General features: G+C 42.5%; 3 protein-coding genes across 25 annotated transcripts; 2 read left to right on the forward strand and 1 right to left on the reverse strand.

The window, feature by feature from the left end:
- The first annotated feature begins 1,058 nt into the window (after positions 1-1,058).
- TRAF3 (TNF receptor associated factor 3) lies at positions 1,059-72,362 on the forward strand. 11 transcript variants are annotated; one of them, XM_069858845.1, is made up of 14 exons: positions 3,011-3,285; positions 18,608-18,750; positions 19,083-19,207; positions 26,146-26,285; positions 39,619-39,875; positions 43,762-43,813; positions 46,091-46,195; positions 47,076-47,243; positions 51,233-51,313; positions 53,976-54,050; positions 55,834-55,926; positions 60,391-60,531; positions 65,752-65,926; positions 66,733-72,362. In XM_069858845.1, exons 5-14 carry the CDS (start codon positions 39,634-39,636, stop codon positions 67,302-67,304), a joined length of 1,704 nt encoding a protein of 567 aa, XP_069714946.1. In that variant the 5' UTR covers positions 3,011-3,285; positions 18,608-18,750; positions 19,083-19,207; positions 26,146-26,285; positions 39,619-39,633; the 3' UTR covers positions 67,305-72,362. The 11 variants fall into 11 exon arrangements, with proteins under 11 accessions (XP_069714950.1, XP_069714951.1, XP_069714946.1 ...); XM_069858844.1 differs by lacking the exon at positions 19,083-19,207; XM_069858846.1 differs by lacking the exons at positions 3,011-3,285; positions 18,608-18,750; positions 19,083-19,207 and adding an exon at positions 24,769-25,331.
- A 9,036-nt stretch (positions 72,363-81,398) lies between these two features.
- Positions 81,399-103,840, forward strand: AMN (amnion associated transmembrane protein). 2 transcript variants are annotated; one of them, XM_069858856.1, is made up of 12 exons: positions 81,399-81,663; positions 84,525-84,643; positions 84,754-84,798; positions 93,462-93,549; positions 95,058-95,293; positions 96,831-96,968; positions 97,058-97,166; positions 98,203-98,285; positions 99,253-99,439; positions 100,440-100,614; positions 103,264-103,378; positions 103,645-103,840. In XM_069858856.1, the coding sequence occupies exons 1-12, from the start codon at positions 81,621-81,623 to the stop codon at positions 103,753-103,755; spliced, it is 1,449 nt and encodes a 482-aa protein (XP_069714957.1). In that variant the 5' UTR covers positions 81,399-81,620; the 3' UTR covers positions 103,756-103,840. The 2 variants fall into 2 exon arrangements, with proteins under 2 accessions (XP_069714957.1, XP_069714958.1); XM_069858857.1 differs by having other exon boundaries at positions 81,401-81,663; positions 103,276-103,378; positions 103,645-103,838.
- A 6,117-nt stretch (positions 103,841-109,957) lies between these two features.
- On the reverse strand, positions 109,958-214,047 carry CDC42BPB (CDC42 binding protein kinase beta). Of its 12 annotated transcripts, XM_069858900.1 has the most exons (39): positions 213,626-214,045; positions 182,283-182,374; positions 170,542-170,625; positions 167,088-167,183; positions 157,634-157,782; positions 153,878-153,971; positions 152,368-152,568; positions 150,433-150,681; positions 149,380-149,459; positions 148,181-148,347; positions 147,962-148,081; positions 145,492-145,625; positions 143,345-143,587; positions 139,600-139,710; positions 138,896-139,140; positions 138,614-138,719; positions 137,902-138,026; positions 136,995-137,100; positions 135,168-135,316; positions 134,487-134,581; positions 134,319-134,398; positions 132,873-132,923; positions 131,699-131,788; positions 131,183-131,272; positions 130,710-130,815; positions 128,845-128,981; positions 128,118-128,257; positions 126,511-126,592; positions 123,058-123,274; positions 122,602-122,664; positions 118,621-119,217; positions 115,840-115,937; positions 115,644-115,728; positions 115,376-115,496; positions 115,167-115,284; positions 114,209-114,247; positions 113,966-114,077; positions 113,802-113,872; positions 109,958-111,717 (listed from the first exon to the last, which is right to left on the reverse strand). In XM_069858900.1, the coding sequence occupies exons 1-39, from the start codon at positions 213,801-213,803 to the stop codon at positions 111,586-111,588; spliced, it is 5,253 nt and encodes a 1,750-aa protein (XP_069715001.1). In that variant the 5' UTR covers positions 213,804-214,045; the 3' UTR covers positions 109,958-111,585. The 12 variants fall into 12 exon arrangements, 11 of the variants coding, with proteins under 11 accessions (XP_069715001.1, XP_069715002.1, XP_069714992.1 ...); XM_069858901.1 differs by lacking the exon at positions 132,873-132,923; XM_069858891.1 differs by lacking the exon at positions 114,209-114,247 and having other exon boundaries at positions 115,376-115,493.
- Between the last annotated feature and the right edge of the window lie 51,735 nt (positions 214,048-265,782).

Raw genomic sequence — 265,782 nt, forward strand, 5'->3', positions numbered from 1 at the left:
GCGAGAATTAATTGATAAGTTTTGCTGCAGCCGGCTCGTATCTTTAATTATCTCGTCATATAAATCTGTCTGGTAAGAGGTAGCTGTTTTAGGCTAAGAGATAGCCTGTCTTAGGGCTGTGAGAATGTATCAATGAGCTGGGGTTGTTTAGCCTGGAGGAGGCTGAGGGGAGACCTCATTGCTCTCTACAACTACCTGAAGGGAGGTTGTAGAGAGGAGGGTGCTGGCCTCTTCTCCCAAGTGACAGGGGACAGGACAAGAGGGAATGGCCTCAAGCTCCACCAGGGGAGGTTCAGGCTGGACATCAGGAAAAAATTCTTCACAGAAAGGGTCATTGGGCATTGGAACAGGCTGCCCAGGGAGGTGGTTGAGTCACCTTCCCTTGAGAAGTTTAAAGGATGGGTAGATGAGGTGCTGAGGGGCATGGTTTAGTGTTTGATAGGAATGGTTGGAGTCGATGATCCGGTGGGTCTCTTCCAACCTGGTGATTCTATGATTCTACGATTAGTTGCCTTGTAAGATGCAGCTGTTGGAGGAGATAATCTGAAGGGAGTCTCCGGACACGGTTGGATAATCGAAAAAGAATAAAAAAAGAGCGTTCTCTGAAGATTTATATGGTTCTTTGTCTAAAACTAGTCTATGCCCCCACTGCTTTTGCGAGATGCGGCGCCTTTTGCAGACGGGCATCCGATTCAGCGCCGAATGGCAGGATAAAACCATTGCTGCCTTCGCCTCGAGGGCTTTACCCCTCTCCCTCTCCCCTCGGTTTGCGGGTTCCCCTCCCGCCCCCTCCCGCAGCGCGGCGCGCCGGCCCCGCTCTCCGGCCATGGGTTGGGGGGGGGGGGGCGGCTCCAGGTGCCGGTCTCCGCCTGCGCGCGCGCCCGCCCCGCCCCTCGGCGCGTGTGCGGGGCGGGGCCCGGGGCGCGCAGCGGGCTTCGCCGGGGATTTCCAGGCTGAGCGGGCGGGAGAGGAAGTGCGGGGCGGGCTGTGGGGAGGGGGGAGGGGGCCGGCGCGCGGGCCGGCGAAGGGACTTTCCGCCGGGCTGGCGACGCGCCTCCGCCGCCCCGCGCGCTCCCAGGTAGGGCGGCAGCGCCCGGGCTCCGCGGGTGCCCCCCGCGCCCACGGGGCGCTCTCCCCTCCTTCCACCCCGTCCCCCATCGCTTTTTTTCCACCCCCTCCGCGCTGCGGGGTCTGTGTGTGTTCGCCGGGGCTTTGAACGTGCTCTCTCTGCGCTCGCTCCTCTCCCTTTCTCCCCTCTCCATCCCGCTCTCCGTGTGTGTATATGTGTTCTCCAGGGCTTGGAACGCGCCCCCTCTCTTACTCCTCTCCCCCTTCCTTTCTCCTCCCCTGCTCCCCGCTCTGTGTGTATATTTATATATGTAAGTGTCTTGCAGGGCTTTGAACGCCCCCCCCCCCCTTTGCACTTACCCCTCTCCCCCCTTGCTTTCTCCTCCCCTCCACCCCGCTCTGTGTGTGTATATATATGTATGTATATGTATTCCAGTGCCTTGAATGCGCCCCCTTTGCACTTGCCTCTCTCCTCCTTCGCTTTCTCCCCTCTCCATCCCGCTCTGCATGTATGTGTGTTTATGGTTGGACTCGATGATCCTGTGGGTCCTTTCCAACCTAATGATTCTATGATTTTATGTGTGTGTGTGTGTCCTCCAGGGCTTTGAACGCGCCTCCCGTCTGCACTTACCCCTCTCCCCCCCTTGCTTTCTCCTCCCCTCCACCCCGCTCTGTGTGTGTATATATGTATATGTTTGTGTGTATATATTTATATATATGTATGTATGTGTCTTCCAGTGCTTTGAACGCGCTCCCTTTGCATTTACCCCTCTCCCCCCTCTCAATCCCGCTCTGTGTGTATGTGTGTTCTGGTTGGACTCGATGATCCAGTGGGTCCTTTCCAACCTAGTGATTCTATGATTCTATGTGTGTGTATGTATGTGTGTGTGTCCTCCAGGGCTTTGAATGCACCCCGTCTGCACTTATCCCTCTCTCCCCCCTTGCTTTCTCCCCCCCCCTCCACCCGTCTCTGTTTGTGTATATATATATGTACGTGTCTTCCAGTGCTTTGAACGCCCCCCCTTGCTTTCTCTCCATCCTGCTTTCCAACCTAGTGATTCTATGATTCTATGTGTGTGTATGTGTATATGTGTACCCTCCAGTGCTTTGTGCTTGTCCCTCTCCCCCTTCTCTTTCTACCCCTCTCTGTGTGTGTATATATATATGTGTTCTCTGTGTGTGTGTGTGTCCTCCGGGGCTTTGAACGCGCCCCCATTGTGCTTGCCCCTCTCCTTCCTCTCCCTCTACCCCTCTCTGTGTGTATATATGTGTGTGGATGTGTGTCCTTCGGGGCTCTGAACGTGCCCCCTTTGCACCTGCCCCTCTCGCTTTCTCCCCTCTCCGCCCGGCTCTGTACGTGCGTGTGACTCTGTGTCTGTCTGTCTGAGTGTGTGTGTGTCCTCCAGGGCTCTGCAGGTGCTCCCTTCTCACTTATTGTCCCCCCTCTCCTCTTCTGCCCCCCGGGTGCGTGTGTATGAGAGTGTGTGTGTGTCCTCCAAGGCTTTGCAGGCGCCCCCCCCGCACTTACCCCTCTTCCCTCTCGCTTTCTCCCCCCTCGCCCCGCTCTGTGTGTCTGTGCATGTCTGTGTGCGTCCTCCGGGGCTTTGCAGGTGCCCCCTTTTTTCACTTACTTCTGCCTCCCCTCTCGCTTTCTCCTCCCTCCGCCCCGCGCTGCCTGCGCGCCTATGTGCCCCGGGGCCGGGGCCGTGCGGCGGCGCCGGCGGCGTTGGCCGCTGTGGTTCGAATGCGGAGGGCTCCGCTCAGCCCCGGCTCCCTCCGTGTGCAGCGCTGGGGGCGGGCTCACCGCCTCGGCAGCGGCCGCCCCGCCGAGCCCCCCGCGCTCCGCCCCGCGCTGCGGCGGCTCCGCTCCGGCCCGGGCGATGGGGGCTCGGGGCCATCCTCCTCCTCCTCCTCCTTCTTCTCCTCCTCCTCCGTGTGGAAAGACTTCTGTCTTTCCTTACAAAGTCTCCCTGCCCGCCGCAGCCCCCTCGCTGTGAGGGCTGGTGGAGAGGAGGAGGAAGGTGGTTTTTTGTTTTCACGCCATTCATTTTCGGCGCCGGTTTGGCAGCGCCGCGTTTTAACGTGTCGAATTAAATGCCGTGTTGTAGGTTAGAGAAAACATCGAGCGTATAAAAGTTCATACTGAGTCATTCCTCTGCAGATGAACCTATGACTGACTCATAATCTGAGAACTGCAGTGGCTTGTAAAATAGGAAGGTAAGGCATTTACGTCTTGATTTATTTGTGTCTTTGAGTGTCTTAAGATCAGAATTACCTGCAGGAAAACAAGAGAAACGGTGTCAATGCCAGGAGGCATAATCTCCTCTTCTGCCAATCTGAGCCTGTGAGACGTGCGCACATCTCTCTGTGGGTCTTTGCTGTGTGTTAGGACGTTTTTCATCTGTTTCTGTAGTAGTAAAATGTGGGATGTTCCAATGATGCAATGTGAAATTTGCAGTCTCCTTGGGTCAGTGACTTCTTTAGCTTGTCGAGATCTTAACAAACCTTATATATTGTAATTTGTGCAGGTTTTTTCTGTTTCTTCAGTGGCACTGTGTGTTTTTCCTTGCAGGTTTGTCCCGTAGAATGCACGTAGCATTATTGTGCACTGATCTGAACTTGTGTTCATAGATCCAAAAGGAGTTTGGTGTATGACGTGAGGGTGTACGGGTGGTATTTAGTTTAGACAAACTAAATCATATAATATGAAATAGTAAAAATCAGTGTTTAAAGTAGCTGCTGACTTGCATAGAAGCTTGGATTTAAATGCTACACTGACTGTTAGAATCATAGAATCACCAGGTTGGAAAAGACCCATCAGATCAACTAGAGAGGGATCATAGCGTATACCGTACGTTGTCCTTTAAAATGAGCCCTTTGGCTAAAAGTGTTTATAAATGGCAGTCTGTACACACAGTGTATGGATTAACTTAGATTTAAATGTTTATCATAGATTTAAATGTTATTTATGTTATTAACATAGGTTTAAATGTTGTTATTCTGATTAGGGAGAGGGCTTTTGTTTTAAAGCAAGAAATACTTGAGCATTTGGACTAAATCGGAGTTTTTTTATGGCTGAACTGGGAAACCCCTTGTTGTAAAGCTTGATAACGGAAACATTGATGTATCATGAGCTTGGGCACTGCAAGCAGGCGGCACTATGAAGTTATAAAAGTTGCTTTGTTCCAATGTGAAAATGGTAGGTGTTTTACTGAAACATGACTTGGTGTGAAGCTTCCAATAGTAGCTGGACCTAGAGTATAGAACAGTAAACTGCATTCAGTAGCAAAGCAGCAAATCAGCTTTAATCAAAAGAGGGTGCTAAATGACTCAGTCTTTAAGCTTCCTGAAGTCCTTCTACAATAAAGTTTGATGATACCAAATTTGAGAAGCCATTCTTGTATGGATTCAGACAATTTGATCATCATGTAAGCATATTTGGTGTTGGTGTCTTGGAAAACTGTGTAAGGTGGCAGTAGTTAGCATCAGTGACAAAAAATTCTATATCAAGTCTTACCAGACTATGCTAACACAGTTTGTCTTCTAAGTGGTTTTGAGATCTTATTGTGTTTTAGATCTTTATGTTTTTCTTGTCTGTAGTGAAAAGTTTAAGTAGGAGAAGAGGAATGTGTTTTCGGTAGTGAAGTACAGCTGTTCTGTTAGTAGATATGGCAATGCTGAAAATACGAACAGTCAGAAATCTTAATTTTTAACTTTTGTTGTTAAACCCCTGGAACATGGATACATTGATAAGCAGATGATCTTGTTCTGCAGTTTAAAAATAGGAATGACTTAAATCTACTTCTGTATCCTAAACTGGCTTTGTATGAGTAAGAAGAACACATTTCGATCGCTGATATCCTAGATGATGCAATAACTGGATTTTATTACTTTTTTATTATAATAGCATTTCTGAATTGAAGGTGCAGAGTCTTAAGATGTCTGAAGACTGCTCATTACACATTGGTTTCAGATGTCTGTGCTCTTGTGCACAGTTCCTTTAAAGGATTGCCAGGGTGCTTTTTTTCTTTTTTTTCTTTTTTTAAATGCCTGTGGGTGGATACTTTCTGAATATGATGCTTGTATTTGAAATCTCCTGGCATTTTTGGTGTATGCCTTGGGAACACCAGAAGTAGTGGAGAAAGTGAAATAGGAGTTTGCAAGATGTGCCATGGGGAAAAGAAGCCAAGGGTGGAGGGAGAGTTATATGTTTTTATGAAACAGAATAAAGGTGCGATTGTAGTACAACATTGTGTGGTCACGCTAGGTTGTATCTTGTACTTTTTAACCTGTAGTGATGAAGGGATGACATAGAAACTAGATCAGTGAAGGTCTGGCAAAGAGAATATAACTGGTTTCTCAGCACTGGCTGCTGGAAGCCCATACCCTCATAAATGAATAGTTCAAATTCAGTGTATATTTGTTCAGATAAATCACAAACACTTCATTTTTTTCTGTGCCTTTTTTTTTTTTTTAAGGTAGGAAGAGAAAGGACTAGAAGGTTGGGAGGAAAGAAGATACAATGAGAGATCGTTCATTAGGTGTTTGCAGAGTAGGAAGAGGGGCTTTCTTCTTTAATGGAGGAGAAAAAGAAATAAAAAAAAAGCCTCTAGGAAATCAGTATATAGTAGAAAGGTCTTGGAAGTTAGGGAGAAATAAATCACAATATTATTTGGTATTGGGAATTTTTATATGTGTATATATATTTATGTAGGTCTTCAGGGTGATTTTGTTTTCTTGCTGGAGATCATTTCTACTGTAACATCCACAGAAAAATTTATTGTTGCCACTCTGCCTTCAGTTGCAACTGGCTGTTGGCTTTGTAACTAGGTTAGCAAGGCAAGTGTCTCTAAAATTATATACAACAACTGTAGGTCACTAATCCTCTCCGCCCCTCAAAAAATTTTAAGCCTTTGATTTTCATGCTGCTGTTCTTCCCTGCTGCTTTACTCCGCATGTGCAAAGTGTGATGATTTTTGTAGAATTCCAAGTTCTGCACTTCACTTCCCATGCTGCCCTTGACTAGATGAAGTCTCAATTAGTTCATGGATGCAGAAGTTCAGTATTGTGTAATGACTTCCATCTCTGGCTCCCTCCTTGTTTCATGGTTCCAGTATTTTATGTAGTATCATAAAATGATCATTTATGAAATAGATTTTTCTGATGTATGGAGGAAACATTCTGTAGATCACTTACAATGATAAAATTGCTAGTAATTCTGCAGTATAGTTTAAATGATCTGACGTATATATATCCTTTCACATGCGGTAATCATACCAAATGTGTCAGTCAAAACCATTAGTGAAAGAAGTCGTGAAACTTCTATTTTACATCTTTAATGATGACTGTATGGAAGTTCATAATTAGAAAAAATGAACATTTGCAGTAGTACTAAATATTTGTCTGACTTTGTGTTTTCTGCATTAATATGAAAAGCATCTTTTTTGTGAATAAGATATACCCACTCAAGGCAGGCTTCAAATGCCACGAGTCTTTACAGCTGTGTTAGGCATCTAGCAAAAAGAATGATTTTGATTCGGTCTGTCTTGAAAAGCATGTTGCAGGTGCTGTTGTAAGGTAAGAAGTGCCTCCCTGGCTGTCACTTCGTTCTCACAAGCTTTGCCATCTATCAAGGAAGAGAAGGTGGTCCATATAATATAGCAGTGTAAAATTTAGGAGACCTGGAGGCTGGAGGGCTTTTTTTTTTTCCTGTAGATGTTTGTACTGTAAGTCTTTCAGTTGGGGCCAAACCCTCAAGCGGGTTGATGTTGCAGTACTTGGTGATGTGACCTCATGCTCAAGTCCCAAGGGCAGAAGGGGGATTCCAATCCAAGTTTCCTACTTCCCTGGGGAGTATTCTCATCATCAAGCCACAGGCCAGTTAAGAGTAGTGTCACTTCCTCCTCTTGAAACTCCTCTGCTATGCCAGGAATAATCAAAACTCAGTGTGCCTGAGAAACAGGGCAAGAGGAAGCATGATGTCTCAGTCAAGTGGTTAGGACAATTACCAGGTTGAGGAAAGGCATAGTCTGCTGATGCTTCTTCTGCTGTTATTTTGTTAATGGTGTTCTGGTGCATTTGAACTTGGTGTTGAGATGCTTGCTGAGGTGGCCAGCCTTGTTAAGACAGACATTTCCTTAAGCATAGCAAATGGAAAGAAAGAGTACTGATACTTGGGTGCCACTTGGGTTGGGTGGTAGATGACAGGGAATTCTAAGAATGACTTTGATGCAGTTAGTGCCTTATGTGTGTCTGGCTTCTAGCTCCATGTACAACCCATTTTCTTGGACCAGAATAAAATGGGAATGCCGCTACTTTCCTTCAGTCCGAGGACATAAAAATGATGAGGTGCTGAGACACAGTAGGGCAGTGCAAGCATCATCTGTTGATAGATGAAAGGAATCGCGAGTGCTGTGTCGAGGCATCCTGTTCTGTCTGCTCTGCAGCGCGGTACCATTCTGCGCTGTCATCACTGGGGCACAGGAAACACTATTTGCTTCACGCTCCTCCATTGTTGTATGCAGCAAACATGCAGCGCTACGTGAAGCTGAGTGTACATGACAGAATTTGTCAATGGTAGCTGTTCAGATGCTTGTACTTGTTCCCAACTTCCTGCTTTGGGTGTTCTAGAAGAGTAACTTTTTTTTTTCTTCCTTATTCTATGGAGCCAGCTTACACAATAAATATGCCTAAAATAACTTTCTAACAGCAAAGCCCAGCTTATAAACCAGATTTTGGCAATGTGAATGGGTTTCATTTTGTAAGCTTATATTTGAGAGAGGAAGATAATGAGAACAATTATTAGAGGTTTTTGTAATGGAGATCTTGTGTACTGTACCGGTTTGACTAAGACCTCGTCTTTCCACAGACAGGTACCTCCTGAGAGCAGATTTCCTTGAGTATTGTGGCTTCTAACTTAACTACTGGCAGATATTAAGTCATGATTTTTGCAAGGAAAGCATAACCTTATGATTTTCATTCAACGTGTTCTTGTTTTAATCTCCTTTAAACTACCCCAAGTGACTTTGTTTTATGCTCTTCAGCTACTAATGCAATGCCCTTGTCCATGCAGTGCCTCTCTTCCATTCTTGTTTGGCCAAACAGTATAAATGTTCTTCTGGCTCCTCTGAGTCTTAGAAGGGACTTATTTTTGAACTACTTGCAATTTTATTCTTGTGACTTGCAACTTGCATCTCTTGTAATTTTAGTGTTGTTAGAGGATGACTTTTATTCCAAGGTATTTTCATCCTTGCACTTCAGCAAAGTGCATTTTCCCCTTTACTTCCATTTACATCACTTTTCTCTTGAAATATTTGTTTCCAGGCTTGTACTTATTTTTATGCTTCTGGCTAATAATTTATATCTGTAGATCCACTTTTCTTTGACCTCTCTGTAGCTACCTGCTTTTTTGATTCCCACCCCACATTCCACTCCAGGTGAATTAACAGATTCTTCTCTTCTAGGTCACTAAAGATGGACTACAATGTACCTTGCTATTCTCTGAAGTACGGGTCTTTAAATCTGCACTTGCACTCTCATTCCATCCTTTTCACTGTCGTCTTTTCTATTCAGCACAACATTTTGAGAGAAGACCATTGTGCTTTTGCCTGGGAATGTTTTTATTGTTATGACTGTTGTGGTTCAGCCTTATTAGGGTACCAATTTGACATTCAACGTGTGCCAAAGATAAAGTGCTTGTGGTTGTAAAACGACAAATTCTCAAAATGCCACCATTTGGCTGAAAGTTTGAGTAGAAGGAAGTTGGATACCTAAATAAATGAAGGCTACTGAATTGCTAATGCACATCTCTCGCAGTTTTGGAACTCTTTGATGCAGTAGTGTTTTCATTGCCTTCTAAAACTCAGCATTTGAGGGAGGAAAAAAGAAAGTATTTGAGCTGACTTCATTTGAAGTTAATAATACGTAGTATCACTTAAGAGTATTTCCTCTGTCTGTCTTCCATCAGGTGTTGAATCATGTTTCTATCTACAGAACCTGAGCGTGCTATATTTCACATTAGTGAATATGTCTCACTACTTGCCCGTGGTGTTAATATCTAATGGAGATGCCAATGGATCCTATGTTGTAGTTCAGCTAGTAGATATTGCTGTTGTGTTGCTCATACTGCTTGGCAGGGGTTTTTGTGTGTGTTATAGCAAGATACTTTGACACTTCTTTGGAGCAGGTGGAGAAGAATGCTCTTGGCAATCTCTAGGAAGATAAAACAAGTTTATTGTTTTTTCTGTGTTGTGTTTCATCGGCTATTTTTCGATACCTGGGGCCATAAACTTCCTTTATTTCTCTTTCCTTATTACAAATTCCTGAAAACTTCACTTTCATTTTGAAGAGGATTACTTAGACATGCAACTTTCAGTATTTTGGCAAGTAAGATTTTGAGGGAGTTTTGGGGGATTTACTCTGTTGGTTGTTTGTGGGTTTTTGCTTCTTTTTTGTTTCCTTTGTGGTTTTTTGGTTTTGTATTTTTTTTTCTTTTAGGAGAGCCTTAGGACAAGCAAATAAGTATCCACCCACTGCATTCTGTATGTTTGCTGTGGAGATTTTCTCAAAATAAATGAGGAAGAAGCTTGGAATTGTCTTGTTTGTGTAAATAAAGCTTTTTTTATATATGTATATAGCCAAAGTATGGTGCTGTAATTCTGCAGAATTATTTACTGAGACTCTTGGTGGTTTTTTTTGTTCTTAAATATGAACACTCGGTGTATTAATTGGCTGTTCTGAGATGAGATAAGGTGGACAGACTTTGAAAGTACTTTGAGCTATGCATAAAAAGGCTGTTATTCCAGTACAACAGTGTCCATATGCCGAGCTAATTGGAGAAGTTCAAAGTAGTTGAACCCTTACTTGCAATATTATGATTTATCTAGAGAACAAGGAGGACAAAATGCAGTGAGGAAAAAAATACTACTACTTATAGATCCATTTAATACATAAGTTCTGTCCTGTTTGTTTACATAAGAAAATGTTAATGAGATAAGTAGTGGAAATTGCCAACAGTCATCATGCCGCATGCTTTATTGATGCTTAACAACAATTTGCTGCCCATCTCTGACAGTATGTTTTGTAACAGAAGTGCAACCTGAAGATGTCTTTCAATGTTTAACTTCATCTTAAGCAGGTGTAGGTAGTGACTTCTGTTGCTATGGTAAAGGTCCAGATTTGTCTGTATTCTGTGACTTTAGAGGTACTGACATCTCTTTTGCTTTCAAATGGCAAGTTTAAACATGCTTAAAGTAGCTGTGTTTTTTAAGCTGGCATTGCTGCTTCACAGTTACTGTTTTGTTTTTTTTTTTTCTAAAAAGGTGTTCATAACTAAAATCTTGTATCTTGGTTAAACTAACGGGCAGTGGTACTTAACGAACTTAAGTGTGAATGTAGTTTCTGTGGGGATTGTTGTCCATGGAAAAATGATTTGGCTTCTCTTGTAGCTAGTCAGCTTTTATAGAGTATTGAATAGGCCGTGTGTTAAAGTATCAGTTGTTAACACCTCCAAAATTAAGTGTTTGTCATGTTAAAGAAGGGGAAAAATTAGTGAGCTCTCCATTAGATGGTGCTGCTGGGACTGAAATGTTTATATACCTAATGAAAGCAGGCTTTTGCCTAGAACTGTTTTCATGGGTGCGTATATTTTTTTTAAGAGGACTTATCTTTATTAAAATACTTTCTGAAGGCAGGGATACTTGCTAAGTTGATTTTTTTTTTCCAGTTTGAAATGAATAGATAAGACACTAAAAAGAAAGGCTGTCTCCATGGGAAGTAGGTATGTAAGACATAAATCACATGCTTTTTGCATGAGTGGTCTAGATTTTAGCAGCTGTCTCTGTTGTAGCTCTCATCTTTTTAAGTGTTGACTGTGTTACATTCATGCCCTGCTATCATGTAGACAGGGATGCTGCAGTATTACAGAAATTCAGTGTCAAGAAATATTTGACTTAAAAATCCAGGAATTAATTAGATTACAGCAATAACACCCTCACAAATCTGTTGGAGTTCCTGTCCTTGTTAAGCTTTGTCCACTAGTATTTGTTTTCAGTAAGCAGTGTTTTAACTTAAACACATAATCGTAGTATTCCTTTGTCTGAGCTGTGACTTACTAGGGGTTTTAGAAAAAACTTAGGGGTTCAAAGATAGTGCCTACACATAGAAATACTGAGTACCATCTTAAATCCTGTAGGTGATCCTAGATGGTCTGAAGTTGATGGTCTGAAAGTGCAATATTCCATATGGTCAAACTCTTATCTGCCAGTCCTGCACACACGTCTTGGATATTTTAGCGCATCTAAAATTGTACCCCCATGACTGGACAACTGATTCGCTCTGCAGTAGTTGAAGTTGAGATACATTTGGCAATGCACATTTTTTATTTAAAATATATCTGTTAAATACTTCTTGCTGTTAGAACTCCTTCAAAGAGAGCAAGATGAGGTTGTTGGCATCTCTGAATTCTCCCACACCACAGGGCTGTAAGTAGGAAAAAAACCCACTCAGTTTTAGAAATATCATTGGTCAAGAGTGATGGAAGTTGGTCAGGTCAGGTTCATGAAGCCACAACCCTCATTGTTTATTTATTTATAAAAACCCTCAAAGTGTTTTTAGAGTGTTTTAAAGAATCAAGGTAATTGTGACCAGCTAGGAAAAAAGTTTAATAGCATTAAATCACAGAATCATTAAGGTTGGAAAAGACCTCCAAGATCATCCAGTCCAACTGTTAGCCCACACCACTGTGCCTATAAAACCATGACCCAAAGAGCCACTTCTGCATGTTTTTTGAACACCTCCAGGGATGGTGACTCCGCCACTTTGCTGGGCAGCCTGTTGCAATGCTTCACCCCTCTTCCAGTAAAGAAATTTTTCCTGATACCCAGTCTAAACTTCCCCTGAAGCAACCGGAGACCATTTCCTCTCATCCTACTTATCCATTGTTACCTGGGAGAAGAGACCAACACCCATCTTTCTACAACTTCCTTTCAGGTTATTGTAAAGACCAATAAGGTCTCTGCTCAATCTCGTCTTCTCCAGACTGAATAACTCCAGTTCCCTCAGCTGCTCCTCTTACGACTTGTGCTCCAGACCCTTCACAGGCTTTGTTGCCCTTCTCTGGAGACTCTCCAGCACCTCAGTGTCTTTTGTGTGAGGGGCCCAAAACTGAACATAGCGAGGTGTGTTCTCACCAGCAGTGAGTAGAGGGGCAGAATCACTTCCCTACTCCTGCTGGCCACACTGTTTCTTATGCAGGCCAGAATGCTGTTGGACCTCTTGGCTAGCTGGGCACACTGCTGGCTCATGTTCAGCTAGCACCAAGTCCTTTTCTTTTGGGCAGCTTTCCAGCTGTTTGTCCCCAAGCCTGTAGTGTTGCATGGGACTTGGCCTCATTGAACCCCATACAGCTGGCCTTGGACCATCAATCCAGCTTGTCCAGATCCTTCTGCAGAGCTTTCCTTGCCTCAAGCAGGTCACTTCTGCCCAGTTTGATGTCATCTGCAAACTCACCGAGGGAGCACTCAATCCCCTCATCCAGATCATTGATAAAGATATTGAACAAGACTGGCTCCAAAACTAAGCCCTGGGGAGCGCCAGTTGTGACTGACTGCTGACTGAATTTAACTCCATTCACCACAACTCCCTGGGCTTGGCCATCCAGCCAGTTTTTTAACCAGCAAAAGAGTATGCCTGTTAAGTCATGAGCTGCCAGCTTCTCTGAGAGGATGCTGTGTGAAACAGTGTGAAACAGTGTCAAAGGCTTTACTGAAGTCTAGGTAGACACATCCACAGCCTTTTGCTTTTCCACTAGACAGATCACCTGGTCATAGAAGAGGATCGGGTTCTTCAAGCTGGACTTGTCTTTCATAGAATCATAGAATAACCAGGTTGGAAGAGACCCACCGGATCATCGAGTCCAACCATTCCTATCAAACACTAAACCATGCCCCTCAGCACCTCATGAACCTGTGCTGGGTCGATCTGGTCCCCTAGTTGTCCTAAATAACACCGAGCAAGAGATTTAAGAGACAAAAATCTTTCTTAAGAGGAACAGAGATACTTTATTTTTTTTTTTCCTTTTGAAGAAGTAGCTTAGCAAAAATCCACTTCTTGGGGTTAGAAATTCTAATTCATTTCAGATCCAGCAGCAGGAGCCCTGGCTTGACAGACTTGGCCTGAGGTTAACGACTGTTAGTGTTGTGCAGCAGCCCCTGGGCTTTACATGTAATTTGCTGTTTTAAAAAAAAAAAGCAGTTGAGAAGTTTGCAAAAATCTTTGATGACTTTCTAACCTTGGCCAGGGTTAAAATGTGTGATTGCCAGGTTGTTAGTTTCCCAAAATCTAGCAAGTTGAAGCACTAGACAGAGGGATGGTTCTCTGTTGTTGCAATAATCCCTTTTTGAATAAGCAGGAAATATTATCAGTTATTTCATAGAATCATAGAATAACCAGGTTGGAAGAGACCCACCGGATCATCGAGTCCAACCATTTGATAATGAAGAAACGGACAAGCTGTTGTGTGAGAGAACTTGGCCATTATTATTAGCAAACTGATAAAATTCTAACCTAGATCTTGCTAATAATAATCCTTAAAGGGGCAATTAAAAAAATAGGGGTCATGATCTCATTCAGACCTATGACTGCACATTAGATACAAGCTTGCTGTTTCTCAGTTGTGTGATTGGCTTGCTGAGTGATGCTAACCCAAAGTAGGAATGAATCCAGCAGAAAGGAAGTTGTGCTTGGTCACCTTGAATAGAAGTTCTTCATTCTAACGTTGCCATGGGATAGACAGAAGTGTGGTAGTATTCTCTGCTCTTGCTAGATATTTAAATGTTAGTGAAACCTACTTTGATTTTCAGCTGGTTAGGAGTCTGCCAGTGTGTTTGCAGGCTGAGACTTGGCAATTAACAGAACTTGTCATTCTCTTTTGCTGTGCTTGGATTCCAGGTTGAGGAACAGCTATTGTTCCTACAGCCAAAATGGCATCAACAGCGTATCCTACCAGAATGTTGATCAGAGAGGACATCAGGGAAGAAGTTAGTGTATTGTCGTGAATTAAAGATACATATGTTTAGGTGAAGAAGGTAATGAGGGGCAGTTTAAGAAGTAATATGAGCAGTATTGTGATATACCCACCAAAAATGGGTGGGATGATGAAACTAATTTATCTTTTTAAAAAAATACTAAATGAACAAATGGTCAAACGTGAAATTTGGTATAAATGAAGGATTTTACTTGCACAGTTACCTTTTGAGCAAAGTGCTTGTGACATGCACTCCTATGCAAGAATGTTGTGGCATGGGAAAGGTCTTGATAACAAATACGGATGCTTGCCTTGATTTAGTGTCGACCAAGAGAGGAAGGAGCTGTTTAAAAAGATGGAAGGAGTAGGCAGTTTGTGAAAGATTAACTTGAACTGATAAAATTCAGTATTTCTAGGAGGTGAAGGAAGAAGAACAGGAAAATAAAGAACAGCAAAGTAATGACAGCAACAAGAATTGAGAAAATTGGTAGGTAAGACACAGCAGGAAGCATGTTAAGAGTCTAGGAGGAATTCAGTGAAGTTATCTTCTTTTTTGGGATTATGAGAGAGTGAATTTTTTTTTGCTTTCTTTTGTGTTGGCATATCGCGTTGGACTACTTTGGCTAAATCAGTATATTGCTAATGATCTGAAGTTTTAGAAGAAATTGTATGAATTTAGGTGACTGTGTTAAAGATGAGTAAGAAATAATGGCACAAGTGTGTAGGGAGAAGATTAGAGTGTTTGAGCCATCAGACTAACAAGGGAGATAAAAGGATAACGAGAAAATGTTCTTCATATGGTCTTGAGCATTAGGAGGATATTGTTCCAGTAGACAGTATGAAGGGAAAAGTGACAAAAGTTGATGCGAGAGAGATGAAGTAATTAATTCTTCTTCCTTCTATACTGTTTAGAAGAATAAACTGATATAATGCATAACCCAATTAGCCATTAACTTTTTCACATCTGTTTTGAGGCAGTTGATTGAGGTTAAATGCAATTCAAAAGGTCTTTTGTATTTGATCTTGTGATTTGTTTTTTGTGATACGATATGAAACTGGGTAATGAAATTTATTTTCCAGAAAAAGTAGAATAAATGTTTTGCTTAAAAACATCTGCACGATAACAATGATGGCAAGAATTATTAGAAATTTCTCCATAGTATTTTATCACAATGATGCAAGTACCTGTCATCATCTTGGATAATACTGCCTAGGCATCTGTTATGGCTCCTGAGATCATTGGAATTTTCCAGCAGTGACTCTAGTAGAGAGCAAATTTAGTGTATTTGCAAGTGGATATCAAACTGGGAGTCCCTGTAAGTATTCTGGAGAACAGAACTCCAGTTCAGAATGAGCAGGACTTAATGAACTCAGTGACACTGAGTATCTTGCTGCTCTTAAGTTTTCATATGGTGTACATTTTTCTTGCAGTCAAGGATGCAGGTTTAGTTACTCTTGTTCTCCTGATTTCAGGTACTAATTCCAGTTAAAGACCTCATTGAGCTTCGAAGTACTTGGCCTACAGCCTCCTATATTACCATAAAAGAAATGCCTGAATCTGATGTTAAGACTGAATGCAATGTGTCAGTCTTGGTGCTGTTACGATGTTACCAACACTGAATTGAGATTTTGTATTTTTCCTATTCTTGGAGTAGACCCAGAGCTGCAGCTTGCTGGGACTCATTTTGTGCCTTGGGTTGTGTTTAAACCACCAGTGAACACAAGTTTTATGTTGTATGAAGTTGCGAAGCACACTGTAAATACCAATAACTATATTGGTTTAAAACAATGGAAACTGAACTCTTCTGTATTAATTTACAGCCATCATATGCTGGCTTCTTTATTCTTGCAGTGAGTGTCCAGGTGTGTAGAGTGGTTTCATTGGAAGCTGTAAGGTAACAGCATCTCAGAAGTCACTTGTATACAGACATTAAAGATTATCTTAAAAACATTTCTATTTACAGGAAAATGAGTAGAGACCAGACGAACAAAGAGACAACAGCAATTTAAGGAGGGTATCATAGGGGCCTAAGGAGCTCTAACAGGGTATAAGGCCACATAGATATGCGTATTATTAAAATGCTCTTGTTTCTGTATTGCTTATTGTATGCAGTGCTTGGCAATAGGCTCTGATGCTGTACTGGGGTATTTCCCTGAAACACATGGAGATAACATTGTTAGACATGAACAACTGAAACCTCCACAGCATTATATTCCTATCTGAATTGGTGGAATTGTTTTAGTGGTGTGACCTCAGCTTACGACAGTAGCTTCAAGGGTACTGATCTCTGTGGGGCCCATCTTGCAAAATAACAGATGAAGCTTGCTCCAGTGCATTTCCAGGTTTCTAACACTCTAGGAAGAGCTGTGCTTGCTCTTGTGATTTGATGAGCAGCAATTGCCTTAGGTGGAAGACCTAAGGCAGACCACAAAACTTATATTGTTCTGGCTGTGGTTTTTTCATAAGGCATACAAGGAGTGCAGCCTACCAGTCTATGGATGGCAAGGACTGGTATTTAGTATGTGGATAAAGATGATGAAGTCCATGTAAGTACAGCACCATCAAGACTGAAAAGAAAAGCATAGTTGCAGGTGAGAAGTGCTTAGTTATCCTGGGGAATTTAAAAAGATGGTGGACGCCTTAGCGTCGTCAGGGTGCTTCCCAGAGATTGCTTTGGGCATTAAAACACAGACGTGTTTCTTTTGCTGTATCACTGGTCTTGTCCTGTATGCTCCACGGGTAGGATTCAGGCTTCAAATCAATGAGGACATCCCCAGATAACAGAAAGAAACCTGCTTTTTGTTTTCTCTGTTTGTTTTTTTATCTTTCTCCATAATTACAGGTTGATTCTGTTTTGCAGTGGAGACAGCCTCCTTAGCTAGGTTTCAGTGTAAAAGGTAGCATTTAGCTATTGGAGTCAGGAGGTCTTTTTCATTCATCTTTCTGTCATCATCAACTAAGATAAAACTCACATAATCACAAATGTGGATTTTATGTGGCAAATAGGTATGATGAGAATAAAAATGGGATGTATTGTCCTAATGTACTGTGGGGTGGAAAGAATGTTTCGGTAGGACAGAACACTTTATAAAAGATTTGCATCACCAGAAGTAAAATAAAAAATAAGGACCACACAAGCAGTTGTTCGTATAGTGCATTTTGGAGCCCTAACATTAGGGGGTAGCAAAAGATCATGGATTTAACTCTTTGAATTTGGGCTAATAAACTTCTTCCCTCCAAGCCCCGTCCTGAATGCTTTGTGTCCTCTTAGGGAAGTTGTATTACACTCGCATGGTAACAGATATGTACTTCTTCAGTACCAAAACAAATGTGGTCTTTACGCTTCTGATGCCTTACACAGCAGGTTTTAGTTTATGATCAGTTTTGTAGTTTAAAGTCTGTTTTAGAACTTGAGTACTTTTCACAACAGTAATTCAAAAAATGTATTCAATCCCCAACTTCCAAAAAGTTGTGTAATTAAAACAATAAACTTACTATGAAGTATCATTAGAAATATTTTAAAAGTAGCAACTAAGATCTAATCTGAATAGTCTGTATTTGTAAGTGGATAATTTTAGCAGAATTAGGGGGATATTTCAGCGGTGAAATATTTTGAATTTACTCTTTGATTTTAAATACAATCCTTAAGCTGTTATTAGCCCTCCAAAAACTGAGGAAGGATTCCTTCATTTGAACTACTGTACTTTGTGTGAGTGAACTGGATTTTATAGTGTAATTGTGTTGCAGCATGTTTTCATTGCTAAAAGAAGGATAGAGCACCTTTCATTTTGTTCTTGACTGGAGGGATACTTGGCTCTCTTGTTAGCTTTTATTTCACAGTAAAGTGAAAACGGAAGAAAAGATATATTGTGCTTCCTTGTAAATCCATTCTGACTGTTTCCCTAATACTAATTTTCTACAAGAATAAAACTAGGATCTTAAACTACTTCAGTTCTCAGTATCACAGTTCAGAAATGGTGACAATGTCCTAGCCAATATGTTTTAATACCATTTAGGGGTAGTATTAAAACGGCCTGTGTTTTCATTGTTCATGTTTCCTTCCTTTTACATCAGAGCGTAAATCTTTCCTATGCTGAATAGGTTAAAATACAGAGGCTAGTAAAATGAGACCTGTGTTGTGAAATGGAGTGTGCATCTCTGGTAGTTTCTTTTCTTGGTTTTGATTTGGGTTAGCAGAAGTATCTTTACATCTGCAGTTTCTGGAAATTTAAGAACACTGTGAACCTATGGCCAGCAAAAAATTTCCCGTTATGTAAAACATTCTTGCGGATTAGCTTGACTCACAAAGTGGTGGCATGAAGTAACTAGACTTTTGCAGTGAATTTTCTAGTGAACTAATAAATCTCAGCGCAGCTTTTTGATTTGTTATAGTTTGTTATGGTTTCGTGCAGGCTTAACCTACTGTTTCTCTTTTCTGCCTTCAGGCTTGTGAGAATTTATTCTGTATATTAATAGGAGACGCTTGAAACCGACTTTACTTGTTTGTTTCCCAGCAGGAAAACCTGAGTACTTAGGCTTTAACTGAATCAAGACCAGCTCTGAGCAGTGGGAGACAATATATTAATCCATTGGAAGCACAGACTGCAGTCTTGTGTGTCACTGTGGTTTGTGTTGTGAATTTTTTTCATGTAAACAGGTAGGTAGCAATAATTTTTCTGCTGTATATATTTTTTGTGGTGTATACATTTAGAAACCTCGTGACAGTTGTGTGAATTGGGTTTTTTTCCTTGATTTTCTTTCTTTGGTAGAAGTAGTATTTGTATCATTGCATGAAAGTACCTTGTTTTCCTTTATGTTTTCAGATCTCTGGGTTGATGGTGTTCATTTTACAAATCATGTTCAGTGCCTGGACTTGCTTTAGTTATGAATGAGGGTGATAGCTCAAAGTCAAACAAATTTCATTCTTATATCTGTAAGTAAACTCTTTTACAGCATTGCTCCTTCTTGTTCTGTCTTCCACACAACCAGAATGGGCTGTTTAATAAGTTATTCTGCACTCTTTGCCTGATGGAATTAAGTTGCCTATCAGTATATGGAGGCTTCTTTATTTACAAGTTTTCTATTCGTTTTATCAATCCTGTTGTGTTTACAAGGTAAGCAAATTATTATCTCCATTTCATTAGACAACTGAGGGAAAGATTTTTAATTTTTTTTTTATTTCATATATCTTAAAAATATGATTAGAACTCATAGGCATTAGCCACCTTCCTCAATCATCCACAGCCTACTTTGGCTTTTTTATAACTTAGTTACAAGAAAAGAAAATATTCTAAGTCTTCTGGAACAGTACGCTGAATGTGTTTGAGAATATACTTTGCTTCCTTGATCCACTCTTTCTGGATTTTGAAAAGAAATGATGCTTCTACAAGAAATGTAATAGACCTGTTTGCCTTCAATTTAAGCTGTAAATGAGGAATTGATAAGAAAAGTGAAATGTGCTTCTTTCAGCTTTTTGACATGAACGTAGGAAACTCCTCTGTCCTCCAGGTGAGCGACAAGGTTTGTGTCTTCAGAGAGCAGCAGTAGGTGATGCTCTGAGAATACTGTGGCCAGTTTCTCAGGGCAGGTGCAGATTTATAAAGCTGGAAGGTAGAGAGGCTCCTTCAAAATTTTGTGTGGAAAAAGGGTAAAAATAAGCTTTTTTTGCTACAGTAACACTAGGCAATAAGTTAAGCACTGTAACCAAGGATTTCTTGTAAGTAATAAATTATGCAAATTAATGATGCTATTGGCACACAGAAATTCATGTTCTTGTCAGAAAAAGTTCTTTTTGTAGGTTCGTGTGACAGTGTAACAAGTCGTTTCCAGGTAGTGATCTAGGTGTAGTAGCTGAAGTGTGCAGAAGAAGGGGATGGTCTGCTGGAATGACTGGGTACTATCTTGGCCTTTTGTCTTTCTCTCTTACCCTCCCAACAAGAATACAAGGGACCTTGAACAATTTCTGAAGCAGAATTGCTTCATAAAGAAGCATCCTTCCGTAAGATTTTCTTCCTTAGCCCCATCTTCTAATTTAGTCCTAGGTTTATTTTTTCTGAAGAAGTGCTGTCTGCATCCTTGACAGTGTGTGAATCTCAGCCAGAAAGCAGCTAGGCTGCATGTAGCTGTCTTCAAGTCACTCTGTGTCATGAAGCAAAGAAACAGGTTAAGAAGTGTCATTGAGGTGCTAGTTTTAGACTAACTGCAGAAATGGGAAAATATTTGAAGATCTTATTTTACCATTTATGTTCTGGTTTTAGGGGAATGGGATATTTTTGGTCCTCCTTCTTCACAACTTCACCAAGATATAATTATATGTTCTTGTGTTCCTTATTTCTAGTTATTTTTTCACTTTTGGCAGTTCACAGCTTAAGACTGAAGTCCTATTACACAAGGGAATAATGCATGCAAGTATGTGAAGAGATGGGAACTTGGTAGGTGTCAGGTAAGATCAGAGAAAGAAGGCATTATATGTGTTCCTCAAGGAAGGAGAATAGAAATGTATAGAAGGGCACAAAGTCATGCAGAAAGTCTCTGATAGCTCTTCTGATTGTTTTCTGTTCAAAGTCAATGGGTCTTTCCACTTTTCAAATCCATTATCATGTTTTTTAAATGTGGTCTGTGATATTCAGTCTATAAATCAGGGAAGAGATTTGAAACTGAAGATAATCTTTAGTATTAAGTAAAATATTTCTAGTAGAGACAAGCTTAAAATAAGGCTTGGGGAGCCTAATCTGAGTATATGTTGCCCATGACAGGAATCTGAATATTAAATAAGCCATGTTAGAAAAGAAAAAAAAAAATTGCAATACTGCTGACTTAATGCATGGAAACTCAGGAGTCCCTGTGAAGAGTAAGCACAGGACTTCTTTTTAAATTGGAGAGATATGGATTTGATGGGTGGACGGTTCTGTGGATAAGAAACTGTTTGGGTGGTGGTATTCAGAGAGTAGTGGTCAATGGCTCAAAGTCCAGATGGAGATCCGTGACAAGTGGTGTCCCTCAGGTGTCCATACTGGGACCAGTGCTGTTAAATAATGATAATAATAATAGTAGTCAATGATATAGATAGTGAGATTGAGGGCATCCTCAGCAAGTTTGCAGATGACACCAAGCTGAGTGGTGCAGTTGCCACACCGGGAGGACGGGATGTCATCCAGAAGGACCTGGAGAAGCTGGAAACGTGGGCCTATGTGAATCTCGTGAGGTTCAACGAGGCCAAGTGCAAGGTCCTATACCTGAGTTGGGGTGATCCCCGCTTTCAATACAGGATGGGGGATGATGTGATTAAGAGCTGCCCTGCAGAGAAGGACTTGGGATGCTGATTGACGAGAAGCTTAACATGAGCTGGCAATGTGCGCTCGTAGCCCAGAAGGCCAACTGTGTCCTGGGCTGCACCAAAAGCAATGTGGCCAGCAGTTTGAGGGAGGTCATTCTGCCCCTCTGTTCCTCTCTTGTGAGACCTCATTGTGAGTATTGTGTCCAGTTCCGGAATCCTCAACATAAGAAGGAGATGGAGCTGTTGGAACGGGTCCAGAGGAGGGACACAAAAATGACCAGACGGCTGGAGCACCTCCCATACAAGGACAGGCTGAGAGAGTTGGGGTTCTTCAGCCTGGAGAAGAGAAGGCTCTGAGGAGATCTTGTAGTGACCTTCCAGTACTGAGAGGGGCAGCAGGAAAGCTGGGGAGGGACTGTTTACAAAGGCTTGTAGTGGTTGGACTAAGGGCAATGTATATAAACTGGAGAGGGGCAGATTTAGACTAGACATAAGGAGGAATTTCTTCGCTATGGGAGTTTGCACTGGAACAGGTTGCCAAGGGAAGTTGTGACTGCCCCATTCCTGGAGGTGTTCAAGGCCAGGTTGGATGGGGCCTTGGGCAGCCTGATCTGGTGGGAGGCGTCCCTGCGCATGACAGGGGGTTTGGAACTAGATGATCTTTAAGGTCCTTTCCAACCCAACCCATTCTATGCTTATTTGACTTGTGCAGAGCTGTGAGAAATTAATCTTTGTCCCATCAGTGCCTGGTGGAGTGGGTAGTAGAGGTGTTCGTTCTGTCTGTGAGTCTGTACCTGTTACCCATTACGCTTTACAAGAAAAGGCTATATAAACCTTGTTGAAATACACCATTAAAACCAATCTTTCCATTGCTGTGGAAAAACTCAAAAGAATGCATCCACCTCCAGACTCTCACATTTCCTTTCTGCTTATCCCCATGTAACGTGCTTTGAATGCTGGCTGCTGCCCTTTCTCCCGAGGGACTGTTGCAGAAGGTAGGGAGGTGCTGAAGGGTTCTGAGCATTCTGTGTCGTTGTCAGAATACGTTCAGCCCTGCCTTCCACTGAGACCCAACCGCAGAAGTCTGGGCAGGATGCTCCCTGAAGGAGGACATGGATCTCAAGGAATAATAGGTTGCTGATGGTGTGCAGCTGGGCTGGTATGGCCTAAAAAATCTGGCCCTGAGCCTTGCTCTGGAGGATGCAGAGGAAAGGGGGAATGGAAAGCAGTGATGAGTCTATTGTTGCAAATGAGGCAACAACTGCCTGATTGACACTGAGGGCTCCTTGTTGCTTCTTCTGCTCTTAAATGCATCTGTGGAGAATGGAGGAGGGGAGGGAAAAACAAACCAGCTGAACCAAGCATAAATTACATTTTTAGTGTCCAAAGAGGTAATGGGCATAGGTTAAAAAACAGTAAAATTCCATCTGAACACAAGGAAATTTTTGTCCTGTAAGGGTGCTCAAACACTAGCAGGTTGCCCAGAGTGGTTGTAGAGGTGGTCTCTGTGGAGCTATTCCAGATGCAATGGGACACGGTTCTGGGAAGCCAGCTGTAGCTGGCCCTGCTTGAGCATGGGAGGGTGGGCTAGGTGATCTCCAGGGTTCCCTTCCAACCTTACTTGTGCTGTGACAGCTTCTTTAATATTCAGATCTTTTCTTTAGCTGCTGATGTGGAACACTTGGGAAGTAATTACAAATGCCCCTGCTGGGGCAAATGCTGCTGCTGGGTAATCACAACAGTTTTAATTGTATAGGGAACGCATCCAAGTGTTAAAATAGTTAATTGACTAAACTCCCAGATTTAAGCAGCAAAAGCAAAAAAAAAACCCACCAGTGCTCCCAAACCTTAAGAGATTTTTGCTTTAGGTTTTTAACTCCTTAAAATATTAGCAGTTATGAGAATGAAAGGTAGCTTTAATGTAACTTATAAACAATGAAGTCATTAAAAAGAAACAACTTAAAAAAAAAAAAAATTATCTTTTTCCCCCAGTTCCTTCTAGTTTTATGACAAGGTAAAATCCAAAAATTATCTTATGAAAAATGAAGGTAAAGATATGCAGGGACGTGAAAGGAGGAACAGCAGAGAGACTCCTAAGACATCCCCACCAGACTCTGCCGTTTATTACTTTTAGCCCGCAACTAATAAGACACGAGATAATTTAAACGAACTTTTCCGTAACTGTTTCTTTCATAGGCTCTTTCAGTCTTCCCCTGTCTGCATTTTGTATAGCTCTCAGAAAGACTGCACTGCAGTAATTGGCAAGGAGGGAATTACTAGGAGGGAAAATCAAGCTATGATGGCTCCTCTTGCAGTGTTCTGTTGCTGAGATCTGCATTTGGAACAGGAGATAATGAACGTCTGCCTTCAGGCTCCCGGTTTGGAGATCTGACTCCTTGGAAAAAAAAAAAAGGATGTGGATAAGTTTTTATTAAGTGTCCGTAGTGTGTGCATGGCATGCTGTACAGCCATTAAAGTTACGGATGCAGTGGTTTGGTTTTTTCCTTGATATGAAACACTTGCAGTTTCTGCCTAATACTTTTGTTTTTAATCCTCTGTGCTCAGACAGTGGAGAGTAAGGTAAGGTACTTTTTGTTGCCTAACATGTAAAGGGTATTAGAAGTAATTTCTGCATGTTGTAGCATGCGATTATAACTGCATTCTGTTGGAAAGTAAAAGTTCTGATTACCTTTTCTATTGCTTGTAACTCATTGAAATTCATTGTAGTAAATGCCCTGAATTATCTGGTATATTAAAGTTGACAAGCAGTTATTTGTACTTCATATGTTTTAAAATATTTTTGGAGACAGTTTTAACTTTGATTATCCAATCTAATAATGGATTGTTTTCAAGAACAGTGTTCTGGGAATTTTCTTTTTATGTTAATCTTAAGAGCTAAATCCCCTGATCCTTTCTATATTTTATCCAACTCTGGATATTTTTTTGATACCAAAATTTTAAGGGTATAGTGCTGTCATAATGTTGCTGTTTAGCTGTGGAGTGCACTTGTTCAGTTAGAATGAAACATTGGAGGTGCCCAGATTCTCTTTGAATCTAAAGATTGGTGTGTTGGGAGAGGAAGGAGAGGCTGGAAGCACAAAACTCTCTGTACTAAATTCAGCTGTGTAGCTAAGAATATGAATAGACAGTAACCAAGTCAATCATAATTGATATTTAAACTCAGGGTGGGAGCTTGAAAGGGCTTTAGAACTTAAATTCCTTGCAGTTACTATGTAAATGTTTAGTACAGAAGTTCCTAAAGTAATTCTTCCAGGTATCAGAAATGACGGGCTGATTTGCAATTTATATACCATTTTGGTGGGGAAACTGGTACAGTTGCAGATCTCCTTTTTATATGAGTAAGAAATTTTCTTTAGTTTTCTGTGAATCTCAGTGCTGGGCTGTTTTTCGAATGACCTAGACTGGGCTTTCCTTGGGCAGTGTGTTTCTTGTAAGGACTTCTTAGCCTGTTACTGAATACCGTTCTGGTCCAAAGTAGCATGGCTGTTACTTTGTTAGCAGCAGTAGCCTTTCCTTTCCACCTCCTGAGGAGCAAAGGTGAATTGTAGCATGTGACAAAGATAAAAAAACCCTGAGAAATCCCCACAAAAGCCTCATTTGTAGCTCTGGAAGTTGTGGCATTTCTCCTGACTAGATAAATGTTATCTTGATCTCACGCTCAAGTCACTTATTTTAGACATGATAATAAGAATGAGAGCCCAGCACATTTAGTGACAGGTATCAAATCCAATGACTGTCTGCGCTTCCGTAACCAGCTCTGTGTAACTGTTGAGGCTGATCCGTCTTTGCAGCGTTCTGTACAGGATGACAGCTGGGAACATGCTGCCGAGGTGGGCCCTTGGTGCTGGCCTGCTTAGTGTCGTCTGGGAACGTCGCTGCTCTGGCACTATGGAATAGCTGCTCAGATTTGTCAGAGTTCACTGACACTGTTGGACTCTGTGGTAGGTGGATGCAGACTTCATTGACAAGATTTGAGAAGCTAAAGTTCTTGCAAAGATGTGGTTTGATGGTGTATACTTTAACAGCTAGGTGAGGTTTAGTGCAACGTGAGCACAAAATATTGTCCTTGAAATATAAATATGAAAGAAACTGTGTGTACAGGTGGCCCAGGCACTGTTGTAGTATTTCTTGCGTCTCAACTTTGCTATCAACATTAAGGAATGCATATAGATAGGGATTGATGGAGATTTGTATTAATTATGCCTTCAGACTGTTTTCCTCTGTGCCTGTAAAAATTCCCGGATCAAAGAGGCTTCCCCAAACCAGATTGGTTTCTTCTCATGTTCTGTTTGAATATTGTCATAGAATGGGCTTTTTTAAAGAAACATTCTGCAGAACAATTAGTTACTTTTCCAGAATTGGGCTGATGTTTCCAAATGGAATTTAACAGGCTGTTACCAAGAAAAGGGTGCTGCTCTGAAGAATTTGTGCAGTCTTTAATGACATAGAATGTGTCTTTGTGGAGAAGTTTGTATGTGTGTGAAGGAAGGAAAAATTAATTGTGGTTTTTACTTTGTGCATGTCCTTCTGTAATGCTGTTTTGTTGAGAGTCCTTTGTGTAGAGTAGTGGAGGAAACAACAGTGGTTTGAAAAGCATATGTTACCTATAATGTTCTTTATGTTCTTTTTTAAAATTTATCGTTAAAATTAGTTTGATACTTCCTCAGTTTCATTAGACTAACTTTGCAGATGCTGAGAAACCTGTTATAGTTTTTTTGAATATGGGTAACATGACTTAAACTTCTCTTTCTTCAGGGCAAAGAAACCGAGCAGACTATAGCAAAGCTCCCCTTGTTGTCAAGAGTAAAGAGAACGCTAACAGAGCATTGAGAAAGCCTGTTCTCCTTTCTCCTCAAGCTGCTGATCAAATGAGATTCAAATAAAACGAAGGAAATGTAAGCAATAAGAGAGTCTGCCAAATCTGGGGGAAGGGAGGGCTGTTAGTGTGGGGAGTGAAAACAATATACAAATTTAATCAAGAAACTATTACACAAACTTCTGAAATCAAAAGGTTTTTTAAGCTAACCAGTCCCCTTTTAATATTGTAATGTCTTCAGCTGTTTTTCAAGGATAATTATGTGAGAAGTAGTATATTATTTCCAGACTGATTCAGAGTTTACCTGGTAGGATATAGCTAATGGAGAGGTTAAGAGTCAGTGAGTAAGAATAAAGGGTGGGCTGGGAGGAGGATAGGAACTATCAAGGATTTCAACCTTTAAGTTATTCTGTTAATTGAGATAGTGATGAGGTATTTAAATGGAAAAGGGTCATGTAACCTGTTCTTAAGTGGATTCTAAGAAAAATACATATACTTTATGGGATTGTATTACTGCTCATTCAGAGACTTTCCTTTAATCTTCTAATGCCTGTAACTTCACTTGTGGGTTGCTTGAAACTGTGTTCATGTCTGTGTCAAATTCTGTAGCGGCACTGCCATAGCTTTGTATGAAAATTCTGGTAACGTGTGAACTTTGAAGGAGAAATACTTACTTGAAATTGTAAGTTGGTCTCCTTTCTCTCATGAAGTGGGAGTTTTTGCCTTTTTTTGAGTGCGTGGCTGAACTGAACTTTACTGAACCCAAACATCGTGATCTGCTAGTTAATGGTTTGGAGAAAAATTGCTACTACGTTTACTTAGGAGTTTGTGAATTTTATTTATTTTTTTTCTCCTGAAGCATGAGTGTTTGGAGAAAGAACACTTTACTACATTGAAGTAGATAGTTAGGATTCATGTGAGGTATTTTTCCACTTGCCGGCCATCTCAGGCTTTGCTGAAAATCTCCTTTTTGCCTTGGCTTTTAATTCAGCATCTAGTCATGCCACAATGCTTTCCCTTTGCGTCAAAAATTGAATGCAATTTTTTGTGAGGATGAGCATTTATTTTGATGACTTTGGTCTGAATTTTCATGTACAACGCTTGGTTTCCATTGCACTCCTGCTACGATGAAAGATAGATGCCAGGAGAATATATTGCAAAAATCTATGCTGGTGAATTGTGTGTTGTGCTTCAATGTAAAAATTGAGTGTGGTAGTGGAGGGCTTGATTGAAACTGCCCCTCTAAGCCCTGTAGATGAGAGAACAGAGGGCTGTATAAAGGGATAGTATAGGTGTACAAAAAGGCTGTATTACTAGAGATGAGCTCTTACTTTCATGTTGTATTCAACTTAGGCTACTTTTAAAAAAAAATATATATCTGGAGATGGTAAAAAATTGGGTGATGACATATCATTAAATATTTAAAACTTTCTTTTGTGAAGAGAGAGAAAATTGGGGTTGTCCTCATTTAGCTGAACTTAGATACGGAGGATTTGCCTTAATTACAGCTGTTGTTGGCCCTCTGTAAGCGCACTAATGAAATCCCTTACTTAGTGGGACACAGAAGCTGTTTGGAGTGATAACAAAATGTATCCTTGTTCCAAAATAGGATAACCTTCACTTATACTTCTTTGCCAACAGCTATGCTGGAGATAGCAATGATTAGTAAAATTCTGGTGTAGTCAATACCCAGGAGAATAAATTATTAAAACAATATAAGAACAAAATACAGTATGAGTTTGCGTATGGCTCGTTTCATAATTCTTTTTTTTTTCCTCCCTGAATAACTGTCTTGAAAAGTGGAAGATAAAAAAACCACCAAACCAAAACCTGCCCCAAATCAAAAAACACGGGAAAACATGTTTTTGATGCTGTATAATTAACCTACATAACACTAGGAATTCTCTGCTCTTGGCCTCAAAATAATTGGTTCTAGGGTTAGAGAGGTATCAAGGAAACAGGAGTCATGCTGAACAGATACTCTGGAGCTGCCTTTTTAGTAGCTTTCTCTTTTTTTATTTTTTTTTTTCCTCCAGCTGTTGAATGTTGCTAGAAAAGTTTCAGCTCTGTCTACTGAAAACAAATACTGCTGTTCCCTAGGCTTGAATGAAATTGTGACAGGATGTCAGCCTGTGCTGTAGGCTATGAGCTTGTCAACTAGTGTGTTGTAGGGAACCATGGGAACTGAATTGTTCCTGGCTTTATGGATGTATAGTGGCATTTTTGATGTATTTGGGGACTTCATACTATATTGTAGGAAGTACGTTTATATGTGTTTTTAATTGGGTTCAATTTGACGCTTTCTTGAAGTCCTCTCGAGGCAGCAATAAAAGGAGCTTCCAAAACAATGTGAAACCATTAGAAGAAAGTGTTCTTCGCAGAAGGCTTTGTGATGGTATTGTGGTGGTTCTGCTTATAGACACCTCTCTAGCTGGTCGTCTATAATAACGTACCTGGTGTTTTCAAATCCTGAAATTTTGTATGGATCATAAACTATTGTGCTGCAGTTTTTAATTGGAAAGTATTACTGGGGGATGGAAGAGCTTATTTTTTTTGAAGCTAAGAAGGGCAGGCAGCTGGTTTCTTATACAGACTTCTAGGAGGATTTAGAGTGGAGACAAATCTCACTAGAAGAGTCGTCTAAAAATAATACTTCCTACTGATGTAGAGCCCTTCATGCCAGGGATGCTATAAAGGTAAGTAATATTGTGCTTATTCTACAGCTTGGGGGAAACAAAGTGGTAAAATCCTAAAATCATGTAGCTGTTCAGTAGAACTGGTGGAAAAAAATGTTTCAAACCACTGCTGTAATATTGGAAGCTTTGTTGCCTAATTCCAAGTTATTTGCCAAAAGCAGGGAATCAGCACTATCTGTCTTCTGAAAAGTCTTTAGCAGTGCAACATCATTTAAATTCTAATCTTAGGACTTAAGCCCCTTGCTCTAGTAGTGAGTGTCCTCTGCATACTTTTAAATCTGGCATTTGCTCGAGCTGGAAGTTTCTCTTTGCATTCTGCATAGCTAGGCTATGCCTATGTGGATCTTTTTAATGCAAGCAGATAGTCTTTATCAGCATAAATTCTCCAAGGAATCTCTGAGTCTTCTCATCTAATTTCTAGTGCAACGTGTGGAAGCTTTCAGGTTTGAATTCTGAAAAATAAAAATGTGTGTTGGAATGCTGGTGAGGGGTTGAGATCTGTGCCTGAATGACTGTCTTTGAGGCAATTTAATGTTAAATAAAATATTCTGATGATGTTATTTACTGTTGTTAGTTTCTAGGAATTTGATTAGTTTTTAGGGCAGTATGAAAAAGTAATTATTTCTTACCTGTGTTTATAGTATAGCAGTGGTCAACTGGATGAAGTGGAAGAGCAGAAAAAGGTTTATGTTGGTGAGTTAGTTTTGGTAGAACACAGGATGGGTAAATTCTTTGAGCTTTAGATGCAGGCTTAGAAAACTTACTTTGGCTAGAGTGGAAAGAATTTCTTGTGGAAGTGAGGTATGGTGATCTCTGTTTTCAGGGATAGCCGCAAATCAAGTTCCACAGTACCTGATTTCATCATTGAATTAAAGTGCAGCGCCATACTTAAAGTTGCATTCTATTTCATTTACCAGCTTCCTCTATACTCTGTGGTGTTCAGAATTTCCTGGGAGGATTATTTTGTTAAGCATCAGCTGCATCTTAAAATTTAATTACCTTCTCAAGAATAAAAAAAAAAAAAAATTATTAGCTTTCCTATAATTATTTATAATAAGCCTCTTGAAGGCCTTTGAGATTTTTTTTGTTTCCTGGTCTCTGACACCTTTGCCTTCAGATGCTTTCTTCTAATAATCGCAAAAGATAAGGTAAAGAACTTGAAGACAGGCAGTGCTTCTGCTTGGATTTCAAGGCTGGATTTGTTAAGAGTCAGCACAGATGGACTGCTAGAAACTGGCAACGCGGGAACTATTCGTCATGCACTTGCCAGTCATCAGAGTAGATAGATTGTGATTTGAAGGATCTGTTGCTTTTCTGCTAGACTTCTGAAATTTCATTAGGTTTGAAGCTGAGGAAGTCTTTGATTAACTGAGTGGAAAAGAATAGCATCCATTGATAAGCCTTGGTTTAAAAATAGTAAAAAGGCAACTAACAATAATTTTAAAAGGCAGTAAGGTTTTTTGATTCCTTCTTGATGATTTCAGAGATGAGGACTTCAGTGTTTTAAGTTGATATCTGAAACAACTTGCTTTTAAATTATAAATCATGCAGCAGATTTTTCTTGAAGACACTCCTTGTGAGAAAACAGGGACCTTTTTTAGGTCACCAGGGGATGGGACATCTTTTTCTAGAAATATATGCTTTGGGCAAAATTATTTGGACATGCCTTTTGTCTTAATCCTTGTTAGGATTTGTCATGGGTAGTTCAAATTTAGATAATAGCAGGCATAAGTGGGAAACATAGTAAACAATTTCTCTTTTGCGTGTATGTGGTTGGATGTCGCTACTTGTAAAATGAGAAGTGGAGGAAATCTGGACTGATGGAAGTAACTTTCCATAAAAGCAGAGTATCCAGAATGCAAATATAAACTGGTTTTGCATGTTCTGTCTTCAAATCAAATGGATGTTTTTCTTCTGTGGTAAATTAGAACTCTTCCTTTGTAACCAGAGCCACAAGTTTTAAAAAAAAACCAAACCACTGTGTTGATCTACTTCCCCCACATGGGACTGGCATATGTATCTCAGTCATTGACTTTCCCTGAACAGCAGAGGAAGGGATTAAAGTACACTTTGTCCTATGATCATCTGATTGTCTTTTGATCTTTCCTGTTCTTTAAATACTTTTACTAAAAACGTCATGTATAGAAAAATGCAACCCAAATGGTGGTTGATTTCATTGATAAAGTGCAATAACTTTGTGTATTTTCTCTTCTCTCCTGCACCCGTAGACAAGAAACCAAACTGGCATTCAAAATGCAGAAGTATACAGGGCAAGCTTGGACAGCGTGTCTTTATTTGTTGTCTTGTGACCCAGGCTTTCAAAGCTAAAGAGGTCTTTTGATTTTTAAAAGAGGATTTTGATTTCTTGCACTTCAAATGACTTCATACTGTGTTTTGGGAGCCTACTGAGATTACAAAGTAGTTATTGAGAGCTGTAGATAGCAAGTGTAAGTCAATACATGAAGACTTTGTTTTTACTACTGCCTCAGGCCATTAAAGCCATTTTGCCAGCCCATATGTCATGATTCTAAGGAATGCTGTTAACTTGCAGAGTAGTAATAGTCGTACATAGCGTCATGTAAAAATGAGCCTTCCTAAATTTCTCTGAATTACTTTCATTTTGTCTTTTTTTCTTTAATAGTTAAAATTGAATCTCTTCTAACTTTTTTTTTCTCATCACTGCAGTGTATGTTAGACTGAAAATTAATTGTATTCAACGCATTATTCAGTAGTGTCAGTCTCTGGGCCCTTAGAGAATCCAAACATTATTATTTATAAATATTCCCATCCTTATCTCTTAATACTGATGTAATTGCTTTGTACATCTATCCAATGCTTTCTTTTCTGTTTAGAATCCAGAAATCTGTACACGCAGGAGTGTGTATGTATTTGAGCTGTTTCCATGAAAGTATAGTCTAGCAGGATTGCTAAATTGATTTCCCTCTGCTGGAATGCTGGTTTGTTTAATACTGCAAGACACTTCATGTGAATGTGTAGACTCACCGTTAAAAGAAATGGAGACAAGGAAGTGATAGAAAGTTAAAAGAACAAAGCAATGTAAAACTTAACCTTACTATTAATTTTCTGCAATTCAGTCACTATGCAAACTAGAACGTGGGAAAGATGCAATGTTTGACATTCCAGTGATATGCATTCTTTTGCAAGAATACCAAGATACCAATTTTGGTTATACTTCTGATTGTCTAGTTCAGCTAGGAAAGGAAGGATAAGCCCATACCATCAGAGATAGAAATAGTTTTGCTCTTTGTTCAGTGATTTTTACAGAATACAGAGGTTGTGATGTCTGGTTTAGTTTGAGAGCAAAGTAGGTCATGTATCAGAACAGGGATTTTCTACATAAAAATGTCACACCATAATTGCTATAATAACTCCTCAAGGAGGGGCGTTGAGCACTGGAACAGGTTCCTTGGAGAGGTTGTGGTACCTTCACAGGTGGCGAAGAAGGCCAATGACATCTTGGCTTGTATCAGACACGGCGTGACCAGCAGGTCCAGGGAGGTTATTCTCCCTCTGTACTCGGCACTGGTGAGACCGCTCCTCGAATCCTGTGTTCAGTTCTGGGCCCCTCACCACAAGAAGGATGTTGAGGCTCTGGAGCGAGTCCAGAGAAGAGCAACAAAGCTGGTGAAGGGGCTGGAGAACAGGCCTTATGAGGAACAGCTGAGAGAGCTGGGGTTGTTTAGCCTGGAGAAGAGGAGGCTGAGGGGAGACCTCATTGCTCTCTACAACTACCTGAAAGGAGGTTGTGGAGAGGAGGGAGCAGGACGAGAGGAAATGGCCTCAAGCTCTGCCAGGGGAGGTTTAGGCTGGACAGTAGGAAAAGATTTTTCACAGAAAGGGTCATTGGGCACTGGAACCGGCTACCCAAGGAGGTGGTTGGTTCACCTTCCCTGGAGGTGTTTAAGGCACGGGTGGATGAGGTGCTAAGGGGCGTGGTTTAGTATTTGATAGGAATGGTCGGACTCGATGATCCAGTGGGTCTCTTCCAACCTGGTTATTGAATGATTCACCCTTGGAGTTTTTGCAAACCCAGCCTTGGACAAAGTGATCTAACTTAGAAATTGACTTAATTTTGAAGGCTGGGCTAAGTAACTTCCAGAGGTGTCTTCCAACCTCAGTGTCTGTGTGATACCGCACTAATAAGTGACTGTGAAGAACTTGCAAATGGCAGAAGCTTGTTGTGTGGAGAATACTCGGCGTCTTGTGTGTGTTTTCAAATACTTCTGTCCTGCTTGTCTATCCAAGTAGTGATTTTTCCTGATCTTCATCTGTTCTATTATGTGTATGATCCCAAGGTCATCTTCACGGTTCATTTCCATTAGTTTATGCAAGGAAGATGGGTGCTTATGGAAGCATAGGGCAAAATTTGCAGTAGTTAAAATACATGATTTATTTTAACACAAGGAAAAATAAATTTTAAATACTAATGCTGCTTTTATATTTGCATAGGAATTAGACTTAGTATTTGAATGTTTTGCATAAAAGAAGATACTGAGTGCTCTCATGTTTTTGACTGTGTGCAGTTATATCTAGCACTGGTGACCAGCAGCCTTTCCCCATCCTTCCCTGCCCCCATCAGAATTTCTGCTGATCCTATATATGCTGTATGGAGGCAGCAGGCAGTGCTTCAAACATGACAAGTGTATGGAGGAAAAAAAATACATCAGTAGATGCCCTGTACAAACTAGAAGAGGGAAAGCGCCAAGACCTCTGACCTTGCACAAGTTAAAATTGATGGGTGATCTTCTGCTTTCAAACCTGCTGCCCCAGTGCTGCTTCGGTCATTGCCTAGGTATTTTGGGGGAGTATTTGCATTTTATTTATCTCTTGTTCTTTGCTGCCCCTGTCCAGACTCAGTGGTGGGGCTTTTACCAGAACACCAGGCTGAGGGGTGGCTAGATGCTGTGAGAAAGGGCCTCTGCATCAAGGCATCCTCAGCCTAAAGAGCCCTAGAGTCAAGATTCCATGACAATCTCCCTGCTTCGCTTTAATTTGTTTTGACATGTGTGCACTAAGTAAACGGATAATATGTTGTCAGTAATGTACTGCTTTCAGTTTTCATTATTGTTTTAACCGGTTGTCAAGGCATGGCAGTATATGTTGCATAGTACAATCACACTAAGAAGCAGAAGCAGAACCAAGCCAGAAGACTTATCTAGGAGATGGTGAAAGAAAGACATACATTCTTTTCAGTAAGTATGTGCTAGGAATTTATTAGAAGCTATAAAATCCTGAAATATAAGACAAAGGAAAAGTTCAGATTGTTTTAATAATTTAATTTTAAGATAAAGATTTCTGTGTGATAACTTGAAGCAATAATTCTTGATGATAGGAGGCACATGGGCTAGGAAGACTGAAGATCTGGAAATATCACTCCAGGTATCTAATTATTTGGCTCTCTGAGGGTATCCTGTAAGGTACAGAAGAAAATTCTGTGAAGAGTGAAACTGATGAAGTCTTAATTTCCTAATAATCTGTGTTCTACATCCTTTTTTTTACTTCCCCTCCTCAAAAACAACAAAAAAAATAATTAAAATACCTCCAGTCCACCCTCTGCCTTTATGATACTGGAAGTGACTAAGACTATGAAGTTTGTCTGGGCAAGGGGGAGCAGGTAGTCTTGGCTGATTTGGATGTATTTCTGTACTGACTGGCCAACTGATAGACCGTGCAGAGCTGGCGATGACTGAAGTTGCACTTCTATAGCCTCTTGCTCACTAGGACAGTACCTCAAGTTTCTCTTTCTGTTCCCCACATAGCTTCACACTTCCATGAAGCCTGTCTGTCCAGTTGGTTCCCAAGTGTTTTTGAGAGGCTAGGAGGAGAGACAGGACAATTACAAGCCCTATCTCATTAAAAGCTGATCTAAAAATCATACCCCACGGTACAGAAAAATGACCTAGTTAGCATGAAGTACTGAAGTTTGTGTGATTTTACACTTTTTAGACAAGAAAATTGAATTATCACATTGGTCACTTCTGCTGTGATACTTAGCTCTCTGTCCAACCTCCGGTTTCTTTTTCGGAGCTTAATTTAGATATTGTGCTTGCAGTGCTGTTGTCTTTGAGTAACCTCAGTTCTCAGTACAAATTGTAATTTGTACTAAAAGCTTTTCTGTCTTAACTAATAACCAAATTAGATTGTGTCTTCTGTTATCCTTTTCTTCTATAGTGTAACAAAAACATTTATTTGAAATAACTTCTTGACTGTTTTTTGCATTTTAAAACTTCGTCAGAGGTTTATATGCTTTGTATTGTCAATATATTGAACTGTATTCATGCAGAGCTTGCTAGGTGCCAAATCCTGTTGTGCCCTTTGCAATCAGATTTTTGGGAGTGTTTTAGATTACACAAGAGTTAATTTTTTTTTCTCTGGGTTTTTTTAGATTCAGATTTATTTTGAATTTTTAGAGAACTTTTGTTGTATTTTTGTGTTACATATTGGTTTTATTCCTGAAGAGCAAGTAAAAAATACATGTGGTATAATACAGAACACTAATGCAGATTTCTAGGATGTTTGCCCTTTCTACGGTAAGAACAGCATAGTTGCTTAAACAAGGAAAGAGCAAAATGTGGTTTTTTTGGGAACTCCCATGCTTTCTAATTCTTGGAACATCTTTGTCGGTTAATCTACTTTTGGTTCCAGTTTCTAACTCTCTGTACTAATGTTAGTATGAGTTAAGTAACAATTACTTGTTCTAACCTTATTTACATTATATACAGCCTGAAATATTAACTGAGGTCCAGCCTCAGGTACTTGAGTATTACACAAGAGTAGTGACAAAAATGGAACTCAATGAAACAAGACAGACTCGAGCAAGCAGTGTTGCCCATCTGATGACCAGAACAGTCTCTGGTTCGGTTACTCTGCAGAAGTATGAATATCAGCATATGCTGGCTGCAGGAGACGTGGCTGAAAGAATGGTTGACAGTGAACAGAACTGACCTTGGTTACTGTGCCTGTCTTTGTTCTTATCCATGCTAGCAGGTGATTGTCCAAGATTTAACTGTTAAGAGGTCTAAAAGTCATAATCTTCATATTGTGATTTTTTTTTACAGGGAAAGAGAACTGGAACTTAAGAACTGGCTAGTGGTAAATTAGGGGTTAAGATTTAGCTTACTGAACAAAAAACAGTGTCTTGTGCCTTGATGGCAGCTTGCTATACCATCAGGAATTAGAGGCCCCCATCAGAAATGGCCTATCGTGAATGTTCTAGCCAGATTCCTCTCCCTTCTTTCTCACAATGTGTCATCTTCACTGCTGTAAGTGCATAGTATCTTACTGAGGTGTGACTTCAAATTGCTTCTTGTTGGCAGTTTGAAACATGATTATGGTGGTATGATCTGAGTCCTGCTGTTAAAGGTTCCTGAAAAGGAAAAGAAGACATTGCAGATGATGCTCTGTAGTGGTATGTAAACTAAAATGCTCTTTGCAAAAGAGTGGCAGCTGAAACATTTATGTTTTCTGGACTTGCATTCACCACTGATCCCTTATACAGGTGTAAAAGTGTGTAACTCCTATGCATGAGGGATTAGCTCTGTGCATACAGTACTTAGATTTCTGTGGACAGTTTGATAGACACCACATCTCCCCACCCTACTGATAAATGGAATTATTCCTTAAAAGAGGTTTTGGTGTTCTTTTAAGCTCAGTGCTCTGTTGTATCTTATTGTAGTACATAATGAATGGCTTGCTGGTTTTGCTGCATAAGAAAAATTCTCTCTTCAGAATATTGTGGAAGAGAATTCCTCACTAAATGGACTAATCTGATGCTGTTCTTGTTTAGCTTTTTTGATCTGACATAATTCTTCATAAAACAGAAATATAAAAACTGAGGTACGCAAATCTAACAGTTAGGCATATTGCATAGTACGTTTTACTTATCAGTGTGCTTTCTGGTTGTTTGCTGTGACAAGATATCCAATCAATCAGTTTGAGAAGTGGAGTCCTGTGGAGCCCCATGAAACTTATTTTGGAGTGAAGTCTCTTGCCAGCTGACAGTTCAGCCCCTGAGCAGTTTTGTATCTCTGTGAAACTCTCACCTGCTGCTCATTTGGCGTTTGGTACTCTTTCTCTGTTAAGTGTTCAATATTCTCCTTCTCACCCCTGCTTGCCTCCTTATGACTAATTATTTGTTTTCTGTGATGAAATCATGTTATTGGAGGTCTTCATATCTTTAATAAACTTTAGCCTCTTTTTGTTTGGAAGAAGCTTATGGGGAAAATGGGTGTTTGGTAGTTGTGTTGTATGACTTTAAGACCAGGAACTTTGTGCTCTCTTGACTTGCCAATTCTGCTGTCAGCGTCTCTTGTAGTGCCTCTCTTTTCTGAATTCTTTTGTGGGTCAGAATCTGGCCATGCCTTGTTTTATTCTGGAGTTTTAAGGAAAGTCACACTCCCTGTGTTGTTGTTCAAGAGTTGATGGGATGGCAGGGGTCTTGAATATGAGAAAAAAAAAAATGCAGTTGCAGAGGGAAAAGAAAATCTATCTACAAATTATAACTCGGAGAACTGAAAACCTTTACAGATTTCTGAACTGTAAGTGCTAAATGAAGCTTTTCCAACTTCTGTGCATAAGAAGCAGATCCATAGATAGCTAAATCTCACCAGTCCAGTTGCTTATGGAATTACACCTTTTTCCCTATCTGACTAATCTCTTTTTCTTTTACAATCACAAAAAAGTTCCAAGTCCAAAGTTCATGACTGGATTCCTCTCTGTCCAGTTGCAGATGTTTGGCAGTGGCAGTCATGTCTTAGGCTATCTCTAAAGCAAAACTACTTTTGTCATTTGCTTTCTTTTCTTGCCTATGGCACTTCTCTTAACTTCCTTGTCTCTCAGACCCTTGTTCTCAGCATCACATCTCATTTCTTGTGTGCTGGTTGCAACCCCTTGAATTGCCTTTTCAGTGTCATCATTATATATTTTTTTTGCTTGCTGTTGAAGCTCTAGTAGAGGCTTTGCTTACCTCCCTGGTCTGAAATAATCGTAATTTCCTCATTGAGAAAAAGCTACTGCTCAGCACTGGGGAGTGTGTGTGTTTTGTTTTGGGTTTTTGTTTGTTTGGGTTTTTTTGATTTTATTTTTTTTTTCCCCCCAGATATTGTTCTGCCAGAGTATTAGACTGCAGTCTTTGAAGAGTAGACAAGGAACAGGCAGGCATTAATTCAAATTATGGTCCAGAATTTGTATTTTCTTTTCAGTTACTGTAGAAACTTTTGTTGGGGGAGGTGGAGTTGGGAGAGGTTTTGAGTAAGACCCAATCATTGGATCTGCATGCTGAGTTATGAGGATGGTTTTCTTGGGCTCTGTCTGTTTGAAGATACAGAGAAGCTTATCCCTGGGGAAAGGGGTCAATGAAGCATGGATTTCTCATTGAGCACCTCTATCCTTGCTCAGCTGATATTGGTAAAGACAATGAGTTGCAAAGATTTTGTCTTTTGTTTCTACAAATAAGAGTTGGCATCAGAAATGAAAGAAATTTCCTTGTCTGCTTAGTCTCCACGGAGAATTCTATACCAAAAACACAGAGGCAGAAATGATCTACAAGAAAATATGTTGAATACAACATATTGTTTTGGGCTTAGTGGGAGAAGATAGATAACAAAAAAGTGTGTACTAAAAGGCTTGTGTATTTGGGTTGTGAGGCATTTGACACCCTTTGTGATACTGATGGACATACTCTTGTAACTGGGAAATGAACTCGGCCTCACTTATTCATTTTGCTTCTTAAAGCTGAATTACAGCTGTAGTGGTTGAGGCAACTGCAGAGCAGCGGAATAGATTTATATTTCAAGTTAACATGGAGGGAGATTTGAAATATGTGTTTGTCTTGTAAATAACCAGGCATGTCTCTTACATAAATAGATGTGCTTTCTCCTTCATGTGCTGAGTTTGACTGCTTACACTTGTTTGACTAAAAGATAAACAAGGAAATTTTTGAAAACGGGTTTTAAAATTTAACCTGGAGTATTCTTCCTCTGTTGCTCTGCTAGTGCTTTGCATGCTGACCTAGAAGAATTGCAGTCCAAGATAATAGGTACTGTAATTCAATCTTCAGCTGCATTTATTATTTTCTCAGCTGCCTGTCAGTTGTGCTTAGTCTTGGTGAATTAATCAGATAAAAACCTGTTGTTCTGTTATAAAATAGACATAAAGCAGCATGTAGACTTGGCTACTGCATGGGATTGACAGCAGAAGCTGGTAATGGAGCTGTGTAGATTCCAGGTACTTTGTGTAGGACACTGGTGGTTGTCTGCTTTGTACAGTGGCATCTGAGTAGTGTTACACGTGTGGTACTGCACCACCACGCTCCTCTCTGCTTCCTTCAATTGTATAACTTCAATATTAAGGGCATTTTTCAGAGTGGGAGAAAGATGAAGGAATACAAACTTCATTCATATTTGTTTCTAGAGTGACGCTTATGATTAACTAGAACTTTGCTTTCAGGAATAAGTTTTAATTCATGACCTTTTAGAGCCTTTGAAAAATGCAGAATATTGTACAGATTTGCTATGCTTAATGTTCTTAGGTGGTTATGTATGTATGTTCACATGATGTGTGGACATGTATTTGTTCTGTTCTTTACTTCACACTTTACTAAGTATTTATGTAGTGTCTCAGAGTGCTATATTTATTTTATTTGAATGGAAAAGGAGATCTTAATTTCTAAAAAGTTTTCTCATTTTTGCTTCACAGAAACAATCTTAGAGCATGGACACCAGTAAGAAGACAGAACCTCCTTTATCTGTAGAAATGGTACAGCAAAGGGCCAATCCTGATCACAGTGCTTCAGCATCAATTTATGTTCCAGAGCAAGGTGGCTACAAAGAGAAATTTGTAAATGCCGTGGAAGATAAGTATAAATGTGAAAAATGTCACCTCATCTTATGCAATCCTAAGCAGACTGAATGTGGACACAGATTCTGTGAGACCTGCATGAATGCCTTGCTAAGGTATGTTTTTTGTTGTAATAGAACCTACTGATACCTTTAAATTTTGTGAACTGCTGAAAGTAGTGTGGACCCTGTTGTAGTTTTAGGAATAAATTAAGCTAATGCCCTGACTTGAAGGAGCCTCCTGCTTGCTTGCTTGATGATTTGTTATCTGTATGCTGGTGCAGACATTTGTGTTCTCCTCTGAGTCACGATGAGACAACTGAGCTTCCCATGAATATTGTTTATACAGTTGTTGAAGTGTTTTAATTCCATGTTCCAAGCCACTTTCCATCATTTATTAGCAGTCCTGGCTAAGTGGAGAGCTCCCAGTTGACTGGAGATTGGCAAATGTGGCACCTGTCTACAAGAAGGGCTGGAAGGAGGATTCGGGGAACTACAAGCCTGACCTTGGTACCAGGGAAGGTTACAGTGCAGATCAAGTGCCATCAAGAGGCATGTGCAGGAGAACCAAAGGATCAGGCCCAGTCAGCATGGGCTTATGAAAAGCAGGTCCTATTTGACTAGCCTAAATCTCCTTCTTCTACAAGGTGACCTGCTTAGTTGATGAGGGAAAGCCTGTGATGTTGTCTACCTAGACTTTAGTAAAGCCTTTGACATGATTTCCTGCAGCATTCTTAGGAGAAACTGGGTGCTCATGACTTGAAAAGGAATACTGTTCACTGAGTAAAAATCTAGCTGGATGGCTGGGCCCAAATCGTTGTGGAGAATGGAATTAAATGCAATTGTTGACTGGTCATAAGTGGTGTTCCCCAGCGCTCAGTTGGGGCTGGTTCAGTTTAATATTTTGCTAATGACCTGGATTAGGGAATTGAGTGCTTGCTCAGTAAGTTATCAGATGACACCATGAATGCCAGTCTGCTTGAGGACAAGAAAGCTCTACAGAGAGACCTGGACAGGCTGGATTGATGGGTCAAGGCCAATTGTATGAGATTCAAAAAGACCAAGTGCCAGGTCTTACACTTGGGCTGCAACAACCCCATGCAGTGCTAAAGGCTTGGGGGAATAGTGGCTGGAAAGCTGCCTGGCAGTAAAGGACCTGGGGGTGGCTGGCTGGCAGATGGCTGAATACAAGCCAGCAGTGTGCCTAAGTAACTAAGGTGGCCTACAGCATCCTGGCTTGTATCAGAAATGGTGTGGCCAGCAGGAGTAAGGAAGTGATTGTCCCCATGTATTCGCTGCTGGTGAGGTTGCACCTCAAATACTGAGTTCAGTTTTGGTGTCCTGAGTACAAGAACAACATTGAGGTGCTGGAGGATGTCCAGAGAAGGGCAATGAAGCTGGTGTAGGGTCTGGAGCACAATTGTTACGAGGAGTGGCTGAGGGAACTGGGGATGTTTAGTCTGGAGGAGAGGAAGCTGAGGGGAGACCTTATTGCTCTCTACAACTATCTGAAAGGAGATTGTAGGGAGGTGGGTGTTGGTCTCTTCTCCCAAGCAGCAAGAGATGGGATGAGAGGAAATGATCTCAAATTGGGTCTTGTGAAGATTGGCTACTAGGAAAAATTACTTCCCTGAAAGGTTTGTAAGACATTGGAATGGGCTGCCCAGAGAAGTGGTTGGGTGACCATCCCTGGAAATATTTAAGATTTGTGTAGATGTGGTGCTTAGGGACATAGTTTAGTGGTGAACTTGGCAGTGTTAGGTTTATGGTTGGATCAATGATCTTAATGGTCTTTTCCAACCTGAATGATTCTGTCATTCTGTGAAATGTAACTGTTTGTGGAACCTACTTTCCCTCTTGCCCTGTCCTGGGGCTTTGTTTTTTGTGGATTCCAGTAGGGTGAGGAAGGCTGACTTCACTGTTACTGAGATATTTGGGCCAGAGTGCCAAGTGTGTTAGTGAATGTTGTAGGCATAAAATGAATGCTGAGACACGCAATCTCTCTCAGTCTAGGTAAGAGTGAAAGCGTGGTCATTCAAGGAGCTTTTAAGAAATATCCATGCACCAGTAGAAGTATCTCTCTTTGCTTCTCAACTTCGATGCCTTGCTACCGATTGTATTCAGCACTGAGATTTCAAAACTTGGTCTAGTGTTAGGAGACCATTCTGCAAGCTTTAGTTTCCTGGGGTAAATAAGTAGTCAGTATTTCCATTTATCCACTAATCCACTTCTGTAGGTGCTGCAGCATGTTAAATCAAAAAGAATGAAAGAACCTCAACTTTCTTTCAATACACATTTTCAGGTGAGGTGTAGTTTGTATTTAAGAAATGCAGTTTGGAAGACTTTTATGTGGTTAGTAATGATGGCTGAAGAAAAACTAACACCTGCCATGCTTGGTTGTGTGCAGATGGTCAGAGCAGATCCTTAACAATCTAAGTAGTAACGATTCTGGCATTGCTGGAATCTAGGTAATTTTCCTTCCCTGCTGTGCGACGTACACATGTTTTTATTACAGTGCAGCTAGAATATGTGTAATTTTACCTTCCTGACTGTCCAACCAGTCTGTTACTGAAAAGGATACGTGAGTAAGAACATCTGCCACAAGTCTCTGTCATTTGGCCTATTTCACTATATTTAAGTGCTTTATTCTGAGAAATAATATTGAGTTGTTTTTTTTTTTTTTGAGAAATAATAGATGTGCCATAAAACTGGAAGCAAAATAAGTTTGTTGTTTTCATTCAGTGTTGATATGCTGCTGCTCTGACACAGTGATTACATGTGAGCAGGTTCTATTCGAGGGTTGAGGACAAAGAATTGTGAGCTAGTATCAATAACACAGTAAAGATGTCTGCTTGGTATGCAGCAGTAGTTTAAAAGAGCAAGTGGGATGCTTGAGTAAATTCAGTAAAAGCATGACATTGTATTATACACTATAATGCCCTCAAGGAGGTTAGTTCTCCCTCTCCTTTTTTTTTTTTTTTTTTTTGTACTTAGAGAAATATTACAGCTGTTGAAGCTGCAAGGTAGTTAAGGTGCTCAGAAATACGATGAGACACAATGGTCAGTTCAAGGAGCCGAAGCCAGTGAGGTGATTTGAAATGACCGTACCATTTATATAAGATAACCAAACTTATTTGGCCCTTCACATTTGCGTTACTGCTAGCAGCCACAGCTTACGTGGCCTGTCAGTGAGTTGCTTTACGGAAGAATTTACCTAGCTTTTACCTCGTGCTTTGCATCCACAGATCTTGGTGCTTTACAAGGGAGATCAGTATGATTATCTCCACTTTACATGGGGAAAAGAGCTCAGTTGGAATTAAGGGATTTACACCATGACACCTAGCAAGTCAGAGACAGAAACAGCTGTAGGAACGCAGGTTTCCTACTTCACAGACTGCTCTGCTTTTCAACCTACATGTTGTCTAAGCGATCACAAGTTTGTTAATTCAATTACCAAAACAGGTACAGGGCAATAGTTCAGCTAAAGGAAGGAGCAAGGATCTGGAAGAGTTGCTAAAACTGGAACAGACTTGAAGCAGATGGGCATAAATACTTTTTTACCCTAAAAGTATGCATAATTGACTGTCAGAGAAAGCAAAGTTTAATTAGGTATTGTTTGAAAAAAAAAAAAAAAGACTAACTAATTGAAGAGATAATATTTTGCCTGTTTGCAAAGACTGAGAAGTGATGAATGTTGTGGATTGGGTACAGACTGTAAAATAGGGAGTGAAATTTATCACCTTGAAGAAAACCCCTGTGCAGCTGGCTGAAGGCATTGTGGCGGTCCTGTTTTCTTGGGAATGCCACATATTGTCCACTGAAAACTCGGTGTTCAAATTTTTTGAAATAGCATCGTGTTGTTTCATTGTAATGAACTGTATCCACTTCTGTTGATTCTAAAACATAGTGAATAATCATAACTAAGTGTCTCATAAATGGAAATGTTTGTACCACAAAAATTCAGATGAGTTAAAATAGTTTTTCTGTTTTCTTTTCTTTCCAGTTCTTCTAGTCCAAAATGTACAGCGTGTCAAGAAAGCATAGTAAAAGATAAGGTATTGTTAAAATTGATTCTTATTCAAGGGTATTGACTTGTGTGTTGTACGCAAGATGAGTATTTACCTTTGCGGTAATTATTTTATAAGCCTAATAAGCTACCTGAGGGAGATAGTTCTGTTATAATAACTAAAGCATGTATTTTATATAGGAAGACACTTAATTTTTACTGCGAACCACATGGTAGAAAACCAACACATTGACTTCATCCTTACTGGTCCAGCCAAATGTCACATTTTGTTTTCCTAGTTGGGAGTTATAGCGACACATTGCAGTTGTCCTCCCATCAGCTGGAAGGATGGTAAGAAATATTGCATCTCCTGTAGATGAAGAGATATGACAAATCTAGGTGAGCCTTATTCCTGTTTTGGCTCCAGACCACAGTATCTACTGTTCTACTGATCCATTTTTACAGTGTGGTGTTCTGTGAACCGCACTGGAAGCAGAACAAGGTGGAGTTACAATAACTGTCATAAAATCAGATTATTTTTATGCGGATAAGTTATTCTACTGATCCCTCTTCGCTATTTCTCACAGCAAAACTTTGTGTTGCCTTTGAAATGCTGGGGACATTGAAGGTAGAGAAAATTCTTTTGTAATTAGTGCGTGGTTTATACAGCTTTTAAATTAGATTTTTAAAAGTATTAAGTAAATTCTTTGTTAGTGATCTTTCCTACTTAAATGAGTACTTGTAATTGTAACCACTTTCAAGAAAAGGTCAGTGAGTACATTAATTTCTCCTTGTCTTAACTCAAAATAGTTCTCTGAACAGTGCTCAACGGAATTCAGTTTTGACATGGATGGGCTTTCCAGGAGCTCAGACCAATAATCAAAATGCCTACCTTATTTGTTGTATTAACTCTGACTTTCGAGCTCCCAGTATACATAAATACGTAATTTGTTATGAAACTTCAAATATCCCTTAAATAGGAGGAGGATGAGAAGGGCAGTGCATATTAAAAATGTGTTAGACTAACTGTGCAAGTCCAGGATTTTCATGAAACTGAAAACTTCTGTTTTCCCATAGTGAATGCCTATGTCTTGGAAAAATGGTTCAAAAATTGTCAACTTAACTTTAGTCAGCAAAACTGTACCTAGTAACCCTGTGAATTACTTTGGAAAAAGTACTGCAGTACTGGCAAATTGGTAATTCAAATGAGATTTGTTGATTCATTAAACTTCACGTGTGCATCTGAAAAGTAAACAGAAATTGGTGACCTGTGTCGGATGAGCTCAGATGAGAATGGTTGCAGAATTTTTCTTCACTGCTACTGGGGCTTGATTAATAGTCACTGTGGGCAGATCTGATCACAATTCTTTGTTGTTAAATGTTAGCACACACAGAACTGTTCTGTAATTACATTATCCCCGCAGCATACTCGGTGTTGCAGAACTCTGTCAGAGAAGTAGTCAGAGGTTGGGTTTGGTTTTTTGCCATTTCTTAACGGTCATGAAAGCAATTGCAAATTAATTGGAAGGTTTTATCCCTTCATTTTGGACTTCAGAATAATAGTAATGTTCTTCAGTCCTCATCCTCAGTTCCTGCCCTTAGCAGTGGGGCTTCTTGAGAGTGCAGTTATGTTGCCTCTTTATCTTTTATGGGATATCACCCATAAAAGGTGATAAATCCAAACCCTGAGCTCTCTATTTTTAACTTCTTGCAGTTCAATTATAGACAGAAAAGGCTGGAAAGGCTTATAAATGTTACAATTAAGATGTAAGTTAAAGCTTGCTTATCTGTGAAATAATAAACTTCCTCCAGTCTAAGACCTTAGAAAGTCTTTAATTATGTGTTACCACTGAAGTGCAAGTTGGTGTTCTGCCTAATCAGTGTAGTAATTGTGGGTCTGCCTTCCATGAAATCCTTCCTCTCTGTACCACTGTGCTTTAGCTCTTTTTTTGTTCTATGGTATTGTACCCAATACACCAGCTTCCCAAACATTGTAGAGTTCTAGCTTATGCGGCCTTATTAATGGCAAGCAAACAGCAAATAATTCAGTCCTTCGTTATACCTTTCCCTTTATTGTTTTTATAGTAAAAGTGAAACAGTAGTAGAGCATCTGTCCAAATATTCTCTTTCACTGGGCTCTTTCATAGTGAAGGAACCTGTGATGTGCACATTCAAGAAAAATTGAATGGTAGGATCTTTTCTGGCACATAAAGCTAGAGTTAAATGACACCACTATAGCCAAATTGCATGACTGCTACTTTATTTGCACTTGCATGTTCTTGAGTGGTTTTAGATTTCTAAAATGAAGCAATTTTTTATTTTTCAGGTATTTAAAGATAATTGTTGCAGAAGAGAACTACTTGCCCTTCAAATATACTGCAGAAATGAAAACAAGGGCTGTAAAGAGCAACTCTCTTTGGGTCAGTTGCTGGTAAGTAAGCTAACATAGTCATAAGCTTCCTTTTGAGTTAAAGAATGAGAAGTAGTCTTGCAAATTAAACCCCTACTCCATTTTTTGACTTGCTCACTCTAGTGGTTAATCTAATTTATAAATGTCAGAATACAGTTAGCTTTTTGATGAGCTATAAGGAGTTGTAGTAAAAACTCATGCGATTGTGTTACAGCTCAAAAATATAATTGCATGAAACAAATGAGAAGTGGAGGGAGAAAAAAATGGGGAAAATCTTAATGTGTATTTTACAAATGTGAGAAATTTTAATTTCTTTGTAGTTTGTTTTTATTTTTACTTACCAGTCTTAATCCTCTCATGTAAGTGGTGGTTCATGCGTGGAATTAAGGCTTTGGCTTCTTCAGACTTGTACAAAATAACTTGTAGCTTTGTTTCATGAAGGTATAGCACAGCAGTAATCCATTAATTTAACAGTTGGAAAGGATGTCTGTGCAGCAGTCTGCAGTGGGATGTGTAGGTACTTAAATTTGCTTTGAATGAGTAAGCTCAAGTACTTAACCATAGATTCTGCTTTATGTGGAATAACATACATTGAAAAAGAATGCTTACCTTTTCTTTAAATAGCCTGTGTGGAATTTTGGACTGTAGTAGAATGCTTTTAGTGTAAAAGTAGCTAGCATACATCTATAATACAGTGAAATCTGCTGTCTAGGTGAGTGGAGTATAAAGTCAAAAAACTGAATTCCTGAGTAGATTATCTGGTGTTTGTTCTTGCACAGTGTAGTGCACAAAATAACTTCAGAACCAAAGTAAGTGAAGTTATTCAGCGTGGGATGTCTCAAAGGGTAGAAGACATGTACAGACCTTAGCTGATTTGAACCTTTTTCTTTTATTTCTTCAGATGCACTTGAAAACTGATTGTCAGTTTGAAGAACTTCCGTGTCCTCATGCTGATTGCAAAGAAAAAATACTGAGAAAAGATTTGCCAGATCATGTAGAGAAGACCTGTAAATACCGGGAAACAACCTGTAAATACTGTAAAAGCCAAGTCCCGATGATTATGTTGCAGGTGCAGTATCTTCTTGTGTGTGTAAAACAAGATTCCCGACATTAATGCAAAGTAATAACTCTTCTTGTGCTTCTGTGTAGCTGCCCATAGAGCCTTGACTTCTCAGCCAGAATTAGTAAGTCAAAAAAGAAAATGGGCTGACTTTCAAAAGATTTTTTTTTTCTGCAAAACCACCAGCTACTGCACTGACTGGGAAACATTTTCTTTTTTTCTGATGTTCAGATACTGCATTTAAAAAAAAAAAATTAGACCCACTGCATAATATTGATACTAAAGTAATTTTTGTGATGCATTTTATTTTGCTCAGATTGATAAAATAAATGCAACTATTGTTGTAGCTATTGAATGCTGTGCAGGAAAAGCATGAGAATAGCGATTTGCTGGAGAAACAGCATCTTTCTGTATAATCCATCTTGGGTGCTGTGTGTTCTGTTATGAGAGGAAAGGAGGAAACAATGCAAAAACAAGTTGTGTCTTGGCATAACCAGCAACAGTACATGACAGGCCTAGGGAGAGTTACTGCTTTCTTGGCATATGAGTAGGTTGTCTGATAAGCAGCATGTTGAGTTAGAATAGAGGTTGAGACAGTCATCCTTACTTTACACATACAATTGTAACTTAGCTCCTTGCTTTATTTTGTGTTGAACTGTACTGTGCTGAACCTCTTTCCTTGTATTCTTAACATTTTTTTTAAAAAAGATCTGTTTACGTAGTTTGACAGTCTCAGATTTCACACCTTAGTATAGTAAGTGTGATGTGAGACTTCACCTGGCAAACAATAGACAAGATCGCAGTATGAAGTTGTGGATGATAAGAAGCATTCTTTGCTTTCAGGATACGCGGAAGCTGAGAAGTTTTAGTTGATCAGATTTTTGATTTGCAGTGAAACCTATTTTAGACATGTATGTTGGAAACAAGAATGGCGTATTACTTTGAACTACAGAAAAGTGTGTTTCTAAGTAAGGTAACTGTTCTCCAAAGTCTTAAGTGGTGGAATTCTGAGTTCATTAAGAGTTAATAGAATTGGCTTATCCAGAAAGCTAAAGAGGTTTGTTGAAATCTATTTTTATGTTGAGATGTAACTATTTATTGTAGTACCACTGTTCTCCTGCCCTTAAAAGTTCTGAACAAATAGCATTTGTAAATCAGAACATTTCCAAGGAGTATTACATGTTCTTGTGTTATCATTAACTGACTTGTTTCAGTTCATAGAAAAGGGACAATTTTGCTTCCATGCTGCTTTAAGAGTGCAGAAAGCTCCACAATTAGAAGATTAGGAATTGGCTGCTATTTTTTTTTTTGGTCTAGATTTTTAAAAGCTCTGTGATTATAGAAATGCAGATGGTTTTATTTGTTGTGGCCTGATAAAATGTTTCCTCATTGTACGTTGGTACGGGAATCGGAAGCTTAATGAGACTACCTTTGAATGAAAGGTTCCGTCTGACTTCTCATGTGAGTTCTATCCCCCAGAGCTTGAGTTCATCTCCAGCTTCTGTAGCCTAAAATTTTCTCTGATGTAATAATGACTGAAGCAAGCTTTAGTGACTTGAACTGAAAATGGAGATACAGGGAGCATACCAAGAAAAAAAATTATGCAAATGGAAACAGAAATAATTTTACCGGAGTACAAATGGTTCATATCTTCATAGAATCCCATGACCTGTCAGGTAGGAAATCCCCGTTGTTGGAGGCAGCCTATTTAGTTAACAGTCGTTAGTACAATTGTTTTAGATTGCATTTGTCTTGCCTGTGCTATCACTAGGTGAGTTAACTTTTAAAATTCTTTTATTTAAACCATCTAAGAAGTTGGGTTGGGTTTTTTTTGTTGTTCTGTTTTGGTTTTGTTGGGTGTTTTAGTTGTGTTTTTTTTTTTTTCTGTTACAAAGCTATGTTTTCCATCCTGTAACTCCTAGCAGATAAAGGTGGTGCATTGCTAAAACAGAAATGAGTAGCCTGATACGCTTCCGAATTATATTTTTCTGTGGATAATTGACAAAACTACTAGGAAGTGCTTCTCCTGTAATATTGATACTATGGCAGTAGTAATGTGATACAGATGTGGAAGGACAGCACTACTCGGTGCCTAGGCTCTTCACTACCACCCTGGCCACAAAAAGATGGTCCCACGCCCACACTACCTAAGGTGATCTGGACGCTGCTCAGTCAGCTGCAGGACCATTGAGCTGACTGGAACAGCCACTGGGGAAGGCGTGAGACGTTGCCAGCTTGCTGCCTTGTCACTGCTTTGGAACCAGACGTGTTCCCAGTGTGGCTCTGGCTTTTTTGGGGAGCCATAGGTGTCCTGTGTGGTGTGTTACACACGTCATTATGTGCTGCTTTTGTGTGCTCAGCTGTGTGATTTTTAGCTGGAGAGGGTTCTGCTATTGGGATGAGATTACTATGGTATATCCTGAAGTCATTGGAAAGTCTCTCCGTGGTTCCAGGGTGCTGGGATGCAGAGTGAGAAGAACTGGAGAGAAGGCTGAGAGGATGTTGCGTGTTGTCTTTTTGTCAAGAACAGAGTGGCAGAGTAATAGCCTTTGCCAGATAGTTTGGGGAGGTTAGAGAAGAGAGTGGGTTAAAATTAAGGAATGCATTTTAGAAGAGACTATTGTTTCTAGAAGTTTGTAGGGCAGTAGAATCTCAAAGCTGCATGACATGTGTGATGTCTCTCTTCAACATGATTACAGGTGTGTTCAGAATGAGGGGGGCCAGGCACAGTTCTTGAGTCTGAGCAGAAATGATCCTGTGGGCCATTGCTTGTCAGAAATATACCACAGTCACCCTGACTGAGCCTGATCAGGGGAGAGATGTTGTTAGTCTGTTAGCATTGCTCCTATTTGGTTATCCACGTCCTGCTGGGGAGGGAATGTAGCTAGCTCCTCACCTCTTCATTTTGGGAGGCTGTCCCAGCTCTCTGGGTAAGCAGCAACATGGGCTCCCTTGCTTTCTGCCACTGTTGACCGTCTACATGTGCTTCGCCAAGTGAGCTAGTGTGAGTAAGAAGGATGGCCGGACAGACTTGCTTTGGAAAGACATACCTGATTATCTCTTTTGAAAAGTGAGGAGGTCTAAGCACTTAGGTCTCTCTTACATCTTGCTTGTGTTTCAAAAAACAGGCATTATTACTAGGCAAAAAAGGCATGCTATTTGTCCTTCACTTTTGAACTAACTTACAAATCTAGGCGTTTGTTTCCTTCACTTTTCTTAAGTACCAGGAATGAAATGGCTTGTTTTGAGTTGAATGGGACATGTCACTTGACATGAAATGGATTTTTTTCCCACAAATTTTTCATTTTATTGAGAAAAAATGAGAAGAAATGTAAATTCAGTTAGCTTGGGGCTGATTTTCTTCTCTCCCTGTAGTGATGTGATTTGACAGGTATAATGGAATATCTGTCGTTGTCTAGGTTCAGGTCAAAATGCCTTCCCAGCATCATGATAAAATTTCAATGTCTCTTTGAACTTTGGTTGTATAACAGTGAGGCTTAGTATCAGAAGTTTGGGAATATGAATTAGAAGACAATTGAAAGGGCAGAGAAAGGGAAGAGAGGTTCTCTGGGAGTGGGCAATGTGCATTTCTGAAGAGCTTTTTCACGCGCTGTATGCCCTTACTAAAAATGGCATCTGCAATGGTTCTGCTTGCTTTTAAAGATGCCCATTTTAGCGAGTAATTCTTGGAGAGGAAAGCTTGACTTTTATTATTATTTCATTGGTCTAAGTAAAAACAATAAAATGAGAAGCAAATGGGTTTACTCTGTGCAGGAAAACACAAGAAAACCTTTATTTTTGCTTCAGAATATCACCACATCTATCAATAAAGTCATGTTTGAGTAACTGCAGTTCTATAACTGCATAATGGGGATAAATAAACATTGAAAAAAATTTTGTGTGCTCTTTTCATTATTGGGATGCTTTTCTTTGCAGATAGGTCCACTTTAAATTCAGAGTAAGAGTTGATTTGTGGTTTGTTTGCTTTTTCTCTGTAGAAACATGAAGATACAGACTGCCCCTGTGTCATGGTTTCATGTCCTCATAAATGTAGTGTTAAAACACTCATGAGGAGCGAGGTAAGAAGTCATGCCTGGTGTTGCGCGGAATTAAATAATTTTCTTTAGCAAGATCTCGCAAGAATTTTGCCAGAAGCCATTTCCTTATTAAAATGTGAGATCTAAAGAAAAGCTTTTTCTACCACGCAGTTAAGTGTGAAAACACTCAAATAGTTTAAATGATTTCATGATAAACTATTTAAAAATAAATAGTTTCTTTGTTTTATGTCGTTATTCCACTTGGCTTGTCCAAGATTAGCGCATGTCTTTCCTGCTTTGATTTTTACCTGCTCTCCCCCTGCCCTTTCCCCATTTTAAAGCATTGTTTGACCATAGTAGGGCAGCATCTTGGGGTAGTTGGCTTACATTAAAAAAAAAAAAAAATTATGTGCATTTGTGCACATTGATGAGAGTTAGTAAAGACTAGGAAAAAACCCCATGTAAATGTGTTAAGTCATTCCATGGAGAAACTTAAAGTATGATTAAATCTGTTAAATTTTGGAAAAAATAGTAACTGTCACTCAAAGAATTAGTGTAAGATACAGGATAATAGAAGTACTGCATTCCAACAGTCAGATGCAACAAGGCATGAAAATCTCTCTTAATGTATAGAACCGTGCACTAATATATAGACCAGATTAAAAAAAAAAAAAATTACAACCTGTCTTGTTTGACCAGATCCACGTTCTTATACATTAAAAGATCTAACTAGCGTCTGTCAAAGCTGATGTGCGTTACTTTTGCTTACCAAGGATGGGGAGGAGTTTATTTAAGCCTCCAGCACTCTGTAAGCCTCATATAAGGAAAGTTAAGTTTCTGGTCTGATAATAAGCTTTTCTCTTTTCACTGATCCTTATTTCCTGAGTTGGATTCACACTACTTTTCAGTTACACTTGTAAATTGGTAATCATGTCATAGTGTGCAAGCAACATGAGGTGCCTGCCAAACATGGGGTGGTCTTTTCTCCCAGCATAATGAAATATATGATAGATGCTGTGTCTATTAAGAGACATTGAGCTGCTAAGAAAAGAGAAAATATTTGTATGTGCAGAGCCAATTCTGTTAATGCTTACTTCTGAGTTTAGATCCTGGTTCTGGAGCACTTAGGCATATTCTTAAATCTTGACTTAAGCAGTTAATTTGAGAAGAGGTATATCTGAGTGCTAATGAGAACTGACCCATTAAGGCCTGGGTCGTTACACATGTAGTCAGTTTGATTCTGAAACTATTGGTAGGAGCAGAGCTTAAAACAGTCATTTAGCTCTGCATCATCTGTTGCTGTATCTTGCTTAATTTTTTTCTGATACTGTGAAAATGAATATATTACTGCATGGTTAGGGACAATGACTCTAATGCGGAAAATGGGAAAATGCCTGCCTAACAGTTTGAGAAAATAGTGTAGTTTACAACAAGAGAATGTCTTGTTGTAGAATAAAAGGGAATTTTTCATGTTTTAATCCATAACTCTTTGACAAGCTTCTAGTTTTCAGAAGTTGGAAAATGTGGCGTTCTCATAAAACCTGTTATACCACATGTCTCTTTCTTATTTGATCTTTTACAAACCACATATCTTTTGATACTGTACTGGGAACAGACAGGGTTTACAACAGTAGTAGGTACATCAGAGATGAGTGACCGCTTGCATCTCTGTCCTGCTCACTACAGAGTGACATGTTCAAAGCAGAATTGGTTCACCACTTTTTCCATGGAGGTGGATGAGCTGAGTCATGTGGGGTTTGTGGTGTGGGAATTTCAGATGAGATTTTGAAGCCCACAAGAGTGATGCCAGCTGAGGAGCTAGACTCTAGCTCCTCTCTGCTTTGTGTGAAATACAAACTGCAGATCCTGTTTTTGAAGAGAGACTGTTGCACTATGCTTTCAAAAAAATGGCTCTTTGCTCCAACTTTCATGCAGCTTGGATCCAGCTGCTGCCCTCTGTGCTGCAATGACTGCTGTCTGTATATGTGTATATGCTTCTGTGTACTGGTTTATTTTTGAATGAAAAGTGGTCTGTGCTCATCATAATAATCCAAGGTTTTGGAATAAATCTCAACCTGTGAAAAATGCAGGCATTTTACTAATCAGTTTTAATCCTGTGTACTGCGTTTTTTAAACTTACTTAACTGTACCTATTCTAAAACACTTCGTCTGTTTCATGCAGTACTTGTTTAGTCTTTCTTGTGTAATTTAACCATTACATTTAGGCACGGAGAATTGCATGTTATGTTCTGAAAAACTGGTTCCTTGTGAAATTAGGATTAGAAAAAATGTTCTTTACTACAGTGAAACTGATCTTAAGACTTGCCTAGAACACCAGTAAAAAATAACTTGTGAGAAGATTAGACATTCATTAATATCAAATGAGATAATATAAATAATTGTAGAGTGTGTTCTTTTCAGTTGCTTTTTTTTAATTGGGTTACCTATTGAAATAGTCTTTAGTAGAAGTTTCACTGTATTATTAAATGTATCACACTGTATACTGTATTGGCATGTGCGTGTGGTTTACATATGTGTATATATAGTATTTGCACTTTAGGTCAGATTGGAGAAAATATACACATGTGTATTGTATGTTCTGGAAATGGCACACAGTACAAACCTGATAACCTGTGCCCTTTATGTTTTGAGCATTACCATGCAAACGTATTTTGCCAAAACTCACATTTTTTTCCTATTGCAGTTGAATGCACATTTGTCAGAATGTATTAATGCCCCAAGTACCTGTAGTTTTAAGCGTTATGGCTGCACTTTTCAGGTCAGTATATAACAATTATACTTCCCAATTGATGAAAGTCTGCAAATAGAACCTAACTCTTTGGCATGAAAGTTCTGGACTTCTTTAGACTTGGTTAAGAAAAAGTCATCCAGTTGCACCAAGTGATTAGATTATGCAGCAGATGTTTGGTTTTGCGTTTTAAAAATAAGCAATATAAAAAGCCCACACATTCCTGTAGTGGTTTGAGAGTTCAGTTATTAGGTATATCTCATTGAAATGGGAAGACAATACTTGATACATTTGAAGAACTTGTAAACTTGGAATAAGAGGAAAGTAATTTTTATTCTTCAGAAAATAGACTAGTTGAGTTGTTTCTAATAAAGTATTTCTTTTCTCGAGCTAAGTATGTTTATATTTTCTCTCATTTGTGTGTCTTACTATTTTACTAAGGTTAAACATAGGTTAACTCACTTAAAACATCTATTTTTATGTGCATTCATATGTCTGCGTGCACATAGGTGTATAATCAAAGCATAGCATGAAATTTGTTTTTTAAAAAAAAGTTTTAGATTTTAACCCTGGCAATCCCTGCAATACTTTAAAACCTAAAAAGAAGCCAAATCTCAGAGTTTAGTTTCAGTAGTATTATTCTAGTCTCTTCTGACTTTCTGCTTCCCTTACTGTTTATCTTGGGGAATTTGTATGCTAATATAATGAAGAGGTTAGTCAGGAGATTTCAGAAACTGCTGACAGGAAAAAATGGAGTTTATCAGATACTGTAATTCATTTGTTAGCCCATGATAACTTAAAGAGACAAGAACTGTAAGCAGCGACACTTCTCAACAAACTACTTCCTGCAGGTATTTCCAGGCTCTTAAATAATGAGCATTCATCATTATAAGTGTTAACAGTGATGCTCTTAGTGGTAGAACTGATCAATGCTGTAACCCTGCCCACTGTTATGTCCTATGTATTGCCATTCATTTTATGTATGTATATGTGTGCATATATGTACATATATCCACATATATATTTTTAGTATTTTATATAGAGTACATACCTTGAGGATCATTGAAACCCTGTCAGTTGCTTTGCAGCCTACCTACCATCACAGCTAATACACTCTGCATTGCAAAACACTTGCTGAGGTAGGTGTAATGCAACACAATACAAGTAAAGAAAGTGACATGGTCTGCATCTTATGTACTCTGTATATGATCTATGTGTGTTCTGTAAACTTTTTATATAGTGGTTATTTGTAACAGCATTTACAGTTCGTGCAGAGGCAGCGTATCTGAACATCGTAGAGCAGTCATGGTAACACCTTAGTAGTTTACAAAGCGGGCAGTTTCCAGTGATGATAAATTTATCTTAAAATATTTGTCTTTAGTGCTCAACTGAGGGAAAACTTAGTGCTTATGAAGCCATTTATGAAATACAACAGAAGTTTAAAATTAACATTTGCAGAATTGGACATTTTAGGTTCTCTGTGACTCAAGAGTTTTATTGTGCTTTATTTAGTGTAAAGCTAGGCAGAAGACTCTAAAATACAATTAATTTTGTAGATCTTGTTCATCTTTATTGTCTCTGATGTATAAAGTACACTGGATGGAGGTACATGGCAGTTGTGTAAAACACTTGTTATATTAAATGTATTCCCGACTTGTAAATTCCCAAGTGGTTTTCCATTTCTCTACAGTTCTGCAACATGCATCCGTGAACCAAAATATGTAGTGTTGGTTCGATGTCTTGATATACTCTTTCTTTGTAGGTTTAAAAGAAGTGGAATTGGCTAAAATGTGTAAATTCTTTGTTGTCACAGGGAACAAACCAACAAATTAAAGCACATGAAGCCAGCTCAGCAGTGCAGCATGTTAACTTATTGAAAGAGTGGAGCAATGCTCTAGAAAATAAGGTATATCTTCTACTCACTTCTAATTTTCATTAATTTCTTTAAATCATACACAAGTACTGGAGGAAACATTTTTTTCTGTTTAACAGCTGGTCAGTAGTACAGCTAAAGCACTAAAGTAGGCTCCAAAAGCAGTCAAGTCACTTAGCGTAACTGGTACCTTTGCTATAATAAAATGCTGTGAGAAACTTGGCTTCGCAACTCCATATACAATTTTCCTCATTAGTAACTTAATTAAAACACTTTCTTCACATAGATAAATAGTCCAATATTAAATTTCCTCTCTAAGCTGCCTTCTTACACAAGGGAGGGTTCAGAGAGCTATGGCAGCGCTGTGAGCTTTATTTTTGCTACTTCCATATGCTTCCGGAGGGAATGTTACTAGAAATACCACGTAATAAACAGGTTCTTTTATTTATTTTTGTTCTTACTCTCTAAACCTAATGGCATGCAATGTTTAATTAAATATAAACATAACGTAACTCACAGACATGATGATTTCTGCTTTAGTGGTAGACCAGAACGAAATTCATGTTGCAGTCGTTCCTTGGAACTCCTGGTTTTGGAATGTTTGGATTTGAAAGGTGCTGCGAAACATCTCAGTATCAGCTACAATCCCGTGAATTGTTTGAACCATCTGTTCTCCAAATAAAATTTAAGGTTTTGATCTAAAAATGGAGAACTTCAGAGCCAATTGCTGGTTTTCTACATCTTTTGAAAAAAATTACTGTTTTACATAGGCACTAAAATAATGCTTCTGCTTTTTTAGGGGGGAGGAAGGTCATAGAATTACTAAACTATTCTACAGATACGGGCAGAGGATTCAGGATCCCCTTCAGATTTTTCTAGAATGAGTTAATTCAGAGCAACAATTCCAGTGTAAGTTCAGTGGCGGTTAAGGCACTTGTGAGTTGTGTCATCTCACAGCGCTCAGCTAGCTTGAGTTTAGCAAACTCTGTCTAGAAAGCGTATTCCCTTCTTGGCCTTCAGTGATCACTCATGTATGGGTTACCAGCAAGGTCCTGCAGCCACAGGAAGTCTAGTTTTAAAGCAGAAGTCAACAAGAACAAGCAAAGCATGATTTTCTCCCCAGTACATTTGTCCCTGGACAGCATGTTTTTGAACTTGAAGCCATGTAAGGAAACCATTGAAGCTGGGAGAGGTCCAGTGTAGTTTTTTTGAGATACATTTTTCACTACATGCATAAGTCTTAATTTGATGATCAATAACAATACTTATGTTTACTTTTGCCCTTGAATCTCTTTATTAATGTAGGAACTGTACATTGTTCCATTTTGACAGATACAAATTCATATCCTTAGTTCTTTTTTCATTAGTCTGATTAAATCTCTACAGTTTATTTTACATTATAGGAAAAAAACATGTTCCCTGTGACTTCCAGAATAGACCACGTTCTGCCTTTTGTCAGTGTCCTGAGAGGTGCTTTGCCATTTAAAAAATGCCCAACAGTTCTGTGTTTGTCTCCTATAGAGCTAAAAGAATATACACTTAACTACTCTCTTATGTTCAATTTTTGTTTTAAATCTCATTTAGTACATAACCGCTTATCATTGTTTGTCCATTTTTTTTCCTCTTCTTTTCACTTCCTGCTTTGTAGACTTCTTCCTATTCATAATAAAGAGTTGAATCACTGGAAATCCCAAGACCGTGCCAAGTTACCAGAATAGCTAACCGCATATCATATGTTAGTGACTTTATTCTAGAGAAGGGTAGCAGAATGATTTGTAGTATCATTGTCATTCTCAGAGAACAAAATAATTGATTCACTGAAGAACAACAGTGCAGAGTTAACTTAGCCGATGATTATCTTGGAAATCTTGGCCCTGCTGAAGTCCGTGGGATTCTTGTCATTGTTTCAGCAGGGCCAAGATTTTGTTAGGGGTGCTCATTGTGGCCCGTATGGGAAAGGAGAAGTTGCCTTCTCCCGGTCACCAGGTTCTCTAACAGTGCTTGTGGAGTATGCAAACTGAAACTCGTCAGAGCTGCAAAGCTTGTGCGAAGTTATGAGTTTGGTATTTGAATGTCGCTGTTGGCAAGGAGTAGTAAGAGAAGGTCAGATGTCATATCTTGAATCAAAACTTTGTGGGGTAAATTAAAATTCAGCATTTTATTCACTCTGTGATGGGACAGACTTGCAGGCTGAACTCCCACAGGTTTTGTGATGTTGGAAATGACGACTTCAACGTATTTTTGTGGCTTTGTCACATTCTGTAAGAAATCTGGTATAAATTTATTTTGCTTTTTTAATATGTGACCTAAATGTGGGACCTATCTGTTTTAATTCAGTTCTTTGTGGTGTAAGAGTGTTTCTTCCGTTCACTTTTAGTAAGCAATAGCTTCATTTGAAAAACTGCCGAAGAAGAGCATGCTTTATCCTGGCACTATTTCAAATATGGCAAGGAAGTAAAGGAAGCTGATTGATGCAATTCATAAATACACGCTGTGTTTCCTTTGCCTTGTTTTTTAACTTAAGTTCCAAAAAAATATGCCAAATGCAATTAGGAAACTATATTTAGTGTTAAAGATTTCTTATTCGCAAATTGCCACCAAACTACAGCTACTGACTTGGCAGTGGCAATTCTGTATGATTAAGGGCTGCAGGATAGAATTCTGTTTTTCTCGTGTTCTCTAGAACAGCGTGGAAAATGTCAGAACAAGACAGGCCCACATTTTGCACTTTGTCCAAAAATGGGAAATGTAATGCTGGTGGTACAGAGTGTAACTGCCTTATGATTGGGAGGCATGGAGAGGAAACAATGAGAAAACGGGAATGTAAAGATCACAATTAACCAAAGAACTCTGATTCATTAACGAAAAGGAGAATGCAAAAAGTTAAGTGGCTACCCAGCAGATGTGAAATATGTGTGAGGCAGGGGTACTAGTTTAAATTTAAACTTGTTCTTGAAAATTTTCTCTAGTACCAAGGCAAGGATTCCTTCAGCCTTGAGATTATTTCTCTCTCTGCACTGGCAAAATTAGATTTTTCTCATTTCTGTTGAGCCTCTTCTGCCAGTTTTTCATACATAAAATACAGAACTAATGTATGTGTGTATATGCACACTTGCTGTGCTATATTGAAAAGTAGATAAGGACATATGGCATCTCTATTTCTGGGGCCCTGTTCAGTGAGCATGCTGAATGGTTGTGGAGTTTAGCAGACCTTGATCTAGTTCAGGCTAGTATAGAGACTAACATTATTTACCTTTGTAAAGAGGCTATCTCCTTGAGCATAGAAATGGAGTGTCGTGTAAGTGATTTGACTATGTTTGATTAGAGGGCAGTCAAGGTGGTGGAATTCTACAGTAGTTCCCATATCAGAGGTCAAAATGGCCTGACCTCAGACCAGCATCTGTACTAGGGGGAGTGGTGTAGATTGTTTTTTGAACATGGATAATCAAAGTAATTCATCTGAATGTAGAATGTTTATTGAAAGATTTTTGTGGGTCAGCAATGGTGCTGCTTCTTATCCATATAAAGATCTATCCATGGAACTGGTCAAAAGACATTCTGTGCGAAGTGTTTGTTTGCTATGTTTTTTGCCATTGAATAATTTTGCCTGGGGAAGAATTAGATTTATTATAAAAAAAAAAAAAAGCCCACAGCCACCAAGCAACCCCTTTCCCCAAACCACACTAATGAACAGAGCACGAACTGGTATGATGGAGAATATTTACTGTATTAGTTTCATCACCCGAGGGTATGTAATACGATATTCTTCTAATAAGGCTCATGTTTTAAAATCAGAATGAGTCATTAGTGAATAAATGCATAAAATGTCAATACAGAGAGAGATTATAATCTGCAGCCTCGTACGTTTTAGTCTTTTCTACTAGTAGGCACCATTGGGTTTTCCTTCAGATGCATGGATCCCTTCTGTATTCACTCATTTCAGGAGTTTTCATCACCATTACATTCTGTGAAGCCCAGCCAGTCCCATGCAAGTGATGTTTTCCCTTAAATTTGCTATAGATTCGAATAGGTTGAAGTAAGTGGGAAAGATGAACAATTCGCTTTCCTGACTAGCTTCACTGCTGCCTGGCTCTTCTCTGGTATCCTTTCTGTGCAGGGCTTGAGTTCTTAACACTGATCTAGAGCTAAATAGGTTGTTCCTAACTCCAAGCAACCCCCAAGTTAGTTAGTGGAAACCAGGAAACAAACCCATTAAATAATAAACTGAATGAAGAAACAGTTTTGCTTAGACACAAGTTATTTAGCTGTTTGTATATCCCATCTGCACTTCCATTAGCCAAAGCTATACCAATACCATGCTCTGGAAGTGCAAAAGAAGCTATAAGAAGGTTGGGGTTTATTTATTTATTTGCGAGACATGGAGAGAGATTTCACTAGGATCTCATCCCTTTTGTGTGTGTAAGACAGTTTAAAACTAACGAAGTTATAGGTATTTTTAATAAACTTTGGCAGGAGTAATTGTAGAATTTTTTCCAGGTGGCCTTGCTCCAGAATGAAAGTTTGGAAAAGAACAAGAGTATTCAAACTTTACATAATCAGATTTGTAGCTTTGAAATAGAAATTGAAAGACAGAAGGAAATGCTGCGGAATAATGAATCTAAAATACTTCATTTACAGGTAAGAAATTTAGAATCTCCCCATTAAAGCAGAAATGGTAGTAGCTGCTGTTCTGTGCCTTTACACTTGTGAAGTGAGGTATTTTAATTAAAAAGGGGCAACAAAAATTTTCCATATTATGAAGCTATTCTGATATTCTTCCTCTGGTCAGTAGTTTGTTTGTTGTGTTTATTGGAGTCAGATACTTCGCTAAAACACTGTAGTTGCATAGCCTGTGTTCAGCTAAAACCCCCTGTTAAAAAGGAAAAGACTGAAAACAAAATTACAACTCGTATCTGAAGAATAATCATAACTGTTTTTTCTTCTTAGCAAAAAATAACTTCTTGAGGAGCTACACTCAAGCTGGGGGACAAGATTAGCACCTTAAAACTGTCATATGTATAATGCACATTTCTTTTCTGCTTGTTGGTATTTTAAGAAAAATTTAATCATGAAGTGAGATCAGTCTGGTGTGGAATTAATCCAAACGTGTTACAATGCATTTGAATACACTTTTTAAAATCGATGTTTCTGTTATCCTTCTAAGGAAAATGTATCTAATTATTCCTTTGCCAGTAGGTCTGAGTTTCTTATTCTGTGGTCTGAATCACAAACTAGAAATCCTCTGGATGTGCTAGCATGGTGTTTAGCCCAAGCTAAAACTCTTTGCTTTGATTCAGAGCTCACTTGGAATGTCAATACCGGGAATTTGTTTTAGCTTGTGTGATACTGACCATAGTTAGGGAAACCCCAGGAGGTATTCAGCAAGTTATTGTGGAGGTATGGTTTACACATTATGTTCATACATTTGATGCTAGAATATCAGATGCCTGCTTTAGCATCCAGCTTAAAGGAGTGTAAATAAATTAATCCTATTCACTTCACACATTAAACTGAAAATGTTGACACTCGAGAAAGATATAAATATCCAAACAAGAGTATGGATAAAATTCAGAGGAGGGAGCACGTTCAGCAGCTCTAAGCCTTGAAACCCTCAGTGGTGGTTTGGAAGGAAACTTTAAGTTCAGCAACAGCAACATTTCTCCTTATAGCACTTCTTTCTGTGTTCTGCCCACATAGTAACCAGTTTAATCTGCCTTAGTCATTGTTATTTGATCTGATGATAGTCTGGGATATGGAGGCATGCTTACAATATTGCATTCTGACTCTGGAAAGCTAATCCTTGTCTGTACTGATATTGCTGATAGTCTACCAGGAGGTAAGTTAATTTGTAAGCCTGGGGTTTTTGCTCGTGCTGGCTCAATAACCAGTCATGAGAGAGGAAATGGAAAAAATGTAGAGCAGAGTTTTTCATTATTGCCTTGATGACAGAGTGAAATATCTTTGATTTCCTCAAGCCGTAAGTGTTAGTAAAATCAATTTTCAAATGGTTTATGTTTAGAATAAAATACCCTCACAGAACAATATAGTTTGCAGATTCCAACAGGTGGCCTTTTGGTGGTAATAAGTCCTGGAGAGGACTTTCTCCCTCCTCCTCTCTTTACTTCTCCTCACCAGCTATTTTAGTTTAACTATTTTAAATCAAACTAGGGTTTACAGCTCTTTTAACCCGTTTCCTTCCACTTACTGGAACTTCCTGGTTCAGTCAGATTCTTATGGGCATCCTGGAAACACACCTCAATTTGTTTTTCCCTGAACAATATGATTGGCTTCCTTCTGTTGCCTAATAGGAGTTGAAGGAATTAGTTACTCGTTGTGAGTCATTCTTTTTCTGGGTTGTATTGAGCAGCAGTAGCTATACAAGACCCATGGATAGTTCCAGTGTAGAACTAGCCAGTTCACGTCTGAACAGGTGTTATTTGCTTAGTCTCCTGAGTCCTGTGCATGCTAGTAATTTCTAGTACAGTTTTAGTATTAGTAGTCACATAAAATTCTTTGGCTTGTGAACACCTATTTCACTGAGCACAGGTGGCATTATCTGCACTGCATGGCATTTAACACAGCTCATGTAAATGCATCAGAGGTGTCTGAGCATTGCCAGGAACCTTGAGATGTTTTGATTCAGATTAATTTTCTATGTACTGGTCTCTAGGGAAAGTGTCTCACCAAGGAAGCATGCAATACTTTTTTGACTGCTGTCTTGTGGAAAGGAACTTTCACATCCAATATCTGGTCTTTTTTATGAGTATACGGAAGCATATCATTAGAGCAAGTCTCATGCTGAATGTGGACATGAGGTACTTCAAGACAAAAGAAGCGATGACTTTATAAATATTAAATTATTTAATTAGTAGTACATTCCTTCAAAAGAGGAGGATGTATGATTAGTTTTCCAGTAGTACCTCTGGTTCCCTTTCTAGTGTGTTCTTTAGCTTGTCGGTTTTGCTCTGTCAGTTGTAATGGAAAGGTCCATTAGGAGCATCTAAAAGTGAGACAACTGTGAATATAACTCTTCAGTTCCTCATGACATTTTCTAAATTCCTTTAGTAGTAGGAGTGCTAAAATTCTGGGAATTGTGTGTTAATAATACCTAACAAAACCCAGATGAAAATCAGCATCAAGAAGAGCCCGCAGTGGTTTGCCAGGCATAAAACTCTGGAATAATGATCTGGAGAGGTCAGTTGCTGGAAAAAAAGTGCATGTAGAAGATTGATATCTACTTGAAAATTCATGAGTACAGTGTGAGACATCTGTGTGCTTTCTACTGGGATAAGTGGAGAGAGTGAAATTCTCCACTGCTGCATTGGATTCAGATTTTGAACATGAGTGTCTCCCAGCATGAGGGATGTTGACTCCTTGTTGGGTAAAAAGATAAAGAGATCCCACTGCTTTTTCAAAAACAGAATAGGAGTCTGTTTCTGATTATTCTGTATCTCTTGAATTCTCATGAAGAGGTGCAGGAGGCAAAATACTACTCATTTGTCAATGTGTAGTAGAAGCAGCTAAAAACCAGAATTGGTTGTGCATGTACAAAGGTAGAATGTTGCACACAGGTTGCTGGAGAGAAGTTGGTCTCTGTTAATAACTTCTAGTAAACTTCTCCCAAAAGAAGACCAATTTGCAATTCTTCTGCATCTTTACTACTTTTCCAATTAATTTTAAAAAAACATTTATTCATTTTGTTTGACACTGTTTGTGCCAAGGGGTCCCAATTGGAAATTAGAGTGCCTCTGTTGTGAGGCACTGTACAAACTCACGACTGTGGTGTTGTTCTTGCCTTGGAGAGTTCATGTTTTGTGTGACTAGAAGAGAAAGATCAGACTTGGGCACACCTTGAGTTTAATTTTGCATGTTAACTGTGAACTAATGGCTAGATCTTCTGGCTCTGCTTTCACCACATTAATTCAGGCCATTCCATTGTGTGTTTCCTTTTACATATATAGCTAACAGCCTTTCTCTCTCTTATTTTCTGATTACCATCAGTCCAAGTGAGAGGGCACGACTGTGTTGGTAGCTGATGATTAGTATGTCCAGGCAAGTTGCTTAATCTGTTTAATGGGACCATGCCCCCCCTCATTTATGACTCGGAACACATCTTTCCTTCACAAAGTTAGAATTTTGCAAGTGAGGTATCACAGAACAACCAGGTTGGAAGAGACCCACCGGATCATCGAGTCCAACCGTTCCCATCTGTGTATATAAGCTTGTTTTAAAATACCAGTATATAGATAAGTAGTTCATCTTGAAATGTGGTAGGTTACTGAGTGGCTTTGAGACACAACAAAGTAAAACACTTCTAGAACATGATTTTGCTAGCTGGCTTATCAAATTGACATCCTTCAATTAATTGTTACAGACTTTCAGTATAGCTGAAACCACATGATTAAAAGCAAATGCCTAAAAGGGGAAATGAGGGTTGTATGAGGCAGCAGAGTTTTCCCCAGCAGTGGGAGCACTGAATCCACATGGCTAATCAGAAGGCAAATGCAAAATAACTTTATTTGCTTGTTTTATATTCAACTGCTGCTTTTTTTTTTTTTTTAAGAAGTGAAAAATCTTATTTATACACATTGCCACTATATAATAATAAGCTATAAAGGTAGATTTGGAATTTAACTGTAGGTGGTAGCAAAAGTAGTTTCTTATCTTAAATTTGTGTTATCATTTGAACTTCATAACTGATGATGGGGTTCTGGCTAAAATTCCTGCTAGTCCACATTAGGTGTGATAATGTAAAGTGCTGTGTATTTCTTGCATCAGATTTGAGGTAGACTGAGAAATATGTTCTTCTTTATGTTTGTAATATACTGAGGTGTTGGGATGTCCCTCTTTTGGAGAATACCAGTCTTTCTGTGTAACTTTTTTTCTCTTGAGTATTATATTTCATGCCTTTCCAAAAATCAGATGGGTTTTTTTTTCTTTGTTTATTGAAAAGACTCAACCAGGGAGCACATTCAGGACGCATGGCTTATTCATTAGGAAGTAAGGGTGGGACCCTCTAGTGCTTAAGGGGTCAGAAGTAATAGTTTTGCTTTTCCTCTTGAGGGCTTCTGTTATGGTTATGGGCACATAGTTACTTAGGCTTTGATAACTGATTTATGTGAGCTCGGAGCTTGCTTATGCTGCTGTACCTTCATGTATATGCGCTCCTGCTCCGTATGTGCAACTGCCATGGGCAGGGACACCTCCCACCAGATCAGGCTGCCCATGGCCCATCCAACCTGTCCTTGAACACCTCCTAGGATGGGGCAGCCACAGCTTCCCTGGGCAACCTGTGCTAGTGCCTCACCACCCTCACGGTGAAGAAGTTGCTCCTTATGTCTAGTCTAAATTTGCCTCTCAAGTTTGTACCCATTGCCCCTAGTCCTGTCACTACAAGCCTTTGTCAGAAGTCCCTCTTCAGCTTTCATGTAGCCCCTTCAGATACTGGAAGGTCACTATAAGAACAACTCTGTCAGCTTGTCCTTGTATGGGAGGTGCTCCAGCCTGTAGTATCAATATAGAGGCATTCAGAGTATTGTTCTTGCATTGGAAGGTTATTTAAAGAAGGTTTAGTCAAGAGCGCACAAACAATTCCTTTCCTTTTTTTAAAAGTAATTATGTTGATAATTCTGATAGTGCTGTAATAGTAATAACTGTGCAGCACAGAAGAATTTTTGTATTTTATAAATACTTCTGCTGTTCCACTAAATTTTCAAGGTTTTATTATTGAAGTATTTGTCAAAAATAAAACTTGTCTGTATCAGAAATATGTCTTATGATTGATATGTATTCCTTATTTAATTTGCATAAATTAATGTCTTTTTGTTATTTTAACTCATAACTTACTGTTTTATAAAGCGAGTGATAGACAGTCAAGCAGAGAAACTGAAAGAACTGGACAAAGAAATCCGTCCCTTCCGCCAGAACTGGGAGGAAGCTGACAGCATGAAGAGCAGTGTAGAATCTCTCCAGAACAGAGTGACTGAGCTGGAAAGTGTTGATAAAACTGCAGGACAAGGAGCTCGAAATACAAGTAAGTGTAAGCACAATGGCCCGAAGTACTCAGCAGCACTGTTGAGAGTAAAATGATGTCCTTTGAGTGGCACTCCCATTGAGACTTTCACATAGAAACACAATAATGCTGATTCTTCTGATTTTTTAATTGGAAACGGTGTAATCCCTGATGATGTGGCATTGCTTCCATGCTGTTTCGCAGGCTTGATTTTTGTCTTTTGTTTTGTTTTGTTGACCCTCATCTTGATTACCATGTCAGTTCATTATAAATAGCTCTCAGCTGACCTTTGAACAGCCCTCCCTCCAAACTAAGTGGCCACATACTGCAAAGCTAAGCTTGAATTTTCTGTGCTTTTATGATGACCTTTAGACAAGGTAACAGCACTACGCTTCAGGGACAAGTGGTTTCTCAGAAGAATATTTTGAGTGATGAGCTTCTGAATTTCAGGGGGGATCATGTAGGATGTGTGACCCAAGGTCTTCGCTACTAACAGCAATCTGCAGTAGTGCCACCAAGTCTCCTCCCAAAAAATGGAAGCCTCTGTAGTTCTATTGCTTAGTTATCACACAAAATTTGTTAAAATATTTGAATATTTGATGACCTCTGCATGTGTGATTAACGTCAGTGTTTATAAAAATCCCAGTTAACCTAGATACTAGCTAGCAAGCTGTTGTTTGTGGAAGTGGCTTCAACGTTGGCTAAATGCACTTTGGCTCTTGGAGAGGAGAATGTTTTCATATGCAATAGCAGCATTGGCAATTGATTTTTACTGTCTTAAGAAAAAAATACTTTTCTCACACCTGTCCTTTCCATTTTTTTAACAGGCCTGCTAGAGACACAGCTGAGCAGACATGATCAGATGCTGAGTGTTCATGATATTCGGCTGGCTGACATGGACCTCCGATTCCAAGTTTTAGAAACTGCCAGTTACAATGGAGTATTAATTTGGAAAATTCGAGATTATAAACGTCGGAAGCAAGAGGCAGTCATGGGGAAGACTCTGTCCTTGTACAGCCAACCCTTTTATACTGGATACTTTGGCTACAAGATGTGTGCCAGAGTTTACCTTAATGGAGATGGCATGGGAAAGGGGACGCACTTGTCACTGTTTTTCGTCATAATGCGTGGAGAATACGATGCGTTGCTTCCTTGGCCATTTAAACAGAAGGTAACTCTCATGCTAATGGATCAGGGACCGTCTCGGCGCCACTTGGGAGATGCTTTCAAGCCAGATCCAAACAGCAGCAGTTTTAAGAAGCCAACTGGAGAAATGAACATTGCATCTGGCTGCCCAGTCTTTGTGGCTCAAACTGTTCTAGAGAATGGAACGTATATTAAAGATGATACTATTTTTATTAAAGTCATAGTGGATACATCGGATCTACCAGACCCCTGACATACAGTGGGGGAGGCAGATTAAACCGAAAACAACTCCGTTTGGGGGTTTTGTATCAGTTTGTCTTCAATCAGAGGTCCTAAAGCTCACAGAACCACCTTGTGGAACAGATGGAAGAGTTTGAAGGCATAACTGCATAGGGTCCAATTGCAAAAGTAGCAACACATTAAGAAATCATACCATGGTATATTTTTTAATAGAACTAGCAACCCTTAAGCTCTGAAGAATCACTTATCCCTCGTGAGGATAATGATTGTGGTCAGAGAGGATTTCTTTTTTAACTTATTAATGATCTAGTCAATTGGAGGTGAAAAGACAAACAGTATGCGCGGAATAAATTACTGACTCTTATTTCTTTAAGCTAGAATACAAAAACAAAAAAAAACTTAACACGTGAGCTAGCTGGAAATTGTTGGCATGTTAAAAGAAGAAATGATGAAGTAATGTTGCAAGTATGATATTATTTGAAAAACAGGTGCAATCTTGTCTGAAATATAGTATATTGTCTTTTTAAGGCCTCATCTGGTCTCTGTTTTAATAATTACTTTGTCAGAAGATCTTGGAAAAGTATCCATGTCTTCTCAAAAGTATCTGAATCAAAATCATATTTTTATTTAAAGTTCTATTGTTACAGAAAACATTTTATTTTAAAACTGTTGATAGACTCATATTTCTTGGAAGAAAAATAGAAGATATCAAACACTGGTTATCACTTGTGATAGGAAAAAAAACTATTCAATTCTGTTATTTCTCTTTAGAAATGTAAACCTACAATATATGTCGTAGTTAATGACACTATTTCAAAATTAAGGAAAAATCACTCATGGATGCTGTGCATCATTATCAGATTTATAATTGTTTTCACCCTAAAATAGGGCATTTGTTGAACTTTGGAGTTCTAAACGGAATCCTGTACATTTTTTAAAGTTCTGCCCCATGCTTTCCAATCAAGCTATATATGTTGCACATTATGCTGTCAGCAGTATATAGTATTTTCAGTATTGGGGAGGAGGATTAGTGCTGAAAAAAGCCTATATGTTTGTTCTGTACTAGCAGCCATTGCTTCTTCAGGACAAATCAGCAATGTCTTAACAGAGTGATGGTGGCTTGCATGCGTACATGTGCCTTAGATGTGCTGTGCTGCTTATAATCCATAGCTTTTTAATCAGATTAATTCTGATATCTGAAATGGTAGTTTAATTGGACTTCAGGCATAATGTTTAGCCTTGTCTTCACAGCCCTTAGGTACCTTGCCATGTGCAAAACAGAAGCCAAAGCCCATTTCTTTGGCTTCTGGAACTTCTATGACTTGGCCATGGTGGAGTCCATCTTATTCAGGTGCCAAAACGTTATGCTCAGTGCTCCTATGGAGCTTGGACTAGACAGTCTCCATGGCCACTGCGAAGGCAGGTGACATTTTTTTCTCTAATGCCTGTGGTTGTAAGGTGGCATCACTTGAAATGGACCCATCTGAGATCTCTGTGGGACTGTGAATGTATATGCTCATGACAGCTTTTCATAGCAGACAAGCATCCTAACAGGGAATGCACGGGCTTCTTTCTTTGTAGCGGCCTGAACTCTAGTAGAAAGCATTTGCTAGCCCTGAAACATGCTGATTGCAACCTGCTGTGTTCATCTGCTTCTGTTTAATAGCCTGTGACAAGCAATTCTAGAAACATAGCCTGACCGTGGTGCTTTTAAAAATCCAAGAACTGCTTAAGCAGAGCAGACTTGCACCACTGTGTTTTTAGCCTCTATGGGCTTGAAAGAAAACATTGCATCCCAGCCTTTAATGTCAGGCTCTATCAATTTTCTGCTTTTTGAGGCATAGTCACAATTTTTGTCTAAGGTGCAGTTGAATTCATGCCTTTGTATTTCAGCTTGTCTTTGCTGTTGTCTTTTTTGGCTGTGCCTTCACACACAGTGCCTGCAAGAATGAATATATTTATGAATATACAATGCATGCTAAGTGGTCTTCATGGGTTTTCCAGGCACCTGCTAAAATACTGCCTGCTGCTGACCGTCGCAACCGTCGGCAGCAACCTGTCTTCCTTTTCTTGCCTTCCATTGTCCAGGTACTGTACTCTGTCTATGGTACATTGCTGTCAACAGGTGCAAGCTCATATGTGGAGGCATGTGCTAGCATTTAATTTCTAGCACAGAAGGAGGACTTTCTGCACAAGAGATAAATATCTATAGATATACCCACATCTGTATCTCTAGATATACTTAAACGGCACTTGCAGTTTTATGCAGGCTGCATAAGCAAACCCATCACTTACGCTTTAGGGCGAAGGTTCGCTCAACTTGTGTCATTTTAATGATTGTGAATGTAGTCAGCTGAGCTTTTGTGTTTGTGCATCACAGAATTTTACTGAAAACAGGATTCCCAAGTGGAAATGTCCAAAGGACTCTCCTCCCATTGCTAATGCATGTCTTGTAAACTTAAACAAAACCATTTGGCCATCTCAAAACAGTTTATATCCTGTTTCAATCTGGGGCTCGGAGGAGATTGCTAGTATTAGCAGGGCCCAGCATATTCTGCAGATTTGTGACTACAGTTTCCAACTCCTGTGACAGAATTGTGCTTCTAAATCCAGGCTGTTTAAAAGAGGAGGAAAAAAAAAGTGTTTCCAGCCTTTGTCATTGAAAGAGGACTTTGAAACATGCGAAAAGTGTAAACTAATAGGGAAGTCTTCCTGAGTCTGCACACAGCCTAAACCAGTAGCTTTAAGAGATCTGCCTATCTCCTCTTAGTGGGATATTGACTCAGAAACTTCATAGAGAAGTTTAAATATGAACACTGCTAACTATATTAATGCCGATCACTGTAGCAGAAACATCAGTCACTGTTGTATTTCACAGATCTCTATGCTGCTTTCCACATCTCCCAAGTGCCAAAAGCACCAGCTGCCAGAATCTTCAGCTTCACTTGGGCAGCTTTTATAATGCAGTAATGTGCTACCGATATAAAAATATTTTTGCATATATATGCTTTTTATCACAGTTAATAAAATGAAGGCCTACTGCACTTATTTTTTAAAACTACATGAAGCTGCCAGAGAATTTCCAGTTTGCCAACCCTGCGTACTGTGAAATCCAGGATCTTGCTACGCAAATGTAGACACCGCCTGCTGTGGAATACCTGAAGCCTTGACTGTAACAACCCATTCTCCGCAGAACTCGCAGGCCATCTCTGCAGAGTTCTTACTGTGTACATAGAAATCGGTTTCCTCTGCTTTCCAGCAAGGAGTATGTAGCATTTTGTGAAAACAAGGCCACTGTATATTCTCTAAATTGAAAGGAAAAGATACCTGGTGCTTTACTCAACACTTCAAATTATTTGAACTTGGTCTCATCATTGAAATGCCCTTTATCCTTTTTTTTCCTATATGTCCCTGACCCAGATATCCAAAGTTTTCTAGGGACTGTGTTTAAAGTGGCTCATGGGGCAACAGTCTGTCCCCACGCATACTCTTGAATCCAGGCTAACTCCTGTGGTGTGCCATTATTGCAAGGGGGTCTCAGAATATTTACATTACTTTGAGCAGAGTTTTTTCAAAGGAACCTTTTTTCCCCTCTGCTTAGTAATTCTTGGCAGCACACAACTGAAGTCTCTTGCTGTAGTCTTTCTTAACAATGACGCTCCAAGTTATGTACAGGCCTCTTGTTTCCAGCTTTCTCTAGGGAGATTCCAGTGTGTGAGAGTCTGGATGTTGCCCCTTTTGTACACTCTTCAGCACAGGATAGGTGCATCTGCTATCTAGGAAGTCTTGAATTCTAAACGGGATGAAACTGTTTGGGTGTTTAAAGACCAGCCTGCAGTTATGATGCATGACCATGTCTGCATTACTTCTGTGATCTAATTAAAGGGGTCTTGTTTCAGTTACTGTCTACATGGTACACCTTCAACTGCTGACTTACAATATGCAATGTTGATTTCAGCCTTGTACTGTAAATGTTGTTCTTCACAAAGAGAATGTGCAATAGGACAAAGGAATGATGGGTGGCATAATTTTGATGGGAAGATAATTGTGGGTAACATGCTAGCTTTCTTAAAAACATGAAATGCAGTTTATTTCCTTTTCCCCGTGGGTTTTCCTGCTTGGAAAAGGAAAATTGAAGATATGCTGCCTGTTTCTGTGCCTGGTGGATTTCTCAAATGCAAAGGTAATAGAAATTTGTGTTAGTTGTAATTTAAGTGTTGAACCCATGAATGTTAGGTTGTGATTGTATTGCTCTTGGTTCTTGGCTTGCCAGGAGGCTTGTTGAGATGGAGCTTGAAAGCTACCACCTATTTGTATCTGTATTCCATCACGTGGAATAGGCATTTCACTAACAATGCAAGGTTTCTGTTGTTGTTTTGTTTCATTTTTAAAACACAGGTGCTGTTTGGTCCAAGAAGCGTGTAGGGAGTGACAAGAAAAGTTGCCTGCACCACAGAAGAGTGTGAAAAATATTGCAGTATTGATGCCTTGATATGATTTAACTATGCAAATATACAAATAGGTGAGGGGGGGAATTCTTGGGTTGCAGACCTAATCTCTTAGTTTTGCTCTGTAGATTACTTGTATTTGTGTAAGTACATACATATATACACCGACATGCATGCACATATATATGCAAAGTCTTTACATAGAAGTGATGAGATGGAACCCTTTCCTTCAAGTTATACTTGAACAATTGGTGCAAATATAACTTGCTGCTGCTAAGGGAGGATCTTGACTAAGGGCAAGCTTTGGATTCACATCTTCCAGGTTTGAAGACCTGTATATAAGCAAACAAACAGTTTGTTTAGTCTTTCTGAAGACCTTGGAATGTCATCTAGGACACATGTCCTTCCTCATGCTCCTCTAATTTGGAGATTCCTGTATTTTAAACATGTGTAGTGGTGAGTAACTTGTTAAATTGCAAATTCTTTCCTTTAATTTGAGAACAAAGGATAATAAAAAGCAACTGGACCTCTTCCTGGAATTCCTGTCCTATCCAGGCAATACCTCTATATTTTGGTTGACGTAGAAATTGTGACTACTGCAATAAAAATGATTGGTTTGGGAATTCAGTCTGTCTGAGAGTAATTCTTAGTGCTATGTACAGCACAGGAAGCGCTTTACACCTGCAAACATGTTCTTCTCAGAGCAAGTGCTATTTGTCTTTCTTTGAAAAAAAGCAAATCGAGGGTGAGATGTGAGGTGACTTGCCCAGAGTCACAAAAGTAATCTGGAGCCAGGACTGAATGAAAGGTTCCAGTTCCCTAGTGTTATCTTCAAATCACTAGGTTTTATTCCTTTAATACATTTGTCCCTTAAAGGAACTGAAAAACAAGTTGACATACCTTAATGACCCGCATCAGGACAGTAAGGGCTAGAATTAAAACATACAAGCTGTCATGATTTGGGGTTGTTCGTGTGTGGTAGCCCAGACGTTGCTCACTACTTGGTGCTATGCACGGCCTGTAGAGTGGAAGGCCAGCACAATGCGTCATTGTTAATAATAGCAGCAAGTGTGTGTCCTGCTCTGTTCAGAATCACCCAAAATTAGAAGTCTCATTTGATGCTCCTCTTGACTGAGGAGGGAGATGACCATTTTGAAGTCAAGTGGGTTCATCTTCGTTCTACCAGCCTGTTGTGTGGCTGACCATTTCTTGTGGGGCTTTCTCTCCTTTTCTTTACACCAAAATATGGAGGGCTTAATTGTTCTTTCCTTCCTCTTAATCCAGGCCTTTGCTGAGAAGCACTAGATAGGAAGATTGTGGAAAACTTTGAACTACTGTTTCAGGGACATCCTCTTAAGATTTAGAAGAGTAGAGATATACAACACATAAGGGATCTGACTATTCCTATTTCTCTTCTAATTTATGGTCAAGACTGCAGCTTCTGTCTTCCATTTCATGATCTTAGTGTAGATACTAGACTGTATTTGTTTAGTTTTTTCCCTCCAAGTTAGGATTAGTTCCTTAGGGTTTAAATAAATTCTGAATTTCACAGAGGAGCACCTGTACCAAAATCCTGGATCCAAACATCCCAGACTTGATGTGGAATTCAAATCTGGATCCCAACTCTGTGGCTTACTAACCTACCCCTTTAGGGAAGGGTTTGTTGTCTCTACGTGGTGTTTGTGTTTTTCGTCCTTTGGAACTAAGCTTTTAATTTGGTTGCCAGTTCTGCAAGGACTTTTTAACTTCTTGGCAATGCCGGTGTTCACACGCTCCATTGCTGGCAGTGTGATGCGTAGTGATAAATTTTGACTCTGTCTAAGGGTTACTGAGATAAACCAGCATTATCATTCGTAAAGGTCATTTTCTTGCATAGTGTTCTGAGCTATGGAAAGGACACATCTTCCAACTATGACCTGCATCACTGGCAGAGAGTTGTATAATCTGTACTTGTGGAATGGGAAGGTACAAGCTTCCATCGTTGCTGATGCATCATGTGATCCACCTATTTTGTTTTTCTTATAGCTGTTGTTTGGTTTATATATATTTTTTTCAGTTTTATAGATAAAGTAAAACAGGGAAGTTCAGGATTCTTTTTTTCTACAAGGTATAAAACTCCAATGATTTAGTGGTGAGTAGAGAGTTGGGAAAAAGACCCCATTAGGAGATGATGGGCTAAACATAGGTCCGTTTCTCTTAGACAAGTAGGATAACCTTTAAGACACATGGAACGACGTAAAAATCGGTAAAACTAAAGCTGACATTTATTTCCAAGAAATTCTGTAAGAAATATCTATGGAAAAGACATCAGTGATTGAGAATAATGTAAAAATTAATGTGTTTGAAACTTGTGTATCCATTTCTTTAATCTCATACTCCTCAGTGAACGGTACACTTGTGTTCAGTTTTATGATCAAAAACAAAGACCAAAGAAGGCCAACCTCATTTGATTGTGTATATTCTGCCTGTCTTAATTATCAGTAGCTGTAAGGATACAGTGCAAGTGATCTGGTAACCAGTGGTTCTCGTCCTTTTCTTTTAGGGGGAAAAACAACTTTAAAATGTATAATTTATTGCTCAGCAATAACCATGTTGTTAAAATAATAATAATAATAAAAATAACAAAAAGGAATTAGCAACATGTCTTAATTTCCCAATAGCATTATTATATGTTGTATTTCAGTTTATTGTATATTGTGTTTTTGTATTTATTTGTGTTTGGAGGTCTTGCTATGTCTTTTTGTGTTAAAATGCTAATAAACAAGGACAGTGTGTAAGAGTGTAGAATGCCAAACTCTGAAATGCTAAACTGTGTTATTAAAGGAAAAATAAATCTATGTAGGAAATCATATTTTTTAAAAAAAATTGGTGTGTTGAATTTGAATGACTGCTGTAGACTTGCAAATGGCCAAGATACATCCTTTCTCCTCTCTGAGCCCACTGTACGTTGGCTGTTCAGTGCTTTACATTTACACATCTGCTAGAAATTTATTGTGGCATTTTTCCCTTTGTCTTCACAGACAACTTGCTATAATTTCTATCAGAGCCCTATTTTCCATGTGATAACTCTACTAGAATAAACTAGGCAGTGGTGGTCTTCATAACGTCAATGTCAAAAGTCCTTGTGCAAATAGAGTAGAAATAATTGAAATGGCTTTTTGTGCATTTGGGTTATGCTGCTTTCCCAAAGAGGCTGGGAAAGGAGGGACAGTGTGGGGCTCAAATACCTGGAAATGTGGATTTATTTTTACTATTTTTTTCTTCAATGTCATTAGTGACTCTTCTCAACGTAGAAATGGGTTTCAAGTGTGTGTTTCCAATCACGGAACACAGTGCAGTCTGTTTTGAAATGAGTGGAGCAGTTATTTCCACTACACTTCAGATTCAGCTTTGTGATGAAGACTGATCCCCAGTAGTGGTGTATGAAGCTTGTCACGTCTACTGAGGACTATGCCGATCTGTCTGACCTTCCCTTTCTTCTCGCTTCCCACCTCTTTCTTACCGAAACTCCTATTTCTCCTTCTTCACATCCCTGCAGGGTTTTGCAATGTGGGAATGTTCTGCCTGTGCTTCGAGGCAAGACCACGGTGTTTGAGCAAAAGCCACCCCCATGCTGGTGGCCCCCAAACATGAACAGGACCTGGCCAGCTGGTACCAGCGTTTGCAGCAAGTAGTCTAGAAGCGCTGGGTGGCTGAGTCCATTTTCTTCATAAAATAGGGATGCCAGAGAAAAGGGAACTGCATAAAGATAGACAAGCTGAGAGGGAAGAGTTGTTAAGAAATGCTGTCCTTGCCTCGCACAGGATGTGCTGAGGTGGATGTTCCTTTCTGCCCCTGAGAGCAGTTGCTGGTAAGTGACTCTGGATGCTCCAGCATCCCCTGCCCTGCCCACCACACTTTCCACTCACACTCCCACGGCTGCGCTACAGAAAACTCTTCATGTCTCCTCGCTGTGGAGCATCAAAAGATGGTGAACTTGTCTTAAAGTAGTGGATTCCTTTCAAGTAGAGCCCTTGTAAGGAAGAGCAGTCTTTGCTAATGCCCAGAGCATTCCTCCTTACACTCCTGTGCCATTACAGTGCAGCAGGGTAGGTGGAAAGGAAACAAGTTGCTTTAAACATGAAAGAAAACGCCGATCTCTCTCCTCGTTTCTCTGATCCTCCTTCCCAGTAATGAATTTTAATTGTTTAAGGGATGGGTGGATGAGGTGCTGAGGGGCATTGTTTAGTGATTGATAGGAATGGTTGGACTCGATGATCCGGGGGGTCTTTTCCAACCTGGTGATTCTATGAAGTGATGCATGATGCTGTTCCTGGCAGAATGAGTCTTCGTAGAAATTTTCTTCTTCAGGACAGATCACTAGCAGGTTTGTAGCACGCTTTCTTCCAGTGGGGGTCACAGTAGCTTGGGTGATGGGATCAGGGTGCTGGCTCTAGGAGATCAGAGCAGCCAGGGAGTGTGGGGTGAGGAGCTCCTGCCTGCAGAGGGAGTTGTGCAGGTGCCTACTTTGCCCAAGCTTGGACCTGCTGCTGGGACCATCTCTTACAAGAATTGCTGGGGTGGGTTAAAGTTTTGGGAAGTTTTCCAGTGTTTCAAGCCTTGGGTTTGATTGCTGTCTGGTAAGGAAGTTTCGAAACCTCTTGACTTCTTGGTCCTGCAGATGGACCTACCTCCTGCTGTCTGGGATAGCTTGCTTTGATGTGATCAAAGCCTGGAAATTTTTGAGGAAGGGGGAAATACCCCATGGTCAAAAAGTATCACGAAAGAGGTGATTTTCCCCATCCCTCCCCAAAGCTGGTTTCGCATGAGTCAGTTGGGTGGTTCCTTCCTGCACGCTGGGGCTGAGCCCTGGAGGCTGTCACTGGCAAGTAATGCGTCTGGTTTTGTCCTTGTTGTTTAGCCAAAAGAGGTGATTATCCAAGTGTCTTCCCCTGCCCCCTCAGCAAGTGTGGCACCTGGGGAAGGGGAGCCCACCCAGCTCTGCTCTTTCAGGGTAACCCCTGGCAGTGGTGAATGTTATCATAGAATCGTAGAGTGGGTTGGGCTGGAAGGGACCTTAAAGATCATCCAGTTCCAACTCCCCTGCCATGGGCAGGGACACCACCCACTGGATCAGGTTGCTCAAAGCCTCATCCAACTTGGTCTTCAACATCTTCAGGGATGGGGCATCTACGGCTTCTTTGGGCAACCTGTTCAAATGCCTTAGCACCCTCACAGTAAAAAATGTCTTCCTACTATCTAATCTAAAGTTACCAGATTAGACCCCAATGCATGCTCTTGTGTGTCCCATAGGCTCCCAACAACAGGGAATGGCCTGAGCCAGGAGATGAATTCCCACTGGCTGGGCTGACAAACACAGAAGAGACCCTGGGGACTGACTTCCTCTCCATGGGCTACAAACTGGGTTAAGCAGTGTTAGGCCACAGCTCCTGGTACTCGTTGCAGCTGGTGGAAATGTGTGTTTTGACAGCATTGCTGTGCCCATCACAAACAGGGTTTGTTTGCAGACATCGCTATGGGTGCTCAGTGGCTGCTTTGTGCCAATGCAGAAGCTCCCACAGAGGAAATCATTTGGATAAGGCCTGGCTGGTAGAAATGCCAAATGTCTCGGTGGGGGTGTTGATTGACAGCGACTGAACATGAGCCAGCAGTGGCCCAGGTGGCCAAGAAGGCCAATGGCATCTTGGCTTGTATCAGAAACGGCGTGACCAGCAGGTCCAGGGAGGTTATTCTCCCTCTGTACTCGGCACTGGTGAGACCGCTCCTTGAATCCTGTGTTCAGTTCTGGGCCCCTCACCACAAGAAGGATGTTGAGGCTCTGGAGTGAGTCCAGAGAAGAGCAACGAAGCTGGTGAAGGGGCTGGAGAACAGGCCTTATGAGGAACGGCTGAGAGAGCTGGGGTTGTTTAGCCTGGAGAAGAGGAGGCTGAGGGGTGACCTCATTGCTCTCTACAACTACCCGAAGGGAGGTTGTAGAGAGGAGGGTGCTGGCCTCTTCTCCCAAGTGACAGGGGACAGGACAAGAGGGAATGGCCTCAAGCTCCACCAGGGGAGGTTTAGGCTGGACATTAGGAAAAAAATTTTCATGGAAAGGGTCATTGAGCACTGGAACAGGCTACCCAGGGAGGTGGTTGAGTCCACTTCCCTGGAGGTGTTTAAGGGGTGGGTGGATGAGGTGCTAAGGGACATGGTTTAGTGATTGATAGGAATGGTTGGACTCGATGATCCTGTGGGTCTTTTCCAACCTGGTGATTCTATGATGTACCCTGTGCTATCAGCCAGTGGGAATACAGACAAGGCATGAGCCTGTTCCCAGCCACTGCCCCTTCAGCAAGTGTCAAAGGGGAAGATAGTGGTGGCTGGTAAGTGCCACTCAGTCCTCTGAGAATAGCAAGAACCATTACCCAAGTGCAAGGGCCAAACGAAGGGGTCTGGTTAAAGTGTCCACATCAGTGGTTTCTCAGATCTCCACATTCAGATGCAGCTTCATAGCTGCTTCCTGCAGCACCCTCAGCAGGAAGCCCTTGTTCTGCTTCAGACCATGAGGTAAGAAGGAAGAAGGAAGTTGGACTGCAGCTTCCAGAAAGCTCTGAGATCAAATGTGATCCACTTTGATGACTTCTCCTGCCTCCCTGCTCCCAGGGCAAGGTGACTGTGTGGCTGCTGGGGTCCTTTAAGTGGCAGGTGAGTTCCTGTTGCTGAATCTGCACAGGATTTCAGGGAGGATTTAACTCCATGGGTTGACAGAATATTCAGCTTTAGATCCTGACCAGCCCTGCCATGGGGCTGTGCCTCTCTTAGCGTTGCATACAGCTCCTCTGCCACTGAGGATTGGTTGTGACAGTGCAGATTGTGCTGTTGCACCTGAGATGTCAGCATTTTCTTAAATAAAAGGAATTCCCACCAGGGATGTCGCTCTGCTCCCTCTGATCACTGCTTGGGGCTGCCTGCCTTGGGGTCAGCCGCGAGACATAACAGCAAGAACACTTGACAGGGCACATCTTCCCAGTTATTTAGGATTAGCTTAATGTCTGAACAGTAAGGAATGATCCACTGAGCCAAGGAGACTGGCAAATATCCTGTGCCTGGGTACAGCCTGGCCTGTCAGCACGCCCTGGGAGCAGCCTGCGCTCCTGCAGAGGGGTAGCTTCAGCACGTAGGTTGTTTGAAGCCAGTGGGTTTTACCATGCTTCTGCCTTCTCTCCTCTGTTTGAGGCCACGGGGCCCAACATGCTCGTCACAGAATAATTTTTCAATGTGCTTAATGGTTTTGTGGGGATGGTGCTATTGCTGCTTGGCTGTTTGTTGGGCTGCAGGGAGAACACGCGTGTTGGGAGCGGTTGCCCACTTTGGAGACTGGTGTTCACAGTTGCTACTTCATGCTCAACACTGGGCTCTCTTTCCAGCTGCCAAGTGTTGGGGCTGAGGACTTGCACTGGAGAAGTCCCCCATGTTGAAGGACACAACTATTTCAGTGATGAGGCAAGTTGTACAACTTGGAAATTCAGAGAGGTGCTGGATGTCCTTGGTGGGCTTTAGGAGAACTGTGCTGGCTGGCTGAGAGGAACAGCATTCCTGGATTTGATATCAGTTTATAACTCAATATTTGGAAGGTCAAGCATCTGCTGCGTACTTTTTCCCCCTCTTTTCAACAGCAACGTGCTTCCTCTCATCTTTGTTTCTCTCCCTGTAACCGCCTGACCCAAGTCTCACTCTCTCTGGGGCACAGCAGCATCTTGGGGTGGTAGCAGCCACAAAAACTGGGAGGGAGAGGAATGTGCTGTGGCCCCGGGGAGAGACCCGCAGCAAGGGCCAGGCTATTCTGTCCCCTCACTCCCAGCAGTGTCACTGTAGGGAGCAGCTCTCCCCAGCAGCACAGGTTTCTTTGGGACATCTGTAATTGCCCTGCCCTGTCCTACCCTAATGTGAGAGTGGTGGGAGCAGGGACTGTCCCTCTGCAAGCAGCCCCTTTGATCGACACAGGGCAGATTGAGTATCTTAGACTTCTGCCTGCTCCTCTGATAAATCCAGGCTCACTAAAAGTATCAGCTTCAGTGGGACCAGAGCTACTGAGCAGCTGAAATGAGCAGTGCCCAAAAGCAGCAGCTGCAGAATACAAAAGTAAAAATAAGGGTGTAGAGCATCCCTCTTAAACACTGGGTTTCAGGGGCCAGAGCATTGCCCTCTGCACAGGGTCCCACGAGCAGTTTCTCCCCTTCTGCCCACCTCAGCTGTGCTGCAGGAGGCTGAGGCTGCAGACAAGTGTGCACCCTACCCTCTGCACACTGCAGTTCTTTCTCAGAGCTGTTACTGCTGAGTATCCATGATTTATACTCCCCCCCGCAATTAAAATACAGTACATCTCACTGCAGCCATCATTCACCCTGAGAATCCCCTGGGAGAGATTTGTGAGTGGTAATGAGTGCAGGAGCCTTTCACCTCGAGGACATCTCTCAGCATCCAGCTCACTGCACAGAAAGCGCTGACTGCAGTTTGGCCGGTGCCCAGGCTGAGAGCTGCTGCTGCCCAGGAGCTGCTTCTCTCGCCAACTGGTGGGCCACGCCTGTGACACTGGAGGGGACAGAGCTCCACGCAGGAGCACCTCTATCTTCCTTGGCTGGGCACGATGCATCACTCAGGGCTGTGCTGGGGCATCCTGGGTATACGGTCCCTGCTGCTCTTCTCAGTCCTGCACTTGCAGCAGGGGTGGGAAACGGCACCAAGTGCATTAAAGTTTTGGGAGATAGTGAGACTAAGTTTCTGATGAGGGATGGGTGCTTCATCCCCACTTACCCCGCTGGGACTGCCAGGTTGGAAGCTGCAAAGCAGTGGGAGCAAAAAGCGTGGGATAGGGGTGCCTGTTCCCCTTCCTGCGCTCCCAAATCCTGACGGGTCAGAGCTGCTTGTGGTTTGTGACCTCCTCCACTACTAATGTCTTCTCCAAGCAGTTCTCCAGTCTCCTGCTGGGCTCCCGTAAACTCACACATCCACAAAGCCTCTGCCCTTGCCTTGCTTGTACCAGTATCAGGCGAAAGGTTCCTGCTGGATGGGTGCTGAGCTCCCCAGCTCTTCCCAGGGTATGGACCACTGCCAGCATCCCCACAATGTTCCCTTCCTAGGCTCTTGCTGCTCCACTGTCCTTTTCTGTTCCTAACACACCCTTGTGAAAACCTTGGCCCAGAACTTCACGCAGCTTGTTCCGTGCTGGGGCAGAGAACGGGGATGGTGGATTCCTTTCTCCTTCTCCTCGCTCTGCCCCCATGTGCACTGATGCCGCCACCAGCTGTCCCCTTTGGCCCCCGGCAGCCCCAACAAACGCAGCGTGGGGCTGAGCCGGCGCTGCCGGGGCGTGCGCCGGGTAATGAGCAAATCAGCTGGTGGCCAAAGTACAATTACAAGTTGTTGCTGGGAGCTGCTCTCTTCCAAGCGAGCTAATTGAAAATACATTGAGAACATTGTTAGTAATTACAAGGTAGCTGGCATTCTGCAGGGGAGAGTGTTGTGGGATACGCACACAGCGCATCCACGCTTTCCACCCTTTAGTGGGACCCAAGCGGGTGGAAGAGGTGTGGATGGCAAGGCCTGGTGAGCAGAGCTGTGGGGACCACCACTCGGACCTCCCCACCTCCTTCCCCAGTGGCTCTCCCAGGCTCCCCATCATGTCAAGGATGTGGGGAGCTCAGGAAAAGAGCTCAAAGCAAAGTAGCTTCTGGGACAGAGCAAGGCTCTGGTTTGTGCTGGGGGAAATCTGCCTCTGGTTCTGGTTTACTCCTTTCTCCCTACAGGCTCCTTGAGGCTGAGTTCATCACGTGCCCCCGGGGAAGGTCCAAGGTCCAGCTGGGCAGGAGCTGTGGAAGCGAGGACGGGAAGCCTGCTGCAAAATGAAGCGCCTGTTCTTCCTCCTCAGCGTCCTGCAGCTCCTTGGTGAGTACACCCACTATGGTGAACGGCTTGATGACTCCCCATTTCAGGTGTGCTTTTGCTGTTTCAGAGCAAGGCTGTCGTCTCTAATGCGTGTCTCTAAAGCAAATGGGAAAAGAGATTTCCATCTGGACAGAGAGAAGGCAGGGGAATGAGGCTGGGATTACTGTATCTTGCCTGCTGCACCTCCGCAGCTCGAGTTTTTCTGCTCTTATTTGAGGCCGGCAGCTCTGCACTGCAGGACATGCTCTCTGTTGAATATGTATGTCGCTTTGATGTTCAAGGACTGCGCTTCCCTGGAGACAAGGCTGATTAAATAGCATGCTGATAATTCCAGGGCTGTGCAGGGTACAGGAATGCATCAGCGTAGCTGTGTGGGGAAAAAAGCTTTGTAACAGGATATAAACCTCTGCTGCCCTGGAGCCCCTGGCTGGAGGAGATGCTGCTGATGCAGCCTGGTTGGCTCGCCGAGCCGCCTCTGCCATATGGGGTGCCATGAGCTCGCTAGATACAACACCTTGCAGCTCCAGGAATGTGAGGTGTATGTGCAATGGGGCCAGCTGAGCCTCTCTGCTGGACCTTTAACCTCTCTGTTCCCTGGGTTTCTGGGCTGGGAGGGATGCAAGTCAAATGCAGCAGGGACAGAACAATTTGCAATTATCGTCTGAGGGTGTTTTCCTTTCTTAAGCTCTTTTTAACTCCAAGCCAGCAAGATTTGTGTGACCACAACACTGCACGGAGCTGCTTGGGCCCTGTTCTTATAGCTGTTATAGTCTCTTTCGCTCTCAGTGGATTTTAAAGTGTGTAAGGAGCAGGGGGGTATTTGCTCTGCCCAAGGGCTCCTCCACAGCAGAAAGCAGTGGCCGCACCCCACTGCACCTCCTACCCAGCCTCCAGCCCCTGTTCCTACATTAGGACTTTCATTGTGGTTGAAAATACATTGTTTACTCTTCGCTCCGAGAGGCTGTATACAGCAAATTGTCTCAGCAAATAACCTGGAAGAGTCAGACAGCGCAAACTATGCTCTGAGGTAATCAGTGTGTGCTGGTAAAGCCTCTGCAGAGCCTGTTTAGTACAAGTGGCAACATCCCTCCCCATCGTAGGGACTAGCTGAGCCCAGGCTTTCTCCAGTGCCCTTCCCTCCATCACCTGGAGTCATTTGCAGGGAGGCTCTGCAAAGGAATCTGAACAGGCTGGACCGCTGGGCTGAGACCAATGGCATGAGGTTTAACAAGGCCAAGTGCCGGGTCCTGCACTTGGGGCACAACAACCCTGTGCAGTGCTACAGACTAGGAGAAGTCTGTCTAGAAAGCTGCCTGGAAGAGAGGGACCTGGGGGTGTTGGTTGACAGCGACTGAACATGAGCCTCGAATCCTGTGCTCAATTCTGGGCCCCTCACCACAAGAAGGATGTTGAGGCTCTGGAGCGAGTCCAGAGAAGAGCAATGAAGCTGGTGAAGGGGCTGGAGAAGAAGTCTTATGAGGAACGGCTGGGAGAGCTGGGGTTGTTTAGCCTGGAGAAGAGGAGGCTGAGGGGAGACCTCATTGCTCTCTACAACTACCTGAAAGGAGGTTGTAGAGAGGAGTGAGCTGGCCTCTTCTCCCAGGGGACAGGGCGAGAGGGAGTGGCCTCAAGCTCCACCAGGGGAGGTTCAGGCTGAACATTAGGAAAAAAATTTTCACAGAAAGGGTCATTGGGCACTGGCAGAGGCTGCCCAGGGAGGTGGTTGAGTCACCATCCCTGGAGGTGTTTAAAGGATGGGTGGATGAGGTTCTGAGGGGCATTGTTTAGTGATTCATAGGAATGATTGGACTTGATGATCCAGTGGGTCTTTTTCAACCTAGTGATTCTATGATTCAGACCCTTCTTCCTCCCGACAGTCTCTCCAGCACCCAAGACCCACTCTGCTGCCCATTCCCTTCCAGCACTGTCTAGGTATTTTGTAGCTTTGTGGGGTTTTCCCCTAAAGAAAATATGATCCATATTAACAGCAAAGGTTTTTAGTTTCTTTCTGAGGTTGTTTTGTTGTTTTGTTTGGTTGTTTTTTCTTTTGTGTCTTATAACTCGTTTGTCTGAAGCCGTTGAATTCAAGCTGGAGCTTCATCTTCACATCTTCATCTGAACACATATCTCCCAGCCGAGCCTGGGCAATGTCAGGCTGGGAGGCATATGCCTCCGTCACGCTCGTGCAAACGGAGTGAGTCAGAGTGAAAACTCACCTCTGCCACAGCCTGTCACGGACCAATGGTCTCATCCTTATGGGGACACGTGGGCAGAACTGCCACTATCCCAGCAAGTCCCATGGGGAAGACCTCTATTTCCCAACATGCTGGTGCCTCAGGCTGCAGGGTGCTGTTGAACCCTCCCTCTCCGGCTCCAAACATATGAAACCAGCCTGTATTTTGTACTACATGTCCCATAGCAAATACCCTTTACTGTCTCACCTTGTCCTTGTGGTCCTGCTGTCTCTGTGTGCCGTCTCTGTACCTGCTGGAAACACCAAGGGCAAGGAGTCTCTGTACATTTGATTAGTCTGAGTGGTAGCAAAACCCACTGCAATGAATGCTTAGGTGCCAGGTGTGTGTTATTCTTGCCATTTGCCTGCCAGCCTTTCCTGCCTTCTCTCTGCCTGCAAAGTGTTTGTCCCTTACTCCTCTTCCTACATAGCTGGGTAAAAACCCTCACTCGGCCAAATAAAAATCCCCTGTGCAGAGGAGGCCGTGACTGTTCAACTGGGAACACGCAAGGGCTGCTCTTGGGTGGAAAATCCCCAAATCTAGCCCCAAGAGGCCATAGTGCGTCCCAGAGAAGTCTCTCAGTGACTCTTGTGGACTGGGCTACACTGATTTCCCTGATCTTTCCAGCTGCTGCCAATGCCGTGTACAAGCAGTGGATCCCCAACACCAATTTTGAAACCGCATCCAACTGGGATGAAGGCAGAGTCCCCTGTGCCAGAGATGCAGTTCATTTTGAGAAGAACAAGGTATTGGACATTTTATTTTTATTTAATTTTTTGCAAAACACCACTGGGCGTTGGAAAAGCCCTTTTATCTGCTGGGGAAAAATGTGCTTTTATTTTTGTTTTTCTTGCAGATCATCTCAGTCTTTGTGAGGTCTCCCCATGCGCTGAAGGACATGGTAAGGGGGTGTGCGCTCGTGTCGGGGGGTGGGTGAGGTCAGGGCTGGTGCTGGGGTGCTGCCAGCTGGGTGGCAAGTCCCCCATCCCTTTGCTCCCAGGATGCCTTGTCTGGGGCAGAGAATGGGAGTTACAGCAGCCCAGGGCACTGTGGAGCCAAAAAGCATATTTTTGGGATTATGTTTTTTCTTTTTATCGGGGGATTCAGAGGAGAGCACCCCAAAACCCACTATCAGTTAGAAGGAATTAATTTTTCCTCCCCAAAGGAAGAATAAAACCCCTCCATGGGACTGAGAACCTTGGCAGTAGTTTGTTGAGGAGCACCAGCCCGCGGCATTGTTGACACAGAGCAGACGTCAGCCCTGGGCAGAGGCTAAGTGAAGCTGACATCAAAATATCCTGAAATGAAAACAAACCATTCTGGGAAATACCAAAATGTTGCTTGAGAAATTTCCTTTCAAGTGCCATTTGTTTTTATATTTTTCTGCAGCAATATCAGCCTGGCCATGGCAGGATAGGCACAACACCTTGCTGAAACACGGGTTGAGTAAGATAAGACTGGGAGAGGGCTTCACGTCAGAGGGATTTCTGAGCAACCTGGTTTCCCCTCAAAAGAGGAGTCTTTCTTGGAGCAAACTGACAGGCAGCCACGGAAGTGTGGGGTATTGATCCCCACTGTTTGGAGGGGTCAGGTCACCAGCAAGCCCCATCCCAGTGCCAGGGCAGCACAAACAGGGGGGGATCCCATTTACAAAAGCTCTTCCCCTGGACAGGATGAGCTTGTGGGCAAGTTTTCTCTCGTGATTTTAGGACAATTTTGCTTTTTTATTGGCCATTAAATCTGAACAAGCCCTTGAAATTTATGTGATGTAATTTGTTCAGGTTGTCTACACCACTAATAGTTTTGATGCTTTAATAATACCATGCGCCACATTTAATCCCTCTACAAATATTTGGAGGAGTTACTTTATTTATATGGCATTTTAAATATGAATTTGAGAAGGAAGGAATGTACTGGGGAAATACACACACATATAATGTAATAAACGATGTGGAATTTACCAAGAAGAAGGAAAGAGCAAAATATCACTCCAGTAGATTTTATTTTACTTACAGATGAATGTATAATATTTCTAAAGCACTTCCATCAGAGGCCTGCGAAGTGCATAATTGCAAAGCAGAGTTATTCATTATGGCATTAGCCTTTCACAACCAAGCTGAAAGAGCTGAGCAGAGAAGCCTGTTCCTCTCCAGACAAGAGTCTTGCCTCGCTGCTGCACTGAATTGCACAGCCTGTAAGCAACCGAGCTCTTCCCAGGCTGTAGCCTGAACTCGTGCTTTCCTTCTGAGCATCCCTGCCCCAACAATTCATGATCAGCTATCCCAGCAAGTTTCCTAGTGTAGTGCTTAATATTTCTTTTTAATTTTAGCTCAGCTGCCTCCCTCCTGTGAGCTGCTGTGCTCTGTTGTCACCAGGTGATAAGGGAACTGCCAAGATTAGGGATGAAAAAGGAATGAAACCCAGCACCTGAGCAGGTCTGCCACTTGTGGGGACGGTGTGAAATTTGGCAAGTGTGCGGTTAGGAAATGAATTGCTTGTGAGGTTTTTTTGCAGTGAGGCTGGGCCGCACCTGTTTGCCTGCCAGTCGCACCGCACCAGGGCATTAATCACTTAAATCACCAGGAATATATTAAGCTTTAGAGTTGCCATGGAAATGCTATACAGCCTTTGGCCATAAAAAGAGGAGAGTGTTGCTTGCTATAGTAGAGCAGGAAGAAATTCATGGCCAGGGAGGGGGCTGAGCTCTCATTGACTGCCGTGAGGAGGGTGCCTGCTGCAGCGGGTGCAGGCGGGATGCTCGGTGACAGTGCCCTGCGCATGGAGGGGCAGCATGACACCTACTGTCCTGCCTCCCCAGCTGAACAGAGAAAGACATGGGGTGCCGGTGGGTTCTCATGTGCCACCACAAGCCCTCCCCCTAGACATCTCTATTAGAGGAAACACTTCTGGATGCTGAGTCCTCCAGCTTCCCATCCGTCCCATGCAGGCACCAGCTGGGTGCCAGGAGCTCTTGGGAGGAGACTGGGGCAGCTGGAGTATGTTGAACCCACCTTCCCGCTTGGAAGAAACCCAGTTCTCACCCAGCTCAGGGATTGTTTGGTCTGAATTTTTGAGCGGGTCCCTGATTCAGCCAGACACTAAATCCAATCCAACTTAAGTCTAAGTGATTTTGAAGTACAAGCATTGTGATTAGGCTGGATTTTCTGTGGTATGTAGCTGCCTAAATATGCAGATCAATATTTAGTCAGCTTTCAGAGGTGCCTAAGGGTAAATCTGCAAAAACCATGGAGGTGCTTGTGTCAGTGGTGTGTGACATGGGTATTTCAGGTTAAGGCAGGCTTTGGCTCTACTTGTCTCTCCACTGTGGCACAAGGGTTCTTCTGATGGGTTTGGACCCTCTGGCTATGGCTTCCTTTCCAAAGGGAGACAGATCAGGGCACAGCTGTGGCTGTGATCCTGGCATTTGCCCCGGTAGCACCAGTCCTGGTGTGGTATGTGCCCGAGCCAGCCGACGCTGCAGCACGAGCCAGGGGTGGATGATGCCACTTGCTATTTTTGGAGCTGCAGGAGTCGGGTTTATTCACGTGGGCAACGCAGCCTCTCTCAACCCCCGTGGTGTGGGGTCAGGGCACTGACTAGGGTTGTTCAGCAGAACCGATGTCACCTTTCTAGCTCTGCCCATCACCGAGCCCTGCCAAGGTGGCTGCAGCTGCCTGCACCTTCTCCCTACCTGCCTGATGAGGGGCCACTAAGGCTGGGTAAGGGTCAGGAGCATGCGGGGCTTGGGGATCTAACCAGGGACGTCTTGCCCAGCCTTAAATTTAGCCGCCTAATTGAGAGAGCAGAATGTCCTCGGCTTTGCTGCAGGATGCTCCTGCTTGGTTCCTGGCAGAGATTGATCTCAAAATGCCAATTGCTCTCCAGGGGCGCTGGCTCTAATGAATTGCCACGGTTTGTGCTCGTCCCAGGCACTGGAGCTCCCTCTTCCCCACTTCCCAAACAGCAGGGCAACAAAATACCCAGAAGGGGAATTATTTTTGCTTCTCCTGAGATGAAGGTAAAAATTTCACAGGAGTGCATGTATGCGTGTGTGTGCCAGCACATAATTACAAGCCCAAATCCTGCAGGCTTTTCTCCAGCAGCATTCCTGCTGAAGGTTTGCCCTAGGAAAGGAGTGCAGTGAAACAGCCTTTTGCAGTTGCCTCCCTGAATTTATTTGCTCCTTGCAGGCTGTTTTCAACCAGGAGGAGTTATTAAAGCATGTGATGAGTGGAGCAGCTTGCCGGCATCCCGGGCACAAGCGGATACAGGGACAGGTCTGACTGGGTGGCCACTCAGTGCACTGGCTGCTGCTGGGGACGGCTCCCCTGCCCAAACCCGGAGCCGCTTTCCATCTCTCCCTGGTCTTGTCTGGTGAGGGAAGTTCAGGAAAATGAGCTGAACTAACCTGAAGTAGATTTCACAAATGGTGTTAAGCCTCTGTGTGCCTTCTGCATCCAGATCTCAAGTGTCTTTGGGGTGATTTACCCTAGTGCACTCCCCAAGGGTCTTCTGATGACCCCATCTTCCCCCAGTATACACAATTTCTGAACTGTTTTGATCTGCGTCTGGAGGTGTGTGTCAGGGTACTGCAGTCAAACTAATGGCCTTTTTTAGACCCATTGCTTTTTTTTTATCATCCAATGGTTTTTATCGGGGTCTGCATGATGTTTTGGGAATGTGCTGTGCTGGGCCACCCCCCTACCAGGGGACATGGTTGCAAGGCCAGCTCGGGCAGATGATGTGGGGAGCTCATGCCCTGAAACGCAACATGAAACGTGACAAGCAGGCGCAGCAGGGGAATCAGCTCCTGCATTAATGAGAGTGCTGCTGCACTGCTGCCAAAGGACCCTGCCTTGCAGGAGGGTGAGGCAGGGATGCGGCCAGGGGAGAGCTGCCAAACACCTCTTTAGCTTGCAGGGGATGATTCTGAAATTACGAAGTCTCGCTGGCACACTGCTCTGTTACCTGTGCCCCTGCCTTCTCCAGGGGGTGAAAGCAGAGGGGCGAGTTGTGGCTGGGAGCAGAGGAAGGCTGGCTAGTGAGCATCACTGCCTGCCACCAACTGGTCCCGTGGAGAGGAGCACCAGATTCTGTGCTGTGCTCTGCACTGCACCAGCCTGCCTGAGCATGGATTTCATAGGGATAAAACCTGCGTTTCTTGCCTGGTTTCCTAGGCGTGCTAAAGCCCCGCTCTTTATGGGGACGTGTGCCTGGGCAAGGAGTTAATGGGCAACAAGGTCCCAGTCCAGAAGCAGGTTGCCCTCCTCGGATCATCCAGAGGTGTCAGGGTGGCTGCAGGTCACCCTGCCTTGCTGGCCCCTTTGTTGGGGAATCTGGAATAGACTTCCTGGTAGCGGGAGCCACGCAAGAGCAGGTTGGATCTGTCAGTGGGCTGAGGTGCGTGATGGCATGTGTGGCTGGGGGAAGGGATGCTGGCCTGAGGATGCGGGTGAGTGAATGAACCCCCACTAACAAATCCAAGAGAGCCTTTGGGAGAACAAGCCCCTGGCTCCAGAGCTATCAAAGGGATTCACCTGTGGATGAATCTGCCCCGGTGCCTTTGGGGTCTTCAGCCAGCAGGTCCCACCGAATCACCTGCATGCCTGGCTGTCCTCAGAGCCCCAACCAGCATTGGGAAAACCCAATGGGCCCCCCCTAAAGGGGGCTGCCTGCCTGCCTGCTGCTGCCTGCGTGCTGTCACTAACCCAGCAAAACAGGGCTGGGACAGGTGGTAGAGAAATCTTTTTCCCTGAGCACCTGTGATGGTTTACAGCCCCCTGTGGTGAAGAGATAGTCCCTCCCATCCTACCCTCGTGATGTTTCTCAATGAGGTGACAGCAGTGAGAGCCCAGGAGCTGCTCCTGGGCTGAGTGCTGGGGGAGAGGATGCACCCAGGAGCCAAGTGCAGACCTGATGGCTACTGAGATGCTCCCCGGTGCACCCATGGGTACGACGCTGCAGAGCACAGCACGCCTGGGCTCTCTCGGCATTACATGGTGGGGATGATGGCACCATCTCACCCAAGCAAGGAATTCAAATGCACTGATGCCTTGAATTAAAACAAGGCTGGAAGAAGAGCTGTCTGCAATCATGAGCCTCACTCACCTGCATTCAAACAGAGGTGCCACATTTTTTCCTGCACTTATGATGGTGACATGCAAATCACACTGCTGTCAGTCATCTCAGCCTCGTGCTTATGAATCGAAGAGAGCCACGATGTGCTGGAAGCCGGTTCAAAGCCACCCACATCAAAAACCTCCTCTGAGGCCTTTGCTATTTTTCCTTTGGCATTTTGGAGGTTAGTTTCATTTTCACTAACAAACTGGGGCAGCGGGATTTCTTGTCAGTGGTGGAACACTGGGGTTGTGAATGTGGTGAGTGTGGGCTGAGAGCTGCATGGGGTCTTTCCTCTTTTTTTTGCTGACTTTGATGAGAAAAACGATGACTGTGTTTCGGTTGTCATTACACTTGATAATGATGACCAAGGAGATAAGTCATTTACCAGTATCAGGGATGAACAATGACTGATGGGACGCTAAGATAGCTGCATTAATGGCCCTGGAGTACAGGTTGGCAGGAGCAAGGGAAAGCGGAGGAAACTGCCAGCTTTTTGGCTCTAGTCCTTTGGTACGTGTCATTGCTCAGTTCAAAATGTACTTGGAAAGCAGCCCAGCCTATATGTAATCTCTATACTAAACTCCTAAGTGCAGAAAGCTGTTGCCCAACCAGAGTCTCTGTTTGTCCTCTGCAGTGATCTGAGATGCTGAGATGCTTAACTTATGTTAGGAAAAAAAAGGTGACTTATTTACAAATAATATTTATTTTTATATAATTTACTTATTTATATCACAGGATCACTAGGTTGGAAAAGACCCACTGGATCATCGAGTTTAACTATTCCTATCAACATAAATACCAAGGCAGACATGCTGCCCATGCACAACCAGCCCGCCCCAAGATGCGGGCCACTGGGAAGCGTTTCAGAAGTAGTTCTGTTGTCCAGTGGATCTCAGTTTCACAGAATCACCAGGTTGGAAAAGACCCACCAGATCATCGAGTCCAACCATTCCTATCAAACACTAAACCATGCCCCTCAGCACCTTGTCCACCCGTCCCTTGAACACCTCCAGGGAAGGTGACTCAACCACCACCCTGGGCAGCCTGTTCCAGTGCCCAATGACCCTTTCTGTGAAAATTTTTTTCCTGATGTTCAGCCTGAACCTCCCCTGGCGGAGCTTGAGGCTATTCCCTCTTGTCCTGTCCCCTGTCACCTGGGAGAAGAGGCCAGCTCCCTCCTCTCCACAACTTCCTTTTAGGTAGTTGTAGAGAGCAATAAATCCAGCCACAACATTCATGCACTCCATGGGAAAGGGAACGGAGGCCGGTCAGTCATGGCCTTGCTGGGTCACCCATCCCCATCACCAGCTGATGTCTGGTCTTCCTCCACCCAAAGCTCCCTGCAGCTCTGGGCTTGGGTTCCCACAGGTGACTGCTCTGAAGAGCTGGTACCCTGCATTGGTGGGACGATCAGCTGCATCCCATCTTGAGGAGCTCAGCTGGCCCTCAGCAGCCAGCTGGCCACCCTCCCTGCCCAGGCCTCTCCTGCAGAGCTGGCTGCAGGGTGGCCACCCACAAACTGGGCAAGATGAAGGGTGAGGGACTCCACCTGAGGTGGCCCAGTGAGTCTGGGACAATGATGTGACTGGCAGCACTGGCAATACCTGCCTTTGCTATTGGCAGGAATGCCCCGAAAAGTGTTGCACCATCCCTTCCTGTGTGGGCTCACAGGAAAATAATCCAGGGCGCTCGGAAGTGAAGCGCCTTTTGAAAGAAACTGGCAGCACAGACCTTGCCCAGATCAGGGCAGACCAAGTCACTAGACTTGGCTTTTGTATCTGCAGCTAAAGAGCATGTTGCCATTCTTATCCTGGCAGACCTTTCAGTGCTTCAGTATTGGAAAATGGACTTTTCTCGAGAGTAATAGAAATTCACAGAACATGATGGCGTGGTTTCCAGTTAGGCATGGAACATGCTGTGGTCTCAGGGAGCAGTGTCCATAGGCAAAGGCTTCTTCCTGGCCAGTGGTGAAACTCCATTCCCTTGGGACAGATGTTGCCCCGACACCAGCTATTCACCTCATCATCTCCTCCAGCTCAGCGTACGATATTTCTGCGTCTGAAGTGGGTGATGCACAGGAGCACGGCAGGGCCCAGCTTCATTGCAGCTGCCCTCTGCTCTCTACCCTCGCTTGTCACGGTTCCTAAACCAAGAAGGGGACCTGGGCTATGGCCTTCAAAGCACCACACCACAAAGGCATTGAAGTTCTAAACAGCTGCCTAGGTGTGAGGAACTGTTTGCCATGTCCATCCCTCCCCACAGAGGAGGGATGGTGTGTGGAACAAAGCATCCTCAGGCAAGACTGCCCCAAGGATGGGGAGCTATCACAGCCACCCACAGCAGTCGTTCCTAAGTCTTGCTTTTTCTAAACCACATGCATACTTAAAGACCAATTAAGTAGATGAAACCTTAAAATCCCATCTAACGTGCTTCTGCTTGAGCACAAGACCCGGTGCATTGGCACATCATAGTCCTGGAGGGCTTCCAGCTGCTGTCTGGGGACTGGTGCTAAAACCCTGTATAGATTGAGTTAGAGGAGAATGGAGCCTTGAACATCGCTCACACCTTGACATGTGAAAATACTGGAAGTCCTACTTTCTCTATGGCAATTTCTAAACGGAATATAAGACAGGCAGGACTGAATAATGCATGTGCTGTGAATGAGTTGCCTGTCTCAGTTGTTTGCCAAGGCCTGTCCTGGAGTCGGCAGTGCTGGCTGGTGACAGCCACAGCTCCTTGCTGAAAGGGCCCCCGTGGTAGAGCTGTGCTGGTTAAGATTTGTCCTCATGCCCTGGAACAGCGGCCTGATGAGGCTGAAGCTACCCAAGTGTGGTGACCCTGATTACCTACTGGTTGACGTCCTATCCAAAAAGAAGAGAGTCTAGCAATGGCAAGGTGTGCCAGATGCCACTTGAATGCTCTCCTTAATGTGCACTGAGCACAAATTGACTAGCTGATGCCACACCAAGGACTTCTTGGGTCCCTGAGCTATTTCTTATGGGGCAAGCACGGCTCACAGAGGTGGGAACCCATTAAACAAGGGGACCTCTGGACACTTGTAGAGTAAGATTGTCTTTTTCATGGCGTAACAGTGTGTAAAGCCATTCCTGAGCTGCTGGGACTGTGTGTGTGAGAGAAGGAAGGAGCTGCCAGAAGGGCCCATCCTGCTTGTTCCTTGTTCTTGCTTCACTGAATGCTTCATGCTTTTCTGTGTCAATGGAAGATAATGTTAAACTGTCCCCATTGCAGCATCCCCATCTGTAAAAATGGGAGCTGATACTTTCCAATTAATGTGGAGCCCAGTAAGGGTAACTCCTGATGACTGTAAAGTGCCTCGGAGACAGCAACTGTAATAAGCAGCCTAATAATTAGCAGTTACTTGATTACAAGCCTGGGTGGCTGGCAGTGGGACCTCACAGTAATATTTTGAATCTCTTTGTCTAGTACTTGCCCCTGAATGGAGAACTTGTGCTGGCATCTGGTGCAGGATTCGCAGCTTTTGATGGCAGCTGGGATCCAGGCTGTGACTCAGGTAATTTGTGCTCAAACCAGTCACCCCATTAGCCCCTGATTAATCATGCAAATTCAGCTCAACCGCTTCTACAAAGGTCTTTGCTGTCCCACCTCAGAGCAAACTGAATCACTCCTCTTTTAATACCTACCTTTTCTTTGATGGCCTCCCCCACATCAGATCTTACTTTCCTGCTACATCACCTGTCTTCTAAAAAAGTAATTATAGCAAGGAAGCCTTTGATGTTGTGGCAGAATGGCAAATATTGTTTGTATTTTACCCGGCCTATTAAGCATGTAGCCACATCAAAGCCCTCATTTTCTTTGCCATAGTATTTCTAAAGAAAACTGGTTGGGAATTACGCACCGGTGAGCTAAACCACAGCCATTGCAGCGAGCTGGCCTTTGGCTCAATGCACACAGGCATGTGGTTGTGAGCGCTTCCTTCCCTCCCCTCTTAGCCTTCCATCCAAGTTTGCTGTGACTGAGACAGATCGTGCCTGTTACTAGTCTGAAAGCTGTTTGCTAGGCAGATGTATTTGGGGTATTTAAGAGCTACCTAATGCTTTCACCAACAAGTAACTTTTTTAGGTTGGCCATGGGAAAGGAAGAGTCCAAGCAATGTGCCTGTGCCTGTGCTCTGACTGGCAAATAAAGACAGGAAAAAGCCCAAACGGGTCTGCCCAGAGGAGGGACTGCAGCATCAGGCTGTCTGGAGCCACTCCAAAATCCTTTATCCCTATAATTTTTAGTGCTTCGGGGCTGTTTGTCTCCCATCAGGGAAGCTCTGGCAGCTGCCTCTGCCTTACACTGGGCTTTTCCTTTTGACCGTGTGCTGCTCCCCTGAAATTAGCAGGGGCAGCTTTCACAAATGGGTTTTATAAAGCATTATTTTAAAATCAATGCAAATAATTCAGTCAATAAATGCCTGTGTGACAGCTGAATCGGTAAAGGTTCAGCTGTTGGGGAAGGGCGAGAAGGAAGCAGAGCACTGTGTGATGATACTAATTGTGACCAGAGGGGAAAGGGTTAACGGTTAAATAATTAATTGTTAAATGATGTGCTGGTTTTTTAGGGTTACCCATGGCAGGGAACGGGGCTAGTCATGTTTCTGCAGGCTTGCCAGACTGCTAGAAAACCTGGACGTGAATTATCACACCCATTTTCTCCTGCTGTAGGTGTTACTCGGTCTTTGGGCTCTGTGGCTGTTTTCTTCCCTAACCGTAAGGGTGAGCTTTGAAGAAATGGGGGAAAAATGTCCTGTGGGATCTGTGGTTAGAGGTCAACAGCTAGAAGAGAAGTCTGGGCTGAGTTGCTGAGACCCCAGCCCTGAGCACTGGAAAATTTTGCTGAGCCTCCAGGGGGTGCCTGCAGCAGCCACCCAGGAGGAAGGTGCTGTAGCTGGCCCTTCACTCGCTGCCCATGGGTTGAGCTCCTCCACTTCGGGTCAAGTGGTGCCTGGTTTTACCAGGCTCTGAGGCTGTGGATTTGGGTCTAGGTTGCTCTTGACCTTTCCTGTTGCTTTGGCAGGTGTGATAGTGAGGTTCGCCGACGCTGAGCACCATGCGTGGTTTGACCCCACGCTCTGGCAGTCTGTGTCCCCTGGTGGGGAGCTCGAGCCAACCGGGCGCATCTTTTCCGTGGATGAGGAACGTGTCCCGTGCCACTACGACGATGTTATCTTTCAGCCTGAAACCTCCTTCCGGGTAAACGTCGACTCATCACAGCAAGTGATTCATCTCCGCAGCATCTCTCTCATGGGCCAGGTAATGTGGGTATGATGAGGAACCGGCTCGCCATCTCCTTGCTGTGGCCTTAAAGTAGGTGAGGAGGGGAAGGACCAACTGGGGTTGGAGGAGTGGTGCTGCTGGAGGAGATGGGGCAGTCTCAGTGTTGCATCTTCATGGGCTGCTGCTGCTGCTGGTCTCGACAATTTTTTTCCTCTACTGGTTTGTTATCACCTCCCTCCCTGCAGTGTGGAAGCACAGGCTGTCTCACTATTCATATTAAAGTAAAAAAAAAAAAAAAAAAAAGGCCAGTGTGCTTGGCTCATACCTCTGGCAAATGGCATCTTTTCCAACACGCAGAGGCTGCCCCCTTTCCAGGCACGTGTCCACAACCAAACTGCCCAGGGACGCTCTGGGGACACCTCCCTCCTGCTCCTGACCTTAGCATGGCCTGTGGCCCTGTGATCATCTCCCAGCTTTGCTTTAGGACTGTGTTTTAATTGATTGGAGGGATAATTCTAGAGATGCTGGCAGCCTTCTGTGCTTCACCCTAGAAATAAGGTACACGATGAGCCCCGTCCCTTGCTGATCGGAGGAGTGAAAGATCGCAGGTGCTGTAGCAGTAAACACTCCTTCCAGGAGCGGGAGAATCCGTGTCAGCAGCCATTTCACAAGTTAGTTATTATTTCTGCTGCTGGATCACCTGGGATCTGCCGTTTTGGGGCCAGTCATTAGGTAATCGGTTTTTGAATAATAACCTCAGTTGTTGTCCAGGCAAATGTAGGCAAATCTGGACAAGGTAGGACCCCAGTGGAGCTCAGCTGGGGCACACTTAGCCCTGGAGACACAGAGGTGGGATCACCCTCAGTGCTCAGAGTGATGCTGGTACCATTAATGCCCAGGGACCACCCCATGCCACATCATCCCCAGCAAATCCACCTTCCCCAGGATGGCAGCTGGCCATGCCCCAGGGTAGGGGCGGCTGCTGAGTGATGACATGGAAGGAGAAGATGCTTTTTATTTCTGTGATTATAGTGAATTTCATAAAACCTGACCTTATAAGCTACTTTGACCCTTTTTAGCTAGCCCACTCCTTTCTCTGTGTGGGGTACGTTCATCCTGGGGCCTGAGAGATCTTCCTACTGTGCCAAGGCATGGAGAAGGCTCCTATGGAAGACAGTGGGTGAGGGACTTAGCAGCTTGGTAGGACAAGGCTGGTCAGTCCAGCTCAGCCTTCCGTAATGCCGAGCCCACTGAAATGCTTCCCAGACTGAAGGAAAACACCTCAGATCCAGCTCCTTCCTCTCATACTTAAAAGCTGATGAATTTAATTCTCTGTTCCAGTTGAAAGAGAGAGAACAGGAAGGAAAAAAAAGGCCAGCCATTGCATGTTTTCCTTGTGGTCCTTTTCTAAAATTTAAATCTGAAGGGATTTTTCTGTTGGCCCCATGGAAAAGCACCACCTGCGGCCATCAGACATGGCACCGGGCGTTCTGGCAGCACAGCCAGGTGCCTAGGGACAGAACTGGGGCCTGGCTAGGGATACTGATCAGCTTTCCTGCTCTTCCCCATTCAGGAGCTCAGCAGCCCTGAGGCCTGGGCTGAGTACCTGCGCGGCTCCTCGGCCCCGCTGCAGTTTCATGGCAATGGCTCTATCCAGTTGACGGGCACTGGCTGTCCTGATAAGTCCGGCTGTGTCTGCGGGAACACCCTGGTGAGTCCTCCTGTTGTGATTTAGGGGGGTGCATTGCAATTTGTGGGGCAAGGGAGGCGAGGGACTGACACTGCCCAGCTCTCCTTTAGGATGGCGACCGCATCTGTGCAGCCCTGCTTGGGGGGTCAGGGAGACAGTGCCCAGTGCAGCCCTGCCAGAGCCCTTTGAAGCCCCACGGCCACTGCTGCGGGATCTGTGGTGAGTGGGAGCACGGCCTTATTCCTCCTCACCGCTACACTAGCTGCCCCTGGCTCCTCAGGGGAAATCTAGGTGTCGGGGATGCTGCTGGTCTGGGTGCTCGTGGGCTGAAGTTCTGCTCCAGGAGGGCCCCCATCCACAGGTACCATCCATATCCCGCACACAACCCTCCCACGGCATGTTTCTGAAGCATCAATCCGGTTTTTGGGAGCCTGTTCTGAGTTGCAGCCCTTTGTCCCTGCCTCTGGTTTATCCTATCAGGATGTCACAGCTCGTCAAGCTAATAGGGCTCTGTTGAGTTTATGCAGTGGAAAATGCTCAGAGGAAATGCACCTTTCTCACTGTAATGTCAGCTTTCCAAGAGCAGATTTGTTTAATTTCATTTAAAATAAAAACATGCAGATTGACAGCATTCCCTCTGCAATGGGCACTTCTCCATTAATCTACCTGGAAGGTCGTTAAAGGGGATTCTTCATGCATAATTGTACCTAGGTAATAAATATGTCATATCAAATTCATTAACACTGCACCATATGTTTCTGCAATGTGGTCCTTAAAGCCTTTAGGATAATTTAATATTTCAACAAATACTTACTCGCATTTTTCCCCAGAAAAATACTTGTCCCAATAAATGCAGTACAGGGAGTGCAGATGTCCCTTTTTCTCCACCTTCCCTCCAAAGCCAGGGTAGTGTTGATGAATTGTAGTCTTGCAGCCTCACATCCCAGCCGCAAGCAAAGCTTCCCAGGGGGTTAATGCAGGAGAAAGAATTCCAGAGGAAGCCTTTTTCTGGAATATGGTGGAAATGAAAAGCCTTTCACCAAACCCAGGTGAGAAAAGGACTAGCAAGGAAGCGATAGGTTTCTTAGGGCAGCGTTGCATGGGCATGGCTGTGGTGGTGCCTCTCCAGAGCCCTGTTGCAGGGAGACACCAGAGGGTCCCCAGTGCCATTTGTGGCAGCTGGAGCTGTGCTGCTGTGGCAGCTCTCTGCCCAGGGTGAGTGACAATGTCGTGTCTGTCTGGTTTTGGACTGCAGGAGTCACTATTAGCCTGGATTTCACTCCTGATTTTGACCTGCAGAAGTATCGGGACAGACTGGTCCAAGCTTTCCTGAGCCAGGTATGTCAGCCCACTGGATCAGTAGGGTCTAACAAAACTTCAAGCCACTGGCCGTGCCTGCTGGTGACTGGGTGCTGGTGGGGTTCTCTTGGGGAGCATGTCATTCTAGGGGTGCAGGGGGTTCCGTCTTGCTCCCTGACACCCTGCAGAGCTCACCTCCCTCTTGGATGCACCAGCTTGCCTTGCCAGGGGGACTGGTTCCCCATGACAGCCACACAGCCCCTCTCAGTGTGGGGCAGGAACAGCTGCCAGCATGCAGATGGGGAAGGATGCAGGGGAGCTTGCTGGAAACCCTGGTCTGGAAAACATTGTAGGTCAGCCGGGAAGTCAGGCCCAGATAACATGGGAATCAGCCTGTGAGGCTGGGACCATGCAGACCTGCTGCAGCACATCCCATGGGCTCTGGGAGGTCATTCCCAATGCTGGGCCGCTTTTTATTTCCTGGTAGGTAAGCACTGGGTGGGTAACGGGCATAGATCAGAACTCATGTGCGTGCTCTACAAGGCATCATTCCACATTGCTGCTTGCCAGACATAGTGTGACATCCCACTTCGTGGCTGGGGGCGGGAGGCGTGCTCCAAGTTACACCAGGAGGATCAATACGAGAGTATTGCTCTATTGATCCCAAGCTGGAAGCCTGCTGCCTGCCCTCCTTACAGCTGCACATGTCTTAATACTGTGTTTAATGAGTGTGCTACATGAAATTGCTTTCTTGGCATGCTCGCCTCCTCTGGGGAACGCTCTGTGCTAGGTGCTGGTCCCAGCTTGGAAGGGAGGGGAGATAGAAACTGCTCATTTGGGAAACCCAATGGCACTTCAGTAATAGAGATGGCAGCCCTGTGACAGGCCTCACATGAGGATTTATAGGTAGGCCCTGCTGGTACATCCATCATGGATGTCTACAGAGGTGACTAATCTCTGCCTACCCCTCTCATGGGCTTTACATGTCAACTTGTGTTTTGAAAAGCCCAAGTATGCTGGCATGCAGATGGCCATATCCAAGGTGCACAAAGCAGAGACCTTCCTGGAATTCATACCTCAAAGCTCCACTCCCTTTATCCAAATCGTTCTGATTGATGATGAGGTGGGTGCGCAGACCGGCACCACGGCGGAGCAGCTTGCTGCAGACATCATGGAGGACATCGAACAGCATGGTAAAGCCACCATCCTCCTTGGCAGGTTCACCCATGCGTGTCCCTAAACCCACTGCTGTCTGGAGCTTCTTGTCCTCCCATGTAGGACACACATCCCTGCTCTCACAGGAATCAAGGAGCAGCTTGGTTGAAGATCCCTAAGTTGAACACTCCTAGGGTCCTCGTCCTTGTCAGTCTTGTAGTTCTGAACATGCACACTCAGCACTTCTAAATGATTTCAGTAGGGAACTTTGTTTACCCATTTTTTTCCCCGTTTTAATCATATTAGGACAGTGCTGTGGACAGACTGCAGGATCAGCATTATCAGGATTGGCAGGGACCTCTGGAGACAGTTTCCCCTAACCTCCTCCCCCAAAAGAAGGTTACCCAGGGCTGTGTCCAGCTGGGTTTTGAGTCTCTTCAAGGATGGAAACTCCACAACATCTCTGGGCAATCGCATTTGACCAGCTTTGCAGTAAAACATTTTTCCTTTGTGCTGAAGTGGAATTGGGTATATTTCAATTTGTGCCCATTGCCTCTTGCCCCATCACCAGGCACTGCTGAGAAAAGCCTGGCTCGGCACCCCAGCTGTGTTTCAACAGGGCAGAGTAGAGGGGGAAAACCACCTCCCTTCACCTGCTGGTAACCCTCCTCCTCGTGCAGCCCATGTCTGGCCATGGTCCACTTGGTACCCATCAGGACCTCCAGGTCTCTCTCTGCAGAGCTGATTTCCATCCAGAATCCTACATGTGAAAGCAACCACATAAGCTGGCAGATGCTGATGAGCGTACAGGTCACAGCCGAAGGACCTGGTGGTTGTTGTGTGGGTAGCACACCTGTATGAGCTTGTTCCATTTGAGTCCATCCAGCTCTGCATCCCATCCCCAGGGAAAGGTGATCAACCAAGCAGGCAGTGCCAGACACAACTGCGGGCTCCTTCTGCCCCGGGGTGAGTTGGAGTGGTGTGTGGGTGTGTTGCCTCATCCTGTCCTCACCCCTGTTTCTTCCTGCCCTTTCCCAGGTGAAGCACTCGGCATTTCAAGTGGCAAAATGGAGGTGGCCACTGGCAGCGCTTCTAACGGGCAACTGGGCAGCCGTGCAGCGAGCAGGACCGCAGCAGGGATAGTCATGGGGCTACTCTTCATTTTCCTGTTGCTTGGAGGGATCTTCTTTCTCTACAGAAGGGGAAAGCTAAGGTAGGCACGAGGTTTCTGCGGGCAGCATGGTACCATAGTTCTGCCTGGGGGTAGCTATCATCCTGAGGCCGTCCTTCCAGCCAGCCTGGTGGCACAGAGGCACGCAGGGCTGCCCAGATCTCCCATGGAGTATACCCGACATTATTAGTTCATAGAATCACAGATGGGTTTGGAAGGGACCTCTGAAGACCATCCATTCCACACCCATTGCTGAGGGTAGGGCCATCTTCCACTAGACCAGGTTGCTCCAAGCTCAAAGACTCATCCAGCCTGACCTTGAATACCCCCAACAACAGGACAGCCACAGCTTCTCTGGCCAACATGTTCCAGTGTCTCATAACCCTCATACTAAAGAATTTCTTCCTTATATCTAAATCTACCATCTTTTAGTTTAAAACTGCAGAGCTCCAACTGAGCTGCAGCACCAAGAACCTCAGTTGGAGCTCTGCACGACCTGGTCATCATGCCCAGGAACATCTCCTATTCCTTGTAACCATTAGTTGGCAGCCATGCTAGAGGATGGAGGACTGAAACTGCCAGCTGCTAAAGAGAAATTCATCAAATTAATTCAAAATACTTGCCCTGCTGCTTTGTAGCCATGAAAGGGAGTGACAGCATCCAAAACCAGATGCAGCTTTTGGTGCAATAGTTGCTCACAATGCCTGGTGTGCAGGTCACAGGGGAGATAGAGTGGGGTTCACAGCACCTGATCACACCGCAGCTGGGAGCTGGTCAGAAATGCCCCTTCTCCATCACCTTTTCTGTTCCCAGGGCTCCAGCATTGTGGCAAGTGCCCACAGCAGGTGCTTGGGGGATCCAGCTCTGCCTCTTGCTCGTGCACACACCTTCGTGTGTAGGGTTTTGCAGGGTTTATTGGTGGTGTCTTTGTGCGTGGGGCTGTCTAGAGAGCTGCTCACTTACTTGACTGTGGGCAAACGGGGTGGTCCCTACATGTTTTATAACAGGGAGCAGGAACTGCTTAAATTTGTGCATGCAAAGTGCACTGATGTCGTCCCAGGAATGCTTAACACCCCAGTGCTCAGGCTGGCCATGTCACAGGCTCACAAGTCAGCTTGCTTCTTCCCTCCTGGTTCCTCTGCTGGGGCTTCCTTGCTGTGCAGCAGTGGCTGTGGCCAGAGATGCCTGCCCTGCTCTCGGCGTGTGCTGACATGACATTTCCTAGCAATAAACCTGCGCCTTCATTTAATTTCTAAATAAAACTCCCAGTCCCATAATTGCTACTTGATGATGTATCTTCCACTGACACTTCTTTGGATGCCAGACAGGCCTTTGAAACTGGCTCTGTCAGCAGTGGGAGGGAAATTTGCCTATCGACAGGAGGTGGAACTGAACCTGAGCCCAGGCCACGTCCCTGTCTGACCCGCTCCTGCTGCACACCCCTGCGTGGCTGCACGGCAGGTGCCTTTTTGAGCAGTGTTGTTGAGCATCATGGAGGCATCCAACACCAACAGGGATGCTGCAAATTAGGCAGGTGCTCCTCCGTGCAGCAGAGCCATCCTGATCACCAGAAAAAACAGTGAATTCAGCTTGTTTCCAGTGAACAGGGAGCAGCATGGCCTCCATAGAATCATAGAATCACTAGGTTGGAAAAGACCCACCGGATCATCGACTGCAACCATTCCTATCAATCACTAAACCATGCCCCTTAGCACCTCATCCACCTGTGCCTTAAACACCTCCAGGGAAGGGGACTCAACCACCTCCCTGGGCAGCCTGTGCCAGTGCCCAAAGACCCTTTCTGTGAATTATTTTTTCCTGATGTCAAGCCTGAACCTCCCCTGGCAGAGTTTGAGGCCATTCCCTCTTGTCCTGTCCCCTGTCACTTGGGAGTAGAGGCCAGCTCCCTCCTATCCACAACCTCCTTTCAGGTAGTTGTAGAAAGTCTCTCCTCAGCCTCCTCTTCTCCAGGCTAAACAACACCGGCTTTCTCAGCCGCTCCTCATAAGGCCTGTTCTCCAGGCCCTTTACCAGCTTCATTGCTCTTCTCTGGACTCGTTCCAGAGCCTCAACATCCTTCCTGCGGTGAGGGGCCCAGAACTGAACACAGTATGCAAATCCATGCAGATAACTCCACTCCTCCAATTGCCTCTGTGGAGCCTCTGCCAAGATGATCACAGTGGTTAAATGTTAGTGGGCTCTCGTGACCTGTGGTGATGTGCGTGGAGCTGCAACTGAGCCCGCTCGCGCCAGGTACCTGGTGCAGGGGATGCTGCTTGGTGTCTGGGACCCTTAGGATAGGAGTAATGAAGAAAATAATAGAAGTGTTCATGGTAATTAAGATGATAAAATGATAACATGATAAAAGTAATTAGTCCTTCTTGAGGCTGCAGTGGGAACAGGTGTCAGCTCTGTGGCAATTCATTTTAGGCCACAGGGGAGAGAGCAATGATCCAAAGTGAAGCCTGTTCTAGGGTTGTCCGCTTCTGATGAACTCTTCCCTCCAGGATGCAGGTCCCAGCACTCCAGGCTTGATGGTTTCTGCTAGACAGGGCAGCTTTTTCCTAGGAAAGGGCACAAACATCCCATTTCAGAGACAGCCTGAAACTTTGCCCCCATATTTCCTCATCCACCTGTTGAAGATGCAGAGGAGCTGCTGGGATGGGTGGGATGTGGGTGAATACTGCCCAGGTCTCTCCCCAGGCTGCCCACCCTCCGTGTCACCCGGACCTGGAACAGAATTGAGGACCCCACACCCTCTGAACAAGCCAGCGACAAAGGCTTCAACAACCCCATGTTCTACATGGTGAGTTGCCTGGGGACATGGGGGTGCTTGGGGATGTGGATAGGAGGTGGCAGGGCCCCAGCCAGGACCTTCTTGAATCCTTTTGGAGATGCAATGCACCTGGCAGGGCTCCTCTTTCCCCAGGATATGAGGGTTTGTGAGATTGTCCCATCCTCCTGTGAGTCACCAGCTCCTTGGCTGCTGCAGGGGCTCAGTGCTGGGTGAGTTTTGCCAAGGGTTTTTCTTCCCTTCCTCGCCGGTTGCTATTTTCTTCCTTGCTGCTGCAGGAGCCACCAAGCGCTGACCCTGGAGAGAAGATGACGCAGGAGACTGCTCTCAAAGACCACCAGGTCTTCTACATCAACCCTGCGTATGATGCAAGTGAGACAGAGGCATGACAGCATGGCCTCATGCCAGGGGCAGCCAGCACCCCTGCCTTTCCAGCCCTTGCAGCCCCTCATGTTGCTCATGTTGGGGTCTAAACCACAAGCCAGCAGATCCCACCTGAATAAAAGTGTCTGCATGGTGAAGGAAATCACAGTAAATCTTTGCTGTGAGGGCTCAGCTACACAGGCATGGTGTCCCTGGTGTTGCTTCTGGTTTTCAAACTCTATTTTGTAGGTGTAAGTCCTTCTTAGTTCAACATTGAGATATGGGCCTTGCTTGATACCTGGGGAAGATGGGATCTAACTCCGTACCCCACGCTTTAGCCAACACTGCGCTGGATATGCCCAGAGCACACAGAAGGCTGAAGGACAGATCCCTGGATGCACGATGGAAATTCAGTACTCAAACACATTTCAAACTGTGGCTTGGACCCGTTAGCTGGGTTGAAAATGAGATTATTGTGCCTTGCAGCCATGCAGTTGGTGCCAGGAGATTTCTTGGGACCTTGCTCCTATCCCATGAGGTGCAGTCCTGAGCAAACATTTCCCTCCACGTCCCCTCTGCTGAGCTGCCTGGGCTTTCTGCTGTGCCCAGGCTGACAGTTCTAAGACCCCCTTGGACCTACCTGGCGATTTATCGTGTTATTCCCTGCAGTGACAGAGCGCTTCTTCTGACGGTACAAGGGGAAAGAGGTTTGATGCCAGTGCTGGGGCTCCCCAGGGAGGGATGCAGGCAGGAACCTGATGACTGGGATCAGTCGCTCTGGCTCATCCCTAACAAGGGTTGGGGCATCAGCATCGAGGAGCCTCGTTATCGGCAGCATATGCAGCCCAATGTGTGTCAAATACCCTCAGCTGCCTGCAATGTCAGGCAGAGCTTCATTACAGGAGCAGGTCTGATGGGTGAGTCTGAAATTATGGAGATCTATGCAAATTTATGCAAATTTACACTCTGCTGGGTTTTCAGTAGGGCTTGTTGGCATATTCCATAAAGAAGCAGCTATTTTAAGTTTATTATGTTTTGTTCTAGTCTCTGGAAGACATAATCCCTTCTCAAAGGCCTGGGAATTCATCATTAGGTGCATCAGAGTCCTGACAAAGGGTGATGGGCGGCACGTGGCGGTGAGACTGGCCCTGCTGCCCCTCTGCCTGCAGAGAGACCTCTGGTAACGGGCAGCGCGAGCAGGCAGGACACGAAACAAGAGCCAGGCAGGGAACTAAACCATCTCCACGCCCTTGGTGGCTGGCATCTCTTTGCAAGTGAGGCAGAGCCATGTCTGGGGGGAGGTCAGCATTGGGGGTGCAGGGTGGGGGTCACACTGTGCGTGGCTCTCCTGAGGGCGCCCCTCCAGCAGAACTGAATCATAGAATCATAGACCCATGGGATCATCGAGTCCAGCCATTCCTATCAAACACTAAACCATGCCCCTCCGTGCCTTGTCCACCCATGCCTTAAACACCTCCAGAGAAGGTGACTCAACCACCTCCCTGAGTTGAACAGCAACTTGCTTGGGCAGGAGCTTCTGCCGCAGGTGTCAGGCACTTGGTTTCCAGGAAAGCAGCCACCTTCAGTGTCCAAATGCAGAGGAAGCCATCAGCTGCTGCAGGTGCTGCCTGGCACAAGCAGGTTGGGAATACCCACATCCTGCTATCCCACAGTCCTGTGTTTCCTTGGAGAGCAGTGAGCCAGGGCTAGATCCCCAAAACACACTCTGTGGCACCCCAGTGAACCCAAGGGGCACCCCCACCCCTGCCAAAGCCCTCATCCAGACCTCATGAGGCCGCAGAACAACCTGTGACCAGGGGAGACTGTGTGGCAAGGTGAGCCTGAGCCTTCCTTACTGGCAAGGTGCTGGTGCCACGATGTTTCCATGGTGCCTACGAGAGCAGCCACGGCATCTGCCAGCCCACACTCTGTCTGGGTTTTGCTGCAGGGTGAGGAGCGCTCCTATCTGTACAGGTGTTACACTTGCTGCTTGTGAGAGCCTTTTTTTGCCTCTTTCAAATCAGTTCATTGCAAGTGACTGAATCTCCTCTAGCTTACAAGCCTTTAGCTAAACACAATTTCTTTTCCCCTGGCTGACACTGCTGCTGTGCTGCATGCTGGAGGCTGTTGCACCAGGCAGCCCATCATCCCGGCGCTGCCCCGCACAAGGAGAGGGCTTGGGGCCATTCCTCAAGCAGTCCCAAGCTCCTAGAGAGAAACACTTCTCTCCCTCTGCTGTTTTTTGAGCTCCTCGCTTCAGAATCACGCTGGGGCTCGGCAGCAGCATCGCTCATGCTGTGTGGTGAAGGCAGGAGGGAAGAGCCTCCCGTGGCTGCGTGCCTGGGGAGGGAAAAGGCAAGGTAGCAGCAACAGGGACCATCGCACAAGATGGTGGCAGGATGATATTTTTCCCCTGAGGACATCAGCTCTGCATCCCACCCGAGCACGCAGGGATGTCAGCGTGAGCCGTGGGCAGGCGTGTGCTCGTGAGGTGGGATGCTCTCCAGGGACGTGCAGCTGACCACGCAGCCAGCACGCAGGGAGGCAAATCGCCCCGCAGCACGGATCGCCGCCCAGTAGCACCTCCGCCTTGGGCTGTATGGATTTGCTGCTGGCGAGGCTTCATTTTTAAAATGCATTAGCAGCTCGAGGTCAATTACAATAGAGGCTTTAATTAAAGTAGAGATCAATTTTTGTCAGTGTGCTAGCAGAGCACATTCTGTACTTTTCCTTCAGGAGCCACGTTCGCTCGCTTGTACAGAAAGCGTCACAGGGAGGGGGAGAGCTCTGCAGAAAGAAAAAAAAAACAAACCTGAAGCACCAGAGCCCGTCTGCAATGCTGGAGGCCAACAGCTGCTGGAAAACCAGCTGTATCCATGATCACTGCCCTGTGCACTAGCATACGCAGACAGCCCGTGGTGCAAGCAGCCTAACGCAACGGGTTTCGGTGCGCAAGGGTCTCTCCTGGGATCCTGCCTAAACAAGGAATTTAATTTGCAGGCGTCTTTGGTAAGCAGCACGCTGGACGGGTGATTTATGTTGCTGAGGCTGAACGCGGCACGGTCGGACACCTCATGGCTTTGTCACACGCTTGGTCCTGGGAGTCAAGGGTCTCCTGTTCTGATGGACTAATGCAAAATGCATTAGCAAGATCTCAGGACTCATCGCTTCCCAGGGCCTTGAAAGAAAGCATGACTTGCACGTTATCAATAGACACCAACTCCTATCACTCTACGCCTTCCCTCCATGCTTTACAGTTACTCATACAAGTTGCGCAAATCCAGATTCTGACAGTGCAGCAGGCAGCAGTGCTCAAAACGCCACTGAGCCTACAAAGAGGTTTGGCCCAATGCATTTTTTTTTTAGCGGGAGGTAGCGGCCACGAGAGGGGATTTGGCAGGGGCAGGAGCTGGCCGGGGCACTGCAAGGTGCCATCGCCTCCACCAGCACACGGGGCTCCACGCCGCTCTTGCTCACAGGACCGCAGAGCAGCGTACGAACCTGGAAATCCTGCAAGAACTCTTGAGGGCTTTATCTATGAGGAAATGACAAACAACGCTGCATAAACCTGTGTGGTCAGGTGACAAAAAAGTGCTGCAGCTAGTGGCAAGCAGGGAAAATATTTGCTGCAAGGCACAGGGAACTGGCTGATTTCTGAGTTCATGTTCCTCCTCTGGCTGGAGCGCAGCACTGCAGCTCTCGCTTTACTGAGCACGTCCTGCTGTCTTCTGCTCCCGTCCTCAGCTCACCCCGCGGGCAATGCTGGTCTGAGCATCATTTGCCACTGGGATGACGCTCTGCAAATGTTTGGCTTTCCCTGGCATCCTGCAACAGGCATGCAGCTGATGTCCAGCCTCGATCACCCTGCATTCCCAGAAACACGTTTAGAAGGGCTTTGCAAGGGAGAATCAAGATCACGATGGCTCTTTCCAAGCACTGTTCCCTTCTTTCTGTGGTACCCACGCCCACGGTCCCTCTCCCCACGAACCGGAGCTCCTCTGACCAGCCGTGAGCCCAGCCCGTGGGGCAGCAGCTCTCAGCCTGCAGGAGAGCGGCCGCTCTTTGCTGTGTGAGGGCGGCAGGAGCCACCGCGCTCGACCCACGAGCTGCCAGGAGCTTAGGGCAACCCAAAGAGCAATGCAAGTGGAAAGAGAGAGGGAAGCACATTTATAGGGGTGCAGGCAGACAGCAGGAGGTGGTCCAGACCATCTGCCACCACAACAGAAGGCAAGGGCTGGGCAATGAACTTCTAGTATGTCCTTGCTCCTGCCTGCTGGAGCTGCTTCGCAAAGGATGCAAACCAGAGTGTGAGGTGCTCCAGCAGGTTGGCACCATTTCTTTTTTAGCTTTTCCTTTTAAAATAGGCTAAACTAAGCGACAAGAGAAGGTTTGTGGGCATGATGAGACATCCTCTTTTGACTGTTTCTTTGCCTAACTCTCCCAAGGGTGCAATTCAGTTCCCAGTGTCATCTTTTCCCTCAAATGCTTCCCTGCTTCTCAGTGCTTTAGACGACCACTTCCAGCCCTTAAGATTTTTGTGCAACTGCTTTCTCCCAGGGATGCCTAAGTTGGCACTGGGGAGAAAGAGAGTGCCTGGACATTCAGCATTTCCACGCTGAAGTCCCTCCTCTGCAATTTAGCTGCATTACACACTTACTTACCCTGCAAACATAAAGCAAACGTTTACATTCCCACCTGGCAGACGGCACTCGTTTAGGAAGCTGTTTGTTCTCAGCACATCTGTGCCACAGTCAGAGGTGTCAGCATGTGGCTTCAGCTCTTGGGTAGCAAGTGACACCAGGATGTATTCAAAAATACAACCTTTCAGGGCAAAGATCTGTGCTGGAAGCAACCAACATGTTCTGGTGAATGCTGCGCCCATTTCCCTGGCTTCAGGACCTGATGTGATGCCTCTGTGAAAAGAGAATGGGCAGAGAGGCAGGCAGAGACCAAATTACCCTCGTTCCTAGCATAACTCAATCCCTCACTTGTGATATTAGACTGGTAGCCTCCGGGGCGAAGGGAATGCACTGTCAGAGGAATATTTCACATTGAGATTTTGCATTTCTGAAAGTTCCCTCGAGGGCTTAGGAAGACTCTTTAGGTAACCAGCATCAGAAGCCTTAAGGGAATAGATTCACAAAGGGCTGTGGTGGCAGACTTGGGGAGGAATTTTGCTTGGCCAGACTTGAGGGAAAAAAAAAAGAATAATGTATTCATACTGAGCAATTAATTTATTTTTCCAGAAATGTTCTCCTGCTTAAATTATAACCAAGCTCTGGCACTGCTGAGTGCTATGATTTAATACCCCCATAATTAAAGACTTCGTTGTCACCCAAAGTCCTCAGTGTGCAAAGAAAAATCAGCTCAAGAGCAGTAGAAATGTTTTTTTTTAAAGTCAAAGGCTGATTAGCATGAATACTTGTGAGAAGGCTTCCGGCATACAGCCCTCAAACCTCCTATCAGCTGTCCCCCTATCTCCAGGGCAGAGTGCGGGAGCACATTCCCAAGCCGAACCATCCCAGCCTGCTGGACGTGCCCAGGAAGGTTTGGTCAAGCAAGGAACAGCAGAGTCCAAAATATTAATCTAGGCCTTCACCCATTAAGATAACGTGGAGTGAGATGGGTGAGACAAATTGAGTTACTTGGGAGCACTCGGGCTCTCCGTAAGGGACGCTTACCCAAGATACGCTAGGGAAGACGCTGGTGCCACTCTAGTTACAGTGAGCTCTGCAGTGTTCAAACACTGAAGCAGGAAGGGGCTGTATTAGGGGCTGCACCATTTACCCACCAATCCTTGACACGTTCCTAAGTGTTTCTTTGGGACTACTGCTTTGGCAACAAGTCAAAAGTCTTTATTGCTTTTTCACACTAAAGATACCTGAGAAGATCCTGCAGCCTCCTTACTACCCTTTGGCCATAAGGAAGCGGTCATATAAATAATTTAAAGATGAATTAATAGGGACAGCAACTCAATGAAATGACAACTCTAACACAAACAGAGGGCACAGAACTTCAACTCTGTATTCCACCAAAAGGGCTTCAATTCTCCTGAACATGCTTTTATGTGCAGAAACACATACACCTTTCTTGTAGCACTCAGGTATGGAGCTTCAAAGTTATCTTTCAGTTTAAGTTAAAGATCCATGTGAACAAAGCAAATTTACCACGAAACTAAAGCAAGCATCAGTGGCAGACTGTTTCCACATGTCAAGACAGACGACTATGAACTTTAAAACCTCCCTCTTCTGCTTTATTGACAGGTAAATTGTTCAAAAATGTTCTCACAATTCAATAATTACAAAGACTTAGACTTACATTAAAAAAGTAAAAACCAGAAAACCCACAAAGCAGTAGTGTCCAGCTCTAACTGAGCCCCTTTATCAAGAATCTGAGAAAAAGAGCAACTGTCGAACACTTAATGTAACAGGATTAAATGTTGACTAGAACACTCGGTTTAAACTAAAGATAAGTGCACATCCTATACAGTGTTTCAGAAAAGAACATTAGCCATTGGTATATCATTAGCCCATTAAACCAAATCTTAAATAAGTGACATCCAACTGTCATAAAATTGGCACAGAAGGCACACTAGTGTGACAATGACAAACTGGATATGCCAGCCACTGAATTAATTACAAGCTTTTAATGAAACATGGTCACAAATCTTTTGATTACTAAATGTATAATACATGGAAGCATGAGATTAAATATACACGCAAAACATCACCACTGCACGTGGGCCATAGCAAAATATACAGGAGTGTGTTGTGCATTTTTCTACATGATCAATACTTGATTAATAATCATGGGGTCTTCATGCAGGTGAGGATACAATTAATGAGAAAAGCAGCACCCCCAGTTACACATCCTTCACGTTCCACTTTGGTAACCAATAAAACAAACTGATGTTTTAGTGCGTTATAGTCCCTTAGATCAAGCAGACTTTGAGGGTAACACGTTCACGAGAAGGCTTGCTAGCTAAACAATGTAGTGTGTCCTTATGCCAAAAACCCAGGAGAAACAACTTCTCAGAGGAGATAGGCAGGAATTAGGGAGTAAATTCTTTTTTTTCACAGCAGTAATTACCAACATTTTAGAAGCCCTGACTAACAACTGCTTGATGAGGACTGAAAAGCAGGGTATGGGTAACGGATAACTGGCAGTAGTCCTATGTACAAGACTAAAAAGTCGGTAGAAAGATAGAAAGACAGTTATGCAGCTGTATATGTAATGGCTAAATTGAATTAAAAGGCCACAAAACTATAACCAACTTTTATTTGACTTCCTGGTGATTCTATTGATGTTGGAAACAACCTACAGCTTCCTAGCATTCTCCTTAAGATTTAGGAAACAAATAGTTATGGGAAAAAGGGAAAAGTGTATTCAGCTGAGGATGTAACTAGACCTGCTTGCATTTCCTATGTAGAGGTCCAAATTGTGTCTAAAAGGATTTCCTGCTAATGAGACATTACATCATTCTATAGAAAAATAATATTCCTGATATTGTAGCAACATTATCAGTATCTCTCTCTATTTCTTTTTCAGCATAAGAATAAGACTTTACTTGTGGCCTGAAATGCTCCTATGCAATAAAACTGTGTCACAGCTGTGCACAAAGGAATCAACTGTAACCGAGCAGTGAACAATTACGCATAAAAAGCTCCATCGCTATTTAGTAAACAATTTTCTTCATTTCAATATTTGTATCTACAATCTGGATATATAATTATTCTTGTACAACACTAGAGATTCAGTGTCAGTCTTGGCACTAGCATCTGAGACGGCTTTGTCCTGCTCTTGAATACTCCGTGGAGTAGTGGATGATCGATGCCAGAATGGTGAGAGCAGTAGCGTTATGCATCGCAAGTTGACTGGTCTAGTCCATCTAGTGTAAGCTGATTCCTATGAGGAGAGTTGGGACTTGGGGGACCACTTGGATTTGAGCTGTTGGATGGAGTAGAGTGTTTGGTGGAGTCTGAATCAGGCTGTTAACGAGAAACATTTAAAAAAAAAATTAAGCTACTTAAAATAAAATAAATTCTTTACGCTCAAAAGCTTTCAAAGGCGCTCAAAAGCTTTCAAAGGCACTCAAAAATTAGGAGGTGCAACACCTATGAAGCAGCATGTATTAGATTCATGTCACAGCTAAACATTCATGAAAATACTTCCATCGTTGTCAACAGGCAGTAGTGCAGTCTGAAGGTGAACTTCTGATACAACAGGAATTACGGCAAAGCACAAGGAAATTGCTACATCTCAGGCTCCTCTCCTTTAGCAACTGCTACTTTCCTGATAGAACACATCTATCTCTCCACTGTTGTTCCGGATTTACCAGCCTGTGTTTTTCAAGCAATTTTTATAGCCCAGGAGTAGATTTCTCTGCCCATATAAACATGTAAGAATATGGTCGCATCATCTTCATTTTGGTGAGAAGGAAGGAAACAAGCACATGAACTGTCTGCAAAATAGCAACAGCTACAAGCACATGAAGTGCCTGACAGAAAACTTGAAGGTTGCCAAGTATCAGGCTGGATATCTGGAAATAGAATACACTTATTGGAGACACCCTACGTCAATATCTAATAAAGACAGCTATTTCGGCAGCATTAGATTGGTTATTGGATATTTGCCTTCACAGACTGGTCTCACTGCAACAGGATAGCCAGCAAATTTCCCACTATTTTGGTGAGTTACTTCTCTGAGCACCTCACACATTCACAGATAATGAAATACTGCACAGAAAAACTGGCACCATCGTAGCAAGTGACTTTCAAGAAAGGGAACGTATATTCAGCAAATAGACAGGAAGGTAACATCCTTCAAGAACGCTGTTCGCAAGGTTTTGCATGACTCGAACAATAATAAGATCACCTATAACAAGATTATCCTAACATGATCCGGTTCATGTTGCAATAAAGCCAAAAGCCATGGGAAAAACAGCATAATGCAAAAGGTAACCTAGAGGCTCTTTTTTCAAGCTTCAAATTACTATTTTCTTTAAATTTAAGAAGTCATAAGAAATTGTAAGATCTACCAAAATAGAAAACATTGTAAAGACATTAGAATCCACCACTAATTGTGCCTACAAACAGTAATTATCACCAAAGCGTGGAATATAATGGCATTTGGGAAGGCTGCTGCAAAACAACTAAGTCTGCCATCAGCATCTCTGAAAAGAAAGACAGTTTCAAAACCACTTGTTTTTAAGGATCCTTGTTTTCACATGCATTTAATGCTTACTTGAGGTTACAAAGGAAGTCAGAGCATGGCTGTGATCATAACTCTGGACAAATGCTTTGACTTGGGGTGTACTAAGGCATCCTGAAAAGGTCTGGCTTCAGGAAAACATCCTTCAAAATCCAGAACGTTATATAGGCCTGTAAATGGGTACCAAAAAGTGCTAAAAAGATGCTAAGATCTTGATATAGGAGTTTGCCTCGCAGGAATATTTCCAAACACTTTCCTTGCACAGGCAGTGCTTGAGCAAAGCTTGGAAGAAGCTACACCCATGATAAATCAAGGAAACAAAATTCATACATCTTTTCTCCTAAGATAAAGGAACATTAGTTTTGTACAGCAAGGACATTTTCAGTTTGGTGACTACTGGCACGTACTTTCACTCTTGCTAAAAGCAGTTTTACATATTTTAAAATACGATTCCTTCTCAAGTTACATGACAAAGAGACTTCCTCAAGGCAGCACAGAAAATTACTTAACTAGTTGTATTACTTTGCTATTCTATGCTAATAGCCTACAGAACATTTTTAGGAGCTTTGACGACATTTCATCAATTACTCAAATTTCCCTTCTCTACAAAGCTTAATCCAAGACATAATACTTCTTAAAATACAGCCATAAAAAGACCTTTTCACAGCTTTGCTTTTGTGCTGGTATACCTAACTTGCAATCATGTATTACAGGCTCAAGAAAACACACGTGAAAGGAAAACATCTCCATAAAGAAGACAGTCTTTAGGAAATACTTCCTCAGAAATTTAATTTATTGGAAAATGAAAGCACTTTATGGCAACAGGATACTGTCGATCTCTATTTAATAAAAGCTACTGTACCTCTTTGTCAAACTCCTGGTCAGGATCAGACATGCTTCGGGAGGGCATGGCTCCTCCCACATCACTGCCACCTATAGGCAAAGAAGGAAGAAAGGCAGGTTTTACACCTCTCGTTGAAGCCCTAAATTACAGCTCAGAACTGACAAGCTTGCTTCCAGCCTTACCTGATGAGGGCCATGAAATATAGCTTTTGTTTCTCTGCTGCTGCTGCTGCTGCCGCGAGAGGTTAGCTGTAGCGGGACATGGTTTTTCATCCTGTGCAGCAGGTAGGACACTCTACAGTTGAAATGAAACACCTCGTTAGCCAGCAACAAAAGCTATCCAACTAGGAGCTGTAACTCATGAAAACTTTACTGTGGTTTTGAAGCTATTACAACCCAGTGTTGGTAGAAAAACTCTGAACTTACTTGACCACATCCACATATTTTCAGTAACAGAGACAAACCCTGAGAAAGACAGAGAAAGAACTAAGACCCATAGCAGCCACTGGAAGCTATCAGTCTGCAAGCCCTCTATGAAGGGGGTAGGGACTGCACCAACTGCTCTGCCTTCCTTCCTCCTCTTGCTGAAAGGACAAATGCATTACCCTCATCCAGGATAGCTGAGAAAGATAAGGGAAAGCCTCCACTACAACCTATAAAACAGAGGGTACAGAACAGAGAAGTTTACCTTCATACCTTCCTCTCATGGATTTAACACTAAAATAGCTCTCAAAATGCTGTATTTGTTATGTACAAAATTAAAATAACGCTATAAAGCAGTGCAACTCACATGCATTTTAGTTACCTCCACGGCATTGCTTTTCCCCCTTGTTTTTGCTCTAAAATTGGCAAAGTGCCTCAAGCACATCATTCCAGTTCCTAACAGTTTGTAGCTATTCCTACCCTTGCTAGGGAAGCAGAGGAGGGGCAGGAAGAGGAAGAAAGCAGAGGGGAGCCTTGCAGTGAGGAATGGTCACTCAGGAGAAAGATTTCAGCAGAGATAGGGCTTGTGACAGAAGTGCTCCAAGCCTGTTAGAGGTGATATCAGAGCAGAATGTCGAGAGGGAAGGAAATTCATTCTGTTACTTTAAGAAGACAAACAAGAAAAAGGAAGGAGAAGAGACTGATTATTTACAATACTACTAACAAGCTCCTGGCAGTGATAATCTATTTCTTTCCATGTCTCATTCATAAGTCAGCTAACAGTATTTCCTTGAACAGGATTTAGAAGCATTGCAAATCAGGAAGGTTCACCTTTCTCAAAATGATTAAAAGAAGAATTTGGCACAGAGATAGTACTTGAACCTCATGCAGATCGTTTGCACAGTTTTTCTGATTAAGAACAAATGCACATATATTTTCCTCTCTTTTAAATGTATTTTACCAGTGGGAGGTCCATGAGAACCTGCATTCCATCTCCTGGTCCCATATGAGCCACGTGGTTGAAATTCGTTGGGTTAGAAATCATCTTTGACCTTAGCTCTGGGTCTCTGAGCATCTCCCTAAAAGAACAGAGTGATTATTACTGTTAGCACTCCCAGTCTTTGCATGTCATCATGTATATTACGTTACATACCACGACTAAATTCTTACCGCCTTTGCTGTAATCGCTCTTCCTCAGGAACCTTAAATACAAATCTTCTTTTGCTCCTAGTTCGAAGCATTTGCTTCTTGCTGTTGTCAGATGTTTCTGGTACACTGAGGACAGCTCCTGCTGTAATAGCAGAATTTCACATACATAGGTACATGCTGACCCAGACGCATCCAATAGAATTTTAATCTCATGCAAAGGTAACATTGCTCGAAATTACCCGGTTAGCTTTGTATCATTTTCCTGTTTCTCCCTTTGCTCAGTACTCACCTGCAAACTTGTTCTTGAAATATATTAATCTTGGTGGCTCACAGTTAAGGAGATTCAGTGTGCCATCCATGTTTAATGGTCTGATCTGTTTTGAGGAAGGAGGCAGAAAATTAACTCAAGCCTAGCATACACTGCGAAGAAACATCTCATTTGGAATTAACACAGTTAAGTTCTACATTCAAAGCAAATTACTTACCCTTCGCAGGCCGATAGTCTGGACCCATTCCATAGTGTTAACATCAAATACATCAACACCATACTCGCTATACACTGTTACGTACGAAGAATTGCAACCTGCATAGGTTAAAAAAAAAACCAGAAAACCCTAATGTAGTTTCAGTAGTCCAGAACTGATACATTTGAGCATATTTCAATAGTTACAACTTTTCCACCATGTGCAAGATACATTTTAAAACACTTTTTCCCAGCCTCACTTTCAAACAGATAATTTTCTGACAATAGATTTACTAATGATAACCACCAGCATCACGGAAAGATTAAAATTTGACCCTTTCAGTTTTTAACTTCAAATTATGATTTCATGAAACTGCTAAATGGCATCTGAAGTCTTCAGATGCATACAAATTTGCTTGCTTGGTAGGAACTGAGCTGCTAGCTTTTCTACAGATGCAGATTACTTCATTTCGGAAGCAGCAAACTAACTATACATCTGCTGTGTGCAGGAGAAAAGAGATGGCCACCATCTGTGAGGTGGGTCATGGAGACATGATGTGGATCTGTTCTCAATTTCCTTCCTCTTTTGCTAACAATTATCTAGCTTTAGATATTCATGTATGGGTTGCTTTCATCAGGCTAACCGAAAAATGTCACAATGCTTAAAGCCCACAACCCATTTTCTCTTTTCAACATTTTATTTTTAAAAAAATCCTAAAAAGCATCAGCAGAAAAGTTTCTTTTAGGTCAAATGAGAAGCAGAGATCCCTAGAGCTTCGTATCAACGTGTTTCTGCACACGTAAAGACTGTGTACTGATGCAAAGAGCAGTTATCAGAAATTTATGGGATTTAATAGAGAAAAGAGCTGCTTCAATAAACTAAAGAAAAATAACCCGTTGAGGACATTGAAAACATCATAGTACCTTCTTTGAAGATCTGAAATAAGGCGTTGGTGCTTTTTTAAAATTAATTCACAGAAATCCTCAGAGAGCTATCATAAATATGTATCCCAGTAGTGATTTATGGTCAGGTATTTATTATACGGGGTCACAGCTGGCTTGGATATCCAAATCAAGGGAGACCACTGACCACCAGACAGAAACACCAACTACTTCTGGCTGGCCAGTCTGTAGCCAAGGCCAGCACTTCCCAGACAGAGCTGATGAGCTTGACCAGATCTCTACTGGTTTCCAGAGAGACACGTATTGTCTGCACTGGGTTTGCCCACACTACAGCTTCAAGACATGCTGGCTCCAAGCCTTCGCTCTGCGCTGCACTCAAGCTAAGCAGCCCCACAACACTTACACTGACTGAGCATGGAACCAGCACATGAAGTGGGTATGACTGTGACCTAGACAGGCCACTGGAGATAGCAGAGCTGACTGTGTTACTAAAGACCTTGGCCTCTACTAGCATGAGGGGACTGCATGTCCGACATAAATTCTCCATCATACCCTAAAACCTCTCTGCAACAACATGGTCCTTCACCACAGCAGAAAGTGTGACAGGGTCAGAACCATTTCCACTCTGATGATCTCCTAATAGGACAGTTAAAAAAAGCCACCATCACTACTGACAGACACCAGAACTGAAGAGGGAGGATGAGGATAATGAAAATGGAAGTAATCCTGTCTTCTCTGGCAGCGGAAAAAGTTGCTCTGTTATTGCCCCAGGCCAATGCCACTCAGGACTGCACATACAAGAACAGTTTACAGTAAGAACAGCTTCTAATAATAACAGACAAACTCATTAACTAGCAAGTCTAGTTTGCTGAGATGCAAAAAACTCTAAAGCTGATAATGGAAAAGGAAACATTAGCCTTGGCTAATGGTGTTTTAAACTAAATCTGCAACTACATTTGTTCCGTGGGCCTTTGTTTCAGATTTCTGTACAGAACTTGGTCAGAGTAAAGCAAGCAAACAATTGCAGTTCAAGACAATTAAAATTCAACAAACTGCTATTAGGGCCTGGCCTAACGACACCAACATGCACCTACCTATCTGCTTGCTGTACTATTAAAACCAAAAGCTATTTCTTACCTTCAGTTGTTCAAAACATTTTAATTGCTATTTGAGCTCCAAACAGAAATCCCAGTTATATCGTAGAATCACAGAATCACTAGGTTGGAAAAGACCCCCAGGATCATGAACTGCTTTTGACCACTAAATAATGAAAAATGCTCTGCATGTGCTTCTATCGTAACTAGCTGATAAACCAATGCTAATGAAACAAGCAGAGCAGTTGAAGAATCACCTTCCACCTGCCTATATTATTTTTGTAAATTCTCTCCTTAAAATAAAACTGAAAGGAAAAAATAACTGCTTCCAGTTCTGCCAAAAGTAATATTTTTACCTCTTACTTTGTTATCTTTATGAATCTTTAGAGTTGCAGTTACATTTCTTGTTCAGGTTTCTACTGTACTTTGAGTGCAGGACATAGAGACATCCTACAAACAACTAGGCATTTACACTCTCCAGAGGAGCAAAAATCTTTACTGAATTTCACAGACAAATAGTCTTGTGCTGTCCTGCATTGAGGCCTGCTCTCTGTAAAAGTTATTTTGCATTCCATAATTCACGTTTCTGTGGCAGAGCTTCTTTTCTTGCAGTGTCCAGGACCTCAGCCCAGGAGATGGCCGAGTCCAAAACTACCATCAGGAAGAACTATGTATGCTGTCAACTCATCAAATGTTAAACTGTAGTTGTTGAAAGACAAACCAAAGCGAAATAGAATACAACGCTGAGTATTTTTAGACAAGTAAAGCAGCAACAGGGATATGGCAACAGAAAAACATATACATACTACAGGCAACAGGAGTTGCAGGCCACATTAGTTCCTGCATGCGTGACCTTCGACCTTGTGAATCGACGTATACTCCCATATGGCTGAAGCAAAGCAGGTATTCCTCATTACTGAGCTCCACAGCACAAAGGGCATCAAAAGACTGCTGTGAGAGGAAGATAAGCGAGGGGTCATTAGGATTTACCAGGTTTATAGATTGTCCATCTCCCTGGATGGTCAACAGAGAGAACCCAGACTGGTAGCCAACACAGAGCTTGTCCTTGAACACTGACATCCACTGTACAGTTCCTGGAGCCTGAATTTCACTGAATTTTTTGTGGAAAGGTTTAGTTCTGTGAATTTCATAGCAAAAAACCTGTCGTTTGACAGCCACAAACAAACAAGTTGAAGAACTCTTCTTTAGTGTTCCAGTTGTAATCAGTTGGCAGCCTTTAGTTTCTGCAAGCTTAATGTCAAAGTTTCCTTCTGACCCATCCAGAGAGGCCCAGGGGTAAAGGTGAACATGATGGTTCCGACCGCAGATGAGGATGATAATTTTCTCTTTGGGAGCAAGCTCTATCTGGTACACCTTCTTGCAGTCAGCAGCTCGGACTATCACTGTAAAGGAAATGAGAGGTACCCTAAGTTAAACAAGAACACCATCACGCTTGTAAATTCTGCAGTGTTACATACTGACGTCCAAATACAAATCTAAACACAGATACATACCAGACAAAAAAAAGCACCTATTACATATTTTCGATGCTCTGTTATTAATTCTCAGAATAAACAGTGAAACAAAGAATTCCTGTGACTCTATTGAAACAAAGTCTCAGCAACATTTTGCAGGAAAAGGCTGCTTAACATCTGGAATAAATGGAGAAATTTTTCTATATAATATCTGTACTATCTATCCACTGCTAGAAGCTGTGTCTTCTGAAATGGGCCCACCTTCAGGAATATATCAGCATCTTCAGTAAATTATGGAGGAAGAAAAATTGGCAGAACACAAAGAGAATAAATAAAAAGTATCAAATGCTGACAACTGAGGATACAAAATGCTCTGTTGCTGGCAAATGGCTCAGCCAAACACAAAATTAGTTCAATTAAGGCATGTTAAACACCTGCATGGAAAGCCAAAAAAATGCTGTGTCTGATGGGGAAAGGATAAGAAGGAAAGTGTTTAAGCTGTAGGGAGAGGTTTAGGACAGGCACCAGGAAAAGCCTTCTCACAGTAAGGACTGGTTAGGTTAACCATGGAATATGGGGAGTTTCACTGTTTGAAGGGCTTTTTAGAACTAAGTCAGCCAAGAGGGTTAGGTACGAGTTCTGCTTCTAGGATTGTGGGTATACGGGCACTTTCAAGAAAGTACTGAATATTTCATGGGGTACAAACAAAAGAGACTAACCAATTTAAAACTAGGAAACCTAACACACGCCAATTATACTAAAATGTCATTTTCATTTTTCTGCTAGCTGTATGTATCCAAAACATTTGTGAATCATAATTTAAAAAGAAATATTAACTGGAAATTATATGTATTTTTTCAGTAACAGCTGAGTAACCTAGCCAAGTTACCAAACTCTGTAAACTTTTAACAAGACTTTGGCTGTTTAGTTCACCAAGCCAAATGCTTTTGTGGCGTCCTTGTATTTGAACAAATAGATAATACGTCTGAATAAATGTTCTATGGAACAAGCACCCATTGGAACGTTGCCACTGAGAAAAGACTTTTTTTCCTGTAGCTGCAACTCCAGCTTACTGTTTAGTTTATTTGGCAAGAACCAAACGATATTCTGACCAAAGATCTTTGATACAAGCAGCTGGCAGTTAATTAACACTGAAAATTACAACTGTTATAAAATGAAAAAGAGATTATGATTTATAACAATGCTGTTAACACACAGGAACTGGCCACAGAAAACTCCTGCAAAACATCTTTTAACTTAAAACCAAAATTAATAATACATTTTCACATTTACATACGACAGTGATGCAGATAATTGTTCCTTTATGAAATGACCTTTCAAATTAAATGTACAATTTTCTTTTATGCAAGAAGCTGTACTGGAATCTCTGGAATTATTTGCATCTAAAGTTATGTTTATATCTAAGTACTTACAGAATGGTGACCACTGGAATTTTACTCAAAGGAATGGCATTTATTACTGCTAGAAAGAATTTCAAATATCTGCTTGTCTCCACGTATAAAGCAGTTTCTCCTGTAAGTGGGCAAGGGCTTATTCTAAGCAAGAGGAAGCAATAACACTTCACTTTTTGCCCCCAAAACTACACCCCTGACCTCAGACAAGTAAGTCTTAAAAAACCTGTATTCACTGCTTTATTTTACATTGAAATGCAAGTTTTAGCACAACTGCAATTCAACTTGCAAATAGCCACAAACTGACTTGTATTGAAAAAGAGAATTGAAACTCTTCCATCAAGAGTAAACTTAAAGAAATAACTTCTTTGGAATTTGAATAACAATGATAAAAAACTGTCAAAGGGATATTTCAGGAATGTCCCAGTGATTTTTCCAAAGTTGGAAAAGGCACCTTCTGATTTTACAAACCTGTATCACTGACCTCAATTCCCAGATAGTTAAGGACACCAGAAGAACCTAAGCTCAGAGGTTATAAATATGGGTGAAGAAAGCACTAGGTATTTTGTAAGAAACGATCCTATCAGAGAACCAAGGTTGTTTAGCTTTATACAACAAAAAGTATAGATTTAGAGTGTTGTTTAAATTTAGAATGTCTCAAAAGCTATAAGAAAGCACAGACTTCACAAAGTATGTTTGGTGCTTTTAAAGAAATAAATAATATTTCCTATGGTAACTTGGAAAAGGATAAACAGTAGTAGTATTTTAGATCTGTACTGCTTCTTAGAAATACATTACTTCTATAAATGCAGTTTAACTCAATTGTTTTTTATCTTTTTTTGTTCATTTGTTTGCTCAAAATAAGAGTATGGCAAGATTAACTAGACTTGTTCTTCGCTTTTTCATGTTTAAGACTGCATTTTTTATGTATTGACCCAAACAACCCCCATGCTCATGTGTTAGTAATCCTTTTGACATTCACGTTTTCTCCCACTATACTGAGGCATGTCTCCCATTGTTATTTGTTTGTGCTCAGTATATTAGGTTAAAGGGAAGAATGCTTCCCTTACTCCCTAGCTGAGATGCCTAATAACTCAATGACTGAGGGATATGTCTGTGCTGCCCAGTGACTATGCAGCATACACTTAGCTGTGGTACCTGAGGCACACTCTATGTGACTTTCCAGAATTAACACGGTAAGTCTTCAAAAAGAACACGCTAAATCCCTCCCATTTTTCACAAAGCAGAGGGTAGAATGCATTAAGAACAGGAATGAAAAAGCAGGCTTGGTAGGAAGCATGAGGTCAGGGGAGTACAGAGAGAATGGAAAGGGGCAAGAAAGGCATTTGCTTTGGCTGTCTTTGGTCTGAAACAGAATGTAAGTGGTTGTCAAATTACTGGAATGAACAGACAACGATACATGGTGGCTTTAATGGAAAGTCTACAAACTCTTTGAGTTGCTTACACCGGCTGTCTAACTTCTAATTCATGGCAGTTTAAGTCCTCTGATGGTGCAGGTTGGAAGCCTGTTTCCATGTCAAGTTTTTATCACTCAATTCAAGTTCTATTTAGTAAGTGCCTGCTAATTCATTGTGCATCAACAGCTGCTGTGTGTGCTGAAGGATTTTGCTGCCTGCTGTGGGAACACATTTAAGGTGAGATATGTCAGAATATGACCACTAACTCATCCTTTAAATTTCAATCAGTCAACCGAATGTTATGATAATGACCAAATTAGTGCTTATATTTCACGTTCACTTTTCCTTCTCATCAATTAACTGAGTGCTCAAGACTTACTACACATGAAGGGCTGTTGTGTAACCTGTATTATAACAGCACTAAAAGTTATGGAGCTCATTATTCTGTACGTAATTAATGCATACATTATGGCCTAACTTACCGTCACGGGTCACCTCTATCACATACAGTCCTTCTTCTGAACCAATTGCTATTCTATCTCGATCTAAATCAGGAAGGAAAAAAAAGGCTATTAATTCAGTTACAGTTAATCTTATCTTTAAAGCAGACTGTTTTCTTTGAACAGCTGGAAATACTTCTGGATAGATTTTCAACAGCAAATCAATTTTGCTCAAGTTCACGCAGTGTGTCAAAAGTATGCTACATACCATATTGCTAAAACGACCTGTTAAACAAATAAGACAGTATCATTTCCTCCAAGTGGATGAAGAAATGTTAATATCAATGCAAGATTAGCATTCCCCCCACCTCATTATTAAATTCCTATGTAGGAATTCAGCCGAGGAATTTATTTCAGGGTGTCAGTGCCCTCATTACAGAAGCCCATCTAAAAGTTCCAACAATCCGCATACACTTATTACAGGGAAAACAAGCATACCTACAATAGCAGCAGCTAAACTTGCTTTAATAAGAGGCAGTGTACTGTCATAGGCTTCTTGTGGAATATGCACAACCTGGTTTTTCAGCCTGTTTTTGTGCAGGATAGACTGCAACCCTTCTAGGATTCCAACCCACTTTCTCTTCTCATTTTCATTTTCCGTCAGGATCAGCAGAGAACAAGACTTTGAAGGCAAACCTAAAAGCGAAGCTGTCACCTTTTAAAAGACAGAGATAGTGAAATTAGTAAGAGTAATAAAAGCACTTTTTGTCAGTATTATTTACGTCATGGGACTGTGAAGTAAAGTTCACTTTTTTTGTAAGAAGGTGATGATGTACCTAAGGGGTATGCAACACAGCTAATACAGCCACAGTGCTTCGAAAAACACACAGGCAAGCTGCAATGGTTTCATTTGAAAATACTCAAGTCTTACTTAATCATTCTGAATCTTGAAATATGGGCAAGGAACACTACATTCCATTCCTACAACGATCAATACATAGCAGTAAAAGGCTCCTTCCTGCTCTGAACTGGAATTTCAGTAGCACGGAATAATTTGTCCCGATCCCTCCCGCAATCATCTTTTAATAACTTATTGAAAATCACATGCATGCTCTCTGAGTCAGATGTATTCAAACAAAATTGCATTGCTATGATCAGTTTTAGATTTTGATTTTGCTACTTAATTTTCAAAATATTTCTCCAGGAGGAACAGTGCATTATATCTGCATTAAAAGCTCTGGAGGAAAGAATGTTTTGAGACAGAAGTATTGCATTCTCCTCCTCCTCCATGTTGAAAGAAAACGACTATGGCTTCACTTAATTTTCAGGTAAATCATCCAATAGAGCAGAATGTATTCTAAATAGAAAAACTATCCAGGAACTTTCTGTTCCCCGAAGTATGTACTTATTAATTCTTAATATTAGTTTTGTGTTCTGTATGAAGAGACTGAAGGGTTTGTGAGATCATGGGAACTACACTTTCAGTCACAGACAAACAGGCCATCAGCCAGTCTCAGCCCTCACAACAGACTTCTAGAGTAACGATAAGAAATCAGAAAAAAAGCAGCCAAAGGTGCGAAAATGCAAAATTGAAAGTTGTTACTATTCATACATGAATAGTACACCTTCAGCCTATATGCCTCAATAAGAAATCACTATAAAGATGGATGATGTGGTTATGTAACATGCGCTTCCTGAAAGAGTGAGTTAAACAAATAACATTCACCTTAAAGAGTCAGATCTTTCATCTGAAAGTAAACTTAGGACAACAGCATGTCAAAGACAGAACTCCATAAGTACAATGAATGTGAGGAGCAATAGGAAAGGAACTGAGTAGTTTGCAATTACTTATAGTTCTTACTACTCTGCATCAAGCTTTCTTCATGTCTCAACAGTAACTAAGCATTAATATTTTAAAGATGGATGGAGTCACAATGGATAATATTTCTGAAGTTGAAAACCAAATCAGACTTCAGCTGTGATGTTCCCTTTGAAGTACCACCATGTATTACTCTTCAGTCTTTTGAAGGTGGCATCTCACATGCAGTCAAATGTGGAAAAAAAGTGAGAAGTTGGTCACAATACACCTATCACTATTCCCTGTACAAAAATGCAGTATTTGCTATGCAACTTGAGGCTCCTTATCTCAAACTGCTAAGCTGTAGAAGGACTCCACTACAGACACTCTTACTTTACTGTTAAAAGTGTATTGATGGCAGCACTTAAGACTGCAGTGTCTGGATGCCAGGATGACCTAACATTCAGCTTTAAAAACTGATTACCAAGGAGAGATGTTGGAGTCTGAGTCTCTTCTTGATTACATGAAGGGTCAGAGGTGGCAATATTTTAGTGTTTGGCAGCACTCTGGTATTGCTTTCTGCTGGTGGAAGATCCAAAAGATGTGAGCCACCAGTATCATCAAGTGTTACATGAAATAACACATGATCACATTTTTACAAAGAGAATACAAAATAACAGTTTTAACTGTTATGTAGAAGCCACTTTACGCCATTGTGTCAACAAGATGCAAATATATAAGTATATGAAATTGAGAAAATATGCTCTTGTATCAGATAATACTTGTTTCCTTTTTTAGAAATGCCTTGTTTTGAAGGAGGAAATAAAACTGAGAAAAGAGGTGCACTTTGGCAGCATCTTCTTTGGCCTCTGTCAACAGAGCATCTGAAAGGATATACTCTCACACCAGGCTTCCAGTTAATTAATCAGATCTCCTTAGAAGGGGATAATCTGACCAAACCATGGAGACGTGTTGTCATGTCTATCCCCACAACTATTCTTACATGGGGATATTTGACAAAAGTTTGGGTTTTTTTTCTTAGACACCCTTTCAATTAAAAACTGTAGGCAGAAATTAGAGCAGCAAGTGAGGCAGGCTGAACCGCATGGATGTCTTGTTCTTAAAGAAATCAACCATCACTCTGCATAGCTCATTTTCTCTCCTCAGAAGTCCTTTCCCATAGTATTCCATATTTGCTAATTTGAGAGGAAAGCAAGCAGATGGGAATTTAAAAAAAGAAATTTAGAAACAAGTGAGAGGAAAATAAAGGTAAAAGCAGAAGTAAACTAAGGGATGAAAACGCACTGCAGAAAATACTACAAACAACAGAAAAGCAAAAGCACTGAAGCATTTAAGCAGCCAAGACATTTCCTATGTAAAACCTTAAAAGACCAAGTTATTGGGACTGCATGTGATGGTCAGCTCTTCGGCTTCCACGTTCCATTGACTTAATTCTAAATGACTGAGGATCAGAGATGCTCATAACAGTGAGTTTCTGTATTCAAAAGCAAGACATTTTAGATATTGGATACTAATGTACTCTTCTCCATAAAATTCCAGATTAAATATAATTCACATAACACCTAGGAAAGAACTTCCTGTTCTTAAAAACTAAATACAGCATTTAGATAGAGCATACATCAAAGAGGATATTATAACTAAGTTAAATATTTTCTCTTATTTTACATTTTTTCTACTATACTTCATGATGAAATTAAGGAAACTGATATTTCAGAAGTATTTTTGAATAGAAGACAACACATGGCAAACAAGACTCAATGAGCACAACCCCAGCTTCAGACTACTCTGTTGCAACATCAGCTCCTAAACCAAGAGTCCTCCAAAGCTAAGAAATTAAAACTAGGATCTGTTAATACCAATGGAAGAAGACACAAAAATATACGGAATTATAATCAAGAAAACAACCCCCCCCAATTTTATATACAAGGAAGCAGCAAAAGAAGGAGAACTTTGTTCTTTACAATTCAGTTATTAGGAGTATATTGTTGTTCTACTAATTTCAGCAACTCTTGTAAATTCTTACACTTCTGCATAACTTAATAAACATTAAATATGGATAATGCATTTTATTATCAAAAAAACCCACTGGTATTTAACTTGTATTTTCTTTAAGAGTAAATTGATAGCCATACCCTGAATATGCAAGGGATGTCTTTACGAGTCGCATGTATTACATCCGATGCTAGGACAGAGCTCACACAAAAGTCTTCATCTCTAGTAAGAAAGAGAGCAAAAGAATCACGTACATGCACACATTAGCATTATTCAGCAAAATCTAACTGTATCACAACTGTTTCAATAGGCTGCAATCTCCTAACACCACACAGAGGTCACAACTGCCATCACTGCTGTCTTACAATCCAACCATCCTTGACCCAACCAACTCACAAGCTTTATTTAGTTCTGTTTCTACAGCATCCAATACATGTAACTCAGTCCACCTGAAGTTAAGTGGGGTGGCTTTGTGCAGTTTCAGTTTACTGACCACACCTATTCTACAATTAGCAGCAAGAATATTGCTCTTCCAGCCCAGCAGACACATTAGAAATGAATAATTCATACCTCAATGTGTAGCAAGAGAGGGGCCTTTGGAAAAAAAGAAAAATCACATAAAAAGCTCTTGGCAGCATAATTATAGTCTGTGGGATTCAAATAAGGGTTTTCAAAACAGCTAGATTTTACTCTCTATTACAGTAAAATAAACAGACATCAGAACAACTTTTGCACTTCAGAGTGCTCCACCCCAGAGAACTTGCCTACAAAAGCCTTTTTAAACTGAATTTGACCAAGTTGATCACTGTAACTGCCAATATTAGCATAAAGATGACACTAATGCCTGAAACTTGCCCATGCTAGAACTCATAGCTGTGTTGGTTATTGTCTCTTAAAATATCTAAGAGTCCTAACAAGACAGACTCAAAGAGGCAGCTACAATAAGCAGATAAATCATGGGACAGTTGGCATAGTATCCGGCTGATTTGCTTCAAGCAATGTACTGTTGTGAATGCTCTTATTTGAAATACTTCTATGCCTCTGCTCCTGCTGCCAGTGTGTCAGAGAGAGCCAACACTGACAGTTCTCAGGGAGAACAGAACAGCAGTTCTAGTGCAACCCCACAGTATTACTGTCTGGAAAAAAATACAAATCAAGGTATCGAGGTGCTTGTGAATGCAAACTTTATGTTCAACAGAGACAAGGGTGCTGTAACATGAAAATGTATTACACTTTCCTGGTATTTCCATAAACTGAAATAAAAAAGCTTATCGGTTACTCTGATCAATCTAAGTCTTGGATCTTTCGCAGATGCCCTTTGGTGATTCAAATGGTTCACCGTGAAAAATTGACTCCTGTAAGAAGGCAGGGTCAGAGCCACTCGCACTGCAAATTAGTCAGCATTTTTCTGAAGCCTAGTTAAGTATTTCTACTGTTCAGGAAATTACTGGCTATGGGATGACCTATGACTCAATGTTGAGGTCAGAGTGCAGTGGAAAAAACCATCTAACAAAGTATGCATATGGAATTCTAGGAAGAAGTATGCTAATACTGTAAATACTAATGACTGTAGTGACTTGTTGAGCAGACTTATTCAGACTTAACTTAGCTACAACCTAAATACAGAACATACATGCCTTCTCAGACCAGAGCTCTCATGATCTTCAAGTTTCTAGAGTACTATAAATAAATATGTGTGTTAGGAAAAAAACACAGAGGATTTCTACTCTGTCATAATAATACAAACCTGAGATCCAAGACTTGACTTGCAACAACTCCAGGTTGGGTGGATTTTCCTTCAGGCACATCATATAAGAACAGTTTACAGTCACAGACAACTGCATAAGCCCTCTGCCATCCTTTCTTAACTCCTGTGGGCTTCGGGACCTGCATATAAATAACTGATTGCTTATTAAATGTAAGCGCAAGTAGTAGACACAGAAAGCAGGGACATTTAGAGAAGCTTATACTTAGATCACCGGAATTAAAACACGTTCTACTTGCCCTTCAAAATGGAGTGAAAAATGTCAAGTAATCAAGCAATCATTTTTCCTCTCTTAAGTTCAACTATTCCCTGTTACAGTTCAAGAAATATATTAGGTAGTGTTACAAGAAACAATGGGGCTTGTATATCCTACAAATGCCAACACAGTAGGACAGTTTAGCTTTTATATTAGGTGTGCATCAACAGAGACAGAAGTTCTTCCTAAAGTATGCTTTCTCCTCCCTCTCCACTGCTGCCTACAAACACTGTAGCTACTAATCGACTAACCTTTTATCTCTTGTAGTAAAAACAATAGTTTCTCTCACATCTAAAGTGACAACGGTTAAGTAAGTTACATTAGAGGGCACACGAAGCATTAAGGCTTAAGTACAATTAGGAAATCTGTTTAAATATACTTAGAGGTTCCAAGCCGCGTAGCCGTAAGCAAAGTTTAGTATTCTTCTCTTGTCCAAGAACAAAAGACTATTACCTTGACATAACCTTTATAGGCCGTTCCTATTCCTCTTTGCACATCTACTCCAAGAGGCCTTTTGGCTTGCTCAGGGGGTATGGGGCAGACCTGAGGTGCGCTATCCTTGCAGGAAACATGGCATGCAAATGAACACACTAAGTACAAAAGAGAAAATTCACAGTGAAATGCATGTATCGGTCAGTCATAACAGTAGATTAACATTGTCTACCCTTTCGCTTAGCAAATTAATTACTGACACTGGAAGTGGCAGTCAAATATTGTAATAGCCCACTATGCTAAAGAAGTGAACACACCTAGATATTGTATGAGACTCATTTTCTCTTTTATCTGCTTTCATTTTCTCTTTTAAGCCTATCATTTCCATAAAGGGCAGGAACTGAGTCCACTTTCCAGGGCAACTTATGAAAGCACTTTCCAGAAGGAAAAGGAATTGATTAGCCTCACTGGTGCTAAGCGGCAATTAATCCAGTCACAGAAGAGAAAAAGCATTACTAAAGGAGGAATAAAAATTATGGGGCAATGGTAGAAGACAAGTGTAGACTAGGCTCATGATACCCAAGGGAACAGCCAGGAGAGAGGGCAGCGCAGGGCAAGCTGCCTGGCTCGTTCTTGGAGCTACAGTCTGCTCCAGGAGGACAAGGATTACTGAAAAGTCATGCATGCGAAGTACTCTCCTCCCCAAGACCAGAGAATAAATTCAGCTCTTTCAGGAGGCACCATAATTATTTGGGACTGTGCGTATCAAGGCATATTGCAGAGTAGGGAAAATCCACAGGATACAGCCAGTCCCTCCGGTCTCTGGAAGTGCTGCTATATTTTACTGCAGTCTCCAGCATTAAAAAGAGGAGGAATTGGGAAAAGCCAGTAAGTGGGAGTGGAACATGGCAAGGTTTTGTTCTACCAGAGTCACCTCTATTCTTATGTCAGTGTGATTTTTTCTCTGGCTATCAAGATCTGGAGTAAAAGAGACAAACTGGAAAACGAATGATGCAGACCTTAATCAAAATATATATAAAAAAAGAGCAAAGTTGATAGCTACACTATGGGAAAAAAGATTGTTTCAAACTTGCAGGAAGAACTGCAAAACAAGAGTTCACAACTGTCAGCAACAGGAGACAAAAGGCAGCCCCAGGGCAAGTGCTGGCAGACTCATGCTCCTGGGGAAGAAATGCTACCAGAAGATCAGCCAGGAAGAAAGCCCTGACAGGCAGATTAATAAGATACTGAAGGTGTCAGTGGAGAGGGCGTCACTAGCAAGAACTAAGCTTGACACAGAAATACAGTAAGGTTATTTATACTGTAGTGTCTTCAACAGATTTGTGGACTTCTAATAAGTTTATATATCTAACAAAGATACAGAGACGTATTATATTTTCAAATAAAAATACCTCCATATACTCAAACATGGAACTCAGCAGTGACACATCCACCAGAGGAAGCATTTAAAAGAAAACTAATGGACAGCAAAGACAGGCTACAGGACAAAAATCCCTGGTAAATGGTCCTTCCAATATATGGTGAGGATTGTACAAAACAGAGAGACTTATTATGTTTCTGGAGCATTCCCATAGTCTTCTTCACTACAGAAACAGAAAATAGTTCTGCCTTCCCTGCCGCCCCCCACAATTCACACTGTAACAGCACTAATGATAGCAGAAATAATAAGTAATATGAAAGTGAATGAAGGCTTATACATTCTTTGACTTCTAAGTCTGATAATGATGCAAAACAAAGGAGAACCATTCAGCAGCAGGTGAATTTTATTCCCTCACCAAATAAATGGTTGCACTAAAATACATTAGTCTTTTGGGATGTTTTTTTTTCAGGGATTTCTAGAAATATAAAAAATTTAACCGACTCACCGTCACAGGCATAGCCTTGTCGAACTAACCCCACCATAAGAGAGGTGCAATGACTACACTGAGTAGGGCTTGTGAATGACTTGATATTGAGCTGGTGAGCTTTAGGCTGAAAGATAAATTCAGGATAAAAACTTTTCACTTTCTGTACTTATGTAATGCAAGCAGCATCCTTCACCACCCTTCAGTATATCACAGTGTACGTTATGAAACCTGGGCTTCTTGCACCTTGTAACAGGTGCTGCAAGACAACAGTTAGAGTTCTATTTCCAACTGCTTAAGACACTCAAACCCAAACCTGTAACCAACTATTTTTTGTCAGTCCTTCTGACAAATCAACCCCCACCAACATTTGATTAAAAACACAGATTTAACAAACAAACACATGACAAATCCAAACAAGACAAGAACAAACATGGAGGGCTAATTTAAAAATGCCTTTGGTTTTTTGAATAAGGTTAGCACAGTCCCCCTACCTTTGGTACAGCTAGAGAAATGGACTGAATGGTGGGGGAAGGAGCAGCAGGCATCCTCTGAAGCCGAATTGGTTCCTGAATCACAAAAAACTGTAATTGAGCAAAGTGACGCTTCAAGAATTTGTTTCAAAATCGGGGTGGCAAAGCTTATTGTTTCTGGTTTTTTATTTCTTTTTTTGAAAATTACAAAAAATGTAATTGTCATAAACATTGCCATTCTGATTTAATAGAAATAGATTGTGTTTTAAAGCACTCACAGGAAAGCCTGCACACTAACAAACAAGCAGCAATACAGAGAACATATGAAAATGAGGTACATCAACATACACAAAGCTAGTGAAAAGATTTCATTTGCAATTGTTCTCAAAGCAGGTGCAAGTAACACTGACACACTGAAAATAAGCAACATTCAATCCTGCTTCTTCACAATGAATGCTGCAATATGTATTTATCATGAACAAGACAGAGAGACTTTCTACCAAATCCCTCTTCGGGGTAAAAGAACAGTTCTCTTACTTCTTGTTGTTGCTCTGCAGTTACGACTGAAGTAGATGGGGAAACTTCTGACTTGGGACCCTGTGTCTCCTGCTCACTAATAGAACTCGTCTGTGAAAGCGACAGCAAACACGGTACGTTATTATGTATCTGATGAAGTAGTCTCATGTCAACAAAATAAAAACCAACGCTGATTTCTATATGTGGTACACATACATCTAATGACTTTCTACTCTGTAAAAAGTCTTCCCTTAAAACAATCTCTGCCACCTGATGGAAAAGCTGTAAAGCTGGAAGTACTGAAACACAAAACCTCACAGTGGGCAGCATAAATGCTGCAATAGCTGCCTTCTCCCAGCAAAGCTATTCTTAATCTCTTGGATGCAGGTATGGAATGATGTTTGAGAAGCTTGGCGATCACCCACAAAATAGCTTACTTCTCATGGTAGCTCAGAACACTAGGATTTTAATAGCACATAACAGACAGCAATTCTGCCACAAGAAAAAAAACCTGAAAAGTAGTACACAAGCTTTTAAAAAGTTGACTACCATGGTCATTAAAAGAATCACGTCTACTTAATCACATTGTCTGACATTTCACTAAAATTTAAGACTAGCATCCATTACACACCTTTATTAATTTCACACTTACAGTAGCAACTACTAATTGCCAGCACAAGGGGGAAGTATGCTACAATTCCAGAGCTAAAGAAGCTGGGTGTGGAAGTAGGATTCTGTACTCTGAGGACATTATGAAAATCATGACTAACAAACATCAGATTAGACTTCATATCAATGATGTAATTAACACTGAAGTCAACAAGTAATGAATCACTCACTTCCCAGCCAGTTTAGACAGGAAGATGGCTCAAGTTCAGTTAGCTCACTAAATATGTTCAGATATTTGTTATTTTTTTGTTATGAATTGATTGGTAGGGCTGGGCCATTTAAGATCAAATCGTACCATTATGTAATATAAAATATTTAAAAAGTGTGATTCAGCCTTAGCCATACAGATAGTCAAGATATAAAATAGCAAGCCTGTAAGGAGGTACTAAAACAAAACTAAATTAGCTCTATTTAGTGAATTAAGTTATAGAGAAGTTAAGGAAGCAAATATCTAATTTTAGAAGGCCATTTTTACTATGACAGGTCACAACAAAATAAGGAAACAAAACTACTAGCAAGAACTTACTTCTTCCCAAAAGGCTAGCAGAGAAGATGTAGACGAAGAAGAAACAGAATCCTTTGTTGTAACAAATATGAGGGATAAAAATGATCACTTATCACCCACAGGAAAACTTCAGATGGAATATTAGTAGCCTAGCTAAATAAAATGTTTTATAGGGCCAAATTATATTTATTCAAGCTAAATTAACCCAGAGCTGAAGATACAGAGTTCATAAACAGACGTGGAAAAAATTACTAATGGAAGTCCATAAGTGCAGTATCAGCAATTTTAATGTAATTCATCAGAAAATGCCACCTCCATTTCCATGTCAACTACGTATTTATTGCAGAATCTGTAGAATGGAATGTTGATTAGTTACGGGCTTGATGCCCTGCATGTTACTGTTTTAAGTATATCTGCTACTTTTTGAAGTAATGTTTTAAAATATCAAGGTCAGTAGACAAAATTATTATTCAGACAGTAGCATATAACATGTTTCTCTCTCTTCCCTCCACCTCATCTGTACAGCACATCCTGCTGCTTCAACAAGAAAGCCAACACGGACGTTTTGTCACTAGGAATAGCATATACACAAAGTATATGTAAATATCACAGCATGTCCATAAGCTTTCTTTTTAGCAACAGTGACAATTTGAAAAAAAAAAAAAAAGAGTACATATTTCAGATATAAAATCTAAGAAGACTTCTGAGGTTTTAATATGAGCCCCTTTAACTCAGCTCCATAAAAGAAACAGATTGTTCTTTCCAGTTCCAGCTCTTGTTTTTATCCTAAACTGTCTGTGTTTTGCAAAAAAAATCCCAGAAAATCTTTGCAGATCAGAGTTCATGAAGTAAGGAAATGTGATTCAATGTTGCATTTAGCAGCTGCTTCCTTGGGAAGTGCAGAAACCTTTTAAGCTGGAACGCCCACCTAGAGCTCTGATTTGTATGATTACTTTTCTAAGGACCAGAGGGTGTGTCATTTATTATACCAACACCTGTGGGTCCTCTGATTCTCTTCCCAGTTCCTCTACACTAACCACTCCATTAAAATCTGGAGCCAACAATTTTACGTATCTGTTTAAACTTGAACTGTGTGAATACTTTTCCTTGTATTAACCAGCATCTTCTAACTGCAAAGCATTTAATCCTTTGTTTTTAACAGGGTGTGCCAGCCTTTCCAAAAATGGTGAATATAAATTATTTAGCCAAATGTTTGAGATTAACCTAAACAAAGAAGCTAGAATGGGAAATAATTAATGTGAACTTCTGGGAATATTTCCCAAAGGCACCAGCTTCTCTGCAAAATGCCAAGCAATCCAACATCTACTGGTCATTTAATCCTGTGTAACATTAAATTGGCTAATATGCCAGCTCCAAACGTGCCATATAGTGCCCGAGTGTTACTTTTACATAATAAAAATAGAATTCAGTTATCACATTTTATAGATATTTTATGTAACAACTCACTCTGAAAGTCAGATCACGTGCAAGAGGAGAGGTGTTGAAATATTCAAAAATGGAATCTTGAAAGTCTGGAAGTTTGAGACCTAAAATCCAAAGCAGAATAGGCTTAGCTAAAAGACAACACCGCAGGTGGTGTTAGAAATCTGTTAAAGCACAGCGACTTTTAATTACCTGAATCTGTTCTGTACTTTTCTTCCATTTTTTTCTTCAAACCTTCCATCTCTTCCAACAGTTCCCTATTCTTTGCTTCAGACTCCTTTAATTTACTAAAGCAACATAACATGATCAAAATTCAATCTGACATATCCCAGAGGTAGGAATGCTACTGCACAGGGTTATTAATTTCTGGTCCTACATCTCAGAGTTCTGGAAATTCGGGTTTTTTTTTTAAAAAAGACTTTTTAAGTCTTATTAATTTTAGTATTTGCATAGGCACCTCACTACATGACTAGATATTGAAAATCGCAATTGAGACTACTGCTAACATTGCAGGTATCTGCCAAATAAGATTATTCTAATAGCAGTTTGGCATTTCATTCCCAAGAATATGTCTACTCTCCAGTTACTCTAATAAAAGGTACTGAATTTGTTTTGAATTTGCTCATATGCTTTTTTCCCCCTCAGATGTCCGAGCTTTGTATCTCGTTACTAAGCTATTCACAACAGTGAACTGTTTACTTGAAGAAATTTAACAGTTCTCACTTGACTGTATAAGAAATGTGTAGTCTTGTAGAACGGGATCTTTCTGGCAAAGTCCAATATCCCAGGCAAAAGGGGCCATTTTAAGAAAGTTGTTACTACTCTGATCAGCAGCTTAGAGCAAAACCCAACCAGAACTGAAGCCATTATTACCTTTCGAAAGATATGTTTGCATCTTTAACTTTCCGTAGCTCTTCTTGAACTAGTTGTTTGGCACGAATTTCTGCATCAAGGGCAGACTGTAATTCCAGCCTAGCTGACATATCCAACTTCTGACTGCGTCGCACTTTCCAAAGTGGATCCTGTTGCAGTAAGTTACGGAATATTAATATCAACTGTCTAAAGACATTTCTGTTCTTGTTCAAAGACACAAATTAGCTTTCACACTGGTTCAGAGAATGCTCTTCTAATTAGTTATGGACAGTATACCTGCTGCATGGAAATCAGCTGACATTCAGACTCTGTTACACAGAAATGAAGCAATGAGCAATTTTTATATTGGTTAAACACCTAACACAATATGGTTGAAGCTAAAATGCTGTATCACTGAGCACGGAAGTCAAACTGAAAGAACTCACTGAAAATGGCTAGTTTTCTTTGTTCAGTCTGGAAAAGAGTATAAAACTTGTACAGTGACATACTGGACTTTCAAGCATAAGACAGATCTCAATATTTAATGTAGAATATATAAAAATTATGAAAACAGAGAAATAATCGAGTTCTTGAGATACCAAAGATACCTCGAGAGTCTGTCCAAACAGTTCTTATGCTTGCCAAGTAGCACACACTATACTTTCTGCATACAACATGCAATTCCGCTCTACTACCCCCAAAAGCTAATTTTCCGAGCTTTTCCAAGCATTTTACAGTGAGGATTACAATTTTGTATTCCCTAATGGATACCTCTCTAGTCCCAAATGAACTTGCAAACAACAGTCATGAAAACGAGAGACATTTTTTATGTTGAGAAACAACAGCCTTACATCAAGTTCTGCTGAAGTTACAAAACCAGTTGTAATATAAAGAACAGAGAGTGTTCTTTATTCAGGCAGTAGCTAAGAAAAAAAGGCAAACTGTGTCTGATTCCATCTTCCTATTAAATCTCTCAATCACAGAATCATCTCTTGATGCTAGCTCATATGAACTCATAACTTTATCTTATTCTCTCATATTCATAGATTTGGAAGGGGTGGGTAACGCCTTATCTGTAGAAACCAGAGCAGACAGACTTCGTGCATGGCAGACTGTGCTCAGCAGCATTGCTAGGGTCATGGGCCTCCACACCTAGCTGCAAATAGCTCTCCCTTTCCTTATGCAGGTTATTTAGGACCTGCCAAGGCAAAACAGCGTTTTCATCTTTGAAACCGTGCTCCTTTGTTAGGGCTCTTCTATTTGGCAGATGTATTTGGAGTATTCACGTTGCTACTGTATGGGAAAACTATAGCTTAAGGTCTCATTATTTTGCATGTAAATAAAGTCACAGGCTCTCAGTGTCGCTAGTTTGTAACAATATCAACCAGTTAATGCTTGTTATCTCACTGTAACAGCAACTAAAATTATTCACTTGCATCTAATGTGGTGAGGTACATTTCTGTACTCCTCTCCAATGGTTTAAGTTATTGTTTCTTCTCTCCTTTGCACTGCTTAAAGCAGTTTGTGGAGGTGTTTAAGGGACAGGAGGACAAGGTGCTAAGGGGCATGGTTTAGTGTTTGATAGGAATGGTTGGACTTGATGATCCAGTGGGTCTCTTCCAACTTGGTTATTCCATGATTCTATGATAGCAGACATAAACTATGAAACAACTGCCCCCTGTATTATCAAATTCTCATCAGATTACCTAGATGTATTTCACAAGCAACAGATAGGAACTAGTAAGCAGAGGATTTATTAGAAAAGAATTCCAATTATGAACTGATAGCTGAAACTAAAAATGCAGCTTCTTAGCCCCAGGAGAGCCTGAGTGCTTGCTATTTTCTTACCAGTGTTCTTGACCCCAGACTGGAACTTCTCAATGATTCCAGTTCTTCTGTCATCTTGGAAGCTAATGCTTGGAGATAGCCACGAGCATCCTTCTCATCACTCACCCTGATGGGTAATTACAAAAATCCTGTTACTTAGCAGTTTGGTGGCTCATAGCACCGAATATTGTACCAGTAAATAATCAGTGTCTGCACTGGATTTAGGGGCATAACAGAAATGGACAAAGCAGGAAAAACTCTTCCAGCAACAGAAAACTGAATACATCTTAGATTGCCTGTTTTAGGTTTTTCTTTTAACCAGTTCTCTCAATTGTGGCAGTTGCTAGGGAAACTGAAGTTTTCCTTCCATAATCAGCAAGAGTTCTGCAGAAATTCATTGTTATTGTTTGGAACATGATCTGCATATTGGTTGCTCAATTTTTATAAAGGCTACCTTCAAGATCTCCTTGTCTTGCACGCTGAAAATACCTGCACACAGCTTGCTAAAACAGCAAATAACAAGAGGGAAAAACTGACCTATGGATTAAATGCAAGTGTTTGTCTAGTACAGCTAGTGAAATTCTATATGTTAACATGAACCTTCTAAATCATGACCATCTTCCTGAATGAATTTATCAAAATATTCCAAGTTGGGTGATTTAATGATCACTTTAGACACGATGATATCAAGTGATATCAAAGGTGATACCAAAACCCTCTCCTTCATATTTAATCGCATCTGACAACATCACTTGTCACTACTACTCAGCAATACTAGAAAACAGAAGAGAAACAATCAGCACTCAGAAGAGATGTGTTTTGGTGAGTTCTAGACACAAAGAAACAACACAGATATGAATTATAAAAAAGTGCGAGTCAGTATTTCAAAAGTTGAAAGTGGCTCTCTGGACCTTATAACAGCACATACCATTGAATAATTTCTGCAATTTGAGCTTCCCAGTGAGCAACAGACTCCTTCTTTGCTGCTAGATCTTGAAGCTCATCTTCTAGCTGTCTGTTCTGTGCTGTTAATTTATCCACAAAGGAGCAGAGCTGAAACAAAAGATTAATTTCACTTCTGACTTATGTCAGTTTCAGACTTTTTACCTATGTGTATGTCTACACACTTATAAAATCTGAACAAACAAGACCACCATGGCTATCTGGAAGCGCTAACATACACCAAAGAACTGAAAGGGATTTTTTTTTTTTTTTGCGGAACTGGAGACAGGCTCCTGAGCACAGAAGAACACATTGCCAGTTCACACTAAACAATCCAAAACAAAGGAAAGAAAAAGCAAGTAGAAGTCATTGAGAGGAATGAAGTTTAACTGTAAGCCATCAGGAAGGAAGGCAGCCCTTGTAAATCCTTCCTTCTCTGTGTGTCCTTCATAAAGAAATCAGAAGGTGGTGTCCTCTGAGCTGTAGCAATCAATCCCACAAAAAGCAATACTGAGACGCTGAAGTTACTATTTAGCCAGATCTCTGACATTCATATGGCAAAATTGACATTTGTTTTGTTCATATACAACCTGAACATTCACAGATCCTCTTCTGATCAATGAGTAGACTACTTCAACATCATAAAGTAACAAAGTAAGAATCATATTTTGCTTAAAAATGTCTCCTGAAATAATTACCCTCTCATTTTCTGTTGTTAGCTTTTTGTTATCTTCCAAGAGCATAGATCTTTCACGCTCGTATTTCTCTTTCATTGTTCCTACTGCTTCCTCCATTTCACTGTGCCTAAGGAGAAGGATAGGAAATAGAAACATTTATAATGTAACATTGCTGAACCTGTAGACTGGGATTTTCAAAAAGGAATAAACAGTTAAAGTAAAATACCAGTCTGCAGAGATACATATGTAATGCAATACATACAAAAGAAATCCATAGCTAATGAATCATGCCCAAAAGCTTACCTCTCGCGCTTTGTTTTCTCTAATTTATCCTTTAAAATCATGATCTCTTTCTGCAGTGCAAGCTGATGGCTCTCTGAATCATGTACTTCCTTTTTCACATTTTTTACTTCCAAAACATGTGATGCTTCTCGTCGGACCAACTCCTCTTCATAAAATAAGATTTTCTTTTCCAGCTCAGACTTAATTTTAGAGAGCTCCTGCTGATGTTCTAGCGCGGCACCTGCTGTCCGGCCTCCCTGCTTCAGCTTGTGGAAGAAGAGGAGAAACCATTAGGAATAAACTACGATCTTTATATTTTGGAAATATTATTTAAAATTAGAATTGCCCAATTGCTGGCAGTTGGGAAAATTTTTTATTTGGGCACTGAGTGACTTAAAAGGTGCCTATCTCCAAGCATCAAACCCCACTAAGTGACTGCTCTGCTTGCATGAAACTAATAAGGGGTCAACATGGGTTGCAGAGATAACAGATTTGGATCACATCCGTTTGGCATCTGCTTAGAATTTATGTAAACTGGACATTTTCAAGTTACTAGTATCCAATGAGATACTAAAGTCTGTCAAGCAAAGAAGCAGATAAGCCTGAACAGGTTAGGAGAGGTTTCTAGTAATGCTATAGTCTCCCACAGCTACCAACAGTTGAGTAAGCAAAACCATTGCAGTGCCTGTGCCAAGAGTAAACATTTGTGAAAAAAATCATGTAACCTTTAGAGCTTCCAGCTCATTTTCCAGTTGTTTAGAGAAGACCTCACTGTGCTCACGAAGCTTGCGTTCTTTTGATGCTTCTGCTACAGCTTCTTCAAGTTGGGCTTCCAGCTGCAACAAGAGTAATTTTAAGTAATTCCAACAGAAGATATTGGTATCTGTATCATTCATTTCCTTTCCTCCATAAGGATATGCAGGGAGTAACAATCGTCTCAGAATGTCATAATTGTTTTGCCTTCAGTGATCCAGGCATCTGTCTCATGCAGTTGAACTATTATTATCTGACTCTGTACTGACAGAAACTACACTAAGTATGCGCAGGGATAACTGCAGAGGTTTCATTAATGCTCCGAGAAAGAAATGGCACCGGGAAGTCATTGCAGTTGTGAAATAAGGAAGCCTCCCACACTTACAGATCAGCTCCATACCTCAGTATCAACTGAGGCAGCTCAACCCAATCTTTGAATCAAATTATTGCAAAAGAATCATAGAATCACAGAATAACCAGGTTGGAAGAGACCCACTGGATCATCGAGTCCAACCATTCCTATCAAACACTAAACCATGCCCCTCAACACCTTGTCCACCTGTGCCTTAAACACCTCCAGGGAAGGTGACTCAACCACCTCCCTGGGCAGCCTCTGCCAGTGCCCAATGACCCTTCCTGTGAAGAATTTTTTCCTAATGTCCAGCCTAAACCTCCCCTAGTGGAGCTTGAGGCCATTCCCTCTTGTCCTGTCCCCTGTCACTTGGGAGAAGAGGCCAGCACCCTCCTCTCTACAACCTCCTTTCAGGTAGTTGTAGAGAGCAATGAGGTCTCCCCTCAGCCTCCGCTTCTCCAGGCTAAACAACCCCAGCTCTCCCAGCCGTTCCTCATAAGGCCTGTTCTCCAGCCCCTTCACCAGCTTTGTTGCTCTTCTCTGGACTCGCTCCAGAGCCTCAACATCCTTCTTGTGGTGAGGGGCCCAGAACTGAACACAGGATTCGAGGAGCGGTCTCACCAGTGCCGAGTACAGAGGGAGAATAACCTCCCTGGATCTGCTGGTCACACTGTTTCTGATACAAGCCAAGATGCCATTGGCCTTCTTGGCCACCTGGCCACACTGCTGGCTCATATTCAGTCAGCTGTCAACCAACACCCCCAGGTCCCTCTCCTCCAGGCAGCTTTCTAGACAGACTTCTCCTAGTCTGTAGCACTGCACAGGGTTGTTGTGCCCCAAGTGCAGGACCCAGCACTTGGCCTTGTGAAACCTCATGCCATTGGACTCTGCCCAGCGGTCCAGCCTGTTCAGATCCCTTTGCAGAGCCTCCCTACCCTCCAGCAGATCGACACTTCCACCCAGCTTAGTGTCGTCCGCAAACTTGCTAAGGGTGCACTCAATGCCCTCATCCAGGTCATTGATAAAGACATTGAACAGGGCTGGACCCAGCACTGAGCCCTGGGGAACCCCACTTGTCACTGGCCTCCAGCTGGATTTCACACCATTTCCCACCACTCTCTGGGCCCGGCCAGCCAACCAGTTTTCCACCCAGGAGAGTGTGCGCCTGTCCAGGCCAGAGGCTGACAGTTTCCCAAGCAGAATGCTGTGAGAAACTGTGTCAAAGGCTTTGCTGAAGTCCAGGAAGATACATCCATAGCCTTTCCCTCATCCAGCAGCTGAGTCACTTTATCATGGAAGGTGATCAGGTTAGTTTGGCAAGACCTGCCTTTTGTGAACCTGTGTTGACTGGGCCTGATCACCCAGTTCTCTTGCATGTGCTTCATGAGAGCACTCAAGATCACCTGCTCCATGACTTTCCCTGGCACTGAGGTCAGACTGACAGGCCTGTAGTTCCCTGGATCCTCCCTGCGACCCTTCCTGTAGATGGGCACAACATCAGCCTCCAGTCCAGTGGGACTTGCCCAGTCTTCCAGGACTGTTGGAACATGATGGAAAGGGGTTTGGCCAGCACATCTGCCAGCTCCTTCAATACCCTTGGGTGAATCCCATCCAGCCCCATAGACTTGTGGGTGTCTAGTCGGGCAAGCAAGGCTCTGACCACCTCCTCTTGGATCATGGGAGCCTCATTTTGCTCCTCTAGCTCCTGGGTTTGTACACAGACGGAACAACTTTCTTTACAATTAAAGACTGAGGCAAAGAAGGCATTAAGTACCTCAGCCTTTTCCTCGTCCCCTGTCACTGTTGTTCCTTCTGCATCCAATAGGGACTGTATGGTCTCCCTAGTCCTCCTTTTATTATTTATATATTTATAGAAAGATTTTTTTGTTATCTTTCACAGACTTGGCCAATCTGATTTCTAGTTGAGCCTTAGCCCTTCTGATTTTTTCTCTACACAATCTCACTTCCCTCCTGTAATCTACCGAAGAGGCCTGTCCCCTCTTCCAGAGCCCAGAAACATTCCTCTTCTTCTTGATATCACTCAAGATCTCTCTGTTCAACCAAGCTGTTTTCTTCCCCTACCGGCTTTTTTTCCGGAACATGGGGAGACTTCAAATTGGAACACTGAGCACCTTTACCTTGCAATTATGGAACAAAGTAAGCTTGATCATCCATTTATCACCTTCAGAATGCTTATCAGAAAGACAATTTAGATCTGGTGGCAACTAAGGCAACTGTCACAATTCAAGCAATAGTGGCACAGTTTTAAAATCTGACAGGAAGAGTAAGATTGTTTTTCCACATTCAAATTCAACTAGTGAAGTTATTTTTGAAAGGACTGTATTTAGAATTGTGGGCCAAGATAATGAACTTACAGACTATGCTCTGAATAGAAGACTGATACGGCTGTTAGGAAAGGAAGAACAGAGGAATTTGTAAGAACAAAGACAGGAGATTATAAAGCTTTGCATGGAAATATTTAACTGAATAAGCAACAACATTTGAATGCCTGCTGTACTCTGGTCGACAGACGAGGTGCCACAGTCCTTCACCTTCCCCAGTTAACTACCACTTCTTATTCATGCATAGAAGTCTGGGAACTTCATCCCTTAATACATTCTCATAGACTGCCCTTCAATTTGCTAGTATTTTTCTAGTAATGTTTATAAAGCTCTCAAGCTTCTCTTCTACATTTCACCCATAGAATACATAAAATCTGATGATTTTCCAGTGATTAAAACACTCCAGGTTAACCACAACAGCTGTTTCTTATGCCCTCTTCTGGTTTTCTACTTTATCTTACGTAAAACTATAAGCTGCGCAGAATGCTCATCGGAAATTAACTTGCTTAAAGATATTACAGACATTCTCCACAATGACAAACTACAGAGGAAGGCAAACCACATATTTAGTCCGTGTCACAATTCCTCCCTCCAGCTGAAAAAAAATATTCAGTTGAAATAAAAAACCTGAGGTCAGAATACTCCATCTTAAAGCACACGAAGACATTAAGTTTTCTAAGTTTTACGCTATGAGTCAGAGTCTAGAAGAACGAAAGCACAAGAACTAAGAGGCTGGGCATACAGTGAAAACAGTTTCCTCCAGATTAAAGTCAGCCTGAGTGCAAACTAAAAAAGGAAGATTCAGTTCATTTCCTGATACATCAGTAAAACATTCAGAAACAAGTTCAGGGTCTGTTTTGTGAATTGTAGCAGTTATATGGAAGAGTTACTGGGGCAATTTCTTACAGACGGGCAAAGTGAATTACCATTAACAGTCACAACTTTTCAATACAATCACTTATGAGATACAGGATAAGCAGCAGCTGAAACACAATGTCATTGTTAGCTAGTTTATCAAGCTACCTCTTTTCTGATCTTCTCCAATTTACGGATGTCCTGTCGCATAGCATCGATTTTCTGCATGCTCACTTCCACCTCTTCTTCTTTGTCACGAAGTTGCCGGGACAGCTTCTGTTTTTGAGACCGCAAGTCTCCCATCCTTTCGCTGAGTTCGGAGAACTCCTGCACAGCTAGCTTTCTTTGTTGGTGGGCATCCCTCAGTTCTTTGGATTGCATCTTTAGTCTCTCTGAGGCTTCTACAAGTTGCTGGTTTAAATAATAAAAAAAAATAATAAAAAGTCATTTGAACTCTATATATTCTTTCCAAGAAGAAAGGAACCGAACCTACATAAGCATGACTTGAAAGCTCAACCACCTGACATAACTTCTAAATATTATTTCAAATTTTCCTAAGCTGCCAGCCCCTTCTTCCAACACTCATGAACTCCCTTTTTCTTTCCGAGTTCCAGCCAAAGCTGTCTTTTCACCCGGGATGGCCTTCTTCCCTGCCGGCTTGTCTTCTGGCACATGGGAATTGCCTGCTCCAGCATCTCTAAGATTTCCTTCTTGAAGGAAGTCCAGCCTTCCTGGACTCCTTTGCCATTCAGGATTGCCTCCCAAGGAACTTTCTTAACCAGGCTCCTACACAGGCCAAAGTCTGTACTTGGAAAGTCCAAGGTGGCCATTCTGCTGACCCTCCTCTCCTTACCTCTCTGAGAATTGAAAACTCTTACCATTTCATGATTACTATGCCCAAGGTGGCCTCTAACCATTCCATCACTCACAAGTCCTTCCCTGTTCACAAACAACAGGTCCAGTAGGTGCCTTCCCTAGTTGGCTCCCTCACTGTGCCAGGTAGTTCTCTTCCACATGCTGCAGGAACCTCTCAGACTGTTTCCTCTCCACTGTATAGTATTTCCAGCAGATGTCTGCTAAGTTGAAGTCCCTCACAAGAACATGGGATAACAATTGTGAGGCTTTTCATATCTGCTTATACAAAATTTTGCCTGCCTCTTCGTTCTGGTTGGGTGCTCTATAACAGACTCCCACCATGATATCTGCGTTGTTTGCTCTCCCTCTAGTTCTTACCCATAAACACTTAACCTTATCATCACCATTGTCAAGCTCTAGACAGTCCCATCCCTCCTGAAGAGTGTAAAGCCATCCATTGCAGCACTCCAATCATCCAATCATGCTTCCATGATGGCAACTATATCATGGTTTTCCTGCTACACAATGGCTTCCAGCAGTTCCCATGTGCTGCCCATGTGGCATGTATTGGTGCAGTTGCACTTCATTTGGGCTATTGATCCCATCACCTTTTACAGAGGAGGAGCTCTAATTCCCACAAGACTGTTCTCAGGCACTTCCATGGCTTCTAACACATCAATCATAGAATCGTAGAATTACTTCAGTTGGAAGGGACCTTAAAGATCATCCAGTTCCAACTTCCCTGCCATGGGAACAGACACGTTCCACCAGAAGATCAAAGCACCTCGCTAGCACACTATCCCTCAAACACTGGTGTGCTGCTCCCAGGCTTATCTCTAGCAAGACTGGTATTATACCTTTCCCTTTTCAAATATAGTTTACAGTACCATCAATGAACCCTGCTAACTCATGTGCAAAGATCCTTTTACCCTTCTGAGGCAGGCATATCCCATCTGTTGCTCAGCAGGCCTGGTTTTGTGTAAACTGATCCATGACCAAAACCCCCAAATTTTGCTGGTGACACCAAGCTCAGGGCCAGGTACTGATCTGCAGGCTCGTTCTGCTTCTTCCCTCATCATTCCCTACCACCAGGGGGGTAGAGTAGAACACTGCTTGTGCTCCTGATCCTTAACCAGTCGTCCCAAGTCCCTGATGTCTCTCTTGATTGCTCTTGGACTTCTACTGAAACAGGTAAGAACAATTAAACGGCTAAACTAAAATAATTCTTTAAGTGTTTCTTCCATCTAGCAGAACACACTTGAAATAAATAAGATGCCTATCAACTTCAAAAAGGGAAACCGTACTACTTAGGAAAATTGCCAATGAAATTAAAAGATTCACTAACATCTCACCAGTTTTAAAAAGCAGCATTTAAAACACTAAGATTGCAATTACAACAAAACTGTCCTATAACTATTTTACATGATCATTTTTAAACAAATCTATCTTTGGATCAATACCTTATGAAGGTCTTCCTTTTCTTGCCGCAGTATTCTGCATTGTTTTTCCAGTCCTTTTAACTTGTGTATAGAGTCTTCATGTTCCTGTCGAAAAGCCACTGCGTCTGCCAGCTGTCCTTCCAGTTTACTTATATCTGTAGATTAATATGTATTAAAGGTGGCCGGTCCCAAATTTACACCCAAAAAGCAAGCAACTTTAAGGAAACTGGTATTGCTTTCCTTGGAAAATCAACTTCTTTATCATTCCCACCATTTCAAATTGTTTAAGGAAATTCTGGGGCATTGACATCTCCAAAGAATTTTAATTTTCTGAGCCTATTAAAGAAATCCTCCCCAGGACTATGACCTCTTCAAGTGAAAAAGCATTAGTGCGGGGATGGGTTTTGTTTTTGAGGAATGCAACTTCCAACCCTTGAAAGTACTGAAATAAACTTGAGTTGTTCTAATTGCTGTTCTAGTAATTTGTCTCCTAAGCAGTTTTCATTATATGACAAGCAAGGCTACAGTCAGTCATTAGTGTCAAGACCACAAAAAGACTATTTACTTCCTAGAGTAGATAAGAACTAACAATTTGGGAAGGAAATATCACCCTGTATAAGGCAGGCTGGAGACTTGACTCCAGTTCTCTCTTTACTGTCAAAGAAAATTGAACAAAATTTATTTGAAATTATCACCTTTAAATGCAACAAACTAACCACCTTTATATATTTCGGCTCACCCTTAGAGCTGCTAAGAAAATGAACTGTCATTCTCTATTTGATATGAATTACTATTTCTTTTAAACAAATGGTACCCCGATGTCAGTGGCAGCACAGGAAATTAGATCTATGGATTCAGGGAACCCAAGAACTGCTGTAACGATTAAAGTATTCCTCCTTTTCTCAGTTCAGCACAGATCTCCTCCCACTCTACATGAACTAGTAGTACTTCTTTATAAATCAGACTATCACAGAATCACAGAATAACCAGGTTGGAAGAGGCCCACCAGATCATCGAGTCCAACCGTTCCTATCAAACACTAAACCATATCCCTCAGCACCTCATCCACCCGTGCCTTAAACACCTCCAGGGAAGGTGAATCAACCACCTCCCTGGGCAGCCTGTTCCAGTGCCCAATGACCCTTTCTGTAAAGATGACCCTTTCTATACTCCTAGATTTTCTATTTAACAGGACACCACTGGATGAAGAGCTAGATAAATCTGAAACATTTGCTGAAGTAGCATCTTAATCTACCTATTTTGACTCAAACCAAACCTAAACCCAGGATACACAAGAATGGCTTGGTTTTGGAAGGATAATCTACATAAGAGAGCTGAACTGATTTTTGCAATAGATGCATTTACAAAAACAGTATATTGCCAAATTGCAGGGAAAAAAAAATGCACATCAGTAACTCAGCATCTGAACACTTATGCTATACTACAGGCCCTCGTAAACTTCTCAGCCAAATCTTTACAATTCAAAACTATTTTGTTTACCGCTGAATTCCACTTAAAAATTAGATGCAGACAGGAGGTTTGTATGGATAAACTAATAGCACTGTCAAGCAATAGACTTTCAGTGATATGGATGAGTCAGTCTTCCCTCAGGACAGATGCCAGTATTTGTTTTTTTGCAGTGCTGAGTGCTTCCCAATTAATGCATCACCAGACAGAAACACAAAGGGAGCAGGAGCTCAGAAATATTTAAATGTGAACTACTATTATACATCCCCTCCACCTATGCCATTATATTACTAAAGAGCAACTAGTCTTCTCTCCCCATTGTCTCTTACGCCTGCTTTCATCAAGCAAAATCCATTCAAAAGAATACTCCCTCTGAAAAGGAGGATTAAGAGAACAGGATCTCCTGAGATTTTTAGGGAAACAAACACCACACAAAATATTTAACTGAACCCATCCACAAAGATCATAGCATAAAAGTATAGACTCATCATAAAAATTAAAGTTGGAAAAGACCACTAAAATCATCAAGTCCAACCATCAGCCTGACATCACCATGCCAACTAAACTGTGTCCTATAGTGCCACAACTACACTTTTTTTGAACACCTCTAGGGATAATGACTCCACCACTTCACTAGGCAGCCTGTTCCAATGCTTCACCACTCTTTCAGTAAGGAAATTTTTCCTAATATCCATTCTAACCCTCCTCTGGTGCAACCTGAATCCATTTCCTCTCATCTTGCTACCTGGGAGCTCTCTGCAACTTCAGTTCAGGGAGTTGTAGAGGGAGATAAGGTCACCCCTCAGACTCCTCCTCTCCAGACTCAAGCAAGTGGAATAAAAATTTAAGTGCTCATCAGGAAAAACTGAAATGCCTCTTAATATTGAAGGGGACTTCAAAAAATCCTTTGTTTATTTAGCACCTCAAGAACATTAATTCTACTTACTGTAAAAACACAGTACACAATGTTACTAGGAGTAGCAAAATAAATTGCATTACTATAATTACCATACCAGAGGCTTACCTGTTAATTTGTTCTTCAACCGTTCAATTTCTTCATTTAATTTTTTAATCTCCTTATCGCGGCTTGTATTTACTGTAACACACACTGGACCCTGGAGGTTCTGCACTGTTTGTGCAGATTCTTAAAATGAGAAAAGGAAAGAAAAGGTGTTCAATAAAATACATTCCAATTCCTGCTAATGAGCAGAACTAAAAATCCAAACAAATACAAACCACTAACCTTGCAGTTTTCTGTTTAAATCCTGCTTTTCTTGCTCTAATTTCCGTATTTTCTTTTCATAGCCTTCTATTTGTGAAGTGTTCTTTAAGTCACGCTCTACATCCATATCTTTGGTTACAGTGTCAGATTGCATCACACTCTTTAAAGTGCCTCTATCAGATAAAGAGCTGAAAACAAATACCTAAGTTAGAACATTTTAATAAATACTCACAGCAGTCTACAGCAGTAACATGCTGTGATTCCACCAAATACACATCTTAAATTTACAAGAGCAGTAAGTGCAGTAATTGTTACTGTTGAGACAACTGTCAGGATAGATAAAATAATTATTCCTTAGCTACTGTGTATGCTGCTGTAGAATTAAGAAACCCGCACTCAGGACTTTAATGATGTAGACCTATATTCACTTTACAAACTGCCTAAACGACTGAAAATATTAACTCTCCTATGCCAAAAATTACAACTACCTGACAGCAAAGTAAGCAGACAAGTGTACCTGCACTGAAAGAGCTGAGAAACAGATGCAAAAACTTAGTTTGAAACGTGACAAAGATGGATTTAAGTTAAGCCATGTGATCTCACTCTGAAAAGGACGAGATATGTGTACTGGGTTCTTTCTGAAATAGTACTGCATGGCATAACAGGCCCCAGCAAAAGGAAATAACGGAATAACAAACAGGACAGCACAACCTTAAGATCAGAAACAACTATATGCATTTGAGGGATCTCTGAGGTCAGATGAGGGCCATTTCAAAGATGTGCAAAGTGAGCTGCTTTGTCCATCCTCAATACCATTTATGTTAACATAATGTTAACATTATGTTAACATAGCATAGCAGCGAAACTTCGGATCAATGAGCTAATCCTGAACTGTTCCTGGCAGACAGGCAATGTGGACAAAACTTGTTCTCAGCCTCTCAATGCAGGCACAGTAAGATTATACCAAATTGCAATTGACACAACTAGATGCTTAACTTTTATTCATCTCAAATCGATACAATATTGAATACAAAAGCATCTAATCCTGGCAAGCATGACCAAAATATGTTCTCACACTTGAAAAAAAAAAAGAGGATAAAGGTTTAACCACAGGTACATCTACAGACATCAATCATTCTACATGTTTATAAAAATGAGAATTTCTTAGAATTAGCTACATCTGGGAAACAAGTTTAATGAAGAAGATATCCTTTGCTCACCTATCAGTTGTGTACGTAAACCCAACAAATGGTAAATGCAGTCCAGAAAAGCCTGCATGAGAACTTGGTGGCACCACTTCCTGCATGAAAACAACATGCATGAAAACCCGAAAAAGAACCCATACAGAGCTAAAGGCATTTGATTTACCCTCAAGAGTCAGAGAGACATTTAAGGAAAAGACTTTTCTTAGAGCATGCCAACTGACAATTGCCAGCTACACTTCATTGTATAGCCTTACATAGTTCCTGGAAGAACTTTATTTCAGAATAGGTCGTGTAATATAATGACCTGAATTTAGGAGCCTCTTGAACCGGCACTTGAAAGAGCATCATTTAAACAAGTTCAAAGCACAATGCAACAAGTAACAGAACAACCCAAAATTTCAAGCTCCTAATTAAAAGTGACCTGGCACCAAAATGTATGCTGTTAGTTTTAGTATGCTAGTTATTGTTAGACAAGTAACCAAAAAAAATGCCAAAATCTCTTCATTTCTTGGAACACAAGCTGATGAACAAATTACCACTAAAGCTCTCTGCTCTTCCTGGCCCAAGTGTATAAACTACTAGACAAGAGAAATGGAAGAGATGAAAACCAATGTCCCCAATTCAAAACCCAATCTCTTAAATGAGCGGAGATGTGGCAGAGTGAGCTCTCTCACACAGAGAGCTGAGATTGCAAGCTGCATGGAGAATATATTTGTGTTTCTGAAGAGAGGTTTTTTTATTTCATCTTTGAAAACGAATAAATCCAAATACTAGCTCCCTGTAAAGGCAAACTACAAGGGCAACTAAGGGCATCTTTCCCCACCTCAATATGTTTAACTTTGACTGACCGTGTAGCAGCAGTCCATTTCAGCAAGCTACCATTTAGAAAAGTAGCTCACAATTTCCAATAACCCAATATGTCAGAGATTAAAACCTTGAATTGTTCACATTTGAAATGACGTATTTTTCATCTCTTACATTGCTTATTTTGACATAAGTTCTCACCAATATCTTATAGTGCAGTAAGGTTGCATATTTGCATTAGTAACATGTGAAAAATAGACTCACTGGATTTCTTAATACATCATCATCTACATCAAAGTTTGAGGTGTCGGAAGGACTGCTAACTTCTGGAATGTAAGGTGCTTCTAGGTTTCGGATGTTATCCCAATTAAGTCCTTCAAAAAATGCATGAGACTTAAAATCCTCTATTCCATTTTGTCCCAGCCTACGCTCCCTACTGCAGATAAGCCGCTGAATTAGATCTTTTGCCTCTTCAGACACATCTGTAACATGGGATGGAAACTGAAATCGTTCCTAGAAAACAAAACAAACAAAGACATTTTTAGCGAAGAAATTGATTCCATAACTTTCAACAGTAGCTTTAAAAAGAAGTGTTCTAAATTACACCAATAAAACTGGAAATGAATAACCAAACATGGTTCTAGTCCCAATGAGCGGTGGCAGATCACAATGCAATACATTCAGTAACAGACCTTTTGTCTTAAAACGGATTTTGAGGACAAGTAATCCTTTCTCAATTTCTTTTAATACAGATCTGTTTTAAACTAACTGCAATTACAGTAACTATTAGATAAAGCAATTTTTTTTTCTTCAAGACATACAGGTATTTTGACACACTACAATATATTAAAGATCATACAATAAAGCAGATCCACTGATCTCCTGAGGATTAATTTCAGCTCTCAAAAACTGAGGTTGGTAGTCAATTCTTTACAAAAGGTTTTTAAATTGAAGGATGCATTTTTCTAATTTATAGGCTAAATACCTCTTTTTCTTACCAAATTATGATTTTTACTTAGGAAAGATTTCTATTACCATAAACACATAGAAGACTACAACTGTAGTTACCACTAACATCTGAAATTAGATAAAAATTTGGAAAACTTTTTCTGCATTTTACTACCATCGCTGTATAGTCAAGAAGGGACTTCTAACATTTTTTTTTCCAATAAAGGACAACAGCATACACGTATCTATTTATAATACAACTTTTCAAGTTTAAAATGAGATTATTAGGGACCAAATCAGTGTAACTGAAATTTAACTTTAAAACTTTCACTGAAAAACATGTAATCATATTATGTGTCCAAATGAGATTAAAAAATTATTATGTCTGCAGGACAACAGCTTCAAATTTCCTCCCATGTAGTTATAGAGCCAGTTAGCCAGAGTTTACACTGGTTACATTTGCAACCAGCTAGTTCACTGAAGGAATTAAGGCAAACGAGATTCATCATACTAAGGATTTTAGCTCTGGCAAGGATTTCATGTTTTATCCATCACTGCTTCATTGTGAGAGCACAGCATTGTATACACGAGTAAACTGCACTCATCTTGAAGAGAAGACAAAACCCTATGCAATAGCTTCTGGCTTCCTAGGATGAGCATGCACATAAACACATCCTCCTAATGCAGCTCATGAAAGGACACAACGAACTAGTTTATTCTTATTCTTCAACATTGAAAATGCACCCAGAAGTTCCAACTCTTCTCTACCGCTTTGACCCTGGACAGCCCCCCTAACTTCATGTTCTTCATGCACCTCAAAATTCACCTTCTTCTGCCACTTCCACTCCAGGCAATTCCCCCTGACCTCATGTCTACACTGGTTGACTTGCCTATTCCTTTTGTACTGTTATCAGTGTGACAGAAAATGTGCACAGCTGTGTAAATAATGAGTTACTTCATTTCTCCTGCACATCCCGGAGGAAAACTTAAATGGGCCTAACATGAGAATTGGTTTTGATATTGATTTTGTGCTGACTGCTTCAGATTTTTCAACAACATCAGCATTTACAGAAAAAATTCAATTTGACAAAGAAGCAAACATTCCTAAAACCTGAACCAACAAACCAACAAACAATATGGTTCTAAACTATCATGGAAAAGCAAAGCACTACGATTACTCCAATATCTTTAAGTGATAACAGTTTCTCTGTAAACATTGTAATCTCAGTGAATACACTTAATATCTCTTACTTCATGATTCATAATCTTCCCATAGGTTTCCACTAATGACTCTGCATAAAAGGGTGTTTCGCCATACAGCATTTCATACATGCAGACACCCAGTGACCACCAGTCACATTCAGGCCCATATTTTCCCATGCCATCTTCCATGGCTTGCAGTATCTCTGGGGAGATGTAGTCAGGCGTACCCACCGCTACTGACGACTGCACCTAAAAAAATACAGCAAATATAATACTTGTAAGTTTTCAAGTTCTCTCAGCAACTTTCTCACTCACACACCCGCATTTGTGACAATTACAGACATCGGGACATGATTTTGGAAAGGGAAGAGATTTATAAAGTCAAAGCCACAAAATAAAGAAAATATTAAGAAAGTAAAATAGAATGCAAAGATTAAGTTCCAAACTACTTCTATGAAAAATCAGTTGATAAATTTTATTCTGAACACAGGAGAAACCCAAAATAGTCACACCCACTGTGAGAAAGCAGAAAGACAAGGAAATGTTTTGCCTTTGCATCTTTTTATATTTTAAAATTTCAATTGGCTGCCAGAAGTTGAAATAAGAAATGAATAAGCAGAGAGTTCAAGTGTTATGCTTGAGTTTTACAGTTTCATTTGAAGATAGCAAGGGCAAGTAGGTGACTATTTCTATTATGTCAGAAATCGGTTTAAGGCTTACTGCATAGCTTCGCAATCAGATGAAAGTAAGGTGGGGAATTGCCCTGTGCCCAAGTAGTAGGGAAGACCAAATCATCTGGGCAGTGACAGAGCAGCTCTGATGTCTAGGTATATGTTCTCAGGATTCACAAAGAGTTATAATGGCTCCTTCCAATTAATTCTGCATTTTAACATGGTAAATCTTTGAAAGGCATTTAATGACTACAGAATATCACCAACACTTGAGTTTGTGCCAAAAATCAGTGAACAATGTTGTGTGCCATATTTTGGCAGGATTGGCACCTCGGGAAGCACCCTACACTAGACAAAACAAACAAACTCAAGAGCGCAAAATCTGGTGCACAAGATGGCCAATTACCATAATGTTGCTGTTTGATTTGTAAAAGATCTACAAAATAAACTGCTTATTAATTTTCTCTTCATTTTGAATGACTTAGATTTCAAATGTCATGGCTGCTAGGTTCCTCATCATCTATGACTCCAGCACAGGAATAATATCAAACTCCTTTACTTTTTAGCACAGGGTCTTTGGACAGTTCATAAAAATCTCATGAGAACTCACACTCCTAGTAGAAGAAAAGGTGAAAGATAGAAAAACATAGCAAAGGATAACTTCAAAAGGTAGCAGCCTGTTAAACACAGAGAGTAATGTGTTCAGAAATACTTTTATAATATAAATACACTGAGTTATACACTTCTCCCAATTTTTAGCCCATCAATAAGCTTACAATCTATCACCTCCCTGATGCACTTTGACAATGTCTGATAGCTTTAAGACCAACAACTCACTAAACAGGTTATAATACCAGTGACCCAATCAAATTTTACTTCATACATACTGTGCCATCTTCACTCATTTTCAGACAGGATCCAAAGTCTGCCAGTCGTATGTGGCCATTCATGTCCAAAAGGACATTATCAGGCTTTATGTCCCTGTAGTAAAAGAAATAAGTGAGAAGATTTAAATACGAGGTATTAGCTCTGCTTTTAAAGATTAATCTTGCATCAGAATAACAAAGAATTTTATGTTGGATACCCATTGATGCAAGTTTGTTTGTGTACTAATTACAACCCTCTCCTCCTGCCCAACTTAAGACTTTTCCTGCAATACTGAAGCCTTAGATTACATCAGATTTTCAAGCTCATCAAAGCTGAACTCTGAATAGCCAAATAATCAAGCAGAACAATTACAGTGAGTCATACTGACTGTAACAGATAGACACTTTACTTCATAAACATAATTTCAAGATAATATGCATCACAATATATTGTTTTGAGGCAAGAAAGATAAAAGAGAAAAGGGAACCTTTTAATCGTATGTTTTTTTCCCCAGAATTATAACTAACTTTTCACTTTTTACCTAGGAAGATTTTTTTACCGCTTCTCTAAATTTTGTCCATTATTTCTGTTGGCCAGTATTTTATATTTGCTATTCGAGCCCATCTGCTTGTGTGGATACCTAAAGACCTTCGCATTCTGTGCACATGCAGCAGTTACTCTACAGCCCACTGAACTCCCTGGGATCAAGGCAATGCCATTTCAACAGGATATAGTAACATTAGAAAGTTTCCAACATCAAATTGTGTCTTTCCTCTTCTTACATAGATAAAGCAGTGTATAAAATGGTATACATCATGCCAAGGCTACTAAATAACATAATCAAAGATTCCCATTTCATTCTAGCTCAATACTTTATATTCTTTTTTAGATCAGGAAGGCGGCCAAGAAGGATTTACTAAAGAGCATGTTAATTGAATTTAGTCCACCAATTATCCACATTTTACTTCACCACTTTGTACTTAAATTCACACAAAGTATCAGTAAAAGATCAATCATCCAGACAACTTAATAAGACAGTCCTGATATATACTACGCTGCTTTTTAAATTAATAGCCTCAAAATATCCCAAATGAGCACCTAGCCAATATCTTGGGAAGGTGGCAAGACAGGATGAGAGAAAAGCAAGTGCAGAAGATAATCAACTCGGTTGCATAACCGTTCTGCAGGCTAAAAAGTAGAACATCCAGGCCTTCCAAGGTAACATATACCAGTTTCCTGCCAACACCATCCAGGATCAGCTCCCAACATGCAAGCTTATCACCATGCCACTTTGAAATATAACTATTTACCTGAGCTAGCCCAAAAGATAACCAAAACTATAAGTATGTTCGTTTGGATTTTTTATGATAAATAATACTATCTATTAATAATAAATAAAACCACATGCTTTATACTAAACTCATCAGTCCTTCTGCATCATAAAATATTGTACTCTTCTCAAATGGAAAGTTCCAAACACCACTACATGTGCTCAGAAATTAAAAATTAAAAAATATGCTCTAATACACCTTGCTACACAGGCGTGGAAGTTGACAATGTCTGATTTTTAAGGCGTTGAATTTCACAGTTTCACACTTGAGAAGACTTACTAGAAAAAACATGATAGGTTCAATAAAGGGTCCTTAGACGTGAAAAATCCTGCCAATCTGATAAATTATTCCAACACAAACTTGAATTAACACTTTTTAACCAAGGGCTAATACTTTGAAATTAATTACTGAAATGTCACTTATCGTTGCTCATTAGCAGTATTAAGACAAAATAGTAAATGTTATACTATGCCTGTCAACATAAATTAAACATATCCTCATTTGTTATAATACAGAAAAAAATGTGATAATCCAGAAAATTAGACCATGTTGCTGTATTTTCCCAGTAAATTCATCAGTAATTTTTTACCGTTAAACTTACTGCATACACTTCAGTTCCAGGTACTGACAACACTACTTTACAGACTCATACCACAAGTCAAGTTCAGTAGGTGCTGAGGATTATTAAAGCTTATACACAACTATACACCATTTTTTTGGTTTGTTTGATTTTTAAAGAACACTGCTCACGGTGCCATTTGTAGCATGAGCCAATGTCATCCAACACATTTCTGCTTTTCTGCTTTGCATGCAGATCTCACTTGCCTAAGGGAACACTATTCCTATTCAGAAAGGCTTAATGCCCCATCTCTGAGCTCCACTGTTTCCTATCTACAGCTAACAGGTCATATAAGCCTTTAAAGGGTCCTTGAAATCCTCTCCAGAGCAATCATGCTTCTTCCCGTTGCCAAGGAATGATTTTGTGGGCATTCACACATCTGCTATTCAAAGCATATGTTTTGGCCTCAGAGCCATTCATTCCTACTGCCACAACACGCTTTAATTCAGCTCCCTGCAAAGAGGTAACTGGTTAGTTTAGTCAGGCTACTTTCCTCAGAAATGGGCGCAATGGTGCCTCTGATGCACTTCTCTCAGCACGTAACATTTTTAAACCCCCACGTATTGTCCACATTCACTCACAGGAGTATTACAGAGTTTCTGTATCTTTTCTCTTTTTAATTCTTGTATCAGTGATGAAAGTCCACACAGAACAGTTTGAGAATTCCCTGTGCCTTTTAAACATTAATCGTAAATATAAATCACCTCACTCAACTAATGGTTTTCACCCACAGATTTCATAATGGAGACAGTAAAACTGTCCTTATTTCACAGACTAAGAAATAAAGGCATAAAGAGGTAAAGGAATCTGGCAAAAATGTACCTGCAAAGTCAGGTACAATGCTAGTATGAAGTTCACTTCTCCTGAGCTGAGACTTTAGTGATCTATAATGAACCTACCTTTATGGCCACAAGCAGTTTTCAGTTAACTGAAAAACCTTACTACTCTCATGCTCTGCATTTTCTAACTTCTCTGCTTACTGAAATCCAGCTATAAAGTCAGCATATAAAGAGACAACTGCAAAAGTTTCCAAAAACAGTATAATTCTGCTTTCTAACAGACAACCATACAGAGATGTTAAACTTGAAAAGCAAACAAAGGCTAGAAATTCTCACTTGATCAAGATTCTTGCAATGATGAAACAAAATATTTATCAAGTGCCTCCCTTACACTACTCGCAGCTCTTATAAATCAGTTCTTTCAAAAGAAAGCCAAAAAAGAAGCATACAAAGTGTACTTTACCTTCCTGACGAGTTTTCTCTAGCAAAGAATAAGGAATACTATACATTCTGAACTACTACAGAACACAGCCTAAGTTAACATGATGGTAGGCACTGATGTGGGATACATATTCCATATGCAGAAATAATTAGACAGGCACATTCCCCCTCACCACAAAAAACATTTGAGGATTCACCTCAGGTAAACAGCTGCACTGATGTCATCATGGCCTTACTACGTGTAAATTTTGTAGAATGTCTAAACAATTTCAGAGAATTCAAACTGCTTCAAACTTCTAGGCTGGGTTGCAAAAAAGGCAGATAAGTATTCATGGAGTGAACTGAGAATAAGTCAAGAAACCTGATTAAAACTAAAAGACTTGTTAAAAGGCTGGTCAGATAAACATCACTGCTTCTAATACCAATCCATTAAAACCTGGTATTTAAAAAGCAAGAGCTTACACAGATAGTTTACAGTACATAGTAAACAAGTACTCACAGCAGTCTGCCTGTGGCTATTGTACCCATATGCATATGTAGCAATATCTCTGGGATTACTGTTGTAACTGTACATGTATTTTTTCCCAAAGTGAGATGGTATTTTACCTGTGCACATAATGTAGCTCATGTATGGAATGTATAGCAAGCACCATTTCACCAATGTAGAACCTAGCCATATCTTCAGGAAGTTTGTCTTCAAACTTACTGAGAAGCGTCAGTAAGTCACCACCAACATAGTAGTCCATCACTAGATACTGAAAAAGGAGAAACAAAGCAGTTAAGTAATGAAAGATAGGTAGAAAAAAAATTAAAGTTCATCAGTCCATCATCCTCTGAAGAGAATTTTTTTTTCCATGGCTGGGAAAGTTGTCAAAACTACTAATCATTTGCGTTACTTTTATTTGCTTATTTAGTGTCAAAGCACACCACATTCCTTTAATAACTGCAGTAAGGGTGACACAGCAGCATTCATTTCTTACCATAAAAAAAACCATCCAAGACATGGCAGCAATAAACAAGTAAACCGATGTGAATTTATTTCTGTCTTAACTACAGTATCACACAAAGAAAATGACTTAGTATCACCAAGACTAACGTAGGTTATCTACCCTTAAACCAACCATTTCCAGAGGATGTAGGAAGAAAAAAAATATAGGTAAAACCAACATTTGATGCAGCTTAGTGTAAAATATATATTTCATTACTACTTTTAGTTTTGGTATCCTTTTAATACTACAAGCGGTTCCAAAAGTATGAGATTTATCACATTAACACCTTTAAACATTCATCTTGACACGCATAATGGATGTTTAACACAGCTGGCAAGAGCTTGATGACACTATACATCAGGGATCCCCATGACAAGCCAGAAGCACTGCCAAGCCAGAGGCACTACAGCAGTGGGAAAACTGAAAAATCAAACGTTTATGTTCTTTTGAAAACATTTCAATGAAAAAGTAACCAGCCTCCTAGGCAATCAGCTATTATCCTATCCACAGAAAGAACCAACACATAATGTAAAAGACAAGGGCTCAGACTTGCTATTTGTTTCTTATACCACCAAACAGGGACTACGTTTTAGTAATATCCACCTAAATCCACAACATTACTTCAAGTATAACGACTTTATCTGGTACTACCAGTTCTGGGCCATTTTGTTCCATGCTTCCCCAGATGCTTTGATACACAGTTTTAGGAATAACGTTACTTATTCTAGAAATAATTTGCCAAAGCAGTCATCTGATTTTTCTCCTCAAGGTAAAGCAACATGCAAATCCACTGCCCCTACCACAGATCCATCTTCCACAAGGGACGGGAACATAAAGTGCAACACTAACAATTTCCTCACTATCTATTGGCTTAAATGAGCAACTCTGAAAGGCTTAAAGTTTGATTTTTTTTTCTCTGTATTATTCAAATTATAGCTTAGTCCGACAAGCAAATTTCATCACTTATGTTGAAACCAATCAGCACATTGCACAACATATCAAGGAATTTTAAATGTGTGTTGGGACACTGTACACATATAACAATTACCTTTGAAAACAAAAGGCTGCAGACAGAAACCAGCAATCTTTCAAAAGGGATACCATATTAAAGTATTTTCTCTCCAATTCAAACATAAGAAAGCTTAGAGAGGCTTCTGTAGGAGCTGAAATAGCCTGCCTGTCAAAGAGACAAGGTCTGCACTTCCCTCAGCTCCCACAGGATTCATAACTCAGCAAGAATTCAGCTGACCCATGAAATGACGTAATTGGATCAGAGAAAGATGGAAGACCTCTTCTGTAAGAAAGTAAAAACATATTCATCTCCCAATTCACAATGATTTTCTTGCCAGGAGGGACTTCTCCCTTCACATGGGGTTAAAATAAAGAGTATTAAGGTGCTGAAATCTAGAGATATCACATTCTTCCAGTGAAGTGACTACATCAAACAGGGGAGGGCAGTTTGGAAAAAAATAGGAAAAAAAAGACATTAAAATACTGTCATGAATACTCAGAGACCTTTAAGAGGCTGACAGCACATGAACACACATACGCCGTTCTTCATGAATGAGAGTAGGAAAGGATATTTTTCTGGTAAAGCACAAGAAACCTAACAGATTTGAATATGGATGAGATTAAGATCTTGAAGTCGCATATGTGTTTCTAGTATTCATGGGCCATGTTTCATCTACACAATATCTGCTTCAGCAAGATCACCGAAGGTCTACTTGACCAATTCCCACTCAAGCCGTCTCTACAAAAAGCTTTCTAGGAACCAGAAAAAAAGCCAGGCTATAATTTTCCATGTAATGTCATTTAAGAGTCAGCCATTCAGCAAACATTACCGCATGGTCTGTTTGCATCTAAAACATTCTAAAACTACAGAAGCAGAACCAGAAAATGAACTCTAGAACATATACTTTCTGTGGGATTTTGTTTCATACTATATTTAAGTTCTGTATCATCATGTGCTTGAGTAACAGAAGGAATAAAACCCCAATTAAAAAATCTAGACTATTCAAGGGCAGTTACTCTTATACCTTAACATCACACCTTCTCTTTATTTTGTCTCATTCTGAGCCCTTTATCAGGCACCCAAAGGAGGATGGGAAAGCCCTAGATGTGGGAAGACACCAAGGTTCTCTCTCTGCTTCAGGGTTAGCTCATGTGATTTTGCATGAGTGTTAGTCTCTTCTCCCAAGAAAGAAGTGATAGGACAAGAGGAAATGGCCTCAAGTTGCACCAGGGAAGATTTAAGTTTGATATTAGAAGATTTTACTTCAACAAAAGTACTGTCAAGCACTGGAACAGTCTGCCCAGGGACTGGGCATCCCTGATGGTGTTTAAAAGGTGTGTAGCTGTGGTACTTAGGGACACGGTTTAGCAGTGGATTTGGCAGTGTTGGGTTTATGGTTGGACTCTATGATCTTAAGCATCTGTTCCAATCTAAATGATTCTATGATTATGTGATTTAGAATTACTAACGGTAGTGCACAAACATCACCGGGGGCAGATACCAGAACATTGAGCTCTATCTTTCAGAGAACTGATGTCCACTTCAGGCTGAAGAACGAAGCTGTTGTCTATTCTTGTTTTGTTCTCAGTCTTGCATACCATTCTACAAGGATCAAGGAGGAACAGCACAGCTGTCGTGGCTTAATCCAGCAGCCAGCACAAAGAATCATTTGGAGCACAGCTAGCAACAAAGAACCATGTGGCCACTCACTCCCTCTTCCCCTCTCCTGGGGAAATGGGAAAAGGAATCAAAAAGAAAAGGTTGAACTTGTGGGCTGATACAAGAACTGTCTAACAAGGCAGCAATGGGAGAGAAAATACAATTGTTACTGTAAAAGAATATACAAAGTGACATATCACAAGCGATACACAAGGCAAAGTTGCTCACTGACCAGAGGTCAGGTGCCTAATCCCTCCCAGTCTGGAATTCTGAGTTGTGGAGCCGTGCCGCCTTGCCAACCTCCTCTCTTATATGTACTAGACATGATGGTGATGGCATGGAATATCTTGCTAGCCAGTTCAGTCAACGGCCTCAGTCTTGTCCTTTCAGAGCTTCTTATTAAAATTAACTCTCTACTCAAACCAGAGAATTAACCCCTTCCCAGCCAGAACCAGGACATTATCCACTTCTAATTCTATATCACCTTAGTCATGCCTAGATCTTACACTTTCCAATTGTTCACCATAATTTTTTGTATCTTTTGCTATATATACACACAGATATCACTCCCTTAGTTCATAGGCCATCCCTTCAAAATGCTTGCTCAGTTCAGTCCATAACTTTGGGCTCCACCTGTTATAACAGTTCTCCAGGGCAGGAGAGAGAGTGTGTGGTGTTGGATTGCCACATGCTGCATCAGGAGCACGCAGCTGGTGTACCTGGCACAGCCCATGCCCATGGTCTGCAGGTTGAGGATGCTGACCTTGAGGAAGTTGTCAGGCGCCTACTGCTGAAGGCAGCTCTTTGTTCAGTTTCATCAGTCAGTTCATTAATCTAGGTGATCCTCACTGTAATACCTTTGATATGACCCATAGCAATCACAGAAGTAACATCATACAATACAAATTATTGGCTATTCGCATCCCAAATCAAATCCCTTTGAAATACACGTTGGAATTTCCCATCTTGATGAAGCACGCACTAAGTACATCCAGGTCCTTGAGCAAAAGCAATCCTACAAAAGGGTTTGCCTCCTTCTTAGGCAGAACTAACCTAGGCTAACAAGTTCTTCATGTGCGCTACTGGGACTTTATCCCCTTCTACAGTACGTGAAAGTATGGATCGGGCAGGGAGAGCTCAACTGGTAGATCCCCGTGTGTTGACTAAACAGGCAGATTTTGCTAAATGTTTGAAGGTCCCACCATCCATTGCTCTCAGTATAGTTTCTAGCAGTCCATTGTATTGTTTGATTTTCACAGAGGCTGATGCATGAGAGGGGATGAGATATATCCACTCAATATCATGGTCTTCGGCCCAGGTGTCCATGAGGTTGTCTCAGAATTGAGTCCTACTGTCTGCCTCAATTCTTTCTGGAGTGCCATGCCACCAAAGGACTTGCTTTTCAAGAGCAAGAGCAGTGTTCCAGGTAGTGGCATGGGGCACAGACTATGCTTCTAGCCATCCAGTGGTTGCTTCCACCATTGTAAGCACATGGCACTTTCCTTGGTGGGTTTGTAAGCATATGATATGATCAGTTTGCCAGGCTTCACCAGACTTATATTTCAACCATTGTCCTCCATAGGACACAGAGGCTTCATCTATTTGGCTTGCTTGAGTGCAGCTCGTGTTTCACATTCACGGCTAACCTGTGCCGTAGTGTCCATGGTCAAGAACATCCCTTGACTTTGAGCCCATTGATATGCTGCTTCAGGCCACGCTGGCCTGAAGTGTCATGGGCCCACTGAGATATACTTCAACTTTAAGTTCCCAGTCCAGATCCACCTGCTGGTTGTTTTGATGTTCCTCAGTGGCCCAGCTCTTAAGTGATGTACTTTCACAACCAAATTCTCAAACTGGGCAGCAATATCTTGCCACAATGGGGCAACCCATATGGGTTTGTCTCTGTGCTGATAGCTGCTGTGCTTCCATGGCTGTAAACCCCCACTCCCCCCCGCATCAGGCACAGGCGAACATCCATGAGTCAGTATAAAGTACTAACCCTTTTTCTCATTCAGCAATATCTAAAACCAGCTGGATGGCTTTCACCTCTGCAAATTGAATCGATTCACCTTGTCCTTCAGCAGCTTCTGCAGCCCATCATGTTGCACTCCAAAGAACAGGCTTCCACATCTGATGTTTTCCTACATTTCAACAATGAACAATATCATTTTCATTTCCTAGCATTTTACTATACAGTGTGGCCTTTGCAGCCTGCATCACCACCTCCTCTGGTTACATTCTGAAATCTTTGCCTTCTGGACAGTCCATGATCCCTTCCAAAATTCCTGGAAGACTGGTTTCCAATTCAAGCCTGCTACGTTACTAGTGTGGCCCATTTACTCCACACAGCATCAGTTGCACAATACATAAAGGGGACCTTGTCTTTGAACATCCAGCCAAGCACCAGCAGTCAAGGTGCTAAAAGGAGATGTGCCTCAGTACCAACCATTTCTGAAGCAGCTTGAACTCCTTCATATGTTGCCAATATCTCTTTTTCAGTTGGAGTATAGCAGGCCTCAGATCCTTCTATATCCCTGATTCCAAAACCCTAGGGGACGGCCTTGAGTCTCTCCTAGTATTTTCTGCAGAGACTTCAGGTAGGGCCATTCTTCCAAACTGTGGTGTAGAGCATTTTTTACATCTTGTCTTGCATGAACAATCTCTCATTTGATCTGTTCAAAGGCTTGTCACTGCTCAGGGCCCTATTTGGAATCATTCTTCTTCTAGGTCACTTGAGAGAGAGGGCTTACAATCAGACTGTAACTTGGAATATGCATTGTCCCAAACTCCATAAAGCCTAAGAAAGCTTGGGTTTCCTTTTTGCCAGTCAGTGGAGACATAGCTGGTATTTGTTGATCGCATCCACTTGGATCCACCAATGCCCAACTTTCCACTTTATTCCCCAAAACTGGATCTCCTATGAAGGTCCCTTTACCTTACTTATTTTTTTAATAGCAAAACCACCTTTCAGAAAAATCTGAACTACTTTCTCTCCTTTCTCAAAAGCTTCTGCTGCTGTGGTGTCCCATATGAAGATGTTGTCCATGTATTGCAGGTGTTCTGGAGCTTCACCCTGTTCCAGTACAGCCTGGATCAGTCCACAGCAAATGGTAGAGCTGTGGACCTCTGTCCACCGTTAGGCAGTCGATTCCTGGTGTACTGGATGCCCCTCCAACTGAAAGCAAACTGTGGCCTGCACTCTGCTGCCAAAGCGATTGAGAAAAATTCATTAGTGATCTCAATTGCGACATAGCACTTGGCTGTCTTTGACTCATATTCATATTGAAGTTCTAGCAGTGTGACTTCATCCACAATAACCTACTGTCAGCCTCCACTCTCCATTAGATTTTCACACTGGTCATATGGGACTATTGAAGGGTGAGCTATCGTACTGATCACTCCTCAGCTCTCCATCTGATGAATCAGCTTATGGATGGGAATCAGAGACCCTCGATTAGTGTGGTATCACCACCAGTGCACCGCTGTGGTAGCTGCCAGCCTCGCGACAGATCCCTGGGTGGTTTTTTGAAATAGTTGTTTAACCCTAAACAAAATGTGAAATGCATTCAAGAGACATAGCAATAGGAACTTTCTGGCTTGAACATCCCAAGGACACTGAAAATTCTCAACAGCTGTTGGAATTAGCCTGAGGAAGAAAGCGGAGGGAATGCATCTCCCCCCCACCTCCTCCATAGACTGGGTGTGATTATTACAAATTCTGAGAGATGGCGCCTGATGTACAGACATGACAACAATACATATACCAGCTGAACCTCATTGCTAATGACAGGATTGTATCATAGGTCAATATTATACAAGACAGCAGAATTATAATCCCTATCCTTCTTCAAAAGGTGATAAAGAGTGCTGCAGGGAATACATAGAACATGTATGGATTTACACAACACAGTTGTAAGAACAATTAATACATCATTGTGACTGGTGACTATTCAACCAATATAATAAATGTATAACACAGTCTGGTTAATTCTGTTGTTATCTCAACACCTTGAGCCCCATACTGGGTGCCAAAGGACTGTTGTGGTTTAACCCAGCAGCTGGCACAAAGAGCCATGTGTAAGACAGCCAGCAACAAAAGACCAATCTTTTCTCCCCATTCCTGGGGAAATGGGAATGGGTATTAAAAAGAAAAGGTAAGACTCATGGGGTGAGATAAAAACAGTTTAACAGGGCAGCAAAGGGAGAGAAAATACAACAATTGTTACAGTAGAAGAATGTACAAAACACGAGCGATACACAATGCAAAGTCGCTCAACCACTGGAGACCGGATGCCCAGCTGCTCCCAGTCCAGAATTCCGTGTTGTGTACCCACACTGTAGAAAAAAACTCTGCACTGTAAAACCCAAAATCATAAAACCAACCCAGCTGCACTGAGCTACTCCGAGCCACATTGCTGTGCAGACCACCTCCCTTATTTATACTTAACATGACGATGACGGCAAGGAATATCTCATTGACCAGTCTGGTCAGCTGCCCTCACTGTGTCCTTTCCTATAGCTTCTTGTGAAAATTAACCCTTTCTCTGCCCAAACCAGGGAATTAACCCTTTCCCAGCCAGAACCAGGACAACAGCTAAAAAGCAAACCCAATCTGCCCAGGTTCTGTAACATGGCAGTGCTCTCCTGAGATGTGGAAAAACACAGCTATAAACTTCTTCAAGTGAGCAGAGAACTGAAGAGATCTTTTAGCCATGGGCAAGTGAACAACTTAGATGGTATGGAACAGAATCTTCTGTCCAAGTTTTTGGATGAAAGTCCTTTCCTGATGCGTTTCACTTTTTCTTAATGCATCACATACAACAGAGTGACTGAGATGCAGATATATCCTATCTGCGAGCACCAGACATTTAAATGAGATGGATGCTAAGTAACAGACCAAATTGGAACAAAGCATCTCAGCACATGCAGAACCAGACCTTAAGCAAACGGGGAATATGCTGACTTTGGCTGCCAGGAAGAGTAGTTGCGTTCTTAGATACTGACTCTTAAAACTAGATGTCTAAGTTCTGGTGTCAAGTGAAATTTCAACATCTAGATGTCTTTGGAAACTTGGGGAAAAGACATGTATTATACTGTTATAGGCTGCTTGGAACAGATTTGTATAAAATGCTATTAGCAATACTAGATCCCTCTCTTTACTATCATTACTGCTGCTTGCTGTATTGTGCAGCTAACTTTTTTGTAAGTAGCTTCATTCTTACAAGCTAATTGCAAATACGTTTTAGGAATTCTTAGGTTATTTTTATGCAAGTCTGAAAGCTATTTGGTTCTGAGGGAATTTGAAATTATGAGCTCTCTTCATAAGGCAGAGCTAGAGATAGCTAAACTTTGACAGGCTGAAAGTCTGGATCGATCACAAAGCATTCAATGGAAATAGTCTGTAAATGACTGTGTAAGACTCCACTGCTTATTTGTTTACAGTGTGCTTGTTATTCTGAAAATACTTTGAACATGATAGTAAAAATAATTTGTTTTGTTTTAGCACCTGTGAAGATGTTTGAGTATTTTCTAACCTTTTCATATGCTTACTTTCTGAACTCATTGGCAGCTCTTTATCAATACTTTTTTCTTATTTATAATCATGACTTGCTAGTGTGATACTTTCAGCAAAGGGTTAAGAAGGTGAAACTTTCACATTACCACTATGTCATCTGTTACAGAAATAGCAGGTTGGCAAACCCAGCCCCAGGGAGCCACAGGGAAGCTGTATAGTTCAGTACATTGCAGTATATCCGGGCTTAATTGGCTTTGCTCCTGACCAGTGCTCTCCTGACATCTGTGACTAAGAAACATAGCTTGTATGTTACAGTTCTAGTAACTTGTCACTAAAAACTGTAATAGGAATAATGACTTTCTTTAGTAACGCTTGGTGAAGTGTCTCAAACTACTGAGATGACCTATATACCGATTTAAAAACACATTTTTATCGAAATACTTTTAAGAAATAACTGTTTCATTACGTTTTTTAAAATAAAATTTTCAATTACTTTCACCATTTTTAAAAAAAATCTTGCTTCAAAAGACATTATGAAAGTTTAATGGAACAAAAAAAATTCTTACTTGCACAGAGTTAACACCTCTCAAATTATTTACCTGCAATGTTATCCAAAACATTAAACTTAAGCATAATATATTTTATGCAAGGAAAGATTAGGTAATAATTTAAGGTGCTTAACTACACCTCTATGTACTATAGTACTACACAACTTTCTCACTCTCCTGAAGTTAGTCAGTCCCTTTGAAGTTTTTCTTCAAGGAGAAAACAAGAATGTTGAAACACTGCTGTGAGGCATGAGGACTGATTTATTCCATATCTTTAAATGTACAAAAAAACCCTTTCATAATCTAAAGCTTTTATTTGCTGATGAATCAAACATACCAAGTAGTTCTCATCTTGAAAGGCATAGTGCAATGTAGTAATCCACTGACAATCTCCATTCACCAAGACATTTCTCTCCTCTCGGAAGCAAGCTGTCTAAAGGAAAAGAGGGGGAAAAGCCATTGTCAACATCAACAAGTAGTTTTCAGAGGAAGAATACATATGGATGTTTTATGGGATTATTTAAAATTACTGAACAGAGGTCTCTATTCATTAGAATTCAGTCTGCACAAGTGACAAGCCAGGGAATCTCCACAGGCTTGAAGCCAGGCATTCAGTCACTCTAATGCTGACTGCAAACTTGGAAAAGAGAAAAAAACCCAAAACAACCCAACCATCAACACACACCCCAAAAACACCAGAAAGCCCATAAACCAATTCCAGTCAACACTGAAGCTCTGTTCCATAATGTAAAAGCCTGAAAAATGATAACTTGTCACTGCAATCTGTAGCAGGAAGATAATGGCTCTAGGAAATTAAGTCTGGTTCTTCTGAAAAAGACCTTCGTGGGAAGAAGAGTATCATGTGCACTTTTCCTACATCACAGTTCTAGACACTGCCAGCATGCTATAGGAAATAAGCAGATTTTACTATTGCTGTCTTATCTTGTCCAGTAAAATACATTTTCATTTTCAATAAACTTTTCTCTACTTCAAGTAGCACACTGTGGCACTTCAGAGAAGCAGCTCTGTGTAATGGGTTTTCTCAGCATCTTTACATAAAACCAACTTTCATAAACTTCAAGGAGTACTCCTTAATAAAAGAAGTAATAGGAAAAAAAAAGTATTAACGTTTTTATTGGATCAAGACCATCAAGATGCAGACTTTGGGGCTCTTCCACTACTCTCAATTCAGAGGGCCATTATTAGGATATTCAGTATCTGCAGACTGAAGTGTTTGTGTTCTAGATAATAACTAATCTATTTTTTTTTTCAATGCCACTTGTCCAGATGTCTTAAAAAACGTACTATGGAAGGAACATACCAGGGAAGCTCTAAAGCTTTCCCATACACTGATCGCATCTTATAAAGTTATTTCAATCATTCTTCCCTCTAAGGAAGCAGAAGCCAATTTATGTTTCTATTAAAGAAGGCCATACCGTGACCATGTTTTAAAGTTAGTAATTACTGGAGAAGAGATGTAAATTGTGATTAATTGTTAACTGAGAGTGATGTAAGAGTTTATGAATGCAAGGCCAAAGTATCACTCTACAAAAAGTTTGGCAGCAACTGCAAGTCCAAGTAATTCTATCCCTTGCCCTGAGCACCACAGCACAGCACTTCTCAGTTCCTCTGGCACCATGATATGAGGAGGCTGCCAACAGAGAAAACTAGTTTGTTGATTTTCAAAGACATCAGTTCCTTGATCCAGTTCACTGTACAATCTCAAATAGCAAGGGAATGTTATAAACACTTCAAAACCAGTAATGCTGCTGAACACTTTTCATCATGAATTCAAAGTATGAAACTCCCTTTTTCTGCTTAGGGCAGCTTAAAAGGCCTTGAGATGTGCCGTGAGAAAGCACGACAGGCTACCTAATCAGCCAGTCAGGACCTATTTGGAACTGTCAACAGCAATACACCAATGACTATGTATTTTGCTGTCAGAATGAGGAATACAAACGGTCCACCTTATGAACATAAATGGCATCCCTATTTTTGCTTGCAACCCATTTATGGATGTCAGTTGATATCCACTAATCTTTCTTGTATTTTTTTCCCAACCACAGGGGTTTTTTTCTTGCAGCTAATAAACAATAAGGAGCATTTAGATAACTTTTTGCTATGTTTAGTAAGTCATACAAAACAAACAAACCAGCATAACAACGTACCACTTAAACCATTCATGCAGTGGTTATTAGAACACCTGAAGTCTGGTTTTCAGTGGAATTGCCCATTCTAGAGTTTACTGTATTTTTTGTTTGAAAAACTAACCAAGTTTTACCACATTTGGGAAATTTTAACACACAGATATTTTATGAACTCCAGGTACAGGTTATAAAGTGTTGCTTATCCAGAAAAGCCAAATCAAGCAAGCAAACTAAACAGGAAAAAAACCCAAAGGGGCACAACAGAGAAGACAGTTCCTTTGTGGATGAGGAAAATAAGGAGAAAGAGAACTTAGCTGGACTGTAATTTGTCCCAAGTGTGTTTTGGGAAAACCGTAAGAGGAGTTACTTGCAAAAATCTGAAGACAATTCATAAATAGCTGCCTTCTCTGGACATCTCTACATGTAAAAGTTCCAGATACTTAGGTAGGCCAATTAATTAGGTCATTTAAAAAATGACTGAAGGAAGCCAGCATAGCTGTATTTCCATTAGAGTTTGGGAGGCCCCCTAAAAGCATTTGGGCTTAAAACAATTCTATATTGACCAGAGAATTAACCCATCTGAAGCCTGTGTAGAAATAGTACAGGGGAAGGCTTAATGCAGAACTGCTGATGTAGCACAGCCAAGAGAGTGAGCTCTTCTGACAGCTCAAAAAAAAAAATAAATGAAAAAAAAAAGAGTGCTGCCACTGCTTGGAACAAGCATGGAGCAATGGACAGAGAGTGACTGCATCAGGCAATGGCAGTAGTGACGAGGGGCTTAACAAGAGGGAGGAGATTTATTCACAGGAAAAGAGTTGGCACTGACTCACTGAAAGGAAGGGAGGAACTAGAAAGGGTAGGCAGGGGGAGGAGGTGTCAGGAAGGACAGAAGAATAGGACAGGGAAGGGTCACAGTGGGCTCAGTCCTCAGCAAGCAGCTAGCTTTCACCCCTTAACATAGCTGCTGCAGGTGTTGATACATGTATTTTCCCCTTATGTATTTTGCCCACTGACTTATGTAATATTACATCTGACATAAGGTTTTCCTCTACTGTATAACAGTAGGTACCCTAGGAATACACCATTCCCATAGCATATTCTCAATAGGTCTTTTCCTAATCTGTGAAGTGCCCATTCACATTTACATAATTTGTTGTGACAACATACATCTCCTTTAATTACAAATACCCTTCTTAAACAGATTTACCTTCTTAACACATTTTGTTTTACAATCTGAATGTGTGATTCAAAAATATTTAGTTATGTGTGCTTTCTGAATGCAAGAGAAAAAAAAGACCTTTTCATAATGTTTTGTATACAGCTGTGAATGTCACAGTAGCACCAATCTCAGCTTTCCATGTAGCCTTTAAGTTGCCTTTATTGTAAACAAAAATCTGGCCAATTCAGGGTAAGAACTAGGCCAGACTGTCTGGTAAACGAATACACAGTAATGCTGAGAACAACAGATGCCTGGAAGGGACTGTCAGACTTGATTGCATTAAAACAGCTTAAGAGAAAAAGAAAAAAAAAAGACTGAAGCTCCTATGCTTATGAAATAATTCCTCCTAATCTGGAAGAGCTTCAATGCAATTTTCCTAATGTCATTTAAAAAATTCTCTGCATTAAAAGAACTGTATTACTTACCTCTGCCCTTTTAAGCATTTCCCACTTATTTAGAATTTTCATTGCATAAATGCGCTCTGTACACTTCATTTTAACAACTGCAACCTGAAATAACAAGGTATCTTTATTTAACAAATGTATAGTCAGAGAAATACATTATTTAAATAGTTTAATATACACAACAAAAGCACGATCAAAGAAATACAATTTTCAAACAGCATTTGTTCACAAATCAATAAAATAAGTTCCTAAGGCATCATCAGTGATCAACTCACACACTGGTAAATTACAGCGCGAGTCTTTGCTCTTTCTATATTCCTCCCACATCACTACTATGTGCTTGATGCACAGCACATCACGTATGGTCAAGTGCTCCTGATCAAGTACGTGGGGGATGATCCAGGAGGAATATGAAGCTTTTCACATGAAGATGGGCAATAAAGCTGCATTGTCTGCCAAGAACAAGCGATGCTTGTATGCCTGCCTTCAGCCAATGAGGCAACATTTAAAAGGGCAGCCTGAGAAAACAAGAAAGGCTGCTGTCAATGGCTCTACGCTACTCATTTGACTAATTCGTTTTCACATTTCAGGTTTCAGAAACTTGAAAGATTTGCAAATTAACATGCTTTTGTGTACTGTATGCAGATATTTAAAAGAAAAAACAGTATTCATTTACTTATTCATCATTATGCTTGAAGCATTTTACTATGCATCCTGTGTATTAGACTTGCTTAGACTGGTGTGTTATGAACAGTAGCTGTGGACACAGTTGTACAAGGGAAGAAAAAAAAAAATGGAGTAATACAAAAATGTCAAGGCTTAGGAATGCAAAAACTTTATTTTGACCAAGACTAAACTTTATTTTGACGAAGACATGTATTCTCCAAGAACAAAAATAATTCTTCTTGTAGTAAAGCCATTATTTCCACTAAACTCTTCCAGCTGGCAAAAGAAAAGCAGGCATCATGACTAAGGCAGCAACATCTACACAGGACTACACATGGACTGCTGGAATATTTCTGCTGCTTCACAGCTTGTCTCTATTTCAGAAGCAGAAAAACAACCAGGAGTCATTGCTTCCAACAAAGCTCTGAATAGCAGTGGGAAAAGTAACAGGAATCACATCGGCTCACCTTTTCTGCCACTTACAAACCTTACCTATAAAGAATTTGAGAGCTACAGCAGCTCTAAGAAGATGCTCACTTTAAAACAAGGTTGGAAAAGTGTGTCAAGTAGCATAACACTACACAAAATCAGAACTACTGAGAAGGGAAGAGGGAAATATAGGATCTCCTGCACTCTCAGTAAAGAAGCTCCCAATGAGAAGCAGGGGGACAGCTGCTCCTCCAGGAACACAAGAACATGATGTTCACATTTAGATACCTCACTCTGCAGACGCATACCTAAGCCCATCTCTTGGCATCTTAAGTTCCATTCACTAGGTCACATAATAGATGAGTGATGCCAAGTACAAACCCGCACTAGAGCCTTGTAACAGAAACACATCTTAGAAAAGGACTAGTAGGTCTCCATCACAGGAAAGGCACGGGCAAGTAGCCCTAAATGCAGCTGGAAAGACCCCAGCACAAATAAGGTTATGTAAGCTAGCAGAGCATTCACAGCTGCCTTACATCCTAGTGTCTCCTGGCCTACAAACACCTCCTGCAGACACTGCTCATGCTGTGGGGGAAGGATGAGTGAGATGAGAACTTCTCATCTGAATATGTGGGATTCTCTGGGGAATATGAAACTATTCAACTCTGACCTTCACTAACAGCCTACAACACTTAGCTTTGTTCCTGTCTTCCTCACAGCCTTGCAGTTAAAAGCCAATGTAACAACCTCTCTGCAAACACTTAAATGAATCATTTGCCTGAAATATCCCAGTCTCCACTGAAGGGACAGATCAAACTGAGCACGATTACCTGTTGCAGGTGAACAAAAGCTCTGAGGCAGAATAGATTTTCAAGCCTAGCTCTGCCCTGAAGTAGCAACATAGAGGTTTTATTACAACACAGCACTAGAACCGCTCAGTCACCTAAATACAAATATAGTGCCCAAATCAGAACCCAGCTACACAACTACCACACTGCATCTAAGACCATCAGTGTCTGAAAGCACTGCAGGGTGGTGGATGTTAGAAGCAAGTTCAGCTGCTGAGGAGTGATGCGAGCCTGGCATGGCAGAAGACAGGCACAGCTGAGCAGCTCTAAAAACGTTAGAACAATGTAGCAAAGGAGAACTTCCCTGAGAAAAGAAAACCAAATCTGTAGGAGCTATTTAGCAATTCCCCAGTTGCTAACTATACTAGCACTATTTATTTCCAACTGAAAGGACTGCTTAAAGAAAAGCCCAATTTAAACTTTCTGGAGGAAGGTAATTGTCTTCTGTGGAAGAAAAAGGTGCAATTAATAAAAGGAAAGCTGACTCATTTTCATACTAAGTGGTTATCAAATTACGGCAGAAGTAAACACACTGCTGCTTAATTGCATGGACAACAGTGGGACAGCTTCTTGTGTCAGCAAAAAAATTCACATAACCATACATCAAAATGGGTAACTCCTCATGAATTTGATCTCTGCAAAGAAACTTGACAGGTGCAGAAGGTGCCTCAAAACTAAAGGACCCTTAGCCTGACTAGACCAGATTCTTAGATATTTTCTAATCATTAGGATTAATTTTTTTAAGAAAACAAAAGAACAGAAATACAAAACCCAAACCTCACTGATGTCTGAATGGAAACAGGGAAGCATGAACTAAATTCTGCTTCAATAAACTCAGTACTATTATAAGCAAGAGTGTTGTCACAGTATTGTAAAAAAAAAAACAAAAACCACAAACCACAAACAAACAAGAAAACCCAAAAAAATCCACCAAAAAAAAAAATCTCACACAAACTCCTTTTTTCCACAAAACACCTCAGCATTTCCTTGAGTTATCTTTCTTGAACTTTCTTCATCAGGTGGCAGCACTTCCAAGTTTATGCTCATCATATAAATGCTTTGGCTTCTTGTGAGATGCTGCAGTATAGTTGTTGTTTTTTCTTACTTTGTATTAATTCCTCTTTCTCTGGCATACCTCAAATTCAATTACAATAACCACACTGACCACTCTGTGATACCAAACAAACTCCTTATACTGCAATTGTGCTAACTATGAAAAATATCAAGGTTTAAGTATGATGGCTCCTATAGTACATACCAATCCACCACATCTACTAATGTCAGGAAGAAAAGCTGGTGTTTAGAGTTATTTCAAAGGAGGCAGAATTGTACACTGCTTCAAAAAACAAAAGCACTGCTACTGCCTTCAAAGTTTTAATATCTACTTGCCAAACAAGCACTCTCGTTGTACACAAGCTGTAAAGGACCACAAGTAGAGGTGTAAAATAGCTTCTGAAGAAGAAGATTTAATAACCTAAAACATTCCAGGCCTGGAACACGTAACAGCTATGATAGGCATACAAGACTATGAACGTGACAGAGAGGATAACAATTCTTTGCTGTTCCTCATAACACAGAAATTGAAAAGCACTCAATGAAATAAAAAGGTAGCAAGATAAAGGAAGCGTTATTGTTATGCAAGCGTTTTGGAACTCAGCCACAGGCTACTGTGGACACCTAAGTATTCAGAAAGTGCTTAATTACATGCTTAATACCTGAGTAACACACAGAGCAGAAGTCTCAGAGACTACTGACCGCTGAGTTATAGGTGTGGTTAAGCAGTCCTTGAACTCTCAGTCCCTGGAAGCTGCACTCTGGCCTTTGACTTCACCTACACATCTCCAAGCCAGCCGAAGTGATGGAATCTGTGCTAACTAATCCACACACCTTTGACCGAGGACAGCTACCTTTGAGTATTGGGACTAAAACATAACTAAGAGTGTGGTGCCTACATGCCACAAAACCCCATCATATTTGTGTTACTTCTGCCATCCATATTCTTCCTGTACTTTTTTTGCTTCAAAGCTCTGTTTGACTTGTACTGCAATAAAATTTAAAAAAATCCACACAGCTAATAATATTTTCAGGCTTCACCAAGAGCTAATATTTTGTTTCTTGAATTGTTTTACATAAGTACTTTCCTGTATTTTGATATTCAAAACCCATTTCATATTGACATTTAGGGCTACGATCTGCAAAGCCACCCTAGCTCAAGTTCCACCTTTCCTCATGCCCTGATGAAACCTACAGGGCAAGAGTCTGAACCAATCAGCCTCCACAAACATAGAACTTCCCACCTCTGTACTTTGTCCTTTGAGAGACAAGATCAGCATTAGGAAGCAACATCAAGTTACCCTTTACATGAAAGAAAAATTGTACGTATGGTGTAAGAAAGTGCAGAAATAATTTCAATGCAGGACTGTTCCCAGAAAACAAAGATAGTTAACAAAGAGACTTCTTGGGAACCAGGCTGGCATTCATTTCAAAGCAAAGACAAAAAAGCTAACCAGGACAGTATTCGCGCGACAAAAAAGCTAACCAGGACAGTATTCGCGCTTTAAACTATGTATGGTGCCTTAAACTTTCAGGTAAAACTTATACTCAAGGACTAAAGGAAAAAGGTGAAACTCAAATGCAAAAAGTTCTCAGTTGAAAAGAAGAGGAAGACAGACACATAGGTGATAATCCTCATGCAATCAGCTCACAAGGGCAGGTAATTAAGAAAAAGACAAACATGACTAGGGGAGTATCTAGACTCCACTAAGGATGGGTAAACAGTACTGCCTTGCAGAAATACAAATTCCAGATACAGCCACACCTCAGAGGAATAAAGTTTATCTGGAGCAGGTGTGAAGAAGGACAATTGAGACAATAAAGGAACTAAAAAGCCTCTCATACTACTGTGGGAACAAAAAAAAACTTTATTTGTTTTTTAAAAAAGGTCAAAAAGTGGCTATGATTGCTACCTATGAATAAAATTGGAAGGAAGGGAAAGGACATCAGTAATACTGATGACAGAAGACGAAAGATCTGCTTAAGCTAATGGACAATAAAGTTACATGGATAAAAGTGTAAAATTAACATAAATCAACCTTTGGCAGGAACCTGGAATGGCTTTAGACATTTGAGCAGAGATTTTAGACAAGCCTTTCAACTGGAAGAAGATACAAAATGTCATTTCAGATGTAAACAATTTACCCATAATGTCTTATTACCAGATTCATAATTGAATGTTACAGTCATTTCCCTCAGTTAAAACTTGTATATACCACTTCTACTCTACTCTTTCTGTCTCATGCTATTGATACCTTGGACACTAGCTACTGAAGAAAACACTGCAGGAACAGTTTTATCCTCCTGATATTCTTGGATATGAAGAGTCTTTGATATATTGCTTGTTAGTTAAGAGTTTTAATATTGCATAATTAAAGAAAAAAATGGTCTGGACTGCTCCATCAATTTTTTAATGTCTATTTTACATTTAAAATAAGCAACCAGAGTGTCTTTTGGTATGGTTCCTATGCCACAGTGCACACTTCCAAAGCAAAGACTTTTTTTTTTTTAAACACACAGTGTGCATCTTCACGCTGTGAAAATAAGAAATCACTTACAACACCAGCCAGAAAGGTTCTGCAAAAGAAGAACAAAGGCCCCGAATAACACCTAAGCTCAACCTCAGCAGTGGTGGTGGGGTGGGGGGGGAACTGCAGAAACAAATGGCTGGTCTCACAGCAGCACTATACAATGAACTGTGCCTCTCCAGCTCTCTGCAACCTGCCTGTCACCATAGTAACTTGGTGCTGCCATACAAACAGACACGGAGCTGGGGAGGACTAAGATAGCAACCAGCTCTTTTGAAGCATTTTGAAAACAAAGCAGCTTCTTTCTTTGTCCATTTCTCCAGCAGTAAATACCTTGCTTTGATATCTTTTTTTGTGAAGAGCATACTGTAGAAAAGCAAAACTAATTAAATATTTCTTCTGCATCATATACTGAATGCTTTGACTCTTTGAATAGCTGGATGAAAAGCGTCATGTGTTGTATGCAATTACTTAAAAATTCTGTTAACCTACCATGTAGGAAGGTACAGTCCCTGCTGGGGACGTAATACCAATCACCAAAGCTTCTCTGAATAGGTGAGACTGCCTTAATTGCAGTCTGTATGGTCACTGTGCCCCCGGTTAATTTCTAGAAGTACATAAGAACATTAAACTCGGTACCCTACAGCTGTGATTACAAGGTGGAAAAGGCACAAACAGCTCTGCATCTCACTGCCAAGCATGCTTGTCCTCCAGGAAGCTTAGGTTTTGCGTATTCACTTTTGAGTCTCACTGCACCCTTAGCAAGTATCTCTCTCATTAGGAACGACATAATTTATCAGAAAGCTGTGGTACACAGGGGATCAGTATTGTTCTCTCAATCATTATTTATTTTCTTCTGGAAACTCATTTTACATCTGTTGATTCCCACTAAGGCTCTGACTAAGCATCCTGAGTCGAGGTGACATGTAGTGTTACTAAACACTACACAAATCAAGTCTGTACACAACAGCGTTTATATGAAAAGGGATTTCTAACTCATCCAGAACTGTAATACTTAGGTGGGGTACATTAAGAGTTTTAGTTATTTTTGTGGTAAGCCAGTTCAAGCAGTTCCACCCTTCCGCTGAAAACACAATAAGTGTTGCTCATTCAAGAAATCCTTGCTAACAAACAAGGGAAGGAAAACAATTGTTTCAATCCCATGCTGCCAAATTTCCAGAAGGTGTCAGCCACGTTATACAATCTAAGTTCTCAAGCAAGGTACATCTTGACATGGATCTTCCTTCAACAACAGCCCTTCATTGAAATTCATTAATCTACAGCACTGTGCCTAAATGGTCCTTCACACAAAATCAGGAAAAGTGATCCTAAAGACTTACAAGTACATTACTAAGAGGTCAGATGAAGTTTGCAAAGGAGCAAGTGCAAGTATTTAGAGCCAGACAGTCTCTATACACGGGATCTTCCAACCTATCCCTCTCACCACACTATATTCCCAGTTCCCTTTGCACACAGGGCCAGACACCAAGCACACAGAAAGCACTTCTTCAGTTCACATAAGTTTCTCAGGTAAGCACAATCCCACCAAGCACGGGTTCTCATGACATAATTTTATTTCAACTAATGGTCCACAGTATTTCTAGATGGAAGGAGTAGCCAGGCACATGCAGACTTCAAGCCACAGGTAGGTTTGGTTCCTTTGTTTCAGTGTGATTTTTTTAAAGGTTTAAAAGCTGGAGGAGTTTTCCATTCTGTGCTCATGTTCTTTAAATCTTCTCCTAAGGAACATGTATTTTCTCTAGTTAACAAAAACTTCACCCTATACAACATACTCATTCTTGTCTACAGACTTCTACATTAATGTTATCATTAGAAATCAGAATTAAGTTTACTGAAAAGCATTTTAGTTCAGATATTATTCCAGGGGGATTTTAAGTTGTTATTATTTGTTATGGAGCTTGACTCTGTGTACATTAGCTATCTGCATATATCACAGAATCACAGAACAGCTGGGGTTGGAAAGGACGTCTGGAGATCATCCAGTCTGAGCTCTGTGCTAAAGCAGGTTCACCTACAGCAGGCTGCACAGGAATGTCTTCAGGTGGGTTCTGAGTATCTCCAGAGAAGGAGGATCCACAACCTCTCTTGGGTAGCCTGTTCCAGTTCTCCATCACCCTCACAAAGAACATTTTGATCCACAAAACAGAAAGACAAAGTAACATCAAAGCATTTATGAAAATATTTCATTCAGCTGAGTATACACCCAGGCAAATGCACCCTAGGAGATGGGGAAAAGCCACGGGTAGTTAATCCTTCTTACAGCTAGCATTTCAAACTACACGCTACTTCAGCTGTCATGCACTCAAAGAACATTTCAAACTTTTCTTCCTAACTATGAAACTTCTGAAAAAAAATAACGTCCTCAAGCCAGTGACTCCAGGAGTCAGGGCCTTAAATGTTGCTGTAAAGGACATTCAGACATGGAGTTTACCCTGCACGCAAAGTAGCTGGCTTAGTTTATGAGAAAAGGAAATATGTGTGTTTTGGCAAGTGGCTAGAGAAGAAATCTCGCGGTTCTGAGCTAGGCTATTTCTGTCTTACCAGAGAAGAACTTTAAGGAATATTTTTTCTCTTGTTTTCCCAAACCTCCCATTGGAGTTATCTCAACTTGGGTTTTCTCATATTGCTGGAAAAAGTGTAAAGAATGAGGCCAAGTTCTGCTGGTTTGAAAATGAGAAAGAAACAAAGAGGCACTGATGTGTCAGTACAGATATCTTGATTACATCAACCTTCCTTACATTAAATACTGATTTTGCAGTTGTGTTCACAGGGACAATTTCACATTTGAGTTCAATCCTTTCTCTTGTGAAAGACTTTGTTTCCTTGTCTAACATGTTGTGTGACAAAAACTGACCACTGATCCCAACTAGTAACTAATATCATGCCTTTATTTTGTTTAAGCTGTCTTTCTTGACAGCTACTGATTCACGCAAAAGCTCTTTGGTAAGACTAAAACCCCTGGCATTCTCCAAAGAGTCCGATGTAGCTAAACTGAGAAGAACGGAATGTAGTTCTCACCCTTCTTCAAGTCTAGTTTGTTGAGAAATAAACTAGATTTTCTTATGGTATTTTAACCTTTATATAATTCTTTTTTATAACACCTATATTTGGCAGTTATAATAGTGTAGTTACAAACAGTGGTCAAAGGATTCATTCATAAGCAAAAAGCATAAAATAATCTCTAGCAAGTGGGATTGAAGTATAATAAACTTAAGATCAATGATTCCCGCATCAATTAAACTAATCAAAAAATTTCAAAGTGCTACGATGAGAAACTAGAACTTTTATAATTAAAATAAGAACAAGACAATGTGACATTAACAAGTAACTAACATCACAACTTTGTGAGCACTCAACAGCTCTGAATGATGAAATTAAGATACTTTCTTATTTACCTTCTGTGAAATTTATTTACCACAACAGTGGATGGGATGCATGAATTGCTTTTGTTAAGTTTCATCCTTTTCCAAATGAAAGTATGAGAGACACTGTTGATTCAGGCACTCCAAACTATTAATATGTTTTCACCCAGAATTTGTATCTTTAATACACCTTAAGACTCTTAATTCAAAGCTAAAAAAGGTCATCCTAACCCCTCTAACAAGTATAAACTGAAGTCTGTTGAAGTTTATATAAATACTTATCTCCCGCCATGTTGCGATTTCTAGTTGGTCAATTCCTTAAGTGGAGAAGAGTATCTTTTTGAAAAAGAACAGAGCAAGTACTATGGAAAACAGCCCTCACTTAACATTATACTGTGTGAAGGCATTCCCAACACTGTTTCCATCTACAAATCACTATACAGGGTTCCCTTGACCTGAAATAATTTTTGATAGCTATAGCATTCACAAATCTAGTTCTGAAAAAATCCAGAAACCACTTCTAATCCCACCAAGAGACAAACTGCCAAAACACTAATCTGAAATTCTTTAGATATCAGCAGTCACAGCCACTACAGCAAATAATTTGGCACAGCAAGACCAGACCAACAGATGAAAGTAGCCTGTGTTGAGTCTTCCCATCTATGCCATATGCAGTTCAGGAATTTTACTTCAGACTGTATCTAAGCTGGTCTCCTGGACCGTACATGCTTTGAAGCGGTTACAAAAGTCAAGCCTAGTGATTGATTCTCATACACTCCTTGGGGCCAGAAGAACATTTGGTGTGCACCTGGAATGGAGATTCTGGTTTAGTTTCCTCAAAATAAAAATTAATTTAAAAAAAAAATCAGATTATGCACAGCAAAATCAGGCCACAGTGAGGGTACTTTCTTCAAAATTGTGCCACTGCTTTGAATCAAAATCCTAATGGAGAGGTAGACAGTCTGTCTACCTGTCTTGATTCCCTAGCCCCTTTATCTACTCATAAACCTCTCTGCTTAGAACTCTTTTTTAGACTTAATTTGTAGCTTTCATCCCTTCCATAGAATTATCAAATTCTTTTCCATTTCTGCTTTTTCCTGCCAAACTCCTTGCAGTAACTCTTCTCTTCAAAAGTCCTGTTGAAAAAATACAAATCAGCTAAAACCACTCAAGTTAAACAAACAACTGATTCTCAAATTTCTACTATACTAAGAAAACACATCCGTTTTTTGGTAACAAATGTTGCAACTCAAGTTCCACATCCACTAGAAAGTGGACAGGTCAAGAAGTTAACATTTATCTGGACATTTTACTTAAAATGTTCAACTTCCTTCAGCAGCTACGCATGACCTACATGGTACATCATCACATTGCTAGATGATGGTATCAACGAAGAGACGCTCTTAATTTCCGTCTTAAGTATCGACTTTCCTCAGTTTCCAACACTGTTTCCATCTACAAGTCACTATACAGCATTCCCTTGACCTGAAATAATTTTTGATAGCTATAGCATTCACAAATCTAGTTCTGAAAAAATCCAGAAACCACTTCTAATCCCGCCAAGAGACAAACTGCCAGAACACTAATCTGAAATTCTTTAGATATCACCGGTCACAGCCACTATAGCAAACAATTAGTAGTTTAAAATTACAGTAGCTTAAAATTACATGGACATGAAGCTATTACTTCACTCGCTACCAAGTCTGCATGCACACAGAAACCTCATTGCTTTCTGCATCTAGGTTGAGTAGGGTCCTGGCATTTTTCAAGCTTAGTTTCTGGTCTGTCTGTGATACCTCTGTCCCAAAATCAAACCTATGCAAAAGAGTTCAAAGGTCCCAGGGCACGCCATGCTTGGAAGAAAAGCCCTGCACGGTGCACAGTCCAGCTCTCAGTGGAGACAACTAGAAACAAAGATAAGGAAGCCCAGCCTTAGCCACCGGCAGCAGAAGTTGTAACCAACTGTTAATGAACTGAAGTGAGCCACTAATGGCTGTCATTACATTTTACTTTAGTGTGGCTACTTTAAAGAAGCTTCCTGCAAGAAATCTAAGGCTTGTTCACTTCTAGAAATTCTCTAGTTAATATCCTCTTATGCTGACAGCTATGCCTTTAGTTGCACGTACTTAATAGCTGAAAGGGTTGTCTTTGAGGTTCTCTAGAGCTTCAGGTATACTATGCCTACTGGAGGCAACCAGCTGATGAATGCTTTTGCTAGCAGCAAGCTCTATCAGACTGATGAGACTTTCATCGAGCATATTAAGAAGCAAAGCTTCAAGTCCAGGGTCCTGGGACTAGCGAGTTCTCAAAACACAAGGCGTTCCTATCATCCCAGCATGATTCAACTTGCTGTCCAAAAAACCAGATTCAGCAGCCTTTGATCTTCAAAGATGACAGCCTTTGAGGCAGCCAAATGCGTCTTTCTGCATTACCAGATTGCTACAGAGACAGGCAGATGGGTGGAGCAGCCTCCGCGTCCCTACCATAGAAGCAGCCCAGCTCTGTCTTAAATTATAGCAGCAGAGAAGAGCACATATGGCAAGTGGGAGAGAAGATCTCAAATTCAGCTGTGCAGCTGCTCGGTGGGACCACCCTGTTCATATATGCATTGAAGTGACACTTGTTTTGCTACACCAAGGCCAGAATGAACCAGTCACAGAAAATGCAAAATTGGACATTAAATACCCTGCTTCAAAAGGACCTTTCGCTAGTACCTTGCTACAGCCCCATTTCAAAGTATTTTAATACACCTGTGTGAATGCTGTCTTTAGGGCAAGTATAGATCAACTGTAGCAAGAAATCAGATGCACAAATGATTAGTTACATTACTACAACCGAGAGTCAAAATATCTTACCTCGCCAAATGCGCCTCTTCCAATCACTTTTATAATTTCAAAATCATCTCGATGGAGTTGCATTTCCTTTACCAGTTTTGTAAATGGTCTTGCTGTTTAAGGAAAAAGAAAGAAAAAAAATCAATTATGAAGAGAAATATTGCAAGTCAAAATAAACCATAAACCACAGGTCAAAAACACTCGTTGCATACCAAGTGCAGCGGTTTTTCAACTACTATTAGAAGCATAGAGGGGGAAAAAATATTAATTACACTATGTAGTTCTTAGATTTTTAAAGAAAAAAAATACAATCTATGATCAGTACTGCCTTGATGCCAGTGAGTAAAAAGCAAAGTAGTCTTTCCAAAGGATTTTTTTCCAGTCCTTTCTTCAGAGTTTTGTGAAATCAGTGAAGGATCAGGTGAAAGGGAGAGAGATGGTTCATTACTGGTAAACACCAAAGAAAATCTGTCCTGTCCTTCAGCCACTAAAATAATTGTTTTCTTAAGCAGAGTTCAGCTTTACCTTTTATTATTTCAGCCAGTACCAGCTAAAGCTTTAACAACCCATTCTCAAGAGACAGCTGTCTCCACTCAATACCAATGAAACAGTTTTCTACAAGATCTGAGTCTAATTTAAGATTTTTACTTTGAACTATCTTTTCTGTTAAGCAACATTTACCAGATCTCAATCAGATCAAGTATTTAAGGGCTGCAGCCCAAAAGATGTCTAGCAGTTAACCAACCTACACTTACTTTGTTCTGCTGGTCCCGCTGGACACAGAACACTTCTCAAAAATATCTGGTTGATAAATTCGTCTGTACCTGCAGTTCCCATCAATTCTCTCCTCTCTAGTTCCCACAACGTTTTATTGATTTCTAGCATATCACAGGATAAGGATTACTATTTAGTTACATTAGTTACAATTCGCTGCTCTGATTATTAAGACTGAATCAATAAGGAAAAACAGTGGTACAATCTAAACTGCACAAGAACAAACGTGGTGTTTATAGAGAAGCAGCTTACAGTTCTAACTAAGCAAAAAAAAAACCCTGCTCTTAGCCTCATAACAAACACTGTCAGACTAAAGAGACTGGTTTTTAAACACATGTATTTTCCCATTTGTAACTGAATGAAACATCACAGAACTACTATTTGTAATTCAGCCCAGACATCCATTTTACCTCATCTCGTATCATGATTAAGCTAATGAGCTATAAGCCAAACTAAATTCCTGCAAGAGGGGTCACTGCTTTGATGATGTATTTCAGACGCTAACACAAAAAAAAAACCCAGACCTTACAATCACACAGACGATACAGAATTCTGAACTGGTGATTACAGATGGCAGCAGAACTCTAAAAGCCTGAAAACCTCTCAGCAAAAATTCATGTAACAGCTAATAAAATTAAGAAATAGCTGCACTAAAGATCAGCTATGCTGCTGCTTTGTACTTAAGAGAGATGTTATTGAAAAGGTTTCCTCCATAAGTAATATCCCTTTCACTGGCTTGATTTCCAACTTCAGCAGGATAGAAATACCTACCACTGTTTCCCCTACCACAAGGCCGTTGAGACTATCATCCCAAACCCCCAGATTGTTTCTAACAAACTTATCCAGTAACACCAACTCAAACCAGTTAGAGACCTATACCAGTCTGATTAGACATCTGTACAGGTAAATACCGCTTTTAATAGCTGTGATAAACATAATTTATTTTACAAAGTCCCTGCCTCCTTCCTTTCCCATCAAATTGGGGCAGATTGAGGAAATGTAACTACAGGTAAGAAATATAAACAAAGGCTCCATTATCAAGTTATGGATTGCTCCTATAGCATGCAAGTCATTAGATGACTTTCACAGACCATCAGCTTCTATTATTAAAACACAATGGGAGGGTAAATGAAATCCAGTAATTTTCATTCTGAGGGATACTAACCCAAAAACTAGGCTTTTTTTTTTCTTTAAAGAAATAACCAATTTTAGCAATAATGCTAGCCAGTAAACAGAATACCATCCTGGTTTCAGCTGGGATATAGTTAATTCTCTGCCGAGTAGCTGGTATAGTGTTGTGGTTTGGATCTAGAATGACAGTAATTGTGATAATACGCTTACATTTCAGTTTTTGCTAAGCAGTCAAGGACTGCTCCAATTCTCATACTGGTCTACCAAGGAGAAGCACAAAGAGCTGGGAGGGGACACTGCCAGGATAGCTGACCTGAACTGGACAAAAGGATTCCATACCATATGATGTCATGCTCAGAGAGGGAAACGAGCCAGAAGAACCACAGCTTTGGAATTAGTCAGATATTAGTCAGCTTGTAGTGAGCAATTGTGTTGTGCATCACTTGTTTTGTATATTCCTTTATTGTTATCATTATTCTCTTCCTTTACTGTCTTAAACTGTTTCCTAGCTCAACCCACAAGTTTTAGTCCCCCTGCCCCTCAACTCAATTCTCTCCCCCCAATCCCACTGGGGGAGTGAGCAAATGGCTGCGTGGTCACCTCAGTGACTGCTGGGTTAAATCACAACAGTCACACAGAAAAATACACACCAACACCCTCAGACACATGGTGTGAACTTTGGAGCTGTCCTGAGCAGGGACAGGAGCTGGACTCTATGATCCTTGCGGGTCCTTTCCAACTCAGGACATTCTATGATTCTGGTCCTTTTAGTGGGGCTCGAATGGTCTCAGATAATAACAGATAAACCAGAGCATATTAAGGAATTTACATCTAGTAATAGCTGTGGGTCATGATATTGATTCGTCTGTTCTCAATATTAGTTTATCTGAACTGCACAATGCCCCTTTTCTTGCTGTACATGTTAAAGGTTGGTCTTGGAGTGATTAGTGACGTTTTGCCTGGGAAATTTGTTATTAGAACACTGACCTTGTGCTTAATCTGGTATTTGAGCTTTGTACTGAAGCCATTACTGTACTTTGGGTACCATCTCGTGGACACAACTAGCAATTATGTTTCTTCCTCTGAGAGTTTTTTTATGGAGGAGATACAGAATGATACCTTTGCTATCTTCTTCTGCAATGTTTCCTCCTTCGTTACAATAACTTTTCAGTACTTTGAACATGCTTGGATAGTTCTTCTATTGGTACCTCTTAGGAATATTGTTTCAGTTTTGTCTAAGGTTACTAAACCATGTAAGAATTATCATTCAGAGATCTGCCCCAAGAATGGCTAGTCAGTCACTCCATTCCTATCTGCCACTAAACCATGTCCCTGAGCACCTGTCTACCCATCTTTTTAAATACCTCCAGGCACAGTGACTCAACCACCTCCTTGGGCAGCCTGTTCCAGTGCATGGCAGATGGGAGAATATGGGCAGGTATCTAGAGAAATTTTCAACTCCAATGGTATGAAACTCCACTCCCGAACAACTACAGGACCACGAAGAAGTGATAGAATATTTAAAATTAAAATAACCACTGCAGCTATTCCAAAGACACATGACTTAGGGTGCTGTGCTGGGCCCTGGCCAGTATCTACCAAAAATTACTTGATATTATACAGCACCCTCAGGGAGAAGTGAGGGAAGCCCAGCCACCAGGCACCACAGCTGAACCACAGAACCAACTTCTGCCAGTATCAGTCATCCCTATACACAAGAACAAATGGCCACAAAAGTCAGCTTGCTTAGTAAAGGATGACAAAGCAGGGCCATCACAAGAATGGGAGGAAGAGGAAGAACCAGAGGTAACCACCCGGCTCCCACCCCCAAATGAGCTGTGAAATACGCGAAAAGAGTTCAGCTGACTTCCAGGCCAGCACACTGTTATCTGGCTGTTCCAATGCTGGGACAACGGGGCCAGTAGTTTGGAATTAGAAGGGAAGAAAGCCAAGCAGCTGTGATCCCTATGACTGGAAATGGGGACAGAAACCATCAGCCTCTGGAGGTGACTCCTGCCAAGCATGAAAGCAAGGCAGCCTTTTAAGGACAACGTTACATGTCACCCAGGCAAGTGGACCTCCATGGAGAAAGACATCCAGTGCCTCAGGGATCTGCCATGCTGGAGGCGATTTATAATGATCAGGATAACAAGCAGTTACCCACAGACACAGATGACATCTGGTGCACACGATCCATGTGGTAGAAGTTTGCACGGAGTGCACAATCGTCATATGCCAATTCACTGGCAGTACTGGCCTGGAAAGACGAAAAGTCACAAACTGTGGATGAACTGGTTGGCCAACTCTGACAATTCAAAATCTCTCTTCCTTTCTACAAGCCTGTGTTTTGGCTGTGAACAAACTGTTAAAAAAAAATCCAAAAAACATGTTTGAGAAACTGTCCTAAGAAGTCCGGCAACTCAAAGAGCATGGTGTGGAGAAACTTTCCCAGGAAGTCCAGCAACTTAAAAGAGTATATGCCCAGTTTCCCACCTGTATGGACCACTGAGCTATTAGGAGTAAGTGTTCCTCTGCTCAAGAGAAGGGTATGCACAGCAAGACACTCTGTTTGCCTACGTGATTATGGAGAAGACAGGAGGAAGTGGGAGGGAAAATCTACCTTGACCCTAGAGGGATGAGTACAAAAGTTGCAAGGAAAAACAATTAAAAGAAAGGAGGTTCTTCCACGAAAATGACACTCCAGTCTCCAGTGCGCAGTTCCCCAGAGTAGGAGGGCTGATCTTGCATTTGATCCTCTTGAAGGGACATCTGTCTCATATTTACCAGAAGTGAGGAACACATAGTATGGATAGGATGAAAGGAGTCCGTCCTCCAGCTAGAGTGAAGAGAGGGACAACCAGCGTTATCGGACTGCGTGGATTCAGTGGCCTGGCACATCAGATCAACAGGAGTATAATGCTCTAGTGGACACCACTGCACAATGTCCCAGGTCTCACCTTCATGGCACAGGTATCGGATCAGGTCCTTGATGCTCTTCCAGGCTTCCAGGATCCCCCATCAATCCAGAAACACAGACAGGTTCTGCCCCTTTATAGCTTCATAGTTTAAATATTTATCAAAAGCAACTTCCAAAGCAGAAAGAAACAAACAGGGGACAGGACAAGAGGGAATGGCTTCAAGCTCCACCAGGGGAGGTTTAGGCTGGACATCAGGAAAAAATTTTTCACAGAAAGGGTCATTGGGCACTGGAACAGGCTGCCCAGGGAGGTGGCTGATTCACCTTCCCTGGAGGTGTTTAAGGGATGGGTGGATGAGGTGCTAAGGGGCATGGTTTAGTGTTTGATAGGAATGGTTGGACTCGATGATCCGGTGGGTCTCTTCCAACATGGTTATTCTATGATTCTATGAAATCTACGGAAGTTTAAGCTATCTTGTACACTTAAAGTGCTCCAGTTTCTTACACTTCTCTTGTTTTGTCAGCTGGTGAATTCAACAAGTTTTATGTATTTAAAGATAATAAATACTAGGTATCAAGCAGGGCACATACTTAAATTTGAGTAAACAGAAGAAACAGTGCCTGCAGAGAAGAGTATTAATTCTATCTTTCTAGGAAATGTATCCTTCAAGAAGCCGTGATTAGCAGACCTCATTTGCATTACCACCATTTCAACTCAGAAACTGCAAGAGTCCTAGGTTGGGCCTGCTTCTCCCACCTCAATCAGTCAACCAGCTGAGGAAGTACATATTAAAATACATTAATTTAATATAGGTAAATTAAAGTATTCCCTCCTAAAAGGAAGTTACTACTTTTACAAGCTGCTTCTGCACTTAACTGATGTTGGCTTTTAGTATTTAGCAGGTGTTGGTGTTCAGTAACGCTGCAACTTCAGTGGTCTCTCTCTCAGAAAGCTAAGCATCAAACATGAATATTTAAATGTATTGAAAAATTTTAACCTGCACAGTACTTCTCAAAAAGGGAAAAAGTCATGTTTTTGTCAAGGCATCCAAGATGCCTTAAAACTAAATAAAATTTGAAAATAAAACCTAGTATCAATAGAACCTCATTATCACAGAGACTACAACAGAGGTCACACAGATAAGAGCTCAGAGAAGGCAACACATCAGTAATTCATTTAAACTGATACTTTATTGACATTTTGAAGTAGAACCCTGTTTACACCACAGTTATAACACACTGCTTTTAAGTACTGGATTGCACGAATTTCTACTTCTTACTCAGTTACCTGCCCCTTAGGAGGCTGCTGTTCCTTAACCCTCTAACATCCAGATGAGTAGCGCACACACAACTAGCAAAATCAAGTGAGCAAAAACTTGCACCAAGAAATGTCAGGGAGCTTTGTTCGCTGTGCTTGCCAGAACGATGCCAAGCAATAAACCCACTACTATATAACAGGTAAAAAGCTTCAGCTTCTTTCTACCTATCACGATTTTTTAAATAGGGAACTCAAAGAAAACTTCTCTATATATACTGTATTGAATAATAACACTTTACTGAGTAGTTTTGATCCTAATATTAAAAGTGGGACTTATGATTTGGAGTTGATTTAATACTTAATGAAAGTATTTCATCCTGGCAAACAAAAGCATTAGCTGTACTGAAGGGTTTTGTTGGCAGTGATTACTCAATTTTGTTATATATACTGTTGTCAGGGTAACATTAGCTGAGAGCAATTGCAAGACTCTGTTTATTTGTGACTGCAAGACTGTAATCAGAATTTGGGTCAGGCATTTTACATACAATATATTTGTATGCATCACTACCTTTCCTCTCAAGCTGATTTTGCATTACTGTACTTATACTTGTTTGGTAGGAGAGTGTTCTCCATAAACCCAAACATGGGGGAAAAAAACCACAAAGAACCCAACCAATTTTAAGGAGCCAGGAAAAGTATGGTCTCAGAAATATAATACAAAACAGTTGCAGTCAATATTTTGATCAGTATTCATAAAGCGAAATGCCAGCTTTTATTTCTTCATTGAAAATGGGAGTATCTTGAAATTATGAAATTCTCCACTCTCAAATAAATTCTTTTCTGATCATATTCTCCTCTTCCTTTAATAGATGGGGCTAGGATATTTTGTCTGCACAAAAAGAAAACATCAATTTGAATAATTTGAAAACATAATTTGAAGCTCAGTCATAGGTAAACAAGTTTGCGATTTAGATATGTGAGCTGGTACATCTACACTGCAGTCAATTTGTATTATGCCACCTGATAAAACATAGTCAAAGACTGTTTCAGAACAACTGAAAGCTGTAGGAAATGCTAGGGGAGATGATCTGATGTGGCAGACTGGGCTCTCTGCACTGCTACCCCAGGAATGGGCATAGACCGGCCACTGTCACAGTCAGAAGCATGTGACAAATTTCCTCTAATTTCTGAGAGCAGGTCAGGGAAGGAAGGTAGTAATATCAACATCATCCTCAAAAAATAATAGGACAACCTTTCCAAAGCTAGATTGTGGTTAAGAACGGGAAGTGTTGAGGTATGTTTTGGAACTGACTTCCTGTTCAGATTCTAAACCATACAATTCATGTCAAGAGCTAGCACCTTCACGTTACAGTGGACAAAAGTCTACCCACTGGGTTTATGGTAACAACTCCTTCAGTGGCAGAGCTACCCAATAACTCCAGTTTGAGGACTCCTGCGTATTTTGTTAGGCAGGACAAGTTTCCAGAAATTGAGCCTCACAGAAATCACTGAGTCAAAGCTGCCAAATGTTCAAGAACATCTGATGTTTTGCATCATTGGCAGCTTCAAGTTTTAAATAAATGTGACAACTGAAGCAAAATAACACACAGACTTATAGGCCTCTCTCAACAATTCTGGCTGAAATGGACCTCAGGAGGCTTCCAGTCCAACTTCCTCCTAAAATTGCAGTCAATATTGATTTCAGACCAGTTTATTCAGGGTTTTGCCTGGTCAGGTCTCAAAAACTTCCACGGCCTCTCTGGATAATCTGTTCATATACTGCACTGCCCAGCACCAGACAGCTTCACAGTTCAGAATTGATTCGGGGTTTAAGTAATTACAGAAGACAATGACAGGTAGATCTACCCAGAAGGTATGTCCAAACTGCCTGGTCATACAGAAATCCATCTGCCAAACTCCCTTTATCTCCTCATCCCCTTTACAAAAAGTTGTGGTAGGAAACTATGTGAATTGCAAAATATTAATGTCAGGGAAACAACAAAATGACGCAGATAATCGTCTGTGGAGCCATAGTCCCACTAGGCTGATCCAATATTTTTAGATGTTTTCTTTGGAGAAAGAATATAAGACAGCAGATAGTTTTACCATTTCCCCAACTACCACGTTTAACTTACATTCTAGAAATCAAGTAACTTGTTTGCCCTTTGTGCACCCTTCTCAAGGAAACAGCACTCTAGTGATATTGGTACTAGAACAGCAGGCTGACAGGTTTAACAAGTCAGTGCTTGTATACGTGTCTTGGGAGATACCCACACCCAGGTAGCCCCAATCTGCTTACTAGGGTGATAAATACCTGTTACAACCCACACCTGAGTTTTAAAGAAGTACAATCCTCTGGCTACCGGATTGTGATGTTTTCCCTGAACTTCAGAAATGTAAGTTTTTGTTAATTTTTCCATCCTTTGTTGCCTCCAATCTTAATTTCTTCCAATTATAGATCCGTTTCCTCTTACTGTCCACTCCTGTGAATGTTTTTTTTCCCAGCTGGTTTCCTAAGGAAATAAGGTATGCGTGATCATATTGTTTGGCAGTCTGAGTCCATTCCTCCCGCCTGGTACATTTGATCCCAGTGAAGACCCTTAATATCCCCACTGAAGTTGTCCAAAGACACCAGGTTGATACAAGTTTTATAAAAAAATCTGGCAGTGAATAGGAAAGCCACCCAGTTAAAGAAAGGCTGCAGAGGAAATATAGCAATCACCTGCTCAGCTGGACAACCAGTACTTACTAAGGTGCAGAGCAAACGTACCTCACTGTCCCTAGTCATAGAGGGGCAGTAGAGCCATGTTGGCACAGAAGAGGAAAGAAACGAAGAGTACAGCAGAAAAGCGAAGGTAGGGCAGTGGGAAGGGAAGGGGTTTATTCCACCGAGCATGGTAAAGGTGGTAGGTCCCAATTCTACTGGAAGCCAAACTTCATCAAAGTTGTGCTATTAACAACCAAACGGTGATGCATTCTGTGCTCTCTGACACATTGTCTGCTGGACTCTTGACTTCTGCCATGCCCTCTCTCCTGATTTTATGACAAACATACACATCACTTCACTTGCTCTGCAATGCTTGCACAACGATCTGATTCTTCATCATTCATCAACACCCATTAGACAAATTCAGCATTGCAAGACTTTGGTTACCATTACAATGACCCAAGCTCCACTAGTGTAAAAACCTGAGAAGTGCAACCTAGCTACCTCTTGTGAAGTGCCAACAGGCCTTGAAGAACAGCCTCTTGATACAGGACACAGTTCCCCATGCTGTCAGAGTCCCCCTTACTCCCCAAGCAAGGCCATCCAAGTTTATAGTGCCTGGCCAGTGAGTACTTCCTAATTTTAAGATGTTCTCTTCTGACAGTATTTATCCGCAGTGCAATGCCAACAGAAATAGACATGTACACTAATACACCACCAAGAAAAGTTTGAATCTTCTTGAGGCTGACTGCCAGTATTTTTCAAGAGAATTAATAAGTGGTGACTTTATTATGACATTGAAGAATGTATGGTGATACTTAATCTTATATACAAATACTTTAAAAAACCCTTCTCAGAAGGAGGAACACAAAAATTTACATCCATTTGCAGTTATGACCATGGATTTTGCTTAATTTTATGAATGCTTTCTGATATATATAACATGAGTGCCTAACCACTTTCAATCAGACATCTTGCTCACTCATACCAGAACTATTAGTTTGGAGAAGACTTGGATTATATAATCACATGTGAAATCCTCAAAGATTTAGAAGGATAAAACCTCCATACTTTCAGGCATAAACCAAGATCAAGCGCTCAGTTTCTGCACTGTGCTCCACAGTTACTGAAGAACCAACCCTGGCATTTAGAATTTGTACACTAGTTTGCAATAATTGCATAAAAAAATTATCAACATGCTAAAGGGTAAGAGCACTGAGAAATGTTTTGAAGGAAAATATTGGGTAGCCATTCTGGTGCTGATGCTATTATTGTTACTAAATTTGCCAGCAGAACAACAAGGCATCACCCATGTTCTCTCCTATTCACTAAGCAGCCTTTTTCGTGGCAAGCCTCAAAAGCAAGTGCCACATAGAAGGACCCCATCCCTAGCAACACACCACCATAGGCAAGCTCATTGATGAAGGCTACTACAAACACTAAACAACTGGCTATCTGCCCCACTAGCCCATTAGCTGCTCTTCATGCTTACAACGAAAGGACACCAAAGGATTAATACTCAAGATTCGTATAAATAAATACTGAGGAACATGCAGATAGTTCCAAGTAGTCCAAGGGACAAATGCATTGCCAATTTAACTCCTGTCAAAACCACATGGCTTGTCTTTGAGAACTAAATAGCAACAGAGTTCTAGCAAGTGAGAGGAAGTAAGTGTTGGCTTATATATCCAAGAACCAACACCAAATGACTATTCGCTGTACTCATACAGATGTAAGACAGTAGGTCAGGTAAAATAACATATGCCAGCCAGGTAATGACATATGCTAATGCTACAATGGATGCAAACACAAGGGAGAGGCAGCTTATATCTGAGATCTAACAGAGAAGGAGGCTCACTGCCCAATTTCTCATCTTCTGTTACTGTCATGGAATGACTGTTTAGGAAACTAAAACTTGGACTGTACGATCAATTCAGACAGCATTTCTTCCCCCCCGCCTCCTTTTTTTTCGTCATACTCAAGTTGATCTTGGAAGATGGAACTGCAAGTACTAAGACTGAAGAAAAATGTGACTGAATAGTATTTAGTTTGGGAAACCCAGAAGTGACTCATCATCCACACAAGCTTGGTGCAGCTTCACACTATGCAACATTTTGGCATACAGCTATCAGGACACAGGCTTATTTAAGAAGAATGACACATTTTGAACAAGAAAACATGTACCCTTACGAGCACTAAACAGGACATTTCAAAAAAACCACCCAGCTGCTCGAGATAAAGTTGTAGCCCAGCTCTCACAGGAGAATTCCAACAGTTCCTGGAGAAACTTGACTGTAGTCCAGTTTTTCATACCTCTTTCCAACTTACCACATTTCTTTGCGTGAGGGAAAGCCACCATGCCTCTCTAACCTTTCCCTAAGGTTTACATCTCTTTTTCGATACTACAAACCAAACATGGATTCCCTGGCATTCTATCAGCCTCTTCAGCCTTTGAGATTTCACTGACTAACTTACTATGTGGAAACCAAATCACGTCTTCAAGTTGTGACTTTCTGAAGAGACAAATACCAGATCTTGCTTCTACTTGAATTTCATAAGATTCTCAAAGGTGGTACTTTCCTTCCTCTCAAGTCTGGCTAAAAAAATGCAAGGAAAAGATTATTATTACACAATAAAGAATCTTTTCTGCTCTAGATTAATTGCTGATATCCAATGCCTTGAGTTTCATCTTCAGTTCTTTTATTTTCCTCAAGACATCATACCCAGCCCAGAAGACACATGCATATCAAGTCACAAAAAGGCTCTCCGAATCACAGATTTTCCGTGAGACTGCCTGGCAACTAGACATTTGAGACAGCTGAAAGCAGAGCTACATGACCACTTTAATTCAGGAAATCCATTCTGCTGTCGAAATAGTTCCTCCTTGCTTCTTTCCCACCACACTCCACTCTATTGTCTGGATCTTCATTAGCATTCACGTGGTATAGCAGACCAGGAAGCATTTCCAGGCAACAGCTAACTCGACTATCCCCATCCCATCCCCTCCCACTGAACCATTTACCCAAAGTGACTCAGACACAGCTGTGACACTGAAGCCCCAGCCTAACACAAGCAGCAGGACTAGGCTGGGGAATGGCAAAATGGCCTTTTTTGAAACTGATGTGGATCTGCCTTGGACTGCTGTGTGCATGGAAATGCTACACAAGAATCTGTTTGGAGCCAACCTATGGCATATTAGGATAGGATCTTCCTAGATTCATGTCAAAACACTGTACAATATGGATGGCAGCAGACGCAACAGGATTCAATTTCTGTTTAATACAGCTTTATTTAAACCCAGATTTTTCTATACTCCTAGTTCAGGGACAGATTTTGCAGGTGTTGGAGAGACCATTTAAGTCACAGCAAATGGAGATCATATATTGAAGCACATCAGTAATGGAAAAATTGCTTAAGGCTTCTTCATGAATCACTAATTCCAAGCAGTAAAATTTCAGTGATTCAATTTCTTTCAGTCCATTACAAAGCTGTAAATGTTGCTAAAATCCATTCGTTTTACTGCATGATGAATAATCTACAGTTAATTATTTTTTGTAGAACAGTTTGAAAATTATGATTCCTCTTAAAAACCTTGTCATTTCTTTTTCAGTTTCAAACTAGAAATTAAGAAAATCTCAAACTGGAGCTCAAATTTCAGTAACATGAATGAATCTAAATTTCAGACCCAGCATCTCTTTGCACAGCCTGCTAAGAAATAAAACAACTGATGACCACCCCGTGCTGAGCTAACGTTACATATACTTACATTGAGAAGCTAAAACTTTGTTCACACACTGATGATCTAAGCAGTAATTTTCAGACCACGTGCTTTATCTCATCTTAAAAGTATATGCTAGCAAAAGAAACAGCATAATCATTCTATCAATTATTTACAGTAAACACACCTTTTGTTTTCTACAGATACATGCAAGATGTTCTCTTGTTACTAAAAACTTAAGACATGCATTGTGCCACAGAACAACTCATACTTCACATTGGCGCTTTATTTACCACATGCCACCTCCTTTATTTTAAAGGTGAGATGTTTCTATTAATAGAAAATTCTTCATGACAAAGCAACCTACACAACCATACTTATAGTGACAGGAAAATCCACCCCCCCGCCCCTTTTTTCTGTTTATACATTCAGAGTGAAGTAAAGATGTAGTTCAATGACACCACTGAAGTGGGTTGCTGGGACCAGAGGGGCAGTTTCACAAGCCTGCTCCCTTGTATCAGCTGCAGCAAATCCAGCTGGTCTCACCTCACTGATCCGATTCTGCTCACTAAACCAACAGAAAACTAACCTACCAAAATACATCATGCAACTATCGGCCTGTAGTTTAACAAACTGAATCATCATCACCGAAGGGCTGGGAGAGGCTGCCACACTGGCACAAGCAAGAAGGGTAAAGGAGCGCAGCTTTTTTTCATAGGCAGTCACCTTAAGTAACACAGACCCAAGTGAGATGGACTACCCACACAACTGCCTTCGCAGCAGTCTCATTGCTGCAGAGGGAGCCGAGACAAATGACAATTACCTTTTTTTTGCTACTTCAGTTCTCAGCCAGATCAATACCATAAACTAGGAAAAGAAAGACTACGGCGTTGAGGCTCTACATCACCTTAAAGTGCTACAGAACTGCACCCGATTGTTTTTTGGGGTTTTTTTTTGATGGCTTAAGGGTGCAACACTATGCATACAAATACCCTGAGCTGTTTTTCAATTTCAAGAGTCCAGATAGCAGCAGCTACTTTAAGCACAGGTGTGGCACATCTTTCTGTTCACTTCGCTTCCCTTTAAGTGGCAGCGGGCAGGAGGACATTTTCTCAGACATTACTCACCCCATTTCAGAACTTCCTTAGAGATCTAGATCTAATTAAAAGGTCAATGAAAGTCAGATTTTTGCTGTAGGAAAAGGCCACGAAGACATGCAACAAGCAATTACTGTAACCATGAACAAGAATATTTGGAGTAGCTCGTTACTCGGAGGTAGAGAAGAGGGGGATAATCTTTAAATCTGCACCGAATACTAACAAGTCCCATGTTAAGATTTGCTATGCATTATAGCGGCAGGCTCAGAGAGGCTTTTTTATTATTAAAAATACTTCCAGCTCTTCAGCTCCCTCTCGAGACCAGGAACTCTACAGCTAAAGCCATTCCACCTTGCTCTGCTCCTTCTGATGCCCCTGGCTAGGAAGGATGAAGAGGAAGACCGTTTATAGTAGCACTATTTTCACTGACTGTGAGTGCTAAAAGTCAGCAACAACATAACAAAGGGCAAGCAGGGCATAAGGAGCAAGTGGAAGTAGTCTCCACAGTCAGCAAACCGCAACAGAAAAATCCCTGGGTTGGGGGGTATTCAGAAGGCCAGTGCATCTCCAGAGGGAAGAATGTTTCCTGACACTTGCTCAGAAAGGATATAAAGAGAGCAGAAAGAGAAGAGAAATACATCTCTCAGTCTTCCAAGGTGTGATGAAAACTTATCCAGAAGAAGCAACATGCCTCTCCTTTGACCATGCATCTTGACTCAGCACATTTCAAAATTTGTCTATACCCATCCCCAGGCTTTCCATATGCTACAGTTAAAATTGAAAATGGAGAATTAAAGACTAGATTTTTCAGGGGAAAGAATATCTACTGGAAATTTGTGAGGAGATCTTAAATCCAGCCTTAGATGTAGATTTCTAGAAACAGCTTCAAACTATGGTACCTAGATCACTGGTAGTACAGATTTATTTTTTTTTTTTTAAGTGCTCATGGCTCAAAATGCCCCAAAATGTCATTATTAAGAAGTAAACCAAGAAGTTTGCAGAATTCAGGAATTCTGTTATAGAATGATGCCCATTAAATTTAGCAGTTTTCTAAACAGCATGAATGAATTAATCTGAAGTTTCAAAGTGACCATAATAAAAAACCTTGCTATTAAATTAGAATAAAAATCAATCTAAATTCAGCTAGGAAGCAGGGAGGGGGGGAGGCTTGAATACACATTGAATATCCCTGAAAGAAAGCATTCTGTATAAACAAGAATTTAGAATACTAAACACACAACAGTTTATATATGTTCAAATTTTCAGTGTTCTTTAAATCAAACCCTTGTCCTTAAGGAAGTCAAATCTTGAACAGTTAGAAGTGTATTTTTAAAATCCAACTGCCTTGGAGAACAACTAAAGAGCTGTAGCATAGCATGTATACGCAAAGCATACAGAACAAGAATCTAAAAACAGAACACCACCATGCTTTTCCCTAGAAACACTTCCAAATCTCCAAGCGTTCTAAACACAGCTGTCCTAGTATAGTTGGGATGGAGTTCTTCCTTCTTGTCTTCTCCTCATCCTACATTTTTACCATGTTTTCTTGCCCAACTTTTTCCTATTTTAAGTACAGAACACTGAATAACGTCTTTCCCCCGTCTCAACATTTTGTGTATCATAGAACACACTTTTGGTCTAGTATTTGCAGTGGGTTGGCCCTGGCTGAATGCCAGGTGCCCAAAGCCACTCTATCACACCCCTCCTCAACTGGACAGCTGGATGCTCTAGAGCAACATCAAGGTGAACATCCGCATGCCAGCACAGATGCAGCTGGAAAATCCCACCAGCACGAATGTGCTTCTAGAACCTCCCATTTACAGAGTAAGAACCAATCTGCATTAACTTCCTTCCAGGAATCTTCTGACACAGTACATGGCCTTTGAGGAGACCACAACAGAAGACATGACCACATGCTGAAGAAGAAATTTCCACCAATCTTCAAAATACTTTAAGCTGCTCCAATGTAACTGCAAACTAGTACAGATGCTGAAGTCAACTATTTACAGAGAAAAGCCAAATGGTTGCCTTTCCACTTGCTTATACACCATTTTAGCTATACCCCATTCCTTTCTCTTTTTCCACACAGAATTTAGTATTTTTCTTTCCTAATTTATCTCAGTGTCATCTAAGTAAACCTTGGTTGCTTTGACCATTCAGTGATTGGTTTGGCTCTTAAATAATATTTTCCACTTGCACTGACTCACTTTAAAAACAACACGTTCGGTCCCAAACCACAATCTTTTAAGGACGATCAAGTTTTTCATCCTGATACTGCAGTTCAGACACACTAGTTTAATTTTTGACACTAGTACTGCAGAGCTGAGGCTACGTAATCGTTTTGTTCCATAAACTTCTCTGGAATTCTCAAATGGAAAGAAGTCTGGAAGAGATATTCTCAATATTTATGCCACTTATGTCTTCTTTTGTTTCCAGTCTACATGAAAAAGGTGCTCAGGACTGCTTGTTTAGTAACATGTCATTCTACCTTTGGGTTGCCACTGCTAATCTGGCAAGGACACGAGTTTTTTAATCTCTTGGTAATTTCATGGCCTTTAAAGTAACACGCAAGCTTTGAGACAGTGCAACACGTGTCTGACAATGGTCTCCAAGACACAGATACAATGCAGTGTTGAAAGGAAGGAAGAACATACTTACAAAGCTCACATTTTTGTTGTTCAAATCTTCTGTAAAGGAGTTCAAGTTTTGAGGACCATTCCTCTGGAAACCATCCTAATGCTTACACAACCACACAATTTCACTTTTACCATTATTTCTGGAAGCTTAACCCTGGTTTCCTGTATAATTTAAATTTTAAAAACAAGTTCATAGCACTACCATTTCTTAAAAAGATCTAGGCACATGGTATCTTTGAAAAGAAATATGAGGAACAGCTATGTGTTGAATTATTCCCCAGTATTATTTGCATGAGCAGCATGTGTCACTTCATCACGAGTTCTGTTATGGTGCCCAGACTATACCAGAAGTTATTCTTACACAGGAACAAAAAATGTACCAAATGATTTTAAGAAATTTTATGGTATCTGAGTAGTTTGTGGAGTCACTGGCAAAAGTTCATCCCTCACTGTCCGTGCAGCTGTTATTGTAAAACAAGGAAAAAAAGCCAGTAGCATTTATGACTGTATTGCATAAAATCAAAATTTGAGAAGTTTGCCTTTTCTGAAGAACCACTCTATAATAAATGCATTTTCAAAGAACTCAGATGTCAATCTGGAGCCTCATCTTTCTTACGTGAACATATTTTAACACATGAAACTCCCCAGAAGTCTGGTAAGAATCTTTAAGTTATTACATATGACAACTTATTCTTCAAGTACCATCAGTTCCATCTCGCATTCAAAATCATATTTAACAGATGTTTTAACACATAAGCTCAACTTAAAGTTTTCCTCAAAGTACAGGCTACCTGGTACTTCCAGAAGTGATAAACATCTGGCCTGACCACTGTTTACAGTGTATTGATCAATATTTAAGACTACGTGATGCTTTTCCCAGTCCCTTTTAATCCATGTACTTGCTTATTTTTTATTCTAACGCTGCAAATTTTAATTCAAATACTATGACTCCTCAACAATCTATTTCTGGACAAGTGTTAAAGGATTACGAGTAGACAGTGTTGATTTCCTCTTCCATGAATTGTTACACACAGCTAAATTTATTTCCTTGCCAATTAATATTTTTTAAATTTTTTTTTAAACACAAAAGTGATAACTAACAGTCTCCACCTCCACCTAAGTCCCTCAGAAAACACAGAGGACAAGTTCTTAAGTGTTATATGGAACATGAGGGGGGAGGGAGAGATGAGAGCAATGAGATTGAAGAAAGAAGTAGGTCTTGCCCATGCTTCTCTCTTGCAGAAACATAATCCATTATCTTCCACCAGCTGTCACCCATTTCAGAGCTCCCCACAGAGCTCTGAAGGTACATTACTGGAGCACATTTTCCAGTATAGTCCCTGTATTATTTATTCTGTAGCTATCGAGCATATACTTAGAAGTAAGCACTATTATTACCAATGTGCACAGTGATTCTGTGACTCTGTGACGTTACAGGCAGTGATACAAAAGATCATCGCAGTAATGTGTGCACAAGCTTGCATTGCTGTTTTAAAGACATCAGTGCAAATTGCCTTCTCTAAATAGAAATAGGAAATAAGAACTAAGAAGTCTGAACAATGAAACAAAAGATGAAATTAAGAACATGAGAGGAAGGCGATACTTCTCAGTTGTTATAAGTAGCAAAACTCAGACCAAAAAATAAGTTATTGCCATTACTTCACTAACTGTTTTTTCCCTGCTAAGGTATCTGCACAGTGTGCAGGTACCTCCCAAGAGGATAACGATGCACTGAAACCAGAACACAATGTGAACAACTTCCATACATCAATCACAAACAAAGCTGAGGGCTCACAAGCACAGCATCTGAAACAACACATCACTCTGTTGACAGTTTATTTTGAAAAATTAGCACACATTATAAATTGCTCACATACACAGCCCTTAACCCAAAAGGGTAATGAACCACTACATTATATTATATAGAACTGTCAATGACTGCTTTCATGACATAGCTGACAGTGGATGTTCTCTGACAAGGATGTCTACTAGACTTCCAGGCATCTAGAAATCACAAGAAAATTGAAAAATCTTATTTTCCCAGGAGTTTGCTGCAAGCAATGTACTCAAAGTCACAGATATAAATTCATTGTATGGAAAGCTAAGTGTCACTTAGGATGCCCTACTAATAACTACAACATAACACAGTAATCAGTTCTTGGGGTTTGTTCCATTTATACATTGCTCATCATTGCAACTTCCCATGCTATTTTCCATATATCAATATCATCTTGAAACATTGAATTTACTGTGGGTTTTGGCTTGCTAAGTGCACTGTCACCAAGGAGGAATATTAGCAAGTCCAACTTCAAGTAAGTCGCACAAGCTCTTATTTTACAGATGAAATAAAACAGGTATCTCCCATGAGATCTTTACAACTATGAGGAACACTTGTTTCACCCTGCTGTAAGCAACTGCTTAGTCAGACTCCATATATTGTCAAATACAAGGATATTAGGAACCCTACTAGATGGAGATCCCTTTATCATATTAGAACATATCCAGCAAGACAGGTGACCCTGTATTTTCTGTAAGGCAAGATTCAGGCTCACAGTCATGCAAGGACTGCAGGCTCTTCTGACAGCTCCATGTAACTAAGTTTTAAAGTACTTCAACTGATATCAAGGCTAACAACTAGACATAAGGAAACTATGCTTTGGAAAAAGTACTAAACATAAAACACAGGTTCAAAGTTCATGAAACCTGTTCTGGAAATTCTCTTCCAGGAACAAGGAAACTGATGCTTTCATTAAATACGTGGCAGACCATTATGAAAAAAAACCAGTTTCCTATCATTCACGAGCCTAAAATTTAGTTAAAAACTCATCAATGCTTACTTTCAGACTATGTGGTAAAATGCCAAGCAAACAAGGTAAACATCTGAGATTACAAAAAAAAAAAAAAAGACAAGTATATTTACATCAGTTATGTCAACTACTTTATCTGCAACATCAAGAAGATTCTATTTTACATATTTACTTTCATTCTGAGAAGTATGAAGAATATTTTTTTTTTGTCTATTAAAGCAGCCATGAGGCTAAATGAACTTGATAACACGGGGGGGGGGAAAGAAAGACAACACTGAATCACAGAATAATTTTAGGTTGGAAAGGAACTCTGAGGATCAGAGTCCAACCTCCTAAAGTTTGAGATAACATCAAAGTTCAATCAGGTCACTCAAGGCCTCATCCAGTCGATGTTTATCCCCTAGGATGGAGAAACTATCATCTCTCTGGATGCCTCTTCCAGTACCTGACCATCTTCAACGGGAATCATTTATTCTTCCATTACACACAGTCAAAATCCTCCCTGCCATAGCCTGTGTCCATTGCCTCTGTTTTCTGGCGGTGCGTCTGAAACAAGTCTGCCTCTATTCTCTCCAACCACACATCTGGCAGTTGAGGATTATGATCAGATTTCTCCTTCTCCAGGCTCGCCAAATCTAGGTACCTCAAGGCTTTTCTTGCACATCACGTGCTTCAGGCCTCCAACCACATCAGTGGTTCTCTGCTGGACTTGGTTTCCCAGTGCTTTTTTCTGTACTGGGAAGCCCAAAACTGGACACAGTACTCCAGAAATGACCTCGCAAGTGCTGTAAAGAGCAGAATAACCACTTCCCTCAACCTGCTGGCTATACACTTGCTGTTGCAGTTCTTATGCAGGTAGCTTCAATTTCTGCAATGAACTACTGACTTTTTCAGCCACATGTTTACCAAGATTTTCAAATCTTTTTCTGCAAGACTGCTCTCTACTTGGTCATTGTCCAACTTCTACAGCTCCACAGTGCAAGACTTCGCACTTGTTATGCTGAACTTTGTGAGGTTTTACAGTGTGAAGGAAATACAATGCTAGTAAACAAAAGGTAAAGTGTAGAATGTAATCTCCGCTATCCCCACCCTCAAAAAGTGCCTGAAAGATTAAACAAAACCTTTACAATGTTAAATATCACCCACAAGAACAGGAAGTTTATAACTAGACTATCAGTAACTCTGATTCTGTCGGAATCACCAGGGCACTTCTGCTTCTGACTTGAGCCACTCAAATACATGTACACATTTAACTTTGAGGATAATTACTGCAAAGCTCTTTCCTAAAAGCAGTAAAAGTTTCTCCATCACTGAATTTTTTAAAAATGATCCCCTCTCCTTCTCAAAGTGTCCAGTCTTTTGTCTTTTCAATACACATCAAACACAGTCAGCTTTGGGATGCACAAGCATTGACTATTTCCAGCCATGGACTTAGATCAGACTAGCTCTTACCTGCCTGGGTCAAGCCTGAGCAGTACAGTCCTATTGGTACAGCACTGCATGCAATCCAGTAAATCCTGCTGGCCTACAGTAACATATACAGAGCAACAACCACAGATCAGTTGCCTTAATAACCCGTAAATACTTCTAAGGCTAAGATAAAGACAGCCTGTGGGCTTGATACAGCCTCCGGTTAGGTATCCCCACTGTATGTTGTCCTGTATAATTTTATCTGGAATACCAGGCCACAGTTTAAAAACTGTTCGATATTGTCATTATTCCCAACTTTACTATTAACTGTCCAGGAAACCAAAGGCTGAACTTGCTAGTAACGGATATTTTCAGTTACATAAGGGAGTAAGTTGAAACAGTCAAACATAATTCCTCCATGCAGCAATACCACACCACATGACTACGGCATTTTGCTACAACTAGTTAAAGCTGGTCTGGGAGGAAAACGTTTGTGCTTCTTCCCCGTGACACAACAGGCTAACTCATCTGCAGCTTCTCAGAAAGATGAAGTGTTGTGAGTTTAGGAAAAATACCATCTTACCCATAAAAAGCAGAAAGATTAAATACCACAGACTCCAGCCTTCACTCTGCACTTAGAAATCAACTTCTAGCGCTTACTAGTTACCAGTTATTCCATGAGGACCTTTAGATGACTTAGCCATTTGTACATGTAAACATTTTCTTCTCACAGCCTCTTGTAATAAGTCATACAGGGTGAGGTTCTGAATCACAAAAAATGCAGTTTCCTTTTTTTCAGGTGAGTAAACCCACGAGAGGTTTGCAAGGCAACAAAGCTGTCCTAAAAGGAAACACTGATCTTGAGTGCTCACTAAGACCCCACCCTTGCTTTAAAGCACACATAAACAAGAAAGAAAACGTGGACAGATATTACATTCCCATTTCGCTCATAGTGCAAATGATCACACGCTAGATAACAGAAACTGAATTCCTTAAAGTTTTCAATACAAACTTCTAACTTGAGTATACCTAGCCATAGAAAAGATACGTCTGCTACTCTTGTCTGGGTCCATAGCTCAAGAACAGTCAGAAGACTGCAGAACGAAGTCTGCAGAGCACACACACTACATGTCCATTTCCTAGTGCTAACAAGAGACAAGGAGAACACAGCCACATAACCCATCATACACAGAAACAGAGGCAGGGGAGGAAGACAACACATGACGACCCAACTAATCCTTATCAGAGGAAGGGCTAAATTTAAAGACTAAACACGTGTCTTAAAAAGCAAACCTTAGGAAACATATTTCAAAATGATAACAGGATCTTCACGCCTAAAGTCACCCTCCTGCTGTTTCTACTTTGCCTTAATTACAGTAAAATAAAGGACAGAACTCAGAACACTCCAGCTTTCAGTATTGATAATCCAAGTCACACGGGCAGCAATAAAGCTGGCAGCACACAGAAAAGCTCCATGAAGAAGCCAGCTTTTGAGGTAGGGGAAGCAAAATTCAGATTGTAGAAGCAATGCTGTACAGCAGCAGAAATTCAAAGGCATACAGGCAGTGGAGATGATCCCCATCCACCCCCAAGGTACACATGGGCCTCTGGAAGGTGAGGGAATCAGGTACAGAGAAATTCCTCAGGAGACGGGGAAAAAGGTTTCACATGCCCCAGACGTATTACCATGTAATTCCTAGGAACCTCTTCCTTCCTCAGATGAGGAGAGAGATTTCTCACAACCCATTTAAGATGACTCTGATAGGGATCCAAGTTTTTAACACCTCCTATTGAAAATAACAGGTTCTGTGCTGAGGGATGGTATTTGTTGTCTTTTTTCCAGTACTACTGGGTTTAAACCCACTTAGGACATCACCTATTGTTACAAACCTTTGGAGAACTTGTAGCGACTCAAAACTTTTTGTTAAGTCTCATCTATCCAGGGAAGGCATACAGTTTGGACCATTACTAGCAAGGAAATCGTAATATTCTGAAAATCTCCACACTCCTATGGCGATTGCTATGTTGTGGGTAAAGTTACACCATCTACAAAAATACTGAATCCATGAACTACAGAGTCCCAAATAAAAGCACAACAACGCCAGAACAGCTGAAACACTCCTTTAAGACTAACTTCCACATATCTATGTAAGCAAGTTTCATCTTATTACTTCATCTTCCACCGATTTTTTGATGAAAATTAAAACAACCCAGGTTTAAGCCAAGACAGAATTCTGTATAGACTTTGAAAATCCTGAACATGCATGTCTCACTGAACTGGCATAAACACATTTCAAGAGGACTTCACAAAGCAATTACCCATGTTTGTTTTAATGCTGGAGAACAATTATAAATAGTGAAAAGAATTCAGGATTTATCTGGAATTGATGCTGCTTCTGGTCTTTTCTCTCGGCCTTTTTAGGAAAGGCAGCTATACATATTCAGCCCCCGATGGCACTGCAATTCAGCAAATTAAGAACTACACCTCAACCGTCATTGAAGTACACCTGATTAATAACCACCATACGTTTTTAATGATTCAATACTTGGTGAAGGCATCCCCACCGTTTTCCAAAGGTCAGACTCCTTTCCAGAGGTCTCAGGTTGGGCATCCAGAGGTACTAAATACATTTGAAGCTTTAGGCCACAGTTAAGTAAGAACAGGTTTCGGTGTTAAGACCCTGATGACATGAATGAAAGAAATTAAGATCTCAGGCACTTGAGGATGCCTAGGGCCTCAGCTGGCAATGATGGATGCATACACTTAATCTGAAATCACTCTAAGTATATCCACAGACATGATTACTGAGGTCTATGCAAAATCAAGGCTTAAGCAAACAGTGTGTAGTTTCCTATTGAAGAAAGCTACATTCATTATAGAGAACAAAGATCTTTATAAATGAAAGCCTGCATTCTGGCAATCTGCATACGCTGATGAGAAAAGTAGAGTGGAATATTTTAGTATTAGAAGACAGCTAAAATGAGCAGATCGCATTGAACCACAGACCAATTGTACTCAGAAATTCTTTGACCTAGAAAAGCTTTTTAAAATTAAAACTCTTCCCTAAAAATAAAATAAAATGCTAGATCTTTAGGGGGATATATTAGTGAGCATGATACAAGCTCTTTGGTAGCTACATCAAGAATATATTGGAATTCTCAACTGTCCCTTGTAAAAGACTTAGAAAATTAATCTCAACTCTGTTTAAAGCATTATCAAAGGCAAAAATAGAGTAAAAAGCTTTAACAAGCCCCTTCTATTTTTCTAAACAGATTTACTTGAGGTCTATCATTCCTATTCATTATATTGGACAGGGGTAATGAAAAAGATGAACTCATAAGATCTCTCCTAATCCTAGGCACTATGTTCTATTAATGGCTGATGAAAATTTCTGATTGTTTAGGTAAGTGTAATTCTTCCTTTTTGTAAAACCCATCTAAAACCAGCTTGCATGAACAGCCTCAAATTATAAGAAAAGGATAAAATATAAGTTGCATACATCTGAAGAATCTGTAGAATTTTAACATTCCCAACTAATCTCAGCTACAGGTCAACATTTCTAAAACACAAACTCAAAATATAACCATAAAGTAAAATCCACTTACTAAAAAAAGCTCATGAAACAAGTCTCTGACTCACATAGTTAGAATCATTTATTTCTATTAGTAGGTGCAGAAGAAACTGACTCACTCCCACACATGAATTATTCGCAAAAAAAAGGTTAGTTCAACTTCATTTGATTTAAAAAAGTTCATTGCCCTGAATCTGCTGACTAAACCAACATCCAAGCCATTTCCATTGATAATGCCAACCAAAGAAGTTTCAAGGATGTAAATTAAATATTTCTTTTGCAAAATATTATGTCTTAATGTTACTTATGAAAAAGCAATGTGAGAATACTTTAGATTTCTAAGTGAAACAAATCAGAGAAAATGTTAGATTTACAGATGCTTACAAAACCTTACTTCTGCATTCTATACCTTATCATGAGAAACTCTAGCTGCACACATTTTCTATATAAGGACAAATTTATCAATGACTTATTTGCCACTTCCTGGGTATAAGCAAAATTAAAATGGAAAATATAGGTCACAGTCTTTAACACACTACATAACGCCCCAAGCTCTCAGCAAAGCCTGTTTATTAGCAACTTTATCCACAGGAGAAAAGTGATACCAGCTTCCTTCCTTTGGACAAAAAACAGGCTTCACCCACCATGGCTGTTATTTCAACAGCACATGCCAATCTCTCATCCTCCAGACCACATTACTTTCCCACTCTTAAAGCATGACTGTGGCATTAAGTGCCAATGTTTCACAGCATAAAATTTTACAGAGAGAGTCATTAAAAGATACTGCCTCATTCTAAAAACAACAGATCAGAATGTGTGTACTGTAAAGGGTCCATCAGACACCCAGCAACAGACTTTGAACCGCACACCTTCTGACCACCAGCCCTGACCACAATCCTATTGAAGCTAAAGTGGCTGTCTGGGTTACTCCAATACTAATTAATCCTAACATATATTTTTCAAAAGAACAAAAACAGTTTATGCAACAGGCTTGAGAGGCAAAGGCAATCCAAGCTACCGTGCCCCCTCTCTCAACAACAGGGAAAGTCTTCAAGGGAGCAGGTCTCCAGCTGCATTCACACTGCACTGTTCACAAAGAAACCATGACCACCATCAGCATTTCTAGAACCTCTGCAGGGTACCTGTAGCTTCACCTTGCCCCAGTGAGTCCTCATCCACACTCTCCTACCACTAACTCTGATGTAAGGGATCATAACAGGCTTTGATGGATAGAGGATTGAAGCAGAGGAATTTAGGCCAGAATCTGAAATTCAGTTTTCTTGTTCATCAGCCTTTTTCACTACCTGGCCACACTCACTTTGCACTTGTGTCCAACAGGCTTATCACTCACTGCACAGCTTCTGCCTGCACAGAGAAGAACATTATGCAAGCTGGCAGTGCCCAAGGTTCATTTCTGTGTGCATACTGTAAGCAGGGGATAGGAGGCAAAGACAAAGAGGAATTTAAGCCCTCAAGTCAAGAGAGATGACATACTATCGAGTGACAGTTTTTTCAGCTGCAATCCCAAAAAGCTGAACAAATGATCCTCATAAGCAACACTCAGTCTGATAGCTCTAAGGTCATTGCAAAAATACTTAAGAATAGTTTCTGCCTGCTACATGAGCATCACTCTCAGTCACAAATCGGGCCCCCACCCCTACCTAGCACTTATTCTATCACACCAGTGTCTGTGGCAGTCGGAGGACTAGATCTACCCTGCAGCAAGCTTTGAAGACACAGGCTGAGAAGAACTCTCAGATCCACATCTACACTTCTGAATACAACTGCTTTCAGGCTGGGGCAACAGGCTCTACGCAATTCTGACAGAAAGGCCGCCCTGCAAGGTTCTCACATGCCTCATTAGGCATTTTTATTTGCAAGGTTTATTTGCAAGAACTGGAAGGAGGAGAAAGCATGCCTGGGAGTAGACTCACAAAGTTCACAGAGCCCCCCATCTGCTACAGCACGATGCAAATCTTGAAGTACCAGTCCTTACAGTGACCTGAAGTTGTGAATCACTGCACCAGCACAACAGCAACCCTTCCTGCAAACTTTCCTCTCATATTGCCATCTTTGGCTTCAAGTGCAAGAGGTATATACCCAAAAGTGGCAGCTTGAGGCTAGAGAGGTTGCTTTGAGTGCTCTTCATGTACATTTCTCCTCTGTAGTCCAGAGTGGGAATATATCGCTGTTACTACAACAGCATCCAGTGCCTACTCTGCCGGATTGTCTTCAAGGGCTTGGCAGCAGCTGCCCAGCCAATCTATTTGTGCTAATCATCTGCAATCTTCTTTCTTCTCCCCACAGCTTCAGCCTGCACTTAAAGTAGGTTCTTTTCAGGAAAAAACACCATCACCCAAACAGAAAAAAACAACATCAAAAGCAGAACACCAGTTTAGCTGGGTAACAGACCTTGCACAAATGGAGAATACAGAATATAAGTTCAACTCATCAGGAGGGACAGTCCACAAATGTGCCCTGTGCACTTGCTTCAAGATAAAAAATACTACATTTCAGACCAGTCTAAGCTACTCTGACACCAGTTTTAAGGTGTTCCCACAGAGTAGACTAGTCAGTACATAGTCTAGGAGTGAGACAACACTGAATGAACTAGGTGGGGACATGTGCCATCTTGCCCTCTGTAGCACGCCAGCAATACAAAACAGGGTCAAAGGAAACAAAGGTTGAAGCAATAGTGTCGTATGCAGCACCAAGAGCATTTCGAATACAAATAAGTCCCATTCCTTTTAGACTCTTCTTGGAACGTGCTTGCCTACTGGCTGCAAACTATGCCAAGTAACTGTTGAAAAATCGAGCAGCTGGTTGCTCCAGTCCCTGCTGACTGGAAGTAAAGGGCAGTAAGCACCAACCACAGCCAAAGAAGATAACTCCTGAAAAACAAGATGATGTCAGAAAAGCACAAATGCGTTGCCAGCCAGCAAGGTGTCCTGTGAGCAGCCATACTAGCACAGGATTATGGAAGATTCAGATATTTCAGTACAACAGAACAAGAGGCTCTGCTCTGTAAAGAGGAACACTCTGTACCTGAAATGCAAAGGGCAGGTAATGCAAAGATACCTGAGCTACAGCAATGCTGTTTCAGCACTCCTGCCCTCCTCTCCTTATAAGAAACAAGGGACAGCATACATTTTTTTGCCAGAAGAGCCTCCTAGGAGATCCCTCTGCAGGGCATGGACAATGCCACTCCACAGCACTCAAGCACTGGCGTGCACCATAATCATCCATCTGATGAGTTCAAAGGCCACACAGCCTCCGCTGTACATGATGATTGCTTTACGCAGCCTTCATTAGTGGCCTGGGTCAGCTTCACCAAAGGACGTACCTCCACAGCCTAACAGGGCTATGCAGACTGTCCTGTATACTTTCTCAAGACAGTTCACTTCCAGTATCTCCCAGTTTAGGCTGCTCTCCTGGAACCTCCTAGAGTACTGGAAGAGCTAGCAGAGATGGTCAAGCAATCTGGCCTCAGAGGCACAACTGCTGTAGCAGCCCTGTTTCACTGACGACTTTCAGAGAAGAATGAGCAAGTCTAACTAGAACAAATGGGACTCCTCACTATTTCTCACTCTAGAAGCAGCATATATAGCAGAGGTTTAAAAGACACTAAGCACAAGTTTAAGAAATTCTTTCATAACATGTAGACATGGGTCTGCTGTCTGACAGATTTGGATTCAATTCCCACCATGAATACTGAGTATTATTTCAATATCTATTATATAATCAACACAGTGATACACAACTGGGTGAGATCTTATTCAATATGTGTATTATATCTCCAGTATAGGAGGAAAATATAGTCTATTTGCAAGCTCAATTCACCATGGGAAAGCTTAAGGCTAAAATGGCAGATTCTTACAACATTTCCAAAATGATGGAAGCCACAAGTCGCCTCAAGGCAAACAGCCACACCTCACACTATTCTATGGTTAACAAATAGGAAGAAGATTTTGAAGAAATAAGCCTGTGACAGGACTGCCAGGAAGCAGTAGAAGGATTAACAGGACAGAAGTAAGCTGAGGTACAAGGCTGAATAGAGAGTAGGAGGTATAAGTCTCATGAGATAGACACAGGACTTAAATTACCTCGACTCCCCACTTCCCCTCTCCCACAATCACCAGCTCTAGAACACCCATCCCTTTGTGCTGTTGTCAAAGAGCAGAGACAGCCACCTTGAGGAGCTACACCACACAATTCAGCATCTCCTCTGCTCCCCACAGCCAGGAAAAAACCTGCCTCAACTACCACACCTGAACTCTTATTTTCACTTGGCAATTAAGAATGCAAGCAAGTCCATTAGCTACGCTGAACCATTTTAAGGGAATTTTACATGTGTGATATCTCACACCCAGTTTCAAATCCAAAATATTAATAGTAAATAAATGCTTGTTGTATAGCTTGCTTAATTTAACCTTAACACCTATGCAGCTTATTTCCACTTTCAGTGATAAGTCTCTACTTTGTCTAAAGGAAATTCCTTTTGTCTCCACTCGATAAAGGCACACTGATGTTCAAAGTATATCCCAAATATTTAACCACACACTCATGCTTCTACAGAAGCACAACAGCGCACAAAACTTGTGCAAATCAATCCAGAATATCTTCTAACAGAGAATCAGTCTGTAATTAAGACTGCACATCATAACATGAGGAAGATCAGCTTGTTTGGCATGATACTTTCCTTATTAGCTGGAGGCAGAAATAAGTTCCTTGTCAGTGGAAATAAGACTGTGAGGGCATTAGGACACAGACAAAAGGTGTCTTGCTGTTGGCATTTATTTGTTTCTGACAGCTTGAAGGAAAGGAAGGAGCACATGCTATCAACTGTAATTGGTTTTAAAGGTATTCCTTGTTGTTGGAACATAAATATACAGCAGTCCAGCTTTAGGCCCATCCCCTTACCATCAAGAGCCTGGATTATAAACTTTTATCCCTACTCTACAGCACCAGATGGTAGCTCACATACATTTCAATTATTTATTGAATAGGCACTTTGTTATACTAGGGTAATCCCACACTGCAGTAAGAACTACACACTGTTTTTATTGCGAGCTATACTTTTCATCAAGTCAGTAACCTTTTTCACATTCAGTGAACACAATAAATGGAACTAAAAGAAGCAATTTTATAAACAATTGGGTAATCGGCCTCCTCATCACACAGAAAATGACAACGCAGGGATCAATCAGTAAGACACAACCACCAGCAGTGCTATGGAAAAAGTGTATCTTTCTTTGGCCAGCTCCAAATCCTTTCCTCCACTACATTGCTCAAAGTACCATTGCAGTCCCATTATCACAATTAATAGTTTGTAGGTGATCCCTCCTTCAAGCCATCACCTCGAAAACAAGTGTATAAAAATAAATTGCACTTTACAGATGATGTACAGGGCTCCCACCACAAAACAAATAATCCATGTTCTCCAGGCTGCAGCTTTGTGGGGCAGATGTGATAAAGTGGTTAATTATTCAGTTGGCAATCGCATTACTGACGTCGATACAAGAGTCCAGGAAGTGAATCCTCTTAGTTTGTTAGCGTGTGACAAAGAGTGGTGGTCCCCACAGAAATTAAGGAGAACCAGCTGTCCCTACATGCTAGTGCTCTGGTCTGTAGTGCTGGAGACAGACATTTGCATCTACTGAAGTAAATCGCCCCCTCCCCCTCCCTTAGGAAATCCTTTGTTTTGGTGGGTTTTTTTAAGAGGGCTCTTTAAAAGCCTAATTAACTGCACACACATGGAACAGATGATAAACGGGACAATATTCTCCTGAGCAACGATCTCTCCTCCCTCCCCTCCAATTCTTATTCCATGGAGAAGTTAAGTCACCTTGGTCACACATTATTATTCATAACTTACTCGGCTGAATAAACCAGTCAGCCACCATGGCCGTTTTAACATAAATTCATTTAGGTATGCGGCAGGGAAGGATCTCTACCACCCGCATACCTGTAGCCAACAGTCCTAACTAAAAAGTACCGGATAGAAAACGTTCATCCTCAGCTTTATCCCCAAGTATCCACGTTTTCTTTTGTCAGCACGCTTCGGACTACGGGAGGTTTCTCATTATCAGGCTGCTTAACAGTAGGAAACCATTAAACAAAGCCGTGATAAAGGCTGTCCGGAACCGCCCCGTCCTTTTAAAAACCAAATTAAAAACTGCACGGCTCACGGGAAGCGCCGCTCCTTCCAGACACACGCACAGCCCCTGCCCCACAGGAGCGGCTGCTCCCGGCCCCAGCCCGCCGCTCCCCCTTCCTCCCCTCCCCCGGGTAGGAAACCCTCCGAGGAGCCCTGGATTAGCCTGACATTTCGGGTTAAGCCGGGCAGGGTTTCAGGCCAAGGACACGCCGGTGCTGTTCCTGCTGCCGCCTGCCAAGCGCTCCGCTCGGCACCGGGAGCGGCGGGGAGGAGACCGGCCGGGTCCTGGCCCCGGGGAGGCTCCGCGGCGGCCGCTGCCCATCCCGCCGGGGAGGCGCTCCCGGGACGGGCCTCCAGAGCCGGCTCCCCGGGCACAGGCACCCCAAACAAGGGCGAGGGGTCCCACACGCCCCCCACCCCCAGACACGGGCGGGGAGGGGGGTCCCGCAAAGACACACACACGCATACAAACAAGGGCGGCAGGGGTCGCGCACACCCCAAACAAGAGAGGCAGGGGTCACCCTCCCCACACCCCCCAAAACAAGAGAGGCAGGGGTCACCCTCCCCACACCCCCTAAAACAAGAGAGGCAGGGGTCACCCTCCCCACACCCCCCAAAACAAGAGAGGCAGGGGTCACCCTCCCCACACCCCCCAAAACAAGAGAGGCAGGGGTCACCCTCCCCACACCCCCCAAAACAAGAGAGGCAGGGGTCACTCTCCCCACACCCCCACAAACAAGGGAGGCAAGGGTCACTCCCCCTACCCCCACAAACAAGGGAGGCAGGGGTCACCCCCTCCCAAACAAGGGAGGCAGGGGTCACCCCCTCCCAAACAAGGGAGGCAGGGGTCACCCCCTCCCAAACAAGGGAGGCAGGGGTCAGTCACACACACCCCAAAACAAGGGAGGCAGAGGTTCACCACCCCCATCCCCCAAAACAAGGGAGGCAGGGGTCAACCCCCATCCCCCCAAAAGAAGAGAGGCAGAGATCACCCCCCTCATCCCCTAAAACAAGGGAGGCAAGGGTCACCCCCTCACCCCAAACAAGGACGGCAGGGGTCACCCCCCAAACAAGGGCGGCAGGGGTCTCGCACCCCCCAAACAAGGGCGGCAGGGGTCCCGCCCGCCCCCTCCCCACCCCCAACAAGGGCGGCAGGGGTCCCGCCCGGCCCCGCGCTCACCCCACTCGAGGAACTCGGACACGTATCTGTCGCGGCGAAGCGGCGAGTCGCGGCTGCACTCGGTGTAAACGCCGACCAGGAGGTCGAGCAGGGTCTCCACGCTCAGCACGCCGTCCTGCCGCTGCGGCCCCTCCAGCACCAGCTGCTCCAGCCGCTTCAGCCGCACCTTGGCCGACATCGTGGCCGCTCGGGCGGCGGGGGAAGCCGAGGCCCGGGGAGGAGGAGGAGAAGGAGGGAGGGGGGGTGACCTCCGCTCAGCCGCGCCGCGCCGCCCGCCGCCTCCCGCCCCTCGCGGCCTCGCACGGGCTCCGCCTCAGGCGCGGCCGGTCCATGGGCCGGGCCCGGCCGCCCCCGCTGCGCCGCGCTCCGGCCTCTCCCCGGCGGCGGGGAAGGGGCAGCTCCCGCTCCGCCGGCCCCGGACACGCCCACCGCGCGGCGCCCGCGCGCTCCGACGTGGGCAGGGCCGCGCCGAGCCCCGCAGGAAGATTGGGCCGAGCTGCGCGCCGTAGCGGGGCCGGGGCGTGCCGGCAAAGCCCCGTGCGGGCACTCGGCAGATTCGCACGCGGAGGGGAAGGCGGACGGCGTAACCGCAGCTGCGCGTTCGCATCCGCACTTTCGTAGAACGAAAGAATCGCTTGGTTGGAAAAGCACTTGGGGCACAACAACCCTGTGCAGCTACAGACTAGGAGAAGTCTGGCTGGAAAGCTGCCTGGAGGAGAGGGACCTGGGGGTGTTGGTTGACAGGGACAGAACATGAGCCAGCAGTGGCCCAGGTGGCCAAGAAGGCCAATGGCATCTTGGCTTGTATCAGAAATGGCGTGACCAGCAGGTCCAGGGAGGTTATTCTCCCTCTGTACTCGGCACTGGTGAGACCGCTCCTCGAATCCTGTGTTCAGTTCTGGGCCCTTCACCACAAGAAGGATGTTGAGGCTCTGGAACGAGTCCAGAGAAGAACAACAAAGCTGGTGAAAGGGCTGGAGAACAGGCCTTATGAGGAATGGCTGAGAGAGCTGGGGTTGTTTAGCCTGGAGAAGAGGAGGCTGAGGGGAGACCTTATTGCTCTCTACAACTACCTGAAAGGAGGTTGTAGAGAGGAGGGTGTTGGCCTCTTCTCCCAAGTGACAGGAGACAGGACAAGAGGGAATGGCCTCAAGTTCCACCGGGGGAGGTTTAGGAAAAAATTTTTCACAGAAAGGGTCATTGGGCACTGGAACAGGCTGCCCAGGGAGGTGGTTGAGTCACCTTCCCTGGAGATGTTTAAAGGACGCGTGGATGAGGTGCTGAGGGACATGGTTTAGTGTTTGATAGGAATGGTTGGACTCGATGATCCAGTGGGTCTTTTCCAACCTGGTGATTCTGTGAGTCTATGAAAAGACCTTTGATATCAAGCCCAACCATACCTCTCCACTGCTAAACCATATCCCTAAGCACTTCATCCAGCCATCTTTTAAATACCTCCAGGGATCATAGAATAGCTTGGGTTGGAAGTGTGAGAATTAATTGATGTTTTTGCTGCAGCTGTTTTGTGTGTTTAATTGTCTCGTCAGGTGGGTCTGTCTTGTATCGGGAGATGGTGTGCAGACAATCTCTAGACATGGATAAATACCCTGAAAGAATAAACACTCTCTTAGAGTTTTAAGAATTTATTGATATGCTTAGTTGTCTAGCAAGATGTAGTTGTTTTAGGTCGAGAGATAACCTGAAGGAAGTCTCCAGACATGGTTGGATAATCCAAAAAATAATGAGCAATCTTGGAGAGATTTATATGGTTCTTTGTCTAAAACTAGTATATACACCCACTGCTTTTGTAAGATGGTATGCCTTTTTTAGAAGGGCATCCAATACAGTGCTGAATTGTAAAATAAAAATATTATTATCTTTGCTTCGAAGACTTTGTCCTTTTCAATGTTTTACCACTGAATGAGTGTTTCTCACAGAAGGGACCTTAAAGACCATTCAGCCCCTGTGATGGGCAGGGACACCTCCTACTAGGTCAGGGTGCCCATGGATGGTGACTCAACCACCTCCCTGGGCAGCCTGTTCCAGTGCCTGATAACCCTTTTGGTGAAGAAATTTTTCCTGATGTCTAATACAAACCTCCCCTGGTGCAGCTTGAGGGCATTTCCTCTCGTCCCATCACTTAGGAGAAGAGACCAACACCCACGTTGCTACAACCTCCTTTCAGGAAGTTGTAGAGAGCGATAAGGTCTCCTCTCAGCCTCTTCTCAAGGCTAAACAACCCCAGTTTCCTCAGCCACTCCTCATAAAACTTGTTCTCCAGCCCCTTCACCAGCTCTGGAGCCCAGGCAGCTTGTCTGAAGCTGACCAGCCCCACACCAAGTTCTGGCTTCCCTCCAAGGATCAGCTGAGAGAGTTTGGGTTCTAGAAAATAAGGACTGTGAAAGGGAAGTGAATGTAGTGGGGTTAAGAGAGGCCACACAACAGGCCTCAGCTATGGAGCAGACTGCTGAAAAAAGAAAGAGAATAACTTACCCTCCATCAGCAATGGGGAGAGTATAGCGGTTTTCTGCCTGTTGAAGCTACATTACCTGAGATCTTCAGGATGGATTTGGACAAGCTCTGTGAGCAGTGGTTTAGGTGGCAGGGTTCCTGTCCTGTCTGCCTTGTGCATGGGGAGATAAACTCTCTGGCCACTGACAAAGAGAAGGCATGGGGTCCCCTGCTCCCTGTCTTCTACACTCCCTCCCTCTGGCACTCAGCAGTCTCTTGATAGGCTGAGAGAGCTGAGGTTGTTCAGCCTGGAGAAGAGGAGGCTTCAAGGAGACCTTATAGGGACCTTCCAGTATCTGAAGGGGTTCAGGAAAGCTGAGGAGGGACTGTTTACAATGGTCTCAATTGATAGGATCAGGGCAAATGGCTTTAAATTGGAGGGGGAAGATTTAGATTAGGCAGTAGGAAGAAATTCTTCATGATGAGGGTGGTGAGGCACTGGCACAAGTTGCCCAGAGAAGCTGTGGCTGCCCCATCCCTGGAAGTGTTCAGGGCCAGGCTAGATGGGGCCTTGGGCAGCCTGGTCTGGTGGGAGGTGTCCCTGCCCATGGCAGAGGGCTTGGAACTGGATGATCTTTTACGGTCCCTTCCAACCCAAACCATTCTGTGACTCTATGACAGAGGTGACCACAGAGACTGCTGTTTGTACAGGCCTTCGCTGGGTGCTGCCGCTCCAGGGTCAGTGTGAGACTTGGGAGGCTCGTCCAGCCGTGGCTGGAGCGGGGCATTCCCTTTCCCTGCCTCAGCCACGATTCCCGGCTTTGCAGCTGGACTTGGCTCGGTGGAGCTGCCAGCACCAGGCGCAGGGCTGTTGGGGTAGGCAATGCCCCACAGCAGGACGTGGTGGCTGGAAGCTGTGGCTGTCTGCACCCTCCAAAACCCGCTGGGCTTCAAAGCCATAGCAGCAGCAGCCTGAACAGAGTCCTCTGTGTTAACAGCTGCTGTCCACGCTCCGCTGAAGGAGAAGGGAGCTCAGTGTAAGGCACCAGACGCTGTAGTGCTTTATTTTTTTTTGAATTGCAACTTATTGTGGGAATTGTTGTCTCTGCATCCCGCAGCACCTTATGGCAAGATGCTGAGTGGCTTGAGATGGGAGTTCACATCTCAAGGAATGCAGCCAGTCAAGTCCTGATGCAAAGCTGAGCTGGGAAGGATGCCTTTTCCTTGCTTGTCTCCCCTGGCAAGTAGATGGTGTGTTGTGTGCTTTCTGAACATTATCACACTGGAAAGAGAGGTGGGTGAGTACTGGTTCTGTCAGGGCTGGGAAACCCCCAGCTCCAGGAGCTGGAGCAGGCAGGGGTTTACACCGCGGTAGCTGCAGTTGCTGGGGTCATCATTGAAAGACCTGTATGTTCTCATCCAGCACCTTCATGGCCAATGGCCAGGCCACACTCGATCAGTGCTGCCTACAGGGAGCTGTCCTTTTCGAATAACCAGGCAGAGCTAGATGGAGTATTGTGTAGCAGAAAGTATTGCTCCCACCATAACAGAGAGGTCCAGCAGATGGTCACAGAAATACTTGTGTTAGGAGCCCTAATGCATGTCTGATAGATACCCCTTTGTCACCAAATACCTGTATATCTGAGAGCTATTCAGGTCATAATAATAGTGTGCTGTGCGTTTGGACCTACTACCTGGATCAAGAAGGTACAGGCATGTTGGGACCTGTTAGTTCCAAAAAATGCAGTTCGATAGAACATGCTGTGAATCATATTTTTATACTGAGAACCTATAATTTTGAAACAAAGAGAAACTGCAGTGGACTAAAATAATTTTGGAGGTTGTTTTTTGTTGTGTTTTTGGTTTGGTTTTTTTTTTCCCTAAATGACTTCTATCTCTTTGTACTTCCTTCTGCAAACATCCACTTGGAAAAATATTTGACAGCACATCTAGAAGTTTTCATTGTTCTCTCTCAATTTTCCTCCATTGTTACAGTTTTTTTCACCTGACTTCAAACTGTTTAATATAATGAATACATTCATTTGCATGATCCTTCACATTTTAACAAATCCAATTGTATTTCTGCTTCCATTGCTTTATTTAAAAGGAAAATTTAACGTTTTTAATTTATTACCACTTTGGAGACTTATTTTTAGGCAGCTGATCAGAGTAATGGCTAGGGAGAACAGAGTTTTAAAGATCCTGATACAATATCTATCTATCTGTCCCCTGCTTATCTGTTCCTGCAGATGGTGATTACCACCACCTCCTTCAGCAAGGAAGACACTATAAAGGAAACTGCATCTGGATAAAGAACTAGCAGTTTTCTTCCTACCAACCACTTTAGTATTTCCAGTCTCCTTGGTGTCTTTTACATTAGTAGAATTCAGGGGTTTCAAGAGCTTACACGAGTCACAGGGAAGAATTGGATCCTGTGCTGGGAAAACAACAGATGGGTGACAGATGATATTGTAGTCTGCTTAACAACTATAGAAGGTTTAGTGTGTCAAATCAGCACGTGTAGGATTATTCATGAGTGATACTGTAGGTATTCCAGAATTGGTTGAAGTATTTCAAAAACTATTGAAGAGAGTTAAAAGCCTTGTTTATTGTAAATAACACTGTGTTTTCACACCAAAGTTTGCAGTTGCAAAAAGCCTGTGTAGCTGAAAAGTGACGTTTGATATACATACTAAAAAAAATGTATGTAAGCTTGAAAATGCAGCTGAAGGTATTGTGCTTCTGTTACTCATCTGTGCCAATACCAAATACTAAAAATAAATGTGATCTGGCTAAAATGAATTAAATGATCCATCTAACCAGTTCCTTTTTCCTGTGGTGTATTTCAGTGGAAAAATACAGCTGCTTTTTCTGGGACGGATCTGATTTTTAAAATCCTTTTTTCTTCTTGTGAGAAAAAAATTAAGTGAATGGGGTCTCACTTATGTATTTTCCGGAATCATTGTAGACTCACCAAACTGAAGGCACAAAGTCCATGTGGCTTCTGTAAAGTTTTTTCAGAACTGATCAATATAGGTGGGGGTTTTTTTATTTATTTTTTTGGCTGTACTCCAAGTAACTTAGTAACTAGTAGAGGGAGAAATTCTGTTACAGAATTTTGATGGCAAGAGGAAATAGCTGTGTCACTGGTTTATGACTTCAGGAAAATCCACCCACGGATCATTTTGGAATTGAAAAGATTAAAAAAATATAAAGAGTATGGACAGAGATTGCCAGCATTGCTCATTAACAATGAAGACACCCCATGCTAAAAAAACCCAAACAACTGAAGAAGACATTGCAAATATCTATTTTGTCACATTCACACAGATAATTCTACAAAACAAGAAAGATAATCAAGTTGAAATCTTTTATTTGCTTTTTATTTTAATTGTTTTTATATTTATAGGCAAAGAGGAGACTCTGAACAGCTAAAAAATCCAGGTGGAAGATCTAAATATATTCTACTCATTAAGGAAATTAGATGAAACTTCTGAGAGAGAAGTTGTCTAGTGTGGAGCAAGGGAGGAGTTTTCTAAGGATTCGGAATGCAAAATATAATTAAATTGAAATTGCAGAAAGCTCCTACTAATGAGTTCCAAAAGTAGAATGTAAGAAAGAGTTAAACATGGCTAAAAGCAGCAGAACTGGTTTATATCTTGTTGTTATCACAGACTTTCCTTCCTGGAATTATTTATTTGGAAACTGTCACCTTTCCAGCTCTGTTTGTATTTGGCAATATTCTAAAAAATTATTTCTTGCCAAAAGCAGTGTAAATCTACAGCTGTCATCCATACTGGGAGACAAAAATAGTCTGTGAGTGGGTGCTGGCTTTGATGACGTTGCATCATGTAAGCCTGAGCATTGAACTGAATATTAAAAACAACAACAGCTAAGTCACCATTGGTGTGATGTTAGCCCTGGTGAGAAGTACATAAAAAATTTCTCACAGATAACAAAATCTCTGCTCTTTTGGAAGGGTGACAGGTGCTAGAACTCTGCTTCAGCTTCCAGGGAGCTCTGTCTCCTTCAGCTTACTGCTAATGCACTAGCTGAGCACGGAGATTTTGTAAACACTCTTGTCTTTGCGCATGATAATGAGTGAAATGGGAGGAAAGAAAGTGCAGTTGCTCATGAAGTGCTGGGAAGAACTGAGACTCTGGTAATTTCCGATTTTTACTGAATACATTCTCACAACAATAATAAAAACAACAACAACAAAAAAAGAGCAGCAAAGCCATTTGGCAGGCTACCTTCTGTTAAGTGCATTCTGCCATTAAGTGCATTTGTTGGCAGGGCTTCTGTTTTGCTCTTGTAAGTAACTGGAATTTAATAGTGGTATAACCCAGCATTTTGCACTGAAGGTGAGGCAAACTGGGATATGGAAAGATTTTGTACTTGCTGCATGCTTTCTTAAAGAGAAAAAACCCTAAAGAAGCAAAAAAAGTAGAGACTTTAGGGATACTATAACTTGTGACTGGTTTGCTTTGCAGGATTTAGGGAGTGAAGTGCCATCATAGGCGAAGAAACCATGCTAATCCGTCAGTTCTTCCAGCTTAGATGCAGCAGATTCCTAGACACATTGTTCTTTTTCTCAGTATTTTTTCTTTCTTGCATAGTTTTCTTTCTCAATAATTGATGTCTATTTAAAATTCACCTGAAAGAAGGGAACTTACCACGCTGCTGCTCTTTCAGGAAACCATCTGTCATATTGATCAATATGTTTCCTGATTACAGGCAGTTTAATACAAGGAGCCTGAAACGGATCACATCAAATTAAATGGGCTCCCCATTCTATTCACACTTTGAGAGCAGCATTAACTGAAGTGGGCAGCTGCTTCCATCAAAATCATTACGAGGCCACTTGTTCTTAATTTTTTTCCAGAATTTGTCTGAAAATGACTGAAGTGTAGGGAGCTGGGGTTTTAGATGAGGTCGTTGTTGTGGACATCTGGAACAGAATGTCATCACCACATTTAGGCAACATAACAGCTCGATTTTATTTCAGGTTTGATTTCAAATCCACGATATCCTAAGGAAAGCAATGGCTCAGTGATCCAGTCTGTTTAAGCACGTGGTAATGTTGAAAGACTGGCAAAACAAAACATAAACACCCCCTTAGACTCATGCTACTTAGGAATTTTCAAAGGAGGTGGAAGCAGTGGTACAGGGTTGATACCAAAAAACCCAAATACTCATTGGTAATTATGACATCTTGCAAGTAGCAGCACCGTGTCTTTTTCTCTGTACAGCTGCCATTTCATCAGTTAATAGTGTTATCTTACTGCAACTTCACATCTGCCAGACTTAGACAGCTCAATCTTTGTACAAAATGTGAAAAGCATTGTGTTGCTAGAGGCAATTTTTTTGTACCTGAGTTGATGCTAGACTAAAATTATCTGATTTTATTTTATGGGCTTTTTTTTATTGCTAGATACTCTGACACTCTGCTTCTGCCAAGCTGACAGTAGTACTGTTCGTTGCAGAGAATAAAATGAGGTTTAGGTGATACGTGCAAAAAAATAAATAGGAAATGCATTCCTGTTTCTTAGCTCATCTGTAGGATTAGTTCTTTTGGGTTGCTGAGAGTAGCAGTGTTAATCATATTGCATTTTAAATTAATACTGCATTTTATTAATTATTTTATGTTTTGAAAGAAACGACTGGAGATGAAAAATAAAACTTCTCCAGTCTTCTCTCTTGAACCTTTAAAAATCTGTCACTGACTTTAATAGGAGTGTTCCCATGGAGATAAGCATGACTAAGTCTACCTACAAGGAAAAGAAGTAGTCTGCTTTAAATGAAATATTTTTGCATTTTAAGTAATGTTACTTTAATACACACTTCATTCTTCTGTGATAAAGCGCTCTTTGATTTTCAGAAACAGTATAATCAAAATAAAAAGCAGGTTCTATTGTATGCTTTTCCCTGGTTCCTTCTCCACAATGGACAATCCATAGATAATAATTTTGTGATAATGAGAAGTTGAAATCAGAAAATATTCCAGTCTATTTCTAAGATATGAGCAAAGCCTAAATTGAATTCAGGAAAAATATGGTTTTACACTGCCCTAAAGCATCCTAAAGCAGCAAGAGACATTGTGCAGAAAACACTCTTACTTCTTTAGTTATGACTGTCTGGCAAACCATCCTCTGCTGGTTGTTTTTTATTATAAATTTCTGAGCACTGTTCAGAAAGGCCGAGGTGGGACCAAAATAGCATCAATTTATTCACAGTATCCTGGGACAGTGAAAAAATAACTTCACCAACTTCAACATCAAATATCCTGAAAGGCTGCTCCTGATGATTATCAATTTTCTGTTCGACAAAACCTCTTCCAGAAACAAAGTGATTTTTCTGACAATGTGCATAAAAGACACTTTGCTTCTATTCATTTGCTCTGAACAAAGATCACCCCAACCTTCACGCTGAGGTTGACTGCACCGTTACATAGCCAGAGGCATTTATTCTGGATTTACACAAACACCACTGTCTTTGGCTTTCACCATACCCCATCTCAGCAAAGACCTGTGCGGTCCTCACACATTATTCCAGCAATTACCAACATTTGTAATAACATTGACAGCAACTCAGGAAAGACCTGAACGTCACAGCACTGCAGGCAAGTGTGAATGCTACCCCTGCTTGACTCTCCTTCTCCCAGCCACTGTCAGTCCCCCACCCCACTGGAGATACTTGGTCTCACCTCCCTGCTGGTGTCTGGCTCCCTGTCATCCCTCGTGCTGACCCCTTCTCTTTGGGACTAGCGATGAGCTACTCATCCTCCAGTAGCAAATGCTGCAGGAGTGGCCTTTGGCTCCCAGTCGGACTTCTCAGGGGTCTGTGGAGATGACGCTCTCTGCAGGAATGAAGAGCAAGCATAGACAAAAAGCCAGGGAGGACCCAGAAGAAGTGGACATGCACTTGCTAATTTGGACTTGCGGGTTGAATGGCAATGCTCCTGTGAGGGCATTCACCCCTCTTTCAGAAGGAGTAGCAGCAAGCCTTGCTGTTCAGCTTCAGTGAAGGAGAAGGAAAGGCAAACTCTGGGTCCTGCACAGCTCTCCAGCTGGCTCCGTAGTTTCCAACCTCAAACCACTCCTGGCAATAAAAAGCTATCTGCAGTCCCCACACTTCTCATTTTATTCTGAGCTTTGTATAGTTGTCTCCATACAATGTTTAAATGATCCACACGTTTTAGAGCAACTTGAAGTTCTGAAATTTGAATCTGTGATCAGCTGCCTCAGCTGGGATTTCCAACTTCACACACAAGACTAAACACAGTGTTACAGCCTCCCAGTTTTGGGTGTATGTGCAATTCCTGCTGATGTTGGGGTAGAGACTGCACCCACTGGTGTGAGTGATAGTGTCAACTACACATTTTATAGGATCCCACATAGAATCATAGAATCACCAGGTTGGAAGAGACCCACCGGATCATTGAGTCCAACCATTCCTATCAAACACTAAACCATGCCCCTCAGCACCTCATCCACCTGTCCCTTAAACACTTCCAGGGAAGGTGACTCAACCACCTCCCTGGGCAGCCTGTTCCAGTGCCCAATGACCCTTTCTGTGAAAAATTTTTTCCTAATGTTCAGCCTGAACCTCCCCTGGCGGAGCTTGAGGCTATTCCCTCTTGTCCTGTCCCCTGTCACTTGGGAGAAGAGGCCAGCACCCTCCTCTCCACAACTTCCTTTTAGGCAGTTGTAGAGAGCAATGAGGTCTCCCCTCAGCCTCCTCTTCTCCAGTTTTATTAAAACACTATTTTCAGTGACAAAAGGCCAGGCAGTGATTACCCTGTGGTGACAAGAGCCCGGAGCCCCAAGAGAGGAAGGTCCTCCAACCACCAAGCACTATGGAAACAGCAGCAAGGAGGGATTCCCCAAGCAGCTGTGGGTTCAGAGAGGTGCTTTCCATTGCTCCCATGAAATATCAGTACAGAGGGTGTCATGTAAGAGGAGGCAGCTGCTGTGGTTATCGCTTGTTGTTCTGGGTCCGTTAGCTGGGATGGGAAAACAGGGATTTATGTGAGTGCAAAAACGACGACGCCACAGTGGCTGTTGCCACAGGCTGAGTGCTCAAGGTGGAGCACCCAGAAAAGCATGTAGTCGTGATTGCTCTTTCTGAGAAGATCAGTAGTTAAATAGATACTGCTTCTGTTCCTGAGGTTAAGCAGGAGGGGGTTAGATCCTCAGCTACAATAAATTGTCATGACTTCATTGAAGTCAATAGCAAATTGCAGAGACTCGCTATGTCAATAACTAAAATCCCCAGGGCTGATTCTCAGCTGATAGAAATAGTCATAACTATATTGAAATTCACTGATGTCCAGCTGACCCTGAGGTTTTGCTGTTGATTATGCTGGGAGTAGGACAAGACCTAAATTTAATTTTGTGGTGGTTCAGGAACAGGATACATTATTTCAAAGCATCCATCATGACTGCGATTAACTTGTGCCTGTCCTGGACAAGGCTGTCTCTTTCAATCATTAAAATGCCACTTGCCAGTCTGTGATTTGCCCTGCAGATGTGAAAATTTGCCCTGACATAATGTATGTAAAGCAGAAGGGGTTTGACTATTTCAGGTTTCATTTAGGTGTGTGGCCTATGGTTGCCTCAGGTAATACTGAGGTACTACTTAATCATGATAACATGATTAAGATGCAAATCCACATGCCTAATTTAAATACAGTTTTTCTCTGAACCATCCAGCTGGGCGTAGTTTCTAAAAGCAAATGCAAAACACTCACAGCAGGCTTCATCTCAAGCAGAATCTCAGGGACATCTTCCAAATGTAATCAGTCATTGTCATAGCAGAAAGTTGAGGTCACCAGTTTAAAAGTGCTGTGAATTCAGGTGTTGCACGTGATCCTTACTGCTTGTATTACAGAATTGCAGATCACAGAATGTTTGCAGTTGGAAGGCACCTCTGGAGTTCATCTGGTCCAACCCCTCTGCCCAGGCAGGGCCACGTACAGCTGTTTGCCCAGGACTATGGACAATATCTCCAGAGATAAGAGACTCTAAAACCTCCCTGGAGCACTTGTGCCAGTGCTTAGTCTCGTTCATAGAGAAAAAAAGTGCTTCTTGGTGTTCAGATGGAAACTCCCACTTTTAGCATGTGCTCATTGCCTCTTGGCCTAGCCCCGTACTATTTGCATTCTCACTTCAGGTATTTATTTATATCTATTTATAAGATCTCCCCAAGCCTTCTCTTCTCCAGGCTGGACAGTCCCGGTTTCAGCCTTTCTTTGTAAGAGAGATGGTCCAGCCCTGTAATCATCTATGTCCATGTCTGTCTTGTACTGGGGAGCCCAAAACAGGACACAGTGCTCCAGGTATAGCCTCACCAGTGCTGAGTAGAGAGGAAAGATCACCTCCTTCAACCTGCTAGCAACACTCCTCCTAATGCAACCCAGGATGTCTTTGGCCTTCTTTGCTACAAGGACACATTGCTGGCTCATGTAACTGCCATATTTTCTGTTGAAACAGGCTTTGTGCAGGAGTGGAGAGGGTATCACCCCTGGAGCCAAGCCTCACAGTCAGAAAACTGGCCGAGACACTGCTCAGCAGGGGTGATCTGGTCTCTCCTCTGAACACAGTGAAGAGTGTACTGGGTTAAGCAATGGGGATCTACCTTGTCAGGTCCACACTAGTCATGTCCACCCATCTATCTTGCCCTAAGACTATCTGGAATGTTACTGCTGAGAGAGCGTCCTTGAGGAGCAGCCACTGCTGAGCATGTGCAGCTCCTGTTATGGGATCCTGCTGGACTTCCAGCAAAGCACGAGGACGGCATTGACTGGTAGCACATACAAGGACATGGGACAGTAACCCAAGGCCTCGGCCACGCTAAGCCCTGGGTGGACTTTGACCGTGATGTCGTGTAGGCAGACTCTCGTGTCTAAGACACCTGGTAGCACCTGACTTCCTGAGATGCAGCCTGGTCAGGCCATCTCCTCTGTAGCTTTATCAACATTGCTGTGAGCAGCTGTCCTGTCTGTGCGGGACTGGCTGTGACATTTTAATACAGTAGGCATGCAGTCTGCAGTGTCTGCAGCTCAGGTTGAACCCAGATGTCTTGCAAGTTAACAGCCTGTCCTGTTCTGCCTGCGCCTCCTCCTGCCTACTTCATTTCCACTTGAGAATAACTCCTGAGGCTCCAGTGAAGGTTTGCTTCATTTTCATTACCTTGAGGTACGGCTGCAGGCCTCATTCGTCACAAAGTATGAACTCTAATGGTGCTTTAATGGCCCTTTCTAGTTAGGGAATGACCATGCAGAAGAGCTTTTCTATTCCCGTGAGCACACAGCTAAGGCTCAAGTAGCTTTGCTTGCAGACTCCTTCCCCCATCAAGCTGAAGGAGAATGGCCAGGTTAAGAAGCCTGGTCCCTTAGAGTGCAGGCTGGACATATGCTTAATGTCTCTCCTATAAAAGCCCTGACTTGTAAGAAGCTCAGATACACCTTGGGAAAGCACCAGCTGTAACATGTGCAAATGACTTGTGATGGAAAAGGACTAGAAACTTGGAATGTGGAATGTTTTGATCTTATGCAGTTCAAGCCACCTCCAAAATATGCAGCCAGAGGAGTATCACAGTCATGCAAAAGTTGTGGGAGCTGGAAGACTGTCTTCTAAAAATGAGCAGACCCACTGTTTTGTAGCAGAAGCAAGCCAGTTAGATATGCAGTGTGAGCACGTATCATGATCAGCCTGGGTTATTAGGAGTCACTGGTTTGGAAGCCCTTGATGAATAAATTTGCTGTTTCAGGATAAAAAAGAGAGCCCAGTATCTGCTTCATCAGTGGTCACTGCAGAACTGTACGATGAAATGACAAGAACAGTCCATGAAGAACTTTACTGATACATGCTGGCTTTCTCAAGGTTGTTACAAGAAATGGACAGGAGAACCAGAGTGTTGAAATAGGGAAAGAAACTAATCACATGGTAAAAGTGTCCTTGGGCTATGAACAAGTTCAGCTAACTGTGCCGTATGTAAAGATGTGGCTGTACAGAACTCTGGAGACCAGGTCAGTGTTAATATGTCAGTTAGTTAATATTGACCCAGGATGCAGAGGGTTCATGACCAGCAAAACTAAGGAACCTTTTTTTTCTAGCAGATATGTGTTCCCTGCACTAACGCTCATTCCTCCACTCATCCTGTGTCATTTCCACAGCAGCAACCTCAGATCTGCCCCACAATCAGCACTCCAGCCTTGGACCCACCCTTCCCATCTACGTTTCTCATTCCTTTATCCTCCAGCGCTGCAGTCTGCTGAAGTGTTTACCACTTCCTTCTGGCTAATTACAGTATTTCCAGTTCCCCTGCTGTTTCCCACCTACCTCTTGTGGGCTCTCAGCTGATGGCCATGAGCATCCTGCCTGTGTTTGTTGACAGACCCGGTAGGTTAGGGCTGGACCTGGTCTTGTTTTTCTCTCTGGGAGGATACAAATGCAGCATCTCTCTCCTCTATTAAATCACCTGTTTGCACAGACCTTGCAGGAAGGCAGCATCTTTGCCATTTCTATGCTTTTGCCAGATTTGGTAGAAATAGGGTTCAGTAATTGCTGGTGCAAGGGGAATACCAGACACATAACCAGAAGACAAATTGCTAAGGAAATCAGAAGTGACCAGAGCACAGGGTGCCTGAGGAGTTCTGACTGTGACTTGTAAGAATGCAGATAGCAGAAATACCTGCATGATGGAGAAGCAGATGAAGAACAGCTATAGGAATACTCCGCAGGCTCTGAGGAGCCCAAACCTAGATAGGGAAATACTAAGAAGAGGTTGAGGTTTTGACTGGGTATTATATGAGGGTTATGAAGGATGTTGATATCTACAAGATATCCACAACACAGGGAAGATGACACAAAAGCAGCTGAAGATCAACATGCAGCATGGTGGGCTGCATTCAAAATCCAACTCAGTCTCTCACAGAGGGATATGATAGGGCTGAAAGTGGGTATAAAAAGCAAAAGATATTTCTTTTGTGGCTTGCCAGGCATAACAGGGCAGAGTGAAAGTCCTAACAGCATGTGAGCATTTTACAAAAGTGGCAGTGAAAGAGAGATAGCAAGTGGGAGTGAGTCTGATAAAGAGCAAAACTAGGATCTTTCAGTTATATAGAATTCAATTGCAGAAAGGCAGAGGAAGACTTTAATGGGCTCCTTAACAGAAGCGGGCAAAGGTGAAGAGTAAGTGTCCATTTTGCAGACAGCTGAGCTGTTTGCAGCAGAAATTTTGAAAAAAAAATGCAAAAGATGCTTGGGAAGCTCAGGACCAACAAGGCAGCACAGCACAGAGTGATCCTGCTGGATTACTAAAGAAATGGGTGGTGGAAATAAGATGAAAGTATTTACAAGCTATTTTTATTGGCTTGGAGGTTTGAAATAATAATGGAAGGGCTGACCGTGACCTAAATTGCATGCCTGGTTTGGAGAAAGGAGGAAAGCAAGAGTGTGAGAATGTCAGAAACCACTCTTTAAGGCCTGTGAAATCTGTGACACCTGGGAGAGGCAGACCCCTTGTGCCAGGGAGACAGTCAGGCTTCCCCAGACACAGAACTCCGGACAGGTTTTGCTGCTGACAGACCTGAAGGCCTTCCAGCCAGTACCCTAATCCACATGTGCAGCTTTCTGCAATCAAGCTGAGCAGACACAGGGACGCACAAGCCCTGCGCTCTCCCCCAAACGGCTGATGTTATGTTTTTAATATATCTTCTTGTGTCTGTTTCTGGATGATATGTGAGTTTCTTCTCCATCTCTCTGTGTCAAACACTACCCAGACAAAACCATGCTATCCAGAACAGACAAATTCCTGAGCAGCATCCCCTGGAGAAGACATAGGATTACTGCATTTTAAAGATTCCTTAAATGGAAGAGCAGTGTAGAAACCTACCATAGCTCATGTGATTTAACCCAATTCCAAACCAGCATTTATGGAACTATTGCTTTTGCTTCGTGCTGTAATCTCAGCAAAATGCACCTACCACAGACTATATGGTGCAGAATCTGCGTTCAATACCACCAGCAATGGCATTATTCTCCTGGTTTTATTGCAGCTACATACAGTGCTGATGAGCTCAAAACTTTTCTGAATAGGACTCCCAAATACTTGGCAGTGTGTTGCATGACAGTGCTATTTGCAGCTTGGCACTTATCCCTGATTTATTGTTTCACATTAGTCATCAACAGTAAAGCCCATCTCTCCTTTACAGGCTTCTGGTCAGATACTGATGTCCTGATTTGCTTTGAGAAGCACCCAATTCTACAAATATTCCCACTGATGTTCAAGGATCTCCAGTTCAGTTTGCAGAGCAGTTGGTTGTGAAACTGTCATTTGCTCGTACATGAAATACAATCATGTAAAGGCCACCAGTATGTGATTTTCACAGTCACCTTTCACAGCAAAGCTGTATTGCACACAGACCAGCTCCCTTCCTGGTTATTAAATCTGACTGTTGTCTTAACCTGCATATCTTGGTAACTAATATTTTGTATCCCAACCTAGTAATTTAAAAATACAGGACATTAAAGATAATTAAAGTCTTAAAATAAAATGCTTGCCAGTTTGCTCATGCCCTAGTCTCCCCTCATAAACTGTTCTTAAGCCAGTTGTCTATCTAACTAGAGGCTTTACTGCATTATCATACCACAGCCAATAGTTAATTAATCTTAACTTTTCTTTTTATGAAGTGCTTTTTAAAAATCTTGGCACAAAATATCCTCTATTTTCTTTTACTATCATCCCACTAACAGCTTTGAAACATTGCAGTGAATTAGTTATGCAAGACTTCTCATCATTTCGTGTCATCCTTGTAAATAAGGCACTGAAGCGCTGATTTACTGAGACCTGTCTCAAACAGATTACTACATCCTTCAGAAATAACAATATTTTCTGCCTAATATGTGTTTATGTTGTGTTTCCCCCCCTTCGTATTTGATTACATTTTTCTTTTGGGAATATTGTCTCACTCTGACAGGATCAGTTCGAGTAATTTTTTGAACTCTGCAGATTCTATGCTGACTTGCCTTTAATTGCCTCTGATGTTTTCCACCTTTTTCACTGGGCTGGTTGGCAAGCTCATCCAGCTCTGTATTCCCAAAGTAGAGAAAAACCAACAGATTTCTATGGTGTCTGTAATCATTCCCCTCAGCAGCATTGCTGAAAGGCTAAGGAACCAGCCTTCATCCTGGCAGCAAATCATTGCTTAAGCACACTTTATAGGTACTTCAACTGCTAGGACATATGGTGCAAAATACGTGCTGGCAAATAATTTCCAACTTTCATGATCTTTAAGGCCCCAAGATACCTCATTCGGCAGCCTAGGCTGTGGCAAGTACATTGCTATGTCGTGTGGCATCCTTCTATTTGCTGACTTATATCCATTTGAGCAGAAGGAAAACAGTAGCAGCAGATTGATTGCAGTATAGTAGCCACTTTTCAACACGGAAGGTTTTATTTTAAAATTACATTTGCTCTTCATCTTCTGTCTTGCTTGTACCTGTCATGTCAATAGTTACTAGGTAGGAAAGAAAAGAAATGCAACCCAAAATGACCCAACAAACATACGTGCGATGGACTAATTTATACTGAGAAGGTTTTTCCACTTTGCAATGATTCAGCAGCAGATGCCATAATTTTTTTTAATGTTTTAATTATATTTTTTTTTTGTGACAGTGGAATAATAAAGAGTTATTAAGAAGTAGAGAAAAAACCCCAAAACCAACTCCCCCTGAGATTGTCTTCAGCTTGCTAACAAACCTGACTGTTTACTCTTTCAAAAAAGGAAAGCAGCAAGAGCAATTAACTCACAGTTGACCTGATGCAAGTATCCAAAGATTGGAGCTGCAAGGCAAAGACAACTTAATTCCTGCTTTTAGGACAGTACAATGTGAAAGAAGTGCCCTGAAATGGTGTTTATATGCAGGACATAGCCAGGTCTACCCGGCAGCCACCCATGGCACTTGGCACACATGCAGTGCAGCACATTGGGCTCAACTTTTGCTTTGGTGCAAGCACTCCCGCTCCGTTCACTCGAAGCTGGCCATGCTCCATCCTAGCTAGTAAAACGGCAGTTCCCTTCTCTCCAGGATGCTGGCACAATGTGCCATGTGGTGCAGCACCAGCGGCTAGCACTGCCAGTGGGGCTGGCAGGCATCCCTGCTAGTATGTGGAGAAGCCTCTCCAAGCACGAGCAGGAGGTGCTAGCCCAGACGCTGCTCCTCATTGCCAGCTGTCGCTCGCTGTGCCACCACAGTGGGTTTGGTGCAGCTGGTAATAACCTGAACCCTGGGGCCATGTCCTCGCTGGTGCAGACTAATGCATCCTCCTTCCCTACCCCAAGCTTTCTACACAGGTTTCTTCTACTTCAGTTAGAGGAGAGCAGCAAAGGAAATCGAAGTCAATACAAGCTCCTGGAAGGGAGCAAGGTTGGGCTGTTATACATCAGTCTGCAATGTGATTGCTACAGTCATTAAAGGTGGTACTCACATCTCTGCTCCCTCCTAGGAGCAGTGTAAAGGGGAGATGCTACCAAGAGCTGTCATGGCCCAGAGGAGGTCCTTGAGAGCTCACATGTAACTCAGCAGGCAGTAAGTAATTTTTTTCCACTCTGAGGTAAGATGGACATCTATGAAGAAGGGAGATGGAATGGTCTGCGTCACCCCACAGCCAGTGTGAGGACTCATGTCTGTGCATCAGAATGGACAACAGCCAGTAACTGTAGAAAAGGAGAAGTGCAGGGAGTTGTGCCTGGCTGAGCCTGGACTGGACCCCAGGCTGAAGCCTGGGTCTCTTGAGACTCTCTCTGATTGCTGGAGAGAGACAGGCTCCTCTGGGGCTCAGTCAGAGCAGAAATCCAATTTGGATGGCCAGATGTGCACTCTGTTTGTCCTTCTCTGTGGGCATAGAAGAATCCCACTTCCTCCAAGTGTGTGTGTATACGTATGTGTGCGTACGTGTGTGTGGCAAGGGCAAGCTGGCTCAGAAACCATTGAAGCATTAATCTAAGTGGTCAAAATCTAGTAATAGGCACAGAAACACATCAGAAAAAAAAGGAAATACATAGAAAATATCTGGTCAAGAAAGATACAGATGGGAACAGTCTTGAATTAAATACCACTTAAAAGTGTGATGGTTACTTCAAGCATGAAAGTGTCGGCAATTTGGATTTACGCTATAACAGTCACAGTGTTAAAGCACATGATTGATGCTGGGAATGATTGCATACGATGTAGCTGGTGGGGAGAAAGAGAGAGAAGAAGAGAAAGATGGATCTGTCCCTCAGGTTATGCTTGAATAGTGCCAGCCCTCTAGCAGCAAGGCTTGCTCTGTCCCTGCTCTCTGTCCCAGCTGCCACCATTACATGTAGTTCCTCCATCTCATGGTGAGACTATGCAGGGATAGAGGTTGAGGCAGCAGAAACCGCTGTTGTGTCTCAGGGCCAGGTGGGAAGTGAGCAGGAGTGAAGAGATACCTGCAGAAGCACTGCTGCTGGGAGCAATGTGTCCTGGATCTCTGGGCTTGGCAGGATGATTTCAAAGAGAAATGAGGAACAAGGTGTAGGAAAATATCTGTGGTTTCTTCTCCTGGGTGACAGACAACATTTTGTGATAAAACTGAAAGAATTCTTACATAGTAATCGAAGTGACAATCAGTGACAATGGAAGGCAGCTGTTGTACTGTGACAGTGGCTTATTAAGCTAAACATAATTGTCTCTCTGTTACCTTGTGGTCCTCCCTGTCTGTATGGGGCATCCATCTGTTGTCATCAGGTCAGTAATTAAACCAGAAGTTCTTTGAAGCAGAGACCATCTTTTCATTACGTCTTGCACAAGGGGGTCCCAATCAGACCCTCTAACTGCTACTCCAGTGCAAATAAAGCGGCAGTAAATAGGGGAAAATACACAACTTCTCTTTGATTTTAATACCAGTCACTGCTTAGAAAGCATTATTGCTAATGAGACGTAGTTTGTGAGGGGGAAATGTGCTTCATCAAAGGCATAGGCACTTTGTTTCTGGTGAAAGCTCGAGGGCTGTGATGGGACTGACTGTGCCGGCTTTGGCATACTGTGGGAGAGCAAAGACTTCAGCCACAGTTCTCAGTGGAGGAGACATCAGGGAATTTTCCACAGGTCTCTTACCTTGGGCCAGCGCCGGCCCCGGTGAGCTGGGGGAATCTGGGAGCTGAAACCCTACGTGCCTCTCCCTCACAGCCTGGCTCCCCAGAACCGTAGCCCGTGTCAGCTGCTGGCTGCTCTGGGGGTATGTACCAGTGGTACCCTGTGTGCTGATGTGTGTGTGTGAACCGGAGCCTGTGGGCAGGGCATGGGAAAGAATCATAGAATCACCAGGTTGGAAGAGACCCACTGGATCATCGAGTCAAACCATTCCTATCAAACACTAACCCATGCCCCTCAGCACCTCGTCCACCCGTGCCTTAAACACCTCCAGGGAAGGTGACTCAACTACCTCCCTGGGCAGCCTCTGCCAGTGCCCAATGACCCTTTCTGTGAAGAATTTTTTCCTAATGTCCAGCCTAAATCTCCCCTGGTGGAGCTGGCATGCGGCATCCTGCAGCTGGGGAAGGGCAGAGCACGGTGCTTAGCTGGGGATGCTGCTCCTGCTCCACTGGGGACACCAGAACTGGGACTGGACACCAGGAGCCTTAGCATCAGGACAGAATAGGGAAAAAAACCCCTCCAAGTAAGGCCTGCAGTGCAACCCCTTGATCCAGGCAGTTCATTACTCACATCTCTTCTTTCTAAAGGATAGTTTCCAGGTCCCTACGGAAGGATATTACTTCACTGCTGCATTAGTAGTCTGCTTTAGGGGCAGTAAACAAAAGCCCACACTGCTAGCTCATACGTCACCAGGTGTCAAGCTTCAGATTTGTCAATCCTCTTATTGGAACGTTCAGCAGGCTGGCACTTTGCTGCAATTAGCCCCTTATTGAAAGCCATGTGGGAGCAGGACTCATCTCTTTCTCCTGCGCTGCTGTGATGCACACCAAGAAGGGGTTCCATGCACAGAGGATACAGCGCACACCGTGCTCACGCTGTTTGTGGTGCTGCCGCCAACCCCTGCGGCATCCCCTCAGAAATCAGGTGCTGCCTTTGTGATCATTCCCGCTCCCTACAAGCCAGCTGGAAAAAGCATCTCTGCTCCCATAAGAGAATATTGCCAACCCAAGTCAAGAGCGTGGCGCATGTTATGAATATTAATACTGAAGGCTTCATGGAAAAAAAGCCCCGAGTGCCCTCTAGTGACACGGGATCCAAGCCATGCCAGGGCTCCAGGGGTGATTGGTGGGGTTGGGGTGTGGATGTCTCTCTGAGGGGTGGTGGTGGGAGCCCACGGAGGACCCTGAGAGGTGATTTGGGGGAGAGGCCTTTGCAAGGGCAAGTATTTATAAAATAATTTGTGGCCTTCCCACTGTAGCCTGCTGGAAACCCTGGCTGTCCCCGGCAGCCATGCAGCCTGCACGTGCAAGCTGACCACTGAGAAAGCCCACCAGTAAGATACAGGTGCCACCCCTGACCTGCCGTTTCCCGGCTGCCCTGGCTCAGCAGCAGCAGCCTTGCCACTCAGCTTCTCATATTCTTCAGCTTTTTCTTGCTTTGAATTCATACTCCCCTGTGACACAATATTTTCCATGGAAACCAATGATAAAGTCACAGAAAAATGTTCCTCACAACTCTGTCATCAGCTACCCAGTTGAATAAATGAGGAAAGAGAGGTAGCCAGTTGTATCTCAGGCACCCCCTTTGCCTCTGCAGCAGCAGCAGGGGTCCAAGCCAAATCCCACTGCCCAGAGCACACGCATCTCCCCCCTCCCTCTGTACAGCCCTGCACAGAGCCAGGGTGAAGAAATATATCATTCTTCCAGCTGACCTCTGAATGTGGACTGTTTTGATCTGTCCCAGGCAACTCCCTGGTTTGTAACGGATTATCATAGAATCATAGAATCACCAGGTTGGAAAAGACCCACTGGATCATCAAGTCCAATCATTCCTATCAATCACTAAACCATGTCCCTCAGCACCTCGTCCACTCGTCTCTTAAACACCTCCAGGGAAGGTGACTCAACCACCTCCCTGGGCAGCCTGTTCCAGTGCCCAATGACCCTTTCCATGAAAATTTTTTTCCTAATGTCCAGCCTGAACCTCCCCTGGCGGAGCTTGAGGCCATTCCCTCTTGTCCTGTCCCCTGTCACTTGGGAGAAGAGGCCAGCACCCTCCTCTCTACAACCTCCTTTCAGGTAGTTATAGAGAGCAATGAGGTCTCCCCTCAGCCTCCTCTTCTCCAGGCTAAACAACCCCAGCTCTCTCAGCTGTTCCTCATAAGGCCTGTTCTCCAGCCCCTTCACCAGCTTCGTTGCTGGTGTATCCCATTTACTGGGATAAGTGCAGAGAAAGACAGCTGAGCGAATTGCCAGCATCCTCCTCTGGCAGGCTTTTGCTTTGCATCCAGGCTGGACCAGCGCTGCCATTGCTAAGATGAGGGAGTCAATTAAAATGGGTGGCTTGACTGCCAATATATCTTCCCAACCCGGTGTGGTTGCTTGGAACATGCTTGCTTTCATTTGATAATGCAAATTATGATCATAAGTCAAATAACAATAATAAATAGCTAGGGCGATATGGTGATTGTAATTATTGCATTTATTATGGCAAAGCCAGACAAGAATGAAATGCTGCTGAACTGATCTTGTAAACTGCCCTCGTCCTAAGCATCCTGCAGTCCTTACACACAGTCCTGCGCAGTGGCAGAAAGAAGGGCACAAAAGATGTCAATATTCAAATTAGCCAGACGTGATTCCTCGGGAAAGTTTGCAGATTGCGACTGGCTCAGTCAGAGATCCTGGGTTTCCTAATGCATTCCAAGTGTTCTGATGGTTTTCCACAATTTGTTTTAAAAATGAGACTAAATAAGCTAGAGTGGAGTGGATTATTACTTGGATTTAGTCTGCTGAAAGATGAGGCTTTTTATATGCATGACCAGTTTGCAGAGCTTTTTCCTTTGCATTGCTCTTTTGCAAAGCATTTAAATATATTGACTTGGAACTATAAAGCAAATCCCCCAACATTAATTCCAGGCAAAAAGCCTTTTTTACCCCAGGAACTGATTAGGAAGATGTAGCCAGTAGATGCACTTGATTTATAAGAGCATCCTTGCAGCTCTGACCCCTTGAATATTGTGGCTGCCTTGTGAATACAATTTTTCAAGCCCTGACTGCCTGTGAGAGGTCAAGATGTTCCTGCTGTAATGGCAGGGCCAGGTGTTATCCCAGGGGAGGACCCCAGTGCAGATCTTTCCAGGGTCAGGAGCAGCAGCCCTGCCTTTTCCTAGCCGTGGGGACTACACAGCAGTGCTTTCCACCCTTCAGCTACTGCCAGCTTCAGCCCGCGTTGCACTGCAGAGAGGAATGGGCAATCAGTACTGCAGATCTGAGTCCATAAAATGGCTCATAAATCACCCCAGCAGCAGTTCAGGAAGGGGACAGGAGCTCATGATAGTATTTATCCATCATTTCTAGCCAGAACCCTATTTCCAAAAGGCCATTTTTTCCTACTCTTATATCTAAACCCAGTGGCCTTTACGTTGGCTTGCTCAGTGCAAGCCTAGGTAGAGCACAGTATTCATGCTGTGCTGGCTGATTCTGCTTTTCTGCTGCAGACCCTGCTCGCTGCAGTGGGAAACGGTGTTCGTGCCCTCTAATAATGACGAGTATGATAACTGCAGCCCTGCATTATAATAACCACGACGGGAGCAGCAGCAACCATGTCAGCAAAGCTTCTGGCAGCTTTGTTTCTGTTAGATGGTGTGTCTTTCTGGGATGTTTCTCCCTCTAAAAGTTCATTGAATAAGATGAATGAATCAAGCAATAAGATGGCACATTGCTGCCCTGTGAATGGACTTCTCCAGCCTGACGAACTGCAAATACTCTCCTAATCAGTGGTACAAGATTCCTTGGGGAATTAGTCAGAGTTTCCAGCACACAGGATCACTGCAGATGAAGCCATGTCGCCACTCTTGTTTCGTGCAAGCTGATGTGTGAGCTCAAGCTTGGGCATGGGTGTGAGCAGAGCATCCAGCTTGCACCCTCTAGCTTTGCTAAGGAGGCCTGAATTCATATATTCAACAGTCCAGCTTTGCAGCTTGCCACCAAAGGTATAGGCTGAAATAGTTTATTTTCTCCACACTCTCCTTACAAATTAGTAATAAAAGGTAAGTGTAAAAAGGAAGGAAGCATAACTCTTGTGCTGCATCATAAGATCACCATAACACCAAGACCATGCCAGTTTTCCTCTCTGCTCAGAAGTCTTCCCTCCAGCCAGACCCCAGGCTCTGTCTTGAAGTTATGCACCCTGCTATTTCTCCCCTCAGCCACTTTGCTTCCTTCATGTAGGCAATATTGATATTTGTGGTCTTTTGTTGTTTGTGGTTATGATTCTTCCTCCTTCCTCAACAGCTTCTAGAAAGCCCTCCCGAAATCCACCTGCTGACTGTTGTGATCTCTCCTAAGTCATCTCCAAAGTTTTCTGACTGAGGTTTTTGGGTGACAAGGACAAGTGGAGAGGAGTTTAATCATGGGCAGCAAAGGCTCTAGTTTTGCTGCTGCCCTCTGCTTCATGGCCATATTGAAGTCCCCTGTCCCATCCTTCTGCATGAAGACCCTGGGGAAGGAGGGGACCATCCCTGGGGACTTCTTTGCACAGAACCTCACCCCACATGACCCACCAAGGAGCCCACCAAGGTGCAGTGAGGGTGGTCTAGGCACAGCCATTGACAGTCTCACATCTGCAGGGCACAGAAAGGGTGCACTTGTGTCTCTCCTAATTACCTGCTGGTTGCCTTTCCTTGGCTCAGGATAGGAAGGACTTTGTTCAGCCATTTTACGTAACATTAAATTGAATAGTAAATGGAAAAAAAAAATAACCTGCCTTTGGAACATGATCAGTGCTATAGTGGTGAATAAATGTAAGCAATCATCCCTGTTTGGGTCTCTAGACACTTTATGAGGAATGACTAAACTCTTATCGCCCAAATGATGAGTGAATAAACTGCACTTACTTGCCTTCACCTTTGACTTTGATGTGCAGAATCAAAAACTCCAGATTTCCCGCACTGATGGAAACAGCACAAAGAAGCCAAAGTTTCCTTAGGACCCTTACAGTCGTGTGATCCCCCCTCCTTCCCCTGTTCTCTGCCTCTTTATCCACCGATCAAACATCTGAATTCAGAAAGGCTGATCCTGGGGTAAGCGTTATGACTTCACTCATTTCTATTATACATCAAGAGAGTGTCTGGTCCTCTGAAATAAAAATGGATCCAACTGCAAAGGAACCAAAAGGCAAAGCCCAGTTCTGGCTGTAGCATTTCTCCAACTGGGAGACCAAAACCCAGCCCTTCACTGCTGCTCCAGGGCAATAAATAATTACTGCTGAAGGCAAAGGAGATGGGGAGGGGCAGATAGAAAGCAGGTGCTGCTTCATTTAGCAGCACATTCCCAACTTGAAATGCAATTTATCCCTCCGACAAAAGAACGTTGGGAAGCGGATTGCTGGCTGCCAGGGTGGAGACTCAGAGTTTGCTCTGGCAAGGTGTCCGCAGATGGCAGTGGGAATCTGGAGGCTGGACTCAGTGGGAGTTAAGCTAGTGCTTTAAGCTAGTAATCTGGGTTCCCTCTGACACAAGAATACAAGCAAGGTCAGTACGACAGCATTTCTAGCCCCACCACAGCTCATGTGCAATTGATGTTACTGAGATCTAGATGACTAGACTGAAGAGACACCAAACATGCAAAAACTATTTCCTCCATCAGCTGTGAAGCATCTTGCTGTCCAATAGCGAAGTTTCATCTCAATGAGGAAACTCACCAGTCTGAATAACGCTGTTTGGAAATAGACTTGCTTTGCTTTCCCAAACACTTCAGGTACTTCTAATATACACAACCCTTGCTAAATTTTCTGAGCAAGTGACATGTAAACAGTGATTCTTGCAAGGAAAGAAAAAGTGTTTTCCACTTCACTTACATCCTTTGTACTGTGAGGCAAAGGGCACTTGGATGGATCTGGGGCATGGAAGACCCTGTTGCAACTGGGCACATTCCTCCCTGCTAAAGACACCAGGCATCCCAAAGAAACTTACCTGGTGAGAAAGACAAGGTGGAAGCATAAACAAACTGTATTATTCTCCATACATTTTCAGTACTCGGTGATGTATGTTTCTGAATAAATCACATCAAGCATATTGGATGGTTCAGTGGCTTTTCTGCAGCAAAATGCTTTCTAGCTCCTTTTTCACATGCTGTCACTAGCTCTTATGGAGTATCTCACAAGTGGAAAATTAGTTGAAATTGAAATAAATTGTCCTAGAGGCAGCTGCAGGCTCATGGATGTTTAATGTGTAAAAGTCTAGCAAGCATCACTTCACTTACAAGTTATGCATTTGCCAAAGGTTTATTTTACAAGCTGTATATGCTGCTGTTATTATTTCTGTTGTTATCAAGCCTCAGATTTGAACGAAAAACAGGACCTCTTTGAATCTGACACTTTACCACAAGAGAATAAGAAATTGTCCTGAACTTGGCAGCTTGGGCTTGGAATATAGAAGACAGATGAAGGAGTGAAAGAAAAGCATGGGAAGGCTCGGTCACCTGCCTCGAATCATACAGCAAAGCAGCAGATCCTAATTCACAGCCCTGCAGCTGCAGGCATGTCCTGACCCTCATGCCAGCTCCATGTCCCTGGGTGCAGCTTTTGGTGACACAGTTTGTCACTCTTTGTTTGCATCCTAGAATGAGTTACGGCTGGAAGGAAGGAGAAAGCTGGGACCAAACCATGAAAACGTAAGAGTGGAAAGAATAAAAGGAAGGACTGAAGGAGGATAAGCACATTTTCAGGTACTTTGGAGTCAAAAGGATGAAAGAACAGAGGCAGACAGCAGTGCCCTAGCAGACTACAGTGATGGAGGTGCAGAAAGAGAAGGAAGAGGGGTGGAAGGGCTGCCAAGCAGGTGCAGAGCCACTGCTAGTGAAAAAGGAGGAGAGAGCAAGGGTGAAACAGATTGAGAAGGGGCAGAGGAGCTGGCAGAGAGGCTGGGAATGAGGAGGAAGGAGACGTCTCTCTGAAAGCGCTCTAAGACGAAGACTTAGATGAGGATTTAAGCTGGGTTAGGAGGTGTTGGAGGATGTTACACAGGCAGGCAGGTCCAACCCAAACGCGCAGAGGGAAGCAGAAGGAAATGCAGTGACACTACCAGAGACACAGCCACTTCAGACTTTAGCAGAGGAGTGGCAGCCAGGGGCGGTCTTTTTACTTGGGAGAAAGCGCATCTGTTCCTAAACCAATGATAAAGCATGAAAGTAAGGGCATTAAATCAATAGCTCCCCATAGCTGGGGACACAAGCACAGCCGTGAAGCCGAGCACAGCTTGGAAAACTCAGATTAGCGTATTTTGCCTTGCAACCAGACGGGTGTCACTGGGCGGGTACCACAACCCAGTGCTGCGCTTTCAGCCCCCACCGCTCGCCCCTGGGAGCATCCCGGGATGGGTCGGGGCCTGGAACCGGGGCGGGCTCGGGGCAAACCCGAGCTGTGCCTTCTGGGGAGGCCCACGAGAGGGAGCCAGGAGCACAGGAACGGCGGCTGAGGCCTCTGCGAGCGCCCGCGGAGAGAATCCAGCGCGGCGCCCTTTGCTGTCGAGGATAAAGCTGGGCAGGTGGCGAAGGGGGACTCCTCGCCCTTCTTCGGGTCCTCAGAGGAACGGGGCTTGGGAACCTGTCCCAGTGGGGCAGCCCCAGCCCTGCTGCCCAGGGTGGGAATGGTCCCGTCGGCAGCCCCTGGGCCTGCATCTTCCCCGGGATGAAGCGAGGAGGTCAGCGCGAGAAAACTGGTACAGGTGAAGGCGTCTTTGTCAGCACTGAGGCCTTCACCTTTTCACTTCACTGGGAGCTAAATAGGGTTTGGGCTTGGTCTCTTGAGCCCTAAGTGAATGATGAAGGTGAACACGTGCTTATAGAATCATGGAATCACCAAGCTGAAAAAGACCTCTTGGTTCATCGAGTCCAACCAGTCCTTTCTGCCCCTAAACCATGTCCCTGAGCACCTCGTCTACCTGTCTTTTAAACCCCTCCAGGGATGGTGACTCCACCATATCCCTGGGCAGCCTGTTCTAGTGCCTGATGACCCTTTCTGTGAAAGTTTTTTTCTGAACTCCAGTCTGAACCTCCCCTGGGGGAGCTTGAGGCCAATCCACAGAATCACAGAATCACAGAATCACAGAATAACCAGGTTGGAAGAGACCCACCGGATCATTGAGTGCAACCATTCCTATCAAACACTAAACCATATCCCTCAGCACCTCGTCCACCTGTGCCTTAAACACCTCCAGGGAAGGTGACTCAACCACTTCCCTGGGCAGCCTGTTCCAGCGCCCAATGACCCTTTCTGTAAAGAATTTTTTCCTAACGTCTAGCCTAAACCTCCCCTGGTGGAGCTTGAGGCCATTCCCTCTTGTCCTGTCCCCTGTCACTTGGGAGAAGAGGCCAGCTCCCTCCTCTCTACAACCTCCTTTCAGGTAGTTGTAGAGAGCAATAAGATCACCCTTCAGCCTCCTCTTCTCAAGGCTAAAATGCTAAGCTTTCACTTAAGCACTTTGCTGAATCCACACCACAGCACATTCCAGGGTGAGATCTGGACCCAGAGGAGCTACGTTCACTTATTTGGGGTTCAGTTCTTGTACTGGTGGTGTCTGTAGGAGGTGTGGTGTTGGCCCAGTACCTGTGCACCTCTCTGTGTGGGATTCAAAACAGTGTCCATGGTGCAGCAGGGAGGCAGCAGCTCAACTGACCAGAGCCTCTTGAGGCTGCGCTGGTAACCTGACACATAGAAACTCCTGTTCTAAAAGAGTGACTACAAAGGAAAAATACAGCCCTTATTGAAAGGCAAATTAGTAGCAGGCTCTCTCCAGTGAGTTTTCAGGGAAAGCATGCAGGGCCCATGTTGTTATTACTCTCTTGAAGCTTCCTACCACACTGTGAGAGGCACAGCCAGGGCTGGATTAATAATACATCATAATTTTCAAGTCCCAGAGAAATGACTTGGAGGCAGTTCAAAAGTTCAATGAATTATCAGTTCCCCTTGGGTTCTTTATTTCTCTTGCAAAGGATGCTATCAATCTCGATAACTCACTAGCTACCAAAAATAATAAGTAAAATATCATTATGTTGAAATATGTGTTGTAAAGCAGCATAGCAATTTGGAAGATTAATTCAGTCCAGAAGGGGCAATAGTTGCTGGCTGGAGATGGGCTGGACACCAATTACTGCTCTCTCATTACTTCCATGGAGAGGGATTGGAAAACACCTGCAGTGCATGAATAATTCTCCTTGAGTTAATATGCTTTCATTCAGTGCTGCTTAACTCTATTTATACCTCATCTATGGAGATGAGAGCAATGTGATTCATTCCTTTATTTCTGTAACTCTCTGATAAATTGCGTTAGTTTGCCACCTCTGACCTTCTCACGTGCACACTGCCTATTAAGCCTTCTCAGCCTGGGCTGTTGCTGCCATCTCAGGCCCTTCACTAGCTGTCAAACAGCTGCTTCTCATTTTCTTTCCTTCCTTTAAAAGCACCTGCTACAAAAATGTGGGCAAGGGAGAAAATAGACTGGAAAATTCACTACGATGGTGGGAGAGAGAGGGCGTATTTTGTGCACATAATATCTAGCTGTATAGGGTGCTTGTCCTTAGTGAAGCCTCAGGGTGCTACTGAAGTTGTAGTAATTGAATGTGATCTGTTTGGGCTATCATGGCTTGTGTCAAAAATAACATGCCCAGCAGGAGTAGGGAAGTAATTGTGTCCCTATACTCAGCACTGGTGAGGCTGCATCTCAAATGCTGTATTCAGCTTTGGACCCCTCAGTACAGCAAAGACATGGAGCTGCTGGAGTGTGTCCAGAGAAGCGCAACAAAGCTGATGGAAGAGTTCAGAGCACAAATCTTATGTAGAGCAACTGAGGACACTGGAATTGTTTAGCCTGGAGGAGAGGAGGCTGAGGGGCGAGCTTATTGCTCTCTACAACTACCTGAAAGGAGGTTGTAGCAAGGCAAGTGAAAAGTGATAGGATGAAAGGAAGTGTCCTGAAGCTGTGATAAGGGAGGTTTAGACTGGATATTAGGAAAAAATTGTTTAATGAAAGAGTGGTCAAACATTGGAACAGGGTGCCCAGGGAACTGGTGGAGTCTCCTTCCCTGGAGGTGTTAAAAAAATGTGTAGATGTGGCATTTCGGGACATGGTTTAGTTGACACAGTGGTGTTGGGCTGATGGTTGGGCTGGATTATCTTAGAGTTTTTTTTCCAACCTTAATGATTCTATGGCTAGCTTGAAATCAAATATTGCCACTGGGGTCACTGAGGATGAGCCTGTGTCACTGCATAATTTTTTTTTCCACTTTTAATTTTCAGGTGTATTTTCATTTTTATTTCTCTAGCTCCTGCTCTGAGTCAGGGTTACAGGGTCCATGACCTGCCACTCACTCTTCCAGCAGGCTGATTAAAATGCATTATGGCTAAAGATTGTCTCCTGAGGGGCTGGCAGGTTAAAGTTTGCAAAGAGACCTTAAGGATAGAAAATGTTCCTTCTACTCCCCCATTGGCACAACACTACCAGACAAGTAATAAAACTTGCCTAAGGATGTAAAGTAAAAATATCTGACTGCTTACATGAAGTAGAGATGCTCTTTTTGGTCCTTTGCAAACTGAGATGCATTGCCCAGTGGAAATGCTGGCTGTTAAAATCCCTCACAGTGACAATGGGACCACAGACATGTTATCTACCCCAGCTTGGGAGCAAACTGGGGAAGTTTTTCATTTTGATTGACAGAGTCCCTCTAGGAACAGTTTTGGTTTTACTGAGCTGGTAGATGGCCTGCATTTTCCTGTAAGATCCCTTCCAGGTCTCTTAACTTGATGTATTGCAGTGCTTGGGTTTCCAGTACAGCAGGCAAACATCTCGCAACTTGAGAATATTACCCTGAGATCATTTCAGATCATAGAGTTATAGAATCATGGAGCAATTTAGGGTGGAAGCAACTGCCAGAGATAATTTGGTCCTATTCCCCATTCTGCCCAAGGCCAACTTCAAGATTAAACCAGGTAACTCAGGCCCTTTTCCAGCTAAGCTTTGAAAATCTCAAAGAGTGGAGGTTGCACAACCTCTGTAAGTGACACCTGTGACACCTTCCAGCATTTGACCACCCTTGCCATGACATTTTTTTTCCTTTACATACAATATCTTATTTTTCACACATCATTCTGTGTCATCCCGTATCCAACACTTAGGACTTGCAGCTTTTCCCATAATCTAGGCAAGAGGAAATTTGGCCTTTCTTCTTGGCCGTGCCCATGTTCTCCCTGCAGCACGAGCATGTGCTTCCCTGGTGTGGAACAGGCTGGATTCCCTGGAGGGGCTAAGATACCTCCCTTAGTACCTGATCCCTCCTGATGAGCTATGAATCTTTTTTCTTTTACTTTCTGAGAATTTGTTCCTCTTTTGCATTTTCTTTTGATCATTGTTTTAAAATCTTGAGGGGATTCAGCTGCCTGCTCTGTTTATCTTTCTACCCTTTCTTCTCATTCAGGATCTCCAAACACCTTCACAAGGAACGAGATAAAAGCTTGCACTGAGACCCTGGCCCTTTTGTCTGTTTCCCCAGTTTGCCTGGGTTTCCTCACTGGCCTTGTCAGGCTTAAATGTCATTGTATCATTAATGTAGATGCATCAAGATAGCTCACCATCCTCCCTCACCCTGTGTTTCAAATGACACTGTCTAAGGTTTTTCCTATGCTCAGTGTGGAGCTGTGCTCAACAGCCTGCTCTGCCCTGGTGGCACTTCAGAGCCAGGCCACCCTGGCCAAGTCTTTGGTGAAGAATTTGCTGGCAATTGGCCTCCTGAGACTGATGGCTGCGGTTCAGGCAGTGTCTCTGCCTATGGTTTTGTCATTATCTCATACCCATTGAATAGCAACCAGAAGATGGTGGAGGCTCATTGCACCCTGCACATAGAGAAGTTTGGGGAGGAAAGGATCAGAGCTGGCAAGGGTGGATTAATTTCCTCCTTCATCACCACCTTGGAGCGGTAGGTGCTCAGCTGCAGGGCTTACTGGCTGCAGAATCAGCAACTTTACTCTCTCTGTGTAGGCTAGTAAGGAAGACCTTCCGTTACTGCTGGCCACCAAAATCAGGGTAAGGACCCCTGAGATGCCAGCTGACCTTTTTGGAAAGAATGGGCTCAGGTTTCAGTCCTGTGGATCAAGATTGTTTTGCTATGGCTTACAGCCTTTGCCTGCTTTGAAAGCTGACCATTGTAGTGACTCTGTCTTTGTCTTCTCTTGGCTTATTTAAAATGTGACCTCTTCAATTTTGACTCTCTTTCCTGAGGCTTTTCTCACTCACAAGCCATCACAAGGCTCCTCAGAATGAGCCATCCCCCAGCAACGAGGATCAGCACTGACAACACTCCTCGCTCCACGCCGTGGGTTCCCAGTGTTCCTCTCCCCAGAGCCTCCTGCACCTTGGCCAGTCTGCCAGCTCTCAGCATTGTCCGGGTGAGGATGGCAGTGGGTGCAGATCAAACACCATTTGATTACACCAGTTTGTGATGGCTGAGACTGGGACCTGCCACATACTCCTCCTTCCCTGAGTGGCTCAGTGTGTCCTGTTAGTGCGAAATGGCCCCGAGTCAACCCAGGGCATATGGCATCTGGAGATGTTTTCTGTCTCAAAAAGATTAGCAAGATGTCAAAGACTTATAAGAAAGAGGGGAAGGCCTGTAACATGAGCTTTCATAGCTCTGCTGTTGCACATAGACACGACAGTGGGAATGGTTCAAGTGAATCTGTAGTTGAGTTCGGATAACTGCCGGTAGCGTGCAGGGTGAGTGAGGGAACACCATTGGGCTGGCCAGGAAAGGTTTCATCAAATGACACTGAGATTTATGTTTGGGAAAATCATAGAATCATAGAATCACCAGGTTGGAAAAAGACCCACCGGATCATTGAGTCCAACCATTCCTATCAAACACTAAACCATGCCCCTCAGCACCTCGTCCACCTGTCCCTTAAACACCTCCGGGGAAGGTGACTCAACCACCTCCCTGGGCAGCCTCTTCCAGTGCCCAATGACCCTTTCCATGAAAAATTTTTTCCTAATGTCCAGCCTAAATCTCCCCTGCCAGAGCTTAAGGCCATTCCCTCTTGTCCTGTCCCCTGTCACGTGGGAGAGTACCATAATTTGGAGAAATTCTCACAATTCCCCTTTCTCAGGTACGATGTTGAAGGAAAGTCACCAGTACCAAGAGATGGTTAGATCTGATAGGCAGCACAACTTTCCACAGGTGGATGGGCATTGGAGTCAGGCGACATGAAGATATGAAGACTCCTTTGAGTCCAGAAAATAAACTTACAGGGATAACAGGTGCTGCTGTAAAAAGGAAACCTCTTGACTTCTTGCACTACCCGGTGAGCGGTGTTCCCCTCCTCTCCATCCCTCCCCACACTGCATGATGCCATAAAGCATATTCTGGAGCCATGGTTAATGGAGAAGTGGTTTGTCTCATAACTGCAGCTTTACGCAGTGTGCTACTGTGGGCGTTACAAATTGCTAAGCAGATTTAAAGTGTTCTTTGAGTTGCAAACTGCAGTATTTCTCCACATAGTGATTATTATTCATCTTTTCCAAGACACTGTGGGCCTGATCCTGCAATCTGCACTCCTATTAAAGTCAGTGCTGTGGGAGTACTGCCGGCATACAGACGGCAGTAGTAAGACCCAATTAATTTAGCTGCAGGGGAGAGTAGGGCAGCAAACAAGGGTTTTTTTCCCTTTTTTTTCAGTGCATACATGTGAATTTTCTTTTTCCATGGGCACTTTCAGAGATGCGTGTCTGGTTGTGGGCTGCTGGCCAGTGCAGTACAGGTGTGCTTGCAAGCTTCAAGGCTCTCTCCCGTACTCTCTTACTCTGCCTCACTTTATTTCTTTCATTTGGTCATGCAGCCAGTAAGTCTTTCTCAAGGGAAATGTCATCAAAACTGGTTCACAGCTGTCAAAAGTTTCGCTTTGGTCTGAGTGACATTGTCCAACACCACCAAATTTAGTTCAAAATGGGCGAGCCTGTTGTGCTGTAGAGCTGGTAATTCTGGTTCTTCCTCCTCAGCTGTGAGCGTGGTGAGAAAGGGTACAGGCATAGACTTAAATTACTACATTTGGAAAAGCAAGATGTCTAAAAATGTGATATGGGTACATGCCTTGAGCCCTGACCCCACCTAATCCCCACAGAGAGTGTCCCCTGTGGGATGCTGCAGAGAGCTTTTATGGCTTTTTTCCCCACCCAGAATAAGGATCCATCTGTAGGCATTCTGGAAAAAGCCTTCATTCCCACTCTTCTGAGGAAAGCAGCTCAGGTCTCTTCTGAAGGAGAAGGCAACTCTCCTTCAGAAATTGCCCCTCACCCCCATGCTCTCCCTTCCTGGAGGTGGTGGCATCAGGGTACTTAGCTAAAGCCCAAGATGATGGCCATGGTGGCCCTGCCCCTGGCCTGTCCCACTGGTTCTTGTTTCATGGGAAGGTGGCTGCGGTAGGACGCAGCAGTGAGGGGAGGCTGTGCCACCCACTAAGGTTCATCCAAGGATGGAGATGTTTTATCAGGCTGGGTTGATAAGTGATGAGGCAACAACGAGGCTCGTGGAGTGAGGTATTCATGGAAACATGTTGCTAAGCAAAGAGGATGTTGTGCTTTGTACCAAGTTAAGTGTTTTTAGTGTGTGATATTTCATGCTTCAAGGTGAGTAGTAACAGCTGTGGCTAGGAGTCACAAATACGTGGTCTTGAGGCCAAGGTTGACCTGCCAGGAGAACAGTACTTTTGTGTCTGTGACACTGGGACACTTGGTGTCCTTAGCAAGGGCTCCTCAAGTTCTGCTGGGCTTTGGACATGAGCTTCCACCATGGTGGGACACCTCTGCCTCCTTGCCCCAGGCCCTAGCAGCACAGGGTGACTCTGGTGAAACCTCACAGAAAGCCGTGACAAATCTCCTGCCCCCTCCCAGGAGGCCAGTGCCAGCCAGGCACATCTTAGGGAGTGAAAAATGCTCTGTCAAAATGTGAGAAAAGGCAAGTGGAAAAAGGTCATGATTAGTTACTTTTCTGCCATGTGCATGTATAATAATGAACCTTGGGAGTGGGGCTATGTTAGTCCTAATTACAGCTCTTTAAATATTTATATAGCTTAATCTGTTCACCTTGCTCTTTGATATGGTCCAACATATCTGTAGGGCTGACCTTTCCAACTCAGCTCCATTTGTATACTTTACAGGCCTCTGGGTAGCTATTACTTTGCATTAACCGAGAGAGGGGAAAATGCATCATACCAGAAGAATAAACCCCAGGTAATAAGAGTACAGTGTTAAATAAAACCAAGAGGATATAAACACAGTTTCCTTTCTCAAAGTCACCTATGTAGACTCTTAACTAATGCAAAACCAGGAGATTTCAGGGAAATTAGCCACCAGATAAGTCCTGAAGAGTCAGCTGCGTTAACCACATTTATTATCATGTGTGACCTCCATCAAATTGGAAATGATATCTCCAGCAGTAACAGACTAGTACATTAACCCCCTCTTTCACCTCTCAATGCTTCATTACAACAGGTCTCTATAGATGTAATGGGAATGGCTGGGAGACAGATGACGTGTTCACGGCTATAATGTGGAACTAGCTGTGCAACCAATACCTTCTTCAGCTGTCTTCTTCAACTCCTTCTTCATATCCCTCTATTTCAACAGGCCTAGGGACCCCAGGCTGATTTTGAAAGAACTATTTGTGAACTAGAGGAGTGAAAATTCAAAATAATGTTAGTTAACATCCTCCAGCCTTGGATGACCCCTACTCCCCATTCTGTACACTGACCATCTGGGGGGTAAGTCTGCATAGAAACTGTGCTGTAGGGAGTCTGTGAGGAATTCGGCAAAGCATGGGCAGTCTAGAAGCACCGCCACTGAAATCACAATTGATAGGTACGGAAGTTTGTACAGCTCTGAGGATCTGGTCACCTTGGCAATTTGAAGAACCTCTAGCGTAGCATATTTCATCCTAAGTACCTATATGAACCTATTATACAGGAAAAACAACACATCTGAACCTCCAGGTGTTTCTACAAAAGCTTCATTAGGGAGATATTACACCAGCATAACTAAATTATTTTGCATAAAAAGTGCCCAATGGCCTCATGCTGCTCACTTTTATACCAAATTTGCTGGCCAGTCTAGGTCTGAAATAATTAACAGCATCTGGCCAGGGACATCTGGCCTTGAAGCCAACTGGCACAGATTAGCCACTTCTAGTCCATAACACATCTGATTCTGGGTCTCATCTGGTCTCCATATGATGCCTATGTGGTCCCAATACAATATTACTATTGTTATCTTTCTTTCCTCAGTTCAAAGTGTCTGAAATAGCATTGCAGATGATCAGGGTGGTATTTTACTACTGTGAAAAAGAGGGTATGGAAAAAGTGTGGCACCAATGGAGGGCTGGGGGACTAAGGAACAACCTGTGGCACATTTGGGAACAGCCCTCGGTGCACGCTGCCCTCTGTGCTGTGCCAGAGCACTGCCTGACACCAGCTAGTGTCAGACCAGCGAGCAGGACAACAATTAAATAGTGTGAATGATGGTGGCACCTGGGGCCTTTCATTTGCTCATGCTGATGCACCCTTAAGAAATCTCCATGAGCAGGTGCTGGTTGACGTCCCAGTGAGGCCATTTGGTCTCTAGGGTTCATGAAGGCTCATTTCAAAGTTGGCCAGCAACTTTCCAGCAAATTTTCAGGCTAACAGATGCTTTCTTCAGGTCTTGAATGTCTCATAATGAAGGCGTTAAGTTCAGCCAAACAAATCTGAACCCAGACTCTGAGAGTGTCTTCCTCTAGATCCACAACATCCCCAGGCTGGGAGTGCTGCAAACTGTGGAGTCAGAAAGCTGTATTTGGAAAATCCGTTCCTCGACTAAGAAGCCATGATGTTAGGGATTGTTGACCCAAATTTGCTGAAACTCTGAGGGAAAGAGCGTGTTCATTTAGTAGCACAGCACAGCTCCTCCACAGATTCTGCAGGGGCCGGAGAAACCTGCCTCTTTAGAGCCACATATTCAGTCTCTACCTGGAGAAGAACTGCCACGATGAGGAGAGCAACAGAGGAAGAGTAACCCTCCTGGAACCAGTCAGATGCTGTGGGAAGGCAAGACCGCTCTGGCAGAAGTGTTTTCAGGCAGACAGTGATCCCACCCTTTGTTCAGCTGATGATGAACTGTACTGTATTTCTGCAGATAGCATCTCTGCAATTACAGGAGTGCTGCACAGGTTATGCTGCCAGGTAGGACATCTGTGGGATAGACCCTTTTCCCAGAATCACCCTGCTGCCCAGAGTCTGCCAAGGTGAATATTAGTGGAGGCAGCCAGTGATGGATCAAGACCTAGCAGATTTGGGCAATGCACTCAAATGCCTTGAGAATTGCATCACTGAACACAGCGCTGAGACGTCCTCCAGTATTAGACATGTATAAATACATACAAATTATATAATATATATTTCGATAACATGTATAAAACTCTTGTCCAGGTACTGGCTCCGTATTTGCTTAGGATTCAACTCTCTTTCCCTTTATACATGCATCACAACGCAAAATTAAGTAAAAAGTCTTACATGTTTGCTGCCTGCCATACCCACCTTGCAGCCATCAGTCAGATTCACTACCTTTACATCCTATTGCTGCTTTACTGGCAGTTTCTTCAGCCCTGTACGCCAGCAGCAGCTCACACAATGCAGGGTTCAGTGCACAAGCAACATACTGGTTAAATAATTAAGCACAGTGCAAACGCAGTATGTATAGAATAGTAACACATCCCAGGCAGAAAAGCGCTGTAGAAAAGGTTCTCTAGCTTACTTTTTCACTCGGATGATTAAGAAGGCGAACCATCAGTATTGAGATCATGTGACCAAGCTACGGAATCTGACCAAGGTGTGTGCAGATTTTAGGGTAGTGTGAAGCGCTTAGGAGGAGCACTGGGAAATTCAGTTAATTTGCAGTGTGGTTGTACTGATCTATATGTCCCATGTAAGGGAAATCAAAGCCCATATGGCCAACGTGGAAAGCCAGCCTGGCAGGCACAAGCTCCCAATGAGGTCCTGGCATGATGATTGTGTCTTCAGAAGAGACCTGTTTGGGATCTAGGGAGTTTGTATTGAGGTGATGACTTTCAGCTACCCAACAGTGCCCCATTCACTCCAACATCTGCCCTGGGGACACAGGCAGCACTGAGCCTTTGCCATAGGGGTCTGTCCCTGAGGCAGCAGCAGAGTAAGTATCTACTCCTCTTGAAAGGAACTGAAGAGTGGGAAGAAAGGAGGTGAATGGCATTCCTGAAATGTGGGAAAAGAAACATTTTATCATGGTTGTCATGGAAACTGGGAATGGACAATAAGCACTTAGAGGTTTTATCATTTCCCTTAGCACTTGTAGCACACAACTTATGTGAAGAGGAGCATTATCACACACAGGGAGGCTGGCATACCTGAGTGGTAAAAAATTTGTGAGACAATCTGTGCCAGGGCCAGGTGAATGTATCCCAGTAGAGGGTCTCCAGAGGCAGCAGGGAAAAGGCACTTCCTAAGGTGTTTCCAAAGGAGGGTTTGCATGGGCAGCACAGAGGCAAATATCTGGGAAGACTCAATTTGGCACAGAAAACCCCATGCAATTTAGGGGTACATACTATCCTGGGGCTCTCATTACTGCCAGCTTCACTTCTTTGTGATCCAGTACATCCTTAGTCCAACCAGGCGTCTCTTTCACAACTGTTATGTTTGTGTATTTCCTCACTGCAATCTTAGGGTTTTATTCAACACATCATGTACAACTTTCCTTACTCAAATGGTGAACTTGACTGGAAAAGGTCATGTAGATCCAGCTCAACCCATAAATGACAGATCATACCCACATAACATCAGTACATCAAACAGGAAGACATTTCCTTGGTTACAGTGCATTCATAGGCCAAAACTCACTCTCTGACCTCAGCACACCAAACATCCATTATGTCATGGTCATGACTGTTTTGGTCATTTTAGAGAGATGTTTTCCCCATCTGTCTGAAATACTAAACTTCTTTTCCTACTCCAATATTTTTTTCAGGATGTCTCTCTTTTTCTTGTGGAAAAAAAACCTGCAAGCACTTATCACATGAGGCTCATCATGATGAGAAACACCCACCCTTCTCACGAAGTACCACCTCCCTCCTGTCCATCTTCTTAAAGTACATGCCAGTGACCATCTGCAACCACTCTGCACAATGCTAAATAATTCTTCCTTCATGCCGAAATCACCAACAATGAGCTTCCTTGGCCAGAGAAAGAGAGCATACACTGAATCCAGATGCCCAGAACAAGAAGAACCATAATGTTCATTTCTGCTCTAGAAGCAAATAGTCCTCTCCATTTCAGCACCCAGACCAAATTTTTGCAGTAACGCAGTGTCACAGATGGAGCAGAAGCCTCATGTTTTAAATCCCCACAACATCATTTTTGGAAGCTGATTTCCCAACCCCAGCTGATGAGCTCCTGATCAGCAGTAAGATGTTAGAAGTAATGGTGACATGGTTGCCCACTTGTAGAGGCACACTCATGGCTGTGTTCTTCTCTTATATTTCGGGACTCTGCTCACATCTCTAACTGGTCTTTGCCACCCGAAACCTTTGCCATTGGCAGCAGCCATCCAGTTCTGCACTGCTACCTGTGTCCCACCAGTCATTGCTACCTGTGTGAGCCCTGAAACAGAAATCTTGTCTAGTAAAACTGCTTCACATATGTGCTCTATGAAATTTGATCTCAGCTTCCTACAGCATAGTTTCCCACAGCTGTATCACCTCAGTGTCCAATGTCTTCGGAAACCCCAGGTGCAAATTCTTCTGCTTGTCCAACCACAAATGCCTGTGCATAATGACATCCATATTAATGAATCTCATAATTGTAGCACTTAGCAACATGTCCTCCATCTGCTACCCAATAGTAATTTGAAAAGGGTGCCAGCAACTGTAATGGATGGCAGCAAAGGATGTGAATCACAGGAGTCTGGCAGTTTAATACACTTACCCCTCTGGACCAGTATTCCTATAGTTTCAAGAAAGGCATCCCACATTGTGCTGCTAGTAAATCCGTAGAGTGCCTAACAGAGAGGGGGTTGACTGGACCTCAGAACATCCCCCAGATGCTGAGAAAACATTGTATGCACAAGGATTGTCAAGAGAAACATCTCAGACTATCATAAGATGGAAGGTGGACACAGAGTTTGATATGGTGCGTACGATGTACATACAGATACATATCTACAGAAAAATACCATCCCAGTACAGAGGTAGCCAAAACTCTAATAAAGCCAGTGTCTGTTCTAATCTGTCCAAAGAATTCCTTCACAACTTAGAGAAAGATGTGAATGCTAGAGAGGGGGAAAATGACAACCTATCTCCCCAATTGACAGCTGGGGTTAAATCCTGAATAGTTGTTTTTCACCACTGAACTGTATGACCATATTGTGACAGGTTTACTGTATATATACATGAATATACTCTTTCATGGTGGGGAGAAACATCATTCAGTTGGCTTTCTGTGAGAGTAAGGCCTTTCTCTGGCTATTTTAATGCACATATTGGCATACAGAAAACATGATTTGAAGCAAAGGTCTGCAGGGAATTAATGTTCCAGATAAACACTTGGTTTTTGCCTGATGCAGCACCAGGATGAAGGGGCTGTTGTTAAGTTGAATTCTTTTCTTGTTACCAAGTGCGTTTCCCAGTAGCACTTGTAGAGATAAGGGGATCAGATCTCCAAATTCAGGGTGAAAGCTGATCACTAGGTCACAATGGAAATTATTCTCTTGCTTTCAAGGTATCAGGTAGTGGCCATTACTACAGACTACCGTGTTAGTTTGGAGGCATATGAAATACCCTATTTTCTTCACTCATGTTACTAAGATAGCTGCCATCCCATTACTATGCCCTTCTTATCTTTTCTTGCTTTTTTAAAATTTTGTATGTAACTTTATACTTTGCTTTGCTTGACATTTTCCTGTGTAACCTATATCCCAAGAAGAACAAAAGTAACTGTGGGTCACGTTTGTTTGGTAGCAGGTCTGGCAGCTTATTGTCTTCCAAATTGTCCATACTGGATATGTATCTGGTTGGCTTATAGCAATTTTCACCCTGCAAATCTGAGGTCTTCTCCTTTATCACACTGCTTCGTAACAGTGATAAGTGTGTCATGCAAGAACATTTCATCTCAGTCTTTTTACAGATTTGCTTTGACGGTATTCCTTCCTTTTTTTGTGTTTGATTTCCACAGTTATCCAAGGGAATACATTTTCTGGGAGGAATACTCACCAAGTGTGAATTCAGCATGAAAATAGTTTTCAAACTCATAATAACAACCTCTTACATCACAAAATAATTCCAGAAAGTTACAGTCACCCACTTGGGAATAGAAACATATCACATCATCAGAATATCAATGACTCCAAAGGAACTAGCCACAAATCAGACACAGAGCACAGATTATTCTATTTGGCAAATAAGTCTAAACAATAGGTCCATATGTAAATATTGTGATCTCTTTTCAGATAATCTATGAAGAGAAATTATTTAGTTATGCATCAGATGAATTATTCAGCCAAATACTTGGGGAAAAAAATGAGATGCAAAATATTTGCTCTTTAAGAAGTCTTCTTTTTAAACAATTAATCTTGTTACCAAGTTGGCTTCTGACACAGGAAAAGTGGAAAGAGAATGAAGCAGAACAGTTTCTTCCTGAAGAACATTGATTATATGTCAGCAACATCCTAATTTTAAAACTGGAGTAGTCTTTGAATGCCAGTAACATTCTAAATATTTCTTAACGTTTGTAAAGTTATGCCTAGGATCCAGATGCTACATCTCAAATCTTCTGCAGGGATGCTCAAGGTCTGGGCCCCTCACCACAAGAAGGATGTTGAGGCTCTGGAGCGAGTCCAGAGAAGGGCGACGAAGCTGGTGAGGGGGCTGGAGAACAGGTCTTATGAGGAGCGGCTGAGAGAGCTGGGGTTGTTTATCCTGGAGAAGAGGAGGCTGAGGGGAGACCTCATTGCTCTCTACAACTACCTGAAAAGAGGTTGTGGAGAGGAGGGAGCTGGGCTCTTCTCCCAAGTGACAAGGGACAGGACGAGAGGGAATGGCCTCAAGCTCTGCCAGGGGAGGTTCAGGCTGGACATCAGAAAAAAAATTTTCACGGAAAGGATCATTTGGCACTGGAACAGGCTGCCCAGGGAGGCGATAGAGTCAGCTTCCCTGGAGGGATTTAAAAGACAGGTGGACGAGGTGCTGAGAGACATGGTTTAGTGGTTGATAGGAATGGTTGGACTCGCTGATCCAGTGGGTCTTTTCCAACCTAGTGTTTCTGTGATTCTGTGATTCTGTCATAGTTAATATTTCTCAAAGAGATTCAAGAAATTAGAAAACAGGTTCCTGATGCAGCTTTGTGTGTTTCCTCTGTTGGATCATGAACTGTATTTCCCACTTCTTGCACCTCTCCCGAGTTATATCATAGCACCCCACTAAGGGAAAGATTAATGCATCTAGTGACTCTCTCTTTCAAAACCACATTGAAATGTTTCTCCAAGAAAAGCAGCTTCCATCCCCCTTGAGAAATGAAGTCTGCCATCTGGTAGGTTTGTTCTTTATAGTCATTTAGAGAATATTAAATCTTCTTTTGTATGCAGAGAATTAGGTGGTGGAGGGGCTAAGCATTCTGTTTAATTAAAAAAAAAAAAAAAGAAAAAAAGGAGAAAAAATAGTTTGGAAAGCCATTGTGTCCAGAGAAGAATATTAGAGAGGCATTAAGCAGAAAGACAAAAGGCAAGGTAGCATCAGCTCATTTGAAAGCTGTAAATCTCCTGACTCCTTGGATAGTTGGTTAAGTTTATTGTTAGTTGGATAATTATTGTCCTTCATTAGAGTCTAAGCTTCTGAACAGATTTTGAAACAAAATCATCTAAAATGAGCAGCCAGCAAGACCCAGTGGTGTCAAGGGGAAGTCATGGAAAAAAATATATTCAAGCAGAGCCTTTAAAGAAATCCGTAACTTTCCATTTACATAGCTAAATCACTTATCTTTAAAAATCAGGGCTTTTTCAAGATGTTCTCTTAGGTCACTGAGGATGTGTTGAAGGTAGCTAGCTCCTCAGGGAGAAAAAGTCTCCAGACAAGGTTTTTGGTTTATCTTGGGGACTTTCAATGACCCTCTGACTTGGAGGCTGATGGTTCAGGATAATGCTTCCTAATCTGTCCCAGGAGCATTTGCCTGGGTTGAGTGCCCCTTCTGTGAACTGGAGGCTGTTTGCAGACCCTTCCAGTTGAAAGGATCAGGGAAATCCAAGGAGAGAGCAAAGCACTATGGGCATGCTAGAAATTCAGAAGACTCATGCATGGTCTGATAATCTAAAGCAAATGAGATACAACGATTGATTGATTACATACTACTGATTGATTGCAAAGATATAGATAGCAGCTTCCAAAACAGGCTTCGCAACCCTAGGAGTTTTAAGCAGGGCCAGAAACCTAAGTTAGATTCAGGTCGATTTTATTTTAATGTCGATATTTGGTGCTATTGTAAGCATTCTTTCTGTAAGTGAGGATTCAAGAAAAAGAAAAGTTGAGAACATTGAGCTAGACAGTGTTACCATGAAATGCAGAAGAGCCTTGAAACTGAAACCCACCATAGCACCTGCACCAAAGTGTCCAGTGCCACACAGAGCAGCCCTGAGCGAAGTTCTCTACAAATGTGTGGGAAAGCAGTAGCAATCAAGAGTGCCATTTTGTGCCATCCTATAGCCTCACACTGCAACCTCATCCAGACCTGCAGGATATGGCTGGCCGAGCTGCCTACCTGGGACCACATACTCACCTCAGGGCTTGTGTAAGTCAGAAATTCTCTAAAATGGGAATTCAGCTGTTCTTGAATTACGGCAAAGACACAAGAAGCCATTGGAAAAATACTATACATCCATTTGAACACCTGACTCAGCCCAAAGCACCACCTACACAACAAAATAGATCCATGTAAGTCAGCTGGAAGAACCAGATGCAAATTGGAGCAGCCCTCTGGCTCACATTACTAACTGTAGGGAAAAATAACCCTGTAACTAGCAGCACCAGCGGTAGATCTCCAAACCCCTCCACTATTCCTCTGGATTCACAGACAGTCACATTCCTACCAGACTCATGTGTCAGCAGGTTGTAAAAAGTTTTAAGTCACCTTTTCTTTTTATGGTGTTCTGGAGGAAGTTGTACTAACAATGAGACACTGCTTGACAGCCCTGAATCCCAAGCTGTTGGGATACAGTGTGACTTCCAACATATTGCTGCCAGCCCCCACCACCCACCAGGAATGGCCTGGCAGGGGGAGCAGCACAGCCTGTTAGGAGGAGCCTCTAACAAAGAGCTCCCTTATTCCCTGCACTCAGCTAAAGGGCAGCACCCACATCCGTCAATGCAAGGAAGGCAACTCAGCTTCTTGCAGGTCAAGAGACCAGAAGGGTGGTGAAAGCTATATACATTTTTCATGCTGCATGGTCCGAATGAAAGGATGTAGGCTGAACAATACCACATCCACAAAGGATGGTGTTTGTTTTTACCTTGAACTCCATCTTCAAACCCATGCAGGAAAGCTAACCCTAGTGGGCTGAAGAATGAAGAAAAAAATTAAACACCACCAACTGTTGTCATTGGACCTGGCTTCACTCCAAGGTCTGTCAGAGCTGAGATTGATTAGGATATATTGTATCCTGGAAACAGTCGGTACCTTCAGCTGGTTTTAAAGCTGTTTTAATTGTCTTGCTACCACCATGGCAACCATACTCCCAACCATGACCTCCAGGAGGGGAGGCAAGCTGTTGGAGAGCGACTGTGCTTATAGACCACATCTGATGATGATGCAGTGATTCAGATGGATATAACCTTGCTTCAGTCCCAGAAAGGACCGAATTTGGAGAAGGAAGTGAAGCAAGTACTCTAATACATATTAACTCATCGTGGTAGCCAACATAGAATCATAGAATGGTTTGGGTTGGAAGGGACCTTAAAGATCATTAAGTTCCAGCCCCCTGCCATCGGCAGGGACACCTCCCGCTAGACCAGGCTGCTCAATGCCCCATCCAGCCTGGCCCTGAACCCTTCCAAGGAGGGAGAATCCACAACTTTCCTAGTCAACCTGTTTGAGTGCCTCACCACCCTCATCATGAAGAAGTTTTTCCTCATGCCTAGTCCAAAACTTCCCCCTTCCAATCTAAAGCTGTTCTCCCTCATCCTATCGCTACTGGGCACAGCAGCCCAGGTGGTGTCTCACGAGAGTGGAGTGGAGGGGGAGAATCACCTCCCTTGAGCTGCTGGCAACACTTCTTTTGATGCAACCCAGGGTACATTAAGCATAATAATTCAAATGAACCTTTGGTACTATACAGGGAGGCCCCCTTTATGGCAGTTGCTAGAAGTCTTATCCCACTAACAACCCCTGCAGTGTTCCACACCTGTGTGTGGGGTAGGCAGGGCTGCATTTGCTTGGTGGCAAAGGATGAAGCTATGTGGCCTTGAAAGCGCATCAGGAAGTAGTGAAGCCTGAAGGAATGGGGAAAGGGTTTAAGTAGCAGCTCTGTGGCCAAGGAAAGACATGTGTTTGATTTAAAAGTTACTCTCTTTCTTCCAATACATTTTTAATATTCAATATCAGAAAGCTCTGTGTGATTATTAGTTTCCCACCCAGAAGTCCTGGCACCTGAAGACTCTATGCTTCTCATATACAGCGTATTTTAATACACCTTATCTTCTCCAGTTCAAGCAGCACCATGTTGAGGCCAGATTTTTGGACCTTAAAGCCCTTGTACCAGGTGGGAATTGATTCCTTTTGCTTCTGCCTGATTTGTGTGAGATCTAAGCCTGCTGTTGACCACTTCGTCCATGCCTGCTTGGACCCAGGAGTTGTGCTGCCTGGGTTTTTCTTGAAGATATGTATCCATGAGACTTTGCCTGTTATGAGATGTTTCACAAAACCACCTTTTAAAATAATCAAATATCTGCAAATCATTTGGAAACTCCTATCTCCCCTGTCTCTGCAAGGACATTACTCAGCCAAATGTGACCAGAAAAATGAAGGGCTGAGAATTTTCAATCAGGACTAGGGTGATTAATTGTCTCAGAGCAGTCACAAGGTGACCTGCACAGCAAACAACAAGGTCTGACATCTCACGATTCAGAACGAGAGGTGTTTCCAGAAGGGGCAACAGCAATCCACAGAGATAGGAAAAGAAAGGTCAAATTTACAACATTGAATTCACAAGGCTAATAATACCTTAATGCATGTTTATCTGAGTCCTTCACTTTGGCTGAGCCAGCACAGCTGTCCCTGCTTCTAACATTACCCTGCAACAGAAGTAAAAGAAATTAGCTTCTTTTAACCTATAGAAAAAACATTTACGGTAAGAGACACCATTGTATATGTGCATTGTAGATGGGAAGTTGCCACCACTCAGCTGATGTCCTGTCTTGTTGAGGCACATGAAGAATGCAACAAACACACCATGTACAAGCAAGGTGATGGTTGCATCTCTTGCATACAGCTCTACGGGCAGACACACAAGACCGACACGCACACACGTGTAAGCCCCACTGTAGACATCTACCTTGTGGAAAGTGCACATCCAACCTGGATGTAGTAACAAGTCAGATTTTGGAAGAGGCTCAGGTAGGGGCTTCTCTGATGCAGCAGTGCTGGCACTGGGGGCTTGCACTGGTCACCTCCCATGAAATTTAAGGTGGCACATGCAGCTGATGTCACCCAGAGCCCCAACATTGGCATGTCTCACCAAGCCTCTTGACCATGTATTTTCATCTTTATTTAGTGTGCAGGATAAGTGCCCTTCCCACACCAGTATCAAGCCAGCTTTGAAAATAAAACCGCTTCCCTTGCAGCCAAGAATTATTTCCATGATATTTACTTAATAAAGATATCTACCCATACTTGGGGTCTCATGGCATCATTAATCACACAATAAAATTCAGGTTTTGCAGTATTTAAATAAATTGCACAGGAATAACACTGGCTGGTTGGCACTTCCTCTGCTCATCATCTGGAGAGCTTTGGCCATTCAGCCTGCCTTAGAAACTGCAGTGGGCTTCAGAAACCACCAGAATGGGTCCTCCAGAACCCCACACAGAGGATATTTCCTCCACATCCTCTGCTTTCCCAGCTGGTCTCCGATCAACTTGCCTGTGGGAAGAAGTTAATTCCTCACTCAGAGCCTCAAATGTTGCAAATGCAACTCCAAAGCCCTCTTGGAGAGACCCAAGCAGATGCTGTTTTTTTCACCTGAATATTTTCACTAGCAGCCATGGGCACACCTTGAGCCAGCAGAGGCATGGACCATATCACAAGTGGTTATTTGAGAAAAAAAGGGTCATGTTTCCTCACCAGAATCATAGTAAACACCCAGTGGAAGTATTGCTACAAACAGCACCTGGGAATTTCTCATGATTCAAAGGGACCTCAACCATCCCCTCTAGTTTTCCACATTGTTCCTCATTAACACTGCTGGTGTCCCAGCCAGCTGCTCTCATATCAGTCTCAGCTAGCAGTAGCTCATTGCTCAGTGACATCCAAAGAAGTAAAGAGAGGCCTTGCCAAGTGCCCAGCACCTCAACATCCCTGACATGCTGGTGGGGAGAAAGGGCAGAGAGGCTCTGAGCTCTCCCTGTTACCTTAAAACCCCTCAGGAACTGCCAATTTCCTGCCACAGTCTCTGAGGAGCAGGAACAAAGCCTCATGGCACAGCAGGGCACCATGAGGCATGAAGCCAGACGGTGTGTCCCACTGTACCCACACAGCAGCACCGTGTGCCACCAAGGCTCATCTGCCATCCAGGACTGCATGGAGCCTGTTATGGAGACAGAAACTTGTTATCTTCATCTTAACATCTTTATCAATGATATAGACAGTGAGATTGAATACATCCTCAGCAAGTTTGCAGGTGACACCAAGCTGAGTGGTGCAGTTGCCACACCAGAAGGATGGGATGTCATCCAGACGGACCTGGACAGGCTGGGGAAGTGGGACTGTGAGAACCTCATGAGGTTCAACAAGGCCAAGTGCAAGGTCCTACACCTGGGTTGGGGCAATCCGTGGTTTCAATATATGATGGGGGATGATGTAATTGAAAGCAGCCCTGCAGAGAAGGACTTAGGGGTGCTGATTAATGAGAAGCTCAACATGAGCCAGCAATGTGCACTTGCAGCCCAGAAGGCCAACCATATCCTGGGCTGCATCAAAAGGAGCATGGCCAGCAGGTCAAGGGAGGTGATTCTGCCTCTCTACTCCACTCTTGTGAGACCTCATCTGGAGTATTGTGTCCAGTTCTGGAATCCTCAACATAAACAAGACATGGAACTGTTGGAATGGGTCCAGAGGAGGCTACAAGGATGATACTATGGGCTGGAGCACCTCTGATATGACGACAGGCTGAGCAAACTGGGATTGTTCAGCATGGAGAAGAGAAGGCTACATGGAGACCTAATAGCGACCTTCCAGTACCTGAAGGGGCTACAAGAAAACTGGGGAGGGAATTTTTACAGAGGCTTGTAGTGATAGGGCTAGGGGCAATGGGCATAAACTGGAGAGAGGCAGATTTAGAGTAGACATAAAGAGGATTTTTTTCCAAATGAAAGTGATGAGACACTGGCACAGGTTGCCCAGGGAAGTTGTGGCTGCCTCATCCCTGGAAGTGTTCAAGGGCAGGCTGGATGGGGCCTTGGGCAGCCTGGTCTAGTGGGAGGTGTCCCTGCCCATTACAGGGGGTTTGGAACTAGATGATCTTTAAGGTCCCTTCCAACCCAAACTATTCTATGATTCTATGATTCTATTTTCTTCCTTGTGGCCACAAAACCAAAATAAATAGTTTTTCCCGCAAAACTCAAAATAGCTTTAAGATACTCCCTGTTCCTACTCTTTGCCTTGCCTTTTGTAGGTCCTGGTGAAGCAACTCATAAAAAAAGTGAATGCAGGAGCCTGCTCAAGGGGAGCAGAGACTAGAAGTGGAAACAGGAGGAAAGGTCCCTCAGTTTCAGCTCACCCTCCCCACTAACCTCCCTGCAAGATTCTGGTGCCATTAGATAAAGAAGGTGGCAGCAGCAGTTTCTCTGTTTCACCTAGGGGAGCAGCTTGCCCAGCCCCATGGTTGGATTCTGCCACATCCCACCCATTAACCATGCTGCCCTAATACCTGATGGGGCACACAGCCTCCCTAATATTGCCCCAAGGCTCTGATCACGTGCACCCTTGCTTCCTAAAGAATTACTGAAAATCCCAACATCACTTGGAAGTCAGTTTTAACATCTGGGATATAAATCTACCCTTCCAGCCGTTCTGCCCTCAGACAAGGAAAACTCCCTGTTGTGAGTCTTGGAACAAAACTGCCATAAATAAACAGCCAGCCCATTGCCACAGCAGAGCTCTTTCTTGGTCTTTGCATTGCCCAGCCGGGGTTACACCAGTAGCTACGTTTTTGATACGCTTGCAAAAGTAGGGTGTGAAAAACACAGTGTGTAAAAGCTCACAGTTCAGGAGCAGGTCCTGAGGGAGAGTGGACACAAACAGTTCTTGAGAAGCTGTTGCGTTGCAGTCTATGTCCATAACCTTGGCACTGGAAAACATCTTGGTATATGCAATCTCTGCATGAAGATTGTACATATATCTGTATATATCCTTTGGGAAGGAGCTGCCCTCACTCTCAAGGAAGTTCATCAACCATGGACACAGATCCTTCCCATCCTCCATCCTAGGAATTGCTGAACACAGCTGTGCCAGCACCGTCCCGCTGCCCTAATTCAATCCCCTTCCAGCATTGCCCACAGACACAGGCAGGTCTCTTGCCTTAAATTATCAGCAGCTGACATTCTTCCCACCAGCCAAGCATGAATGACCCTGAAATGGAGGCCAAGCTCCTCATTTTCTAACAACTCAATGTTAGCCGAAGCAGAGGAGATCAAAGGTGAGGTTGCATGTCACCTCCTCTTCTCCTGCCTGCTGCTGGCCGGGCAGAATCATAGAATCACAGAATCACCAGGTTGGAAGAGACCCACTGGATCATCGAGTCCAACCATTCCTATCAAACACTAAACCATGCCCCTCAGCACCTTGTCCACCCGTCCCTTAAACACCTCCAGGGATGGTGACTCAACCACCTCCCTGGGCAGCCTCTTCCAGTGCCCAGTGACCCTTTCTGTGAAAAAAAAATTCCTAATGTTCAGCCTAAGCTCCAGCGCGGGCAGCCGTGCGACCCCTGGGGACTCCATGTACCCTGTGCCATCCATGCATGTGTCTCCAGTCCCACTCCGATCATTGGTTTTGCAGGACCTCACTCAAGTCAACTGCTGGAATGGCCTTCTCTTGGTAGACACGCATCTCCTGTTCACTGCCCGTGTTGTTCCATTGTGATCTTGTGTGCTTGTGCTGGAAATGCTGCTCTTGGGGAGGGCATGGAAGGAAAGGCATGCTCAGCAGCTGCGGTGCGTGTCCCCCCTCAGAGCCCCATCACCCCCAGAGACAAGCAAAAAGGGGGCACCAGGGGCTGCAGCTCTGATGGCTGGGTGTGCAGAGGGAGGAATGCAGGTCTTGACTTTCCTCATACCCCTCAGTGCCTACATCAGACCTGGTTTCCAGGGGGATTGGCAGCGACGGGGAGGACCATGCTCCTTTTTGCAGCCCTCCAGGGCCACATCCCCCCATTGCTGCTCCCCACAGTCCTGCCACAAAATCACTTCAGCCACTGCTTGAGTTTTCTGCCTCTCCCCCTGGCATCCCCAACACCAGCAAAGCTGCAAACACTTCCTTGATGGCCTCTCTCCAGTGGGTCTGAGGGGGCTCCTGCCAATCCCGGGGAGTCCCAGGTATGGTGCACCCGCCAGCCCCAGCTCCGTGGCCCCTCACGACAAGGTGGTAATGGGGTGCGCAGAGAGGAGTGTGTCCCGTCCCGTGCAGCTGGGAAACTCACTCTGAAGGGAATACAACCCCTCCCAAAAGAAAAGCAAAAACACGTTCCATAGAATCATAGAGCAGTTTGAGTTGGAAGGGGCCTTAAAGTTCCACCCTCCTCTGCCATGGGCAGGGACACCTCCCGGTAGATCAGGCTGCCCAAGGCCCCATCCAACCTGGCCCTGAACACCTCCAGGGATGGGGCAGCCACAACTTCCCTGGGCAACCTGGGCCAGTGCCTCACCACTTTCATCATGAAGAACTTCTTCCTCCTCTCTAATCTACGTCTTCCCCCTTCCAGTTTAAAGCCATTCACCCTCATCCTGTCACCACACACTCTTGTACAAAGTCCCTCATCAACTTTCTTGTAGCTCCTATCAGGTACTGGAAGTCCTGTCTAAGGTTTCCACGGAGCCTTCTCTTTTCCAAGCTGAACAACCCCAGTTCTCTCAGCCTGTTCTCATATCAGAGGTGCTCCAGCTCTCTAATCATCTTCGTAGTCCTACTCTGGACCTGTTCCAACAGTTCCATGTCCCTTTTGTGTTGAGAATTCCAGAACTGGACACAATACTCCAGATGAGGTCTCACAAGAGTGGAGTAGAGAGGCAGAATCACCTCCCTTGACCTGCTGGCCATGCTCCTTTTGATGCAGTCCAGGATATGGTTGGCCTTCTGGGCTGTGAGTGCACATTGCTGGCTCATGTTGAGCTTCTCATTAATCAGCACCCCAAAGTCCTTCTCTGCAGGGCAGCTCTCAATCACATCGTTCCCCATCCTGTGCTGAATCTGCGGATTGCCCCAACCCAGGTGTAGGACCTTGCACTTGGCCTTGTTGAACCTCATGAGGTTCTCACAGTCCCACTTCTCCATCTTGTCCAGGTCCCTCTGGTTGACATCCCATCCTTCCAGTGTGGCAACTGCACCTCTCGGCTTGGTGTCATCTGTAAACTTGCACCGATCTCACTGTCTATATCATTGATGAAGATATTAAACAGTACTGGTCCCATTATGGACTCCTGAGGCACGACACTTGTCATGGGTCTCCATCTGGACATCGAGCTGTTGACCACTACCCTCTGAATGCAACCATCCAACCAATTCCTTCTCCACCGAACAGTCCATGCATCAAATCCCTGTCTCCTTAATTTAGAGAGACGGTTGTTGGGCTACAGAGATGCTCAGAGGGCTGGAGCACCTCTCACATGAGGACAGGCTGAGAGAGTTGGGCTTGTTCAGCGTGGAGAAGAGGAGGCACCAGGGAGACCTTATGGTGACCTTCTAGTACCTGGACGGGGCTACAAGAAAGCTGGAGAGGGACCGTTTACTTGTAGTGGTAGGATGAGGGGCAATGGGTATAAACTGGAGAGGGGCAGATTTAGACTAGACATGAGGAACGATTTCTTCACTATGAGAGCGGTGAGGTGCTGGCACAGGTTGCCCAGGGAGGCTGTGGCTGCCCCATCCCTGGAGGTGTTCAGGGCCAGATTGGATGAAGCTTTGAGCAGCCTGATCTGGTGGCCGGGGGCTTGGAACTGGATGATCTTT

The sequence above is a fragment of the Phaenicophaeus curvirostris genome, chromosome 5, assembly GCF_032191515.1.
Source record: "Phaenicophaeus curvirostris isolate KB17595 chromosome 5, BPBGC_Pcur_1.0, whole genome shotgun sequence".
Taxonomy (NCBI): domain Eukaryota; kingdom Metazoa; phylum Chordata; class Aves; order Cuculiformes; family Cuculidae; genus Phaenicophaeus; species Phaenicophaeus curvirostris.

Coding starts and splice junctions, on each gene's coding strand:
- TRAF3 (XM_069858849.1), top strand. CDS start 39,634: ATGGACACCAGTAAGAAGACAGAACCTCCTTTATCTGTAGAAATGGTA. Junction 39,876..43,761: donor TGCATGAATGCCTTGCTAAG/GTATGTTTTTTG, acceptor TTTTCTTTCCAG/TTCTTCTAGTCCAAAATGTA. Junction 65,927..66,732: donor ACAAGGAGCTCGAAATACAA/GTAAGTGTAAGC, acceptor TTTTTTTAACAG/GCCTGCTAGAGACACAGCTG.
- AMN (XM_069858856.1), top strand. CDS start 81,621: ATGAAGCGCCTGTTCTTCCTCCTCAGCGTCCTGCAGCTCCTTG. Junction 84,799..93,461: donor CCCATGCGCTGAAGGACATG/GTAAGGGGGTGT, acceptor CTCTTTGTCTAG/TACTTGCCCCTGAATGGAGA. Junction 103,379..103,644: donor ACAACCCCATGTTCTACATG/GTGAGTTGCCTG, acceptor TTGCTGCTGCAG/GAGCCACCAAGCGCTGACCC.
- CDC42BPB (XM_069858900.1), bottom strand. CDS start 213,803: ATGTCGGCCAAGGTGCGGCTGAAGCGGCTGGAGCAGCTGGTGCTGGAG. Junction 138,027..138,613: donor TAACAACAGAAAATGAGAGG/GTAATTATTTCA, acceptor CTTTTGTTTCAG/CTCTGCTCCTTTGTGGATAA. Junction 115,497..115,643: donor TTTCAAGAACAAGTTTGCAG/GTGAGTACTGAG, acceptor CTGCTATTACAG/CAGGAGCTGTCCTCAGTGTA.